The sequence below is a fragment of the Oryctolagus cuniculus genome, chromosome 6 (genome assembly GCF_051225735.1).
Source record: "Oryctolagus cuniculus isolate XC-2025 breed Fujian yellow rabbit chromosome 6, ASM5122573v1, whole genome shotgun sequence".
NCBI lineage: Eukaryota > Metazoa > Chordata > Mammalia > Lagomorpha > Leporidae > Oryctolagus > Oryctolagus cuniculus.
Window position 1 is genome coordinate 134,869,080 of NC_142872.1, and position 288,358 is coordinate 135,157,437.

General features: G+C 39.3%; 1 protein-coding gene across 7 annotated transcripts; it reads left to right on the forward strand.

Moving 5' to 3' along the window:
• Positions 1–6,937: 6,937 nt before the first annotated feature.
• TRHR (thyrotropin releasing hormone receptor) lies at positions 6,938–173,985 on the forward strand. 7 transcript variants are annotated; one of them, XR_016235866.1, is made up of 4 exons: positions 6,938–7,308; positions 15,795–15,889; positions 18,515–18,596; positions 166,674–166,799. XR_016235866.1 is itself a non-coding variant. In XM_017341491.4 (3 exons), the coding sequence occupies exons 2-3, from the start codon at positions 126,568–126,570 to the stop codon at positions 167,079–167,081; spliced, it is 1,197 nt and encodes a 398-aa protein (XP_017196980.1). In that variant the 5' UTR covers positions 125,417–125,919; positions 126,482–126,567; the 3' UTR covers positions 167,082–173,985. The 7 variants fall into 7 exon arrangements, 1 of the variants encoding a protein (XP_017196980.1); XR_016235869.1 differs by lacking the exon at positions 166,674–166,799 and adding an exon at positions 116,920–117,054; XR_016235867.1 differs by lacking the exon at positions 166,674–166,799 and adding an exon at positions 115,122–115,715.
• The last annotated feature ends 114,373 nt before the right edge of the window (positions 173,986–288,358 follow it).

Consider the following 288,358-nt stretch of genomic DNA (forward strand, 5'->3'; position numbering starts at 1 on the left):
TCAAAGAAGGGATTTTTAACATTATATACATTATATATATGTGTGTGTGTATACATTTATAAATTATATACATGCATTGAAATGTCATACTATAGCTAACATGCACACAACTGTTAATAAGAAAAATGTTTAGTAATAAAAGACATATGATACATGCTTAGACTTTGTATAGTAAGTTTGAATTCAAATAGAAAAGTATTTAGATCCTTGCATATGTTCTTCAAAGATCTATTTTAAGTGAAAAATTTCCATGCAGATAACCTAGTGAATATTAACTTATATCTTTGTGTACCAATGAAAAAAACTGGCTTTTACCTTCAGCTTGCTCAGACAACTTTATCCTTCTGAGAGGAATTTGTAGTTTCAATTCATAAATGTCTCTGCTTGTTCTTATAATTTTATTTTAGAAAACACCAAAGAATTCTAAATAGGCAGTGAATTATTAATGAAATAAATTGGTTCACAATCTTATCAATCTTTTAAATTAGTAGTCAAATGAATTATTCAAAGAATATGGCACACCTTACATAAGAGTATAACTTGTAATAATAAAATTACTCTCTATTTAGATTTTACATGTTTTTCAAATATAAGTTTGAATCTGATCTGAGGTAATACCGTGGATTTTAGATAGACTTCTAGGAGGAACATTTTTGCTTAGCCTTACTTTTCACCTTGGGAAACGCTTTCAAAGTGCTATTGAAGTTGTATTATCTAGGGTCTTTTAGAAGTTGATGTCTGTGTGCGCGCATCTGTGTGTTTGCATGTGTGTGAGTGTAGATGCTAGCTTATTAAAGTGCCAAAATAGAGTAATCAAAAATTTCCATCTATATTAAATGTTGATATTTCTTTAATTAACCCCTGCAGTGGAAACAAATAATGTAACTATGCTAGTTCAAACACAATTATAGAATTTTTAAAAAGAGATAAATTGATTTGTACTTCAAGGTGATGTTTTAATATATTAGAGCAAGAGCTCAACTTGTGTATTTAATAGCTTTATCTTTCAAAACCTTAAACTCTCCTGAGTAGCTCCCTCTCCCTACTCCCAACCCCCAAATCCTCTTTATATTTTTAATTTACTGGTTTTACAATCACCAAATATTTTCCTACTACTCTTTTTAGTGTTGAGCGTAGGAAATGAGCAAGAAATGGGTACTTCAAGCACTTCATGGAAAGTATAAGTAAACGATAAGTTTATGTTGGTTCAAAAAATTTAAATTGATGCAGTTTTCTGATTGTATGTATTCCATTAACATTTAATTAATTGATTGAAATTTATATAAGACACAGAGAAAAATATACAAGAGAGAGATCTCCCATCCACTAGTTCACTTCTCAAATGCCACAAGATAGGGGCCAACCTAAAGCCAGAGCAGTGAACTGAATCTGGGTCTCCAACATGGGTGTCAGGAAACCAGTAACTTGAGTCATCACCTACTTTCTAACAGAGTGCACATTAGCAGGAAGACGGAATCAGGAGTGGAGCCAGGACTTGAATCCTGCCTCTCTGATATAGCATGCAGGAGACCCAAGTGGCATCTTCACCACTAAGTCAAATGCCCACCCACATGAACTTTCGAAAGACCCTTTATACACATGGATTTTTGAAAATTACACCAAAATAAACTTACCTTTTTATTCCAATTTCCATTAACATTTTGAAGTATCCTCATATGCACGTTATCCTTAAGAAATGCAGCTTTCAAAAAATGTTTGGAAAGAAAAAATTCTTCCAAGAAAAAAGTAGGAGAGACAGAAGCAATAAAAACAGAAACTTACAGCTGTGAGCCGAATTATGGCTGCCAAAAATGTGTATGCTGAAGCCCTAACTCCTAGTATCCCAGACTGTATTTGAGAAGAGGACCTTCAAAAGGGTGATTAAACTAAAAGAGGCCTTCAAGGTGAGTTCTAGTCTGATCTGATTGATGTCTTTGTAAAAGGAATTTATTGCTTACATACATAAATTGGGAAGATATCACATAAATGATCTAACAATGCATCCCAAGGACCCAGAAACACAAGAACAAACAAAACCAAAAAATAGTAAGAGAAAAGAATAAAAATTAGAAAAGCTTGTTAAGCTGTCACCTGTGACGCCAGCATCCCATGTGGGTATGCTCCATCTGGGGTGCTCCACTGCCAATCGAGCGCCTGCTAATGAACCTGAGTAAGCAGCAGAAGACGGCCTCAATCCCTGGACTCTTGCACCCATGTGGAAGACCCAGATGAAGCTTCTGCCTCCTGGCTTCCATGAGGAGATCCAATTTTCCAAATACAATTTGTAGAAGAGAGTGTCCTTGTTCCAGGATTGATTTTAGCTTTCTTGTCAAAGATTAGTTGACTGTGGATGTGTGGATTGATTTGTGGGATTGCTATTCTGTTCTGTTGGTCTACAGGTATACTTTTCTGCCCATACCAGCCTGATTTGATTATAACTGCTCTGTGGTATGTCTAGAAATCTGGTATTGTTAAGTCTACAGCTTTGTTTTTGTTGTTTAAGATTGCTTTAGCCATTTTTCAAATGGTCAAAGGGAATTTTCAAAGGATGAAATACAAATGGCCAAAAGACAAAAGAAAAATGCTCAGGATCACTAGCATCAGAAAAATGCAAATCAAAAGCACAGTGAGGTTTTACTTCACCCTAGTTAGAATGGCTACTACCCAAAAATAAAAAAAATAACAAATGCTGGCTGGGATAAGGGTAAAAAAGCACTTTAATATACTGCTGGTAGGAATGTAAACTAATACAACCATGATGGAAGACAGTATGGGGATTCCTCAGAAATTGAAAATAAACCTACCATATTACCCAGAAATCCCCCTCCTGGGAATTTACCCAGAGGAAATGCATATGAAAGAGTTATTTGTACCCCCACGTTTATAGCAACTCAACACACAAAAGCTGAGATGTGAAAGCAACCCAGATGTCCAACAACTGATTACTGGATAAAAAAAAAATGTGATATATGACACCATGGAATACTACTCAGCCATAAAGAAGAATGAAATCTTGTCTTTTGCAACAAAATGGATGGAACTGTAGGCCATTATGCATACTGAAATAAGCCATTCTCAAAAAGACAAATATCATGTTTTCTCTGATATGTAGTAGCTAATATTGGGTACAAAAAAGTAATGTATTACAATGAAACTGATGTCTTATGATTTAATTGTCTATATTACTGTGGAACAGTGGTCTTTCTATTTTCTATTTGTTGAACATTATGTCTAGGGTTCATTAGACCTGTTATTATAAAGTAAATTAAATATGTTATTGCAAAAATTAATGGAAAAAAAGGGGGGAGATTTGAGGAGGGAGGGAAGTATGGTTATCTTAGAGTTGTTATCTATGTAGTACATGAAATCTCTTCCCTTCATGTTAATAAAATTTTTTAAAAAAATTAGAAGAGGAACTTTAGTCACACAGAGAGAGGCCAGCCATGCACATAGAAGAAAGACAGTATGGGTATGTGCTACAAAGTTGCTTTCTGTTATCTGTGGAGAGAGGCTCAGAGAAATCAGATCTGCTACTGACTCTTTGTTCTTGACTTCCTGACCTGTCAGAAAATAAATTTTACTGTTCAAGCCACCCACCTGTGGTGTTTTATTATGATAGCTCCAGTATTCTAATGCACTTAGTCCATTAAATGACCTTCAGGATCCTTACTACCAATGTTTGCATTAGGCACTGTCAAAGTAAAATTGCGCCAGGTGAATTTAAACAACTAGGAGAATTTTATTCAAGACTGTTACAACAGGGAGAGAGACGAAACTTAGCTCTCTTGAAACAAATGTTGGGAAGGTTTTTAAGCCCTTGGGGGTGGCGGGTAGCTAGTGGAAAAGTACTGGAGGGTGTGAGAGGATAGGTTGATCGGTGGGCAGTGTCCAGCATTATGAATTATTCTTGAGTTTGTAAATGTGCTTCTCTGCGATTAGGCCATTTGTATTTACTAATTGACACCTATCAAAGATAGGCTCTTACCATCCCACTGTGGGAGACAGGGCTGCTTTCTCCTTCAGCCTTTTCATTTCAAGTTCTTTAGAAAGATAAACTTATGCGGTAAAACTGACAAGAGGATGGAGGAGATGATATGCACAAATTTCAAATGCACAGAGAAGGAATTTATAATTACAAGTTTTCTGAAGTAAATGTTCTAAACAGGGAATTCTGGGGCTTATAGTCAGAAAGATAACTGCCTAAAGTTCAGTCAAGCTGAGGCGGGTATTAGAGCCATTTTCCTCAACCCCCTTTTTCTACAGAACTGGATTATCTTTAATTCTGGAAAAGCATCAGATTTCTAGTCATTGATTTGCCTGTGGACTTTGGCAAGTTGATATCACCGGCAATAATTTTTACCGAAGCCATTTACTACGGGCGTTGCATCCAGTAGTGCTCTATTAAGAGAATTCTGGTCATTGCAGAGGGCAAACAGGAGCAATAGGAAAGCATGAAAATAACCTCTACTATGGCCATTCTGAGCTTCTGCAAATGGTGTCTTAAGCTGATCTCATTAAATCTGCATCCCATTTCCCACCTCAAATCACTCAGAGCCCAGCAATTACTCCGTAAGTGCTTCCCAATCAGCAAATGCAGCATTCATTTTCTTTAAATTCTCAGTCTGTTTCTTTGTTTTAAAATAGCTCCGCTTTTTAAAATTGTCATCACCATGGAAAACAGGTAATAGTCGTCTGTTTTCATTCTATTTCCTTTGCCAGGAGGAGCTTAAGCATTAGAGAAACTCCCTGTCTGCCTCTTCGCGGTGCAGCCCCAGGAAAGTGAGCACTCACATGAAAGCATCTATCGGTGGATGCAAAATTACCCTGTAACTCCCCTGGACAAAACACCAGTGAGCTGCAACCGCCTGAGATGCCTATAATCATGATCTGTGTTACAGACTGGGGTAATTGCTAGAATATCAACAAGCTGTCTTGTAGTGCCTAGCTAATTTCCATTCCTCTCCTAAATAACAGCTCCGGGGTTTCAGGCGAAAGCTCAATGTTTCTTGCTGAAACTTCCGGGAACATCAGTTGTTACAACACAAACTAGCTCTACAGAAATTCCCTGTCTTTTCAGGGTAATGAAACAATGAATGAAATGAAATAACAACTTTCCAGGATGTGTCAGTTATGGAATTATAAAGGCAAAACTTTTAATGCTGCTTTCCTTGCGTCTCTGGTGGAGAGAAGAATAGGGATTATAAGGCAGGCACATTAGACATCCAGATATATGTAAATTTTATAAATATCCTCAATGTAAGTGCTGCTGTCATGTTAGGACAGGTGCATTCTTTATTTTGAATGACACAAGCTGGCTTTCTGCCTTTGGGGTAGATGCAATTTTGCTATTTCCAAGTATGCTGGTAAGCAGAGGAGGGAAAAGAAGAGTGATACATAATTAAGAGCAGAGTCTTGGCAATAGCTCATTCCCAGGTGTTGCGCCTATACTGAAAACAACAGCATTGGGGCTGGCGCTATGGCACAGTGGGTTAAGCCAATGTCTACAGTGCAGGCATCCCATATGGGCATTAGTTTGAGTCCTGGCTGTTCCACTTCTAATCCAGCTCCCTGCAAATGTGCCTGGGAAAGCAGCAGAGGATGACCCAAGTGCTTGGGTCCCTGCACCCATGTGGGAGACTTGGAAGAAGCTCCTGGCTTCTGGCTTCTGCCTGGCCCAGCCCCAGCCATTGCAGCCAATTGGGGAGTAAACTAGTGGATGAAAGATTTCTCTCTCTCCCTCTCTCTAATACTGACTTTCAAATTAGTAAATAAGTAAATCTGAAATAAAAAAGAAAGAAAACACCATCATCACAGGGGCACAACACCCCACCACTCACAATCACCATCCCAAAAATGCTTATCAGAAGACACACTTTTTTCCTTTTACTGCCCAAGTTAAGGCTGCTTCCAATTTACCCTTTTTCTTCTTTTACTCTTTCACATATTTTTCATACTAAATGATTTCGGAGATACAGGACTTACTGGCTGAATTATTTGAGGATTGCAGAGTATGCGCTTTACTAAGGCAAAGAAACCAGAGTATCTTCTAGTCTTCACATGCTACACTGCCCACATCCAGATGGTGATCTTGTTCTTGTTCAGACCTGTAGATTTCCAGGTAAAATTTATATGCAAGAATATTCATCCACAAGTATTCTTCGAGCATCCCTCATGCACATGATGGTGGAGATACAGCCTTTAGTAAGACAGACAGGGTCCCTTAATCCCCAAAACTTCCAGTCTCAAGGAAAAGAAGTCATTACCTTGAAAAGTAAAAAAAGGTTCACGATTCTCTGGTAGCAGCAATTAACCCCATCTTGGCTGAGTGAAGATGAAAACAGATGAAGGGGGTAGACACAGTGGCATTTAATACAAGAACTAAGAAAGAGACAATCAGATGAAGAAACATGAAAAAGGCATCTCAATAAAGACAGCTGGGTACAAATGTCTAAATTCCAGAGGTTAGAGGAGGTTTGGCTTTAAAGGGGACCTGAAAGAAGTTCACTATTGATGGAGAAGAGAGGACAAGAGCGGCAGAGACAGACAGAAAAGAGATGGACAAACTAGAGGAGATTGTAGCAGGGTAATTTTTAAATTATCATGTGTATCTCCTTAGAGTTTGGTAAATTTCCTCAGGCAACAGCAAGTAGCTTTCCAAGGCAATGGTGTCTCCCTCCACCCAAAAATGCCTCTGAGTGAGGGACTCTGATCCATGAGAGATGCACACAGTCCTCAGCATTCAGCATGTTTCCTCTTACTGCTCTTTGGCTGAGAATGCACTCTTGGAGGGAAAATAAATTGGAACATTTAAAGATTTTGTAATTTCAGAAAGTAAAGACTAAAACTAGCTAGAGCAAGCAGAAATGGCAGAGACAGGCTATGCTCCCTGCTATAGAACTGGCTTTTTGTGGTCCCACCTCGCGTGTCTGCACCTGGAGCCTTTTGCATAAATTAAAAAAAAGGAATCCATTCCCTCATCTGAAGCACCTGACACCTGGTACAAGGAATGATGGGAGAACAAGCTGCACTTTACTCCCCACCCACATTTCCCTTGAGCCAGCGGTGCTTTAGGCAGCAGCCCATCTCACACACATAGTCTGTCTTTCGTGTTGACGTTATCTGTTACATGGTGTGAAATGCCACTAATGAGTTGTTAATTTGGGAGTACAATCATCATTTCCAGAATTCCTGTCTGACGAAATCACACGTCAGTTATTCTGTTCAAAATTAGTTCGGTACTCTTGTTTCTTCCTCGCTGAGAAGAATGGCACTGAGGGAACAAGAATTGCATCCGGAGATGAAGGGAAGGTGAGTCATTTTGAAGGTGATGTCTTAGTGGGAGAGACAGAGGGAGGAAAGAAGCTTAGTAATATTACATGGGATATTTCATTAAAAGGCAAAATGTGATGGCTAGGAAAAGACAGATTAAGCAATAATTGAGAGGATGCTGAGTGAAAAATGTAAAGGAATCGATTATAAAATTAACTGTTCTAAAATTTTTTCCTGGTGGATTCTGCCCCCAAGGGCCTTGGTACTTTCCAGAATGCAGACCTCAGGCTAGTACTATTGATCCTATAGCTCAGGGATTTTATGGGTTGTACTCATTTTTCATGTCTATTCTTGCTGACCCAAAGACCAAAGTGGCTAATGTTGTTTCTATGTGTAGATGTGCATGGAATTTCAAACCAAAGTACAAGTCCATGGGTCAACTTGGAGCTACTTTAAGTAGAAATCAAGGAATATTCTTTTTTTGAAAGTGACTTGTATCTGCTAGGTCTTACCATTCTATTTCAGTAGATTTAACAAAAACAAGAAAGCGAAAATACAAAATGAGAAAGTTGTCTGGGATTACATTCTGTGTAATTCAGGTTGCAAGGTAGCCATATAAACTCCATTTTGTAGATTTAATTGTGCACTGATTTTAAAAAAGTACTGATTGTTAGGGTGTCACAAGCAAAGACACAGAACTGATTGCTTTCAAAAAATCTTACTTTAATAGTATTATTGAAAGACATTTGAGTTTATATGAATTTTTTTTAAAAAGACACAACCCAGTAAAATTCAAATGGCCTTAACTTCAATAGTATCATACCATGAAGTAGACAATATGTCAGGTGCTTTAAGCACCTCCTCTCATTGAATCATAAAAAAGCTTTATGATAAAGATTATAAATTTCATTAGTCAAATATGGAAACACCATGCAGCTTATACTTGATGGATATGGATCGTGGTTTATGTAGCTGTCTCTATTTGTCTCACATAACCAATTTGTTCTTTTATTCTTCAGTAATCCCTCAAATGCTAACACATGGTGTGGGCAATCACACATCTTGCCCTCACTTAATTCTTATACAGTTATACAATTGTGGTGAGCATATGGTTGTTAACATTTCACATATTAGGAAACTGTGGTTCAGTAATGTGAAGTACAGTCCCAAGGTCAGGCAATGGGTATGTGGAAGATCACACCAAGAATTTAAAGCCAACTCTTCTAAATCCAACTTTAGTTCTTTTCTCCTTAATAGCTTCCTTTTAAGATATTCTATCCTGGTCTCATCACAATTATGCCTATTGAAATAAAATGGACACTCCGTTGCTCTCAAAACCTAACTATCTTTTGACCTCTTCCTCAAAATCATTTTTTTTTTTATTTCTACACTGGCAGACAGCCGATCAGCAACTTTATGCCTTACAGCTGGTGCTTGTAAGGAGCTAGAAAACAGAGTTCCAGTCACTGGGATGACTTTCTCTTGTTGGATCATTATCTACACATGCAAAGGTGCTAAAGAAGATACACATTTGGGCTGGCACCATGGCTCAATAGGCTATGCCTGCGGCGCCGGCACCCCGGGTTCTAGTCCTGGTCGGGGTGCCAGATTCTGTCCTAATTGCTCCTCTTCCAGGCCAGCTCTCTGCTATGGCCTGGGAGTGCAGTGGAGGATGGCCCAAGTACTTGGGCCCTGCACCCCATGGGAAACCAGGAGGAGCACCTGGCTCCTGGCTTCGGATCAGAGCGATGCACCAGCCACAGCGCACCAGCCGCGGCAGCAATTGGAGGGTGAACCAACGGCAAAGGAAGACCTTTCTCTCTCTCTCTCTCTCTCTCTCACTGTCCACTCTGCCTGTCAAAAAAAAAAAAAAAAAAAAAAAAAAGATACACATTTGAGCAACAGCCTTGCCACTCAAATCACACGATAAGTGAACAAGTCTACATATCTGTAGGTATTATGGGAGAGATTCCTGGAGTATATATTCACATGCTGTTATTAAAAATAAATATGTAACCATAGATGAAAACGCCTACAGCAAAATCTCATGAGCCTTCAAAAAGTCTGGAACATGGTTGGGCTTTAAATTTCTTTCTCATTAGAGGATGGAGATGCTCCATATTATGGTCAAAAAGATCTCCCCTACAGGTGAGAATCCAGGAGAAAAGATACAGCATCCCTGTTGAGCAGGGTGACAATCCTCACTTATGGTATTTTCCTGTTTGATATATTTAAAACCTAAAACAAAGGAAAATATATAGAAGGAGCAGTGATTTACCTATTTGATAAAATAATTTGGATCAGTAGAAAAGCTAAAGAAAAACAGTATTTCTTTAGCACAAACAATAGCTACTTAATTTGTTATATTACTTTTCTAAAAAAGCCTTGTCTAATGCTTATGAAAATGTTGGTCTACTTTTTTAGTATATTTATCCTTGAACCAATCACTGTGGTTAATGGAAATTTTATGCCCTAACAGGTCAAACCTAGGTCATTATTGACCTTAAATGCTGAGGATAGTGCCAATATGAGTATAAAGAATTCCAGGAACTGAAAAGGAAAAATAAATTAAGCTACCTAAAGATATTGTTAAAATAATGTATAAATTGACTTGTTAAAAATCCTAATACAAAAGGAAATACAAAACATAAAATGAATTAGAAAATATTAAAGGCACATAATTATTTTAATATTAATATAGCTGTTGCTGGAGATAAGATTAAGGTGACTTTAATCATGTGCAAAAAATTATAGGTAGACCAAATAAAGCAAGAAAGACCTTTTTCTTTGAAGCAAATTTTCTAAGTGTCAGATTGTGTTGAACCAAAGATTGACAAAAGAGAGTGTTGACTGAGCAAGCTTTGACTTTGATCCAATGACAGTATAGCCAGAAAGTAACTAACTGGGCAACATGCCCAGGTTTGTGTGTCACTTGTGGCTCTTACTCTAGGGCACACAATACAGAAGAGAGGTACAGGTACAGGGAGAATATGAAAATAGGAAAGGGGTAAGAATTTGATGCAGTGGGTTGTAGCTCCCATCTCATTTCATAGTGCCAGGGTTCGAGTCCTGGCTCTGCTTTGACCCTGCTTCCTCCTAACATGCACCCTGGAAGGCAGAGTGATGACTCAAGTAGTTGGGTCCCTGCCACTCATGTGGGAGATCTGGATTGAGGTCCTGGCTCCCAGCTTTGCCCTCATTCAGTCCTGGATGTTACAAGCATTTGGGGGGTAAGCCAGCAGGTGGAAGACAGTGCTCTACTCTGTGTGTGTGTGTGTGTGTGTGTGTCCTCCTACTCCTCTTCTCAAAAATAAATAATTTTTAAAATATGATAAAGATAATTTTGCATATGGAAATATTTCAAAAAAGAGGATCATTTCCAAGATGTAGAACATGGCCCCATGTAATCCTAAGTGGCCAGACTTCTCTGTGGAGCTTTTTTATTCCTTTTTAAAAATTATTTTTAAATTTTTGGAGGTAAAAATTTCATATTTCATATATATAGATTTAGGAGCATAGTAATACTCCTCACCCTGCCCTCTCTCCTCCTTCCTTTCTCATTCTTTAATTTTTACAATGATCTACTCTCAGTCTCTTTTATACTAATAAGATTAACCCTACACTAAGTAAAGTATTCAACAAATAGGAAAAAAAAAAAACACTGTTCCTCAATAGTACACAAGGGCTGTAAACAATCATCAAATCTCAAAATGTCAGTTTCACTCATTCACAATACATTTTTTTGGTAATCTGTTAGCACAGATCGCCTGTTTTCCAAATTGAGACTTGGAGATGGTCTAGCTCAGCTGATGCATTGGCATTTAAAATTGACTTTTGACCATGGAGAAGAGAAAAAAAATGGGAGCTGCAGTTGTCTTTTGGACAAGAACAAACTACTTAAAAAGCAGAGTGTGAAGCATTCAATTCATGACTCCAGTGCAGTGACCAGATTTGAAGCAGAGGTTTCATTATAGGGCAGACAAGAGAAGCAGGACAGATTTGGAAGTATATTCTGACAAGGCAACCTGAGCCCATGCAGCCTGGGGAAACAAGACCTTGTATTGCAAACACATTGCTCTGTGCTCACTAGATTTTAGTTTTCAATTTTTAAAATTTATTTTATTTTAAAGGCAGACACAGAGAGAGATGGTCTGAGACTCTCGATCCATTGATTCTCTCCCTAAATGCCTGCAACTGGTATTGTCCCTAGGCATTCAAAACACAACCTGGGTTTCCCACATGGGTGGCAGGGACCCAAGTTCCCAAGTTACTTTATTCTATTACCTCCTGCCTTCCAGGGAGTGCATTAGCAGGAAGCTGGAATCAGAATCATATTTGAGACTTAAGCCAGGGACTGCAAAATTGGATGCAGTGCTCCCTGATGATATATTTTTCTTTTCTTTAATTTATTTGACAGAGTTATAGATAGAGAGAAAGGTCTTCCTTCTGTTGGCGCACTCCCCGAATGGCCGCTATGGCTGGTGCTGAGCCGATCCAAAGCCAGGAGCCAGGTGCTTCTTCCTGGTCTCCCATGCGGGTATAGGGACCCAAACATTTGGGCATCCTCCACTGCCATCCCGGGCCATAGCAGATAGCTGGACTGGAAGAGGAGCGACTGGGACTAGAACCCGGCACCCATATGGGATGTTGGCACCTCAGGCAGAGGATTAACCAAGTGAACCACGTTGCTGGCCCCAATCCCTAGTGATATCTTAACCTCTGAACCAAACACCTGCCCCTTTCCAGTTTTGATGACCACTGAATGTTTTCTTCCTCAGGAAGCATTCCCAGCCTGTTGACCTTGTGTAGACACTGGAATTCTTAATTTCAATGTCATCCACACTATAGATGATACAGTAAAGGGAGATCCCCAAGGTAGAGAAAGGTCGTGTTACAACAATAAATAATTCATAATGGGAATTAATAAGTCAACAAATATAAATAGACACAACTCACCAAAAAAAGATGTCCTTGAGACTGTTTTTCTAAAAATGGGCTGAAAATTGCTTGCATTTTCAAAGAATGAATGGCATTTCTCATCTTCTAGATAGAGCTAAATATTTATAAAATCCCATTCAATGTGTAATGGGTAGGACTGTGTTACCTCACCCTTTGATGTAGAATCATTTCCAAAAGAAACTCAGAAGAAACCCCAAGTGCCATCAAGATATGTTCTACTTCTGGGGACACTGCCTCTGAATCCAAATGTTCCTGTCCAAATGAGAGGAATATAAATAGCTGTACCCATCAGGAACAAAGAAAACAAAGCCAAGAACAGGAAACAAATAATTGTGATAAAGACATCTCAAATAAAGGGGAATGAGGGGCGTGGCAGTTAAGGAGTAAGCAGTAACAACATGATTCTCAAAGAGACAGTTGTGAAAACATTAGGTTTATCAAGTATAACAAGCCCTGCCAGAAATAGCGAAAGATGGATTTTAAGATATTCAGAGAATCTATAAGCTTCTCTAAAATGTATTCAGGAAATGTTCAAAGAGCTGCTTGCCAGGTACAGGAGCAGCAACAACAAGGAAGTAATAATACACCTGCTGGGAGCACAGTAAATTACACTGTAAAGTATTTTAAGATGGCATGAGAAAAGAACTTAGTTCTTCCTCAATAGCCCTAAAAGATGGGTTCCAGAACTCTCAAGGGTGCTAAAATCTACAGCTGCTCAAGTCTCCTATTTAAAATGGTGTAGTATTTGCATATAACCTATATATATCATCCCGTATACTTTAATTCACCTCTAAGTTATTTAGAATACCTAATACAATGTAAATGATGCATAAATAGTTTTATGCTGTATTGTCTGTGTTATTCAGTGGATAAAGATAAGAAATATGTCTGTACATATTCAGTATAGAAGCAAAGTGTTTTCCCAACTATTTTCAATAGGTATCTGGTTGACTTTATCAATATGGAACCTATGGATACAGAAGGCCCAAGTGTAACTATCTAGTGAGAAAGGGTCAGTGAGTAAACTAATTTAAAATATACATTTTTTAAAAATTTGAGAGATATAAAAATTATGTGTCTATAGGGTACTATTTGATATCTTGTTACATGTATACATTGTATAATTTTCAATAAGGGCATTTTTTAAAGTTCTCTCTGAAACTGAATGTTTTTAATTCCACAATAAGCTTAAATTTCATGAGGATCTTACTTATTTTAGTTTTCAGCTGCTATTCTTAATTCTTTTCCTTAGAAGTTCCACATTTTCTGAAGCAGAAATTCATAACTAAGGGAGAAATACATGCTGGACCTGAGTGCAGATGGACTCTACTCTTTGGTTATTATCTGATCTGCAAGTAGGGATAAACTGTAGCTTCCATTTAGTTCATTCATTATTACCTAATATAGTTGGAGGGAAAGATAATCTATTGAATTATTGTGGTACTAGGATAATAGTACAGAGTAGGGTCAATATTTGATACTATGTAAATATGAGATTCCATGCAGACTGTTTCCTCCTTAGTGGAGAACACATGCTTAGAAACCACTAACAGATGGGTATAAAATCCCCTTCCAGATAGATTTTCTCTCCCTTCCAAAAGCACATGGTATAAGTGTAAAGAAAAGAGTAGGCAGACCAGGGAAGAAGAAGGGTAGGGAAGGAGCTCTGTGTCCTAGAAACTCTTCTATCACCTGATGACAGAACTTTTCTTGGCCATTTCTCAATCAGGAGGTGAGGTTGCCACTGTTTAGCTGGTATAAAAATTAGGTAGATTAATAAATGAGAACATAACTGCATTTGAAGTACACAGGAACACATGCACAGCACCCTGACATTCTGCTGTCACTCCCAACAGAACTTTGAAAACTCAAATACTCCACATTTCTCCATTTGCCAATTTTGCCATTTCTCAATTTGTCATTGACACCCAACCTGTGTTGTGAGAAACAACCCAACAAAAAATCTCCCATTTTTCCCTCTACAAGTTGCTTTGGTTTGAACAGGATGAACTCCCTGAACTCATACATGCAAGGTGTCCGGTGCGTAACAAATCTTCCCAGGCAGACAAATCAATTAATTCACAAGCTTTTATTGGGATTCTGCTCCCGGGTGAGGTTCCCCGATCCCAACAGAACAGGGGCTGGGGAAGTCCTGCGTCAGAGGTTGGGAGGGCTCCTTTTATAGATATAGGGCATGGGGGTTAAAGGTCGAGGCAGGCCTGATCCTCATTGGTTGACCTTTAGGCACCTGCAGGGGCCTTGTCAAGGACTTTTCTTCCCCAGAAGTACAGGTAGGGACTCTCCATTCCCGGAAGTATAGGCCTTTTCTCCTTGTGGATCCCAAAGCTACCATCCCAACCTTTTGATGATGAGTCTCTCTGACTACTTCCTGCTGATTTGGGTCGATGAGGTACTCTTCGCTGGCATGAGACGATGTCTCAAGCCACTGTCTCCGGGGTGGGGAGCCAAATATTTCCCTGTAGCAGCATTTGGTTGACCGCCTGGTTGCTGAAGGCCTTGGTTCATTCCATTATCACCTGCTATAAATACTTAAACAGGCACTGTAGTATACAAGTCAGGGTGAGAATGGCAACCAATGATCCTAAGAGTGGTATTAACCAGGTAATCAAAGGATTTCATAAAGGAGAGGAAATGGGGGGGAGGTCCTCTGGACCCTTGTGAAGACTGTTTGATGGATGTAGTTTAAAGCTGATCCCAGCCAGGACTGGGAGAAAGGCCACTAACCTTTTGCAGGTAGAGGGGTTCGTATGTAGAGGAATTCTGAATAATCATACAACATTAAGTGGAGGAGAGGACCATCAGTACACACAGGTTGGGATTAGAGTCATTGATGTTAGAGTAGAAGCTATGATTACAAAGGAATGAGGTCCAAGTGGGCTAGACAGGGTGTAGAACAAAGGACAGAGTCATTATTGGAGAACCTAAGAAAGATGCTATTTAAGCCATGAATAAGTTCTCTGATTGAGAGACAAATAGAAACTGACAGAAGGGGCTTGCTAATAATCTGGTGGGCTTTAGGCCTTGTAAGAGGCCCAGACCTATGCATTTCTTCACATAGGGTACATCCTAAGGGAGGTGTGAACCTCCTTGGGGAAGGCACCCTGTTGACTTCCATTACATACCTGGCCTGGGAGGAGAGCTGGCCAGGTAAAGGCAGGTGGCAATTCCAACAGGAAATTTACAGCTCTGCCTGCAATGTTGCTGATCCTATTTGGCCGTCTCCTCTCAGCAGCGGTGGTCACTTTGGAAGCGGGGCTGAGTGAAGGGCTTTTCAGCTTAGAGCTACTAAGATCTGTGGCTCTGACCTGAAGTCCTTTGACTCCAGGGCAGGTCCATTTCCAGTGATCCAACTCTAGGCTGGCAGAGCTGCCAGGGCTCTTCATAAACTGATTCTGCTGAAGCCCAGGCTTACCACATTGAAAGCCACTGCAGTGGATTGGCCTACTGAGTCTCCTTGAGGGCATATCACTGTATAAAACAGCCATGAATAGGCTTGCCACCTATCTTTACATTGCTTCTGATGCCTAGCTTTCTTTTCCTCCTAGTTTTTGTTAAAGCAGACCAGAGGATACAAGTCAAGGGGATGCTCAAGTCCCATCTCTAATCTTTGGTGGCCTAAACTAGAAGTCTATAGCCACAGGTATGTTCTGATAGTGGTTTATGTTGAGGCAGATAATGCCTGTCAGGAAAGCTATGTCCTTACTTTAAAACTTTCTTTCCCTTTGTTTGGTCTGAAAAGGAGGTTTTCCTTATTTACTGTTTATTTCGCTGATGTCAAAGTAGATCCAGCTGTGAAATTATAATTTAAACTTTCATTTTGGCCATGCTATTACAGGAAATGTTAGCTATCCCTTTTATAAGATCTAAAAATCAAATTGTGCACCTTGGAGAGTCCTTCATAATAGAATTAGTTTCCTACTTTGAAGAGAGTAGAGAAATGAGAAAAAAAAGTCAGACTTAGAATAGAGAAATGAGGGAGCAAAACTGGAAGAAGAGAGGGAGGGACAAAAGACCAGTTGGGGCTGGCTCCATGGCTCAATAGGCTAATCCTCCACCTGTGGTGCCGGCACACCGGGTTCTAGTCCCGGTCAGGGTGCCAGATTCTTTACTGGTTACCCCTCTTCCAGTCCAGCTCTCTGCTGTGGCCAGGGAGTGCAGTGGAGGATGGCCCAAGTGCTTGGGCCCTGCACCCCATGGGAGACCAGGAGGAAGCACCTGGCTCCTGCCTTCGGATCAGCGCAGTGTGCCAGCCGCACGCGCCAGCTGCAGTGGCCATTGGAGGGTGAACCAATGGTAAAAGGAAGACCTTTCTCTCTGTCTCTCTCTCTCACTGTCCACCACTCTACCTGTCAAAAAAAATAATAATAAATGAATAAAATAAAAAAAAAAAAACAGTTGAAGACAGGGGCTGGAGAGTGAAAGCATGGAGACAATCATTCCCAAACTGATAAGACAGAGAGAGTAGACTTTGGACCAGGCCTGGTTCTAAGATAAAGTCCGAATTCATAGGTGGGAGGGGAAGGTATAGTGAGCTGAGACAATGAAAAGTTGGGGCTGCAAATGTGGAAGGCAGAGGTTTTGGCTTAGGCATTTGACCTAAAACCCAGCAGACCGGGGGGTTGGGGTGAAGAAGGGAAAATAGAGAGGGAAGGAGAGTGTAAGAGAGAGACAAGAGAGGAGAGGAGCTAGTGAGGAGAGAAGAGAGAGCAAGCAGGAGAGAAGAGAGAAGAGAAAGGAGACCAGAGGAGGAGGCTAGAGAGCCATGTGTTCAGGAACAGGTCCTTTTGTAACTTTGCCAGAGGGCGGTCAGGGAAGCAGGAACATTGAATCCCATTAGGATGGGGGTGGAGCTGGACACAGGTGGTTGGGCCACATGGTTACCTGGCTTTCAGCAATGGCAGCGGGGAGCCAGAGGGAGAGGCAGGACATGGCTGCAGGGCAGAAGAATGCACACATGGGGGTGGGAGGTTCCTAGCTTGCTGTGGGGTCCCCAGGAACTCAGGAGGGTCTGAAAAGGTGGAGGGTGGGGAGTTTGGCAGTAACACAGAAGAGGAGTCCTTAGGAGGTGGGGGCCCGATCTTGGCCAGCAAGACCTGGGCCGTGAGGCAGGCAGAGAGGAAAGTAGGGGAGAAGGGAGTAGGACGGGAGCGGAGGTCCCAGAAAGCCTGGACATATGGGACCTCTGACCATTTTCTCTCCCTGCGGCAGAAATTCTCAAGGTAATTAAGCCATGCCTGGGTGGAGTAGAAGATTAGGCGTTTATTCCATAGGTCCTGGGCCAGTCCCAGTTGCTTCAAGTTCTTTAAGAGGCAGGCCAGGGGGCATTTTGAGTCCCACCCTTGGGATTGGCCAGATCCCATGGTCTCCCCAGCAGCCCAGGATCTACTGGAATTCGGGCAAGGCATCCCCTGTCCCGGACTTCAGCAGACAGATTAGATGTCATTCCTCTACAGGGCCAAGCCAGCGACATGACGTCTCCACAGCCGCTGGGAGGCTAAACAGCGGAGAACAGAGCCCACGTAGACACGATTTGGAGGTCTCTGCCTGGACGGAGAGCTAGTCGGAGATCGCAGACTGGGCCAACCCAGAGGAGGGAGGGAGAGCAGGGGAGGAGTTACTTACAGTTGGTTGAGCATGGTCCGTAGTCAGCCTGGGGCACCAGATAGGTTCAAGGAGCAAGGGGACCTTGAACCCAGAAAGAGGAGGTGCGCACCCTCAGCTCCCGGGTTTTGACACCATCTGCAAGGTGTCTGATGCATAACAAATCTTCCCAGGCAGACAAATCAATTAATTCATAAGCTTTTCTTGGGATTCTGCTCCCGGGTGAGGTTCCCCGATCCCAACAGAACAGGGGCTGGGGAAGTCCTGCGTCAGAGATTGGGAGGGCTCCTTTTATAGATTCAGGGCATGGGGGTTAAAGGTTGAAACATGTCTGATCCTCATTGGTTGACCTTTAGGCACCTGCAGGGGCCTTGACAAGGACTTTTCTTCCCTGGAAATACAGGTAGGGACTCTCCATTCCCGGAAGTATAGGCCTTTTCTCCTTGTGGATCCCAAAGCTACCAATACAGTTGTCTAAATTCCAAGGTCGTAAGTAAATGATACAGAGAAGAGAGAAATATAGTCCAATGGTGGTTCCATGGGAGGTTCTTAGGCCACTTGTATGCCCAGAGAAGTTGATTCTCTAGAGGGGGTTGGTTTATAAAATGAGGTGTCACTCAACATCTCTGTTTCCTGGCTCACCATGTGGCAACTTCCTCCACAGGTGTTCTACTTACCCATCTGCTGCCCTCATGAGAGACCGAGTCAGTATGGCCACCTAATCTTGGATTTGAACTTCCAGAAATGTAAGCACAACAAACCTTTTCTTCTTAAAAAACTAATTGCCTCATGTATTTGGTTGTCATGATGAAAAGCTATCTGAAATAGTGGTGAAATATAACACTTAATAAGACCAAAACTCAATTTCTTTCTTTGAAAAATGTTTCCTATGTTATTGAAAAATAAGATTATATTTAGTCCTAAATTTCAGGTAGTTATCAAAGCATAAGCAAGTTCACAGGGTAGGAGTTGGACCACAGCAGATGAAGTCACTGCTTGGGACACCAGCATCCTGTATCAAAGCGCTGGTTCAAATCTTGGCTCTTCCACTTCTGGTTCAGCTTCCAGCAAATGTACTTGGGAAAGCAGGGGATGGTGGCATAAGTAATTGGCTTCTTGTCACTCAAGTGGGAGATCCAGATGTAATTGCTGCTCCTGGCTTCTGCCTGGCTCAGTCCTGGCTGTTGTGGGCATTTGGGAAGTAAACCAGCAGATGGAAGATTCTCTCTGTCTCTCCCCTTCTCTGTGTCATCCTGCCTTTCAAATGAGGAAATATATGTCTTTTTAAAAAAAAAGTGTAAGCAAGTTTCCATCTCTGAATATATAAAATTTATCACCTTACATATTAAAACTAGACATCTAATTTGCTGTTTTACATGATAAAATATTTCACAATATCCTTGTGGGTTTTTTTTTAGCTTTCATTAATGTGGCTATAGAGACAAACTATAAGTAGCACACTGAAACTTATTTATTGGTTTATAATAATAACATTGCACAGTCATGCACAACATGTTCTCATTTCAGACAAAGTGAAAAATGAATGATGACGATCAAGATAAATTATGTTCTATGGTTAGCAGAAAAGAGGTCAGAAGGCTATAGGAGCAAAACACCCCCCCACACACACACACGCGTGCACCATCTTTCTTTACATGCATTATATTGTATATGTTTCCTATCGTGAATTCAATGCTATCCATTAAAACTTTTTAAATTTAAAATATATGCAAGCACCTTATAAAGCGTTTGTGGAAATTTAGCTTTTAGATAGCTGGAAAATATTTGCTATTTTTAACTCACATTTTCTACACAAAAATAATCTCATCAGTCTTCAAACATTAGATCTTATTTAGTCTGCCCATACAAAACTAAAATAGCTTCATTTTAGAAAAATCTTGATTTCAAAATGCAGTATTGAAATAAAAGGGAACATCAAGCATAAATTGTTAATGCTTAGTTTCCCTCAAGGCTTCCCATTTGTTCTCGTTCACTGTATCTGAAAATCAGTCTATACAATTAACACTGTGAAGGATGTTCCCCCCCAAACAAATTATACCAGTTCATATCTGCAGTAATAAACTAATTTGTGTAAATAAAATAATTGCTGATCTTGGTGGGTTCCATTTTTAAGGGACAGTTTGGGATTCAATGAACAGCCAGTAGAGTCACATCTCAGATGTAATTCCTACAAAAGAGGAAGATGAAGGGTACTTGTTAATTTTTAATGCTGTTTTCTAAGTTCACGTAGACAAAGACTTTTAAGTGAGGTGAAACTGCGATATGCATAGACACAGTTTAAATCAGTCCATGGGCTTGCTTCCCTGAGGTCTTCTGAAATAATGGAATTCTCTGTAATAATAATATATATTTATATCTTCTACCATCTGGACAGAAAGGAAAATGGCCAGATAACTATTGGCACTTTCATTTCACATAGTTTATCATTTGCAGTATATTCTGTTTTTATTTATTTTTATTTATTTATTTTTTATTTTTTGACAGGCAGAGTGGACAGTGAGAGAGAGCAACAGAGAGAAAGGTCTTCCTTTGCCATTGGTTCACCCTCCAATGGCCGCCGCGGCCATTGGAGCACCACGCTGATCCAAAGGCCGGAGCCAGGTGCTTCTCCTGGTCTCCCATGGGGTGCAGGGCTCAAGGACTTGGGCCATCCTCCACTGCACTCCCTGGCCACAGCAGAGAGCTGGCCTGGAAGAGGGGCAACCGGGACAGGATCTGGCGCCCCGACCGGGACTAGAACCCGGTGTGCCGGCGCCACAAGGCGGAGGATTAGCCTAGTGAGCTGCGGCGCCAGCCCTGTTTTGTGCAGTTGAACAAAGTATAGACTTTGAAATATGGAACTCTATTTTATGCTTCAGCTCTAACTTTGTACAAGGTCAAAATGGATTTATCATTGATGTGAGACAGTTCAAACTATATATAGTTAGGACAAGAAAAATCATTTTTAAAAAACAATTTGACCCCCTATAATGTACTCATAAGCATCATCATGGGATTCTGAGTAATGCCTGGCAAAGTTCTAGTATGATTAATTTTAATTTTTAAAAGACTGGAGTTGAATTCAGCAATAATTCACTGATATCAAAACATAATTATTGTGACCCACAATACAAGTTCCAGCTGATTATCTCAAATCACATTATCAAATGTAAAAATAAAAAGTTCAGAAGCTTTTTTTTTTTTTTTTTTGACAGGCAGAGTGGACAGTGAGAGAGAGAGAGAGAGACAGAGACAGAGACAGAGAGAAAGGTCTTCCTTTTGCCGTTGGTTCACCCTCCAGTGGCTGCCATGGCCAGCGCGCTGCGGCCGGCGCATCGCGCTGATCCGAAGCCAGGAGCCAGGTGCTCAGAAGCTCTTTTTCATATCAGCGCTGGATGATTTAAAGTAAGAAAGGAATAGAGGTAGATAGATTGACAGTGACCATCAAAGCTACCACTTGGGAATGTGGATTTGATGCAGCAGCTAAGATGCTGTTTCCAATATCCACATTCCACACTGGGGTGCCTGGGTTCAAGTCCTGGTCCCACTCCAGATTCCAGCTTCCTGTTAATGAGCACAATTGGAAGCAGCAGGAGATGCCTCAAGTATTTAGATCCCTGCCACGTGTATGGGAAACCTAGAATGAGTTCTGAGCTCCTGGCTTTGTTCTGGTGCAGCCCTGGATGTTATGGGCATTTGGGGAGTCAAACAATCCTTGAAAGCTCTTTGTGTCTCTTTTCAATGTCTTTCCACCTTTCGCAATAAAAATAAATAAATAAAAGCTGTTGCTCAAATTGCCCATTTGTTGTGGTAAGCCATATATCTAAGGTCTTATAAGAAGCAAGGAAAACCTCATGTCATGGGAACAATGAAGATTTTGACTTATGCTGGCTGTACTTTACCGCTAAACTAAGAACAGCAGGAAGCAACTACAGTCCAATGCAGAAAGCACTCAGACCATATGTTTTCTAGGATGCATACTACAAACCAGAGGCAAAAATCAGTCTTTTCCATACTACTATGAGCTACTTATTACTATGATGCTATTTTTCAATTTAAAAAACTTAAAGATGGTGGTATACAACCTCTTTCAAATAGCTATCTTAGTGGTTACAATGTCAGCCCAAAGACAGGCATTCCTGGAACTGAGGACACCATTTCTTGATGTGTCATAGGTCTTTTGTACTCAAGGCTTTTACTAAATTTAGGAATAATGTAAACAAATAATATATTTTCTCAACAGAAAACATTGCAGACAGCTATGTCCCTCTTGATGCTAAAACCAACACAGCCCCACCCAGAGGAAGCCTCCTTTCAAAGGCAATCACAGGCTGGTGCCGTGGCTCACTTGGCTAATCCTCTGCCTGCGGCACCGGCACCCCAGGTTCTAGTCCCGGTTGGGGTGCCGGATTCTGTCCTGGTTGCTCCTCTTCCAGTCCGGCTCTCTGCTGTGGCCCGGGATGACAGTGGAGGATGGCCCAAGTGCTTGGGCCCCTGCACCTGCATGGGAGACCAGGAGGAAGCACTTGGCTCCTGGCTTCGGATAGGCACAGCACTCTGGCCATAGCCGCCATCTGGGGGTGAACCAATGGAAAAAGGAAGACCTTTCTCTCTGTCTCTCTCTCTCACTGTCTAACTCTGCCTGCCAAAAAAAGGCAATCACAGACTGAATAGTATCTTCACTTTCCAGCATCCATGAAATCTATTGCTCACAAGTGTACAAGATAGATGTCATTATAGTCTTCAAGGAAATACTTCATTATCAGTAAAGGAGAGTGCAGGCATTCCATCCAACAGCTGAAGAAGGAGGATCCTGTGAAGAGACAGCTGGCCGGCAAGTCAACCAAAGTCTTGATCTCCCTTCTTTCCATAGTAATGGAAGTGCTGAGCTCAGTTAACCAAATTCCCAACCTGACTTGTGGAAAGATAGATTCACTGGTATAAGTAAGAGAGATGGTGAAATTTCCTGGCCATTGCCTTTAATAATGGTGTACATCCTACATACTCTGTCCTTCCTATGTTATTAGTTTATATACATTAGACTTCCTTTTTATTGGTTTTCATTCTATTTCTGCACATTTTGAACAGGAACCATGCATGTCTTGTTTACTACCATACCATAAGAATCTAGAACAATTTGTACCATTTAGTAATTGCTCATTTAACTTTTTATTGATTTGTTGAATTCTATTTTCTAAATCATTGTTATTTCCTCTACAGTCACTCAACAAAGTCACCAATAGGCTACCCAACAAAGTCAAAAAGGTACCAATAATTTAGCAAGCCTCTCTGGCTTCATATACAATTACATCCCCTTATTTACTAATCAAACTCAGAATTGGTAGTGAAAACAATGTGTACCTCGCCATAGTCCATGATTTTCCAGCATTGCTTCTAGCTCGAAGTATCGTTAAGTTCTGCTGTAAAGATAGAAGACATTCATTAAAAGGGTTCCTTCTCCAAAACTAACTTCCTGAAGAGAAGCCTTTTTTATCTAGCCCATTGAACATTTTCTCTCCTGGGCCAGATAAAAATGCAGTGTCTGGAAGTAAAGCTGCTGTCTTATCACAAGGAAAGCTACATAGTAATGATGATGGAACAGGAAGACTTGGAAGAGCCCAGTTCATTGCTAAATATTCTTAAACTGTCGTATCATTCCTGAACCATTGTCATTCAGACTTCCTTGTATTAGAGAATAAAATCCCTGCTTGATTATATGCTCTGTAGAAGTGTATGTTATGTTCAACTGAAGATATTCCAAAATATCCAGGCAATTGCTTATATGTTGCTATTGAATTTTTTAGAAGGCAGCAAGCATTTTTCAACTTTTCAGTATTTGATCTCAGCTCTGCATCCTTTCAGTCACGTGGCCTCACTAGATTCGGTGTGCTCATCTGTTAAATGAAAATAGCATTATCCTCAGAGTATTCATTTATTAATATTAAAAGCCAAAGATTATACAGTTTTTAGCTTTGGCCTGATATAGTAGTTATTTAACAAAATAAGATGTTGCACTACCTCTAGAGAAAAAATACTGTATCCAGGTTTCATTACCATAGAGCTTCTGCTATGTATCCACTTTATAAGTTACTTAGGCTTTTTGAAGTCTTGGTTTCCTAACTATAAAAGGAAAAGAATAATATCTACCTTCGAGGGATCTATAAGGATTATAAATAAAAATTTTAAAGCATGGGCATTTAATGAAATGGAAGTTACTATTTCATAAAAGCAACAAATCACAATGTTACACTTATTTTAGATAAGCTATAGAAACCACAATAAGATATTTGAGTACACATGGAATTTTGATTTATTTCAAAGGATCAAGTTGTATTTTTTCTATAACAAATGCTTAAAATTTTGACATATTCAGTTTTCTTTTATAGCATTAATTCTTACAAATCCCTTTAAAAGTGTCAGTTACAGGGCCGGGGCCGTGGCTCACTTGGTTAATCCTTTGCCTGTGGTGCCGGCATCCCAAATGGGCGCCGGGTTCTAGTCCTGGTCGCTCCTCTTCCAGTTTAGCTCTCTGCTGTGGCCCGGTAGGGCAATGGAGGATGGCTCAAGTCCTTGGGCCCTGCACCCGCATGGGAGACCAGGAGGAAGCACCTGGCTCCTGGCTTTAGATAGGTGCAGCGCTGGCCATGGTGGCCATTTGGGAAGTGAACCAAGGGAAGGAAGACCTTTCTCTCTTTCTCTCTCTCTTTCACTGTCTGTAACTCTACCTGTAAAATAAAAAAAAAAAAAAATGTCAGTTACTCTATAACCTTACCTCCCAAAGAAAGCATATATGCAAAAACTTTTCCAGGAAGTTATAGATTCTGTTCAACTCAATGATTCCCAAGATTGTATCACATTTATTGTTTAAAAGTTCATGAAATATCAAGGCAATATCCTGATATGGTAATTGTATAATGTAAAATTACACTATGGAATAAACTTAAGTCATGTGTCTTATATACCTGTAATAAGCCACCTCAGTACTTTTTGTGTTTATCTACTCTATTATAAAGTCAACCCAAGATTTGAAAAAGAACTCTTCAGACTTGCATTGAGAAGTCTGTTGTTGAATTTCATGCTCTAAAGTTTTAAGTGTTATTTAAACTTTAAAGAAAAGGAAAAAGAATAGAAGACAACCAGACAACAAAGAAAACTAACATCAATAAACTAGCTTGTAGCTATCTACAATGCAATCCAATGTTTCATCCAGAAAAAGGACAAATAAAACTGAGTGATAACTCTGCAAGGAAGAAGTACATTTCTGCCAAAATTCTGCTGTGATGACATACGGTACTGCCAGTTTTTGTAAAGAATGTGGTGTTACTTTGTGATTTGAGAACAAGATGCAGTTGGAGAAGGATTTTATTTGATTCTCCAAGTCATTGGATTCGTTACGATCCTAATGTTAGTCATCTAGCACTGCAATGGTGAAGTACAACAAATTAGTGCCTTAAACAACAGAAATCTAGTTTTCAGCTCTGGAGGCTGAAAAGGAGATGAATATGTTGGCAGGGCTGCTCTCCTTCACTTGTAGGTGGCCAACGTGTTGTGTTTCCGCATTGCTTTTCTCTGCACCCTACAGAGTTTCTTAAAACATCAGTTGTATTGGATTATAATCTGCCCAAATAACCTCATATTAACAGTTCCTTCTTTAAAAGCTCTGTCTCCAAAATATAGTTACATTATGATGAAGTACTGGGGCAAGGTTTTCAACATATGGGGGGATAGTTTTTAGCTCATAACATTTTTCCAATAAAGGAAGAAAGATTTGCATCTCCATCTGAATGAGAACCTAATGGACAATAAATGTATGACAAGTTTGGTACACATGCTAAGCACTACTAATACCAGTTATGATATCAACTCACTATAGTAAAGTCCCAGGCAGCAATCAGGGCTTCATTGAGTCATCTGGCTCAATTCAACAGGCCCCTCCTTAGAAGGTGTTCCATCTCACATTGGCATAGTGATGACAGTCTCCCTGGGCTAGTTTTTAAATCTTCTCTTTGTGTGTGTTACAAGGAATATCTAAGGTAACATATGTTCATCAGAACTAATCAAAGAGACTTGTACTGCCCAGCCGTTGTTAAATAAGATAATGATAGGGAATCCGGGATCTTACAGTCTAAATGGAGAGTCCCTTAAAAAATAGGTAATGTATTTGCAAATCTTTCAGAGATCATTTCAACAATATTTTATAGGATAATATATTATTTTTACTTGTAGAGAAATAATTGAGTAAAATTTGTTCACCTTTATCACTATTTACAGACAGAGAGCACAAAAACTTTCTCTCATAAGTCTGTAAAATTATTTTCACCAGTGAAATATTATTTTGAGCACCTAATATGTTGCTATTGCTGTGCCAGACCTTGGTCTTACCTTCAAAGAGTTTAAATTCATGCAGGAGAAATGAGACAAATACACATGAAGTTGTCATGATACAAGGCATCCTAAGGCGGAATTGGGATGAGATAAGTTGGTTTCTGATGCCCCATGAGTTCTCTTCCTTTTTCCTACTCCTGCTTACCAACAATAATGAAACCCAGTGCCCATGGCTCTTCTGTTTATTTCCATTTCTTTCTTTTATAAATATATTCTCTAGAAGTCTATCAGTATAATCTACCTTAAATAAGTTATAACATCTGTTAGTATTTAGATGTTAAGTATATTTTCAGTATACTTTAATTTTTTATTTTATTTTTTTTTTATCTTTTATTTAATGAATATAAATTTCCAAAGTACGACTCATGTGTTACAATGGCTTCCCCCCCCATACCGTCCCTCCCACCCACAACCCTCCCCTTTCCCTCTCCCTCTCCCCTTCCATTCACATCAAGATTCATTTTCGATTATCTTAATATACAGAAGATCAGCTTAGTATACCTTAAGTAAGTATTTCAACAGTTTGCTCCCACACAGAAACATAAAGTGAAAAATAATAGATGATTTTTTTTAAATGATGATGAAATAAGATCAGACCTATTGTCATGTTTAATCCCTATACTTTAATTTTTTATATATTTTGCTTGTTTAACTGGTTAGTTTTTGTGTAACTAAGGAAATTGAGAGCAGAAGGAAGTGATATTTGACTTTCATCAAAATTATATTCAGAGTCAAAATCTTATGGTTAAATTTAAAAAGGAAAATATTGAAAGCTAATAATTTTCTGGCTTCTGTTAAAATTAATATTTATGAAGACAAAAATGTTTCACAATCATTAAAAGCTAGAAATATTTCATTAATAAAACCATGTAATAATAAAATAGCCATACAGGAAAAAAGCAAAAACAAAATAACTCTTTCACTGTGTATCCCAAAAGGAAAGAAGTGACTCAGGATTTCTAGAGGACCAAAAATACTTTATTCCATTCACTCCATTACTGCTATGTCTATACTTAGTCCAGGATTGCAATTCCTAGTTAGACTTTGTGGCTGGGGTCAGGGTGATAGGGAAACTGGCAGTTAACATCTGCAAATATGTCACTTAGTAAGAATGGGCTTGGAAGAACCACAGAAAAAATATACAAAAGACATCATAATTTTTCATTTATTTCATCTGAGAGAGGAAGAGTGCCCTGTTAAGCACTTCAGATTCTATAAGAACACAGTGTAGTCCTAGGAGAAGAAACTCAGCCAATGGATATACATGAAATAAAGAATATAAAAATCTTGGTTAAGGCCTGAATGTATCAACCTGTCAACCACCTTAAGATTTAAGGAAACAATTCTTAGAGTCAGGTAAACATTGAGAAGAGCTATAAAAATCTACTTTCTTTGTCTGTAGGTAAACCCAAGGCTGGGGTACACTTTTCTCATTAAAAGACAAATGAGAGGCCCGCATTGAAGCCCTTGCCTGCTACAGGGGCATCCCACACAGGTGCCTGTTTGAGACCCGGCTGTTCCACTTCTGCTCCACTCCCTACTGACGCTTTTGGGAAAGCACAAGAGGATGGTTGTAGATGCCTGGATCTATTTCTGGGGTTTCTATTCTGTTCCATTGGTCCACCTGTCTATTTTTCATCAATACTAGGCTGTTTTCATTATAACTACTCTATAGTATACTCTATAGTACGTATTGAAGTCTGGTATTGTGATACCTTCAGCTTTGTTTTTGTTAAGATTGCTTTAGATATTCAGAATTTCTTGTGTTTCCATATGAATTCTAGCTTTGTTATTTCTTGTCTAAGAAGAATGTAGTTGATATTTTGATTGGGATCACATTGAACCAGTAAATTGCTTTGGACAGTATGGACATGTTGATGATATTCTAATCCATGAACATGGATAGTTCTTCCTTTTTTGTGTGTGTCTTCTATTTCTTTATTAATGTTTTGTAATTTTCATCGTAGAGATCATTCACCCCCTTGGTTAAATTTATTCCAATGTGTTTAAATTTTTTGTAGTTATTGTGAATGGTACTGACCTTACAAGTTCATAGCTATAGCATTTTCTGTGTGTATAAAGGCTATTGATTTTTGTGTGTTGGTTTTACATCATGCAACTTTACCAAACTCTCTTACGGGTTTCAATAATCTTCTAGTGGAGTCTTTTGGTTTCCCAATACTTAGGATTGTGTCATCTACAAACAGGGATAATTTTACTTCCTCCTTTGCAATTTGTATCCATTTGATTTCTTTTTCTTGTTTAATGGCTCTAGCTAAAACATTCAGAAATGTATTGAATAGCAGTGATTAAGATGAACAAAATGGATATTCTTTTTGAGGGTTCTGTATCTTAGTGGAAATGCTTCCAACTTTTCCCCACTCCAATAAAATGCTTGCTGTGGGTTTGTTGTATATTACCTGATTGTGTTAAGGCATATTCCTTTTATGCCCAGTTTGCTTAAGGTTTATCATGGAAGGATGTTGTGTTTTATCAAATGCTTCATCTGCATCATTTGAGATAATGATTTGGTTTTTAATCTTCGATTTGCTTATGTGATGTTTCACACTTATTGATTTGCATGTATTTAACAATTGCTGGATTCCAGGGTTAAATCCTACTTGGTCTGGGTGGATGATCTTTCTGATGTGGCATTGGATTAACCAATATTTTGCTGAGGATTTTGCGTCTATCTTCATCAGGGATATTGGTCTCTGTTGTATCTTTTTCTGGTTTTGGAATTAAGGCAATGCTGTCCTCATAGAAGTTTGGGAGGTTCTCTCTTGTTTAAATTATTTTGAATTATTCCAAAATAATTAGAATTATTTCTTCTTTAGAACTATGTTAGAATTCAGCAGTGAAGCCATCCCATTCTGGACTTTTATTTGGGAAGGTCTTTGTTATTGATTCAATCTCTGTCTTGGCCTATTTATGTTTATTATGTCTTCATGACTCAATTTTGGTAGATTGTATGTGTCTAGAAATCTATCCATTTCATCTAGATTTTCCAATTTGTTGTCATATACCTGTTCATAGTAATTCTTAGTGACTGCTTCCATTTCTGTGGTATCCATTATTATGTCTTCTTTTTTACCTCTGATTTTATTAATTTGGGTCTTCTTCATTGTTTTGGTTATTTTGGCCAATATTGTATCAAGTTTGTTTATTTTTTCAAAATGTAGCTCTTCATTTCACTGATCTTTTGTATCTTTATTCTCTCAATTTTTATTTCATCTCTAATTTTAATTATTTCTTTCCTCCTACTAATTTGGGGTTTGGTTTGTTGTTGTTTTTCTAGGTCTTTGAGATATACTGTAGATTATTTATTTGATGCCTTTCCGATTTCTGGATGTAGGCAGTAATTGTTATAAACTTCCCTCTTAACACTGCTTTTGCTGTATCCCATGGGTTTTTGTATGTTGTTTTTTCATCCTCATTCATTTCCAGGGATTTTTTTTATTTTGCTTTTGATTTCTTTTCATTTTGGAGCATGTTGGTCAGTCTTCATGTGTTTCCATATGCTCTGAAATATCTTAATTTGTTAATGTCCTGCTTCATTCCATTGTGGTCGGGAAAGATACATGAAAATTTGTTTTCAATTTGTTGATCCTTGTTTTATGGCCTAGTGTATGTCCTATCCTAGTGAAAATTCCATGCACTGATGAAAAGAAACTGTACTCTAAGGCTGTGGGGAGATATTTTCTGTAGGTATCGCCTACATTCATTTGTTCCATACTGTGGTACAGCTCTTTTGTTTGTTGGTTTTCTGTCTAAGTTGATCTGTCAGTTGATGAAAGTGGGGTATTTTTTGATCTCCCACTCTTATTGTATTGAGGACTGAATCTCCCTTTAGATCTGTTAACATTTTTTTAAATAGCTTGGCACCCTGATTGGGTGCATATACATTTACTATAGTCACATATTCCTGTTGAACTGCTCCCTAAATTATGGCATAATGCCCTTATTTGTCTCTTTTAACAGTTTTGTGTTAAAGTCTATTTTTGTGATATTAGGATGGGTAATCCTGCTCTTTTTTGGTTTCTGTTTGCATGGAATGTCTTTTTCATTCCTTTTACTTTCAGTGTGTGTATCTTTGTTGGTGATGTGTTTCTGGCAGGCAGCTAATGCATGGGTCTAGTTTTTTAATCCATTTAGCCAGCCTGTATCTTTTCAGCCAGTCTGTATCTTATAATTGAAGATTTTAAGCTATTTATATTCAAGATTATTTTTGATAACTAACAACTTAGCACTGTCATTTTTCCATAAATATTTCTATTGTTTGCTTTTGATTTTCTTTGCACTTTTATTCAGATTTTCTGCCTTCACGTTCTTTTTGTTAGCTTTTATTTAATGAATATAAATTTCCAAAGCACGGCTTATGGATTACAATGGCTTCCCCCCCATAACGTCCCTCCCACCTGCAACCCTCCCCTTTCCCACTCCCTCTCCCCTTCCATTCACATCAAGATTCATTTTCGATTCTCTTTATATACAGAAGATCAGTTTAGCATACATTAAGTAAAGATTTCAACAGTTTGTTCCCACACAGAAACATAAAGTGAAAAATAATAGATGATTTTTTAAATGATGATGAAATCAGATCAGACCTATTGTCATGTTTAATCCCAGTGAGAGTCAAGTTGGGAATTGATAATTTCTTCTTTTTTTTTTTTTTTTTTTTTTTACAGAAGATCAGTTTAGTATACATTAAGTAAAGATTTCAACAGTTTGCACCCCCATAGAAACACAAAGTGAAATATACTGTCTGAGTACTCGTTATAGCATTAAGTCTCAATGTACAGCACATTAAGGACAGAGATCCTACATGAGGAGTAAGTGCACAGTGACTCCTGTTGTTGACTTTACAAATTGACACTCCTGTTTGTGGCATCAGTAATCTCCCTATGCACCAGTCATGAGTTTCCCAGGCTATGGAAGCCCCTTGAGTTCTCCGACTCTTATCTTGTTTAGACAAGGTCATAGTCAAAGTGGAGGTTCTCTCCTCCCTTCAGAGAAAGGTACCTCCTTCTTTGAAGACCTGTTCTTTCCACTGGGATCTCACTCACAGAGATCCCTCATTTAGGTTTGGTTTGTTTGTTGTTGTTGTGGTTGTGGTGTGTGTTTTTTTTTTTTTTTTTTTTTTTTTTTTTTTTTGCCAGAGTGTCTTGGCTTTCCATGCCTGAAATACTCTCATGGGCTTTTCAGCCAGATCCGAATGCCTTTAGGTCTGATTCTGAGGCCAGAGTGCTGTTTAGGACATCTGCCATTCTATGAGTCTGCTGAGTATCTCGCTTCCCATGTTGGATCACTCTCCCCTTTATTTATTCTATCAGTTAGTATTAGCAGGTACTAGACTTGCTTATGTGCTCCCTTTGACTCTTAGTCCTTTCATTATGATCAATTGTGAACTGAAATTGATCACTTGGAATAGTGAGATGGCATTGGTACATGCCACCTTGATGGGATTAAATTGGAGTCCCCTGGTATGTTTCTAACTCTACCATTTGGGGCAAGTCAGCTTGAGCATGTCCCAAATTGTACATCTCTTCCCTCTCTTATTCCCACTCTTATGTTTAACAGGGATCACATTTCAGTTAATTTTCAACACTTAAGAATAACTGTGTATTAATTACAGAATTAAACCAGTCATATTAAGTAGAACAGACAAAAAAAACTACTAAGAGGGATAATGTATTAAGTTGTTCATTAACAGTCAGGGCTATGCTGATCAAGTCACCATTTCTCATAGTGTCGATTTCACTTCAACAGGTTACCTTTTTGGTGTTCAATTAGTTGTCACCAATCAGGGAGAATGGTATTTGTCCCTTTGAGACTGGCTTATTTCACTCAGCATGATGTGTTCCAGATTCCTCCTTTTTGTTGCAAATGACTGGATTTCGTTGTTTCTTACTGATGTATAGTATTCTAAAGAGTACATATCCCATAATTTCTTTATCCAGTCTACCGTTGATGGGCATTTAGGTTGGTTCCAGGTCTTGGCTATTGCGAATTGTGCTGCAATAAACATTAGGGTGCAGACTGCTTTTTTGTTTGCCAATTTCAATTCCTTTGGGTAAATTCCAAGGAGTGGGATGGCTGGGTCGAACGGTAGGGTTATCTTCAGGTTTCTGAGGAATCTCCAGACTGACTTCCATAGTGGCTTGACCAGTTTGCATTCCCACCAACAGTGGGTTAGTGTCCCTTTTTCCCCACATCCTCGCCAGCATCTATTGTTGGTAGATTTCTGTATGTGAGCCATTCTAACTGGGGTGAGGTGAAACCTCATTGTGCTTTTGATTTGCATTTCCCTGATTGCTAGTGACCTTGAGCATTTTTTCATGTGCCTGTTGGCCATTTGGATTTCCTCTTGTGAAAAATGTCTATTGAGGTCCTTGGCCCATCTCTTAATTGGGTTGTTGGTTTTGTTTTTGTGGAGTTTCTTGATCTCTTTGTAGATTCTGGTTTTTAACCCTTTATCTGTTGCATAGCTTGCAAATATATTTTCCCATTCTGTCGGTTGTCTCTTCACTCTCCTGACTGTTTCTTTTGCAGTACAGAAACTTCTCAATTTGATGCAATCCCAATAGTTGATTTTGGCTTTGACTGCCTGTGCCTCCAGAGTCTTTTCCAGAAATTCTTTGCCTGTGCCAATATCTTGAAGGGTTTCTCCAATGTTCTCTAATAACTTGATGGTGTCAGGTCGTAGATTTAGGTCTTTAATCCATGTTGAGTGGATTTTTGTGTAAGGTGTACCCTGTAAAGCTCTCATTTATAAATGAAGATGAAATAAAGATCTTCCCCAACAAACAGAAATTGAAAGATTTTGTCACAACTTGTCCAGTCTTATAAATCATGCTTAATGATTTGCTCCATACAGAAATGCAGAAAGATTCTCATCATTATAAAAGAACGTGAAGGCAGAAAAACCTGACTCTGGGCAGGGCGAATTAACAGGAGATTAGGACCTAGTAAATTTGTGGTGCTACTGAACTGAGACTGTGAAAAAAGAGACGGTGAGGGAGAGAACTCATGGAATTCACGTGAGTACTCTCCAGAGACGCTACAATTCCGTAACTTTGGCAACCCAGTGGGAGACTGAAGGAGAATTTGAGCCCACTCTGAGGGCAGTATTCTTTGTGTGACTGTGTGTGTGTATGTGTGTGTATCTTGAGTTAGGTTTTTAAATTGTATCATTTGCAACAGTAATTATCTAAGTACTTTTCTTTTTATATAACATTTAATATATAATAGATTTCAGAAGTATTTTAAAGAAATATGACACTATTGTATATAAGGGTACAAAGGATCATTTACACATGATTTTAATGTCTACTTAGAAAATCCAAAGGAAATAATTGTGACAAAAGCATAATTTCATATGGTAACTAAGTTTGGTCTTATTTTAAAAAATCAAATGTGTTTAATTTTGCATAGGTAAAATATGTACTAAAAGTTTTAAAAAATTAAAATGCCAAATGGGATGTATTAAAAGTACTCTCCTTTCCACAATTCCCTGTCCCCCACCATAGAGTTAGCCCTGGTCATTATGTTCTTGTTTTTTTAGATAAAATTTTGACATATATAAGGATAGTTGATAGATACATAATACATGCAAACATACATAAATATCTTCCATAGTTAGCATATTATGGACTTTATTCTTCATCAGTTTTTCTTTACTAATTTATCTTGGAAATAGATAGGTTAAAATCAACTTATTTCATATGCATAATATGCATATGCATATGTTAAACGTGTGCATAACATTCCATCTAATCAATCATAAAAGACAGTTATATGGTTTCTAAAATGTTTCTATTAAGGTACTTGAGCAATAAAATTCCATTAGACAATGCCAAATCTCTTTCCAATGAAGTCCATTAATTCATACTCTGAGTAACAACCCATAAATGTGTCTGCTTACCTATACCTTTGTTGAGTGTATTATTAATTTGTTCCTATTTAAAAGGAGAAAAATAGTTTCTCATTGAAGAAACAACATATTTTTATGATTAAATAAATTGATCATCTTTTCTTATTTTATAAGCCTTTTCCATCCCCTTTTCTGTGAATGGCTTATTCATTTCTTTTCTTACTTATTGTTGGAGATGTTACTTTTCTTACTGAATTCTATTGATTTCTATGTTACATAAATTGGATTTTTATCATGTGCACTACGAACATTTCTCTCAGTTTGGGATTTGTCTTTTTTAAGTAATTTATTTTGAATCAGAAGATATTCATTTATAAGTGAGAATAAAGTTGGGTCTGGAGAGCTGCACTCAATTTTCCAAGCTGGTACCGACAGTAGCTGCTCACTGTCTATACTTTTGTCCCTCAGTATCCACAGGAGATTGCCTCCAGTGGCCTCTCCTGATGGATATTTGAAAGCTTTAATCAATGTAGATGTGCAAGACCTTTACATGCAATGAAGCAGTATTTTATTGCTTTATTTCACCTTTTAAAAAATTCACTAGCAATAAATTATCCATAATTTGGGGCTGCACTGTGACATTTCAATACATATATACAATGTGTACTGATCAAAGCGTGGTAATCAACATTTCCTCCTTTTTAATTTTATTTTATGATTGGAGACTTAGAGCATATTTCTTCTGTATGTTCACAAAATGTATACTAAGTTATTATAAACTACAATGGCCCTATTGTATTAATCTAGGAAATTATTCCTTCAACCTAATTCTGATTCCCCATTATCCAAACTTCCTCTGTTTCCCTACCCACACCACCACCATCACAACCTATCCCAGGCTCTAGTAGTAGTCACCATTCTGTGTTCAGATTGAGTTTGGTTTTTTTTCGTTGGTTTTTTGGTTTTGTTTTATTTTTCTCTTCCACATACAAAGAAGAATGTGCGGTATTTGTCTTTCCCTGACTGGTGTATTTCACTCAACATGATGTTTTCCAATAACATCCATTTTGCTGAAAATGACAGGATTCATACTATTTTATGGCCATGACTTGTCCTTGAATTTCTTTTATTCAATAGATAGTTATAGAAGTTAGACAGACATATACAATCAAAATAATCATTCTTCTCAATTACAGAATTGATGTTTACTGTCATACTTTGAGATACATTACTCAAATATAATTATATAAATTTGACCTCATGTGTTTTCAACTACTTATAAATTCATTTACATGTTTCAATTTTTGATCCAGCTAGAGCTTATTTTTGTTGTAAGGAGAAACTAAGGATGAAAACATTCTTTTACAAATAAACAGCCATTTGTCTCATTACCTTTTGGGGGGTTAAAAAGGTTATTTTAAAATTTATTTATTAGTTGAAATAAGATGCTTGCATTTCTTTTTGTTTTTAAGATTTTATTTATTTATATGAGAGGTAGAATTAAAGACAGAGCAAGAGACAGAAACATCTTCCATTTGCTGGTTTACTCCCCAAATGGCCAGAGCAGCTGGAGCTGGGCCCATCTGAAGCCAAGAACCAGGAGCTTCTTTTGGGTCTCTCATATGTATGCAGGGCCCAAGTACTTGGGCCACTGCTTTCCCAGGCCATACCGGAGAGCTGGATCGGAAGAGGAGCAGCCTGGACACAAACCAGAGGCCACATGGGATTCAGGCACTGCAGGCAGAGGCTTAGCCTATTACACCACAGCACCAGCCCCACTTATAGTTCTTAAAATATATAAAATCAGTACTTTAATATACTAAAATTTATGTTTAATGGAAAATATACAGCAGAAAAAGTAATTCACAATAAATATATGAAGTATCAAAACTCAAAAGTAATCTGAAATGTACAGACTACGTTTCAGAAATTTTCAGGGGGCAGGCCTTGTGGCACTGTAGGTTAAGCCACCTTTTGTGATACCAGCATGCCATATTGGAGTACCAGTTTGAGACCCAAGTATTTTGCTTCCCACAAAACTTCTTAGGAATGAACACCCTGTGACGATGAGTTGATGATTCCCCAAGTACTTACCCACGTGGGAGACCTGGATGAAGTCCCTGGATTCTCCCAGCTGTAGCTATTGTGAGCATTTGGGGAGTCAAGCAGCAGATGGAAGATGTGTGTGTAGGTAATCAGCTTTTGATGCAATTACAGCCAAAATAACTAGTAGATTTATTTGCACTTAGAAATACTATATCTTAAAAATTCAGTAAGTTTAAAAGTAAATTATGAAAAGCTATAGTCATTGCAAAATTTCAACATTATGACGTCAGATGTATTTCAGAGATATAAGAATATATCGTATTGCATCAAGAATAAGCTGCAAAACAAACTACATAATATAAAACCAAGAACCATATTATGGTATAAATTTTATAGAAGTTTAAGAGGATAATAATAATAATTTATAATAAGAGGATAGGTTTGAGAATCAGTATAGACATAAAATTGTTATATGAGTACTTTAAAAAGTTAGCAGATAAATGGATTTAAAAGATAAATTAATTTTTAATGCAAAACATTTTTGAAATCCATGTGTAATTTTTTCACAATATACATTATCTGTGAACATTTTGAAGATATCTTGTACTAAAAATGAAGAAACAGGATTTTAAAAATTGCTTCAAGCCGGCACTGCAGCTCAATAGGCTAATCCTCCGCCTTCAGCACCGGCACACTGGGTTCTAGTCCTGGTCAGGGTGCCAGATTCTTTCCCGGTTGCTCCTCTTCCAGGTAAGCTCTCTGCTATGGCCCAGGAGTGCAGTGGAGGTTGGCCCAAGTGCTTGGGCCCTGCACCCACGTGGGAGACCAGGAGAAGCACCTGGCTCCCAGCTTCGGATCAGCGCAGCGGCCATTGGAGGGTGAACCAGCGGTAAAAGGAAGACCTTTATCTCTGTCTCTCTCTCACTGTCCACTCTGCCTGTCAAAAAAAATAAAAATAAAAAATAAATTAACCGTGAAGATAGAATTCAGTCCCTTCATTACACAAAAATATTAATTCCAATAAATTAGAAATGTGACAATAAAACTGATGCTTGATTTTTTAAAAAGGAAACTGTATGTCTAATTTTTGTGGAAGAAAATCTTTTATAAATAAAAAGAAAACATTTAAAAAGAGCTTTGACAGATATTTCTACTAATACACACAAAATGTAAAACTTCAACATCCAAAGCAATGTAAAAAATAGTGAAACAATAAATTGAGAAAAAAATCACAACATACATGACAAATAGTTATCCTAGCCTATACAGAGAATTCCAACATTAAGAGAAAATATAGGCTTAAGAAATGAACACAATTTTAAAAGAAATATAAATGAATTCTAAACAAACTCATTTTCAATTTTATTAATAATCATTATGTACTCATTTTAAAATGCAATCAAATAGCTTAAAAACATAATTGAGGCTGGTGATGTGGTATAGCTGCTTAAACCACCTCCAGCAGCTCTGGCATCCCATATGGGTGCCAATTCCAATCCTGCTCCTCCACTTTTGATCCAGCTCCATACTAATGTGCCTGGGAATTCAGTGGAAGATGGCTTAAGTACTTGTGCCCCTGCCCTCATGTGGGGCAGGCAGCTAAGCCTGAGAATCATTGGAGAGAGAACAATCATACAGCACCCTGACCACTACAAAATCTATGGCCCTAGCATATGACTCATATGAGAGATATGAGCATGTGAGATCATCCTGAGTCTTTTTCCATCCCACCTCAGCCAATCACTGCACAATCAAAATACCCTTGAGCCTCTCACCTCCTGTAATCTGCATTCTCTGAAATTTCAAACATTCTACACTCTGTGCCTTGGTGTCATAATCTAGCATCTCTGCTCAAAGATATACCAAAATGATCCTTCCAATGAATAAAGTTCTCCAACACACACACACACACACACACAGAGAGAGAGAGAAAGAGAGAGAGAGAGAAAGAAGAGAGAGAGAGAGAAATCTTTCATCCATTGGTTCACTCCCCAAAAGGTGGTAACAGCCAGGGCTGGAGTGGGCTGAAGCCAGGAGCTAAGAACGCCAATCTGGTACTCCAGGTGGGTGGCAGGAACCCAAGCACTTAGGCCATAATTAGCTGCCTCCCAGGTTCATTAGCAAAAAGCTGGATTGGAAGTAAAGAGGCTGGATAGAAATCCAGGTACTCCCATATGAGATGCAAGCCGTGGCTTAATCCATTGTACCACAGATGCTCCCCCTGATCTCAGCATTTTAGTCTTTCTCGTAAAATATCTTCAACATCTGACTCTTGTTCCCTCTTTGTAGTTCATTGTCAAGAACATTGGAGTGTCTGTCTTCACTCTGCTTGTAAAGTTCCAAATTAGGCTGTAACAATTTCATGGATGCTGGCAGAAGACAGGTCTCCTGAATCTGCAGCAATTTGGTGTAACAATATTTTTCCTCTGGCTCCCTTACCTTTAGTGTGTCATGAAGGGAACCAGATGCCACCTGTGTACTGAATGGGCTGCATTCTAGGAGAGGAGCCTTAATCTTAATGGAACTGAAACTTGTGTATGGAACATTTTGCATGTCCATTATAATAAAGACATTATCCTTATGAAACTAAACACTAAGGATGCCAGACATCTACTCTAGGAGGAGACATTTTCTTTGTACCGTCTAAGTCTGTTCCCTATACAAACATCATTCAAAAGATAATCTCGAACAAATGACAGTGCCTCTACTTAGAGTCTATGTAGAACACAATAGCCACATGGAGAATCCCTGCCCCCCATACTCATCCATGCCTGTACCAAGCAAATACCTGTGTCAAGATATCCAGCAGGGCTGGGAAGTTACAGGCTCTTGCACCATCACTCTTTCCCTATTCACTGAATTATAACCACCTCATCTAAAAATAAAAATCCAATTTTTCCTCCATCTACCAGATAAACTCTCTGCTCCTTTTCAGAACAAAATTTGTTTACCTTTTGCTCTTCTGCTTCTGTAACCCTACTTTACTCTCTGACTCCCTGTCCAAATTTTTCTTAAACAGTTTGTCAAATAAGCATCTTGACAAATTCACAGATACTTCTCTAACTTCATCTGAACCTATCTAAACATATTCTTCTTGGAAGTTCTGCTAATCTGGCTTTTGTGAGATCAGCTGTCTTAGAGGCTTAACTGTTTGAATGTCTTTTCCAAACTGCGTTACTGGACCCTCCTGCTCTAACCACAGTACTGGCTTCTTGAGTGTGAAACCCAGGCAGTTACATAGGGCCCCCTCTTCTTGGCAGAGCCTCACTCTTGGATTAATGCTCTGCTGTTGCCATCTTGAAATTCTTAAAAGTTTTTGAACAAAGGGTCTTGAATTTGTATTTTTATTGTATTTATTTGTATTTTTATTTTATTTATTTATGGTCCTATCTGTCCATTCTGAAACATTATAGTTCCTTAAGGTTCAGATTTTGTTGTCTTTCTTTGCATTTGTATTTAGGTAATTTCATTTGATTCTGTGGTTTTAGCTGTTGTCTTTACTCTGACACAAACATAGGGGTTTTTCCAGCATAAATTTCTCTCCTGGGTTGATCATGTATGTCACATGTATCTGCCTGAATGACAAGTTCCCATCTTAAATTTAGTATGTCCAAATAAATTCCCATGATGTCCTCTGGTCTGCAAATTTCCTTCTCCATGTCTCCCCCGTATCTGTAAACGATGCTTCCATCCATCAAGAGTCTGGTGCTGCACAAGTAGGCAGCCCACTGTAGCCTTCCCTTTTCCCATCCTTGTGCGTGATCCCCAGCCAAGTCAGTTCTGTCTCTGCCGAGTTCTGAATCTATTTACATCTGGACGCAGCGTAGTCATTTCTCCCTAGACCTGAGGCAGCTTCTATTCTTAGATTCTTTGCTCCACTTTTATGTTTCAACAACTTAATCTTTATAGAATAGCCAAGGTAATTCTTTGATTATTTTCTTAAACTTTGTATTTTAGAACAGTTCAGAATGATACAAAAATAACAAAAACTATATGAAGACTGTTCATATATGTTTATGCCAGACTTCCCAATTCTAACATTTTAACATGAGAGAGAAAATTTACATTTATATTATATTTAATATGAGGATACTTTCAAAAATTTATGAAATGAAACTAAAAATATTTATTTTGATACAAAAAATAATTTTTAACAATATGCATTGTCATGACCTTTTGGAAGTTCCCATATACATGGATTATAAAAATTTTTGTGCCAAAACAAATTTATTTATTGTTTAAAAATTTATTTATTTATTTGAAAAGCAGAGTTACAGAAGGCAGAGAGAGAGAGAGGACTTCTATTTGCTGGTTCACTCTCCAGATGGCCACAATGCTAGAGCTGTACCGATCCAAAGCCAGGAGCCAGGAGCTTCTTCCTAGATTCCCATGTGGGTACAGGGACCCAAGGACTTGGGCTATCTTCCATTGCTTTCCTAGGCCATAGCAGAGAGCTAGATTTGAAGTGAAGCAGCTGGGACTTGAACTGGTGTCAGTATGGGATGCCAGCACTACAGGTGGCAGCTTTACCCTCTATGCCATGGCGCCAGCCCCCAAATTTATTTTTAATTTCATTTTCCATAAGCTTGTTGGAGTACCCTCATAAATGTTATATGAATTCACAAATACACACACATGTATTTCTACATTGTTATTTTTCCTAAAATTAATTTAAGAAGTTATAGAGTTATTAAACATACCCATATATCCATAAGCATATCAGTGTGGGCTTCTCAAAATAAGAAAATGCTCTTAACAATCAGGAAATTAACATGGATACAATATTCTCGTCTAATCTATAGACCTTAGTCAACTTCAGCCAATTGTTCCAGTAATGTCTTTTATAGAAAAAATATTTGTTTCTTTTCCAGGAACTAGGTCAGGATCCATTTTGTATTCCATTGTTATGATTCTTTAGCTTTCTTAATCCAGAACATTTTGTTCTGCCAAATAGTGAGGAAGTCCTAAAAGAATGATGGAGACATGTCAAGGGACACAAGTGCCAGCTTGGAGAGGCTACTATTTGTCAGGTCTCAGACAACTCAAACATCCAAATAACTCATTTTAATTATAGGTTATAACTCATTGAATAACATAAGCATCTGTGAGCCCATACTTATAAAAATAAATCAATATGTTTTTTTAAAAATGAGAGAAAAGTGAAAAAATTTCCGTGAGCATAATCTCAGTCATGATGTGGTGATTGAGAGGAGTCATGAAGTTTGAAAATCATTAACGATTTGTGCTTGCTGCTGTGCTGGTCTCTGAGGATACAACATTGTCCCATAACGCACAGCGTGCCCTCTGTTGTAGAGGTGATAACTTCCACACCACTGCCGCTGCACACACAATGTCCTTGTGGCCTGGACCCCATCAAGTTTCTCTAGTTGACCTTCTGTAGCTCCATTTTGACTCTTCTCACACCAGCCATGGTGAATAATTTGTTTCCTTCCTGTGTCAAGCAGATTCACAACTCTCCCTTTGCACACAGCAATTATTCCCTCCCATTTACAGGTAACAACCCAAGTCTTGCTTCTACTAGAAATCCTTCTGTGTTCTTCCATAACCTCCCCCAGTCTGATTTAATCCCTCCCATGTCGCTCCCCCTCTTCGTGGAGGAACGACACAGGACCCTGCGCTGTTCTTTTGTCTGCTCGGCCCTTCCCGGGTTGGCTACCGATCCTTCCACCTCCGTGGAAGGGCGGTTCCCCCTGCCACTTTCCCCACTTCTGCGGGGGAGTGGCACACCGCCAGCCGGCTCTCTCGGGGGCTGCTCAGATGTTCCTCAGGTGTTCCCTTTAGATGTTCCTGGTGCATGTTGTCTCTCTCCTCCTTTATAGTCCTCTTCCGCCAATCCCAACTCTGCTACCCACATGCCGAGTACGCTGCTCTCCTCCAATCAGGAGCAGGATCAGCTCCTGCAGGTCATCACTCAAGTTGGCGAGAGGCAGCTGCGTAGAAGTTGTTACTCCTCTCCCAGCGCCATATTGTGGGAGAGCAGATGCATAGAATAAGTCTTAATTTCAGTAACAGTCTAGTCCAAGTTGCTCCCCACACTCCCATCCATCCTATAACTATTTTGTCTATAGTTTCATTATTACTTTACTCTTTTCTCCAATTACTTAACTCCATACTTCTTTTTTCATTAGTAGAATTTATTGCTTAGAGCAATTTTAGGTTCACAGAAAAGTTGAGCAGAAAAAATTCATACCCACAACCTATGTCTTTTTCTTTTGTTATTTACATCTTATATTTGTGTGCTATATTTGTCAGTATTGATGAACCAATTATGCATTATTATGAAGTGCATAGTTTACATAGGGGTTCACTCTTTGTATTGTACATTTCTGTGTTTTATGATTACAAACCACTTGAGCATTACTTTCAGAGTCACCACAGTACGTGGTACACCATAACTCATAAGAAATACTTGTTGAATTAAGGAACAATAAATACAAATGAGTCCAAATCTAGAAGGAAGAAAACCCAGATTTAATGGAAATCTGTCATTCTAGGATTACTGAAATCTTTAAATTGTGTCTTACATATTTTTGAAAGTTCTTTCATATTTTGAATCTTTTATAATGAAAGAAAAAACTAATTTCCACCTTCCCTTTCTTCTAATGCACAAATATCTGATTTATGTTTGGAAAATCAGATATACCTGAATAAAGCTTATTTTATTATATAATATATTGGAAGTTATTTAAAGAAAGAAGTAAAGTTGAAGATAATCATTTTACAAGCAGAACATGTGAAAGAAGCAATAAAAATACGGGGGGGGGGGGGGAGAAAGAGTGGCAGTGGTGCCCCTACCAAGCAAGTGCTATGGTATTTTGAGAATTGATCATTGGTCTAAATTGTACTGCTTCTTCCCTTAAATGTGAGATTTTGCATATAATTTATTAGATGTCTTTCATTTCAGTTTAAAGTGGATTCTGTTGTCTTTGATTGAGGAAGACGTATAACATGAAGGAAGAATATTATGTCTGGGAGGAAACAGAATACACCTGGGCTAGTTTTACAAGGTATATAATACCATTTTTTTTAAATGCAGAAAGAGCAGCACAGGGGAAACAAGGAAACAGAAATAGGAAAGTGAAAACTGCACACAGGCAAAATGAGTGGTATCATTTGGCCAGAGTAGCATGGGCCAGGAAGAGCTGGAGAAAACAGTATAAAGGTAGTTTAGGAGCGGCTTTGTAGGATATTGAGTAGAGGAGTAAGAACTTGATTCTGAAATACATCCACCACTTCATTCACTATGACATCTCTCTCATCTGCTTGGGATCACCCTGTCTGCACGTTTCTTATAGAAGGATGCAGAGTTTAGCCCATTCCTGATTTTTGCTACAAACCTAATCTCCCCAGCAGCATAGCTTCTATACTTCTAAAGACCTGGTGCAACATGAGAACAAGGAACATCACTTATCCATTAAGATTTCAGTTCTCTCTGCCCAACCACTTCTGAGCAAGTTTTTTCTACACTCACCTGCATTCCTTTCTCTTGAGAAGTTCAAATTCCTCAGGTCATTTTGGTTTGTGAAGCAGTATAACAACCATTTTTAAAAAAGTGAATGTTTTGCGAATGTTGAACCATCCCTGCATACCAGGGATAAATCCCACTTGGTCTGGGTGGATGATCTTGCTGATGTGTTGTTGCATTCTATTGGCCAGAATTTTATTGAGGATTTTTGCATCTATGTTCATCAGGGATATTGGTCTGTAATTCTCTTTCAATGCTGCATCTTTCTCTGGCTTAGGAATTAAGGTGATGCTGGCTTCATAGAAAGAATTTGGGAGGACTCCCTCTTTTTCGATTGTTCTGAATAGTTTGAGAAGAATTGGAGTCAGTTCTTCTTTAAATGTCTGGTAGAATTCAGCAGTGAATCCATCTGGTCCTGGGCTTTTCTTTGTTGGGAGGGCCTTTATTACTGTTTCAATTTCTGTCTCAGTTATGGGTCTGTTTAGGTTTTATATGTCTTCCTGGTTCAATTTAGGTAGGTTGCATGTGTCCAGGAATCTATCCATTTCTGATAGGTTTCCCTGTTTGTGGGCATGCAAGTCCTTGCAGTAATTTCTGATGATTCTTTTTATTTCTGTGGTGTCTGTTGTTACGTTTCCTTCTTCATCTCTGATTTTATTGATTTGGGTCTTTTCTCTTTTTTTAGTTAGTTGGGCCAATGGGGTGTCAATTTTGTTTATTTTTTCAAAAAACCAGCTCCTCGTTTGGCTGATTTTTTGTAATGTTTTTCTTGATTCAATCCTGTTGATTTCTTCTCTGATTTTAATTATTTCTCTTCTCCTACTAGATTTGGGTCTGGTTTGCTGTAGGTTTTCTAGATCCTTGAGATGCGCTGAAAGCTCATCTATTTGGTGCCTTTCCAATTTCTTGATGTAGGCACCTATTGATATAAACTTTCCTCTTAACACTGCTTTTGCTGCGTCCCATAAGTTTTGGTATGCTGTGCTGTTATCCTCATTTACTTCCAGAAAATTTTTGATTTCTCGTTTAATTTCTTCTATGACCCATTGTTCATTCAGGAGCATGTTGTTCAATCTCCATGTGTTTGCGTATGCTCTAGGGATTCCTGAGTTGCTAATTTCCAACTTCCTTCCTTTATGGTCTGAGAAGCTGCATGGTATGATTCTAATTCTTTTGAATTTGCTGAGACTTGCTTTATGGCCTAGTATGTGGTCAATCCTAGAGAAGGTTCCATGTACTGCTGAGAAGAATGTAAAATCTTTAGCTGTAGGATTGAAAGTTCTGTATAAATCTGTTAGATCCATTTGGGCTATCACAGACTGCAGAAGAAAAACCATATGATTATCTCAATAGATGCCGAGAAAGCATTTGATAAAATATAACACCGGTTCATGACAAAAACTCTAAGCAAATTGGGTTTGGAAGGAACATTCCTCAATACAATCAAAGCAATCTATGAAAAACCCACAGCCAACATCCTATTGAATGGGGAAAAGTTGGAAGCATTTAAACTGAGATCTGGTACCAGACAGGGATGCCCACTCTCACCACTGCTCTTCAATATAGTTCTGGAAGTTCTAGCCAGAGCTGTTAGGCAAGAAAAAGAAATTAAAGGGATACAAATTGGGAAGGAAGAACTCAAACTATCCCTCTTTGCAGATGATATGATTCTTTATTTAGGGGACCCAAAGAACTCTACTAAGAGACTATTGGAACTCATAGAAGAGTTTGGCAAAGTAGCAGGGTATAAAATCAATGCACAAAAATCAACAGCCTTTGTATACACAGACAATGCCATGGCTGAGGAAGAACTTCTAAGATCAATCCCATTCACAATAGCTACAAAAACAATCAAATACCTTGGAATAAACTTAACCAAGGACGTTAAAGATCTCTACGATGAAAATTACAAAACCTGAAAGAAAGAAATAGAAGAGGATACCAAGAAATGGAAAAATCTTCCATGCTCATGGATTGGAAGAATCAATATCATCAAAATGTCCATTCTCCCAAAAGCAATTTATAGATTCAATGCAATCCCAATCAAGATACCGAAGACCTTCTTCTCAGATCTGGAAAAAATGGTGCTGAAATTTATATGGAGGCACAAGAGACCTTGAATAGCTAACGCAATCTTGTACTACAAAAGCAAAGCCAGAGGCATCACAATACCAGATTTCAGGACATACTACAGGACAGTTGTAATCAAAACAGCATGGTACTGGTACAGAAACAGATGGATAGACCAATGGAACAGAATTGAAACACCAGAAATCAACCCAAACATCTACAGCCAACTTATATTTGCTCAAGGATCTAAAACCAATTCCTGGAGCAAGGACAGTCTATTCTATAAATGGTGCTGGGAAAACTGGATTTCCACGTGCAGAAGCATGAAGCAAGACCCCTACCTTACACCTTACACAAAAATCCACTCAACATGGATTAAAGACCTAAATCTACAACCTGACACCATCAAGTTATTAGAGAGCATTGGAGAAACCCTTCAAGATATTGGCACAGGCAAAGAGTTTCTGGAAAAGACTCTGGAGGCACAGGCAGTCAAAGCCAAAATCAACTATTGGGATTGCATGAAATTGAGAAGTTTCTGTACTGCAAAAGAAACAGTCAGGAGAGTGAAGAGACAACCGACAGAATTTGAAAAAATATTTGCAAACTATGCAACAGATAAAGGGTTAATAACCAGAATCTACAAAGAGATCAAGAAACTCCACAAAAACAAAACCAACAACCCACTTAAGAGATGGGCCAAGGACCTCAATAGACATTTTTCACAAAAGGAAATCCAAATGGCCAACAGGCACATGAAAAAATGCTCAAGGTCATTAGCAATCAGGGAACTGCAAATCAAAACCACAATGATGTCTCACCTCACCCCAGTTATAATGGCTCACATACAGAAATCTACCAACAATAGATGCTGGCGAGGATGTGGGGAAAAAGGGACACTAACCCACTGTTGGTGGGAATGCAAACTGGTCAAGCCACTATGGAAGTCAGTCTGGAGATTCCTCAGAAACCTGAAGATAACCCTACCATTCGACCCAGCCATCCCACTCCTTGGAATTTACCGAAAGGAAACGAAATTGGCAAACAAAAAAGCGGTCTGCACCCTAATGTTTATTGCAGCACAATTCACAATAGCCAAGAGCTGGAACCAACCTAAATGCCCATCAACAGTAGACTGGATAAAGAAATTATGGGATATATACTCTTTAGAATACTATACATCAGTAAGAAACAACGAAATCCAGTCATTTGCAAAAAAATGGAGGAACCTGGAACACATCATGCTGAGTGAAATAAGCCAGTCCCAAAGGGACAAATACCATAAGTTCTCCCTGATCAGTGACAACTGACTGAACACCAAAAAGGAAACCTGTTGAAGTGAAATCGACACTATGTGAAACGGTGACTTGATCAGCATAGCCCTGACTGTTAATGAACAACTTAATACATTATCCCTCTTAGTAGTTTTTTTTGTCTGTTCTACTTAATATGACTGGTTTAATTCTGTAATTAATACACAGTTATTCTTAAGTGTTGAAATTAAAAAAAAAAAGTGAATGTTACCTTGGAGTCTGAGTCCACACACAATATGCCCATGTAGGCATTTCTTTAGAGTGATAAAATAGAATCTCACAGGAGCTATGCTCTCCATCCTTCCATAGGTGTCTTGAGTTCCTACTACGAATCTGGAAAAGAAGAGATGAAGTGCATGCATCAATAATGACCACACAACTTGGTGGTCTTTGTTGTTGTTAATGATAAGCACTTCAGAAGAAAGACTGCTTTTCTGTGAGACCTGCCCAACGTATTTAATTCTTAAAACATTGAAATCATTCTGATCATTGTGTGGTTGAATCTGCCAGCAATGTTTTGTAAGATATTCCATTTTAATATAGAATTTGAAATTCTAGAAATGTTAGAGGTCTTTTGCTTCCTCATCCTTCAAAGAGTTAAAAGCATCTCTTTGCCCTGTTTTGAAAATGAGAAAGATCTCAATGTTACTGCAGAAACTAAAATGCTCATCAGTTTCGACTGAACATTGTTACCTCTCAACATTGCAGAAGGCAGGTGGTGAACCTCTCATTTTTCAAGATGGCCCGGCCGACTCTTGGTTCCCAGTTCTCCCAAGAACAAGGAGTGGGGCCGGCACTGCCTTCACCATGTGTCCAGAGAGGATCACTGCTAAACCCAGAGCTGAGATGTGGATGCTACATACTGCTCTGGTCAGCTAAAACTAAGGAACCTAGCAAAGGGTAACTCTTCAAAGGAAAAAAATATTAAGATTTCATCCTAATTTGAAGCTTTCAAAGGTTTTCATGTATGTCTTTTTAAATCAATTTTTTCTATATATTTTAGGTAATTCAAATATATATCTTATATTTTCCATTTATATTTTTCATATTGTAGCTATTTTAAAGAAAATTTTTTTTGACAGGCAGAATGGACAGTGAGAGAGACAGACAGAGAGAAAGGTCTTCCTTTTGCCGTTGGTTCACCCTCCAATGGCTGCCGCGGCCGGCGCACTACGGCCGGTGCACCGCGCTGATCCGAAGGCAGGAGCCAGGTGCTTCTCCTGGTCTCCCATGGGGTGCAGGGCCCAAGCACTTGGGCCATCCTCCACTGCACTCCCTGGCCACAGCAGAGAGCTGGCCTGGAAGAGGGGCGACCGGGACAGAATCCGGTGCCCCGACCAGGACTAGAACCCTGTGTGCCAGTGCCACAAGGTAGAGGATTAGCCTATTGAGCCACGGCGCCGGCCTCATATTGTAGCTATTTTGACCCTTGATGTGTCTTTAGTTTAAGTAGGAGGATTTATGAATAATCTATTCAAATGACAGTATCATTATAAGCTAACCACTTTTAAAGAGAATGATATTCCCTCTACTGGAACTACCCCTTCTCTTTCTTTTGAGAGAAACTGAAGAGAGTTGTTAACACTCCACAGAAGAATTCCCAGAACTCTCACAAGTGCAATGACACTTTTAAGAACAAAAGAAGGAGGGAGAAGTAGATAGAGAAGAAAAGGAAGAGAAAAAAATTCTCAAGTAAGAATTGAAGCCCAAAATCTTTTCTAGGAAATTCTTATGTATTCTGAAGAAGTGGCCACAGCCAAAAATTAAGTTTGGTAAAAAATGTAAAATTTTATATTTTTAAGAGAAGGGTGTGTCTAATAGACAAGTATTTGTCAGGCATTTCAGACAGGAAACAAAAGTGTAAGTACAGGAATGTATTTGGAGTTATCAGAAAGAGGATGCTGAGAAAGAAGGCATATTAAAAGTCGTTGCGTAGGGAAAGTCACAAGAGCTGGACTGCCCCAGGAAACAAATGGCATTTTTATGTTGGAATATAAATTGCAGGTGTATATGGCAGGGAGTGGAGGGGCTTCAAATTTAGAGGTTTCTGAAACAGAACCTAAGAAACACTCGTATCCTGTCGTAATATAGTAGCAACCTCCCCACATGATCACACGATTTCATGACTTAAATTAGCTTTCAACTGATACTCTTCCTTTTGAGAATTTTTTGTTCTATCTCTTCCAAAGGTAATAGGTATCCCTTGGATATACTGAAAATCATTGGTCCAAATCCTAAAAGTATTTAATGCATTTTTCCCAATCCATTGACTTGTTTAAGGGAGATAACATTTTTAAAATTCCCATAAGTACTGTAACTCAGTGAACTGAGGTGAAAAGGACAAGTAGTAAAAGCCGTTTGGCATTGGACCCATCACTTACTGTCATTTTGCTTAACAAATACTAAATAAAAGGCCATTGATTGCTTTTTTAAACAGAATTTGGATTTCATTAGTTATCCTGGAGATTTTTCTTCATATTAGAGGATAGATCCTTTACTCAGCTCTGGAGTTAAATTAGGATTGCAAATTATCTCATTCTCTTGGTCCATTGAGGGTCCTGAGGGTGGGCAAGATACCCAAATCCAGCTAATGTAATATGATAGAAAATCTGCTGGAGAGAGTAGCTTTTAAAAAGGTTCCTAGGAAACTTTCTGCTCCCAATTTCTCTTCTGCCTAGTATTCTGAAAAGATTTCTGGAACTATGTTAGCAAGCCTGTGACCATGAGATAATAAGCATCAGAATGAGAGGAAAAAAAAAAAAAGAGGACCAAGGAGAAATACTATGTGACCAAGAGCAATTTTTTAAAGGAGAATCTATGATAATAATCACATTGCTGTATTTTTTTACAATGTAACAAAAATTTGCTCCCACCTATTTGATTTTTTTTAACTTTTATTTAGTAAATATAAATTTCCAAAGTACAGCTTATGGATTACAATGGCTTCCCCACCATAATTTCCCTCCCACTCGCACCCCTCCCATCTCCCACTCCCTCTCCCATTCCATTCACATCAAGATTCATTTTCAATTCTCCTTATATACAGAAGATCGATTTAGTATATATTGAGTAAAGATTTCATCAGTTTGCACCTACACAGAAACACAAAGTGTAAAATACTGTTTCAGTACTAGTTATAGCATTATTTCACATTGAACAACACATTAAGGACAGATACCACATGAGAAGTAAGTACACAGTGACTCCTGTTGTTGGCTTAACAATTTGACACTCTTGTTTATGGCATCAGTAATCTCCCTAGGCTCTAGTCATGAGTTGCCAAGGCTATGGAAGCCTTTTGAGTTCGCTGACTTTGATCTTATTCCGACAGGGTCATAGTCAAAGTGGAAGTTCTCTCTTCCTTCAGAGAAAGGTACCTCCTTCTTTGATGTCCCGTTCTTTCAGTGGGATCTCACTCACAGAGATCTTTCATTTAGGTCTTCTTCTTCTTCTTCTTCTTCTTCTTCTTCTTCTTCTTCTTCTCCTTCTCCTTCTCCTTCTCCTTCTCCTTCTCCTTCTCCTTCTCCTTCTCCTTCTCCTTCTCCTTCTCCTTCTCCTTCTCCTTCTCCTTCTCCTTCTCCTTCTCCTTCTCCTTCTCCTTCTCCTTCTCCTCCTCCTCCTCCTCCTCCTCCTCCTCCTCCTCCTCCTCCTCCTCCTCCTCCTCCTCCTCCTCCTTCTCCTCCTTCTTCTTCTCCTCCTTCTTCTTCTCCTCCTTCTTCTTCTCCTCCTTCTTCTTCTTCTTTCATTTTTTTTTTGCCAGTGTGTCTTGGGTTTCCATGCCTAAAATACTCTCATGAGTTCTTCAGCCAGATCTGAATGCCTTAAGGGCTGATTCTGAGGCCAGAGTGCTATTTAGGATATCTGCCATTCTATGAGTCTGCTGTGTATCCCGCTTCCCTGACATGGGGGAACAAAGTGTAGTGTTATAATTAATGCTCAAGTGGTCTTTCATGTGAACAAGAAAGAGGTTTCTGGATCTTTTCTATTGTTTAGTTAGGGTCCTTCTGTTGGTCTTGTCCCAGCTATGATTATGAATTGGTCTTATTTTTTTCTTTTGGTGTTCTGTGAAATGTAATGTGTCCATAGGAGAACACCACATTGCCACAAGCACCCAGATCACTGCCACTGACAGTAAGACCAAGCTGAACATGCTACAAATAGCCCTGGCCCTCGGAGACTGCTTTTCTCTTTATGTGTGTGATGGATAGCAACAAGCCTCAATTATTCATACAGATGCTTAATAGCCTGCTGTAAATATGTACTTAAGAATTTTAAAAGACTCCCCAAAAGCCAGATGTGAAACGATAGGAATCTAAACTAAGAAAGTGGCAAAAGAGGTAAATAACATAATTGGAACTCATAACACATTTCTGATGATTGATGATCATGACAATGAAAGAAGTAATTATGACCAATTATATCCATGTGAAAAGGGGGAAAACTGGAGGAGAACTTAAGGCTTGTATCTAGGAATACCAGATGGATAGAAATACCACTAATGAGAATAGGAAAAGGGAGAGATAAGAAGATTGGGGGCCAATATGTTTTAGAATGTTAAGATCATAATATCAGCAAGAATTCCCAAAAGGCCTTGAGAACTTGAGTTCTGACTCACAACAGGAGGTTAGCATAGGAGAAACTTCGGGAGGAGTACATGAGATTGTGATGAAAGGGGTTGTGGGTTACAATATATGTTGGTCCAGATATGTGACATAAGTCACATGCATTTCATTTGTATTGAAAAAGTGGAATTTTTCTTGGAATCTAATAACCATAAAAATTATTCTTATATGCTATCATTCCTGCTGCTTATAGGAAACTTTACTGGAAAAAATGTTAACTGTTTTCAGCTCATTAAATGTATTTATCCACTGAATTGCATGCAATTCATACACATACATAGGCATACTCACACAAGCACATCTTTACTAGTTCAGTCTGTGCCACTTTCATCTAACACAAAACTTAGTCTCCTACAGGAAATGAAATTATGCTTGTATTCTTTAAAGAAATTATTCCAAATGGATGTTTTGTCCACCCACGTGCTTGACATGCTTTTCACGGTATCCAGTACAGCCTACAAGCATGTCAGTTCTCAGTAACAGCTGGGCTGTTCTGTGTTGCTGCTATTTGGGCCAGAAATAGCCTTATCATTTGTATTTTTATATCACTGCCAAGAGGCCCCAATGTTGTGGCTGAGAGCAGGTGTCCTACTGTGATTCTGATGAGTTTTATCAGAAAGAGTATGATTCTTCTATTTGCCGGCCTCAATTAGAGACAGACTTTGTTCATTTCTTCTCTCCTCTCCAACTTGAAGCAGAGCTTGAAAAGAGGTGACTCACATAGTTTTTGCCCTCCACTGTATCTGCTTTTGATCAATGTTGGTGAGAATAATGTTGAAAACTGAAATCTCTAGATTGTTAGGATTTACAAATTATTTTTTTGTATAAACAGAATCTGTAACTGTCCCCATAAAAATGTTTTACTTTCCTTGAACTGTTTTTGAAAATTTCAAGTTGCATTTGAGCTCCCCGGTGTGCCATGGTCTCCTTTACTTCCTGTTGTTTTATACCTGGCTGCATCCCGCCTTCCCTTTATGGGAAGATGAAGCTGGAAGTGCAATCATAGATCAAATTCTGAAGCTGCCTTTCGTAATTGATATCATTTAAGCATTTGTGAGAGAATAAATCTTGTGTGTCAGCTTATCTTAGTGAAGGAAAAAATCATATGCACAGAGCTTAGCATTGTGTCTAGCACAGAATAGGCATCCAAGAGTATATTTTTGATGGAATTGATTTATTTCACTACTGACAAGCATTTAGGTCTGGATGAACCACTTTTGGTGCAGCCAGATATGTAGAGGACACCAAAGCCTGGATTTGCTGATGCATGAGATGCTCTTGATAGGTTTATTAGTTGAATTTAGAGATCCTTATCTTTGAGATTTTCATTGTATAGTTGATTGAAGAGATCACCATGTGAAGTGATCAAAATAACATGTACTCTATTCAAATGTTTACCCTTAAAATCGTACTATATATTATCTCATAAAATTCCAACAAAAACCCTACTTGGTATGCATCAATGTACCTATTTTATATTGAATGAAATTGGAGTTCAGAGACACTGAATGATTTTCTAAATTTACACAGATTTCTATCCCAAACAAGTCTTCTGTTTTTCTCCGCAGGGACAGTTTTTCTCCTCTTGTTTCTTTGAAGATTTAGGACAGTGGTGTTCAGGCTTTTTGATAAGAGAATACATTTGTTACCTCATCTTTGGAGCAGACCTGAGAGTGTGGGAAAGGACAGATCTCTGCATCCACCCACCTCCCTTCCACTTCACCTTTCATCTATCCATCACACAACAAGGTAGATGAAAATACCCCTCCTGAATTCTACTCCTCTCAATCTTCCTTTATTTTACTTCTTCCCTATTTTTCAGTTTCTAAATACATTTTTAAGTGCTTGACTTCATGCTAGACAAGCTTATGTACCAAATATTAGGCGAAGGAGTATGAGAAAGCACACAGAGCTGGTTCATTCCAGGCCCTGTACCTTCTAGGACTCTCACTAGATGCCTCATAAGAGAGAACCAATGTTGGAAAAAAATCAATAAATAGAGAGACATTTAACATTCAGTTTTATTATAGGAAATAGTAATGTTGCAATACTTACTTGAAAGCTTGAATCACATACACATGTAAATGCGAATTCAGTCCCACAATTGTTCCTCTCCTTTGGATTTCCTTTTAGAACACTAGTGTTGCTCATAATGAAAGAACTTTCCATTAAGAAGAAAGTAGATTCAAAATAGGCCTATTCAAAAAAATATTTTGCAGCAATTTTGCTGTGTTAATTCTTTCTTCCTGATTATAATAACATGTGTTAAATAGAACTCAGGACTCCGTGTTTTCAGTCAGCCTTGTTCCAGCCTTTCAGCTGTACCATTTCTCCTAAATTGAGTCATAGGCAAGTGCTTAAATATTCTTCCAGGTCTAACATTATTTTAGACCATTCTTAAATACAGCTGATTTCTACCCGTTTACACTAGGATCTTAAAACGCAGTGAAAATTTTGAATGCTAGCAATCCTAAGAAAGAATTTGAAAATGTATTCTAGATTATTTAATTACATCTACTACAAGATCAGAGTGTACAGAACTCTCTTGGGCCTGTGACTTTCCAAAACTAGAGCTATTAAACCGTATTTATGATCATTAAAGTTAGGGTGATAGAGTTTATAGGTGATTGCCTTTTTATAAAATATTGGATATAAAACTTAGCATAATATTTAGGAAAATTTCATGCTATATTCTTGAAAATGAGATGGAGACTGAATCTGAAGAATGAGTTCATACCTGCGGAGCAGCTTTGCCTCCCATTCTTTCTACTCACATGCATTTCACCACAGACCTTCCTTCCCCAGGACCTAAAGAGATCACCTTGCAGTATTTAGTTATCATGCCTCAAACACTTCATCATGTGGAGGTAAAAAGTATCTCTGGGTTATTTGACTTTTTCTTCAATTCAAACTATCTGTGGTGCACATATATCAATGTGACTCTGCTTCTGTTCTGCTACAGAAAGGTACCCTTGGGCCAACATCTCCAGCACACAAAATGTACTCTGTTTTCACTTCTCCCTAGAGCCTCACCAAAAGATCCTTCCTTCAAACAGCCTCATCCAAACCACAAAGTTAATGTTTTCCAGCACCCTGTGCTGAGTCCTGTGGTCAACACTGTCCACGCAGTGTGTCATTTAATCATCACAGTAACACAGTGAGTTAGGTATTATGTCCATTTCTTAGATGTTGAAAGCTTCACACAGGGAGACTTAAATAGTCAGTGCTGGAGAACTTCCAAATTAAAGAGAGAACTTATTAGCTGGACATGGTGAAAGATAAACCATGCACTTTTAACCACAAAGTTGTTATAGGTCTGGCGCCGTGACTCACTAGGCTAATCCTCCACCTTGCGGCACCGGCACATCGGGTTCTTGTCCCAGTCGGGGCACCGGATTCTGTCCCGGTTGCCCCTCTTCCAGGCCAGCTCTCTGCTGTGGCCAGGGAGTGCAGTGGAGGATGGCCCAAGTCCTTGGGCCCTGCACCCCATGGGAGACCAGGAGAAGCACCTGGCTCCCGACTTTGGATCAGCGCGGTGCGCTGGCCGCAGCAGCCATTGGTGGGTGAACCAACGGCAAAGGAAGACCTTTCTCTCTGTCTCTCTCTCTCACTGTCCACTCTGCCTGTCAAAAAAAAAAAAAAAAAGTTGTTATAACTTCTCTGAAGAAGAAATTTAAGACTGTGCATTAGAAACCATGAAACACCTTGAAGATCCTCATAGGGAAATGCAAGAACAGCCACTGAAACTGTTGCACCGCAGGAGAATTCTTTAGAAAGGCATCTTGCTGGGGAACCAGATATTAGATGTGACTTGTCCTGTGTTCTTCAGATATTGGTCATGCTCCAAAGACCAAAAACAATAAGCATCAGGTCAGTCACATGTGCCTGGCCAAAGGACTCTGACGCCAACTTTGTGAGACTGAGTTTGTGGCCCATCTCCATGCTGTATAGAGGATATGTATGTAACGGGGCTGGTTTAATGATCTAGAAAGCTAATTTCTTTAAGGAAAAGTTATGATGTTGCCACTGATCTCAGTACAAGTGAGGGTGATTCCTAAGAGTCACTGCCAAAGACTGCCATGGATCTCTGGAAAAATCAAAGCCTAACGGGAGGAAACTGGCCAGGGATATCCCAACTCCAGAATGAGTTTCCCCGTGAGCCGTCTGTACTTCCTTGACGATAACACTGGTGTGGATCCTTAGAGAGGACTGGACTCGAATGCCATAGGAACTGTCTGAAGGGTGCGATCATTCCAACTGGCTGTGCAGGGCAGCCAGTCTGTGATAGAATCACTTCCATTGAGGGAACTTCCAGGGGACCCTCAGAAAAGAGGAATACCAACTCCAAATACCCAAACAAGTACCAGCCTGATAAAGAATGACCAAGCATCTACACCCTGGAAGGTATAAGTGATGGATGAACACTGAACCCATCAAATTTTCCCTCCCTCCTAGTCTCCTCCACTCTGCTGCTCTTCCTCATCACCTTCAACTTTTGATGCAGAATTATAATTGGGTCAGGAAATGCAGCCTGGCAGCTTTGCCCTCTCTTCCACTACAGGTTCCTAACCCACCAGATCCAATAAGTCAGTTGGGGCAGGATTGGGTAAAGATGCAGATGGTTAAGACTAAAAGAGAGCTTGAGGTCCAAAAGTTGGACAGTTTATTAGCTTAAAAATTGAGACTGAAAATTCTTTGAACTGACCAGAGAAGCTATGGAAAAAACTTCATGCTGGAACGGGGAACAACATGTCAATGCAGTGGGTTTTCAGAGGCAGTGCTGTGGAAAAGGAAACCGTAATAAAATTTCCCTCTTTAAAACTACAGATTTTTCTAGAATTGGAACAGATCTTTAGTCAGTCCTATACCAAGACTCCAGATCTGACCAATTCCCATATCCACATGATTTGGTTCTTGCTTTGTCTTGATCTTTCCCTTATCATTTATATTTCTTTATATTTTCTTGACATTCAGATTTTATTTTCTGGCCCCTTTTCTGTCCCCACATAGACCCTCTGGCTGCCTCTGCCATCTGCTTTCATTCATTTCAGGGTTTAAGGTGAAAGCCCAAACCAAAATTCTTAATCCCATTATTGAATCATAGATGGGCGTGAACTCTTTCTCTCAGCTCCTTCAATTTTTTTCCTTGTTCCAATGAATGTATTTATTGAGCCATTCTAAGCCACGATCAAAGATATGGGGTCTAAGTGATAAATATGAGTTGGCCACATCAGCACAGCCATGTGCTCAACCAGTGGAGTATGGCCCAAGTGGTTGGGCGCCTGCACCCGCATGGGAGACCAGGAGGAAGCACCTGGCTCCTGGCTTCGGATCAACGCAGTGCTGGCCATGGCGGCCATTTGGGGAGTGAACCATCAGATGGAAGACCTTTCTCTCTCTCTCTCTCTCACTGTATGTAACTCTACCTGTCAAATAAAAAAAAAAAGAAGTAATTTGTAACAGATGTTGGGAGGAACACAGTTGTTATAAGTCAAATTCCAAAAAGTATATTCAGACATTCATGAAGAAGAGACATCAAATATTAACTTAGAAATGAGATAAAGACAGAGGGTGAGCTTGGCTTTGGCTAAGATCCCAGCGTAGAAATGGCCAGACACTATCAATTTAATGTTTGGACTTGTCCCTGGTTGTAGACAAATACATTTTATGAAGCACTACTAGAGATGTGAACTCCACTTACCTTAATACCTGTGTTGCTGTGACTGGTACCAGAACTTCAAGACTCATTCTTTAACTGGAAATGACAGGGTACATAGTTAAAGTCTCCCATTCCAAACTTATTGATTGTATGCTTGTAACTCATAGATGAAGGAAGCTTTGAAAAAGCCAAAAAGACGTAGGATTTTTGCATTTTTCTCATAGGCCGCTTGCTCCTTCAGCTATGTGATTGTGCTGCACTTCAGAACCTGGCTGGGGAGAAACTGCTGGTCATTTTATGTTAACAGAATTTTATAGACTACAAGAGTCTTCTCGACATTGACCATGGTATTTCTTTGTCGTCCTTAAAGTAGAGTTCACAGAAAAGCAGCATTTTCTGCTGCAGCTAGGATTATTATTCTAATGCTGGAGTGGAGTGTAAGGGGTGATATTTATTTAGGAGTCCAAAGATAAATTTGCTGGTTGCTTCTACAGCTACTAAACACGTATAATCTTGTATACAAATTCTGCAACAGCAGTATATTTACTGATGATTTTTAAAGATTAGTGGTACTTATAATTCAATAGCATATCTCAGACTCTTAGATATTCAGAAAATACTCATTGGACACATTATAAGCCAAGCACTAAGTTCTGAGTGTACAGAGGTGGTAAAAACAGATGAAAATCTTGGACCACACAATTGCTTTTCTAACTACTCTGTGCAAAAAACTCTGCTAAGCCACTTTAGATTTTGCATAGTGATAATATTCATAGCAAAAATTAATAATTATACTTGAATGACAGAATAGTATTGGATCATAACCCAGATTATAAGATATATATATCCAAAACCGGCGCCGCGGCTCAATAGGCTAATCCTCCACCTTGCAGCGCCGGTACACCAGGTTCTAGTCCCGGTCGGGGTGCCGGATTCTGTCCCGGTTGCCCCTCTTCCAGGCCAGCTCTCTGCTGTGACCCGGGAGTGCAGTGGAGGATGGCCCAAGTGCTTGGGCCCTGCACCCCATGGGAGACCAGGAGAAGCACCTGGCTCCTGCCTTCAGATCAGCGTGGTGAGCCAGCCGCGGTGGCCATTGGAGGGTGAACCAACGGCAAAAGGAAGACCTTTCTCTCTGTCATAAATAATGATTAAGCATAGACAAAAGTCCTCTGAAGAATTCCAAAAAAGTTATATAAATCTTAATATTGGCTCATTAATTATCACAAATTTACCATAATAACAAGGTATTCATAGGCAAAACTGGGTGTGTATATTTGAGAATTGTCTACTATCATAAAAAGTGCTATTTTGCTTGAAACTCTAAATCCTTCCTGTAATAAAAAAGCTTAAAGAAAATAATTACCTTCAATGTTCAAATGTTCAATGTTCAAATGTGTTAACATTTTATTTCACTATTACAATGAAGAATGAATCCCTCCCTTGTGTCAAGCATTCTTCTAGGCACACAGAATAATCTGTCACTGAACTGGGATAGGAGAGTTGGCCAGGAAAGCATAATGCCCATTTTATAGATGACTGAGCAGTAGTTTAGATAGATTGAATCAAAGCTATAATGCCTTTAAGCAAAAGAACAAGAACTCAATAATAGGTTTTATGACTACACAATTCTTTCTTTTCCATTAAAATAAATTTATAACTGGGAGTAATTCTGTTTTGCTTGAGACACTCCATCATAACACAGATTTCCAGGCCCATACTAATATGAGTGCTGGTTTACAAAGATAAGAAAATGGTCATTAATGTGATCCATTTGCCCAATAGGGAATTGAGCATATTCTATAAGATTCTGACTTCCCGAATTTCTGAACTTCTTAATTAATTTGAAAAAAATCCTTCAGTTAGATACAACAGTACTCTTAAGGACTGTGTGTCTAGTCTTTTAGTCCAATGACACTTGTCAGGTTGGATTCAGAGAGCATTTGCTAGAGTATAGAACTTATTTGCTTCAAAAAATCCATGTTTTTAAAGTCCAATTTGCTAGTGTGGGCGTATGGTACAGTGACTGAGTCACTGTGTGAGATTCCCACATCCACTTAGGAGTGCTGGGTTTGAATCTTGGCTCCTTCACTTCTGATCCAGCTTCTGCTGATGCACATCCTGGGAGGCAGCAGAAGGTGGCTTACGTAGGTGGATCCCTGCCACCTACATGGGAGAACTACATTGATTTCCAGCCTCCTTCTATCATTCCTGGCTCAGCACTAGCTATTATTATTTATGGAATGAACTAGCAGATGGAAGATCTCTATCTGTCTCTGTCTTTCTGTGTGTATGATTCGAAATAAAATGAAAATCAATAAGCAAAAATTAAAGTCCAAGTGCTTACAATGATAGCAGAACAGCATAACATTACAGGAATACCATTAGATTGAAATCAGAAAACATAGATTCAAATTCCTGCTCTGACATGGGCTAGATGTTTAACTTATACATCCTTACTGAATAATAATTACTTCATCCATAAAAAGAGAATAATACCATTTGATTGGAAGTGCTAAATAGATTAAATAAATGAATGTGTGTGAATCACCAACCACAAGAACTAACACAAAACAAAGGTTCAGTAAACATAAAACATGGAAACTTTCTAGAGTGTGGGGTGATTGATTCCAGATAAGGAAGAGCAGAAAAAAGAAATAGGATGAAAGCCAAGAAAGTCTACATTACAAAATTATCCAGAAGAATTGATCATCAGGAGTGAAAAATGTTTCATCTTTTCAGTTTTGGGATTCCCTAAATACTGGAAACTCACAAGATAATTCAAAGTGCTTGAATGCATTTATGTTACAACATGAGAAAACAACTTCTTATCTGAATCTGACATTTTGACAAATTTCATAATCCAGTGATCTGATATGAAGGATAAGTCCATTTAATAATAATAACTCTTGTTTGTATGTCAGTTCAATACTCTCACCACTACATGGAAAAGAATGCCAGAAAGTTATATAATCTCTTTAAGTTAAATTGAATTAAATCCCAGACTTTTTACATGACAAATGGTGCCTCTTGATGTTCCCTAAAACTAAAATGTACAAGGAGAATAAAATCCCACGTATCTGTTCTTCAGTTCAGAGAAACATTAGATTTGTAGCCTCCAATTCCTCCTCCTGTTATTTCCTTAATGAGGGAAATTGTTAGTAATGGTAGATGACTGGTAGAACATCCATCTCCTCACAGAGGAATGGGAGATAAGGCCTACAAAGGTCACTTCCTTGCCTCTGATTCTCTGTCCCTCACCATTTATCCCTTTAATAAATTCTTCTGACCACTAGCATTTGCACCATAATGTTTGGACTCTGAAATTCTACCATCCATTTTTTTCCTCTTTGAAGGTTGCTTTTAGTTAAAATATTGAATTAATTTTCTTTATGTAAGTTCTGTAACTCTAAGCCATGAACATTTTCAAAATAACTCAGCTCAATAATAAAGATACATAATTCCTGTTGTAGGTAATGGGCTGTGTGGCTTGGGCCTGCCAAATTGGGCCTCAAATCAACCTCTGGAACTATTTGGAAGGCTTAATATGTACAGTAGAATTACTGGTGCTGCTCCTAGTCATATGAGGTCAGTGTTTCAATTTCCCTGACAGCAACTTCATTGGCAGGACAAAAAATACAAAGGCTGCCAAAGCCAACATATCAGGTAGCTGAACCTCCAAACAGATGTGTTCTCATTTCCTGTTATTCTCCATTTCTGTTTCACTGGCAATTTATATATGTGTATTAAGCCAAATGATAATGGTGTTGGATTTGTTCAATGCCTATTGTTGTCCTTGGCCATATATGACTGAACTTGACACCGATCTGATTCAAGGTTTGAAGTCATTGGAAGCCCTTGAGGCTGCTTATCCAGCGACTAAATAATCAGTGTAATCTTTTCTACTGTTATTAGAAAAATTGAAAGTTGGAAAATAATTAATGTGAAAGAAATGGCATTACCTGACATTTTGCCATTCTATAACTATCTGGAGTTTGTCTACTCCTAGATTATTGATATCCAACCCTTAACCTATATAACAGCTAAATGGCTGCACCAAAATCACAATACTGATTTCCTTACAGTATAGCAAATTTACTAAGCCAGACCTACCACTAGTGGGACCATGGGATCGATATAATTTTTAACCCAGGAATTGCTATTACAATTGAGATTCACTAAGAAGATTCTCTTTGGCTCAAAATATTCCTAAGGTGTCTTAACCTGATGTAAATGATCACTTATTTGAATTTTTCCCAAGGCTTAGTCTTGATCATCAGCAAAGTTTCTGTACCACAGGTGAATTAGATCTTTAAATGCTCTCAGTTTGTCTCAGGTCTGACATCAACTCTTGGAGACAAGGCCAGGCTCCAGGGGAAATGGAAGGAAAAGTAATCATTGAGCATGTTTTACAGACCTGTGTATGTAGAGTTTTGCAATGTGTGACCTGGGACTAATATCATTGGGAATTCAAAATTTTCTAAATAAGTTACTGGAGAGCTCCTTATAGGTTGAGAAGAATAATGGATGGAAGGATAACTGTTTGAAGAGAAGGAGGTAAAAACATTCAACTGGGCTGTTGGAGAAATGGAGCAAGTTGGCGGCATTATATCCAAGAAAGCCAGTCCCTAGAGGACATGGAGAGAAAAGATTTGTGACTGCAGAAGAACTGATTTGAGTATAGAATACAGATTAACCTGATTTTCAAAAGATCCCAAACTTTAGTGACTTAGGTATTTTATTTTGTAGCATTTAATAGTTCAAAGACGAATAGTTGGGACTTGTGGTTTCCAAGTTTCTTTCAGCTTTCACTATTTTCCTGTCTTAGGAAATAATACAGGAAGTCTAAGACAAGCAATTTTGAATTTGAAATAGTAACCAGGCAAAACACCAGGGGTCTGACTTGGTTCCATGGTCCTAACTGGATGCAAGGGAAGTGAAACTCCCTCACCTGTCTCTGGACAGCCATGTTCTCAGCAAAAACATAAGGCTTCCACTTCCAGACGGGAGAAGCATTCTTTGAGTATAGTATTACAATTAGCAGTCTCTCCCCACCCAACAAAAGATATTTCAGTTTGAGTTTTACAGTAAAACACTAGATCTGGTGCCATGTGAATGTCCATTTCTAACTGTCCTCCAAAACATTTAGTAAAATAAACATTGCTCACTAATGTTTCTGAGTGGCTTCTTTCCAGTCAATGTAAGTAGCCAAGTTCTGTTGCAAAGTTGGTACACTGGCAAAAATAAAACTTCCATCCAGGATAGGAACGAATAAGTTACACAGAAATTGTTCTGTATTCATAGTAGTTCCATTAATAAGCCACCACCACTTCATTAGAAGACAAAACAGAGGTTCTGAATGGAAATAAGAGCCAGTAGGCACATGTCTACAATTGATGAAGCTGAGATTCAAGTCAAAGAGCCTCATCTGAAGCCCTTATACCATCATGGTGCCCACTCTGTTTGCTTCATGTTTTGCCTTTCCAAAGGAAAGTCAGGAACCCTCATTGGACCCAAGGATACAATTTATTTATCCCCTGTTTGCATATCTATTCTCCTTTTAAGTTTTACAAATGAACAACTTCCTACAAAGCAAATCCAAATAAACCTAAGCAAATATTTTAAGTGAGATAAAGACATTTTTACTTAATGAGGAAACTTAGCCTTTAGAAACCATTTTTGTTCCCAAAGATTTGACAATTAACCTTTAAAACATTTTAATTTAGCAAAGTTAGAGGGAGAAATTGGTAAAAAAAAAAAAATTAGTGTTTGTTCACGGACATTCAAATGTGATGAATAATGGCACAGTTACATGTTAAGTTTGCTTCCATAGATAATTAGGAAGCATACATATCATGTCACAGGCGTGAAAAAAGCCCAAGGTTTCCATGACTATACTGTATCCATTAGCGAAATAACTATCTTTAAAATAATGAGCACATTTCCCAGCATGGCATTCTACTCAAAGGGCATAACATTTCTCCTGATAGGTCTGTGGTTATCTGTCCATTAAAAACTACCCATTCCATAAGAATACTGTCTTGTCCTCACAGCAATGTACAAGACTTTTTTACAAACCTATTTCCCTGGTTACTAAACAGATGTGGATATTTAATCAAAAGCTGAGCACAATAGGCATTGACTATGTGAGGGTTTAGAATTATACTCAGTAGGCCAGCGCCGCAGCTCAATAGGCTAATTCTCCACCTTGCGGCGCCGGCACACCAGGTTCTAGTCTTGGTCAGATTCTGTCCCGGTTGCCCCTCTTCCAGGCCAGCTCTCTGCTATGGCCCGGGAGTGCAGTGAAGGATGGCCCAAGTGCTTGGGCCCTGCACCTGCATGGGAAACCAGGAGAAGCACCTGGCTCCCAGCTTCGGATCAGCGCGATGCGCTGGCCGCAGCGCACCGGCTGCGGAGGCCATTGGAGGGTAAACCAACGGCAAAAAGGAAGACCTTTCTCTCCATCTCTATCTCTCTCACTATCCACTCTGCCTGTAAAAAAAAAAAAAAAAAAAAAAAAAAAAAAAAAAAAGAATTATACTCAGTGCCCTGATTCTTGTACAGAAAACAATTATACTGTAAGTGAGGCTCATGGAACACTAATCTGTTAAGATGTTCCCAGAAAAGATTTCCATGGAAAAAGCTAGGAATGTTGCATATTCTATAGCAGAATTTGATAAATACAAGATCTGTGAACAGATTGACTTTGAAAATCTCATTTCTATTTACCATTGTTTAATGTAGTGTTTCTAAGACTTGACTACAGAACCCTGAAGGAAGAAATACTGTTGATAACCTACTCCTTCCCCAATGTGCCATGTACCATTTAGTTTCCACAGGAATTGTTTGTTAAAAGCAGGAATCAGATAATGTTACCCTCTTGCCCAAAAAATTGCACCAATGACTTCACAATAACTCAACATGAAAATCACAGTCCTGACCAAAGGTGCACACACTTCTAAGATAGCTATTCTCTCACTTCCATCAATATCTGTCTGTGTTTGTCTTCTTGGTTGACTCTGACTTCTCTGCAGATTCCATAACATGTCAAGTACTCTTTTACCTTAGGGACCATTACTGCCGCTGTTCTTTTACCTAGATCACTCATTTTTCTATGCTTTTCTCATTCTCCCTATTCTGAGCTCTAATCAGATATAAATTTTCTCAAAAATTGTTATCTGTCTAGATAAAATATCCTTTCTAAAACAAGTTCCTTGTTGGACATTTAGCTCACACTCCATATTGCAGTGCTTGGATTCAAATCCCAGCTCTGCTTGTGATTCTACTTCCACTAATGGACAGCATGGGAAGCAGTAAGTTATAGCTCAACTGAATGAGTCCCTTCCACCCACATGGGAGACCTGGATTGAGTTCCCAACTCCCAGCTTCGGCTTGACCCAATCCTGGCTACTGAAGGCATTTGGGGAATGAACCAGGATAGAAGATTGCTATTCATTAATTCATTCATTCATTCTCTCTCTCTGCCTTTCAAATAAAAATAGACTGCTTTTAAAAGAAACAAGTCCTCTACTTTTTAGCCTCTCTATATTTTATTTTATTCTTAGTACTATTATATTTAATATAATTATTCATTAGATTTCTTCCATCTCTCTTACTAGAATATGAACTGAATGGAGTTTTTTTTCTGTTTTGATCAATTCTTTACCCTTCAATGTGTTTCCCTGATACCTAGCAAGTGTTCACTAAATAAGCATTGGATGAATGTGATCATCCCACAGAACCAGCAAACATCCCATAAAATACATCCACAAATTGTTGATTTTATAATGCCAAAGCAACTGATTTGATTAATCCAAACAATCAACTAAATTCAAACAAGCAAAAAAATGTACAAAACAAGTTATTTGGTATATTAAAACCAACTCAGAAAAATGATTTGGCTAAAATTTTTACTACCTGAAGTGGTATAACCATTCCACAAAATAGTTTTAGTGTCTCTTTTGCTGCAATAAATGAGTCTCTGACTCCTTAGAGTTGTTTTTCCACTTTTTTATAGCTGAGAATTTTAATGCTACCTAAGGTCTTATAAATTACATCCTGGCTTGATCTGCACTGGAGAATATTCACAGATCCCATGACCTTCAGAGAGGAAAACTAGGGAATACTTTTCTGGCAACCCAAATCTACTAAGTAGGCAAAAAGCTGAATTTTGTTACTTTAAAATTCAAGAAGTCTAATGTCATAAAATCAGCTGTATATTTGAATTATGCTTCTATTTTTTGTGTGAACTGAGTTCAGCTATTACCATCTGAGAAATCAGAGAACAGCAATTAAATAAAGATGCGTTTCCTTGAATATGTCACAAATTAAGAAGGGAGGTTTGTATACAATCATGAGCATACAGAAAGTTACTGCCTTCACTTCAAAAAAGTCCCTCACCATCACTGAAGAATTTAATGCTTAGAAGAAAATATAAAGAAATAATAATTGAAAGTTACTAAATACTTTTCCTAGAAAGTTCTTATGTCTAGTTGTCACTAAAAAAAGAAAAATTGTTATCAATTGTTCCTTGCTTGGTAATCATTTAGAAGTTACTTTTGAAAAGGCAAGCTTGGGAAAATTTGATGAAGAGGCTCATTTTTCACAATTATGTAAACTGTCCATGGTGTGTAGGAAAGAGGAAGAGCTTTTGTGTGGGCGAATGTCATCAGCAGTAGAAGCCTAGGTGTGGGTTGGATGGACTCAAGTCCAAGTCTGTTGAATGACAGGAGAATTGAAGAGGTTAAGAAGAAATAAGATAAAGCAGCAAAATGCTAATTTGGAAGTTTCAACTGAGGCAAGAGAAACTCTATAAAATACCAGTGGCTTACCAGGCCCTGTACTAAGAACTTTTCATGCTTTAATATTCATGATAAGGATACAAGGCAGAAATTTTTATAAATGCCATCCCATAGGTGAGAAAACTGAGGCACAGATAGACTAATTTATCTAATGTCTCGTAACTATTGTCATGAGACTATGATTCCAATATCAACCCAAGCATTCTGGTTTACAGTGCAGTTTACTATTTGAATATTTTAATACCATTGAAGATATTGAGATAGCTCAAGGGAATATACACAGGAGAAATTTATAGGAATCAGACAACTGCACTCTGGGTTGGTAACACTAAAACACAAGAACTTATCCACAAAGGGATGATGAGAGGAAGAGGATTTTCTGAGGTTTCTTTAATAAAGCTATGTTTTGAGCTTCAACTCCTCTTCCCGAGAGTGGGAATGGTTCAGTGTGGATTCAGCACTCTCTGGACAAGTCTAGTGATTGAAGGAGAGTTGGGGAGAGGAATCAACAAGCACACTCAGAGTCTTAGATGTTAGAAACACATCGGACTGAGCCATGGTCCCTGTTATTGGGTATCTGAAAGGCAGCAGAGATAGGTTCAAGAGCTGCTTTTGGTAAAGAGGCCAAAGCAAGTTTCTACAGCTTGCTGGAGAGTGACTGCTCTACTCTCTTAAGTTGTGAATTAAAGAACACTTGATTTTTTACTGTGAAATAAGATGGAAAGAGAACTGATGTGGAAAATACAGAAATTTGTGTTTTTTTTTTGTTTTTGCTATTTTCCTAGCACCTAAAATGGGTCTTGTGTTAGTATCCGAAACAGATATTCAGTAAATATTTATTAAATGAATGAATGAATGAAAACAGTACTAAGAAATGTGTGGCCAGACAAGGGAAAGCCACTGCTACATTATGAGAGCTCCAGCCAGAGGTGCAGTGAAGAAGACTCCAAACAGCCCCTAAATTTCCTGTGTGAAAGACTCAGTATACATTATTCCTTATAAATGAAGACAGTTATGGGTATAATGTGATCTTTTCCACTAATTTGCCTCATTTTATCCTACCTCCAATCCTCTCTAGTACAGTTTAGAGATATGAGGAGGAAGGCAAAGAGTAGATGGTCTTTTTACTCAATGTACTTACAGACTTGGAAGGGGGCACAGGGAGCAAAAATGTAATATCAAATCAATGTTTAGCTTTTAACTGCTTTAGGAGCCTCTAACTCCAATTTCTGAATCAAGAATCTTTTTACCTAAAGAAATTATGGGTTACACATATCTCTTATACATTTTAGAATCTATTCTTTATGTTTCACTTTGGTGAGTTTGATTACAATGTGTCATAGAGGATCTCTTGTCAAGTTTATTGGGAGTTCTATGTGCTTCCTGTACTTGGATGTCTCTTTCTTTCTCCAAACCCAGGAAGTTTTATGCTAATACCTCACTCAAAAGGCCTTCTAATCCTTACTCTCTCTTTCATGCCTTCAGGAACTCCTAGAACCCAAATGTTGGGTTTTTTAAAGTATCCTGTAGATTCCCAACAATATTTTTTTAGATTTCTAATTTCCTCTTTTTTTCTTTGGTTTGACTGTATACTTTCCTGTGCTCTGTCTTCTAAGTCTGATATTCTCTCTTCTGCCTCACTGATCTGTTTTTAAGGCTTTCAAATGTGTTTTTATTTGTTCAATTGAATTCTTCATTTCATTTTGATTACAATATTTCAATTTCATGTTCTAAATTCTTCATTTCATTTTGATTCCTCCTTAAGATTTCATTTTCACGAGATAGATTTTCTATCATATCCTGCAAGGATTTCAATAGTTCATGCATTTGTTTTTGATAACTTCTAAATATTCTTATCATAATTTTTTTGAGTTCCATTTCTTGCATTTCTTCTATCTCATCATCTTCATAATCTTGTATTGGAGTGTCATGTTCTTTTGGTAGCGTCATGATGTCTTCCTTGTTCTTGTTTCCTTGGTTTTTGCATTTGTTGTTTGGCATTGTAGAGATATTCTTTAGTTTTGCCTTTTTTTTTTCCCCTGCTGTGGCGGCTTTTCTCATACTATGACTCTAGATTAAGTGGTCTATCTGCTTTTGGTGAATCTCTCAAGGCTTGTGGTAGGTGTGGCCAAAGAGCTCTGTTCAGTTCTTCAGGGTTAAGGGTGTGCCAAAGGTGACACACCCAGGTTTTGTGTGGTAAATCTCTCTCTCTCTTTTATTCAGAAGGGAAGTAATTCTACTCAGCTGAGCTCTTCTCCTCAATGGCGATCAGTGCCTGAGTGCTATTCCCATTGGATATAATATTTGTCTGCTCTGTTCCAAGGACCACACAAAGGATCTGTTCAGTCCTCAGTGTAAGCTCAGATTCCCCTGCAGTGTCTCTCACTGCGTAGCCAAGGCCGCCTGAGCTTGTGACATCTCCCACCGAGACTAGAGACTAGTCACGTCTTAGCCACACTGTGAATTCTCCCACACACCCTCAGTTTTGTTTTTTTTTTTTCTTCACAGCCCCGGTTCATAAGCTCCATGCATTCACTAGGTCTTAGTCTCCTTTTATTACTCCCCACCAGAATCAGGTTTTTCTGCCTGGCGGAGGGCGGGCACAGCCCTGAGCTGGCACAGCTGTTACACATGTCCAAAATGGTGCCTGCTCTATTGTTTGGCATGCCTTTGTAAGGTGAGTGGAGAGAGAGAATCGTGTCCGTACCATCCCTTTTATTTTTTTCTCTCCTCTAGTTAGGCTGGTGTACTCTTCCCCGCGGGGCTTCAAGCCTCGTTCCCTCTAGGCTCTTCCTGTTGCTTTTCCGCCAGTGTCTCAGGCTACTGCGGTTTCTCTTCACCTCTCTTTCCAGCACTGGTGTGGAAGAGACTGTTGGTAGCTGGAGTCCCGAGCCATGGGCGCCTGTGCCCTCCACATAGATCCACCGTGTCCCTCTATTTCCAGAAGAGTGTCCTCTGCCGTTTTTTCCCTAACTCTTCTCTGAGACTACACTATCTCCACTTTTATTAAACTATCTTTTCCTGGACTATCAGTGAGTTCCCTCCCTACTCCACCATCTTGGACCCTCCCCAAGTGTTTTTCACACAAATCCTGTGGTAGAGCCCTTCAAGAGCTAGCTAGGCATATTGCCTCCCAGTTCCCCTCACATACAGCGATGTCACACTGGAAGCTTGCTGTCGTCTGTGATAGGGTGTTTAGTTCATGGAAACCATCAGCACTACAGATTAACCACCTTACCCTACCCCAACCAAGAGCCAAATTTTCACAGCATTTCATTGGAAAGAAAATGATCTCGTAATTAGAACTCTCTCTGGAAGGCAAAGATGGATAAGTTCTTATGTAAATTACTTATTTGTTACTTAGAAATATATTGTTGAGATTCCAGGAATAACATCTAGCCTATCAGTGGAAACATCTGCATTTTACATTGGAGTACCTGGGTACAGTACTCAGCTCCAGCTCTTCATTGCAGATTCTTGCTAATGTATACTCTGGAAGGCAGTAGGCGATAGAACAAGTAATCAGATTCCTGTCACTTTTGTAGGAATCCTACATTGAGTTCCAGCTTCATGGCTTCAGCCCCAGCCCAGCCCTATCTGTTGTGGGCATTTGGGAAGTAAACAAATATATATGAATGTTCTTTCATTCTAATTGTGTGTGTGTGTGTGTGTGTGCGCGCGCATATCTGTTCTTCAAAGTAAACATTTTAAAAATGTCATGTAGATGTAGATTTTGATGCATTTTGCTAGAGAATTAGAGCTTAATTTGCTTTGTCAAAGAATGTAATCCAAACTATGCATCTACTTTGACATTTGTTGACATCAGAATCAATTTTTATAAATATCCTACATGTACTTAAGAAAATATATATGTATTTAATAATTATTATTTACAAGATACCATTTACACCTAGGTAAAATATGTTCATTTCACAGTTTAATCTTCAGTATCTTCATGATTATTTTAATCATTCTGACTTTTTAATAATTTAGAGAAATATTTAATATCTTACTAAGGTGTTATATTTGTGTAACCTACTTGTAATTCCTTCAAATATTTACTTTTTATATGAGTGTGTAAATTTAGAATTGTTATATATTCTTGGTGAATGCAAAGTTTTATTGATGTATACAGATTATGTAGATACTATTGCTAGTAATGTTTTTTATCTTAAACTCCATTCTGTCTGGTAACAATATGATAAGAAACACCTTAAAAAAGCATTTGACAATTGTGTATCTTTGTATTCCATTATTGTTCATTTTTTGTGCTCTTATAATTTAAGTATGTCAATAACTGAATGATTTTAAAATTTCAAATAATACAACAATAGTGGTGCTTTATTAGAAAATTTTAGTTATAAATATAGAAGGATTGAAAATAAATTACATAAGTATATAGAAAAAGTTGGTAAAAGAAAAACAGATGTACCCAAAGCCTTTTAGATGAAAAGATAATAAATGGTTAACCAAATCAGTAACATAGAAGATAACTCAACAAAGCCTTTGTTTTCTTTGAAAAGGCTAACAAAATAGACACACTTATAGCAAGGTATCTAAAAAGGTGAAGGAGCAAAGAAGAGACAAAGAAAGGTAGAAATGGGAAGAACACATAAATTTCTAACAAGAGATCTCAGCCAAGGATGATTATGTCCTCCAGGGGATGATTGACAGTGTCGGAAGACAGCTTCTGGAGATCTATGCCTCACTGAGTTTTGAAGGATGAGGAGAAAAGAATTTCTGCAGTAAGTAGGTTCAACAAAGGGAACAAGGCATGAAGCAAAAGGTAGAATACAAATAAGTAAAAGTTTTACTTAGTTTCCTGGATAGTTTAAATAATTATTTTTACTCTTAGGCACAGAAATTTCTGTTGTAAACACTGGTAATCTCCCTCTTAGGCATAGAAATTTCTGTTGTAAACAGTGGTAATCTCTACCTCTTGTTGCCTAGACTTTAGCCCTGAACTCTTTTTTTTTCCTAAAGTTTTATGTATTTATTTGAAAGTTGGAATCACAGAGAAAGGGAGAGGCAGATAGAGAAAAGTCCTCCATATGCTGTTTCACTCCCTAAGTGGCCACAATGGCTAGAGCAGAGCCAGTTCAAAGCCAGGAGCCTTATTTGGGTCTCCCATGTGGGTGGCATCCTCCATTGTCTTTCCCAGGCCATTAACAGTGACCTGGATCAGAAGTGGAGCAGCCAGGGCACAAACTTGGGATGCCGGCATCACAGATGGCAGCTTCACCTGCTGCACCACGATGCAGGCCCCTGAGCTAGTCTTTACCACTTGCTTGCAGGCCTAGTCCAGGATGCCAAGATTGGTTCTACCAATCTTCATTTGCCATGTGTTTCTCAAGTTACCTACTACCGAAGTGTGAGTCTCCCACTTTAAGAAAAATATGATGCTACTTCTAGTCCAATGGCTTTACAGGAAACCAAAGCCAATAAAGAATTCAAATGTCACTAGGACTGAGCTCTCACCTTCTCTTTGAGCTATCTGCCTCTGTTCCTTCAAAATCAGGAGAGAGTATATGATTTGCTTCCGGGTAGGCAATACATTTCTTTAAGAACACCATACATTTGCAGCATCAAACTTTATAATCAATAAGACAATAATAGTAGGACTCTGTACTATCTGTTTCTCAACTCTTACATTCACTTACTGTGATGCATATCTTCTTCAAAGTTTCACAAGGAAGGAGCTTTGTTTTGTTCATTGCTGTATCCACACTTCTAAGGAGAGTTTTTGGCACATAGCCAGTGCTTAACCAACTATATAGTTTAATAAATGATATAGCTTTTTTTACAAACAAGAAAAAATGCTTTTTATACTTTCACTTGCATAACTGCTTAAAATGCAACTAACTATAAACATATTACAAAGAAAATAAAATTATTGTGACCAGGGCTGGCATTGTGGCATAGTAAAGCCAATGCTTGGGACACTGCCAGCCCACGTTGGAGTACCATTTTGCATCTCAGCTACTACACTTTTGATTCAGCTACCTGCTTGTACACCTGGAAAGGCAACAAAACATAAACTAAGTACTTGTTCCTCTGCCATATATGTGGGAAACCAGGATGCAGTTCCTGGCTCATAGCTTTGTCTGGCCTACACCTGGTTATTGTGACCACTTGGGGCATGAACCAGCAGGTGGAAGATCTCTCACTACATCTGTGTGTGTGTGTATGTTGCACTCTGCCTTTCAAGTAAATAAATCTTTAAAAAACCAAAATTATTGTGATTAAACATCTTACATATAGACCATAGATTAAATCACAGGGTTACTTTAAAAGACAGTAGAACAATTGCAGGAAAAATTGTTTCAGTTTTTCTGTATGAAATAGGAGTACCCTAAGTCCTTTTATTTAAATTGCAGATTTATCAAATAGAAAACTAGAAGTTGTTGCATTGTTTATAAGTTATTTCAAGGAAGAACCAATTAGATATATTAGCACTTTCCTGGAAATTATCTGCCACTTACTTCGTTATTACCAATCACTATTTATACGCAAAGTTGTTCCAGAAAGGATTTACTATGGCTTGCAAGGTTCCATAGAATGTGCTTAGCATAAGAAAAAGACAAGCAAAAAAGACAAAGGACATAAAATGCAAGCAGGTTTGGTGCTAATATACATATGTGAACGTTAAAACTGAGTCAGAAATTAGCCCAGAGCATTTTACTGGGCTCACCAGAAGATGGAGATGGAGATCTGGTCAATTACTCAAAGCACAGCTTCCATAACGTATGATTTGTCAGCACAAGTACAATTATTGCACCAAGATGAGATGGGATATGTTCAATAATGTTCTTGTGTCTTACCTCAGTATAGGCTGATGATCACACCATAGCACAGTTTAATCAAAGTGATTCAACAAAGGACATATCTTTTGGTGACTTGCTGCTGCTGCTTTACCTTCTTACCATAATTGATTCGAGTAGCTGAGAAATACAGCATTCAGTAGCTGGGACAGCCCCTTATGGAGAATATGCCCACTTTTTTTGTCTCTGCGTTATCTTTTCATTTTTTTTTGTTTCTTGCATTTCTAATTATCAAGTGCAGAAATAAGAAAAAATGGCACATCTTTAACAGTGTCAATCAAGAAGAACCGCCAGTTATCTTGATTTTTATTAGGAGCTTTTTAGTTTACTACTCTCTGCAGAAAATGATGATGTTTACCATTTAAAAAAACCAGATATGTTCCACTAGTTCCTTTCTGTTTGTACAGTCTGTAGAGAACAGTACTGTGCTCACTATGGCATTGGTAAACTCCCTTTGTTATGTAATTATTTATAAGATGAATAGAGGTTACTTTCTTTGACAAAGTCATGATGACTAAGCATACTAATATTTCCAAAGGAGGAAAATGTGAAATTTTCCTTTTTTGACACATAATTATTTTACCCTGCAAAAATAAAGTTAAAAATAAGCTTCATTTCTGAACCAGCCATGAAAGGAGGGCAGAATGGGTAGACTGGTTTCACCAGCATTTGTAGCAGAATGCTTGTATACCACTAAGCCAGGTAATAAAGCTGGTAATAGAGCCAAGTAAGAAAGGTAAGAAAGCGTACATGTGCACCACAGTAAGCATCCTGATACCAGCCCTGCGTGGTGGGCATTATTAATTCTATTTTACAAATAAAGGAACCGAGGCTCTAATGGCTGAGGCCTGTAAAGAGCCTTTGAATACATGTGTTAAGGTTTATGAGTCATTCAGACTCTATCACGGTTAATCAGCTCTTCTGCTGTAATGCCAAAGCAACGGGGACCACACAAAAAACTGCTGGGTATGGCCGTGTTCCAATGAAACTGTATTCACAAAGCGCATGGTAAGTCCTGGGCCATAGTTGAAATATTTCTAAATGTTAATGACTTTCTCCTTTCCATAGCCTCTTCACTACCTAGAAAACCACTTAAAATGACTACTAATTTGTGAATAACTTTAAATCAGTTGTTCTCAAATATAACCAAAATTATATGCCAGAAAAATTTTCAGAAAAGTATTTTAACATATCCAATCAATAGTCCACTAGTTGTTTCATTGACATCTTGACAAATAAAAACATTTTTGTTTAAGGATAGTTTATTTTCCTTTAAACATCAACAAATTAATCTGTTTTCCCAGCCAAAAAGTATTTGTAGAGAAGTTTCCAAATATGAGAACTGCACCCAAATTTGGAGAAGCTAAAATGAACGTACACTAACCAAAAAGAAAAGAACTGTGCCTTATTGCAGTGTACATGCAAGCCCTCTGAAGCAGATGCCTTCAAATGAATGCTTCTCTTGGTCTATAATGCAAGTCCTGAAGATACAAAAGTGAAACCAAGTAAATATGTACTGGCGCAAACTCCAGTGTTATTTAAAAACATAGCAAAACAGGTTATGAAAATGCAAAACTCAAAAATTCTGAGGGTTAGAAAATATTTTTAACATTCATTCAACAGTCTACTAGTAAGTACATTGACATTTTGACAAATAAACTTGAAAACTATTGTTTAATTAAAAGATAGTTTTCTTTCCTTCAAGTGAACACATCTACAATTTATCTGTCAAGCAATTGTGATAGAGCCAATACTGAATACAGATATAAATGATACATTATCATTTTTAAAGGTTTTATTTTATTTGAAAGGCAGAGTTACAGAGAGAGAAGATCTTCCACCTGCTGGTTCACTCCCCAGATGGCTGCAACAGATAGAACTGGCCAATCTGAGGCCAGTAGCCAAGAGCCTCTTCCGGGTCTCCTACATGGGTGGCAGGGATCCGAGGTCTTGCCCATCTTCCACTGCTTTCCCATGCACATTAGCAGGGAGCTGGATGGGAAGTGGAGCAGCGAGGACTCCAACCAGTGCCTATATGGGATGCCAGTGTCAAAGCAGTATCTTAATCCACTACTCCACAACACCGTCCCCAAAAAATGACACATTAACAGAAGAGAACTGATCAGTAGAGATGAAGAAAGAGAATTCTCAATATATGTCTGTCTCCCTGTCTCTGTCGCTGTATCTCTTTCTTCATTTCTCTTCCTTTCAAATAAGAGGAAGGTTAAACTGAAACAAAAGATGGTGTGAATAGAGTGTAAAGAAAGAAGCGGAACATAGTAAGAGGCTTTACAAATTAAAAATAAATGCAATATTGTACTTGAAATTTCAACCACAGCAATAATTAAACTCTATAAATGATCTAAACATCTCTGTTAGAAAGCATAAACTGTCAGGCTGAGTTTATTATTTTTAAGATTTATTTATTTGAAAGTCAAGATGGACAGAGAGAGAGAGATCCTCTATCTGCTGGTTCACTCCCTAATTGGTCTCAATAGCTGTTGATGGGTGAAGCTGAAGCGGGAAGCCTGGAACGCCATCTGAGTCTCCCACATGGGAGCAGCCAGGGTGTTTGGGCCATCCACCACTGCTTTCCCAGGTGCATTATCAGCGAGCTGGGTAGGTAGCAGAACAGCCAGTACATGAACAAGTGCTCTGATGTGGGATGCCGGCTGTGCAGGTGATGGCTTAACACACTGTACCACAATGCCAGGCAGCAGACTGAACTTAAAATGCAAGACTGAACCATAGCTGCCTATAAGAAGTTGCCTTTAAATATAAAGACACCATAGGTTAAAAATAAAATAATGGAAGTACATGAAATTTGTTCCCTTTATATAAATAAAACATTTTTCATACCAAAAATGAATGAATAAATAATAAAATGGAGAAAAATTGTCATACTAGAAAAAATAAATACTATAAAAGCCATACCATATAAAATAAATAGCTGGAATGGATATATTATTCTCAATTCTTTTCAAAGTAGATTAAAAAATAAGGAATGCTATTATATATACATAGGCACATTTTCTTAATGACAAATAACCAACATACAACAACCCTAAATACTTATTAATAATAATTCTTAAAAAGATAAAGCAAAAAATTGAGAAAACTTAAAAAAGATATAGATACACTATAAATTACAGTTAGAATTTTTAACAGTCTTCTCCCAGTAATTAACAGGACAAATCAGTAAGAATATAGGCTTGAATAGTTTTAACCACTTCACAATTACAAAACATTCCACCAAACAATTGCACAGCACACAATGTTTTAAGTGTACAAAAAGCATTCAGCAAAATAAAACATAATTTATTTATATGTTTAATAGTTATTAAAGTACAGTTGAAATTGTTATAATAAAGTTGAAATTGTTAAACATTGAAATTGTCTAAAGACAGTGGAATTCAGTCAGATATTAGTCACAGAAAAATATCTGGATTTTCAGCTCACTGGAAATTCAGCAATACAACACCAAACAGTATACATGTAAAATTTGAAATTGGAAGTAAAATTCATGTTTTGAGCTCAATGAAAATGAAAAAACAACATAAGATTTTAGGGGAGGTAAACTAAAGCAGTGCCAGTGAAAAATTTAGATGATTAAATGCTTATTAGGGGCCAGCACTGTGGTGCAGCGGGTTAACGCCCTGGCCTGGAGCACTAGCATCCCATATGGGCGTGAGTTCTAGTCCCGGCTGCTCCACTTCTGATCCAGCTCTCTGCTGTGGCCTGGGAAAGCGGTAGAAGATGGCCCAGGACCTTGGGCCCCTGCACCTGCTTGGGAGACCAAGAAGAAGCTCCTGGCTCCTGCCTTCGGATCAGTGCAGCTCCGGCTGTTGCGGCCAGTTGGGGAGTGAACCAGCAGATGGAAGACCTCTCTCTCTTTCTCTCTGCCTCTCCTCTCTCTGTGTAGCTCTTTCAAATAAATAACTCTTAAAAAATATAAAAATAAATGCTTATTAAATAAGAATGGTCTAAGTCAATCTAAGCTTCCATATTAAGAAATAAAAAAATTTTAAATCCTATTTAAATATAAGGAAGGAGGGAAGTTATAAAGATAAGAATAGAAATCAATGAAATAAAACAAAATTAAGAGAATATCAATAGAAGAAAAGTTAAGTGTTCATATAGTATAATAAAGTAAATAAACCTCCACATAGAATGATCATGAAAAAGGAAGGAGATACTAAAATCTTACCTTGATCTTTTCACAAAAAATAAATATGTCATACTATTAAAGTTTAAAAGTAAAACTACAAAACTTCTGGGGCCGGCGCCATGGCTCACTTGATAAATCCTCTGCCTGTGGCGCCAGCATCCCATCTGGGTGCCAGGTTCTAGTCCCAGTTGCTCCTCTTCCAGTCCAGCTCTCTGCTGTGGCCTGGGAAAGCAGTGGAAGATGGCCCAAGTCCTTGGGCCCCTGCACCCGCATGGGAGACCAGGAAGAAGCACCTGGCTCCTGGCTTCAGATAGACACAGTGCCAGCCGCAGCGGCCATTTGAGGGGTGAACCAATGGAAGGAAGACCCTTCTCTCTGATTCTCTCTCTCACTGTCTGTAACTCTACCTGTCAAATTAAAAAAAAAAAAAAAAAACTACAAAACTTCTAGAAGAAAACATAGAAGATTTGTTATGGGTTATACAATTTTTCTCAGGTGGAATACAAAGATCCACAGAACAACAAAAGTCAATAAACTGTACTTTATCCAGAAAATATCATTTAAAGTTCAAAACACATTATCAAGAAAGTGAAATTGTACATTTGGTGTATATATTGACATAAAGAAGTTGGATCTAAGATACAAAGTTCTCTCTTTCAACTGAAACGTAAGACAAAGTTCAATTTTAAAAAAATGACCGCATGATTTTAATAAACAATGCACAAAAGAAGATACAGGAATTGCAAATTATCCCATGGAAAAGCTAGAAACTTCATTAGTTATTAGGGAAGTATAAGTTAAAAGCATAAATGAAATACCACTATATACTAAGATGACTGCAATTCCAAAAACTGACACTATTGAGTGCTAAGAATGTAGAGGGATGAAAACTCTTTAAACTGATGAAAGGAATTGGAAAAGGGCACAGTCACTTAGAAAAGTCTTACAGTTTCTTACAAAGTGAAGGACACACCTGTCCTAATACCAAGCAATTCCACGCCTACGCATATGACAAGTAAAATGGAAGACATATGTCCACACCACGACTTATTTTTTTGAATTAAAAGATAAGTTTATTTTGTTGCAATGAATTTAAAATTTATTGCTACAGGAGGTCTTCAGAAAAATGATCTCTTTTCTGTTCCACTGGTCCAAGATTTTTATGCAAAACCACAGTTTTAATTACTATGGCTTTATAATGTATTTTGAAGTCAGGTTTTTTTTTTAATTTATATTTGTATAATACCTCTTACTATGTTCTTTTTCCTCAAGATTCTTTTGATTATTCAGGGGTTTTGTGGTTAGATGCAAATTTTGGTATTTTTTTTCTTAGTTCTGTGAAATATATCAGTGGTGTTTTGAGAGATTGCATTTAACCAGTATTATGGTTTGGGTATTATAGACAATTTAACAATATTTTTATAATTAACAAGCATAGAATATTTTCATTTCCTTGTTTCTACTACATTTTGGGGGTCAATGCTTATAGTTTTGATTATAGAGGCTGTTTACCTCTTTGATTATATCTATTAGTTATTTTTAGTAGCTATTGAAAATTAGATAGCTTTCTTGATTTCTTTCTCAAATAATTTGTTGGTGTATAAAATATTATTTATTTTGGCCAGCGCCATGGCTCACTAGGCTAATCCTCCACCTGTGGCGCCGGCACCCCATGTTCTAGTCCTGGTTGGGGCGCTGGATTCTGTCCTGTTTGCTCCTCTTCTAGTCCATCTCTCTGCGGTGGCCCAGGAAGGTAGTGGAGGATAGCCCAAGTGCTTGGGCCCTGCACCCATGTGGGAGACCAGGAGGAAGTACCTGGTTCTTGCTTCGGATCTGCACAGCACAATGGCCATAGCAGCCATTTGGGGGGTGAACCAACGGAAGGAAGACCTTTCTCTGTCTCTCTCTCTTACACTGTCTACCTCTGCCTGTCAAAAAAAATATTATTTATACTTTCACATTGACTTTATAGACTGCAACTTTCTAAATTTATTTATTAGGTCTAATAGTTTTTTGGTGGACTCTTTGGGGTGTTCTATATTTAACATCATGTCATCTGCAAAGTGACAAATTGACTTGCCCCTTTCCAATTTGGATGACCTTCATTTCTTTCTCTTGCCCAGTTCCTCTGGCTAGTACTTGGAATGCTAACTTGAATAAAAGTGGTGAAAGTGGATATGCTTGTCTTGCTCTAGATCTTAGAAAGCCTTCAGCTTTTTCCAATTTGGTATATACTTGGTATATACACCCTTTATTATGTTGTGGCATGTTCCTTCTATATATACTTTGTTCAGAGTTTTTATCATGAAGGGATGATGGATTTTATCAGTGCCCTTTCTGTATCTGTTGCAGTGATCTTGTGTTTTTTAAAAATATTTATTTTTAATTTGTATGTGTTTCATAAATACATATGGACATAGTAATTCTTCCCATCATGCCCACCCTCCCACTCATTCTGCTCCCCCTTCCTGGCCTCTCTCTTGTCTTATCTGAGAAAGAGAAATAGAAAGGAAGAAAAAGAAAAAAAAAAACAAATGGAGTAAAAAAAAAAAACTCTAAATGTTCCTCAACTGTCTATACGAGGGCTGATCTATGTTATTGCTTCTCGAAGATGATTTCACTTTTTTTTTCCCCTTCCTCTTTTCCTTTCCTTCCTCCCCCTTCTTTCCTTTTAGAAACTTAATTGTCTTTAAAGAAGAACCCAAGGATGTTACTTCTTTTGCGAGCTCTTGGACAAAAGTATATCTTATGAGACATAGTAATATCCTCCTTTTAATATACTAAAAGGAAGTGATTCCTAAGAACAAGTTTTACAATTAAGTTTCACAGTACAACTCTTTGGGGACAGAAATCCTGCATAGGAAGTTAGTCCACATTGATTCTTACTGTTTATTTAACAAACAATATTCTTATGTATGGCATTAGTAATTGCCCAAGGCTCTTCACATGATCTATCTCAGTTATGGAAGTCTTTTGGATTCACTATCTCAACACAGCCATAAGCAAAGTGGAAGTTCTCTCCTCCCTTCAGAGAAAAGTACATCCTTTTTTGGTGGCCCCTTTTTTCCTCTGGGGTCTTGCCCATAGGGGTCCTTTGTGTAGGATAGATTTTGCCAGAGTGTCTTGGCTTTCCATGCCTGATATGCTCTTCCTGGGCTTTCCAGCCTGGCAAGAGTACCTTAAGTGCTGATTCTGAGGTCCAAGTGCTACCTAAAGCAGCTGTCCTTACATGAAGCTTATGGATTGCTTCTCATGTTGGAGCCTTCTCTCCTTTTTAGTTCTGTTTATTATTATTTCCATGCACTTAGTTGTATTTATATGATCATGTGCTCACTTGATCCTATTTATATGGTCACTTTAGTACTGAATCCTATCTATTTGGTCTTTATAACACTTAAACTGCTATTTTTATCAGCCAGCTTGAGGGATTTTGGGGTCCTATGGCATTTTGTTTAGCTTTACTCATATAAGTGAGTCTGTAGGGGAGTATGTAGGACTATACTGCTTTGTAGTTATGCCCTGCATGCTTTTCAGAATTATAGCTTTAGGGTCTTGGCAATTCTTCCCACCATGCCCACCTTCCCACCCACTCTCCCACCCCCATTCCTCTTCCCTTTCTTATTCTCACTGTTATTCTTTACTAAGGTCTATTTTCAATTAGCTTTATACATATATGATTAACTATATGTTAAGTATAGTGTTCAATTATTCATATGAAAGAGGAAAAGGTGAGGAAAATACTCTAGAGGAAAAGGAAGGAAAGGATAACCAAAAATATAGAATAAAAAGCTACTCCTCAATAATCAAGAGAAGGGCTGTTCAGATCATTGCTTATTCTTATAGTGTCAATTTCACTTCTCCATGTTGCCTTTTAGGTGCTCTTTTAGTTTTTGGGTGTCAAAGAGAAGATATAGAATTTGTCTTTTGGGATTGGCTTATTTTGCTAAGTATGATGTTTTCCAATTTTGTCCAGTTTGTTGCAAATGCCAGAACAATTTTTTTTAGTGCTGTGTAGTATTCCATGGTGTACATATCATAATTTTTTTAACCCAGTCTTCAGTTGACAGGCATTTGGGTTAATTCCATGTCTTTGCTATTGTGAATTGAACTGTGATAAACATGGAGGTACAGATAGCTCTTTCATATGCTTTCATTTCCCTTCCATAGATTCCCTGAGTGGGATGCTAGGTCTGTATTCAGACCTCTGAGATATCTCCACACTGTCTTCCATATTGGCTTTACCAGTTTACCTTCCCACCAACAATGGATTAGGGTACCTTTTTCCCTACATCCTCTCCAACATTTATTGTTTATTGAGTTCTGTATGAGAGCCATTCTAACTGGGGTGAGGTGAAACCTCATTGTGGTTTTGATTTGCATTTCTCTGGTGGCTAGTGATCCTCAGCATTTTTTCATGTGTCTGTTGACCATTTGGGTTTCCTCTTTGGAAAAATGTCTGAAGAAGACTTCTTTAACATGATAGTAGTTTTATTCCAAAAACCCCAACCTTGACTTTTTGGAAACCATTAGGATGGACAAACTAAATGTCCATTAGCTGGTAAATAGGTATCAACAAATTGAGATATAGTCATACAGTGGAATATGCTTAAGAATATAGAGGGGCCGGCGCCACGGCTCACTAGGCTAATCCTCCGCCTTGTGGCGCCGGCACACCAGGTTCTAGTCCCGGTCGGGGCGCCGGATTCTGTCCCGGTTGCCCCCCTTCCAGGACAGCTCTCTGTTGTGGCCAGGGAGTGCAGTGGAGGATGGCCCAAGTCCTTGGACCCTGCACCCCATGGGAGACCAGGAGGAAGCACCTGGCTCCTGCCACCGGATCAGCGCGGTGTGCTGGCCGCGGCGGCCATTGGAGGGTGAACCAATGGCAAAGGAAGACCTTTCTCTCTCTCTCTCACTGTCCACAGGAACAAATTACCAACATACACACAGCATAAATGAATCTCAGAAGCTTACTAAGAGAAAGAAGGCAAATAGAAAAGGTATATATCATATGACTCCATTTATATGAAAGAGTACAAGGGCAAACTTGTAATGGTAGGAAGCAGATCAGTGACATCCAGAGGCTAAGAATAAGTGGGTGTTCATGGTGGTAGAGTCCCAAGGAAGGGGGAATTACTACAACCAAAAGGATACCCAAAGGGATTTCAGGAGTAATGGAATTGTTCTTTGTAATGATTGCCATGGTGGTCACAAGTCTACATGATATAGCGAAAATTCACTGAGTTACACATTTCAAGTGGATTAGTGTTATGTATAAATTATATCTCCATAAAACTGACTTTTAACATTTGCCCACACATGTTCACACTCACACTGCCAGTCCACCATCCATGTCATTGCTGGGGTGTTCATCATGAACCTATAAGTAATTCACCAGCTAAAATTTCTCCATGACTCTTCACTGTTTTTTCAAATTATTTATTTCAAAGAGAGATGAAACAGAGACATAAAGGAAGTTGGGGAGAGAGATCCTTTCACTGGTTCACTCCCCAAATATCCAGGAATGGGCCAGGCCAAAGCCAAGAGCCTGAATTCAACCCAAGTCTCCCACACTGGTAACAAGGACCCAAGTACTTGAGCCATCATCTGCTGTCTCCCTAGGGTGTACATTAACAGGAAACTGGATCAGAAGCAGAGGAGCCAGACTCAAGCCAGACGCTTTGTTAAAAGATGTGGGCTTCCCAAGTAATGACTTAACCTCAGCACCAAACACCTGCCCCCTTCATTTTCTTTAGAATTAAATACAATTCCATTTCAATCTTATTTATATGAGATCCTTCATGATCCATTTTCTGACTTTCTAAATAGTCTTACTTCCAATTCATTTGATTTTTCCTGTGCCCCAACTAGATTACAATATTTGCAGTTCTCAGGACATGCATCAATGTTTTAAGACTGCATTCTTGGGCCCACATTGTGGCCTTATGGGCTAAGCCTCCACCTGCAACAGCAGCATCCTGTATGGGCACCAGTTTGTGTTCCAGCTGTTCTTTTTCTGATCCAGTTCTCTGCTTAGGGCCTGGAAAAACAGTGAAAGATGGCCCAAGTGCTTGGGCTCCTGAACTCAAGTGGGAGACCTGGAAAAAGCTCCTGGATTCAGATAATCTCAGCTCTGGCCTTTGCGGCCATCTGGGGAGTGATCTAATGGACGGGAGATCCTTCCTTCTGTTTCTCCCTCTCTTTGTCTGTAACTTTACCTCTCAAGTAAATGAATAAAATCTTTTTTAAAAAAAGACTGCATGTTTTAGGATATGAAGTCATCTTTTTTATAATGTCCTTCAAAATTCTGTTTAAATATCAACTTTTATAAAGTCTGCTGAGCCCAGCCCCAACACAGTTAATCTCTTTCCTGTAGTATTTTGTACATTTTTTCCTACTTCACTTGATCATAATTCTTACATATATCTGAATGTTACCATTTTTGCTTATGACTGCCACTATTAATATAGGAAAGTAAATCTTTTACTCCAGACTGCTAAAAATAATGCGGAGAGAGAGAGAGAGAGAGAATGAGAATGAGAATGAGAATGAGTGTGTGCGTGTGTGTGTGTGTGTGTAGGGGGTGATTAGAAAGACAGGTGACACATTTGAATGCCTCTGTGTGACAGGAAATGTAAATCACAAAGATGAGGGCTAAATATTTTCAGTCTCCTTTCACAAAAGCTGAGACTTGTTGTGGAAAACTAATATTCCCGTCATCATCCATTCATTGAGTGACAGGATCTTAGTTGGAACCTGTTTTACTGTGTTAAAATTCTATTTCATTTTCAACATGTTGGAAATAAGGAAATAAATGGTCTGTGTACTGTTAATGTGGTGTAGATAGGAAGTTTTTTCATTCTGTTTTCCTTCACTCATAAATATATGACCAACTTCTAAAAACAAGAACTAGAACACTCTTAGGATCTTAAGTTAGACAGACTACTGTGGCTTGCCATTTATCAGTGTCACAGCCTCAGGTTGGGCAATGCAGACCCATCCACCACTGGCTACGCTGTAACCTCTCTCAATGATACCTCTGGAGTTGTGCAGTATGTTACTTTCCCAGCTGTACCTGGAAGCTGCTCTGGTTCATTTATTCACTAAATAAATTTTTATTGAATATCTGTCATGTGCTAAGCTTTGCATCAAACTCTAAGGACACAGAGATTAATATGGAACTTAGATCTTAGTGAGGAAATGAACAGAGACAGGTGATTGCAATATATTATAGCAAGAGCAAAATGGAATGGTAAACCGTAGAAAAGGCTTTGGACTCAGAGACTGGAGGGATGTCTGGGATCTCTCTTCCCCATACCAGTATTTTATTGCTCTGCCACTAATGCAGAGTTCCTGCTCCACAGAGTGTGGTGGTCAAGGAATGGTCTCATTCTTGACTCCTTTGAGATAGATTATGGGGGACTTTTAGATTTGTTGGCTTATTATAATTTCTTATATAAATTGACCTACAAGGTAAACAAACTTTTTTCTGTGACTGTTGAAGCTTTTCTACATTGAATGTCAATGTTATCAGGCTAACAGTCTCTCCCCAGGGGAGGCAAAGTTGGGAAGGAACCTAGGAAGGTAACTGCATACAGAAACTTTGTTCTTCCAGGGTTGTGAATTCCCTCAAAGGGAGCCATGAGTGACTTTTTCCTGACTATAGCCCACACCCTGCACACATATGAGTGCCAGATTGCACTGGAATAAAAAAATTAAAAGAATGAAGGAATGATTGAAGGCTGGATTGAAAAAAAGTATTAGCCAGGGAATGTGGACCTTTCAGTTAATGTGAAAGAATGCACCAAGGAGAGAAGAGCATATACAAAAGCATACAGGGGTAGTGGGTTGGAGGCCTAAAGACAGTATGAGAGGCTCCAAGAACTGCAAATATACTAGTCTGCTAAGAGTTGAGAATGAGGGGTCAATAAAAGATGGAAGCTAGAGATGGAATTCTGAATCAGATCTGTTCATCTCAGTCATTTGACATCTCACACTTGATGAAAAATTGCTTCCTTTTCCATAGACTGTGTTGGTATTCTCTAGCATGCTGTACTATCTAGTCAACAAAGGATTAAACCACCTTCTACACATTAGTGTAGATAGTAGGGTATCACAAGTATATTGAGCTAAAACGCATAACATATTTTACATTTTCCCCAATATTAATTATTTTATTCTACTTGTCATGGCTGGGAAACTCATGAAATCATTCTATAACGTTAAAATACTGTTAATCAGTCTCAAAAATTAACATTTTCTTTCTTATGCCTGCAGCAATGGCTTCTGAGAGCTTCATTTTAATTAAAAATGTCCAATTATAGTAAATGCCTCTAATGAAGATGTAAAAGGATAGTAATAAAATCAGAAGGAATGGGGACACAGTAAAGAAAGGTTCTAAGGGGCAACTATTATTCAATTTCTTGTAATAACCCTCAGAATTCACCATCTCCCTTAAAAGAAGGAAACTGAATTATAGATAATGTATTAGCAACAATTACACTTTTGTAGGCCTATATAAGGTCATGTATCTTCCCAGTCTGAATATTTAAGGGTAATAACATTAATTTTAAAGCATACTAGAGAGAAAAAGGTTAATCCTTCTCTATTCTTCCGAGACATCTATTGATTTGTTCAGGTGTACTTGCAAAAAAGTTGCAAGCAAAGAAATTGTCAAGTGCCAGCATTTACTCATTTTAACCAATGAGCTCATATTTTAGCTGTCATAATGTTGAAATTCTCAGCCTTAATTCTTAATTATTATAACATTAACTCTGCCAACTCTTGGTTTATGTGGTACACATGGGGGAATATTTCCTGATCAGTTCTTAGAAGGTGATTGAAATTCTGGACTTCTGGTTAGACTTTTAATTCCATCAGTAACATTAGAATCAAAGTTTATTTGAATGAAATCTATGTGCACAACTTTCTTTCAATATGTTAACATCTGTCCAAAGATGGAACTCATTCAAGTTGATGGTCAGTGAAGTACACACATTTAAATTCAGAGGTAAGGGCTACTTTAACAAGCTTTTCTCTACAACAAGTAATCAGTTTTTGTTCTGCTTTTGCCCATGAGGAAATCTAGAAATTTTAGGAATCACCAGAGCAAGTCCATGAAATAAATGCATGCCTATTATTTGTCTGCTGTGTAACAGGATTTTTAGTTCTATGATTTAATTTAATTCTCATATTTCTACAAGTTAGATAGGTTGATTTTATACCTAATTGATAAATAAGGAAAATGAGGTTCATACACTTGACAATGACTCAGATTAGAAGATTCCATGTCAGTTTAGCTCTAAAGCCTCTGCTTTTCCATTCTACCCAGAAGCCTATCTTACATAAGCTTTTTTAAAACATGAAATCAGTGCTTTGGAATATGTGGCAACTTTACCTCCTTAGTACTCATATTTTAGTACTTTTCGTCCCTCTGGAATAAAAGAAAAGATTGTATCCCTGTAGAATAGCAGATGGGAAGTACTCTGAACAGAAGATACCCAGAGTGAATATAGTGCTTTTGAAATTTGTGGCTCTATTATCTAGGCCCTCTCTGTTTTCTATGACTCACATTTAAATACCATTCTATGGGAAAGAGCCAGCACGTGTAGCTCTTTTTTTTTATTCAGAGATTTACTTATTTATTTGAAAGAGTCACACACAGAGAAGGAGAGTCAGAGAGAGAGAGAGAGAGAGAGATCTTCTATCCACTGGTTCACTCACCATTCTGCCACAACAGACAAAGCTGCACCAATCTGAAGCCAGGAGCCAGGAGCTTCCTGAGTCTTCCCATGCAGGTGCAGGGACCCAAGGACCTGGGTCATGCTCCACTGCTTTTCTGGGTCACAGCAGAGAGCTGGATTGGAAGTGGAACAGCCAGGTCTTGAACCAGTGCCCATATGGGATACCAGCACTGCAGGCAGCGGCTTTATCCACTACACCACAGTGCTGGCCCCACATCTGTAGTTTTTAATAACATAACCAAAGCAGACAACATTTCCTCACCTCCATTTTAATTTCTAAAATTATAAATCATCTTTCTAAAGAAACCTTAGTATAACTGGCTAACCATAAACTCCCTACCATATTCTGATTATGGAAAATCTACCCCATAGGAAATTCCTTTTCAAAAGAAATAGGGTAGATACTGAGCCTCGGGAAAGCTGCATGTGGAGGAATGGGAATTGTTCTGTGGGTTTGACATTTCCCTTTCTTCAAATCGCATTTAAGCATCTTAGCAACAGCAGAGCTGAGGAAGCTTGGAGGCATCAACTGAAGGGAAGACTCCGCTTGATGACAACATGGTGAGAGAGGGAGAATAATGCCTCTTGGCTTCTCATTAAATATGCATCAGTTGACGTTTCTTCCCAAACCCCACCCCCAACCTTCCACCGGCTCTTTCTCATGGACTGTTCTATCAGCCTACTTCCCATGTGATCTGAAATTATTATAAACAAAACACTCTACTTCCTTTTGAACTCCTGACTGGATGCAGACTAGAAACTAAGCACAAAGACTTTAGCATCATTTGGCTTGAAGTTGTATTCTGGACTTGAACAGACTGACTATGCCTGTTACCCCATGTATTAAATGGGATTAGTAACAGTATCCCCTTCACATAGTGGTGAGAAGGGTTAAAAGTGAAATGTTTACAACAATGCCTGGAACAGAGTTCGTTCGCAATCATTATAAGTTATTAATAATATTTTGAAAAGTTTTCAGTTTAATTCTCCAACTCCTTACTGATATAATTACAGAGATTCCATTTATACTTGCAATTTAATTGTGTAACACAATGTTTTTTTTTTTTTTTCCCTCGGCTTCATCAGATTCTCATGAAATACTCAGAGAAAAATATTCCACCTTTGCCTAAACAATAGTTGAAACCTCACTGGTCACTGAATTCCCTCTATTTAATGCTTCTCTGCACTCCTAGATTTTATGATCATGTGTTTTTAATGAGACAAAAGAGGAGCATTCACATTTTGACATTTTATTTCCTCTAGCTTCTAATGAGAACAATAAATATTCTCACTTGTTTATTAATTCACTGTCAGTCACAGCTCACACAATACTTTGCAATCTTTCCATGTTGCATATATGCGATTATTTCCAAAATTTCATGGAAAGAAAACATGTTTATTGGTGAAATCCACTTATACAAAGTATGCTTCAAAAGTTCATATAAATGCATACCATGAAAAAATCATGCATGGGTTTAAAAACACTTATGCATATATATATATATATATATATATATATATATATATATATAGGTGTGCCCTCTCATTTCTATGTAAGTATGCACACACAGCTATTTAAAGCAACAATTGTTTTGTTCTGTCTTTTAACTCATGTGAACAATCAGGCTTACAGAGAATGACTCATCAATCCTGGTTTTCTGGGGATTTTTTTGGGTTTTCAAATTCCTAATTCCCTGTCCCATATATTTATAGTAGAAATATCTTCTTAGTTCAAAGTAGAAAGAATAACTCATTAAATTGCATACATGAGTGAGCATTTTTCCATACTCCATACTGTCTTCCACAGTGGCTGTATAAGTGTACATCTCCAATAATAGTGAATTACGGGACCATTTTCCCTACATCCTCACCAGCATCTGTTGTTTGTTGGTAAAGGTGAAATATCATCGCAGTTTTGATTTGCATTGCCCTGATGGCTAGTTATCCTGACCATTTTTTCATGTGTCTGTTGGCCATTTGGATTTCCTCTTTTGAAAAATACCTATTTAAGTCCTTTGCCCATTTCTCAACTGGGTTGTTTGTTTTGTTGTTGAGTTTCTTGTACTCTTTAAATATTCTGAATATTAATCCTTTATCAGTTGCATAGTTTGCAAATAACTTCTAAATTATGTCACTTGCATCTTCACTTTGCTGAGTGTTTCTTTTGCAGTGCAGAACTTTCTCAATTTGATGTAATTTCATTTGTCAATTTTGTTTTTTTCCCTTTTTTATTATTTTTTAAATTTATTTTTAAGGAATACAAATTTTATAAGTACAACATTAGGAATATGGTTGTTCTCCCCACCATAACCACCTCCTACACACACTCCCATTGCTCCTCCTCCTCCCTCTTCCCTTGCCAGTCCCATTCTCCATTAAGATTCATTTTCATTTAACTTTTTACATAGAAGACCAACTCTAAGTAAATATTTATACAATTTGCACACACACACACACACACATGCATGCAGAGTGTTTGAGAACTAGTTTTACAATGAACTTTCATAATACAACTCATTGAGTACCTGTGCCTGTAGGGTCTGTTCCAAAAACTGTTTCTCTATGTCAATGTCTTGAAAGGTTTCCCCAATGTTCTCAAATAATTTGATTGTATTAGTTCATAAATTTAGATCTTTGATTCATTTTGAGTGGATTTTTGTATAAGGTGTAAGATAGGGGTCTTGCTTCACAGTTCTGCATGCAGAGATCCAGTTTTCCCAGTACCATGTATTGAAGAGACTGTCCTTGCTCCAGTGATTGATTTTAGCTTCTTTGTCAAAGATATGTTGGTTGTAGGTGCATGGGTTGATTTCTGGCATTTTATTCTGTTCCATAGGTCTATCCATCTGTTTTTATGACAGTACCTGTTTTGATTATAACCATCCTAAACTATGTCTTAAAGCCTGGTATTGTGATGCCTATGGCTTTTTGTTGTATAGGATTTCTTTAGCAATTCAGGGTTTCCTTTGATTCCTTAAGAGTTTCAGCATCATTTTTTTATATCTTAGAATGTCCTTGATATTTTGATATTTGATGGGTATAGCATTGAATCTGTAAATTGCTTTCAGTAGTAAGGACATTTTAATGATATTGATTTTTCCAGTCAGTGAACATGGACAATTTTTCCTTTTTTTTTTTTTTTGGTCTTCTATTTCTGTCTTCAATGTTTTGTAATTCTCATCATAGAGATCTTTGATGTCCTTGGTTAAATTTATTCTAAGGTACTTAATTTTTTGCAGCTACTGTGAATGGTATTGATCTTAGAAGTTCTTTCTTGGGGCCAGCACTGTGGTGTAGTGTGTAAAGCCACCACCTGCAGTACCAGCATCTCATATTGGTGCTGGTTCAAGTCCCAGCTGCTCTACTTCTGATCCAGCTCTCTGCTATGGCTTGGGAAGGCAGAAGAAGATGGCCCAAGTTCTCAGGCCTTTGTACGTGTGTGAGAGACCCAGAGGAAGCTCCTGGCTTCAAATTGGTGCAGTTCTGGCCATTGTGGCCGTCTAGGGAATGAACCAGCAGATGGAAGACCTTTCTCTCTCTCTCTCTCTCTCTCTCTCTCTCTCTCTTTCTCTCTCTTTCTCTCTCTCTGCCTCTCCTCCTCTCTCTGTGTAACTCTGACTTTCAAATAAATAAGTAAATCTTTTTTAAAAAAAGAAAAGTTCTTTTTCAACAGTGGCATTTTCTTTGTTTACAAAGGCTATTAATTTTTTTGTGTTAATTTTATATCCTGATACTTTACCAAACTCTTTTCTGAGTTCCAATAGCCTCTTAGTGGAGTCTTTTGGATCTCTTATATATAGAATCACGTGACCTGCATATAAGGATAATTTGACTTCTTCATTTCCATTTTATATCCCTTTGATTTTTTTTTTCTTACCTAATGGCTCTGGCTAAAACTTCTAGGACTATATTAAATAGCAATGGTGAGAGTGAGTATCCTTGTCTGGTTCTGGATCTTAGTGGGAATGCTTGCAACTTTTCTCCATTCAATAAGATGCTCGCTATGGGTTTGTCTTGAATATCTTGTGGAATGTTCCATTTATACCCAATTTGCTTAAGTGTTTTATCATGAAAGGATGTTGTGTTTTTTCAAATGCTTTCTATGCATCTATAAAGATAATCATGTGGTTTTTGTCTTTCAGTTAGTTAATGCAGTGTATCATATTGATTGATTTGCAAATGTTGAACCATTCCTGAATACCAGGGATAAATCCCACTTGGTTTGGGTGAATGATCTTTCCAATGTGTTGTTGGATTCAATTGGCTAGTATTTTGTTGAGGACTTTTGTGTCTATGTTCATCAGGGAAACTGGTCTATAGTTCTCTTTCTTTGTTGTATCTTTTTCAGGTTTAGGAAATAAGGTGATATGGCTTCCTGGAAGGAGTTTTAGAGGATTCCCTACATTTCAGTTGCTCTGAATGGCTTGAGAATAATTGGAATTAGTTCTTTAAATGTCTGGTAGAATTCAGCAGTGAAGCCAGTCCTGGGCTTTTGTTTATTTTGATATTCTTCATTACTAATTTAATTTCTGTCTTGGTTGTTGGTCTGTTTAGGTTTTATATGTCTTCATGGCTCAATTTAGGTAGGTTGCATGTGTCCAGGAATCTATCCATTTCTCCTAGGTTTCCCAGAATACAGCTATTTGTAGTAACTTTTGATGATTCTTTTTATGTCTATGGTGTCTGTTGTTATATTTCCTTTTTCATATCCAATTTTATTGATTTGGATCTTCTCTCCCTCCCTTTTTTTTTGGTTAGTTGGGTCAATGGTGTGTCAATTTTGTTTGTTTTCTCAAAAACCAGCTCTTCATTTTGCTGATGTTTTGTAATTTTTTGTTTCAATTTTATTTCTTCCCTAATTTAATTATTTCTTTTCTCCTACTGGTTTTGGGTTTGGTTTGCTACTGTTTTTCTAGATCCTTGAGTTGCACTGATAGCTCATTTATTTGGTGCCTTACAATTTCTTGATGTAGGCACCAATTGCTATAAACTTTCCTTTTAACACTGCTTTTTCTGTATCACATCAATTTTGATATGTTGTGTTGTTGTCTTCATTTGTTTCCAGAAATTGTTAGAATTCTCTTTTGATTTCTTCTATGATCCACTGTTCATTCAGGAGCATGCTATTCAGTCTCCATGTGTTTGCATATGTTCTAGAGATTCTTGAGTTGTTGATTTCGAGCTTTATTCCATGGTGGTCAGAGAAGATGCATGATATGATTTCTAATTTTTTTTGAATTTGCTGAGACTTGTTTTATGGTTACCATGTGGTCTATCCTGGAGAATATTCCACATACTGGTGAGAAAAGTGTGTATTCTGAAACTGTAGGATAAAAAATTCTATAGATATACACTTGGTCCATTTGTTCTATAGTGTTGATTAACTCTGATGTTTCTTTGCTGATTTTTTTTGTCTGGTTGATTGTCCATTGTTGAAAGTGGGGTATCAAAGTCCCCCATTACTATTGTTTTGGAGTCTATGTCTTCCTTTAGATCCATTAACTTTTCTTTTAAATAGCCAGGTGCCCTGCAATTAGGTACATATACATTTGTTATAGTCACATCTCCCTGTTGAATTGATTCCCTAATCATTACCTAGTGTTCTTCTTTGTCACTTTTAACAGTTTTTGTGTTAAAGCCTATTTTGTTGGATATTATGATGGCTACACTAGCTCTTTTTTGGTTTCTGTTAGCATGGAATATCTTTTTCTATCCTTTTACTTTCAGTCTGCAGGTATCTTTGTTGGTGAGATGTGTTTCTTGTAGGAAACAAATAGATGGGTCTTGTTTTTTAATCCATTCATCCAGTCTGTGTCTTTTAACCAGAGAGCTAAGGCCATTTACATCCAAGGTGACTACATATGACTTGTATCTGCCATTTTTCCATAAATACTCTTATTGTTACTTCTGAATTTCTTTGTACTTTTACTGGGAGATTTTCTGCCTTCACTTTCTTTCATGGTGATGACCATGTTTCTGTGTTTCTGTGTGTAGCACATCCTTAAACATATTTTGTAAGGCTGGATGAGTGGTAACAAATTCTTTCAATTTCTTTCTGTTATGGGAAGTCTTTATTTCATCTTCATTATCAAGAGCTTTGCAGGGTACAATATTCTGGGTTGACAGTTTTTTCTCTGAAGACTTAGTCTCGGCATTCCCTTCTAGCCTGTATGGTTTCTGATGAGAAGTCAGCTGTGAGTCTAAGTCCAAGTTGGGCATGGTAAATCTACTTTTTTATTTTTTATCAGAGAGGAGTGTTTCATCAGAGAGGAGTGTATTATGCTCACCTCCTCTCCTCCAAGGAGACCAAGGCTAGGTACTAGCCCCAGTGGGTGCAATGTTCATCTGTACTGCCAAAAGAACTACACAAAGGACCCATGCAGTCCTCAGTGTGAGCATGGAAGCCGCAGCAATGACCCTTACAAAGCAATCAGGGAGCCCTGAGTGTGTGGAGCCACCCGCAGTGACTGCTTAGAGACCTGGGCACACCCTGCACCCTCCCATGCAGCCGGAGCATTTTCACACTTTCCCATCACACAAAGCTACCACAGTCATGAGCAACCAGCCCGCTGTCAGTTCTTCCAGCTAGAATCAGGTGTCTCCTCTTGGTTGCTCAGTGTGCAGACACAAGCTGGCTCTGCCGTTACATATGTCCAAAATGGCTCCTGACCTTTCTCAGCTAGTTACAGAGTGCCAGTGCCAGGTTGTTGGGGAGAGAGAAATGTGCCCATGTTTTTTTTTTTTTCCTTTAGGTTGACAGAAACAGACTCCTCCACTGGTCTCTAAGCTGGACTCATGCCAGGCTCTTCCTGGAGCTTTATCACCAGTGGCTTGAGCTGCTGCTGTCTGATCTTACCTCACTCTCCAAAACTGGTGCTGAGGTTATCATGGTGTGTGTCTGCTCCCTCCATGTAGATCCACAGTGTCCCTCTAATTTGCATAGAGTTTCCTCTGCCATTTTCTCCCTAACTCTTCCCTGAGATTGCACTCTCTCCACTTTTTTTAAAAAAATATCTTACACCTTACACAAAAATCCACTCCACATGGATTAAAGACCTAAATCTACGACCTGACACCATCAAGTTACTAGAGAACATTGGAGAAACCCTTCAAGATATTGGCACAGGCAAAGAATTTCTGGAAAAGACCCGGGAGGCACAGGCAGTCAAAGCCAAAATCAACTATTGGGATTGCATCAAATTGAGAAGTTTCTGTACTGCAAAAGAAACAGTCAGGAGAGTGAAGAGACAACCGACAGAATGGGAAAAAATATTTGCAAACTATGCAACAGACAAAGGGTTAATAACCAGAATCTACAAAGAGATCAAGAAACTCCACAAAAACAAAACCAACAACCCACTTAAGAGATGGGCCAAGGACCTCAATAGACATTTTTCAAAAGAGGAAATCCAAATAGCCAACAGACACATGAAAAAATGTTCAAGGTCATTAGCAATCAGGGAAATGCAAATCAAAACCACAATGAGGTTTCACCTCACCCCGGTTAGAATGGCTCACATGCAGAAATCTACCAACAACAGATGCTGGCGAGGATGTGGGGAAAAAGGGACACTAACCCACTGTTGGTGGGAATGCAAACTGGTCAAGCCACTATGGAAGTCAGTCTGGAGATTCCTCAGAAACCTGAAGATAACCCTACCGTCCGACCCAGCCATCCCACTCCTTGGAATTTACCCAAAGGAATTTAAATTGGCAAACAAAAAAGAGGTCTGCACCCTAATGTTTATTGCAGCTCAATTCACAATAGCTAAGACCTGGAACCAACCTAAATGCCCATCAACGATAGACTGGATAAAGAAATTATGGGATATGTACTCTTTAGAATACTATACATCAGTAAGAAACAACGAAATCCAGTCATTTGCAACAAAATGGAGAAATCTGGAACACATCATGCTGAGTGAAATAAGCCAGTCCCAAAGGGACAAATACCATATGTTCTCCCTGATCGGTGACGACTGACTGAACACCAAGAGGGAAACCTGTTGGAGTGAGGTGGACACTATGGGAAATGGTGGCTTGATCAGCATAGCCCTGACTGTTAATGAACAACTAAATACATTATCCCTCTTAGTAGTTTTTTTTATATGTTCTACTTAATATGACTGGTTTAGATCTGTAATTGATGCACAGTTATTCTTAAGTGTTGAAAATTAACTGAAATGTGATCCCTGTTGAACATGGTGGTGGGAATGGGAGAGGAAAGAGATGTATAATTTGGGACATGCTCAGGCTGACTTGCCCCAAGTGGTGGAGTTGGAAGCATACCAGGGGATTCCAATTCAATCCCATCGAGGTGGCATGTACCAATGCCATCTCACTGTTCCAGGTGATCAGTTTCAGTTCACAGTGGTCATGGTGAAGGGACTGGGAGTCAAAGGGAGCACATAGACATGTCTAGTACCTGCTAACGCTAACTGATGGAGTAAATAAAGGGGAGAGTGATCCAACATGGGAAGTGAGATACTCAGCAGACTCATAGAATGGCAGATGTCCTAAATAGCACTCTGGCCTCAGAATCAGCCCTAAAGGCATTCGGAGCTGGCTGAAAAGCTCATGAGAGTATTTCAGGCATGGAAAGCCAAGACACTCTGGCAAAAGATCTCTGCGAGTGAGATCCCAGTGGAAAGAACAGGCCATCAAAGAAGGAGGTACCTTTCTCTGAAGGGAGGAGAGAACCTCCACTTTGACTATGACCGTGTCTAAACAAGATAAGAGTCGGAGAACTCAGAGGGCTTCCATAGCCTTGGAAACTCATGACCGGAGCATAGGGAGATTACTGATGCCATAGACAGGAGTGTCAATTGGTAAAGTCAACAACAGGAGTCACTGTGCACTTACTCCTCATGTAGGATCTCTATCCTTAATGTGCTGTACATTGAGATTTAATGCTATAACGAGTACTCAAACAATATATTTCACTTTGTGTTTCCATGGGGGTGCAAACTGTTGAAATCCTTACTTAATGCATACTAAACTGATCCTCTGTAAAAAAAAAAAAAAAAAAAAAAAAGAAATTATCAATTCCCAACTTGACTCTCACTGGGATTAAACATGACAATAGGTCTGCTCTGTTTTCATCATCATTTTAAAAAATCATCTATTATTTTTCACTTTATGTTTCTGTGTGGGAGCAAACTGTTGAAATCCATACTTAATGTATACTAAGCTGATCTTCTGTATATTAAGATAATCGAAAATGAATCTTGATGTGAATGGAAGGGGAGAGGGAGTGGGAAAGGGGAGGGTTGTGGGTGGGAGGGACGGTATGGGGGGAAAGCCATTGTAATCCATAAGTCGTACTTTGGAAATTTATATGCATTAAATAAAAGTTTAAAAAAAAAAAAAATATCTTCCCCTAGACTAGAGCAGTAAACTCCCTCTCTATTCTGCCATCTTGGAATCCACACTGAAAAATGTAATCCCAAATCATTTCCAGCTTTCAACTGTATTAGTTCTTCAATAACTTCTCTTCCAAAATGAGATATCAGAATCTTTTACATTTAAGGTATATACCAGGGTTAAAAAAAAGTTTTTGCCTATATCTCAACGTCTTCTATTCTGAATAGTTGTGTAAATTATGTACTTTCTCAGCGCACCAAGCGAAAGATTTCTTTGGCTTATCTTAATATTTTCATAATTTTTCTTCTGAAAGGAAATGCTGCCAGAACATCTATACTACACCAACAGAAAGCTAAAGAATTGGTCTCCACCAAATCTAAGCAAAATGTCAATTTAACTGATGATGTCTCACTCAGGCAGTTGAACCAAAAACACCTTCTGTAGTTATTTGAGGTCATTGTGATCATTTTTGGTTTGGTACAGTACTTACCATCTCTACCCAGTACTATGCCAGCCTTCCTACTCCTTCTAGTGATCACTGATTCTGCAGCCCGCATCACTTCTCTTCATACAAGAAAGATCCAGGACTTGCTTGTTGTACAATTATTTAAAGTACAATTATTATTTATAGACAATCCTGCTGAAATGAAGCACATCATATCTCACTTGGCCTTGTTAATTGATGAATTTTCTCTTTAACACTCTTAACAACATGGCACCTCCTGTTCAATTATTTCTTTGGAGCTAGTTTCTTCCTATATTGTATACTTAATAATTAAGGGGAATTGGGGATGGCAATATTAGGGGTGTGCGGTTACTTCAGGGAGCTTTCCACAGCAGACAAATTTTGGTGCCCATCTCCTACCCTACATAAATGTGCCATTAGCCAAAATGGTCCTTGATCCAGCTGAGCCTAAACATACTCCCAGGCAGCCTAGTTTATTTCCTTCATAGTCCTACCAGAAACCAGCAGAGGTACCATCTGAGAATCAGAGGATCATGGGATCACATAGACTGGCAATAGTCCTTCTCAACGAAAGTGACTACAAATTTTCATCTACTAATTTTGCTTGGTTCTTCTCACCAATGAAGTTTTTCATCCATTTTCTTATCATTATGGAGATCTATTCCTTTTTGTTTAAGTTCTTCATATTCTAGAGGCCAGAATTCAAATTCCATTATCCTGTCCTCCCCTAAATATCAATAATCAGTTCTCAAATTCTAACAATTCCTTTCCCATGAATCTTATTTTTTAAAGATTTACTTATTTATTTGAAAGGCAAAGTTAGAGGAAGAGACGGAGGCAGAGAGAGAGAGAGAGAGAAAGAGAGAGAGGTCTTCTATCCACTGGTTTACTCCCTAGATGGCCACAATGGCTGGAGATGCACAGATCCGAAGCCAGGAGCCAGGAGCTTCTTCTGGGTCTCCCACTTGGGTGCAGGTGCCCAAGGACTTGGGCCATCTTCCACTGCCTTCCCAGGCCACAGCACAGAGCTGGATTGGAAGTGGAGTGGCCAGGTCTCAAATTGGAGCCCACATGGGATGCCAGAACTGCAGGCAGCGGCTTTGCCCACTATGCCATAGCACTGGCTACTTCCGTGAATTTTAAAATCACATTTTCTTCCCTCACTTTATCCCTTGCCACAATCCTAATAAACACAATAACTACATTTTGGGCAGGGTCTTCCTTAGGTTAGGTACTTTGCATAAACTGTCTCTAAATTACCATGCAATATAAAGGTTATTGCATCTGCTTGGTCTTTCTTTATTTTCTTACATAAAATATACATATAAAATATACATAAGTACATATGTATATTTATGTGTATGTGTGTGTATTGATTGCCTCAACCAACCAGAAAATAAACTCCATGAGGACAGGAATAGTTTTTTTGTTCTTACATTACTGTATCCCTAGCTCCCAGAACAATAAGTTTCATGTCGGCAAGGGCTAAACCCATTGCTCATCACTTTAATATATACAACACTGTCTTGAATTTGTTTAATATTAATATATTTAATATATATTATTAAATAATTATAAAGCAGTTAATCATATAGGAAGATTATGAACACATAAGAAACCTCTTCTAATTTTGTCTATATATATATATATTTTATTTTTGGCATTCCACCCTTAATTAGTTCACCTCTTTGATTTAAAACTACTGGAAGGGTACTTTTCATCAGGAAGGGTGCAATCAGAAAAAGTAGAGCTAAAAGGGGAATCCATTGATTAAAAAAAATTCCTGAGATATCCAAATCTGCTTATAAGCATTAGATAATGGAAAGGGGAAGAGATAAGGGAAATTAATCAGGTACAGCTGCAGGTGAAACCAACCAGACTATTTCTAAACTTTCCAGACTATTAGCTGCAACCAATTCAGAAGCAAAAGAAATTTCTCATTATTGACCATCCTCTTATCTTAAAGCTTTCACCACACTTCATATAATCCACCCCTCTAATCTATAGCTAGTGAAGGTACATTTTCCTTCCCCAAATTTTATAAAAATACTCTTACCTCCAGGTCTGACAGACAGGTTTCCAACTGGTATCCAGCCTAGCTGCTGGTTGTTTGTGGAAACCTGTTTCAGAAACTAGCTCTTTCCCTGGACAGCATCCATAATGACTCAGTAAACCTTTTACTACAGAGACCCTTGGGACTTAAGAGTTTTGGTTTGACATCATAATATGAGATTTGTCACAGGATTTGACCTTCCACAATTGTGGTAACTGATTAAGTTGTCTGTGCAAGTTCTTTGTTTCTGATGTTGGATTTTGAAATCCATTCATGGGCGTGGGGGGATGGAGGTAAAAATGGAGGATATTAAGAAAAGCTGAAATCTGTAAACATAAGCCTACAAGGAAAGACTGAAACCAGTGGTGGTTCCTGTCACCTCTGATCTTGACAGTGTGGGTGTCAGCAGAAATTTGAGCCTTTGTCATAAAGAGTTAAACATAACACAGCTTTCCCAGAATTCCAAGAAGCTAAAGGGTAATCCAGAGGGAGAAGGATCCAGTTGTGGGCCTGGCTGCTGCCTATACTAATAGGTGACCCAGCCACATGACACAGTGTTGTGCACACTGCGCTCTACCTGAGGCTTTCTTTGTGTATTTCAAACATCCTGCAAGGATCCCTCTTGTTCTCCACTATCTGGAAACAGAGCAAAAGGAATTCTGAAAAATGTAGTTCAGCCTAGCCACGTTGACAGATTATAAATGTTTCCCCCACATCCTCTAATTAGCTCATGACAACAACTTTGAGTCACATTCTACCTCTTTGTCACCCTAAATTAGATTAAAATCTTGAAGAACAATATTTAGTTATTTTAGAAAGGTTTTGGTAAGATTACTGAATTCCTGTATTCCTATTAGGATTTTTATTTTGCTGTGCCATTTAACATTTGATAGAAGGTTAGTTTAAGTGAATATTCTATCAGTTAGAAATGAAGTTGTCTACAGACAAAATTAAGACAAAAAAGAAAGATAATATAAAAATGTACTTTAAAAAGATAATATAAAATGTATTTAAAAAAGATTATATAAAAATGTATTTCATTATCATATTAAATAAATACAAGCATAGAAAGTCTAGGAGCAAGTCTGTCCATGTTTATCAATGACCCAGGCATCTTTTATCAAGTCTTTGTATCTTCAAAGTTATTTCATACTTCATGATAGCTTCCAGAGCTGCAGTTATCACACCTACTTCCCAAAAAGGGGGGAAATCCGAAGAGCTCACTTACCAGCTTATTGCTTCCTGTGGGCCTTTTTGGAAGTCCTGAAGGGCAATTTCCTCTTATAACTCAACAGCTGCAGGAGAAGCTGGGGATTATAGCCCAGAGGTGTGCCTATTTCTCAGCAGAAAATAAATATCAGGAGGCGAATAGCAATGTCTGCCAAAATATCTAGGAAGAAATACTCCCTGAATAAATCAGAATTATTAAGATGAAACATTGCTTTCTTCCCTAGAGTTAAAAATATCAAATATAATGGGGGGCTTTGCGCTGGTTAATTTTGTGGCAGGCATCTTCATTTAACATTGCCAATAAATACTTCAGCTCTGCCCTTACAATGTGAGTTACAAAGTCAGTTCTCAAACTCAGGGTGAAGCAGTGCAGATAATAGAGAAACCCAACTTTTGCATTCAAAGGCATGAAATCACTTATATAAAAGCTGTGCAGAATGTCATGAGAGCTCTGTGGGACCCTGAATGTCCATTCAATGGGAGTAAGAACCACAGGAAGTACAGACTGATTAGAAGAGGGGTATGGATGGGGCACAGGCTGACTCATTGCAATCAACAAGAAACAATGGTGTCTTGAACCAGGTGGTAGAGAGTGCAGGGCTCAATTAAACAGGGTCTCATTGGTTTACCACAGAGCATTTCTCCTGTTGAGAGAAGATAAGAGGTCTAGGATGAGAAGCTTGATGAAAATTCTGGGAACCAACAGAAAGGGAAGGAGTGAAGCAGAACTCACTTTGGCCAGAGTTTGGCTGTTGTATATGCAGGCATGTAAGCTGAAACTGCATTCTTTGTGGAATTACTTTAATTAATCAGCCACACGATTGTGCATACCATCACAGTATTTCCTGTCTTCATTATTGAGAATAGTATGCCAGAAAAACTTAACCTTACTGAAATCAAGGTAGTGCTCCATGTTTTCTTCTACTGCCTCTGCCTTCTAGCATTAACAAAAAAGCTACTTTGTCAACATTTGTCAATTTATCATGTTGATTATGACATAGGAAGTAGGACCACAGTATAATGAAAGTGATATCTTACAAATTCAGTGGCATCTACATATCCTAATGAATCCTACCCCTTTCAAAATAGCCTTGGGCTAAGAAAGCACTTAAATGGTCACTACAGTTCAAAATATTTGGAAGTTCATCTTTTAAAATTCAGCCAAGACTATGGCATCTGGAGGAGGGGAGCAATCAAGTGTGTGGCTTGGTTATATTAATTCTGAAATCTGATTCCTTAGGATTTCAGAATGAATCTTTACTGTATGCATTAGAGAGGCCCATAGCGTGATGATCAAGACCACAGGCTCCAGGGACAAAGCACCCAAATTCAAATCCCAACTCTGCTTCACCCAGGCTAGACAACCCTGAATGAATTTCTTACAACCTGTTGATCTCAACTGTCTCACCTGCAAAATGAGAATACTAAGAATAACTCTACATCATAAGATCTGGGGTAGGGCATAGGACTCAGATAAAGTTCACTTTTTAGCTGTTTCAAGAAGGTAGCTTGGGGGCCGGTGCCATGGCTCACTAGGCTAATCCTCCGCCTTGCGGCGCTGGCACACCGGGTTCTAGTCCCGGTTGGGGCACCGGAGTCTGTCCCGGTTGCCCCTCTTCCAGGCCAGCTCTCTGCTGTGGCCAGGGAGTGCAGTGGAGGATGGCCCAAGTGCTTGGGCCCTGCACCCCATGGGAGACCAGGAAAAAAGCACCTGGCTCCTGCCATCGGATCAGCGCGGTGCGCCGGCCTTGGCAGCCATTGGAGGGTGAACCAATGGCAAAGGAAGACCTTTCTCTCTGTCTCTCTCTCACTGTCCACTCTGCCTGTCAAAAAAAAAAAAAAAAAAAAAAAAAAAAAGGTAGCTGGGAACAACTAGAAAAGGAGTATGGTATTGGTGAACAAATAAGTATGAAATTATACTTCTGACTATTTTTTCTCATAAAAAAATACTTTTAAGCGATTAAGTGAAATATGAACAACCAGTTACCTGCTCTTAAAAAAGGGGGAGTGCCTTTGTAATTAGAGTATTAAGTCTTTTAAAAATCATAGATTCTCAATAATGTAAAGAAAGAGCAGAACACGGTTTTCCAAATTAATACTGCCGTTTTGAAGGCAAATTAAAAGTAACTGAGAAATTAAAGGGCAGTCTCTAGATCCTCTTTTAATTCCCACCAAGACTGCATTCTAAGGTCTGCACTCTTGGATGACTTCACCTCCTCTTTTCCGTAATTCAGCATACCTGAAACTGTGTCAGCTTGACAGGTCAACCTTAGTCTGAAGGAGCAAATGAGAAAAATACAATCAGAGACTGTATAGTTTTAAACATCTTTAAATTGCATAATTGCAGGTTCTATTGATTTTATTAAATCTATTTTTACTCTCCATTAAAAACTGAATGGGTATCCCCAAACCACCATGTAAAAACGGACTGCCATCTGCTTTAGTTACAAAGCCCTAGGATAGATGGATCCTTCAGGCCCCATGACTCCCTCACAGCCCAGGACAGCGGATCAGACACACTGCTTTCCAGAATCGAGTCAGTCTTGCCACGAAACAGTTCACATGCTTTAGAAATGTTAATTTGTATTTGTAATTTGGGTTTTGCATGGATACACAAATTCACATTCATGGGTATCTATGCAAAGTGTTTCCTTATTCCCAAGTAGACCAAGAGTGAAAAAAAAAAAATTCCCATGTGGGCTTTTGATTGGCACTTTAAACCCATGAATTCATATGAATGTTCTGGAAGCTAGTCTTAGCCTTTGCTTTTTCCTTCATTCTTTTTCAAAAGAATGCATTTCAAGCAGCAAATCCTTGCCTTTGTGGCATGGGTAGCCCTGTTTTTGGCTGTGAACCTTGTACAAGCAGTACCTGAAAGTAATTTATACAATGAATTTGAATCAGCTTAGAGTGAGCCTTTATTAATTCACAAAGAAGAATTCTTTCAAATCTGAGATGAAAGACTGTTTAGGGGTAAATATTTGTAATCGATTTCAACTCATTTTTCCTGTTTTTAGTATTATTTGCTTTTATTCTTATTTCAAAGTGTTAATCTGATGCTTTGAGAAAGTTTCCTTTAAAATATTTTTAAGATGCTTATTATGAATTCGCTGTAGGCAGTTCAAAGGGAAAATCCCTAGAACTCCTTTAAGTTCCATGAGTTGTGAAGAACACACTTGTGTCTGGCATGATATTACATTTTTGAACTTCAGAGAATCCACAGGATGCCTGTAAAAGGCAATGCAGCAGACTTATTTAAGTATTATACAGTGTTTAAAAAGCTAAAACATTGTTTTTCAAAATGAGTTCTACAGTTGGGTATAAGGTAAAGGCATACACAAACACAAATACACACGGGGCAGGTGGTGGCCACATACAATGGGGAAATGTTACACACCCTGCCCCTCCATAGAGACATTTATTATCTTAGGAAGGTATAAAATCTAACCAAGAATTTTTCAAAGTTGTTTGAACAAAAAAATCCTCATTACTTGAGGTTATCAGGACTTGTATTTTTAGTAAAACACTTTGGGAAATAGTCTTTCAATAGTCACCCTTTTATATCTATATCAAGGATTGGCAAATACATTAATCACATATTTTTCAGATTTTTATTTTTATAGACTTTTTTCAGAGAAGTTTTGTGTTCACAACAAAAGAAAGAACAGAGATAGAGTGTACAAAACTTGCATGGTCACATGCACAGCCTCTCCCATCATCTCCACCCTCCTCTCCTCAAAGTAATATGTTTGCTACAACTGATGAAACCATATTGATACATAATTATCACCCAGGGGCCATAATGTACATTAAGGATTCACTCTTGGTGTTGTATATTATTGAGTTTGGGTAATGTATAATGATACCTGTCTACCATTAGGGTATCATAGTTTCATTGCCCTGAAAATCCGCTGTACAGCTCCTATTTATCTCTCCTTGCTTTCAACCCATGGCAGCTACCAATCTTTTAATTTATTCCAAAGTTTTTCTCTTTCAAGAATGTCAGATAGTTGGAATCATACAGTCTGCATGAATTCAAACTGGATTCCTTCACTTCGTAATATGCATTTTTTAAGTTTCCTCTGTGTTTTTCCATGGCTTGATGGCTCATTTTAACAATGAAGAAAATTCCATAATCTGAATATATGATTTTATCCAGTTATCTACTGAGGAAAGTAAGTGTTGCTTCCAAGTTTTCACAATTATGAATAAAATTATTACCAACATCCATGTACAGGTTTTTGTGTGAACATATGCTTTTGATTCTTTTGGGTAAATAACCAGGAGCATGATTGCTGGATTATATTGCAAGAGTACAGTTAGTTTTGTATCACTAACAAACTGGCTTCAAGGTGGTTGTAACACATTTCATTCCCACCAGCAATGAATGAGAATCTCTGCTGCTCCACATTCGCATCAGCATTTGGTATTACCAGTGTTTTAGATTTTGACTATTCTAACAGGTAGTTAATACATTTTTGTTTTAATTGTCATTTCCCTGATTACATGTGAAGTATATTATCTTTACATATGTTTATTTGCCGGTTGTGTAGCTTCTTTGATGAGATGTCTATTCAGATCACTGGCCCATTTCTAATTGGGTTCTCATTGAGTGTTTTTTTTAAGATTTATTTATTTACTTATTGAAAGGCAGAGTTACAGAGAGGCAGAGGTAGAGAGAGAGAGAGAGAAACAGAGTGAGGACTTCCATTCTCTGGTTCACTACTCAGATGGCTGCAATGGCCAGAGCTGAGTTGATTGGAAGCAAGGAGATTCTTCCGGGTCTCCCACGAGGGTGCAGGAGCCCAAGGACTTGGACCATCTTTTACTGGTTTCCCAAGCCAGAGAACCAGATCGGAAGTGGAGCAGATGGGACTCGAACCAGCATCCATATGGGATGTCAGCACTGCAGGTGGCAGCTTTACCTGCTATGCCACAGTGCAGGCCCCTTCATTGAGTTTTAAGAGTTCTTCGTGTATTTTGGATAACAGCACTTTATCTGATAGGCCTCCAATATCTGCAAATATTTTTCCCCTGTCTGTGCCATATCTTTTCATTCTCTTGAATGAAGTATTTTTTGTCGAGCAGAAAATGTAAATGTTAGTTACCTTCCACGTATCAACCCCTTCTTTCATCGATTATAACTTTGCTGTTGCAAGTCAAAAGTCATCACCAAACCTAAAGTCATCCACATTTTTTCATATGTTTTCTTGTAGATTTTGTAATTTTATATTTTACATGTAGGTCTGTGATCCACTTTGAAATAAGTTTTGTGAAGGGTGTTAAGTTTAGATTTAGGTTCATTTTTTGCATGTGGCTATCAAATTGTTCCAGCACTATTTGTTGCAATAATTAAACTTTTAAAAATAATTATTTTGTCAATTTTAATGATTTTTTTCTGTTAACTATTTTATTTCTTCAATAGTCATTTGTGTGATTTGAACCTCCATTAAGTAAGGATACTAAAATATTGAAGTTAGTCTTTAGAGGTCAAGAGATGAGGCCTTATTTAAATTAAGAAATAATTACTTCTCTCTGCTGATAGTTTCTTTGCTTTTTTTCACTCTTAGATGATAATCACAGTAGTTTCCACACAAATACCATGGCCAGGTATAGAATGAATATCTCCCAACAATCCAACAGGTAAACTTACGTACATTTTGCAAATAAAATGAAGCTCAATCGGATTTGCCTCAAACGGTAGAGTTAGAAGCGTGCCAGGGGATTCCAATTCAATCCCATTAAGGTGGCATGTACCAATGCCATCTCACTAGTCCAAGTGATCAATCTCAGTTCATAACTGATCATAATGAAAGAATTAAGAGTCAAAGGGATCACATAAACAAGACTAGTGTCTGTTAATACTAACGGGTAGAATCAAAAAGGAGAGAACGATCCAACATGGGAAGCAGGATACACAGCAGACTCATAGAATGGCAGATGTCCTAAACAGCACTCTGGCCTCAGAATCAGCCCATAAGGCATTTGGATCTGGCTGAAGAGCCCAAACCCACGAGAGTATTGTAGGTATGGAAAGCCAAGACACTCTGGCAAAAAAAAAAAAAAAAAAAAAAAAAAAAAAACCACAACTGAAAGATCTCTGCGAATGAGATCCTAGTGGAAAGAACGGGCCATCAAAGAAGGAGGTACCTTTCTCTGAAGGGAGGAGAGAACTTCCACTTTGACTATGACCTTGTCTAAATAAGATCGGAGTCGGCAAACTCAAAAGGCTTCCATAGCCTTGGCAACTCATGACAAGAGCCTAGGGAGATTACTGATAATGAAGCTTCCAAGATGCTGAAGTGTTTAATTAATGAAAAGCAGAGAGAAGGACTGAATACAGACTTGCTTCACTCCATCTGCTGGGCCACACAGCTCCATTTACTCAGAAGCATATCTGTTTTTGTTTCTCAGGCAGAATATTAGAGATCTGTGTCCTAAATGAGAGCACACTGTTCCTATTGGTTTTGAAGAAAATTGACTGTGAATTGTTACCTTCAACCAAACACCATCTACACACACTTCTGTCATCACAATTGTCACACTCTGTTACAATTATTGACTTAGGATCTCATTTGCCAGGTTGTGAGCAGACAATGGCTGTGTTTTTTGTCCCTAGATACTCAGAACATACAATAGAGATTTGGCAGATTACAGGTATAATGACAACTAATGCTTACTGAGCAGTAACTTTGTGTCAGGTCTTGATTTGAATGTTTTCGGTGTACTAAGACCACACCGAGACCACTAGGTGAGTACTCTTTCAGATGAGAAGTCTGAGCTGTAATAACGTTAAGCAATTTGCCCAAGATCACACAGCAGGTAAATAAAAGGGGCCAAGCTGAGCATGACAGGGACACAAGAACTCATGTCTGAGTGACTAAATGAATAGCGTGAATATTGATTGAGTTCCTGCTGTGCACTAGGTGCCATTCTAAGAGTCTGACATTTGTTGTCTTGTTATCTGTTATTCTTCACAATAATTCTGTGAGGTGGGTATATTTACCTTTTCCCTTCCTCTCACTTCTTACCGAGAAGGAAACTGAAAAAAGACAGCCTAAATAACTTACCGAAAGTCTCGAAGCTACTAAATGATGGGTCCAAGATTAGATCTGACTCAGAACTTGTACTTTTGTGCTCTAAGTGAATGAATAATTGTATTAAATTTTTAATGAACCCATCACAACACAACTCAATGGAGGATAACACATCTTAAATTACATAGGAAGTATATACTTGTGAAAGTGATAATCTCAGAATTATTATTAAAAAGCAATGAAGTGTTTCCAGTGGTCTCCATTATGAAATTCTCTGATTTAATGTCTGGATTCCCTAAATTAGACGAAACATTTTGGCACAGCCTTCCTTCCTATGACTTGTCCTTTAAAAGGTATTTAATTAAGATTTTGATTTGTCTCCTATTGGAAAGATTTTAAATCAATCATGTACAAAAAGTAAATTCATTCCAAATAAAATATTCCTATCCTTTATCCTCCACACTTCCCTTCAAAAACAAAAATTCTCAGCTTCAAGCTTTCCTAAAGGGACAGAGGCCAGAAATAAATGGGAACAGATAAATGAGGAGAGGAAACAACCAATAACATTTAAAAAATTTAAAAACCCTCTAATTCACCAACAGCTCTGAGAGGGCCATTCTCTGCTGCCCAACAGCTGTATAACATTCAAGGGAGAATATTTGCCTCTCTGGATTTATGAGGTGTAAAAAAGTGCCCGTTATAAGATCTCAAAATGATGAGACTGGTCCTGGAATCACCATGTCAACACTTAGAAACTGCTGTGAAAGGCAAATAAAAATGATTAAGTTTTGTGAGACAGAAGGTGCCGGCACACAGAACACAAACATCTGTTTCCACAGGGAGTCATTTATCTTCAGCGGGATAGAGATGGTGGTCGGGAGCTGTTGGCCAGCGGCAGGTGGGCGAAAGGAAACTGGCGTTGTTTTGGTGACTGCCAAACAAAGGAAGCGTGTTTGTATCTTCACTCTGAGTTGTATTTGTTCTTTCCAAGCGGGTAAAGTCTTGCTATTTCAGTTAGTCCCATGATGATCCGGCATCTTCCATAGTGTGCGGAGGTTCCTGTAGTTACTAATTACGCCTGTTAGTGAACAATTCTGATCAGTTTACAGATTCCCTCTACTTTCACCCTCAAAAACCTCCATGCACAGGTAGTAACGCCAACTTCCTTGTACACATCAGGGGAACCAAGTCATGAATCAATCAACTGCCCAAGTGAAAACAGCTAGAAAGGAAAGTTCCAGGAGTTAAGCATAGACAGTCTGACCCCTGATTCTCTTCATAGTATATGCCAGAGGTCTGTGAACAGCAGCCTGTTGGCCTCTGTTGCCTATTATTTTAGTGGCCTATGAGCTAAAAATATGTTTTTACACTATTGAGTGGGAGAAAAAAATTAAAAGAACAGTATAATATATTGTGATACAAAATCATATGAGAGTCTAATTTCCTGTTTCATAGATAGATTTTTATTGGAACACAACTGTGATTCACTTACATATAGTCTGACTGCTTTTTGTTGTGGAGTGGCCCTTGCCTATGCTTGGTCCTAGTTCTCTGCACATAAGAAGGAATTCAAGGAAGAGACATAAGCACAGCTGAACAGAGAAGCAAGATTTGTTTAGAGCAAAATTGCGTACTTAAGAATGAGTATAGGCAAGGTCAGGAGAGCATGAGCTGCAGTCAACAAGGTTTGGGGCTGCCCTTTTCTATGACTTGAAAGACTAGGGGTGGTATCTGGGCCAGGGCTTAACTGAAAATTTAAAGAGGTCAGAGTTTGGGGTGAGGCTTGAGTACCTCCCATTTCTGTGCCCTTTTATGGAAATTTCCGAAGCATCATGGAGTCATGTGCATGATAGTATGGGAGTGTTGGCCGTGGGATTTTATTATAATTACCTAAAGGCCATCCTGGGGACATGGCCTGCAGCCTTATTGAGTATTTCTCGTTGGCACTGGTTCTAAGTTGCAAAATCAGGGATGCTACAGTTTCCATGACAAAGAACTGGGGGAAATTGGCAGTGCACAGAAAGGGAGGTGTAGGCCGTTGGCAGAGGCTGGGGTTAGACAATGCAGATGCTGGGGACGGGCGCTGTTTTGAGCAGTGCTGACTGGGCTGTCCCAACGGCCAGGGCTGGCAGGTGGGGCAGCCAGGGCTGGTAAACTTCAGCTTTTCCCTGCTTTTGCTAGCTCCCTGCCTACATCACTTTTGTGCTCAAGTGGCAGAACTTAATAGTTACAATGAATGGTTTGTGCTGCAGAACCAAAAATATGCCTTCTCTGTAGCATTATAGAAAACATTTTTCGGAGCCTGGTCTATGCAATCCTGAGCTGAGGAGAATCTGCCAAGTTTGCCCTTCCCACGTGATAATCTGTCTTTCCACTACTATCCAGCCAAACCTTCCATTCTGCTTATCTCCATCTACTTCATTTCCGTATCTTTGTTCTTTCATGGTAATTTGGCATAACACCAAATTCCTGATTCATCACCCACAGGTTAGTTTAGTTTGTGTTGAAACGTAGGGATGGAAATATACTCATGGTGCATCGGCAAAGTTGGATGAAGACATCCCTTATAAAATTGAATTAGAAGCAAAGCCAAGCTTCCAAAGTAGAGTTATTATGGTTAAAAAATATTTGGCCAGTGTTCCAAGTAGGAAAGGAGAAATAAACATTTGAAATATCCCTTTAATTAGGTCAATCTCATCAAAGAATAGAAGGTTAAGCTCAGCCCCCCCAAAAAAAGCAGTCTCTTCAGCTGTTCTGTGCCTGCACCATGGCTCAGCAATTCTCACCTGGGAATTAAAAAAAAAGCAAGTGAGTCACCCTTGCTGAAGACACCTGTGTGCATACACCTGTGAAGACAAAAAGGCAAAGGTAATTGGGAAAGTAGTGCTTTAGCCTCCCAGATTTCAGATATCTTAATAAATAAATTAAAAATCATAAATAATTTAAACATTAGTATGATAAAAATTTCACCTGAATCCATGCCTGGCTTTTATCTCTCAGGAATCACTATAGCAACAGCACAGGGGCAGGATTCAGCATTTCCTTAACCTCAGTTAAGTGAGTAACCAATAGAAGATGTGAGCTTACAATGAAAAAATCATAAAATACACATCATTAGGCCAGTAGAGCTCTGCTTTTCCCTTGAATTAAAATATACTCTATAAGAACAGGAAGCCCATGGGTAACTATAATAGTTATCTCTGAAGATGTGGCTTTATCCTGTACTCTCAAGGGGACTCATCTACATGTGTACAGTGAATTTAAAGATCTGCAGGAGCTTAAGTCTTTGCCAGCATGTGGGTTTTTCTGCTCTGTTCCTTTATGCAGCTTTAAGTCGCCACAAATAGTGCACTAGCTAATGGCATTAAGCCTTTGACACCCAAGAGTTTGGGTACTTTTCCACAATGTAACAAAGGCAGCACAGAGAAGTCAAATACAATGGCCTTCTAAGCTGCCAGTCAAGGTAGGCAGTGTAGTGTTAACGGCTGTGATGAAATCCCTGGGTACAACCAGAGGGTCAAACTTCCTAGTCCAGCTCCTGAATACCAGCTGTGTCCATCAAGAGAAGAGACTGGCTTCCATTTTAGTTCCCCAAAATGATGAGTGGAGGAAGGTGCTATGCTATGACTGAGCTACCTGAATCTTAAACATCTTTTCTCTTTGGTTCTCAAGATGATTGTGGTTCTCTAAAATAAACCTAAAGTCAAATGTGTAAAACCAGAACAAGTCAATTATTCTAATTCTCTCATGGATAAGGAAACTGAGGCACAGAAAATTAAATTGTCACCCAGGCAATTTATGAGATGCTCAAGTTTTTTTTTTTTTTTTTTTATGAGACACTCCAAGACTTTTGTTTACATTATATAAATGACCCTACCTCCCTGCTCTTCCAAGCAAGGAATCAATTGTGTTTTTTTAGAATGAGCAAGCAAACAAAACAACTCTGAATTGCTATGAATTATACTAAACTTTGGTTGCCAGAAACTAATGTTGCATGTTGAAACATGTTTCTAAAAGTCTATGTCCATGACCGGCACCACGACTCAATAGGCTAATCCTCCACCTGTGGCGCTGGCACACCAGGTTCTAGTCCCGGTGGGGCACCGGATTCTGTCCCAGTTGCCCCTCTTCCAGGCCAGCTCTCTGCTGTGGCCCAGGAGTGCAGTGGAGGATGGCCCAAGTCCTTGGGCCCTGCACCCACATGGGAGACCAGAAGAAGCACCTGGCTCCTGCCTTTGGATCAGCACCATGGGCCGGCCGCAGTGCGCTGGCCTTGGCAGCCATTGGAGGGTGAACCAAAGGCAAAAAAGGAAGACCTTTCTCTCTGTCTCTCTCTCTCTCACTATCCACTCTGCCTGTTAAAAAAAAAAAAAAAAAAAAAAAAAAAAAAAAAAAAAAAAAAAAAAGTCTATGTCTAGAAGGAGGAGAAGATCTGCTTGTTCTGCCCTGGAGAGCTGGTGAACACTTGACATAATTTAATTGATACGAGAGAGGAAGGTTTCAGGTTGCAGCCTATAGCACCTCTCTTGAAAGGCAGTAAGTCAATCAATACAAACTGCTTCAGTCTTTGAAGTATGCTAACCCCTTAGGTAAGCCAATTCAGCCAGAATTTTTTAGAAACAGGCATGATATTGTAGACATTTTCTTTTTCCAGCTGCAACACTATTCAATTACAGACACTCAATAGAGTATCCAGGAAAGCAGCTATTTTGGCAAGGTTCAGCATATCTTCAGTTATTAGAATGCTGTAGAAAAATATACAACATTTATTTCCAAAGACTCCCTTATTACTAGGAAATATGGCAGTGAGTAAGTTAGAACAAATCATACTTCAATTAATATGCTCTACCCTCTCATTCCTTTAATCTGTTGTACACATTCTTCCCTCAGCTTGAATTACCCCCTTCCTCTTTCTCCTCTCAAGATTTAGGTCAAAAATCAGTTTGTCCACGTGCTTTTTTGATCCTTCAGACCAAATTGGTGGCCACTGAACAGCTCACTGCATTTCTTCATATTTCTATCACTGAAATTATAAGGTGATATGGAAATTCATATTTTGTGTTAGCTTCCCTTTCTAATTGGACTATAAATTCATTAAAAACTAGGCATTCTTTGATTTTTTTTTTTTTTTGACAGGCAGAGTAGATAGTGAGAGAAAGAGAGAGAGACAGAGAGAAAGGTCTTCCTTTGCCGTTGGTTCACCCTCCAATGGCTGCCGCGGCTGGCGCACCGCGCTGATCCGAAGGCAGGAGCCAGGTGCTTCTCCTGGTCTCCCATGAGGGTGCAGGGCCCAAGCACTTGGGCCATCCTCCACTGCCTTCCAGGGCCACAGCAGAGAGCTGGCCTGGAAGAGGGGCAAGCGGGACAGAATCCGGCGCCCCGACCGGGATTAGAACCCAGTGTGCCGGCGCCGCTAGGGGGAGGATTAGCCTATTGAGCCACGGCGCCGGCCTGGGATTCTTTGATTTCTCTTTTCTCCCTACAAAACATAGGTGTATGGTAAATGTTTATTGTCTAAAACAATGATTTACAAATGACACTAATTGAATCTTTAAGTTCTGCATATCCCTGCCATTTTCCCTAAAAGCATGCCCTTGAAGACTGGTATTTTTTTCTTTTGCATATATTTCCCTCCTTTTTTCAGTCTTAAATTGATTAAATCATTTGGCTACAACTCAGGAGTGGTCTGAACATTGACACTGGCTTTGATTGCCAAGGTGACTGAAATTCTAACAAGAAAGTCCACTTGCCCAGGCAGCTTGAGTAGGGGCTGCTTATCTTCTCTTTATCATAGTGATTTTCAAACTCTTTCCATTCAGACCCACAGTTAGACATGATTTTACATGATAACCAAGTTCTTCATAACTTGTAGATTCAGGTTTCCAGGTTTGGATCCTAGGTCTTGAATTTTTCAAATTCAGTCCTCAGAGAAGTAATTTAATACCATGATTTCCTCATTTGCAAATTGAGTAGTAAGAAGATTTACCTGTTGGAATCATTTTGACAATTAACTGAGATTTCATATATAAAACTCTTAGAACAATATAGGGCACTATTTTCAATGTCCATAATTATATTATTACTTATATGTATAAATGAAACTAAAGGTAAGAAATAGGTGGTGGTCATTTGGCCATGTGGTTAACATGCTAGTTGGGACACCCACCTCCCAAGTTGAAAGGCCTGACTTGATTCCAGCTTTCTGCTTGTGCAGAATCTTGGATCCAGCAGCCATAAGTAGAGTGACTGAGTTCTTGTCACCCACATGGAAGACCTGGGTTGAGTTTCTAGCTCTCCATTTGGACCCCGACCCAGCCTTAGCTGTTGTGGCATTTGGAAAGTTAGCCAAAAGATGGGAGTTCTCTCTTCTCTGTCTCCCTGCTTCTCAAGTAAACTTTTTTAAATAATGAAAATAAAAGTTAAGAAACAATTCTCACTATTACATGCTATCTAAGAAAAGCATTTCTCATGAAAATTTAAATTGATTTCAGAACCCAGCATTGGCTCCAAACCACCAGTTTGAAAATGACAGTGCTTGGATGGTTGTTGGGCATAGCAGTTAAAAGGCTGTTTAGGATGTCTTCATCCCATATCAAAGTGCCTGGGTTTGAGTCCTGGGCTCTGTTTCTGATTCTGGTTTCTTGCTAATATGTACCCTGGGAGGCATCATGTGATTTCTGGAAGACTTGGATTCATTCCCCAGATCCTAGCTTCAGCCTGGCCTAATCCTGTCTGCGGCCATTTGGAGAGATGAACTAATCAATGGTAAATTTCTCTCTCTCTCTTTCTCCTTATCTATATCTCTCTCTCTCAAATAAATGTTTAACATTTATTTGATGTATTTAATATTTAATAAAAATAACTATTTTCTTTAAAAAAGAAAATGATCTTTATCAATTTCATTCTTTTTATATATTTTACTTGAGTTCGGAGAAAATCAATTGCTTTGCTTTAGGATAAGCAGGAAAAATATAAAATGTAATCATAATGACTCAGTAAATATGGGCACTCTGATTCAGTTCAAGGATTGTTAAGCAAAAGAACAAGAGCTACCTTATACATTCTCTTCATCATTAAACAGACTTAAATCTTCTCAGGAAGTTCTCTGCAACAGCAATGATCATCTAGCTTTCTGTAGATGGTCCTGCCACTTCATGATACCAGTAGAATACTACCTAGGTACAACATGAGAAGCCCAAGCATGAAGAATCAGCAGAATTAGAAATTAATCTTTTTTCTACTATAATTGCAATAAGTTTTAATTATTATACTCATGAAGGCATAATTCCAATATTTTTAATTATTTCACTTATTCTTTTGTTTAAAAAAAGTTATTTATTTGAAAGTCAGAGTTACAGAGAGATGGAGAGACAGAAAGAGAGATCTTACATTCACTCCTCAGATGGTCACAACAGCAAGCAATGGGCCAGGTCAAAGCCAGGAGCTTCACCCAGGTCTCCCATATAAGTGGCAAGGGCCCAAACATTTGGGGAATCTTCCACTGCTTTTCCCAGGCCATCAGCAGGGAGCTGCATGCAAAGTGGAGCAGCTGAGACACAAACCAGTGCCCATATGGGATGCTGATCAGCAGATTGTGGCTTTACCCACTATGCCACAATGCTAGCCCCTCATTTCATTAACTCTTAAAAAGAAAAAAAAAAAAAAAACGCAGAATCCTAGGAGACAGCTACTATTACTATCCCAACTTTGCAAATGAAGACATTGAGACACAGAAAATTTAAGTGATTTCCCAACATCACAAAGACTCTTGATTGCTTGTTTTTTCATCCTGAGCTTGAATCCTGTTGACCTTCACCATACCACTCACATGGATTTCACACTTCTAATCCTGTACACCCGTAAACCCTCAGTGGCAGCCGCTGACACACTTACATTATAATTGGCAGTTCCTGGAGGCCACCGATGCCAGGTTAGCAGTTCCTCTGTGCTTTCCATATTCACTTTTCATGATCCTATCGTCCTCAGCGTCTGGTGTAGAACCTGTCAAATAACTGTAAGTAAGCACTTAAAAAGCGTGAATGGATGAACAGATGAACTTTTACGCTAAAGGTGAGAAATCATTCTGTAATGCTGTCTCGTAATTCATTTGCCATACCTCTTCCCTACCATTCTTTTCACAGAGACTTTCCCAGAAGGCTGGAAAGTTGAAGAGGAAATAAGATATTTCCAAAGCTTTCTACTTTAGAAGAAATCAATATCATCTCATAAACTGAAACTTTGTTCCATATGAATGTTTTATTTTTTTAATCATTCCCAATGCAAAGTGACCTTTGATTCCCTAAATTACTATGCTTTTGATTCTGGGAGAGTTCGCTCATTACCTTCTTCAGAAAACCACCATTTCCTTTCAACATCCTTCCCCACAAGCCTCCACTCCACTCACCTTCTCCAAGGATTTGGGTCACCTGTGGCACCAACAGAAATCATTTATCTGGAAGTGTGGTCCCTTCTGCACATCAATGCTAGGGTGATCTCATCAGTAGCTCCAAATATCCAGCTGCTGTATACAACCTAAAAATTAAGGTACTGAATTTTATTTATAACCACTCTCTTTCTTCTCTTTTTTTTCTTTCAAAATTTGGCTTCAATAATCTGTACTGTCCTTTCTATCTTTAGATATGACCTAAGCCAACACACTGAACACAATGAAGGTGCTTTGTGACAATACTGATTTGTTGTATAAGTAAATAGATTTCTCAAATCATTGACTTAAACAATACTTCATAGAACAGCTGTGATGGGTAAACAATGTACACATATCAGGGATAAACTCTGTAAAGCTTAATGTATTTACTGTTCTATAAACATAAAGACATAGTGAAAAACGAAAACTGCTGTTATTGAACTTGCTAAAAATCATTTAGCACCATTAAAGTGATATCTAAGTTATAAGATATATCCTGTGGAGATTTTTGTGGTTTGGTTAAGACATGTCTCTATGGAGACTAATGCCACATCACCAAGGAGCTATAAAATAACAGAGCTTTGAACTACATGATTCAAAAAGTGACAGAAATGGAAAAGGAAATAGAAAATCCTCAATTTTTGTTGAATATTTATACTCCATGGCTCAGTAATTGATAGAAAAGTAAACTGAAAAATCAATGGAAATATATAATTCTTAGCACTACCAATCATCTTGAATTAATCAATTTTTATAGAACACTCTACCCAACCAAAGCAGAACACATCAAATAGTCACCAAGTTAGATAAAATGACAAACCATGAAATAAGTCACAATAATTTTTTAAGATTTATTTATTTACATGAAAGGCACAGTCACAGAGAGGCAGATACAAAAAGAGAGGTCTTCCATCTGCTTGTTCACACCCCAAATGGCCACAAAGGCTGGAGCTGGGCCTGTATGAAGCCAGGAGCTAGGAGCTTCTTGTGGGTTTCCAATGTGGGTACATGGGCCCAAGGACGTGGGCCATCTTCCACTGGCTGTAGCAGAGAGCTGGATTGGAAATAGAGCAGCCTGGACTTGAACTGGTGCCTATATGGGATGCCGGCACTGCAGGTGGCAGCTTTACCTGCTATGCCACAGTGCCAGCCCCACAATAAATTTAAAAGAATTGAAATCACATGATGTTTTCAATCCAAAGTAGAATTAAAATAATAGTAAATACCAAATATATATCTGGAAAGCCTATAAATATATAAACATTAAACAATATTTATAAAGTCTAAAAGATTATATAAAACGAAAATCAGAAAATATATTGAACTGAATGGAGATAAAAATATAGCATATGAAAATTAATGAAATTCAATTAAGACAGTGTTGACAGGGGAATTTATGATTTTAAATACTTACATTAAAAAGAAGGTTCAGTGGGAAAAATTTGTCCTAGAAGCTAGGACACTCATGTACCATATCAGCATACTTTAGTTTGATACTCAATTTCATCTTCTAGGTCCTGCTTCCTGCTGTATGAGTGCTGGGAGACAGCAGTGTTGGCTCTGTGTGGTGTGCTTGAACTGAGTTTTCAGATCCTGAATTTGTCCTGGCCCAGCCCCAGTTTTGGTGGCCATTAAGAGAGTGGCCTGTCTGTCTCTGTCTCTAACTTTTTCATTGTGCTTTCAAATAAAAAATAAATTTTTAAAGTTTTTTTAAAAAATGCAATCTTAATAAACTGTATAAATTCACTTGAAGACAAATAATTAAAAGTACTTATGAAGTAGAAGACAACAATAGCTCCATATCTGGTAAAGAAATTACATTTTAATTAAAGACCTTGTAACAAATAAACTCCATGCTCAGAAACCTAGTGAGTACTCTCAAATACTAAAAGAGGAAATACTACAAATTCAATAAAAATATTTCAAAATATAGAGAAAGTAGGAAGCCCAATAACTTATTTTATCAGGCCAGTATTGTCCATTAGAAAAACCAGACAATCATCTTACCAGAAAAGAAAACTAGATCAACACCATTGAACATCAATGTAAAAGTCCTTAACAAAATATCATAGGCAAATCAAATCTACTAATATATCTATTAACTCATTCGAAATTCAAGCAATGCAATTTAATATATTAACAGAACAAAAGAAAAAATAAGCATACCCATAGACAAAAAACATAAATTGGCAAAATTCAATATCCATTCTTAATTAAAGATACCAAACAAGAAAAGAATAGAGAACCTTCTTAGCTTAAAGAGAGTTTCTGAGTAAAACCTACACATTAACTTTCACGTTAACAGTGAAAGATTAAATTGTCATATCTACACACATATATCATCTATAGGAACGTCAAAAGCATGATGAATTTAACATAATATGTTTAAGACCTATGCACTAAAAACTGCAAAACCTTCTTTGGAGAATTTAAAGGACACCTAAATAAATAAATATATAATTGTCTTGGATCAGAAGAGTCTACACTATAAAAATGATAAAATATTTCTATAAATTCTGTGTATGTGTACCTATTAATAGAAATGCCATAGAAACAAACACTTGGAAACAATCCAAATGTCCACTAAAAGTAAATGAATAAACAAAAAATGATTTATCTACATATATTCATACAACAGAATATCCTACAGCTATAAAAGGGAGCAAGCTACTAATACATGCAACAAATAATGTATACATGTTTTTAACTATGCCAATTGAAAGAGATCAGACACATAAGAGTACATGCTGTTGAATTCCACTTACATGAAAGTCTTCAAGCATTAGTAAAATTTAAAGGTACAAAGATGAACAAGAGTTACCTGAACGCAGAAGTGGTCAAGACGTAAAGAATTGGGGCTGGCGCCATGGCTCACTTGGTTAATCCTCCACCATCAGTGCTGGCATCCCATATGGGCACTGGGTTCTAGTCCTGCTTGCTGCTCTTCTAGTCCAGCTAGAAGTCCAGCTTAGGCACCTGCACCCACGTGGGAGACCAGGAAGAAGTACCTGGCTCCTAGCTTCAGATTGGTGTAGCTCTGGCTGTAGCAGCCATTTGCGGGGTGAACCAACGGAAGGAAGACCTTTCTCTGTCTCTCTCCCTCACTGTCTAACTCTGTCAAGTAAAAAAAAGAGAGAGATAAAGAACTGACTAAGAAAGCACGCTAGGAATATTGCAGTTTAAGGATAATGGAAATTACACATATATTTGGTTATTGGCCTTTCTGTAGGGTTTTGGGAATCAGTGTTTATGTATGCAAGTGTGTGTGTGTACATGCACATATATATGACTTAATAAGAAAATAAGAACAGTAGAGCAACTGAAGATTTAAATACCATGCAGATTAATTTAATGGGCAAAAGGCATTTTATTGGTTTGACCCAACAATTCATGTAAATACATAAAATTTGGACTTCAGAGTCCCTGGCAGCCAAAATGAAGAATTAGCCATTATCACCTAAAATATAAAATGTTATGAAAACTTCAGATTAGTTATTTTTAAGAATTTATAAAACTTTGGAAATAAGTTTTTACAGTGTTCCATAAAATGTGCAATAAATTATAGTAGATATGAACACAGTTGTTAGACATTTTGATTAAAGTTCTATTCTTCAGTGGGCTGACGCCGTGGCTCACTTGGTTAATCCTCCACCTGCAGCGCCAGCATCCCATATGGGCTCTGGGTTCTAGTCCCAGTTGCTCCCCTTCCAGTCCAGCTCTCTACTGTGGCCCAGGAGGGCAGTGGAGGATGGCCCAAGTGCTTGGGGCTCTACACCCACATGAGAGACCAGGAGGAAGCACCTGGCTCCTGGCTTCAGATCGGTGTAGCTCTGGCCGTAGTGGCCATTTGGGGAGTGAACCAATGGAAGGAAGACCTTTCTCTCTGCCTCTCACTGTCTGTTAACTCTGTCAAATAAATAAATAAAAAGTTTTATTCTTTAATATTTTTTGTAGGTTTCCCCAAGGTACACTTTGGGGAAATGTAAAAACAATGTTAACCCTTCCTGAAAATACTGTTCACCTGTCCACATCATGAATGTGCACACCATGAAGGGAAAGGAGCTATATAGACTCGTTTGTACTTCTTCATTTCCAAACATTCTTAGGTCAAGTTCCACTGTACTTTGTTTTAAAATGAAGATCCTATTTTCTCCCCAAACATTGACACTATGAACTATGAAAGTATATACGGAAAAGACATAGAAAGGGAAGGCAGATTGTGCTCAAAATACACATTATTACCATACAGCCTTTCAGAGTCGGCAAGACTTCATGCCTTTTCCAATAATCCAAAATCCAACTTTATAATCCCATTACATATTTTCATTTGTTGATCTAAAGCCAACATATTCTCTGGCTAATATTTAAATTTCAGCCAAAATTGACTTGGACATTTTTTTCTATAGTTTGCCAAAGCTTTCTTCTATGCAAGGGCCTATGATGAAGCCCACACCTGAACAAAGGAAATATAAGGACATTTCATTTAGTATCTAAGCGACTTAGCATCACAACCTGTGTTGACTTTCTTTTCTACCTCCAGGGCCCAGAAAGCCCATACCAATTCCAGTGACCAACTCCTCATACTGTCAGTGTCTGAATTTTAAGATTGCTTCACATGCAGTATTTTTAATTTTTTTTCTTATTTGTTTTAGAGGCAGAGAAACAGAAAGAAATTGAGACAAAGAGACAGATATTCCATCCCCAAGTATGTGCAACAGACAGGGTTTGGGCTAGGCTTCAAAGCCAGGAGTCAGGATCTTAATCTAGGTCTCCCATATGGGTGGCAGAAACCAAAGTCCTTGAGCCCATCACCTGCTGCCTCCCAAGGTGTACATTATCAGGAAGATGAAATCAGAACCAGAGTCAGCAGTTGAATCCAAGCTCTCAAAATGGGATGGGGGCATCCCAAGTGACATCTTAACCACTGGGCTGAGTGCCCACTCTTCAGCATTTCTAACACTGAGAAGCCTTACAGATTATACTATTTCTTTCAAGAACCAGTATTGTGTGCCAGTGTTCTCTGCTATCTCAGCTTTCTGATGCTGTCATTTTTCCTAACATTTGTAGGTTACTTGGACCTAGTTTATTTTACCTCCCTGGCCCTCCTGAAGACTGGGCTGCCATGTACCACCAAACTCTCACCTCCTCAGACCAAATTCTGTTGGCATAGCTCAATGGTTCTCAACCATCATTGAACATACCAAAGTTTGACCTTCATTTTCTGATTAATTAAATATGAATATATGAGAGAGGTACCTAGGAATCTATAATTTTACCAACTTTCAATTTGAAATTCAGCCAGAGATGAGAAGACTGAAAACAGGTAAATAATGACATAAAACTTAATGGGGTCCAAATAGACACATTAATAAAGATGATATTTGAATGCAATATTTTCTGAACTCAATGCTAAGCAATCCATTATAAACAAAATATCAAAATTTTAATAAAGGATCAGTCCTTGGTGCCTATGGAAAAAGACAAAAATCATTATACTGATCCTATCTTTTCTTAAAATTTTGGCATTTTATACATTATAGATGCTTACACATTAATTTTTATTTATTTTAAAATATATCACATTAAAACTTATATGATTGCTTAGGTTTTTGGTTTTTTTTTGTTTGTTTGTTTGTTTGTTTTTACAGGCAGAGTGGACAGTGAGAGAGAGAGAGACAGAGAGAAAGGTCTTCCTTTGCCGTTGGTTCACCCTCCAGTGGCCGCCGCGGCCGGCTCGCTGCGGCCGGCGCACCGCGTTGATCTGAAGCCAGGAGCCAGGTGCTTCTCCTGGTCTCCCATGGGGTGCAGGGCCCAAGCACTTGGGCCATCCTCCACTGCACTCCCAGACCACAGCAGAGAGCTGGCCTGGAAGAGGGGCAACCGGGACAGAATCTGGCACCCCGACCAGGACTAGAACCAGGTGTGCCGGTGCCGCTAGGTGGAGGATTAGCCTATTGAGCCATGGCGCTGGCCTAATTGCTTAGGTTTTTAGCATCCATTTAAATTTTACCTTCTTCTTACCTGGATCTAATCATACAAATCATTGATTTAGCTGGATCTTTATACCATCAGCAACTTTCTGTGGACCTGGTGTCACTTGACTACAGCAAGCACAGATAGTCTCTTTTGTGACAATCCCCCATCAACCAAGCTAAGCTCCCACTAAGAAAGTACAAGAAAAGAACACAGGCTAGGACAAGAAGATCACGTTGCTTGCTTCTGTCCAATGTCCTCATCTCTCTCTTAGATTCTACAGTGATCCTAGGAAGCACACTTATGCCCCAAAACATGTAAGAGGATTAGACTAGATACATACATGTTAAAACCCTGTCTAAATGACTCTTATTCATCATTTCTCTCCATTACAACCATTGAGTGGAGCAGGTGTTTAGTACAGCAGTTGGGATGCCTGTAACCCATATTGAAGTGCCTGAGTTCGAGTCCTAGCTCTGCTTCTTATTTCAACCTGCTAATGTGCACCCTGGGAGGCTGCTGGGATGATTCAAGTAGTTGAGTCCCTGCCACACATATGGGTGACCTGGATTGAGTTCTGCCCAGACCTAGTTTTTGCAGGTATTTGGGGAGTGACTAGCATATGAGAGATCCCCTACCCCAGCCTTTCATATAAATAAAAACGTTTTTCAAAAAATCATTGAAGTAGATCATATAGTACAATATTACTCAAAGTATAAATCAGCAGCATCGGTATCACCTGGAAGTTATAAGAAACCCATACACTTAGTCTCCATCCTACATATACAGAAATAATAACTGAGGAGCAGAGGCAGCAATTTGGGTCTTACTAAGTTCTGTAGGTGATTTGGATAGATGCATGCTAAAGTTTAAGAAGGGTGATACCATAAATAATCATCTAATGGATTTGTGATGATCAGCAGAAAGCTAGCCCCTCCCTAGATATCTAAGACCATCTCCAGAGATAAGTGTAGGGATTGTCTGAATTCTTCCTGTGTGGAAACAGGATGACCCCGCAGGTATGATATCATGTCCCATGGACAGAGATTTGGGCAAACTGCATCCCATGGACAGAAGTTTGGCCAAACATACAGTTCCCTGGAGTAACTAAGAAAAGACTTGCCAAGAGCAAGTCCTATCATTGGGAACTCCAAGGGGGCAAAGCAGAAGTGCTGTCTGCCCTTGCTCAGGAGGCAAGTCAAAGCCAAACAAGGAAATGAAACTCCTAGCGAGAAAGCCAAGGGCATTCATAGAAGGGAGCTTGTGAAGCCTGATGCTCATTTATCTTGATGGTAAGCCAAGCAGACACAAATGAGAAAGCCTGGCTAAAGGTGTATGGTCAGAGAAAATAGGACTGAGAAGTGGACACAGGAAAAAGTGTGTGCAGTGTTTGGGGTTTGCCACCTATACTTTTGCAGCTTTGACTTGTCCTTTTCGTTTAACACGGATGCCCTAGGACTGTTTTTAAAGTAAACAACTCTCTCCAGTCAGAAGTACTCATAAAGACCACACTTTGTTAGAATTTAAGATAAAGTTGCCAGAAGAAAAAAAAAGATCTTAACCCAAATGTCCATTTTATTCTAATTTTACTCTATCTTAGAGCAGTTCTTTGTACAAAGTGAACATGTATTAGATTTATCTAATTGAAGTAAACAAGTGAAAAACTCACATTATGAGACCACAGTTGTTTTGAAAACACAGTCTTGTAAAGAACATGAAGTAAATTGAAAGCACACAGAGCCATAAAGAGCAGGCAGGTCTGGGATGAGGAAGTCAGAGTGTGGCCTCCATGGAGTTGAAAGAACAACCAGTGAAGGTGGAGAGTGGAGGATGGGTGAGTCAGAGCCCACGGGAGAGCTCCTTATCAGAAAACCGCCTGGCAGTCATCATCACCAGCTCAAACTCCCCATGGCCAAGGCAGACTCATCAAATCCTTCCCCAGCCACCAAAACCTTTGCAGTTTTACACAGCTGAGTCCTGACTCCCTTATCCTCACTGGTTAGAATTTCTTCATGCTTCCTATCAAAAGAAAGCTCTAGTTTTCTTCCAGACTCTTCTCAAATGTTTCCTCCCTTTGAAAATCTTTCCTGGTCCTTCAGTTCACTGTCCCCACCACCCACAAATGTTGTCCGTTCGGAACCCAATCCCACTGAATGTATGCTTTTAGTGTACATCTCATAGTAACTCTCCTCTCTCAACAGACCTACTTGAAGGTAAACTCCAACTTTTATGTATTAGCTATAGATGGTTTAGACTAGGGGCTTAGCAATGGGAGAGTGAAAAGAAATTCAGAACAGTAACCTTGCCTAGAAATACTGGAGACTGTCAATGGGAAGATTTAAAGCAGAGGGCAAGTGGAGAGCAAATAGCATTGCAGAAGGCTGCTCCCTTGTCTTGAACACCCAACTCTAAGATTTGAAGGAAGCTTTTTTTCAGGGAGCCTAAAGCCTGACTAAAATCCTTGGGAGAGCGAGAGGGGAAGGTGTGCTCAGGTTGGAGGTGGTAGGGTTGGGATGGAGTAAGAAGATGAACCCTTCACCTTAGAAAGCATTTTTCATTCCGAAATGCAGAAAGCTAGGCAAGACATAAGCTACTGGGGGTAATCTCTGTCTTCTAGATCAGGCGTAGAGGTGAAGGAGACATCTGTTGTCCTGTATGCTAAATCGACTACAGGAGACAACCTCAATTCAGGCAAAATTCCTGCTCAAGGAAAACGAATTGACATTTGTGTGATTCTCCTGTACTATCTTCCTCGGGAACGTCAAGGTGATGCAGGGATCAAAGCTGATGGCAGCGGGAGTCCGGCTTGCATGCTTACTGAGTGCAGCTGTGTGTGATGCCAAGCAGGGAGTGTGGAGTGAGGAAAACAGAAAAGGGCCGAACTGCCCCAAACTTCTCCCCACCACCACTTCTGAGCCTTGGAGGGTGATTTCTATGTGGAAATCTGAGTCTGCGGTTGCCAGAGCTTTTGGATTTCAGTGAGATAAATCTGATTTAAAATTTTATTTCTCAATTTTGAAGGGTAAAAGGTAATCAAATTAGTTTAGAGCACTCTTGAGTCTACCTTGTGCAAACCAAACAATGTGGGCAGAAGGCTGAGTCGGGTCCCTGGGTTGCTAATTTGCAGCCATGGGGGATTTGGAAGGAGAAATGTGCATCCAAGGTTCACTCTGACCCCAACCTCCACCCTTATCTCATCATTACCTAGCCTTAGACACGTTTTTGATACCCCAATGATCCTATCTACCCAAAACCAGTTTCTTCCGTCAACATCTTCCAGAAAGAAGAGCCTCTAAAACTCTCAAGCTAGTCAGCCAGTTCACCATGTTGGAAATTAACCTAAAGCTCTTTCTTGTTGTCGCTTAAGAAGATAAAAGCAGACAAACAATAGCATTTCCTGTGTTCACTTAGTGTCTGGAAAAGACAGACATATTTTCTGTGTCTTCATAAAAAGTATAGATTTGCTTATGGGCTACTGTAGAGAAATAAAAAATCAAGCTGAAGTGTACTTCTCTAAAAAAGATGGGTTTATGAAATTTCATTTCACAATTGTGGTACCAGAGCAGCACTGGGCTAAAATTCCACTAGATGATCCTTCCACCTAGAAATAAACAGAGACAAAACATTGCTTGGTGATAAATGCAATTGGCAGTGCAGAAGATAAGTGACAGGGCAGGCACCTAGATTGGTTAGAGAGACTCTGGTACAAGGGGCAGAGGCAGAGTGCAAAACCACTTACCAGGTCATATGCAGGTTTAAATAGACACTCTTGAATCAGTTTTTTAAATAATAATTTTATAAGCCTCAGAAGATTACAGTTCCAATGATTTAAAATCAATTTTAACATATTTTCCTTTCATATACCATGAGAGGAGGGAGCCAGTTTTACTGGTTCATTGGCTAAAGAGGCTAATAGTTTCCACAGTAGGGGAGGAAGTAGACTTCAGCTCAGATGGATTATTTCAAGCTTCAAGGGCCTTGTCTAGACTGAGAGGGCTTTGCTACCCCCGTAGCCTTGTCAAGCAAAACGGGTAGAGGTATTTCAGGGCAGCTCAGGTAGTTCCTGCAGAACTTAAAGTCTCAGCAACCGCAAAACAGCTGCCTCTGGCTCCCTGGCTTGTGACTCCTGCTTTCCAGGCAGAGGGCTGTATCCTGAGCACATATAAAAGTGAATTCTTCAAGGAAGGGCAGATGATTCTGCATCAGCGAGGCCTGACTGGCATGTGTGAGTGTGAGCATGTGTGGATGTGTGTGAGTCTGTGCGTGTGTGAGAGAGCGAGCTGGGGTGTTCTCATTAGGGAACGATCTATGATTTGACAGCCTCGCGCAGCTCCTGCTGCTGCTCAAGCCGCTGCGGCGGCTGACTGTTCTGTCATGAGTTGAAAAGGGCTGCGAGTGCTTAGGGGAACAGCAGTTCTGGAGACTGAGCCCTGCTAAGTGGTCTCTCTGTCAGAGGGGACAGAATTTTCTGCAGGATTGCAAACTTGGACCTATTACCACTTCATCTACCCAGAAAAAGAGGCAGTGCTACAGAGGATACGGTAGGAGAGAAAATTGTTCTCTTTGGGGTTGTGGGGCAGGGGGCAAGGGGAAATGCTTGCTGTTTTATGTCACAGAGCTCTCATCCTCACCCTCAGAGCAAGTGGCACCAGCTGAATTCTTACAGAGCCTGACCATTGAGTCTCTTGGCTTCCCCGACCCCGTTCCCTTTTTCCTTTTTATTATACTTTCCCCCAAGCATCTGAAAGGTTTCTTTGTGTTTATTTTTCAGTTTTCAGCTATTGTTTAGTTTTCTTCCGTTGAGCAGGCTTTCAAAACAAATGACTTTTTCTTTCTTTAGTATTTTACTCCGTGAAAAGGGAATGAGTTCCTTTTCAAGTGAGCTGATCAAAAGAGTTACTCCATCCGACACTAGAGTTGCAATAAAAGAAGTTTTCTAAGCACCTCTGAGCTCTGTTATCGTAGACAAATGAGGGTGAAAGGAGAGGAAGTGAGAGTTGTAGACAAACGAGGGTGAAAGGAGAAGAAGTGAGAGTTGTCTGTGACTGTGAGTTGATCAGAAATGGTGACATTGTGAATCAATGTGTACTGTGACCCTTACAGGGGGATAGAACCGCTGCAATTAAGGTGGGCACTGGAAAGAAGATGTTTTGAGGAGTCAGTGTTTCAGAGACTGGAAGCCACTAACGATGGAAAACGAGACAGTCAGTGAACTGAACCAAACACAGCTTCAGCCACGAGCAATGGTGACCCTAGAATACCAGGTGGTCACCATCTTACTTGTGCTCATTATTTGTGGTCTGGGCATCGTGGGCAACATCATGGTAGTCCTGGTGGTCATGAGAACCAAGCATATGAGGACCCCCACAAACTGCTACCTGGTGAGTCTGGCAGTTGCTGATCTCATGGTCCTGGTGGCTGCGGGCCTCCCCAACATCACAGACAGTATCTATGGCTCCTGGGTCTATGGCTATGTCGGATGCCTCTGTATTACTTACCTCCAGTATTTGGGAATTAATGCATCCTCTTGTTCAATAACAGCCTTTACCATTGAGAGATACATAGCAATCTGTCACCCGATCAAAGCCCAGTTTCTCTGCACATTTTCCAGAGCCAAAAAGATCATCATCTTCGTCTGGGCTTTCACATCCCTTTACTGTATGCTGTGGTTCTTCTTGCTGGATCTCAATATTAGCACCTACAAAGATGCTACTGTGGTATCCTGTGGCTACAAGATCTCCAGGAATTACTACTCCCCTATTTATCTGATGGACTTTGGTGTCTTTTACGTTGTGCCAATGATCCTGGCCACCGTTCTCTATGGATTCATAGCTAGAATCCTCTTCTTAAATCCCATTCCTTCAGATCCTAAAGAAAACTCTAAGGCATGGAAAAATGACTCAACCCATCAGAACAAGAATTTGAACTTAAATACCTCTAACAGATGTTTCAACAGCACAGTATCCTCAAGAAAGCAGGTAAGCAAAACTGAACCTCCAAGTCAATAGAGGAAATGTGAGGTAGAGTTCCTGGCAACATGAGTTTCACGTGACCCTACCTAGCTGATGGTGAAATCAAAATACAATCATGAAAATGTTTCTCAGGGCAAGCTTCTGCTTTACATATTAAACCCATCTCTAAAGCAACTGAAGATCTAAAAATAGGTGAGAAAGTTGTGTTAGCATATCAGCAGGTATCAACTCAAGTGCTAGAAAATATAAGGAAAACATGTAGACACTCTAGAAATCTACCTTCAAAATGTGCCTCTCTAGAAATGCTATTAGAGTACTTATATCATTTCTGGCTTCCATAGGGAATTTGGTTGTACAATAAAGGTTTGAAGAGATAGTTCAAGAATAAGTGAGACAAAATAGTGAAATTTTCCTTGCCATTTTACAGTTAGACACATAATTGAGAGAGGTTCTGGGACTTATTTTTGTTGGTCTTAGTTGGAGAAGATTCTATCATCTTTTTCTTCAGCTCCACATAAGGGTTCTGGGATACAGAAGCTGAAAGTGCACTTTGCTCGGGAAATGTCCCAACACAGGGAAAATATCAACTTCAGTTTATTACAAGAAACCTGTCAATGTCTTTTGTTTCTTGATAAACAAAACTAAAAATTCCTTACACTTTCAGATAACTAGAATGTCCATGTATTTACAGTTGAATAGTGGTTTAACCAGTGAATAAAATGCAACCGTATTATAATAGACATAATTTATCTCATAATATAAGAATAAAGTGTTTTACATCATATAAACATTCATCTGTATTTACATAATTGTTCTAAGCTATTCACAGATTTAGCTTTGTTACTTTTCCTCCTTTGTCAAACATAATCAGCAAATGATAAATATTATTCTCCAAGCTGAAATTATTCTCCAAGCTGAAAAAGAAAACTTGAAATCAATAATACTGTTTCTTTCAGTTGGGTTGAATTTACTCATTTTTTCCCAAGGGGGATAACAATTCTTTGTATGTACATATATAGAAACTGAATATACTTTTCAAAGTATGCATTTAGAGCATCCCTGCTATTACTTCCTGAACTAAGTTAGCTGAGTGCATGAATAATTGTCATTCAATATATGATCACATGGTGAAATAAACAAAAATCTTTAGGCAGTTTAGATATGCATGAAATGAATAGTGAACTGTGAACTTAATGGAAATATATACAGCATTTGAAATGATACTGTAATTCTTGATTTATATAAAATTTATTATTAAAGATACTTAGATAAATGATAGAAGGGAAGATCTGATCAACTATTGCCAGCTCTTAGATTTCTATTGCTTTGAACCCAGCAGTGCTGCCTCATACAATGCATATTTAGCCATCTATTATCCAAAACTTGATTGATGGAAATTTGGAGAGATCTGTTGACCATCTGCCAAGACAAACATTAACAAATAAAATAAGGGAGTAAAGAATATGTACATCTCAATTACAGACTAAACATAGGTAAATGTCTATGGCAAGGAAGTTCAGCAAATAAATTCATTCATTAGATTCCAATTTATATTCTTGTTTTAACTTCTAAAAAATTGTTTGCCTGGTCTAATGTCCTTTCTTTCAATTATAGTCATTAGTACCTATCAACATTAATAATGGACTTGAAATTGGTAATTAAGTTACATGTTCACACTCTTATTGCAAAGCTGTTATAGATAAGTTGTATTTATAGAGGCTGTGTGAAAGAAGAAAAAGGCAAAGATTTGGTTCTAAATGCCCTGGGCTTAATTGTCAGGGCTACAATCAAACTATGTGACCGTGGATAAGCAGAACTCTGAGAGCCTTGGTTTCCTAATCCATAAATTGATACAGCATCCCCAGGATCAGGGTGTGTGTCCAATGAGATAACTTATAAACGACTTCTGAAGTGGATTGGCGATTATTGCCTGTTAGGCACCTTCCTAGTGTTTTAATGTTACACCTCTAAGATTTTGTTCTTAAAAATACACATTTACCATTTGGAGATGTATTCAGAGTATTTGGGGTCATCACATTAACATCCAGGAGTGAGGGGTGTCGAACGTCCTGCAAGATATAAGACGGTCCTGCCCAAAAAGGTGTCCTCTTACAAATATCAGCAAGACCCTCACTGATAATCATGAAATGGCATCTTTCAACAGGAATTTATTTAAGTACTGAGTCATGTAATTCAGCCCTGATTATAGATAGCAGAGGAGTTTGGTGAAAAGATGGAGAGTGTATGAGGCTGATGCAATCAGAGAAGTCATCATAGAAGAGGTAACATTTGAAAAGGCTCTGGAAGAATAAGTATAATTCAAAAAATTAAAGTCAATAGGAACAACATACCATGCTACCATGCATAAAAGATGAAAGGTTATGGCTGGGGTAAGAGTGTATGGGCTTGCAGAGGGACAAGGAGGGTTTCATAGCATGGGGCTTTTATGAATGGAAAAACTTCATTAAGTAAAATGAATGAAGCATTTGGGAGAGTGGGAAAAACTAATTTTTAATCAATAGAAGTGTGTGAGAGAGGGAGAGCTGGGAATGGGGGGGGGGCAGAGAGAGAGAGAGGGAGAGGTGAGAACCAGCAAGCCTGAGACTGTGGAAGTTCCCAATTATCAGCCAGAGAAAGGAGTTTAAACTTAATGAAGAGACAACAAAGAATTTGGGTGGTGAGCAGGGTGCAGTAATGATGACTGGTATTTGGGAATGAGAAATCTGACAGCTGTGGGTGAGGCAGATTTGACGAGGGAAAGACTGATGCCAGAAAGGCCACTTTGAAAGTTGTTGGTAGAGATACAAACATAAGGTAGTAAGCTTCTCCAACAGGAAAACTTAAAAGTAAGGTATAAACAAGAGATCCTTCAAAGAAAGGCTGAAGTGTGAACATGTCAGTCACAAAAGATGAAGAGAGGGCAATTCACTCTGGGGCAAGGCTCCTGAGCCTAGTGGAACCACAGAGGCCCTGATGAGTGGGACTGAGAGCTATGCAGTCTGTTCTCTCCAAAGTTAGTGCTCCTTGATCTGGACTTTTCCTTTTTGGAAATGGCTCTTGCCTTAAATGTTACAAAAGTTCAAACCGTCACCTTCTATAACATAAATACTTTTATTTTAATATTTCTCTGCATTTTTTCTTTTAGCAAGTTTAATTTACATTCTAATAAATACCAGTCTAGGTCAGGTCTTTCTCACCAAGTTTTTAAAGTCAAATGTGCATCGCCTAAAGGAACCACATTTACAAAAGAATTAAAAGAGCATTTACATGTAAGGGGCAGATGTGAATTTTTTTTGTTTGCAGAAAATCCAGGCCAGAATCCTCTACTCCTATTATTCACAGTCTCAATTATCTTTAGGAAACCACTTGAATATTGGATAAATTCAATGAAATAAGTTACTCAAACTTACAGCTTGGACAAAAAATTATCTAATAGACTAAATATTTTGCTTTGGAGCTGTTTGTTTTGATTTTGAGGAGAAATTGTTTAAATGATCGGATTTGTTGCACTGCAGTTCTATCCCCACAATGCCAAAAGATTCTCCAGTTCAGACAGTTGAGGTGTTCAGCATTATGGAGACACAATTTCTCGAATAAGATATTTTGTTATTTTGGAAGCATGGAAGCACCTATACATCTTGGTATACATTAAATGTACTCATCCTAAATACTGATTTACAAAAGGTGCAGTGATATGCAGAATACTTTATAGATCAGACTTTGTTTCATTTTTAGTGGAGTCACTCTAACTTTTTTTTTTCTTGCAACAAAACTGGTAGGGGAAACTGTGTTACACAGCCTTAATAGAATCCCCAGGAATTTATGGGAAAATTTTTGTTCTGAGTTTTATTTGACAAATCAAATCTGGAAAGTATCGATCTTTGTTTCCAAAAAAAAAAAAAAAAGTCCTTGTTTTTTAAAGATTCATTTATTTATTTGAAAATTGGAGTAATACAGAGAGAGAGAATCTTCTACCCTCTGGTTCACTCCCCAAGTGGCCACAACCGCCAGGGCTAAGCCAGGATGAAACCAGGAGACAGGAGTTTCATCTGGGTCCCCTGTGTGAGTGGCAGGGGCCCAAGCACTTGCTATTCCTAGGCCATTAGCAGAGAGCTGAATTGGAAGTGGGGCAGCCAGGACATTAACTAGCACCCATATGGAATGCTGGCATCACAAGAGGCAGCTTTACCAGCTACACCACAATGTTGACTCCTTCCAAAAATTTCTTAAAAGCCTTCCACCTTACTAGAAAGGTGTCGGCAGCTCAATAAACAAAAGTGACTTTCTTTTTAAAAGCAATACAATCCTGGCTGGTGCCGCGGCTCACTTGGCTAATCCTCCACCAGCGGCACCGGCACCCCGGGTTCTAGTCCCACCCGGTTGGGGCTCTGGATTCTGTCCCAGTTGCTTCTCTTCCAGTCCAGCTCTCTGCTGTGGCCTGGGAGTGCAGTGGAGGATGGCCCAGGTCCTTGGGCCCTGCACCTGCATGGGAGACCAGAAGGAAGCACCCGGCTCCTGGCTTTGGATCGGTGCAGCACGCTGGCCGCAACGCGCCAGCCATAGTGGCCACTTGGGGGGTGAACCAATGGAGAAGGAAGACCTCTCTCTCTCTCTCTCTCTCTAACTCTGCCTGTCAAAAAAATAAAAAAATAAATAAAAGCAATACCATCCTTTTGTTGTTAGTGACAATGATGGTTATCACAGTGATATAAGAGCAATCATGCATATTATAGGTTATACAGAAAACTAGAAATAACACTTTACCACACTCCACTAAACCAGTATCATTATAATTTGGTTATATTTTTTCTTATGCTTTCACTGGATCTTTTTTACATCGATAGTCAAAATGTAGACATAATTTTATATCACACAAAATGCTGAAATTAATATTCTCAAAATGAAAAAAAGCAGAGTAAAAGAAAGTGATTCGGACTGGGTTGCTTTGCAGCCTCAGTTATCTCATGACTGAAATGGGGAGAACAATTACCTCACAGCTTTGTTGCTGACATCAAGTGGCATCAGACTAAGTCTATTTTTGTTCTCCCACATGTCCAGCCACTTCTTAGGGACCTACATCTCCCTGGGTACCCTCCTGACTCACTCTTCAGGAATCTGCAGTCATACAATGTGCGCATGGACAATTAAGACAGAGAAACGGTCTCCATGTGTCTTCTGTATGCTCCTCCTTCTTCCCTCCAATGCTATTGACTTTTTAAACAAGACATCTGAAAGAAGAATATGTCTTTTAAGACACAAAGGGAAGGAAGCATTGTTGCAGACAGTCAGACAGGAGGACTGGCACTCAGAAACTTAGAGCCCTTTGGGTTTTCTGACTTAAGTAACGGATAATTGCACCACCTCTAATAGAACCCTTGCTCAATTCAGTCCCCACCTTCCCAGTTAGCTTAATCAATGATTAACCTTACAAGGCAAATTAATGACACTAAACTCAGCAGCATTAAAACTAAATTAGAAATTTCCCAAGTTTACTGGGGCTATTTTACAGCTTTATTTTAATTTTTAATTGTTTTATTTATTCCAGTTGACTGGGTTCAACTAACTATATGCAAAGGTCCCTAAATTGGAAATAAAAAAGTGCAATTTTTGTCACTTAGCACCCAGGTAGCTAAATGTGCCATTTTACTTTTATTACTAAAGAATAATTTTCCATTTTGCTTCACAATCATGTATACAAGAACATGTTTAATGTATAGCTCATAAATTGACACAGGGGTGCTCCCCTGCAGTTTCATGCTTTTGTTCTTTGTTTCAGGTGAGCATACACTGTTCATGCCCAATTTTATATCTACAAGTTTGAGCCATAATTCCACCAGTAGAGAAAAATGAATTATCTCAAATACCTAGAGACAGGAAAAACTGCAGTCGTACAGAATTCTCAATTTGGCCATGCAAAAAAACATCTTAAAATCAGTCAAACTTGAAAATGACAAACTGCTTTACTTTGTACTTCTTAATACAGCGTCTTGTGAATTCTTCAAAATGCAGGTATCCCAAGTTCCAAACAGACAAAAGGTTAATCTGTAACTCTGTTCTTGTTGTTCTTTACTATTTGTTATTAACTGCGGGAAAGGAACTATATGAAGCTAGAACTAGGTCAGTATTAAACACATTTTACAGTAGGCCAGTTAGATTCAATATCCCCCCAATTTGGTTAAATATTCATTCAGATCTCTGAAAGCACCTTGCAACAGCCTAGGTGTGGAGGTCACAAGGATCCATCAAAACAAACTCATCTTCAAAGAGTCCAAGGCTAATGAACACAACCAACCCAGAGCAGACCGTTATATTCCAACAGAGAGGACATAGCATCCATGAGGGGAGAAGTAAAAATGGAAGGGAATGGAGGTAAACTTTATGAAATACATGATATGTGAGGGGGACCTGAAAGACAGACAGAATATCGCAAAGCAGCGATGAGGAGACGGCAGAAAAGGAAGAAATGTCACCAGAAAGGAGAGAGGAGGTGGCAGAGGACTGGGCGTATCCAGAGATGGAATTATTCAGTATTGTTGAAGGGGTCTGTGGAAGGGAAATGTCTGGAGAGGGAAGGGAAGTCTGAACCAGACTGTAGTGTGGCCATGCACAATTCCCATCCCTCCTCCCCAGCCCGGCCCCTTTGTCATTTCATATACTTTCTTCCATATCTGTGCTTATAGCTGCTGCCTATGAGTCTACAGTATATACGGCTCCAGAAATGACATCTCCTGTCCCATACATGCAATTGCTTCTTGGATGTAATGTAATTATATCAAACTCACTGGTTTCTTTCATAAATGTCTCTTTTTCTTCTTTTCTGTTCTTTTTATTTCTCTTTATTTTTCTTCCTTTCTTTCTCCCTTCCTTCCTGTTGTTCTTTCCTGTTTTAGGTTCACAAACTATAGACCTGGGAATCCTTTTCTATTTTTTTTTTTAATCCAAATATTTCCCAACCAGATCTAAGCAATAACCAAGCCCTAGTGATTCTGGCTGGTAACTCCCCCAGCTGGCCTACTTCTCCACTTGCACTGCCACTGCCTGCATTTGCCACCTCTCACTGCCCTACTTCACTAACACCTCACCAGCCTCTCTGGCTCCCAGTCCTCTCTCCTCCAAATCATCCTTTGTGTTACCAACCAAGGGATCTCTCTAACAGAGATATATTACCAAAATAAATTTTAAAGTCCACTGAAGCCTGGAGTTTCAACTGCTTAGCATAACAAATAAGATCTTGGATCCTTCCGACATTTTCAGCTTCATCTCTTGTGCTCTCCCAACTTACTTTATGCTCCAGGAATACTGAATTATTTGCAGTTCTTTGAACATGCTGTGTTCTCTCAGCCTGAATGCTCCTCATCTGGCAAACTCCCAACTGTTTTTCAAGCCTCCAATCAAATAATGCCCCATGCAAACATCAAATCTTTCCTGAGTTTCTCAAATTTATGGACCTGGACCTTGCAGCCTAATTATTTAGATGTTCTTCCTATGTTTCTATAGTCCTTTGCATATACTTCAAGTTTAGTATTTCTTCTGGACCATAATTGTTAACCTGCCTGTCTCTCTACTGCCACTAATATCCTTAAGAGCAAACTTTGGTATATAGTAGGCTCCCAAAATGTTTATAAATGTAGTGGTGTGCTGCAGCCAAAGAGTATGGGCTTTCAAGATCAAGTTGTTGGACTGTCATCCCCATGCCACTTTCAAGGCCATTACATTTTATTACTTAAAATTAGCCATGACTGGCAGACTTATAAAAGAGAGATCAGTAAATAGGATAACCCACGCCCCCCTACTTTTGTGGAGAGATGATTGTTAAATATGTACCAGAACCTTTCTATTTATGTGTGTATAAATACAAATACATGTATGTTGTCATATGTATCAAACATATATAATTTCACATATATAATAAATTAAAGTGTGAAAGTTCAGTCAAAGCCAACACTCAGTTTTGCTCCCTGAAAAATTATTTATGTCATATCCTCCAATTTTAATTAAAATGTATTTTCTTTTATCAAATTCATTTTGAATTCCTAAATATCCAAAGTCAACTAGCCAGAATGGTGGTGATTTTGTTAGTAGATAAGACATTTTAGGAAGATTCTTTCCCTTTCAAAGGGGGAAATATTTACTTACAAACACAGCAGACAGAAAATAATTCACCTTGTTATACAAAATCACGTTGATTTTCTTGTTATCCTTTAAAATCTTCTCCATCAGAGAGCTCTCTGAGGCAGAAGGGGCAGAGAGACAGAGGGATGGCAACCCGGGGGAGGAAAACAATCCAAGCAGAGATTTAAAGAAGAGAATAAATCTACTTGAGTGCCCTTGTGTGACTGCTTTCCTGAAACAATTTGCACGCATTCTCTTCCTTCGGAAGGAACTATCTCCACTCTGCTCTGACAAGCTTTCAACACCCTCTAAAATGTGACATTTCATCATATTCCTGGCACTGTTCATCCACTGTCTCGTTAATTCAATGAAGATTCATTGAATGCCAGTTTCATACCTGATATTCTTCTAAAGAACCAGTGATAGTCACCAGCTTATCAAATTTTCAATAAAATACAAGAGATTTGATATTTAAATATTTAGAAAACACAAGATTAGGCTGTCCAGCATGCAGAAGGAGCAGCAGCAAAGGGCGAATACTGTACTTAAGACTGGAGAGCAAACCCCCAATGGAGTAAGTCACTCTCACTCATGAAGAATGAGTTGACATTCACCAGGCCAACATGAGAAGACGACTTTCATGTCAACAGAACTAGTCATTTAAGTCACCAAACTCGGCCCAGACAAGACCATGGAAAACCTAGTGTGTCATTTGAAGATTGGTTCTAAGGTGCTAGGGAACCATAGGTGGTCTTTCAAAAAGGCAGTGGTAAATGATATTTGACTTTGAGAAATTTGCTATTAAAATTGTCTGATGGGGCCAACCAGGAACCTGGGAAACAGGAATGAAGTTGCTGCAATCAATCAAGGAACGCATGAATTCAGGGACAGCATTAGGGATTGTTAGGATAGAATGTATGTAGATGAAAAATATTCAGAAGGCAAAATCAGAATGATTTCAGAACTAATTAGGTAGATAAAGAACAGAAAAAAATTCCTAAAGGGAGTTTAGGTTCTTAGCTGGGGCAGTCTATGGTTTATTAAACACAGCACAGAATACAAAGGGACGAGCAGTACTATTTATATTTCTCTCTTCTCCACAGATTCAGACACATTGAACAAGAATTTCCCGCACATGCCAAGTTCATTAGTACTTTATGACTTTGCTCATGCAAATTCTCCCCGCTTGTAAAGTCCTTGCTCTTGGCACTTCCACACATTTCTACAATGTGCAGGTTCCCAGCACAGGCTGCAATTAGGTCAACAGATTAGGGTAGACTGGGAGGCAGGTTGAGCATGAGCTCTAGAATCAGAAAAGCATAAACTCCAATCCCAGCTCTTTTAATGCTTGTGTCTATGGCTTTGGGTAAGTCATTTTATTTCTTGATACTTTAGTTTGTTCATATATAGGGTGAGATACTAATAATTCTCACTCATAGAGTGTGAGGAAATGACTAGTTCATCATAAACATTCAAAAATATTACTGTGGTTAAATTATAGATTTCAAATATCATGTACTCTTTCCTTATTCATAAAGCAATAAAAATATAAAATGGTCGTACGTTCCTGAAGAAGACAACAAAATTTATAGGTTATAACAGAGGCAGATCTTGCAGGGCTCTAACAGCATATTAATAAGATCAAATCAGTAAATGCTTCCTGCACTCAAACTGTGTGCCCAGAGAGAAGTACAACACCTAATGACACACAGAACAGAAGCTAGACATTATTCACTTTTTATTATGTGTTCTGTACTATTCAAAGTGTTTTACATAAACTCAGTAAATCTTAACAACAATCCTGGAAAGTACAGACTTATAGATGATAATTTGGTGGCATAGAGATGCTGCAAAACATGCCCTGAATCACTCACACAACTAGTTGTGGCAAAGCCGGGACTTGAACTCAGCACCTCCGCTCCAGAGTTTACATAATGTCAACCACTAGGACAAAGAACATTAAAAAAAAAAAAAAAAAGATGAGATTGGTGGAGGTTACAGTAAATTTTTTTGGAACTGATAGGATACAGTATAGAGGTTAGGTTAGTAATTGAATAGAATGAGAGAAGAGAAGTTGTTAGAAGAGAAGTAAAGGGAGGATTGAGAAGATATGATGGCATTGTCAATGGAAAAAATGGAATTAAAATAAACATGTTCTGCCAGAGGAATGGTGGTGAGATTATCCAAATATGTTACAGAGACATGAAAAATAAATTTGGAGAATGGATAGGCTGAGATTGGATCAATGATGTCAGGACACGAAGCCCAAAATCACCTCCAAGAGCTGCCTCGGTTTCTTCATCATGCTGTTGAGCAATGCCCATGACAATCGCATTCCTTAGATGGTGACTACGTTATCCTTGGAGTTCCCATTCCAAATGTGCTCCCAGTGATCTCTGCCTATCCATTTGCAGGACATTAATCACGTCCCTCCTTTGATTCTTGAAATGCCTATTTCAAAACTCACTCTCAGGTAGTTGTTATCTGCCACCCCTCCCGCAACACACACAGAAGACACCCAACATCTTTTCTATTGTTTTTGCCTCTGTTCCAGTCTCATCATTTCCCTTTTGTACTGTAGGTGAAAAGGCTGGTTTTCTGCCTCCCCAAAGTTTCAGTGAATTCATAACCAATATCTGTGACTCTTAAATGTTATCTTCTAATTCATTTCCTAGAGTGCTGATACAATCATCAAAATCGCAGACTTGATACCATCGCTGTGCTGCCTGAAATCCTTCACTATTCTCATTTCTTATCTGTTGAAATCTCAGGTTGCTACCATGCCCTACATTTATGATCTGTTCCCTAATGATTGCCCAGGATGTCGCCTTCCTTCCCCCAATATAATCCTTATCTGTTATACTCTAGCATACCTCCAAGCCAGTGGGCATATTCCCCCAAGTTTTAAGCCATCTAATTGACCTAATACTTCCAATTCAGCCTCTAATGGGTCACTTCTCAGAGCAGGCTCCCCTGATCTCCACTGCCAAGGTCTGGTGTTTCTTCCTCTCTGTTGTAGCACTGTGTGCTCTCATCTGTCCTACTAATCATGGTTTTGTTAATGACCTGTTCCAATGGCTGTTTTCACCACAAGATTGTCCACATCACCACTGCAGAAACATCAGCCCATTAATCTTTGTGTCCATGGTGCCCCACTCCATATGCTTAGGAACATATTGATAAATGACTAGAACAGCATGGAAGTGAAGAAAAAAGTGAAAGAATCAAATATGACTTGAAAGACATTTTTCAGAAGTTACTGAAAGACATGTTCAGGGAAAGGTATTTAAAACACTGCTAGGGGAATGAGTGTTTAGCTCTGTGTTAAGGTGTCTGCATCCTGTACAGGGGTATCTGGGTTCAGGTCCTGGCTTTCTTCTTGACTCCAGATTCCTGATAATGCAAACCCTACAAGGTAACAGTAATGGATCAGGTAATTGTGTTCCTAGCACCCATGTGGGAGACTTGAACTGTGATCTTACCTTCTGGTTTTAGCCCTGGCCTATTGCCTACATTTGGGCAGTGAAACAGCAGATGGAAGCACTGTCTTTCTCTCTACCCCTGTGACTCTCTGCTTCTAAAATAAATACATTTTAAATTTAAAAAAAAATCAGAAATGTTCAATTTGAGATGAGAAGTAGCTGTATGGAGGAGTTGGAGATATTAGATAGTGAATGATCAGAATCAGATATGTAGATTTGAGAATCACCAAAATAATGGAAAGGAACTATGACAAGGATTCTAAGTTTTTTTCTATTTATTTCAAAGGTAAGGCAGGGAAGTGGTGAGAGCAAGAGTGCTGCCATCTGCTGGTTCATTCTCCAGATGGCCACAATGGCCTGGGCTGGGCCAGGCTGAAGCCAAGACCCTGAAACTGCTTTCAGGTCTACCATGATGGTGGCAGGGGCCCATGAACTTGAGCCATCTTCTGCTGTATTCCCAGCCACATCAGAAGGAAGCTGGATTGGAAGTGGAGCAGCTGGGACTCCAATCAGCACTTAGACAGGATGCCAGTGTTGCAAATGGTGGCTTAACCTGCTGTGCCACAACACTAGCCCCATGAGGATTCCGTTTTTAAAAATGGGAGGACAGATTAATAAAAATTGAGATCTAGAAGAATGCTTTTATTTCAGAGGCTAAAACAGAGTTGGGTACTTTGCTAGAAATAAAAAGACCCATTTTCTCCTCTTGGAATATGGCCAGGTGAACAAAGATAGATTTTAGTGTGTACTCCCACTTGGGAAGGAATGTGAGGACAGAAGTATTAGTCAAAGTATGAGGAAAGTTGCTGTTAAAAGAATAAGTGGATTTATCTAAAACAAAAGTCATGGCCTGGCCACCAGAGTCAGGCACAACGCTTGAGAGCTATGTGGAGACACAGGAGAAAAACTTGAAAAAAATGTAAATTAAATTAGACCTAAAAATTAAACAAGGCTATGCATATGCACATGAAATAAAGTGAATAAGACACTTGATAATCATATTTAGTAGACATAAAAATAATATCCTAGAAAAAGAACTAAACTGGGGCCGGTGCCGCGGCTCAATAGGCTAATCCTCCACCTAGTGGCGCCGGCACACCGGGTTCTAGTCCCGGTCAGGGCGCCGGATTCTGTCCCGGTTGCCCCTCTTCCAGGCCAGCTCTCTGCTGTGGCCCAGGAAGGCAGTGCAGGATGGCCCAAGTCCTTGGGCCCTGCATCCCATGGGAGACCAGGAGAAGCACCTGGCTCCTGCCTTTGGATCAGTGCGGTGCGCCGGCCACAAGGCGCTGGCTGTAGCGGCCATTGGAGGGTGAACCAACGGCAAAAGGAAGACCTTTCTCTCTGTCTCTCTCTCTCACTATCCACTCTGCCTGTCAAAAAAAAAAAAAAAGAAAGAAAGAAAAAGAACTAAACTTCCATAAACAACACTGGTGACTCCACTGTACCCTTGAATAGTTTGCCCAGAAAAAAAATCATATAGTAACTTTAAAGCCTCCTATGCTCCCCCATTTGGGACCTTAGTTGTTTGAGCGTGATGGAGATTTATGGCTATGGGAGAACTCAGTGTATTTTCTGCAGGCAGAGGTAACTTAGTTTTGAAAATAAGAAAGTGACTCAGGGAGAAATGTGGCAGCGTTGTGAGAGTGAGAGAGGACATAGGCAAGGCAAAGGCGGAGCAACCCATGCATTTTTCAAGATCATTTGTAAAGTCAAGTGGCTCAAGCCCCCACAGATATGCGGCACTGAACCTTCTGCCACACTTTCTTGGATGGGAGTTCAGCTTTGTGGTTGATTCCTCTTGGTAAACATTTGAAAGATTATACAGACTTAAAATTTTGGTTGGTGGACGGTAGAGGGGAAGAATGCACTAATCCATTTTCTATTTTACCAGGAAAGATAGGAATAGGCTCAGATCCAGGGTAAATTTACAAGAGAAATATTTAACTAGAGATTATAAAGTACTAGGATGAACCTCCAGGGATTTCTGTAAGAATCCATTAGACAGCTCTCTGAAAAAGTTAAAAGCAATCAAATCAATTCTTATGTATAAACCAACTACAGTGCACAGTGGAGGTGCTTTCCTGGAATTAAGTATGGTCTGGTTAAATTATTACAATCCCTTCCAGCACTTAATTACATGGGTTGGGAAAACAGGCAAAGTAAAGAGCAGATACACATATTCAGGACAGATTTTCACTTCCTCACCAATGCTTTAAAACCTCTTCTCTGCCAGGCACTGTGTTCATCCCTAGGATATGAAAATAAATGAAGAGTTTTTCTCAGAGGAAGTTCAAAGTCTAATAGGAAAAGCAAAGTAAACTGATAAGCTATAAAGGAATGTACTAGCGTGGTGAAAAACACAGATTAGTGGCTCTTGATCTGGAAGGTTGGGTAGAGGTGGTCATCAGAAAGGCTTTCTGGAACCAAGGACTCCTAAATTAAGCCTTGTGAATTAGCAGACATCTTATAGATGAAGAAGGAAAGCGGTGTCTGCAGTGGGAACATTACAGGTGAAGGCTAGAAATACAGACTTATCCAAAGAACCTCAAGTATCTCATTAATGCTGAGTAACCAAAGATGAAACTAATGAGGTAAGTAGAGACCAGGAAAGAAGGTGGTTAGTATACTGAGGGATTCAGACAAGATTCTAAAGGCTGTGGAAAGCCACTGGGAGATTGCCAGGCAGGGAGTGTTATAACCAGATTTATGCTTGAAGAATATCACTGCTTTCCATATAGGAAAATAGTTGGTCCAAAGTCAGGGATTTTAGTTAGGAGAGGACTGCAATAACATGAGCACAATGATAATCACCCTGTGCATGCCTAACATGACAAGGTAAATAGCTATTAGTAGAGAAAGAAATATGTACAATCAGAATAGAATCAGTAAAGTTGGTGTGAGTAGATGTGAGAGAGGAAGGCAAAGGTGGCTCTCTTGAATCTTTGAGAGCAAAACTGGTGTGACAGCCAAGAGATTAAATTCTGGATCTAACCCCCTGGGATAACATCCTGGATTGCCAATGATTATGTGATGTGAACCAGTTAATTTGCAACCTTGAGCCTTAGTTGATACACTGTGAAAATGGTGATGATAACAGCACCTATCTCTCAAGGTAGTTATTAGGACTTGGTGCAAACAAACAAACTCTTTATAAAGTACATATCACAGTTCCTGGAATATAGAAATAATAAATTTTATTTACTGCTATTATTAAGTGGATAATGTCATTTACCTGAATGGGGACAGTAAGTGGAGGACAAACATTTCCTTGAGGTGAAAAAGTTTAGCTTATTGTATTTGAAGTATCTACAGAAGACAAAGACAGAATCAGAAATACAGATTTAGAGCTCAAAAGAAATAAGTATCCTGCAGACATAGATTTGGAAGCAGTTAGCATACAGATCATTTATTAAAGAAACCAGAGTAATACCATCCCGGGAGGCAATTTTGTGGACTAGGAAAGAAACACTGAGTAGCTAGAATTCTAGGGAGAATAAGAGCCTGTGAGATAAACAGGGAAGGAATAGGCAGAGACAGAGGAAGGAAACAAGAGAAAAGTCACAAAGACCAAAGAAGGAGTCTATTTTAAAGGCAGTCAATGGAAAACATCAACGATAGGGTCTAAAAATGCATTGGAAAATTTTGCAAGTGGTTTCCTTAAAGCATCAAGGAAATTAGACTGCGTGGATTTGATGGAGGAGGATGTATGATGGGTGGAGGAAACTACAAAGAGGTCAGGAATCGATCTCTGTTATAACAGCCTTGATTGTGATAGAGAAAGTAACAACTGGAGAAATAAATATAGGGTGTTTTTGTATCACTTTGCTTTACTTCTTAAGTTGGAAGAAACCTGAGCCTGTTTAAGTCTTGATAGGAAAGAGCTAGTGGATTAGAAAGAATTATTTGGAGAAACATGAGTAAGACTCAATATTGATAGAAAATAGTTTCTGAGGAGGCAAGAAGTGATATGAAAGGGGCCATCATTCTTTTCTTTTTCAGTGAGGTTTGGGTCAAGTTTACTGAGGCATGTGCTGCACACAGCAGGGTCTGGTACATAGAAGTACCTAATAAATGTTTTTTTCAGTAAATAAGTAGATAAATGAATGTGTTCTAAATGAATGGATTAAAAAGGGAGTGAATAAGATACAAGGAAAAGAGATAAGGATGATCATGGTTGCTGATGAATTTTAGATTAGAAGGCAGAATGTTCTCATTAGATGGTCTCTATTTTCTCCATGAGATAGAACAGGAAGTCATGGGCTGAGAATGATGAGATTAATGCCAGGGAAAGGGGGCAAGAGTAGAAGCATGGATGTTCATTGTGGGAAATGGGAGAGGTAGGTGATTGGTGAAATGATAATGATTAGATTCCAATAGTGTTTTTTTAAATGAACTAGTGTGATAGTAAATTACATTTGATATGAATTTCTTAATAATATCTGAACATGTTCCAGTTGTCTTTTCTGGGACTCATTCTCAATAGTCCACATTTAAATGAGCCATTTCATTGACCAGAAAGCTACCTGGCATGGTCCTCAAGGTTGTTACTGTTCTGCCGCAGCAAGTGACACATCCACAGCCAGGATAATTTCTCATTTAGCATCCTATTCCCCTTCATTGAGGCAAAGATCTTATGATAAAGGGCCAGACTGGATTAGATTGGAAGTATTACCACAGGGCAGAGACTTCTTCATCTGCTAAAAGTTTGCATCGGAAGCCCTGACTCCAAATCAATAAAACCAGATGCTTCAATAAATCCCTTACTCAAAGCCATTGTGAACAAGACCAGCTCATAGGAAACAACTCCTTCTTCACAATCTTGAGCCAGCTCTCTCCTTTATCAACATCCCCAGATGAACATCTGAGCTACACAGTCTGTTTTTCATTTCCACTTTATCTTTGAAAAATTCTGGAAACACATTTAGAAGCAATTCGCCTTGGGACAAAAGCAGCACATTCCGTTTCGCACCTGGTTGTTGACTTCACATTGCTGCTGACTTTACCTCAATGGAATATGGTGTCATGAGGCTTGAACACTTAATAAACAGGGATCGACACAATCAAGGGTGCTTGACTCTTCTGGTTCATAGGCAAGTGTCTGGCTTTTTGTTCCTCACTGAGACCCTTGAGAGTACTATAGGCAAAAACTAAAGTACTAAAGGCTTCCGCTATCAATGTCCTGCCCTCACACTTCAGCATCATACAGGATGTTTGTTTATTCCTGGGGGAGCTCTCTGAACTCAAGGAGTCTGTGTCAGTCACTCAAAATCCAATGCAGACCAAAATTCAGACAGGAGGGAAACTGCCGTTATTGACCATGGCTTTTAAGCTAATGAATAGCGGTTTCTGTTGCTGGCTCCTCCTCAACTCTAGCTATTTCATCAGAATAATTAATCAAGAGAGGTTATTAAATCATCCAGGCTATTGTCCCCATAGTAAATATGCTTTAAAATAGACAAATACCTATGCATATACTCCAAGTAGAGAAAGCAATTTTTATTTTTTAAAAAATGTAATGATAAACACTTAGGCACCAGAAAAAGAAACTCCTGTCCTTATCATGCCCTGGTAGTCAAGACATAAACTTCTGGACTGCAACAGAATGAATTATCTCACATAATTTCAGTGGTCATTAAGAAGATCTTGGCAGCATTTTTGGAAGGAGCATTAATTTTTGCAAACTGATTCCTAAATGTAAACCCACTGTCAGATAATGCTGCCTTCTTTTAGAGAATTACAGCGTGAAGCTCTTATAATTAGAATCCTATTCATTCAATAGAGTCACCTTTTTGCCTGAGCTAAACTGACCCAACATGATCCTGAAAGCTATTTTTTTTCTTTTGTAGCAGTGAGAAATATAAAGCATTCTTTCAAAAGCACTGATAATTTATCATAAAGGCAACTTGAAGAATGTTGATTAGCAAGCATAAAATTCAGAAAGCCATTTTCCCTAAAGAGTAGTAGAAATGCCTGCATTCAGAGGTAAAACATCTTGGTAAACTGTTATATAGTGGCACCAGGGGAAATGCTGTGTGCAAAAGCCTTTGTAATGAGTAGCTATTTCCTCATAAACTGATGAGTTAATATTTCATATATTTGCTGTGTTCACCATCATCATAAAGATTCAAACATATTATATCTTAACAAGGTGTTATAAATTTGTTGTTCACATTTATTTCACTCCAAAATTCCTGAAGAATAGGACATTTTCCCTTCACTTTTAAAGGCATATCCCAATACAAATTCTAACGAGAGGGCGAGATTTCAGACTCCCCAGACACCATGGAGACTTTTGAACATTTCTCCAACTGATTCTTAAAACCCTCCTCAAAGCCTCTCCATCCACTTGTATTCCAGCTTAGATTCTTCAGTTAGTATCATGCAACAGACTACGTGTTTGGTCTTCCTCCAAAACAACACAGCCTGGAAAATAGTCTATCCCACCTGCGTAAGTGTCAAATCATTAACCAACTTTTATGATAGATGATACTACTGAGCTCTTATTATGTGCCCAGCATGGTGCTAAGACATTTTTACCCATCATCTCACTTGCACCCAGGGTGTAGTCATAATGTATGCTATCAACTTCAAAATGGGGGCTGACATTTAGTGACATTAAGCTTAAAGTCATTTTTAAAAAAATGGAGGAGCAAGGAGTTTAAACCTAGTGTCTAATTCAAAGTCTCTGGCAGCAACATTATACTCCATATCTTCACATACCTGCCCATGGTGCTAGTATCTCAGTGATGAGATACAGAGTGAGCCATACCTTCACAAGATAAATGGGATTTATTACATGTGTGACAATTAAATTCATGCATTCATTCCATAATAATGCATTGAATACTGTTTGAATGTTCTAGGCACTATTTTAGACCTTGGGAACACAGCAATGAACAAATCAAACAAAAATCTATTCTAAAGAATTTACCCTCTAAGACAAAGGTAGGAAACAGGGAGTAAAGAGACAAACACATATATCATATGAAATTGTGGCATATCCTATTGTGGATAAAAATCAAAAAGAAAAGGGGGATAATGAAATGCTGAAATGGAATACAATTTTAAATAGGATAGTCAGATATATTAAATAATAGCCTCTTTTCAGAGTATGATATTTTGATTATCTATACAGACACTAGCAAATGGCATTTATAAATCAATGCTCAAAACTCAACACAGTTTTTCCCACTGGTGCAATATTAAAATCCCAAGTGGACTTATAGAAGTCATTTGATTTTTATGTGCAGGAAGTATAGCATTAGTGATGCTATTCAATTATATTTCATAAACTTTTATAACACCCATTCTAAATGAAAATGTATTCTGATTCATAACTGAAGTGTTTCTTGGTGTTGGAATAGGAACCTTTTGGTGGATCTGTGATTAAGAGAAGTTACTGATAATTGTTCCTACATCCAGGTACAGTGTTAATTCTCTCCATTTTTGTGAGAAAGTATGACAGTCTTGCTCAAGTCCTCACCTGGGACTAAGAAACAGTGACCTTTTCAGAGACAAATCAGAGAAGACTCTTCTACCCAGTTCAAATCTTCATTTTACCCTTAGTATGTGGTGTATGAATTTCTTCAAGTGTGAAATGGAGATAATAATAGTACCTTGTGCATAATGATCTTGTCTAAATATGATAGTACGTAAGTGAAGCACTTAGAACACAGCTTGATTCACAATAAGAACTGAATATTTACTACTAATTGGTTTCAAAAATAGCTTTAACTTTTCAAGAATTGACTATGTTCTGAGAACTGGCAGGAAGAACTTAACATTCTTACATTTATCTATACGGCAACCATGCAAGATAGGTCAAGTTACTGCTTCCATTTTACTAAAGAGAAAGCTAAGAATCAGAAATAGTAATGGGTCCAAATGGTAACAACTGTCAAGTGCTGGAGACAGGCTACTAGCCCAGCCTGGCTGCCATAGAAGAAGAGAGTCTTTTGTATTGCAGTATTAGGAAAGTCTGAGTGACAAACCCAGGGACTGGTTTATTTGGGACCAAGACAGCCAGCTACCACCAATCTGTAAATATGCCTTCTTCAAGTGCCTCTTGACATGGTTTCTATATGTCTTCCAATCTAATAATTCTTTTTTTTTTTTTTTTTTTTTTTTTTTTTTTTTGACAGGCAGAGTGGACAGTGAGAGAGAGAGAGACAGAGAGAAAGGTCTTCCTTTTGCCTTTTGCCTTTGGTTCACCCTCCAATGGCTGCCGCGGCCGGCGCGCTGCGGCCGGCGCACCGCGCTGATCCTTTGGCAGGAGCCAGGAGCCAGGTGCTTTTCCTGGTCTCCCATGGGGTGCAGGGCCCAAGCACTTGGGCCATCCTCCACTGCACTCCCTGGCCACAGCAGAGGGCTGGCCTGGAAGAGGGGCAACCGGGACAGAATCCGGCGCCCCGACCGGGACTAGAACCCGGTGTGCCGGCACCGCTAGGCGGAGGATTAGCCTAGTGAGCCGCAGCGCCGGCCCCCAATCTAATAATTCTTAATAGTTCTCATCTTCTGGAAAAGTGGGTCTCAGGGTGATTAAAATACAGTGAAATGATTTCATGAATTTTTTTTTGTTGCTAGAGAGAAAAAGCTAACCATGAATCTGATATAAGATAAATCAAATTTTGAATAAAAACTTTAGTCCACAAGATAAGAGCCAGGATTATTTAATCTTTATTTCTCATAGGCTTTGATAATTATGTGACAGAATTGACATTTTAAGCCTAAATCATAATAGTGGTTTGAAATAGGTTGTACGTCATTTGTTTTATTAAAAATATTCAACTCTTCTGTGGTTAGCAAACTAATTATGGACCGAATTCTGACCTCCTGCTTATTTTTCTAAATTGAGTTTAAATCAATCTTAAAAGGCTATACACATCCATTTATGCATTGCCTATGGCAGATTCTTCCCTATAATGAAAGACTTTTGAGTAGTTGCAACGGAAACTGTAAGGTGCACAAAGGTTAAAATATATACCATCTGACTCTTTTACAGTAAAAGCTTGATGACTCCTGGACTCTTCCTAATTAAGAATTTGTTTGTGAAAATATTAGATACTTAATACAGCTACTAGTGCATGACAGGTGTTCACTAAATACGTAATAAAATCATGCTAAATAAAAATGTTTAGATTGCACAAAATCTTAGAACTAGAAAATCCAAGCTTACCACGAGCAGCCCAAGTTAGCAGCTAATGGATCCCAGGCTTTTATCTTTACTTTATATCCCCCAGAGCAAATGCTCTGTCCATTACATTGCAGAATGTTGATTCTGATGAACCCTAAGAATACAAATTTGTATTTAGATGCAGAGTGATATCAGGAAAAATAGCTTTCTATAACTTTATAAGTGACAGAGAAGTCCCAAATGATTGACTGTGACAGCAGGCAGATAAGACAGAACAGTGCCTGTCATTTGGAGGCAAATCCCATTCTACTTTGGTGTATATTAACATAGTGTCAGTCAACACCCACTAATGGGAAGTGAACTCAGCATAAATCATATTGAGTTAGTATGCCCTTAGGTCTTTAATTTCCCTACATTCTTCCTACCAATACAGTCACCAATTCTTCAATTTTGCAGAATAGCAAACTGTTCTCCAGAATATTTTATTCACCATAATTTGATCTATCATATCTCTTTTGGAGAAAGAATATTTACACACTGATTTTCATTTTTAACTTTTAACTTACAGTATTTTTTGATGCCAGACTCTGTTTCAGGAAATAAAGATACTAATATGCAATAAGTTATTCCTAACCATTGAAATCTCACACACCAGAAAAGAAACGAGACACAAAATAATATTTGGGACTAGACCAGAAATATAAAATGTCCACACAGAATTCTGTCAAAGCTGTACATCTTAGAATAGTCAATTTGTTTCTTCATTCCATCGTGTGTTCATTCATTTTCTGAATATTTATTTCATTGACTAGATGGCAGATCCTCACACAGCTTCTTGCAGATAGAGTAGAGTAAGGCTCCTCAAGGAGTGGTTATTCTCGCGAGGATAGACAATAAGTAGGTAAGTAAGTAAAACAAGATCCTTTCAGGTTGTAACCATGAATGCAAGCAAAATAAACAGAGAGAAATAGGAGCAACTAACTTGGAGGAGGACTCCTACTTACCACTCTAAAAATAGTAACTCCTCTGGATCTCTTTTTTTGTTCACCTAGAAAATGAAGTGAATACCTATGTCATAACTGCTGTAAAGATGTAATAATTCAATAAAGTCTTTAGTACTATGTTTAACATACTGAGTGTTCAATAAGGTATTACTATAGTGGTTGTCAAAGGCTTCTCTACCTTTGGTTAAATCCTCCACATTTTCCCAGTGATGGGAACTTTTACCATTCCAAATTATGTAAAATTAGCTGTCATTTGTTGAGGCCCATAATCCATGCCAGTGCTTTATATACATTTCTTTCTTCATTTTTCTTACCTGCTTTTGTTTCACAGATGAGTATACAGGAACTTAGAAGGATGAAATGTCTTGTGCTATGCCATACACATAATAAGTAGTAGAATGAGAATTAGAATGCAGCCATGTCTGTATTCTATGTATGTGTTCTCTGTATGTATGCATTCAACAGCCCATTTTCCTTTTTTTAAGATTTATTTATTTTATTTGAAAAGCAGAGTTAGAGAAAGAGAGGAAGAGACAAAGAGAGAAAGAGGGGGCTGGTGCTGTGGCACAGTGGGTTAACACCCTGGCCTGAAGCTTCAGTATCCCATGTGGGTGCCAGTTCAAGACCCAGCTGCTCCATTTCCAATCCAGCTCTCTGAAGTGGCCTTGGAGAGTAGTGGAAGATGGCCCAAGTCCTTGAGACCCTGCACCCATATGGGAGACCAGGAGGGGCTCCTGGCTCCTGGCTTCGGATCCGCACAGCTCTGTGTTGTGGCCAATCGGGGAATGAACCATCAGATGGAGGACCTCTCTCTCTCTCTCTCTCTCTCTCTGCCAATCCTCTCTCTGTGTAACTCTGACTTTCAAATAAATAAATAAATCTTTAAAAAAAAAAAATATATATATATATATATAGAGAGAGAGAGAGAGAGAGAACTTCCATCCACAGGTTCATTCCCCAAATGGCCACAAGAGCCAAAGACGGGAGCTTCATCCAGCTCTACCATGTGGATGCAGCGGCCTAGGGCCTTTGGCCATCTTCCAGTGCCTGAGTAGAGAGCTGGATCATAATTGGATCAGCTGGTACTCAAACTGGTTACCATATGGAATTCTGGCATTACAGGTGACAGCTTAACCCACTATGCCACAATGCTGGCCCCTACTAACCCATTTTCTTAACCACTGCACTACAAAGCCACCTAGACCATCCAAAAGACGCTGATGTGTTCATCTGTGTTGAAAGTTTGGATCTCCTAGCCAGAGCCAGCATACCCTGTGCCTCAAGTACATTGTAGACTCAAATGATGTTCTGACCAAACAGGTGAGAAGCAAATACAGAAAAACTTCATTCAGTTTGCAAGGTGAACACAGGGAGAAAGTTGGCACCCATTGCAAAGAATGTAGATTTCAAGACAGGATAAAGAATATGGCACCCCCCTCCCTTTCCAAGGTGGGCATTTGATATATAAGTTCAGACACCACTTGGGATAACCTGCATCCCATATAGAAGTACCAAGATTTGAGTCCCTGCTTCAATCTTGATTCCAGCTTCCTGCTAATTTGAAACCTAGGACATAGCAGGTGATGGCTCTAGTCATTGGATCACTGTCACTCATGTGGGGGACCTGTATTGAGTTCCTGGTTCCTTACTTTGGTCTGGACTGTTTCCAGCTATTGCAGGCATTTGGGGAGTGAACCAGTGGATGGGAGATCCCTGTCTCTATCTCTCTCTTTCTCTCTCTCTCTGCCTTTCAAGTAGTTTTTAATATAAAAAGATGACTACAATAGCCCTTTGTATTAATATAGTACCTGTTACAATGGATTTCATGTCTTCTTTTTTAAAAAACTTTTATTTAGTAAATATAAATTTCCAAAGTACAGTTTATAGATTACAATGGCTTTTTCCCCCCTATAACTTCCCTCCCACCCGCACCCCTCCCATCTCCCATTCCCTCTCCCATTCCATTCACATCAAGATTCATTTTCAATTATCTTTATATAAAGAAGATCGATTTAGTATATATTAAGTAAACATTTCATCAGTTTGCACCCACACAGAACATAAAGTGTAAAATACTGTTTCTGTACTAGTTACAGCATTAATTCACATTGAACAACACATTAAAGACAGAGATCCTACATGAGAAGTAAGTACACAGTGACTCCTGTTGTTGACTTAACAAATTGACACTCTTGTTTATGGCGTCAGTAATCTCCCTAGGCTCTAGTCATGAGTTGCCAAGGCTATGGAAGCCTTTTGAGTTCACCAACTTCGATCTTATTCTGACAGGGTCATAGTCAAAGTGGAAATTCTTTCCTCCCTTCAGAGAAAGGTACCTCCTTCTTAGATGGCCCATTCTTTCCACTGTGATCTCACTCACAGAGATCTTTCATTTAGGTCCTCTTTTTTTTTTTTGGCCAGAGTGTCTTGGCTTTCCATGCCTGAAATACTCTCATGGGCTCTTCAGCCAGATCTGACTGCCTTAAGGGCTGATTCTGAGGCCAGAGTGCTATTCAGGACATCTGCCATTCTAGGAGTCTGCTATGTATCCTGCTTCCCATGTTGGATTGTTCTCTCCCTTTTTGATTCTATCAGTTAGTATTTGCAGACACTAGTCTTGTTTGTGTGATCCCTTTGACTCTTAGACCTATCAGTGTGATCAATTGTGAACTGAAACTGATCACTTGGACTAGTGAGATGGCATTGGTACATGCTACCTTGATGGGATTGTATTGGAATTCCCTTGGCACGTTTCTAACTCCACCATTTGGGGCAATTCCGATTGAGCCTGTCCCAAATTGTACATCTCCTCCCTCTCTTATTCCCACTCATATTTAACAGGGATCACTTTTCAGTTAAATTTAAACACCTAAGAATAATTGTGTGTTAATTACAGAGTTCAACCAATAATATTAAGTAGAACAAAAAATACTAAAAGGGATAAAGTACTAAATTGTACATCAACAGTCAGGACAAGGGCTGATCAAGTCATTGTTTTTCAGTCAGTTTTCTTGCACATATTTACACATTTTAAATGTAGTCATCAGAAAGCTTTGAGCGGTAAAGCTGAGATATAAAAATAACATCTTTTGAGATCCATGTTTAGTTAAAACATCAAAAAGCTAAGCAGAATTTATGGTTTGCTAAAGGAAAGAAACATGTCTCCTCCACTTGTGTTGTCTCTGTGAATTGTCTAAGGATGGCTGGAAAATTAACTTTGTTAACTCTGTGGGGAGCAACCCGGACTAGACTAAGTTACTGGAATTAAGACTTATTCTATGCATCTGCTCTCCCACAATATGGCGCTGGGAGAGGAGAAAACAGCTTCTACACAGCTGCCTCCAGTTCAACCAATAAACTGTAGGACCTGCTCCTGATTGGAGGAGAGCAGTGTACTCGGCGTGTGGGCAGCCGAGTTGGGATTGGCGGAAGAGGACTATAAAGGAGGAGAGAGACGGCATGCACCAGGAACATCTAAGGGGAACACCTGTGCAGCCCCCGAGAGAGCTGGCCGGCGGTGTGCCGCTCCCCCGCAGAAGTGGGGAATGTGGCAGGGGGAACCGCCCTTCCACGGAGGTGGAAGGGTCGGTAGCCAACCCGGGAAGAACCAGCAGCAAACCCGGGAAGGGCCGAGCAGACAAAAGAACAGCGCAGGGTCCCACGAAGACGGGGAGCGACATAATGGTGCCGTGACTCGGATATGAAGCCTAGGCAGGATTTAGTGTCGTTCCTCCATGAAGAGGGGGAGCGACAAACTCCAGACAGGTTCAAGCAGGATCTACTCTAGAAAAGACACATGTACTGTGGGAGTTGGATGCCTCCCAAATGCTCTCGGCCTGTTGATGAGGGACTTTGTTCAAGACTTTTAGAAGTGAGACAACTCAATGCCCACTAAAAAGTTGGCAGCTCAGAGAGTACCATCACCTTTTTTCTCTCCATAATTCATATTTCACATGTTAAAGTATCCTCTTTGATTTCCCAGTAGCCTTTGGGTAAGCAGCTGAGGTATCACTTTTTTTTTTTTTTTTTTAGAGATTTATGTTCTTTATTTGAGAGGCAGAGTTATAGACAGGAGAGGTAAAGATAAAGAGAGAGGTTTTCAATTCACTGGCTCAAATTGCCACAATGGTGAGAACTGGCCTGATCCAAAGCCAGGAGCCAGGAACTTCTGGGTCTCCCATGTGGGTTCACGGGACCAAGGACTTGGACCATCTTCCCCTGCCTTTTCCAGTTCATTAGCAGGGAGCTGTATTGGAAGTAGAGCAGCCAGGATGCAAACTGGTGTCCAAATGGGATACCAACGCTCAGGCAGAGGCTTAACCTACTACATACACCACAATGCCGACACAGAGGTATCGCTCTTCTGTACCTGGGTCTACAATTGTCACTCTTTCCAGGCTGGATATCCAGAGAATCATAGGGGAGAGAGGAGGTTAGGAAATACCTTCCTGAGAAAGAATCGATATTGTCAGAGGAGTGTTACAGCTTACTGCTGGATCTCCACTGCAGAGCCAGCCAATGTACATCATTTAAGAATTTCTAAAACTTGGTTTCAAACAGGAAATTGATCAGGAGCAGTAACCATACTAGAGAGCAAAGGTAGGAAAACTGAAGAAATAGGGCAGAGTTACCCTATGCTTAGCTATGGACTAGTAATTTACCTTGAAGAGAAAACACTTAGAAAAGTCTGCATGGCAAACTTAAACCACAGCAGAGGAACAGTAACATTGTTCCAGCATGGCTCATGAAAGAATTCAAAATCACATTTTTATCTTCTAAATTCAGATGTTATTATAATTTGAATCCCAATCCTACCAGCTGAGATTTTCCTTTCTCAGTGTGTTTCCAAATATCTGCCTCCTGTGAACAAGAAACCATCGACTCAACAGGAGAGATGCCAGTCTTTCATCCTGCACGATTAAAGAACTCCATAATCAATACTGAAATGCCACACTACAATAGGTGCTAGTTTTATGGAAAGTTTTACATATAATATTCAAGTGTTGCTACAAATCTTTTTTATAAGATTTATTTATTTATTTGAAAGAGTTACCCAGAGAGAGAAGGAGAGGCAGAGAGAAAGATCTTCCATCCAATGGTTCACGCGCCAGTTGGCTGTAACGGCTGGAGCTGCACCCATCTGAAGCCAGGAGCCAGGAGCTTCCTCCAGGTCTTCCCATGGGGGTTCAGGGGCCCAAGAATTTGAGCCATCTTCCACTGCTTTCCCAAGCCATAGCAGAGAGCTGGATTAGAAGTGGAGCAGCCGGGTATCGACCGGTGCCCATGTGGGATGCCAGCACTGCAAGCTGCAGCTTTACCTGCTATGCCACAGTGCCAGCCCCCTGCTGCAAATCTTATCTAGCACACAGCTGTTTTCCACTCTCAGTAGAACCCTGAAATCAAAAACATTTAAAAATATATCCCATCAAGACGCGGTGTCACAATGCACATAGCAATACCTTTGTTAGATGCTGTAGGTAAAAAACCCGAGTACAAACAAGAATTGGTTTTTCATTTTCCCTTCTCTTCTCCAACATACAGCCTCCACCAATTCCAACTTTTAAGTCTACAGTTTGTTTAGTTTTGGTTTTTACAAATTTGGAAAAATATTTCTTCCCCAAATTCATGATATTATAGTAAGGAGAAAAGATGACTTTGGCGTGCCTTTCAGTAATTGACTTGTGACTTTGCCAACATGAATCGTAAATGCAGATGAAAGTAGGACTGTTGTGAAGATAATACCCAGCACACTGCCTGGTACATAGTAGGTACTTCATATGTCTCTATTCTCTTCCTCCCATTTATCTGCTAATTCCTATCACTAGATTAGCCTACCTTCAATTTGCATTCCATTTTCCCCCTTCTACATTGAAACACGTTAAGAAAATACTGCACAGTCCTCATCTAACATAGACTTAAAGTCACTCATGGCCTCTCCAACACTAAGAAATTTTGGTATAACTTAGCGTTGAACTCCAGTTCCACTAATCAGGACAGCTCAAAATCCAATCACTTTTCTTCTTTTCTCACTCTTGATGCATTCATGTCTTTCTCTGTTTACTTTTTTTTTTTTTTTAGATTCATTTATTTATTTGAGAGGTAGAGTTACAGAGAGGGAGAGACAATGAGAAAGGTCTTCTATCTGCTGGTTTACTCCCCAGATGGCCACAATGGCTGGAGCTGGGTCAATCTGAAACCAGGAGCCAGGAGCTTCTTCCAGGTCTTCCACATGGGGGATAGGGGCCAAGTACCTGGACCATCCATTACTGCTTTCCCAGGTCATAGCAGAGAGCTGGATCAGAAGAGGAGCAGCCAGGACACGAACTGGCACCCATATGGGATACTGGCACTGCAGGTGGAGGCTTAGGCCACTACACTGTAGTGCAGACCCCTCTAACTTTGCTTTTGAAAGAAAGTACATGGCTTCCAGGGTCCATCCCATGTCGACTGCAGTAATTGCCACCACACTCTCATTTGACAAGGCTCAGGTATTTTCCTAGAGAACTAAAGGACTCACAGAGGAAGGCTCACATCGTATTCCGCATAGCAGCGCCAACCTGTAATGCCAGCACTCATCTGTGCTCTGGTGTCCTCCCGGTACCCAATGATGACCTTATTACATAGAGGCCACTGTCCTGTTCCCCAAATGTCTCTCTCACTCTTCCTGAGTTCCACCTAGCTTCCTTAGCACTCCCTAGAATTGGGGAAAAAAAATAATTTCACTTCACATGTACCAGACCTATAAATGTGCACTTTAAAAAAATCCTATGTCACTATTTCCCCCCACCATAAGCCTCACTTTTCCTTCCCCAAGCACTACCAGATGCAACCAAAGTTACTCTTGTGGATTTCTACTAATTTTTTCATGGATGTTTTTAATTATAGTCCAGCACAGAAAATACTTCACAATTTTTGCCAGAAAGGTTATTCTGAATGAAATACTGACAAGATCAAGATCCCATTCATTAGCATCCTTGGATATCTTGTCATCAAACCTATAAGGAGGGCAGGCTTTTAGCCTAGAGGTTTAATCACCAGGTGGGATGCTTGCATCTTTTATCATCAGAGTGCCTAGTTTTGAGTCCTGGCTCCATTCCTGATTCCAGCTTCCAGCTAATGCTCACCCTGGTAGGCAGCAGATGATGGTTCAAGTTGTTAAGTCCCTGCCATCCATATGGAAGACCCCGACTGAATTTCCAGCTCTGAGCTTTGTCTTCAGCCCAGCCCTAGCTGCCACAGGCACTTGGGGAGAAAAATTTGGTGGGAGTGTGTGCTCTTTTCCTCTCTCTCTTCTCTGCCTCTCAAACAAAGTAAAATAAAAAATAATATTTGATAAAATAGCTATCCATAAGTAATGTACAATGCAGAGTGCATTGGTTTGTGCACTCTGTACCACAAATCACCACTTAGGTTTTATTCACTTGTATTATACTTTAACTGACTTTGAGTTGATTCCAAGCCCTTTTCTAGGTATACCCATCATTCAACTTTTAAATCCCACTAGTGATCTCACTCCATGATAGGAAGCATCGTATATTGATTATAACTGTATTTTAAAACTAACTGTTCATACATAAGTCGAAACAAAGCAGAACAATCTGTAAGAAATTCCCAGAGCCCCCAGTTAGTGCAAAAGCTTGGCTAAATTTGATTTATTTAATTATCAAGTCAAATTTATCCTTCAACTGGCTCAATTAATGGAACAAAATGCAAAAGGTCATTGATCACTTTGCTGAGAGCCATCTGAGAGCAAAATATTCTCATTTAAAGAACACTGTGTTAATATGCAGAAATGCAGAACAGGGACAGAGTCCAAACACAGAATATATTGTTACCTTACAAAGAATGGCGTTAGAATATTAAAGACTAACTGCTTTGTATTCATTGACCAAGACAATGCTTCCAGAAGGAAATATACATCTGAAATTAAGAATATTCTAGCCAGAAAAAGTACAAGAACAGGAGCACTCTGCTCTGATTTAAAAAAAAAAAAAAAAACCCTAGAATCACACAAAACTCCACAAATACATCTTAACATTTGTGAAAAATAAGCATATATGCCATAATAATTCAGCAATGCATTGAGCACTTACTATGTGTCAGGATTAGGTTTTGTGTCACAGAGATGCAGCCAAAGTTTGTTGTTGATTTATTTTGTTCATAAAGTTAAAAGCAGAGTTTCTGCATCATACGGTGGGGGATTCAAAATTAATAAAAAGCCTATTCTCATAATAAAGTTACCTACTAGGATGCCCTTGAAAATCTCTCATTCAAATATAAGTTTAATAATGTGTTTGTCCCCTCTTATTTTATGCCTTTGAATTTTTAGTACTAACAAAACTTCTCTATTAAAGATTGCCCTGGAATTTAGGTGAGCTTTAGACATAAGTCATTATGTGGCCTGCCCAGTGTCCCCAAAGGCAGAGATGGATTGTCAAACCAATATGCCAGATACCAATCCCATTTTCTTCTTTTGTATCTACTACACTTTGTCAGTCATTAACATACCAAAGGACTATGCTTCAGTCTTTGTCTCCAAAGGGAAAGTATCCAGGAAACAGCAAGACCATGCTGTATGACCATGTACAGAACTTTTCCTGAATTATATATAGAATCAAAATTCAAATTTTCTGAAATAATAAAAGGATTTCAACTAAATCTCCTAGGGAACTGAGGTTTGAATCAGAGCATGTGGCTTTCTAGGTTGACTAACAAGTTGATTTTTGACAATTAATCAAAATATCTCCAGATTCTATGTAACCAGAACGTAGTGAATGACATTCTATTAATTGGGCCGTGGCCCAAGAAAGAGAGGTAGCATTATTTTATTTGATTATTTTCATATTTTCAACTTTCTTGTTGAAAAAGATTGGTGTGAAGGATTCCCATCTGCCTTCTCCCTCATCAGTACTTTCTAAATATAGCACTCCAGTATAGGGCAAAAAGTCACAACTGATCCCAGTGCTACCAAGGATGCCTATACCTCCCAAATAGATCACAAGCAATATTTATAGCAATTAGAAGTTTTTACGTCACTGTATGTGATCTTTGTGATTATCTTGATAGAAGACTAGAGTCAAAAAGCTTCAGTTTAATAACTAGCTTTGTCGCTTTTATATATGTCTTATAGTCATATAGTCTTGTTCTCTGCCTCTCAGCTGGTTTTTATTTCCTCATCAGTGAAATACAAATTATAATACTTAGCCTACAAAACTCAGAGGAATATAAGCATAACATGGTTTACTTTTATTATTTATTTATTTATTTATTTTGAGACTCAGGGAGACATACACATATACAGACAGAGCTCCCATCTGTTGGTTCATGCCCTAAATGCTACAATGGCCCAGGCTGGGTCAGGACTGAAACTGGGCCATCAGCCCAGGTCTCCTACGTGGGTGGCAGGAACCCAATTATTTATTCCATCACCATTGCCGACCAGGACCCACATTAGCAAGAAGCAGGAGTCAGGAACCAGAACCTGGTATCAAACCCAAGTATTCTGGTATGAGTTACAGGCATCAAAATCAGCATCTTAATTGCTGGGCCAAACAACTGTCCCACATAACAGTTTAGTGATGATGAAACAATTATATTAATTCCAAAGATCTAAATGAATTAACTGCTATCAAAACTCCATTAGATTTCAGGAGACCAGTGAGATAGGTTTCATTTTCTCATGCATCATCTTGATCTGTTAAATGTGCCTTAGAACAAAGGGACAGACACTGAAAAAGTAATTTTGTGCTTGTGTTGAGAAGATGACAATCTCACCTCTTGTATGTTGGATAGGATTCCCTGTTCTAGAGCGCAGTTCCTCCCATCATCCTCCTCTTCTCTCTCGTATCATAATCTTTTACTGTGCGTAAAATCATCTCCTAAGCAAAGGTTCTGTATCGCCTTCCATCTTTGAAAAATATAAATGAAATCTAGGCTCTTCATCCCTCTCTGGCAAGTCCTTTGGTTTTCTCCTCCCTTTTCCAACAAAATTCTCAAAAGATATGTTTACAATGACTATCTCCACTTCGCCAATTCTCTCTTGAACATATTCCTACCAGGTTTTCTTGATAAATGAAAGCTTTTATTAGTATAAGGTAATAATAATTTCACCCAAAATTCCCATTTCCTTGTCATTCTCCAGGTTCCAAGAGCAATGTGAGAGTGTGTCCCAACTGTATCTTTCCAGAGCCTTAGTATCTCCATAAATATCAGTTAGTACTTTTTACTATCCATCATAATAAAAACTATCTCTATTAATTATTTCAAGTACTGAGTAGCTAATATTCTTGAATACTCAGTTACTTAAAAGGTAATATTAAAAACCAGAGATTTCATTTCTAGATATATAGCCAAGAAAAATTAAAACACACATCCCCATAAAACTTGTACATAAGTGTTTATAACTATATTATTCATTATAGGCAAAAAGAGGAAACTAAAGGGTAAATTAAAATCAGAAATATGAATACAATGAAATATTAACAATAATAAGAAATGAAGTACCTCTTTATAAAGATTTATTTGAAAGGCAGCCTTGAAAGAGAGAGAGAGAGAGATCTTTTATTATTATTATTATTAGACAGTTAGACAGTGAGAGATAGACAGAGGGAAAGATCTTCCTTCCGTTGGTTCACCTCCCAAATGGCCACTATGGCCGACACACTGTGCCGATCCGAAGCCAGGAGCCAGGTGCTTCTCCTGGTCTCCCATGCGGGTGCAGGGCCCAAGCACTTGGGCCACCCTCCACTGCCTTCCCGGGGCCACAGCAGAGAGCTGGACTGGAAGAGGAGCAACTAGGACTAGAACCTGGCGCCCATATGGGATGCTGGTGCCGCAGGCAGAGGATTAACCAAGTGAGCCACGGCACCGGCCCTGAGAGAGTCTTCTATCCACTGGTTCACTCCCCAAATGTCCACCCACAGCTGGAGCTGGGCTGGTCAGAAATCAGGAGCCAGGAACTTCTTCCCAGTCTCCCACGTGGGTGCAGGGGCTCGAGTACTTAGACCACCCTCAGCTGCTTTTCTCAGGCACATTAACAAGGAACTGGATTGGAAGTAAAGCAGCTGAGACTTGAACAGGTGCACATAAGGGATGATACCACGACAGAAATGAAGTACCTATACATGCTACAATAGGGTGACCCTATCATTGTAGTAGTGAAGGAAGTGAATCATACACAAAAGTCTGTGCAATTTTTTTACATGAAATGTTTCTTTCTCTAGAGACATAAGTAAATTAGTGGTTGCCTGGAGTGGGGTGGTGAGGGAGAGAGAAAGTAGAAAGTGACTGCTTATGGTTAATGGGTTTCTTCTTGGGATTATACAGAGGATCTAGAATTAGATTGGGGTGATGATTGCAAAACTCTGTGAATACACTAAAATCCTTAGAGTTGTACAGTGTGGATTCTGAATTTGGTTAGATCTCAATAAAGCAATATACAAGGTCAAAATTATCAGTCATAAATCAAGGAAGAGCAAGCATCCCTGGTGTGTTATGTTGAAAAAGGCACTTCTGTGGCCTTCCTCCCTGCAATCCATAACCTCAGTCTAATAATGGGGAAAACATCAGCCACACATGATATATTCTATTAAATACCTAATATACTCCTCATAACTGCCAAGACCATAAAGAACAAGTCAAGTAAGAGAAATTGTCGCAGTCCTGAGGAAGCTAAGGAGACATTATAACTAAATATAATATTCTATCCTGGATGGGATCTTGAAACAGAAGGACATTAGGAGGAAAAAAAATGAATAAAAGCTGAATAGAGTTAACTAACTCCATGTAAAAATTATCAACATTGATTCATTAATTGTGAAAAATGTGTAATTAAAATAAGGGGTTAGATGAGATGGGTGTATTGATATGGAGAATGTGGAAACACTTTGCATTATCTTTTCAACTCTTTAGTTGATCTAACACTTGTTCTAAACACACACGAGTTACCAGTTCCAGAACTTGTAGTAATAGTATTCCTAACAGTGATGATAGTAGTTAGTAATGCAAGATTCCTTAGCTGGATAAAAAACAGAACCCAATTAGCCTGTTTATCCATGAAACACACATATGCAGAGCTGAACTTGTGCCTACCCAAGAAACCATAATCTGAATTTTAACAATGAGATAGCAATCCAATTTACATTTAAAAATTCCCATAAAATCTAATTCACATAAAAAACTAAAAGTAAATCTTTGAATAGAATCTTAATATATAAAAATGATAAAGGGTATATTGGGAAGGACTAAATCCAAACTCTCTTCTTAGAACCATATGCCATTATCTCACATATTTAAATATGGTGAAGGGTAAAAGTAATGTAACAGCATTTGATTGCAAAATTTCCAGCTGATACTCCAATCTTACAAATTATTCAAGAATATTGGGGGCCAATATTGTGCCATAGCAAGTAAAGCCTCTGTCTGTGACTCTGGCATCCCATATGGACACCAGTTCCTGCCAAGGCTGCTCTACTTCTGATCCAGCTCTCTGCTAATGCACCTGAGAAAACAGCAAAAGATGGTCCAAGTGTTTGGGCTTCATTCAGAAAGATCTGAATGAAGCTCCTGGCTCCTGTCTTCAGCCTGGCTCAGCCCTGGCCATTGCAACCATCCAGGGAGTGAACCAGAAGATGGAGGATCTCTCTCTGTCTCTTCCTCTTCCTCTGTTACTCTGCCTTTCAAATAAATATTTTTAAAGTACTCAAGAATATTACTTAATATTTGAAAATTATTAGAGATAATTGTTAGGATAAGATACAGAGTAAAGACAAAACTAAAAGAGTTGACACACATTCTGAGTAGATACTCATGTTAACCTTGCGTAGCCAGGGGCCGTCCAGTTTACATCCCTCTGTTCCCACCCTGCCTTTCTCAGTTATCTCTACTGAAAATCTCTGTAATTAAATACTAGGTTTTAATCAATAGATTGTTACAGTTTCCTTCGTTTCCTTCAATACATGCTGCAGAAATGGCTGTCTGCTTCCACCTTGATCAAAACGGCTCCCCAGAGCTGACATTTTCAAAACTAAACACCCCACCCTGCAGCTGTATATTCTTTGGAAGCTGTGTCTTTCTCTTTGTGTCCTAGAAGTGGAAGCAAAGCAGTTTATGGAGGGTGACCATCTTATTGTATAAAAATAATTGCTGTTAGTAATGGTTCCCACAGGCTTACAAGGAAGAGAAATGACTCCACTTCTTTACACGTCTGCAATTGACACTTGCATACTCAATCACTTCTAGTCCCAACTCTCATGCTTCCAGATAGTCACAAGTTCATATTTCTACAGGAACACCTCCTACCTCTCTTTACCCTGAGCTTTCTTCTTGGGCCAAAATGCCCTCACTAACCAATCTCCAACCCGAAGTTCTGAGCAGGTGCTGTAGTAGAACCTAAATGTTCCTCAGTCCTAGAATTTATCAAATTGTATCATAACTGTCCATCAGAGCTAATGTTCAGGAAGGCATTGGCAATGTCTCTCTGAATCATCTTCAGAGCCAGCACATTGAAACACAGTAGGGGTGTAGATGAACAACGTAGAAGTAATGAAAAAATTCCTTCCCAGTCAAAAATACATTATAACATCATTTTCCTTGAAGATTGTGTCATGCTGTTTCTCCAGTCCTTTATGTCCTGAGGCAGAAGGTGCTGTATGGAAGCAATCCTCCGCATCACTACATGTCCCGTGTAGTATCCTGGCTAAAACGCCTGTGTTGAAAACAGTGGACCAAAGATATTTTTCAAATATGCATTTTTGTCACTTTATTCAGCATAAAGACTAAAACATCAGTAACTACAGTGAAATTAATTGGGTATCAAAGACAATCTCAGGAAACTTCATTCCTATATTGAGTTTGTTTCTATAGTAAGTAAAAGCTTTTAAAAATCCAAGTGTCAGCTATAGTAAAAATGTGTGAACATTTTTGAAAGCGACTAAGCTCAACCAAGGTATTTATAGTTAATATACAATAATTATGTGTTGTCTGTTATTGCACTGAAGACATACTTTCCTTTTAGTCAATTGTAGAAACATCATCATATTTGTTTCAGTTTACACATCCCTAAAATTTTTGAATACACTTTAAACAAAAAGCTGAAATGTATTTGGGGTTCATTTTACTATTAACCTCTACTTATGAGGGATTTCTTTAAATATTAAAAAACAAAATGTTTAAAAAATCCTCTTACAGTATACTGGAATAATAACACCAAAAAAAGAATCATGGTTATATATTTCAAAATAATTCTTTCCAGGTCCAAATTTATTTAACCCAGTCTAAAACTTGGTTTAAGTCATATGTTATACCAAATTAATAAGTTTGTCCATGCCTTGAATAAGCTGATAATTTATTGGAGATATGAACAAGTATAGTTGATTGTCCTGAAGTGTTTGGGAATGATGTCAGTGTGTACATAACTGACTATGAAAGCACATGAGAAACTATTAAACTTGAAACAAGTTGATCTTCTTTAAAACAATGAAAATTGCTTCCTCTCTGACATTAAGTGAAAAGAGGTAGGTAAATGTTAAATGTAGATTCAAGGTTTTTCACCTAATGATTGTAAAGAAAAAATATAAAAGTGGGTGAAATTCAACCTTTCTTCTGAAATTTTGCAGCAATAAGTGTGGTTTATATTTAGAAGACATTTAATGTTTTGGTAACCATAAAGTAGATAACAGAGTATCACCATTGAAACCAAACAAGCAAACATTCATAAAGAGGGTAAAGTATCAAGTGAAGAACATGGACTTTGATTCCAGTAGACTTGGGTTTGAATTACAGCTGTCATTTGGTACACATGTGTGCTTAGTAAGTCACATACATGCTCTAAATCTCAATTTCTTCATATGAAAAATGAAATTAATGGTAATATTCATGGAGCTATCATAAACAAATTGGTTTATAGCACTTGTTAGATTAGGGGAGCCATCACCAAAGACTAACTGCTATAGTTCCAATCTAATGGTAAATAAAGCCAGGGATTTCACTGTAAAAGATGTTCAGTCCATGCAGGGGTTGGGAGGATGTTGGCAAGTGTGAAACTGTGACCTGATAACAGACAGAGGCGAGAAAGACAGGGATGTGAGTGATGATGTCAACTATGATGATGATGACAATGAAAGCAATAATCGCTATGGCTCCTTCTAAAACTCAGAATATTTACCATTGAAGTGAGTTTTTACTTTCCTAGGACCAAATAAAATGTTTACTTAATAATCTTTTAAAAATCAGGTTGCAGTTAACACTTTGGCTGAGTAGAGCCTCTCTATCTCTAAAGAAGTCAGAATCACTAGAATGTCTTACCTGGTGTTGTGTGAATTAGTGTGAAATCACAGGTTCTTATTAAACAACTTCTCTAACCCAGGGATAAAATCTAGAGTGTTAGTGTCCTACAGACACTGAGGTAGAAGAGAAGCCCAAAGAGCCATGAGTGCAGTCAGATAGGGGAGGCTGGGGCATATTCTTAGAGGAGAGAGCTTGAAGGAAGCAGGAAAGTGACCTGGAAGAGGAAGATGAGAGAAGGAAGATAGCTCATCAGTGCCATTGCAGGAAAGCAGCAAGAATAGGTACAGTTTAAAAAATAAATATCAAGACTATGTGTGCCCGTAGATGAGAAGTCTTGAGGCAAATAACGTTTGGAGAACAAAGGAAGGAGAGAAGCAATAACTGTAGATCTAGGAAGAAAACACCAGGTAGCATTACCCCCACAATGCAGGACTAATGGAGAGTTCCTAGCTGAGTGAAAGAGGTAAGGTCAAAGGCAAGACAGAACCCTGGGGTCAAGAGACTCAGAGTGCTGGGAAACAAAGGCAGGAGACCAAGATTCCTGTGTTTCCAGGCTGAAGTTGAGGGTGGGAATTAAGTTTACATTAGATACTAATGATGGAGTAGGTGTCTAGATGTGGAATCTTTATTTCTATGCTGGAATTATTCCCCTCAATGCCAGAAGAAAACAGAGGCTTTGAGCGGTAGAAGAGGATAGGGGGTTTCATTGAGACAGGCAGCTAACAGAAATAGGGAAGGAGAAATCACATCATTCTATTTTATGTAGTGGTCAAGTTCAGAACATCCATAAATTATGAGATAAGGAAGAGGAAATCGCTCAAACTCTGTGAGACGCTGAAGATAACTGAAAACTTATTTCCAAGAGTATAATATGTGGTTCTTGAAGAATCAATTAGTGATTAATCCCCAACCAATGAGGACCAACACTCCCCATCATTTAGTTAAAATATTATGATCTCTTTATGTTGTCATTAATCAAAGGATACTATTTTTATAATGCTTTATCATTTCAAAGTCTTATCACATAATTATTTTACTTTAGTCCTCAATAACTTTATTACTAAGTGAAGCAACATGATGAGGTGTAGTTTCCTGTATAAATGGACGAGTTGATGAAGGTCCTAAAACCAGAGTAAAGGCGAAACTGATGTGCAATTTTAAGCCAACCCCAATATCTCAGTGACCACTGAGATCATTAAATGAAATCTGCTAATCATGTCCCTTGATAATCTTGTCCCTGGGCAATCTTGGGTATTGACATCATCCTATCTATCATCCTATCTCTTGCACATTGCTCTTATTACAAAGTAGGGCCAGGTAAAATTCTAGAATTCTAGTAGGGTAGGTAAAATTCTAGAATTTGGTCTCTCTATCATGCACCTCCCTTTAACCAGAAAAAGAGCTGTTTTGGGAAGAGCAAAAGCTTTGAATTCAGAATGATTCAAGTTCCAATCCCAGCCATTAGAATCTGCAATTTGCTCAAAATATTTCTCAGACTCTGTGCCCAAGTATTGTAATCTGAAAACTGGCAAGTACAATGCCAGTTTTGGAGGATTTTAAGGCTTACAAAATACGTAGAATAATATCTGCCGTAAAGTAATAGAGTCAACAACCATTGCGTTTCTGCTTTATGTTTTTTACATTATTATATTACCTCATTTGTTAGGAGGGCAAAATTGTCTCTATTTTACAGATAAACTTTAAGAAATGTTAATACAGTTTCTTAGGGCCACATGTAAATTAAGTAAAGATGGGATTAGACATACATTGTTGAAGATGCTTTGGTGTACTCTCCTTTTACTCTTACCCCAACTGATTTCAGCCATAGCTGTAGTGGATGGTTCCTGCATGCAGCCAACATTGCACTTTAGTCATCCATTGTTCCCTATTTATCTCACCTCTCCTGTGTTTCAAGGGCCTCACTAATGACCGAAGAGTTCCCAGGACAGACCATACTGGAAGTACAAGTTGAAATCCCTAAGGGCATTCTTCCACAAATGGGAACTGGTGGCCAATGGGTAAATGCCCTAGCCTCTCTTCCTTTGAACTGATTATTCCAGTGCTTTACAGTCCCTCACAGCTAAAGCCATCTCCACAGCTCCCCCTATTTTGGCTTGTCCTCCTCTGTTACATTCTCTTCCACATCTTTAATTCTGCTTCCTAGGATCACTTCCCAGATAAATTATCTTTAGCTAAGCCCTTGTTGCAGACCATTATAGAAACTAAAGGGTTGGCAGTGGGGTGAGAGGGTAATTTTGTTTCGTTTTGATTTGTATTTGTACTGCATTTCTTTCTGTTTCTCCATAGGTCACCAAGATGCTGGCAGTCGTTGTAATTCTGTTTGCCCTTTTATGGATGCCCTACAGGACTCTTGTGGTTGTCAACTCATTCCTCTCCAGCCCTTTCCAAGAAAATTGGTTCTTGCTCTTTTGCAGAATTTGCATTTATCTCAACAGTGCCATCAACCCAGTGATTTACAATCTCATGTCCCAGAAATTCCGTGCAGCCTTCAGGAAGCTCTGCAACTGCAACCAGAAGCCAACAGAGAAACCCACTAACTACAACGTGGCCCTAAATTACAGTGTCGTCAAGGAGTCAGACCACTTCAGCACAGAGTTTGAGGATATCACTGTCACTGACACTTATTTGTCTGCCACAAAAGTGTCTTTTGATGACACCTGCTTGGCTTCTGAGGCAACCTCTAGTGAAAGTTGATTGATAAATTAGAAGGAAATCAAAATCAGCAAAAGAGGAAATGGGAAAACTCATATGTGAAGAAGGAGCAGATGGGACTTTGCCAATGCTCTGACAAGTCTTAGCCCCAGATACCTAAACCCATGAACACGATTCAGATTTTCCTTCTTAGAAAAAGAGCCGATCTGTGAAATAGCTAAACCATGGAAACTGAAAGTGTAGCTCTTTTCAGTTAATTTCAGAAATTTACTACATTTTCTAGTTGGGAAATTTTCATAAAATCTAGACACCAAGTCACATTATATATAGTAACATTCTCAAAAATGATTTCCCAACTGCTTCAAAAATTACCAGTATACTTCTTGCTTTGGTATTATGTATAGCTTTAAATGTTTGCACTTAATATTTTATTTTAACAAAGTACAGAGATATTATGTGAATATCTAAGAAAAATAGAGAAAAGTTTTTTAAAAATCATATGCTTAGTAAAAATGAGATTCAGAAAAACAAACCCACTATATTTTTTAAATTGTCATAATGTTTATTAAATATTGAGATGATTTTTATCTCACAAAGTAGATAGACATCATTCAACTTCAATGTAAAATAAATCCCAAAATATCCAAGTTGTGTGTTGAGGAGTCTTCAGCTTTGTTTCCAAGTTACATCCAGACCTTAGCTACTCTTAGAGCCTCAGAAATGATGATTTGAACAAAGATTAAATTGCTGTAAACACAAAACTGCCATATCATTAATGTTGAACAGTATAGCCACATTGAGACCAAGTATTTAAAATAAGGTTTTCCTTTTTTTTCTGAAATGTTTAAGAAAAAAGATCCTTTTTGAACATTCTTGTGTATATATTACTGAGCCATGTCTAGTGAATATAGCTTATAGTCTGCTGAATATAGCTGCATATAGCTTAAAAAGTCTGAAACAGTTTCAAAAGCATTGTTGTTATTAAAGTCAGTCAAAGCCTGGCTATTACACATTGAGGTGAAGACCTCCTACTGAGAATTGTAGTTGATGGATTTGTAACTTTCCTTCAATTGTCCTTCGTTTCTGTTTGCTTTTCACTTGCTTTTTCAAATGCTGGTTATGTTTTGCTTACAGATTCTAAATCAAAGCAACGAAAAATTCTGTTTGCTTTATCTTCAACTGATCTCATCATATTATCGGTTTCTCATCTCTGCAGTTATGACCTAGACTTGCTTTGCCAGTGATCATTAGACAGATGTGAATATGCATCTTCCCAGGACATTTTTCTCTGTCCAATTTTTATCTCTTACAAATTACTCACCTACTGAGATTTGATCAACCAGCATCTCCAAGCTAAATTACCCTTGGTGATAATTCACTAATGGCTTATTTTTGATGACTGTATGAAAAATTCTCATACTCTTAAGTGTCCTATATGTTGACCTTTTCTTTCTCTAGCCTATTTCATGGATATTTTCTGAAATCTGATTACTAATGATAATTACTCCTCCTTACCTTCTTAAAGTAAAGTACATTATTCTGTATGGAATCTCATTTTTTAAAATGCCACCTCATGGAGACTCTGCCATCCAGCGCTCCAGAATACGCTTTTATGAATCTTGATCTCATCTGCTCCAGGAAGACATTCTTATCCTGTCACTGAGTCAGTAAACAAATGCAAACAAACATTTACAGCAAATACCCTAAAAATCTGTCGCATAACATCGACCAATCTATTTTAACTGACTTTTCCAGGATTAAGTGCTAATCTTGAGGTCATACAGACAAAGAACCAGAGTGCTCCAACCCCAACTCACACAAGCACATGTAGAGGTGCCTGCAAACACACATGCACATGTGCATAAATTGGTTACCAAAGGGGAATGGAATATATTCTGTTATTTCAATAGGGAAAGGAACTAATTTCATTGAACATCTATAATATCTCAAGCATGCTAACAGGTACATAACTAATACGATCTCATCACAGTCTCACTACAGCTGCAATTTCTTTAATGATATGAACAGAAGGTAGGAATCAATGCTGCTTAGTGTGGCTACTAGAAAGAGAAAATAGGGGCAATATTTTTTTAAGTTAACACATTAGCTAAATTCTTGCAACCTGATGGGCTACTTTATATATATATGTATATATATTTCATTCAGGTAACATCAGATGTTGAAAAAATATTCTTTTTATAAGATATATTCAGAACATAATACATTCTCATTCTTGGAAATGTAAATAAAGTCTTGACTTTTCCATTTTAACTTTTAAAAACTTATTTGCTAATAATTTATTAGGTCTAAACTGCTTGAGAAATTTAAAAGAGGGCAATTCAGAGTGTTTCATCTTTAAACCAAATGACATTATAAAATGGTTCCTGTGTATTATCTAATAGATATCTGGATCTACACAGGAGAGAGATAATGTTTTAAAGCATTATTCATCACACTATATTAAATCATAAAATATTTTCATAAATAATCAAAACTTAATATACCATCAAATGAAAACTAAGGAGCTAGATGAAAATTTGCGGGTAGAGTAAGGCAATGTTATTAAGAGCCCAAAGAAAGAAAATTTATTGCATTATTTTATTACTTCCAGTTTCATTAATCTTTGGTTTGTTCATGCCCTCAAGATAATTGGGGAAAGGGCACAGATCATGAATAAATCAAGCAAACAAAAATCCATAAATTCTCTCTTAAGAGTTCTTCATCAGTATTAGGAACATATTTCTAGAGCACAAAACAACACAAATATTCTAATGTTAAAGGTAAAGAGGAAAAATCCAAACCTTACAAAGTTTGTGATCATTCTTAAACAGGTGAAATGCATAGAACAATGCACCTTGATAATATACCAATAAATGGCTAGTTTAAGCAAAACAGCCAGTAAAATCAAAGAAAAACTATAGCCATAAACTTAGTTGAGTGTATTAAGTATTAAATTGGTATTACTTGAATAATTTAATTTTCAGATGACAACATTAGAATATTAAGGACAATATGTTTCAATGAAGCTGGTTCTACATGGTTTTGCAACTGTTCTGAAAGAATAAAAACTTAAGTAATATAAATTATGTTAGATCTCTAAATATGATAGAAACAAAAAACTGTTAACCTTTTAGAGAGAAGGATTTTAGGTATTTAACTCATGATTCTAATAATTTTACAAATATCATGTTTGATTTTATTTTTAGTTCTGAATTACAACTCACAAGAGACTGGAATATTTGTGTATACAGTGAGAAAACTGGATGTGAATGCAAGAGAACCAAGATTTGACTGAGTGGATATAAGTTTTTAGGGTAATACATAAGAAGAAATCTTACAGAGCTCTGTAGTGATAAATGGTTTCCTCTTCTCTTTATACTGTACATCATGTTTTCTCCTCCCCTCAAACTCTCACCCTTCACAACCAGGGCTTTCTCAGTGCAGGAACAGTCATCTAACTTCATCAACATTGATCTTGGACATGAACTGTCTTACATAAAAAGTAAATGTTCTATATTTGCATGTATAAAAAGTATGTTATGGTTCCACAAACTCATTTTCATAAAAATCTCCTTTAAATTAAGGAAAAATATATACCTCTGAAATTTTTATTTGACTTTTGACCTCATTTATTTTGGTAGGAACCATGTGTAGAGTTGCTCTGCTTAACATGGATTTTCCTCTTCAAAGTAAAGGTTTATATTTCAGAATTTTCTGTCAGAATCTAAGAAAAGAATACTGAATGCATGCAAAGATGCTCCAGTATTTTGTTTAAGAAAACAAAAGGTTCATCCCATTCTCAGGAAACTCACAATTCAATGAAAAATATAAGACCAACATGATAATATCTCAAGATGCAACTGTTTGGCAGTATTTAGGATATGAATTGGAGCTGTCAGAAATATTTTTTATAGAAGAAATTGTTAATGGTATATTTGGAAATATAATGTACAGTATAAAGATCTATATGGTCTGATTCTATATTATGGGCTATAGACATATTGATTAATTTAATTATTAAGTTCATTGATAATGCAAGAAAAAAGGTTAGATAAGAATAATATTTTCCTTATATGCCTTATCTCTAAATTTAATCTCTAATAACTCAGTTCCCATTCTCATGTATAGAAACTGCACACTGGGGTATAGTTTTGTTACTGAGGTGGTTATTAGCACTAAATTGACCATGCTGACATAAAATGAATCTATATGGTTATTATTTCAATATTTAAATATCCGTTTTGACAGGAGTTATCATAAATGTTTGAACACGGTGTTGGCAAGCCTGCTTCTATTATTCTACACAAAGTTGATTCATGGTAAATCCAATATATGATGGTTAATTCAGTTTGGGAAGTTACAACTGAAAAAAGAGCTGGATGAGGTAGTACAACTGAAACATGACATTGTCCAAAATATTCAAATCTGGATCCAACGAGGAAATAAAATTTACATAACAATTTCCTGTATGTCCTCAAGGAGAAGCATCTAGGTCAAGTCCATGGTACAGACACTCAGCTAGAATAATGTAACTGAAAGCACTTTGAAAATTTCAAAAATTAAATGGATGGGTTAAGCAATGGAATTCACCAGAGCTCCTGAAATCTGAACCATGAAGTACTATCTGTAAGTGATTATTTTGTTTCTTATGGAGTAATGGACTTAATTCTTGTGCGTGAACTTATTCTCTGAATTCTGAGAGAGAGAGAAAGTTCCTCAAGAATATGATACACTGATAATGATAAAGATGAAGCCTTTTCAGAAAAGGAAAATAAATGCAATGTAGTAATAGGGTAAGACTTCACCTTACCAGAGATCTAAATTTAAAAATCAAGAACATTCTTGATATTCTTAAAATATCAGAAGATGTCCCAATAAAGATCCCAAATATTTATTCCCTAGCCAGGAAAAAATTAGCCATTTCTGCTTAGGAATTACTCAGGAAATTGTCTTAAAGTACACTCTTTAGCTACACCTGAGTCATTCTTAATTACTAGCTGATTTTGATGCCTATAGTTCTCTGAGTATACTCTGAAAATTGATTTCTTCTGAGTCCCCATATAGAGCCATCAAAGATCTCCACTGTCACATAATTCCTAATAAGCTACTAAACAGAAAACTGCTTGAGGGTAAGTCTGTTTCATCTTTGTATTTCTAAATTATCTAAACTTGATGGTCCCTATGTACCTGTAAAATGAATGAATAAATCAATGAATTCCAAATTAAGGGATGCATTCTAAAATCTTGATGCTCAGTTTGCCAATTGTAGGTTATTTCCCCAATAAAACAACTTACTTTGTTTACTTGTAGTTTTTAAGTAATTCTCCTGGCTCAGTGAAGGGCACTCCGGTAAATGTGTCAAGTGAAAGTCAGAAAAATCTCTTATGTGTGCATCACGCATAACAATTTCCATAGCAGTCTCGTGTTCATCATCTAATTTAATAATGAGAAGTAAAGGAGGTTAAGTATTGCTCCTGCTTTCAAAGAGATTAAAATCCAATGACAATATATTAACACAGAAACATATAAGGAGACAGTATATATAATTGAAAGCCAAATTGCATGACTTCAGATTGTAAACAACTGAGCTCTTCAGCAAGAGAGGATCATCAGTAGGCCCTCTTGACATTAAGCAGGGCTTTGTAAAGAAGGTAGGACTTCCTGCAAGGATGGATTTGATCTAGATAGTTAAAGAAAAGACTGTCCATGTGAGAGAAATAAGATGAATGACAAACTTTAGGGCAAATCTCTGGATATTAAGGACTTGAATCCAAAGTAAGTTGAATTCACCAAATTGACAACAAGGCAGACAGCTAGTCCACAGAAAACATAAAGGAAGTAAGGGACAGACATGTACTTTCATTTGTTGAGGAAATATCGACCCATACACAAGAATATAAACTAAAAATGTATATGTCAGTTATATTTCTAAACTTTCATTTATGATCTATAAAAATATAGTGCACTAGTGGTCTTGCAAGTGTTGTAATTCTAAAAGTATCCTTATAGTCCTAGTTTTCCAAGTGAAAAATATATGTGAGTCTATATCTTTTTTCTGTATTATAGTATCACTGCATATTTAAAAATATTTATGTATGTGTATTTTGATAGAAGTACTTAACAACTCTGGATTTATCCAATTATGCTTAACATAGAGATCAGAGCTAGCTTAGGGACCTAAGTCATTTATGAACCTAAGCTTCAACATTAGACATGAAATCAAAAAACACATAGTGACTACTTCAGATTACTGTGATGACATTGTTGACTTGCATGTTGTTTATGATGTACCTCTGAATGTTCTGGCTTTCTTCTGTCAGCTTTGGAAATTTGCTGACTCACTTTATCACTTTATGTGTTCTTATGGAACAAAGACTCTTCTTTAAGAAAGTGCAGTATTATGCGCTCTATTATGGGAATGTGTGTCTGGCCTATTGTGTGTATGGGGAGCAATAAAGCATCAAGTGGAAAGATCTGGATCTTTAGCTTTCTTTTTCTTCCAAATTGCTTCATTTGGGGTATCATTTGACCCTAAGCCACTTGCCCAGCAAACTTTGTTTCATTCAGTTCAGTGCAGCTCAACATGGTCCACCTGTGAGAGTTTTAGTTGTTGCTTTGGGATAATTAGAAATAATATGTAAATAGACATTTTCCAATTTAATAATAAATGTACTGGAACAAATATGTCTAGAGCATCAAATCCATGATTTTATTGATATTAATGAGTTCATTTCATGTTGTTAAATGAGATAAAATCAAGAGGACTAACTAGTGGTTCAAATTTGGGCAACATGGTTTGAAGCATTTGTTTCAAATGTCTAACTGCTCCTTCTTGAAAAATAGGAAACTCAAATGTAAAAATCAGATTGCAAGTAGTTTCCAATTTACGTGGATATGTGATATAAAATCACTTGGCCTATAAAATTCAACTCTGTATGGAAACATACTTGGCTGGTTCCTGGGACACAGAGTAAACAGATTCTCTTAATAATGTTCACTTTGGAAGATAAAAGAGAATTCCTGTGTAAGTAAATCTCAAACTTTGAATGCTCTTATTTGTTCATACCTGATAAACATGGGAAAAATAAACTAAAAAACATACTTGAAGCATTGTAACATTTTTTGAACCAAAAAAAAGTTCTTTCAAATTTCTAGAGAATAAGGTAAACTTATTATCACTATCTCCTTTCAAAGTCTTTTTTTCTTATATTGCAATATGTTGCTCTCGAGCTATATAAATTTTCTTCAGTTCCCCGAGATGAGTAGTTTCACGGAATTTTACCAAATAGCATATTCTTCTTTCCAAGATCTCCTGAAAAGGCAATAAAAGTCAATGGATGCACACTTTTGTGCACTCTGGTCAGCAAATTGCCTTGCTTAGCACAGTACTATAACATAAAAGACCCTTCACAAACCTTTGTCAATGGATGCAAATGATTGTGTGCATTGAAAATTAACTTTAAGGAGCAGAAAGTACTGTGTAGCACATGCAATAATTATGAAGAATGGGGATTTCAAGTAGGTCTCAAACAACAACCACTTATTCATGTTAACCCTAAAGTACATTCATCATCATGAGTTAACTGGTTTCTCTGACACGAAAGTATACTAAATGTGCACCTTCCATCCACTCCACAAAATTCTGCATTCAGCCGAAATACGTGTTATAAAGGTTGAGGTGATACAGATTAACCTATGCAAATAATCCAGTAGTAGCAGCCCCTTGTGGTTCCTTATGTCACATCTCCTCTTTGGAGTCATAATTTCAGCATAGTTGCGCTGGACAGCTCCACACACTTTGCCATTATCCTAAATCCAGTGAAAGAAGTGATGGTTTTTTTTCTCCAGAGTGTTCTGCAAAACTTTGGAAATCCATGAAGTCTGAGCCTAGATAGCCAAGGGTTTCAAAGGTGTTACTGATGCTAGGGACAACACGCAAAGTGTGTGGGATAAAAACCAATGGACATCTTTAACTGTATGCTTTATGATAGAATATTCTTGAGGCATCTTCAAAATGATTCCTCAGAGGGTCTTTGTATGATTCAGCCAACATTCTCCATATAGAAAATCAGTTCAAAAACAAACACATTCAGATTCCTTCCTTTCCTTCCTTGTCCCACTGTCCTAACTCCCTCATTTCTCCTTCCAGAAGTAATCTCCAAAATGCACTACCTGAATCCAAACATGTTTATTGCTGGGAAAAATCAATACTACAACTGTTTTCAATAAATATCTTACAAATTATGAATCAGAAATATCTTTTTATCTTGAAAATGAAAAATCACAAAGTGACACTGCAGATAAATCTCTGAATTTTTAAGCATTTCTTTCCTTCTTTTCTTTCTTCCTTTCTTCCTTTCTCTTTCTTTTTTCCTTTCTCTCTTTCTCCCTTTCCCTCTCTCTCTCTCTCTCTCTCTCTTTCTTCCTCTCCTTCCTTCCTTCCTTCCTTCCTTCCTTCCTTCCTTCCTTTCTTTCTCAAAGTCAGAGTGACACAGAGAGAGAAGGAAAGGCAGAGAGAAAGAAATCTTTCATCCTCTGGTTCACTCCCCAAATGGCCACAATGATCAGAGCTGCACTGATCTGAAGCCGGGAGCCTGGAGCTACTTCTAGGTCTCCTACACAGGTGCAGGGGCCCAAGTCTTGGACCATCTTCCACTGCTTTCCCAGGCCATAGCAGAGAGCTGAATCAGAAGTGGAGCAGCCAAGACTTGAATCAGCACCCATATGTGATACTGGCACTGCAGGCGGAGGCTTTACCAGCTATGCCACAGCACCGGCCCCAAGAAATTCCTATCTAAAAGCTTGGAGAACTCATATGGCACATAAATGTCATGTGCTGCACTTTTCATATAGCACAGATTTGTGAATTTAAAAAATGCTAATATTTCAGGGCCAACATTGTGGCACAGCAGGTTAAGCTGCTGCCTATAGCAGTGGCATTCCACATGTGAGTACCAGTTGAAGTTCCGGTGGCTCTGCTTCTGACCCAGCTCCCTGCTCACATGCCTGTGAGGCGGCAGATGATGACCCTAATGCTTGTGACCCTGCCACCTAGATGGAATTCCAGGCTCCTATTTTAGGTCTGGCCCAGCCCCAGTCATTGAGTCCACTTGTGTAGCAAACCAGCATATGGAAGATCTCTCTGTTTTTCCCTCTCTCTTTGTCAATCTGCCTTTCAAATAAATAAAATAAATCTTTTAAAAATCCCGTCATTTCATTTCAACTTTGTTTCCTTCCTTCTCATGTAATTTATATATAATTGACTATTAGCAAATATAATTGCATATAAAATGGAGATATAAATACTTATTGGCAAACTCTTAGGATTAAATATAATTACATTAAAAAGTAGTTATAAGATATGTGGTCCATTGTTTGCACTCAACATTTCCTAACAACTACTAATCAGATACAAAGCAAAAAAAATTCCAACCATATCAAAACACAAATACTGAGAAATGATAGATACAAGGTATTTCCTAGATGTTGGGATAAGGCAGAGCACACGATACAAATTATCTTTAAGATGTTTACATCCTTGCTGAAGAATTCCAATACAAACATTTAAAAGTAAGGTAATAGAGACCTGCATCGTGGCACAGTAGGTTAAGCAACCACCTACAATGCCAGAATCCATATGAATTCAAGTCCTGGTTGCTCTGCTTCCAATCTAGCTCCCTGCTTATGAACATGAGAAAGCAACAGAAGATTTCCCAAATACCTGAGCTCCTGCCACCCATGTATAAGACCCATATAGAGGTATAAGGCACCTGGCTTCAGACTAGAGCAGCCTTAATCATCGTGGCCATTTGGAGAGTGAACTAGTACAGTTTTTCTCTGTCTCCTCCTTTCCTTTCTCTAACTCTGCCTTTCAAATAAATCATTTTTTAAAAAAAAGGTTAATACAGCCCAAGCAGCCAACAGAAGCAAAGAGGAAGAACATGATTCATTCCCCACTTATTGACCCATACAATAGTGGTAATGGAAGTCTGGAAGAGAGATCACTCCAAGCTAAGCTAGGATCTTACTTGGGTAGCTGCTATAACAAAGTACCATAAATGAGTAGCTTAAAAACAACAGAAATTTATTTCTCACAGTTCTGGAGACTGGGAAGTCTAAGATTAGTATTTGATGCCTGGCAAGGGCTAAGGCTGCTTTATGGTTCATAGCTTGTGTGCTTACTGTGACCTTACATGATGGAGGAACCAAATGAATGTCATTGAGCCTATTTTATGAAAGTACTGATCTCTTCCATCCAGACTCTACCCTCATGATTTTATCATCTCCCAAAAGCCATTTACGTGGCCCCACTGTAGCAACCTGAGAAGCAACCTTTCCAGGGTGAAGAGGGGGCTGAGTGTAATGAATAAAGACAGAGGCAAGAGATTATGGAAAAGCAAAGGGCCAGAGAAGGAACGTCTCTTTGCCTCTCATAGCAGCTTTTATTTCTTCTAGATAACATTAAGTCTTGCTCAGTCAGCAAGCATATATTCACATCAGCACAATTTTGCCTGTGTGGTGGTATGCATCAGGCAATCTCTCACGAAGAGGAGAGGAACATCTTTTGTGATTATACAGACCTTTATTCATTATCCTGGAACAAGATGTCCAAGGCCTCTGTGGCATGAGCTTTCCCACAACCTGAGGCACAAGAGGACTGTTCGCAGCTTCCTTGGCCTTCCAAGGAATGCAGGTATGATGTTCCTATGTGTCTCCTTAAGAGATTGCCATGAGGGCACCCACTGGTCCCTAGCATACCTTCACATTAGCAATTGGCTTTCAGCATTAGAGTTCAGTACTGAGAACAAGATGGAAAATGTGATCACCATTGTGAGGAATCCACGTCAGCACAAGATCCCAGACTGGTTCTTTAGCTGATGGGAGGACATAAAGGATGGGAAATAGAGCCAGATTCTGGCCATTGGCCTGGTCAGCAAGCTCCATGGGAACCCAGCATGACTAAAGAAGATTCAGATCCATAGAGGGGTGCACCACCTCTGGGGTCTTCGTGTCCAAGGCAGCACAGCAACACTGCTGATCACTGTGAATACATCATGGTTTTGTCCAAAAAGAATACATCTATAGACCTGATCTGTTAAAAGTTTATAGACCTATAAAGGGAAAAATAAAACCCATAAATATAAAGCTATAGTTCCTTTATTGTTGCCAGTGCATATTGAAGATCCTTATTCTATTAAACATTGACAACATATAATTAAGGAGATTAAAAAGATAGGTGATAGATAGATACAGATGATAGATATATAGACAGATAAAAGAATGATAGAGATAGATACTGACACAGTCAGGGAGATAGGCAGACCCTTAAATACATAAGTTTGTTAACAATGATGTAATGCTTTTAAGGTTACTCTTGATACTCCTCTTCCTGCTATTGTTCTCATTACAAGTTCACTTTCTAGCAGACTCATCAAAACTCCTTTATGTTGCTCTTCTAACATCCCTCCGCTTCCATCTTACCCTTCTGTTAAATAAAGCAATGAATTCATTCCACACACTATCCTCTGCCAAGAAGAAGGTTTTACATTTGCTTTTATTAGCCCTAGGAGGATATCACTTTCAGCAAGCTTCCATTTCTGAAACAACACAAAATAGAAAAGCTTTTCTCATCATCAGATTTTAGAAAAAAGTCATAAAATATAAATATGCTGGAATAATGGAAATAGAGCAAAAAAGGTTGATCATTGCCAATAATTTTATATTAATTCAAAGTGTCCTAAGGCAAAAACGCAATGTCTATTTTCAAGTGAGCTGAAATTTGAGGTTCTAAATATGTATTTTCACTGTCTTAAATAGAAGTAAATACAGCTCAAATACCCTTGGATTTCTCCAGTCTGTGGACAAGTTAAGTAACATTAACATTAATAGGCAAATTCACTAGCTGGTAAGTATCCCTGCCTAACCAGAGAGCTTCAGCCTCTCTTTCAGTTATTTCTTGCAGACCCTAGGGGTGGATCACCTTGTTCAGGAAATTTCTTATCCTGTTCTTCAACCTCAGCCTTCTCATTGATGTTAAACCACCAAAGGATAGCACTTGCTAGCCATCATGGCTCCTGGTTCCCACCATGGTAATTCAGTTTATCCAGGGAGCAATCCCTTCTGACTTCAAAACATGCAAGTTTTCATTTCTTTTTTTAATAGAAAAATTAATGATTAATGTTTAGTAACTCTTTAATAGTATGGGTATATCCAGGATGAGTTAAACAAATCTTTCTTTACCCCATGCTAATGAATGTTATGGTTTCTACATTGAAACATGAAATGTAAGTTCCAAGGAATGAAAACCTGCATTTATAAATATGCATATTCTATACTTCTTAAGGTTAAGTGTAAACGGATGTTGTGACTCCATTCCAACAGAAAACCACAAAGCTAATACAAGAACCAAACTTCTCCCTATAATATGAATGTGCAAAATTAAAGCAAGTTAAATTGATAGTTACATGAATATCAAACCAACAATTAACTTCGATGTTGTTAAGGACCTTCAAAAATGTATCACAAATGATGAGCGGTTCAATAAATGCTTCCAATGGAAAGGGTATAAATAAATCCCAATGCCTTAAAATGACATACATGATCATCCTTATCTGTTTTATGAGTATCTCAGAGTATGAGACATGGTTTTATAATAAAGTTTATTATTTTTAAATAAGAGGTTCTAAACAAATCTTTAGAGTCTACGCAGAAAAAATTGTAGGTGCCATGAGATTTTCATTTAACAAGTTATCCGTCTCCAATTTCCCAGTTTTCTTTGGCTGTAACTACTTATTTAATTTTATCTTAAAAAAAATTTTTTTTGGACAGGCAGAGTTAGACAGTGAGAGAGAGAGACAGACAGACAGAAAGGTCTTCCTTTTCCGTTGGTTCACCCCCCAAAATGGCTGCTATGGCCGGCATGCTGCGGCCGGCATGCTGCTGCCAGCGTGCTGCGCCCATCTGAAGCCAGGAGCCAGGTGCTTCCTCCTGGTCTCCCATGCAGGTGCAGGGCCCAAGCACTTGGGCCATCCTCCACTGCTCTCCTGGGCCACAGCAGAGAGCTAGACTGGAAGAGGAACAACCTGGACAGAACCAGTGCCCCAAATGGTACTAGAACCCGGAGTGCTGGCGCCGCAGGCAGAGGATTAGCCTAGTGAGCCATGGTGCCGGCCAACCCTCTTTCTTAATCTGGGTAACCTAGTCATATTTTAAAAGGAAGGTTTTGTCAAAACAGATGGCTGTACAGAAGCAACCCAGAGTCTGCACTGTGGTACAGCAGGTGAAGCTGCCTCTTCTGAGCATGGCATCTCATATGACAGTTGGTTGAGTCCTGGGTGCTCCACTTCTCATCCAGCTCCCTGCTAATGTACCTCAGAAAACGTACCTCAGAAGAAGATAGTCCACGTACTTGGGCCCCTGCCACTCATGTGGGAGACACAGACTGAGTTCCTGATTCCTGGCTTCAGCTTGGCCCAGCCCCAGTTGTTATGGGAGTTTGGATAGTGAACCAATAGATGGGGGAACAATGTCTTTGTGTCTCTGTCTCTTTCTGTTTCTCTGCCTTTCAAATAAATATTTTTTAAAGCTTGAATTATGCCATTTTTAAAGTATGAATCACAACTTAGTATCTTCCAAAAGTCAGTAGCCATATTTTATACTAAAATAATATTTCCTTTCCACAGCCCACCTCAGGGGAGCCTAGAAAGTTAGAAATATTTCATCTACTTGTACAATCTGTATAAGTTTTCTAGGGATTTGAACTGATTAAAGAGGTCGTATGTGAATCATACTGCTGCAGATAGGACTAGGTACAGCAGCTATGAATGAGTGAGGGGTCCCGCTCCTATCTATCAGGTAATGTAGCTTGGAGGTGTTCTTCAACTTCAACTTTCCCAATGCTTCCTTGGCTTCACGTTGTTTTCCAAAGAAGAAAAGCTGGTAATGAGTCCATTTCTGGCATCTATGGGCCTGTTCTGACGATCCTTTAGATGGTCCTTTCTCTGAGATTTCTCTTTTTTATTGTAAATCTGAACATAGAAGTTTGGGAAGAGAGCAAACAGGAAAACAACATCTGCTCTCTGGAAATATAACCTAACGAGAGGCACATGAACAGATGACTTCGCAAATGACCTCGTCTGGTTGATTGTCAGCACAAAGTCATGCCACTGCCCACTGCCCATGAGTAATGTCCTTCTTCCTCCAAAGGTAGAGACACATGAAAGGGACACACAAAAAACCAGGGGACCAGTCCATGAGGATGTGGACGAAGCTTTCAAGTGTGGCACCAGAATAAGAATGTAAAGGATCTAATTTATCACAAGTCACCAAATGTTCATCCTGAATTGAGGGTGGTAAAGAGAAAGGATAAGCAACCATCATCCAGTGGTTGTGCCTGCCCATGATGAAGAAGAAAATGTCTGTGAATTCCAGGAGTTCGGCCAGTGGTACCACCAGAGGACATGGATCGTCATACCTGATTCTCCAGCGCTGCCTGCACGTTGCCAGAAGAAGTTGTGTTTGCCTCCCCTCCTCCTGTCACTGACTCAGAACATACAGAGACGCAGCAATCGGAATCCCAAGTTTACATTACTAACATTGCCTGGCAGAAGAATGATGTCTCATGTTCATGTATTTTGGTTCCAGCCATACAATTAGTAAATATATGACACAGCAGACAAATGTGGATAGATAATTGCCCAGGAGAAAGCATCCTTTCATTATGGTATCTCAGAGGCTTAGCATGCCTTGAAATAGGTTCTGAATAAGGCATCAAAATGTTTGATTTTAAAACCAAGAACTTATCAATATGCCAGTTCTGGGGTCCTGAGAGACATAGCAGGAGGCAAGTCAAAATTCAGGCAAGGTTGTTTTTTCCCCTAAAGAAAGAGCTTTTTCTGAGGCCTCCTTTGGGATCTCTCACCATGAGTGCATCCTAAAAGGATGGGGGCACTTGAGCACCTGCCAAGCTTTTCAATTGTAAAACAACTGCACTTAGCTTCCTGTTCCATGGAGAATTGCCCTCTGTCCCCTATTTTATATCATCTTGTATCATAACCTCGAGTCTATAAACCACTGCTTATATTCTAAGTGTAGCAATAATTTCTATGAAAACTGTCTCAGCTTTCACTTAAAAATCTTCTCTTGTTCAAAGGTGATCCAGTTACGGTCCACCTTCCCCTAGGCCTCTTTCATCTCTGCTCTCAGACACTCAAACACAAAACATCTATCTCTAGTGTGTCTTTCTCCCTTAAAATAAATCAATTCATGAGAGTAAATAATGGAGGGCATTGGTCTACCAAAACAGAAGGCTGATACACTAAGATAGTATAGTTTCAATGAAGATCACAGTTATATTGAAAACACTGTTTGCGGGGCTGGCGCCATGGCTCACTTGGTTAATCCTCCGTCTGTGGTGCCGGCATCCCATATGGGTATCGGGTTCTAGTCCCGGTTGCTCCTCTTCCAGTCCAGCTCTCTGCTGTGTCCCAGGAAGGCAGTAGAGGATGGCCCAAGTGCTTGGGGCCCTGCACCCACATGGGAGATCAAGAGGAAGCACATGGCTCCTGGCTTCGGATCAGTGCAGAGCACTGGCCGTAGCGGCCATTTGGGGAGTGAACCAACAGAAGGAAGACTTTTCTCTCTCTCTCTCTCTCTCTCTCTCTCTCTAACTCTACCTGTCAAATAAATAAATCTAAAAAAAAAAAAAAGAAAACACTGTTTGAGACCTCTAATAGATATGTTCATTTTCACAGAAGCAGGTGTTTGGCACAGCAGTAGAGATACCGCTTGTGACACCCGCAACCCATATCAGAGTTCCTGGCTTCAAGTCTTAGTTCCACTTCTGATTCCGGCTTTCTGCTATTGTACACCCTGGGAGGCAGCAGGTAATACCTCAAGTACTTGGTTTCCTGCCTCCCGGGGGGAGACCTGGATTGAATTCAGGTCCCCGACTTCAACCAGCCTCAAATGTTACAGGCATTTGGGGAGTGAACCAGCGGACAAAAGAGCTCTGTGTGTCTCTCTCTGTCTCTGTGTGTGTCTTTCTGCCTTCCAAGTTAAAAAAAAAGTCTCCTCTTTTTTGAGACATGAAAGAAAAACAAATGTTAAAGGTAAGAAAAGCTTGAGGGATTCCTTGATTGCTTCAAATTCCAGTTTAACCCTACCTAAGCAAGCAAGACTAGTACCAGCTGCAGACATCATCACTTATGGCTTCAGAATATCTCTCCATAGGCAAGAGCCCCATGCATTCAGAAGGCATGAATGAAGGACAGAGCCAAAACGAAACATGCCTGGATGGCATTAGGCTGACAATGACTAGGAAGGAAAATATCTGCTTTTTTGATCAACTGACATCTGTTAAAACTCAAATGGAATTGCAAACCAAACAGCAATTTTTAGCTGTTAAAATCCTAAAAACAAATTCGTTCAGTGGTATTTACTGTGCTTTTCAGTTCTTATTCTGACATCTTATAGATTAGACTGAGATTACAAAGCATTTTAACCAATGAACCAAAAGCTCATCAATTTTTCCAGTACATTTTGGAGGGAGGTCAGAGAGTCCACTCTCTGTTTTCGACAATCATTAACTGATGGAATCACAAAATTCAATTTTATAATGAAAGGCTACAGCATTTCTCTCTCCATGTTTTAGAGACCATAACATTATTTATTCTCTCATTTCACAGTTACATCAGGGGAGTGAGGTCTAAATCTTCTCCTGCGGATAAATAAAAAACAGAAATTTCATTAGCAAATAAAGAGTACAAACCAGAAGGTTAATCTTGGTTTGTACTTGAAAATCTCAAAGCAGCAGCTCAGCCAGGCTCGCTGAACCCAGTAAGAAAAAAAAAAAAAAACTAGTCTTTAAATGGAATCTTGGCAGTTGATTTCTTACTTTTCATATTACCTCTCTTGGAGAAAGTTCCCAGCAATTAAAAGTGCTGGATTCAGGCAGAGTGCCTGTTGCACAGAGCAAGCTGCATGCAGAAAATTGGGAGACACATCACAGCATCAAGTGCTGTAATTAAGAAAATTGTTTTTATGATTTTCTATGAATACGAATGACCGAATCAATGACTAAGCAACAAGGCCTCTTCATTACCAAGACAACCAGATATAGGAGAGGCACCTGGGTCTTCAGGAAATCCAAGAATGGTTAGAAGAAGAAATAGGGTCAGAAGCCAATTGATCTCAGTATAATGTAAGAGCCTGGATACTTGCAAATAAGATAAAAATGAATGCAGTGTGCAGCATAGGTACAGAAGCTGAAATATTAGCCTGAGCCAGAAAAAAAAGAAAATAAATAGAATATCTCAGATAAAAGGCACCTAAATAAAGTGTGGGGTCTCTGTTGAGAAAGTAGGTGTCCCTGAGTTGTACTTGACATTAGCACTGCACTTCACTCTTTCCTTAACTTCTACCCTACTCTTAATACTTTAGAATTCCTTTGTGATCACCTCTTTGAGCTTCAAGAGGGACTAGAGCTGGTGAAAGCTATTAATTATAACAGATGAGAAAGAAGGCAGAGAGGCCCTAGGCTGGGCTCTGAGAAGTGTCCCAATGTCTGCTTGGCAGAAATGGGGCAAGGTTTTGGTCAAGGGTCACCTTTGGGAGAGCAATGAGGAGACATGAAAGATGAGGAAGTAGATTTGGAAAGCAAATGGAAGCCAACATTCCAACAGTAAAAGACCAGTCAGGGAAGAGAAATTAGGGTCCATTACTTGGGTGTTGTTTGCACTGAAAAGGAATAGCTGAATGGTTCTAGTTCATAATTTCCCTGGTAGGCTTAGGGACATATTCCAAACCAGTCCTCATTTTCATTTTAAAATAGCCCTGGATTTCCACAAGTTTGATCTTTCAGTCTGAAAAGGTCTCTTCAGATTCTAGAGGAACATTTATACTTACCCATTTTGGTGTTCATTGCGAGGAAATATTTATAGTAGAGGAAAATTAGAAGCACTTTAAAAATTCAACCACAAAAATTTGGTCAATTATGGTATTCCTAAAATGGAGTACCATGGAGCCATTTAAATTTATGTAGCAGTAGTACAAAAGATTTTTAAAGCCAGCATTTATTTGTAATGTTCTGATTTTATATGCATATAAGTATGTGCAGTTTGAATATATTTTTATGTAAATTAAAAATTTTTTATCTTTACCAAGCAAAGAATCATTGAGCAGCCTTCTTGGTTGTTCCAGTGTAGTAAAATTAGCATTCCTAGGTTAGTGTAAAAGAAAACCTTTTGTAAACTGACATCAGGTCATGACCTCAGAAATTATCTGGAAATTCAGTGGCTTTTTGAGAAACTGGGGAACACAGCCAACAACACTGTTACCTGAAACAAACACTCAGGGACTTGCTGGGATTACTCTGATCAGCTCTTATTAGCAAGAAATAGCAATGGGCACCTGAAATAAACCTATCTTGACAAAAAGGATAGCTGTGTAGGCTTCTGACCCAGCTTCCTGTCTGTTGCTTGAGTTTGTGCAGCTGGACTGGTTCTCATCCCATGCATAGGTGACTCTGGAAATCCCTCTGTAACCAGCCTTTTGGAGCATAGTGGTTGTGCATTGGGAAATGTTGACTTGGCTGAGACGACAGCTCTTGGGAATCCAAATGTGGAATTCGGATGAAGCAGAGAAGGAAAAAGATGAATCCCATCTGCTCTTTCAATTTAAAACTGGATGGCTCCAGCACATGCACCAATAGGTCCAGCTCTGAAGAGCTCTACATCTGCTGCTTTAAACGAATGTTTGATTTCCACTGCTAAAAAGTCAGAGGACAGTGCTGTCTTCTAACAAATCCTCCAATACCTTCCTGACAGACCCCTGAGTAAGGTTATATGTAACATTTTTTTTTTAGGAATAAATAGGATAGAGGATTTCTCACCACAGTTCTGAATAAGATATGCTTCTCATTGCTCTGTCACTACTTACTACCTGTTCCCTAGGAAAATTAGTCATGTGTGTATATTGTTTATAATTTCTAATTATGTTGTGGTATGACAACAATTGATGTAAATCATTAAGTGCGTCAGGTAGGTTAACTTAAAGTTTTGTTTGGGCACAACACAAAAATTTGCATTGTTAATCTTCATAATTAGCTGTCCCTATAGTATAACAGTTGGTAAGATTTCTGTTGCAGTAATAGAAGCTATGACTCATCCAGATGTAAACAACAAGGAACTTTATTATGTTACATAACAATGAGTATAACATTCAACTGTAGGATGATTTGAGTTTGTGGCTCTAAGCATAACATCAGGAAACCAGGACTTCTCTATGCTTCTGGTCTTCTGTTTGGAGTGGCTGGCTTTATCCTAATGGTCATTTGCATTCTGGTCATTACATGGCTGCCAGTATCAATTATAGCAACATGATGTCTTGTGTGACTGCCCAGGAGTGGAATAAAAAATGTTCCTTTAGTTTGATTGAGCCAACTAAAACCAGAAGCCCACTCCTGCTTCAGTACCCGTTGCTGAGAGTGCCATGTACTGATTTCTTCAGGCTAATTATTATCCACTAATTTAAGCTAATTATTATCCACTAATTATTATCTGTGCAGTGCAGAGATAGCTAAATTTGAACAAAGTTAGGATCAGGAAAGGAGAGAGGGGTAATGAATGTCAGAAAGGTAGCCTGCAGTCCTTGATTTTTCTGAGGAATGGGCATGGGAAAGAGAGAAACTGCAAACTAAGAATCACCTGGGAGTAGCTTACGAATGCAAAACATCTAAATTTTGAGCAACTTGGGAGAACAACTTTCAAAGAATCTAATGTATTTCTGTCATCAGTGTGAAAGTAGTATGAAAAAAGGGAAAAAAATAGCTATGTGCTGAATTCACAGATTATTAAATTGATGCTAGTCATATTGAGACAGAAGCTATACTCCTGTTAAATTCAAATACTATCTTGTGCTCACACCAAGATTCCAGATTCCATTCCTAAACTTTTCCTTCCTTGTGATCTCCTTCCAAGGAGGCTTTTAGGTCTCATGAAAATTTGACTGGCACCGCAGCTCACTAGGCTAATCTTCTGCCTGCGGTGCCGGCATCCCGGGTTCTAGTCCTGGTTGGGGTGCCGAATTCTGTCCCGGTTGCCCCTCTTCCAGGCCAGCTCTCTGCTGTGGCCTGGGAGTGCAGTGGAGGATGGCCCAGGTCCTTGGGCCCTGCACCCGCATTGGAGACCAGGAGGAGGCCCCTGGCCCCTGGCTTCAGATCAGCGCAGCGCCCCGGCCGCAAGGCGCTGGCTGTAGCGGCCACTTGGGGGATGAAACAACGGCAAAAGGAAGACCTTTCTGTCTCTCTCTCTCCCTGTCTAACTCTGCCTGTCGAAAGAGAGAGAGAGAGAGAGAACGAAAGAAAGAAAGAACGAAAGAAAGAACGAACGAAAGAAAGAACGAAAGAAAGAACGAACGAAAGAAAGAAAGAACGAAAGAAAGAACGAACGAAAGAAAGAAAGAAAGAATGAATCAGTTGTTGGTGATGCTACCCTGTCATCCACTGAGACCTCGCTGGATGTGTCTGTGTCTGAATCTAATCCTCATCTGAGTACAGTGTAGGTTTCCATCTGGGACCTTTCTATGCAAGAAGTCTCCAGCATTAAAAATAGAATTGAATCTGAATGATCGAAAAGTCTGCATTTATCCAAGTATCGTTTGTACTCTGTAGAGAATTGAATAAATGATTGTTTAAGTTGAAATCCCTTTCACCAAATGGAAGAATTGATATTATCTGATTAAAGCATAGCCTGTTGGAGTCCAGAGGCCAGTTTTTTGGTTTTTTTTTTTTGTCTTGTTTTTCTTTTTGGCCAGACAGTGTGAGCTTAGCCAGTGATCTGAGTTTGTAAATCCTTCAGATGTCAGCTGCCTGAGTGTTAGCTTTCGCAGGTTAGCAGAGATAACACATTTCCCAGTTCATAGATCTATATCAATTGTAATCAGCACATGTATGAATAGTGAAAGCTCACTTAATAGGTAAGAATTTATTAAGCACCTACAAAGTGCCAGGCACTGTACTAGGTCAAAGTCACCACTGTTCCCAATTGCAAATTGATATATAGATACTTCACAATGACATAAGCTTGAATGTAGGCATCTGCAAAGTGCTTTGAAAACACACAGGCTAGGTGATAAATTCTTCCTGAAGCTGTCAGGACAACCTTTACAGAGGAAGCAACATTTAAGAAAGGTCTTTAAAAAGAGTAAAATCTTGAGAGAAGAAAAGAGCCAAAAAAGATGTATTTTCGGGAAAAGGGAGTTGATGAGCAGAAGCACAGTACATGAATAAGCATGACAATGTCAAAGAATGCTAATGGGCAGGAATTTGTTAAGATGACCTCAGGAAAGGCACGGAAGGAATTTGTGATGCATAAATCAGTAAATAATGGGATAGAGAATCTAAAGACATGGGTTGAATTCTTATTCTCTCTTCATCTGTAATTGATGGGTATTAATCTACCTTAACTGGTTCATAAGATGATCCCTGATTGTGCTGTGACCGGAAAATGCCCTGCCCTAGATTTACCTAACACTGACCCTCTAAATCATGATACTGGCCCCTATGAGGGCAGCCTGGTGGGGCCAGCCCCAGCTATCCCTCCACATCCTGTGAGGGAGCTTTGCAGACTACTCTTTATTAATGTGTTACAGTACCTTGCACAAATACTCAATAGACACAAGCGTTGAAATATTTTTGGAATAATTAATTACTAATAAGAGTAAAATAGGCAAAGTTAATAGTTGAATCGTAGATGTGCTGGACACTTTGAGGTCAATTGAGAAAATTTGAACACAGTATTATATTAATGTTATATTTTCTGATTTTGACTAATGTGCTCTGGTTATTTAAGACAATATCTCTATTCTTTGAAACTGCCTGAAGAAGCACAGTAGTCCACATGCCCCCACATGCAGTTTCATGGTTTCAGTTACCAATGGTCAACCAAGGCACAAGAACGTTAATTGAAAAATTCTAGAAATAAAAAGTTCATAAGTTTCAAAAGAATGTTGTTATAACTCCTCTATTTTATTATTAGTTATTATTAATCTCTCTCTGTTCCTACTTTATGAATTAAACTTTATCATAGGTATGAAAGTATAGAAAAAAATAATGTATATAGGATGTGATAGTATCCATGGTTTCAAGCATCCACTAAGGGTTTTGGAAGAGTTTCCCTGAAGTTAATGGGAGTAGTGTGTTTAGGGATATAGGGGCATGATAGCTACAGTTTAATCTCAAATGTGTTAGAAATATATATATATATATACATATACACATATACATTATGGGAATGAGACTACAAGAGCTTCTTACTCTCCTCTTGTAGTTTCTCTGTAATTTTTAAATGACATGTAAAACTGGATATTAAAGTATCATACCATCCAATGAGCCATTAGTGTATTTGCTAGATCTATTTGGAGATTAAGACAATGCAAGGTACGCCAACAGTTTTTTCAGAAAGGTTAGTGGAAGAAATCTCCTTGGACAGGCAGATTGTTTTATCCTATGCCTATCACAGTGTGCTAAAAACCATCCACTCCATCGTAATTGTGCTAATCCAACCTGCCCTGAAAAGTAGACTTAAATTCCTAATGTCAGCTAACTCTTACTATGAGAATTTTTGTTAGCTTAATTTGGCCTAATTTTTTTTCAGACCAATGTAGACTTCCCGCCTTGAGTAAATTTCACTCCTACTCTGGATTCCTGATGTTTTTGCAAATTCTTATTACCAGTAAGAATTCATGTCAGAAAGAAAGGGAGGCTTCTGCAGAGTTTAACCCTTGACTTTTCTTCTTATTTGCTTCTGGGCCATAGCATGTAATGAGTTTTGAGAAATTTTGACCCTTACTGGTAAACTCTCTCCTGGAGCATTTCTCACGTGACAAAAATGAATCGGGAACTTTCTCCATCCACAATACTGCATGGAATGAAGCAGATATGTCACTGAAAAAATATTTTAGATAAGTCCAAAGAATGACAAGTAACAGTTCAGAAAGCTAACAAAGAGTGTTTGACTTTCTCCAGCATATAATGATTGGAGTGTTTGGTTTCAGAGATCACTAATGAAAACTTCATTTTACATCAGTATATTTGGATTAAGTATGACTTTGTCTGCTTCTAAAATCCAATAACTCTCATCCCAGGGCACATTTAAAGATTAAAATAAACCATGGAATAATAGGTTTTTAAAATTCTTTTTCTAAAAATTATCTTTATTTTGAAAAAAATTAAATAAATAATGAACACAAACTTGTCAAAGCATAAATAAGGCAGAATAATATAGAGTTTTTTAAAAAAAATACTACTTAATATTTCTTCATCTTAATCCAAGCTCCAAAGGTAACCACTATAGAAAGCTTGATATGTATTTTTATAGTCTTTCTATATGAAAGTACTTCAAAAGATTTATGGAAAAGTAAAGTTAAAAGGTCATTTTGGTGCAAGAATTTAAAATCCATAGCAGTGGTCTTCAAAAAGTTCATGAAAAGGGCACAGAGGGTTAAGTGGCAGCTCATGATGCAGGCATTCCGCTTGGAGTGCCAGTTCAAGTCCTGGCTACACAGCCTCTGATCCCGCTTTCTCCTAATGCACCTGGAAAGGCAGCAGAAGATAACCCGAGTGCTTGGCCCCAGGACTGAGTTCCAGGTCTCTGACTTCAGCCCGTCTCAGACCTGGCTGTTGTGGCCATTTGGAGAGTTAACCAGCAGATAAAAGATCTCTCTTCCTCATTCTTTCTCTCCCCCTCTCCCTCCCTTTCTCTTTCTCTCTTTCACTCTGCCTTTCAAATGCATGCATACATACATACATACATAAAAATTGTTAAAAGTTCATGAAAGATAGATATTATGAAAAAGCAGAATTTTCAATTATTTGGACAAAAAAATCTATCTTAGCTTTTCCACATAGTTTTATAAGTACCCCCATAGCTAGAGTTCATTTATCTTCTGAAATAATGTTGTACTTGGCTTGTAATTCTGTAACTTGGTTGTTTTCCATTCAAGGAAGTTTTATATCTTTAGGGCATGAACTTGAAGATATTTCTCAGCTATCTTAGGAATTATTTTTTTAAAATCCCTTTAGAGAAAATGCAGACTTTACTTAAGTTAGAAAGCACTGAACAACTGCATCCTATTCTGGCGTAGGTGAACAGTGGTTTACTTAAATTCATTAATCACTCATGGCTAGGCTGTCCCTGCCATTTTACTATCATAAGCAGTGGTTCAATAAGAATAAAAATTAAGATATTTTTATGAACATCTCTCAGAAATCTGATAGGATATGTGCCTTGAAAAAGAAATTGCTGAGGTGGCCAGCACTGTGGCATAGCAGGTAAAGCTGCTGCCTGCAGTGCCAGCATCCTATATGGGCACTGGTTTGTGTCCCGGCTGCTCCACTTCCTATCCAGCTCTCTACTGTGGTCTGGGAAAGCAGCAGAAGATGGCCCAAGTTATTGGGCCCTGCACCTGCGTGGGACGTTCCAGAGGAAGCTCCTGGCTCCTGGCTTCGGATGGACTCAGCTCCAGCCATTGCAGCCATCTGGGGAGAGAACCAGTGGATGGAAGACACCTCTCTCTCTCTCTCTCTCTCTCTCTCTCTCTCTCTCTTTCTCTCTCTCTCTCTTTCTCCCTCTCTCTCTGCCTCTCCGTCTTTCTCTGTGTAGCTCTGATTTTCAAATAAATGAATACATCTTTAAAAAAAATTGCTGAGACAAGGGTATGTGTGTTTATATTTTCTAATATACAGCTAAGTTAATCTCCAAAAACACTACATTATTCACACAGCAAACAATATATGAGAGAAATCATTCCATTATATACATTCACCCACACTAAGTATTATTAGTCTATTTATTTACTTATTTCTTTGAAAGTCAGCATTACAGAAAGAGAGAGAGAGAGAAATTATATTGGCTGCAATGGACAGGGCTGGGCCAGTTCAAAGCTAGGAGCTTCATGTAGGTCTCCCATGAGGGTGGCAGGAACCCAGACTCCTGGGCCATCATCTGCTGTTTTTCCCAGGCCATTACAGGAAGCTGGATTGGAAGTGCAGCAGTTAGGATATGAACCAGTGCCCATATATGATGCCAGCATGCCAGGAGGCAGCTTTACCTGCTATGCCACAATGCTGACCCCAATATTTTCAATCTTTTAAGATACTCTTAAATGAATGGTTAAAAAGTCACACTATTTTAAATCACAGTTCCCTTATTTCTAATAAAGCTGAGCATTCTCTCTCTCTCTCTCTCTCTCCCCTCCTTCCTCTCTCCCTCCCTCCCTCCCTTCCTCTCTTTTCCTCTTGTGTTATTTTATTCTGTAAGATGCTTTTTCATGGGCTTTATCCACATTTGTAAAATGTTTACTTATTTAAAGCAGAGACAAGATCTTCCTTCCACTGGTTTACTCCCCAAATGCTAGCAACAGCTAGGGCTGGGTAAGGCTGAAGCCAGGCACTCAGAACTCAGTTTGGGTCTCCGTGTGAGTGGCAGGGACTCACGCACTTGCACTATCTCTTATTGAATTCCTGGGTGCACATTTAGCGTGCAGCTGGAATTGCAAGCAGAGCCATGACTCAGATAGGGGAGGCAGTCATCCCGAGCAGCATCTTTCCTGCTGCACCAAACACCCTTTGTTTTTTTTTAAATTGCCTATGTTTCCTAGTACTTTATATTTTGTGCATTCATAATGTGCATATTTGCAGTACGTTTTGTGTATGTTTTTGTTTTTAGTATGGTCTGATTTGGTCATTTGTTCTTTAATGTATTTTATGGTACCCTTCATTGTGCAGAAGTTTTTAATTCCATAGTTATAAAACTTGTTCATCTTTTCCTCTGTAAATTTTGTGTTATACCTTGCTTGGGAAAGCCTGCCCGTAGTAAAAGATCCTCATATGTTTTTCCCTAGGGCTATTTTTTAAAAATTTATATTTTGCTGGCACCGCAGCTCAGTAGGCTAATCCTCCGCCTAGCGGCGCCGGCACACCAGGTTCTAGTCCCGGTGGGGCACCGGATTCTGTCCCGGTTGCTCCTCTTCCAGGCCAGCTCTCTGCTGTGGCCAGGGAGTGCAGTGGAGGATGGCCCAGGTCCTTGGGCCCTGCACCCTATGGGAGACCAGGAGAAGCACCTGGCTCCTGCCATCGGATCAGCGCGGTGCACCGGCCTCAGCGTGCCGGCCGTGGGGGCCATTGGAGGGTGAACCAACGGCAAAAGGAAGACCTTTTCTCTCTGTCTCTCTCTCTCACTGTCCACTCTGCCTGTCAAAAAATAAATTTATATTTTAACATATCTAGAATATGGTGAAAGGAGATTCACTAACTTTTCCATGCGCCAGCTCTGTGGCATAGTACACTAAGCCTCTGCCTGTGTCGCCAGCATCCCATATGGACACCAGTTCACGTCCTGGCTGCTCCTCTTCCTATCCTACTCTGTGCTTGTGGCTTGTGAAAGCATTGAACCCATGGGAGACCCGAAGAAGCTCCTGGTTCCTGGCTCTGGCCATTGCAGCCACGTGGGGAGTGAACTAGCAGATGGAGGACCTTTCTCTGTCTCTCCCTCTCTCTGTCTGTAACTCTACCTCTAAAATAAAAAATAAAAATGCAAAAGTAACTTTTCCAGTAGAAATCCAATTGTTGTAACCCTTTTTAATTAGATTTCTGCTATTTCCTCATTGTTAAGGACCCATTTATCGTGTGCCTGATTCACACTCTTGGTCACCCTGACTAGGTGATGCCCTCTGACATCAGCCTTTGTGGAAACCAGATAATTACTTTCCCAGAGATATTCAGGGAGAATCCTCCTGGCTGTCACCTTAGCATGTATAACAGGTCCTTGATTACCTATTTGTGAATCAATCTCTATATTTTCCTTGCCCCAGTACCATTTTAATTATGTTAGCTTTATGGTCTATGAAATTTGACAGTGCTGTTTCCTTCTGGTTTTCCTTTTACCAACTTCCCCATGCATGCTCCCCTACAGAGAAAATTTAGAATCCAGATATAAGAGTTCATGAAATCTCCTACTAGGCTTTTAATTGGGAGTGAATCAGACAGTGAATGCGGGTGGGAACTTTTACGATCCTGAATCTCTGCAGGAAGAAAACCGATGCACTGAAGCACTTCCCCGTCCTTCCGGTCCCCTTTCCTTTCAGTAAAGTTGGGTGCTTGTCTTCACATACAACCTGAGCACTTATTATTAGTTTTTAAATAATTTAAAGACTTTTGTTGCTACTGTGCATCAGATTTTTTTCCGTGACTTCTTAAATTGGTTATCGCTTATGTATAGGAAAAATACCCATTTTGTGTATTGATAGCATTAACACCTCTGTGTGTTGACTTTAAATATGAACAACTTATCTATTTTGCTATTATCTTTTGGCTTTTCTAATCTTATTATCTTCAAATAAATACAGAGTTGTGTCTTCTCTGAATGGACAGGAGTAACCAAAGGGAGGAGAGGAGACAGGAAGGATTGAAATAGGGAGGAAAGATGGAGAGAAGAGAAAGAGGGATAAATACAGTTCAGCAATACGAGATTTGCTTGCTTAAAATCAAACAGGTGATGGCTCTAGTAATTGCATAGTTGAGTCTCTGCTACTCACGTGGGACCCTTGGACTGAGTTCCCAGCTGTCATCTTTGGCCTGGTCCAGCCCTGTTGTTTGTCTTTCTCTGCCTCTCAAATTAATTAATTAATTAAACTTAAAAATATGAACATAGAATCAAAGGAGAGCAAATCTTTACCATTATAATAATAATATACTTCTTCTGTCTATTAAATATTGCTGTATCCCTAAACATTAACACATGTGAAAAAAGGTATGATTTGGGCTAAGGGCAGAATGACAAAATACCTGGTCTTAGAATTAGGCAGACCAAGTTTAAATCCTAACTCCATCACTTATTTTCAGTAAGCCTAACTCTTCATTTCAGGGTTTCCATCTATAAATTAGGTGTGATTTAAAAAATACTTAGGTTGGTTGTGTTGAGCTTTAAATGGAATATTGTATTAAAGTGCCTTGCTACCATATTAGCATTTAAATATTTGGTTCTTTAGGAGGAACAAACAACAAACAAAAGTTTACTTTTTTCTAAGCTGATTAGAATGTATACTAGATTCTTTCTGAAATATCATTCATCAAAAAACAGAATTTGAGGGTGAGCCTTGTGCACAGCAGGTTGTCTGCCATCGTGATACCTGCATTCCGTACCAACGCGCTGGTTCAAGTCTGCTTCCAATCCAGCTTCCTGTTCTTGTGCCTGGGAAACAGCAGATGACAGCTCAAGTACTTGAGATCCTGCCACACACTTGGGAATCCCAGATGGAGTTCCTGGCTCTTGGCTTTGGCCTGACCCAGACATGGCTGTTGTGGCCATTTGGGAAGTGAACTAGCAGATGGAAGATCTCTATCTGTGTGTGTGTTTGTGTGTGTGGGTGTGTGTGTGTGTATGTGTGTGTATCTGTCACTTTGCTTTTTAACTAATTTAATTAATTTTTTAAAACAAGAAAAGAAAAATAATTTGATGCTTGCCACCCTGGGAACAAGTGACTGCTGCATCATGTATTTTTATCAGTAACATTTTCTCTATCCTGCCTTCCACAGCAACCATCAGATTTCATTAGAATTGGCTTGGAATTTTGCAAAGACACGAAGCAAATTAATCAGAACTACTGGGTAATGAGCACATCAGATACTCATTTATCCTTTATAGCTACTGTAGAAGGTAGATATTATGGTCCCCGTGTGATATGTAAGGCAACTCCATTCTACTAAATGGAAATATCTCATCCGAATTGTATGAATTCCCACACACTGTCAATGAGAAACAGGATTCAAATTAGGCCTGACTGCAAGCCCACCACCTTTCTGTCACATAATAATGCCTCTGAGAGTCACTCTCACACAAGTGGCCTTCTCGTTTTCAATGCAACTGCAGTTCAGAAAAAGAAATACATGTGCATGCTGAATTTAGAGAACAGAATTTGGAACAACAAATGACCCAATGAGAAACATTCACAATTCCATTCTGATTGATTCTCTCTGGAGAACTTTAAAGATCAGAGCTCACGACAGAACAAAAACAAGATTGGCATGATGCCCTAGAACATTAGTTTGGAAGCCAGGAGAACTGAATCTAATTCTCCTTTTGATTTTAGTCTTGGAAAGTATCTGTGAAACTCTCTGTGTCATCAGTTCAAGTTCTCTATTTTCCCGAGAATGTTTTTGCTCCCAGTAGTCCATTTCTAGATGCAACAGATGGTCCTTCTAAATGATTCATTACTTGAAACTTAGGAAAAGCCTTTGGGAAGTCAGTTTCTTTGCTCTCTTGTTGAACTTCAGAAAATCCACCGCATTTCTTTAGTTCGTAGGAATCCGTTTCTTAGCAGCCTTATTGATATAATTTATGTACAAAAATATAATATATACAGTTTAATGAGTTGACATATGCTTATGTCCAACACACTTTACTTGGAGAGTTTGGGTTTTTTTTTTATCCTTTTTTAGTTTTCTTAGTAGGCTAAAATGTCAGCATGGTGTATGATATTCTGTCGTCATTGATGCACAATACGTCTACTGGTTATTTTAAGTAGTCATATTCTGAGATAATGTTCACAAAATATTTCCCCATCACCCTACTTCAAAACAAGTCTTAATCTGTGTCTTAAAATAAATAGCAAAAATCTCACCATACAGTTTCCAAAACTGCAAACTTAAAAACTATTTCCGGGGCCAGTGCTGTGGCATGAAGCTGCTGCCTGTGATGTTTGCACACAATGTGTGTGCCAGTTCAAGTCCATACCACTGCACTTCTTTTTTTTAACTTTTATTTAATGAATATAAATTTCCAAAGTACAGCTTATGGATTACAATGGCTCCCCCCACCATAACTTCCCTCCCACCCACAACCCTCCCCTTTCCCACTCTCTCTCCCCTTCCATTCACATCAAGATTCATTTATAGCCTTGGCAGCTCATGACAAGAGCCTAGGGTGATTACTGATGCCATAAACAAGAGTGTCAATTTGTTAAGTCAACAACAGGAGTCACTGTGCACTTACTCCTCATGTAGGATCTCTGTCCTTAATGTGCTGTACATTGTGATTTAATACTATAACTAGTACTCAAACAGTATTTTTCACTTTGTGTTTCTATGTGGGTGCAAACTGTTGAAATCTTTACTTAATACATACCACTACACTTCTAATGCAACTCATTGCCAGTGTGCCTGGCAAAACAGTGGAGCATGATCCAAGTCCTTGGGCCCCTGAATCCACATGGGAGACCTAGAGGAAGTGCCTGATCCCTGGCTTTGGATGAGCTCATCTCTGGCTGTTGCAGCCATTTGGGGAGTGAACTAGTGGGTGGAAAACCTCTCTCTCTTTCTCCACCCCCTACCCCATAACTCTGCCTTTAAAATAAATAAATAAATTTTTAAAAAGAAATTATTTCCATGGCAGACATCTTTATAGAGTTTCCTTAGTTCTGTTTCCAGAGTGTGTAATCTTCGTGTCATTTTTACTTCAGAAGTTCTGTTGAATAGGAATATTGTAGACCAGTTTCTCACATTTGCCTTCTTAAAATCCCAAACTTCACAGTGATATTAAGGCAAGTCAAAGTCAATGATTAAAAAACTAAATAGCTTCCAGAGGTGCAGAAACAAAGGCATTCAATTAGCTTTAAGTAATAATGATAATATCAGACACTATTTCTAAAGTACTGTGTGTTTAGTATACCAAGTGCTATATAAGGTATTTATTTCAACTTACAATAAACTTGGACTTGGGAATAGTTTAAGCAAGTTTCCACATACAGTGAGTGATGGAGCCAACATATAATTCCAAGTCTTCCTGACACCTAAGCTTACAGTCTTAACCACAATACAATATTATGTGTTCATTGTGTGTGTTAATTGTTATCCTGTGACTTTAATATCCAAATCCACACTGTGTCTCCCTTAAAAACAACTCACATATCTTGAAAAGGAAATCAGAATAAAATTGGAGATATTTGGTGATTTCTACTTTAATCAGGAGTTGACTACATTAAAGCAAATAAAATTATTTGAATTTTTTCTCCTTGTCTAAGCTGTCATTCTTGATTTTTTTTACGAGAACAGAGCTAAAGTATATTTTAAAATGCTGCTACATGGGGTTGGTTGTTAAGATGCCACTTGGGACACTTATATCTCATATCACAGTGCCTGGATTCAAATCCTGGCTTTGCTTTCCATTCCAGTTTCTTTCTCATGCACACCCTTGAAGGCAGCATGTGACGGCTCAAGTACTTGGGTCTCTGCCATGTAGGAGGTCCGGAAAGAGTTCCCAGGTTCCTGACTTTGGCCCAGCCTTGGCTGTTGTAGGCATTTGGGGAGTGAAAATAGAGTATTGATCTCTCTCTCTCTCTCTCTCTCCCTTTCAAATAAGTAACATAAAAAAAGTAATAGTGCTGTGATAATGTACTCAAACATTTGCTAAATATTTACAACATAGCCTGCATAGTATCAGGCCCTGGGGATGCATTTGTCTATGCAGAGAAACAAACAGTTGTGAAAATAGGTGGCTTGTTCTGATGTTTAAACTTAAACATGCCACGTGCCCTCTTTGGCACTGCAAGGCCTAATCATTACAGCTGAACACGATTTGACTGATCAAGAAATATCTGCAGGGTTGGCACTGTGTTGTAGCAGATAAAGCCTTGGTCTGCAACTCTGGGATTCCATTTAGGTGCTAGTTCATGACCCAGTTACTCCACTTCAGATCCAGCCCCCTGCTATGGCCAGGGAAAGCAGTGGATGTTGGCCTTAGTACCTGGGCCCCTGCCACCCATGTGGGAGAACCAAAAGGAGCTCCTGACTCCTGGCTGGCTTAGGCCTGGTCCAACCCATACCATTGAGGCCATCTGAGGAGTAAACCAGCAAACCAGCGGATAGAAAATCTCTCTCTCTGTCTCTCTCTCTCTCTCTCTCTCTGTCTCTGTCTCTGTCTCTCTCCTCTCTCTCTCTCTCTCTCTGTGTCTCTCTCTCTGTCTCTGTCTCTCTCCTCTCTCTCTCTCTCTCTCTGTCTCTCTCTCTCTTCCTCTCTTTTCCTCTCTCCACCCCCCATAACTCTGCTTTTCAAAATAAACAAATCTTTAGAAAAACAAAAGAAATATTTGCTTACTCTACTAGGTACCAGGGATTGTATTATGTGTCAGTGACATAGTGGTGAACGAGTTCAACACTGTTCTTTCCTTCAGAGAATTACAAACTGATGAATGTACCTAGGGAAAGTGCCCCAAGAAGTCACATAGCCCATGCCTGAAGAGGTATGAGGGCAAGTGGTAGGAGTTAGCCACATGGATGGGAAGGAGAGAATAAAGCTCTTCAGGCAACAGTAGCAAACCCTGTCCACTTTATACAAACTGCCACAGCTGAGACAGGGTCCAGTGCCAGTATGTCTGGATTATAGGGTTTGGTATGAAAAAGGAAAGTAGGGGTGTAATCATTCAATGCATCTCAGCCTTACTATGGAGTTTAGACTTTCTTGAGTACAATAGGAAGTTAACAGATTTCAAGAAGAAAAGAAATAACTGTATCCAATATTTTCTAAAAATCTATATTCTAGCTACAGATGAAAAGAATAAATTAGAAGGAAACTAAACTTGCATAGGGAAAACAGGTACAAGAATATTGTAATAATTCACGTAAGAGATATTCAAAGTCTGATAGCTACGGTATTTGGCAGATTTCACAAATAAAAATTGGATACAATCTGCAAGAATTGATAGGTGATTTGACATGAGGAATAAAGAAAACAGAGAAGTCAAGAGTGACTCCCAGTTTTATGTTTGGGCTGAAGGATAGGGAAGGTTCCCATTTTGCACAGTTTCTCAACAAAAATTGTTGGGAAAAGAAAATGAGCTCCTTTCCTGTTGTAGCTTATAACCTGTTAGCATTCAAGTGGAAATCTTAAACAGCTGTCCTTCTCACTGTTCTGACTAAAGACCACCAATAAGCCATGTCTTCTCACAGATCTAACAACCTGTGGCTGAAGAGTTTAGTTGAGACTAATTTAGATTTAATAATCACCAATCTAAGCACTCGAAATGCAGCCATGGGCCAGTGAGGTTTTCATTCTAGTGGGAGAAGGTAGACCATAAATCAAGAAAGAGATGATGTGACAGATAAGATACATGCTAGAAAGAGACATACAGCAGGATGAGTAGGGAGAGAGTGGGAGAGCTGGGTGCTGGTGGTGTTCTACTGGGGAGTGTCAACTGGAAGAAACTGGATGAAGGGTTCATGAGATCTTTCTGTATTTTGTGGTTTCCTGTGAATCTACACTTATTCCAAGGCAAAAAAGTAAAATAACGTTCAAAATAAAGAAAAGTCAGCTTTTCTCTTCCATAAGGAAGGGAAGGAAGAATTACACCCAATTCAGGAGTAAGCCCTGCAGAATAAGGGAACAGCAAGGACCAAGGCCCTGATAGGCCCAGGGTGTCCCAGAAAGAGCAGAGGCCAGTGCAACTGAAGCTTATTGTGTCAGGACACTGAGGGATGCTGAGAGCAGAGAGACTGGGGGTGCAGGCCCTATAGGGTCTTGTGGCTTTCATAAGGTCTTCAGACTTTTTTCTGAGTAAGTCAGGAAACCATTGGAGATTTCCAAAACTAGTGACAGGATCTGACTATGTAACTGGGGATCACCAGCTACTGAGTGGATTAATCCAGATGGTTTATTTGGGGAGCTCATTCCCAGTGGTTGTTGAAGGATTACATGCTTTTTACCACTGTCCTTTCCCCTTTCCCTCACCACCTTTCTAGCATTTGCCCCTAGATAAAGTCAGTCTCAAAGAGAGTTTAGAAAACTGCTTTGCTTCATAATCTCACAGTGGCCAGGATGGGCACCTCCAAGGCAGCAAGCAGGTTCCAGACTGGTGCAGGCCTTCGAGAATTTAGGGTCAAGTGTCCTTTTCAATGTCTCATACAATGTGCGGGCCGTTCTCTAAAGGCAGGGATCTGGGGCAGAAGGTTCTCAGAAATGGATGATAGACACCCATTTCTGAGAAAGGCATGGAGTCCCCCAGGAACCAGAAGGCAGGGGAGAGATGATGAAGAAACCGCCACAGGTTCAGCTGGGGGAATCAAGGAGCACCAGCGCAGATGCACTTCAAAGCCCTCAGCTTTCTGAGCTATTGGGGAACTCCAAACATCTGAGCTGTGTGGAGAACGCTTAAAAGTGCAAAAGAACTGAAGGAAGGAAGCTGTGTTGTGTTTTGCCCTGAAGTTCCTTGGCAGTGAAGATGCACTTGGCATCGGGGAGCTGGGAACCTTGCAGGCGCTTTCAGGGTGAAAAAAAATCCACCAACAAAGGACTTACCTGTGCCTGGAGGTCGGAGGTATGTTTGTGTACACCACTTTTTAATCAAACATCACTGTTGTTTGCTCTTAGACACAGTTCCACCAGAATATCAAATAAGACTGTCCTTTTACTGTTAGGAGGTCTATCAAATAGGGCTGTCCTTTTGCTGTTAGGAGGTCTTGTTGGTCTGTTTGGGTAGGATTTTATTTGTTGTCACTGCTTTTGTACTTTCTTAAACCCTTAAAACAGGCAACCCTTGAGGGTTCTACACAATCCCTTTCATTCATAGCAGGGTGTCCATGTCCTCGCTCTGCTACACGTTAAAATCAGCAGGAGTGACATTTTTTAAAATATCCACACTCCAGGCCCCATTTCCAAAGATTCAGATTTAACTGGCCATGGGTAGGACCAAAGCCTCAGTATGATTTGACTTAAGCTTGCCAAGTTTGAAATGCTGCCAGGTTGAACTGCCATGCCAAGTAAACATGTCAACCAGGTGTCAGGCTGATAATTTCTGGCTTTCGGCTTTCTTGCTGAATTCTAATTAAATCAGTGTTTACATAGTTCTTCGTAATTTTCTACTAAAAGTCATTCAGGACTTTTTTCCTCCATGTGGTATTAGCAAAATGTCAGTAATCCCTCAAATGGAAGAAAATAGGAAATTAAAATTGCAAAATTAAGGCTGTAACTGTATGCCTTAAAACATCTACATTTCTTTTTGTCCTCCTCTATCTCTAAGGCTTAAGTCCTAACTATCTGCAACACAGCAATATTTGAGGCTCTAAACTGAATTGTAAGATCCTTCCTGTTATTTCCTCATCAAAAATAGAAGACAGAATAAATGAGAAAACAACGATCAAGCAACAAATTTAAGTGCATCAATGATGATGGAGAGGTTTTGTTGGTTGTGGTAGTGACTGGAAGAGCGGCAGATGGCATGTTTTGATGTGCACAGAGAAGGAAAATGGAGAGCATTTTCCCCTCCCAATTGTCCATGACTTCTTTAAAAGAGGAGAGTATGTGAAACGGGGTCAGATGCTGCTTTGGAAAACACTTCAATGATTTGACGGCTGGAGCGGAAGAGTAAACTATTCACAACTTGCCTGTGTGCTGTGATATAGCTTGCCTCAAGTCACTATACTGTTCTGATTAAATGCTTTCTGTACTTCTATATTTGCCGTAAATATGTCCTTTGAAATGAATACCTTGATGTTCCTGTAATAGGGTTCTTTTAGGATCATCATAGGATCCCATTACTAATTGAACCCAAAACAACCTGTAAGAATCATAACATTCATGATAGTTCACATTTATTTAAAACTTATGTGCTTGGCCTTTTGAGAGGTACTTAATTTGCTTCATCTCATTTAATTCTCACAAATATGTAGGTGTTAAGTCTCATTTTGCAGATTAAAAAGTATATTTCCTAAGACCTGATTCCAGGATCAGTTATCATGTGGTCACATTATTGGGCATCCCAGTGTGCAAAGGCTAGTGCTAAAAGTGTTTCAAAGTTGTAGAATATATGTTAATTCTCTTGTATCTAGAAACTCACGCTAAAAAACTTTCCCCCACCAAGCTGATAAGCTACAGAAGCAAAAGAAGTCCGTGGACTGGTGAAAATTCATTAGCCAACCACGGTACAGGTTCTCAACTTTGCTACAATATACGACTTATCTGTGGAGCCTTGAAATTAAGAATCTCTTATCTCAGTTTCAGACTCTGATTTAATTGAAGGGTGAGGTTCAAGTGTTGGAATTTCTAAATGTTTCCCAAGTAAGACCATCTATAATCTATAGGTCATTGCAAAATGAAAATATGGGGCTCTGCTTTAAAAATTGTTAAGGTGATGAGAACAGGCCATTAAAGAGGAGAGTCCTTTCTTTGAAAGAAGCCTTGGCCATTGCCATGGCTCAATAGGCTAATCCTCTGCCTGCTGCGCCAGCACACAAGGTTCTAGTCCCGGTCGGGGTGCTGGATTCTGTCCCGGTTGCTCCTCTTCTAGTCCAACTTTCTGCTGTGGCCCGGGAGTGCAGTGGAGGATGGCCCAAGTCCTTGGGCCCTGCACCCGCATGGGAGACCAGGAAAAGCTCCTGGCTTCGGATCGGCGTGGTGTGCCAGCTGCAGCAGCCATTGGAGGGTGAACCAACTGTAAAGGAAGACCTTTCTCTCTCTCTCTCTCTCTCTCTCTCTCTCTCTCCCTCTCTCTCCACTCTGCCTGTCAAAAATAAAAAATTTTAAAAAAAGCCTTGTGGTGCTGCATGGGTCATACATTCATGATGCTAACTGTTAAACTTTAAGAACCACTGGACAAGAAGGTTCAGTTGCTCAGGAGTCACTCCTGTAGCTTGAGCACTTCTTGGACATTTTCATAGCATTATTGCATGTATGGAGCTATTTGCAGGCATCACATAATCCTCACAGTAACATAATGAAGGAAAAAATGCAACTATATTTCCATTTTAGCATGTAGAAACTAAGGCTTGATAAGGTCAGTATTGTATAATGCCCAAAGTAAACATAACTACCTCCTCAAATATTATCTCTTGATAATGAAAATATTCGATGGGGGAGGCAAGATGGCGGAATAGGAAGGGAGCACACTGATAGTCCGGGGAGAGACAGTTTAATAAAGTGGAGATACTGCAGGTTCAAGGAAGAGTAGGGGAAGAAACAGCAGAAGAAACTCTTCCAGAACAAGTGATTCACAGTGGACCTGCGTGGAGAGCATGGGAGCCCACAGTTCGGGACACCAGCGGCAGACTCAACACACCAGCGCTGGAATGCGAGGTGAGCCGAACCTCAATAGCCCGACACCAGCAGGCAAGTGAAAAGAGGAGACTAGAGGGAATGACCCCGGGGGGAAAAATTCACCAGGCTAACTAGAAGAGAGAGAAAAAAAGTGACACGGACACGGGTTTCTCTCTCTCCGCTCACCTCTCAAAGGCGAGCAAGACAAAGAGCAGGCACCATCTTGCACATACGTCATAAGCAGAGCGACCTCAGGTCTGCACCAGCCCTGAGCCTAGCAGAAAAACCTGACTCTGGGCGGGGTGAATTAACAGGAGATTAGGACCTAGTAAATTTGTGGTGCTACTGAACTGAGACTGTGAAAAAAGAGACGGTGGGGGAGAGAACTCACGGAATTCACATGAGTACTCTCCAGAGATGCTACAATTCCGTAACTTTGGCAACCCAGTGGGAGACTGAAGGAGAATTTGAGCCCACTCTGAGGGCAAGACAGATTCCCTGTGTGGTCCTTGGGAAAGAGCTTCTGATCTCTGGCTCCTGTGGGTATATCATTTGCCTGCTAACTACCTCCAACTTCGTTCAGCTGTGCAGAATTACTTCCCTTTTTGAATAAAAAAAAGAAAGAGAGATCTACCACCCCTAACCTGGGAGTGTCACCTTTGGCACACCAAACAGAGCTGTCAGGCCACACCCATCTCAAGCCTCTAAGGCTCCATCAAAAACAGACAGTCCACTTAATCTAGAGTCATAGTATAACAAGAAAAAGCACCACAGTGAAGAAACCAAATATCTCCAATATGCCAAATAACAAACGCAAAAACCAAGGTAATAAAAACAAGGAAGTCACCATGATGCCCCCAAATGAAAAAGACACCCCAATTCAAGATTATGAAGATGATGAGATAGAAGAAATGCAAGAAGCAGATCTCAAAAAATTGATAAGAACATTAAGAAGTTCTCAAAAACAAATTCTTGAATTACAGAAATCCTTAATGGACAAGATAGAAAATCTCTCTCGTGAAAATGAAATATTGAGGAATCAAAATGAAATGAAACAACTAGTAGAACAGGAAACTGTATTAGTGACGAGAAATCATAATGAAGTGAAGAATTCAATAGATCAAATGAAAAACACATTAGAGAGCCTTACAAACAAAATGGGTGAAGCAGAAGAGAGAATATCAGACTTAGAAGACAGAGAACAGGAAAGGATACAGTCAGACCAAAGAAAAGAAGAGGAAATTAGAAATCTAAAACATATTGTCAGGAATCTTCAGGATACTATTAAAAAACCCAACATTCGGGTTCTAGGAGTTCCTGAAGGCATGGAGAGGGAGAAAGGATTAGAAGGCCTTTTTAGTGAGATATTAGCAGAAAATTTCCCAGGTTTGGAGAAGGACAGAGAAATCCTAGTACAGGAAGCTCATAGAACCCCTAATAAACATGACCAAAAGAGATCCTCACCACGACACATTGTAATTAAACTCTCCACAGTGAAACATAAAGAAAAGATCCTAAAATGTGCAAGAGAGAAACATCAAATTACTCTCAGAGGATCTCCAATCAGACTCACAGCTGACTTCTCATCAGAAACCCTACAAGCTAGGAGGGAATGGTGAGATATAGCCCAGGTACTAAGAGAGAACAACTGCCAGCCCAGAATATTATGTCCTGCAAAGCTATCATTTGTGAATGAAGGTGAAATAAAGACTTTTCATAGCAAACAGAAATTGAATTTGTCGCCACTTGTCCAGCCCTGCAAAAGATGCTTAAAGATGTGTTGCACACAAAAACACAGAAACACGGTTATAAATATGAAAGAAGGTAAAGGAAGGAAACCTCACAGCAAAAGATCACAGGGATTCAAAGCATATATTAAAACTTATCATTAGCAAATGGCAGGGCAAAGTTACCACTTATCATTAGTCACATTGAACATTAATGACCTGAACTGTCCAGTTAAAAGACACCGATTGGCTGATTGGGTTAAGGACCAAAACCCATCTATTTGCTGCTTACAAGAAACACGTCTTTCCAACAAAGATCCATACAGACTGAAAGTGAAAGCCTGGAAAAACATATACCATGCCAACAGAAATGAAAAAAGAGCGTGCGTAGCCATCTTAATATCGGACAACATAAACTTTACCACAAAAACTGTTAAGAGAGACAAAGAGGGACACTATATAATGATTAAGGGATCAACACAACAAGAAGATATAACAATTATCAATGTATATGCACCTAACTACAGGGCACCAGTTTATCTAAAAGATTTGTTAAGGGACTTAAAGGGAGACTTAGACCCCAATACAATAGTACTGGGGGACTTCAATACTCCACTCTCAGAAATAGACAGATCAACAGGACAGAAGATCAACAAGTATACAGTAGATTTAAATGACACTATAGCCCAAATGGATCTAACAGATGTCTACAGAACTTTCAATCCTACAGCTAAAGATTTTACATTCTTCTCAGCAGTACATGGAACCCTCTCTAGGATTGACCACATACTAGGCCATAAAGCAAGTCTCAGCAAATTCAAAAGAATTAGAATCATACCATGCAGCTTCCAAGACCACAGCAGAATGAAGCTGGAAATTAGCAACTCAGGAATCCCTAGAGCATACAGAAACACATGGAGATTGAACAACATGCTCCTGAATGAACAATGGGTCATAGAAGAAATTAAAAGAGAAATCAAAAATTTTCTGGAAGTAAATGAGGATAACAGCACAACATACCAAAACTTATGGGACGCAGCAAAAGCAGTGTTAAGAGGAAAGTTTATATCAATAGGTGCCTACATCAAGAAATTGGAAAGGCACCAAAAGATGAGCTTTCAATTCACCTCAAGGATCTAGAAAACCTACAGCAAACCAGACCCAAATCTAGTAGGAGAAGAGAAATAATTAAAATCAGAGAAGAAATCAACAGGATTGAATCAAGAAAAACATTCCAAAAAATCAGCCAAACGAGGAGCTGGCTTTTTGAAAAAATAAACAAAATTGACACCCCATTGGCCCAACTAACTAAAAAAAGAAGAGAAAAGACCCAAATCAATAAAATCAGAGATGAAAAAGGAAATGTAACAACAGACACCACAGAAATAAAAAGAATCATCAGAAATTATTACATGGACTTGTATGCCAACAAACAGGGAAACCTATCAGAAATGGATAGATTCCTGGACACATACAACCTACCTAAATTGAACCAGGAAGACATAGAAAACCTAAACAGACCCATAACTGAGACAGAAATTGAAACAGTAATAAAGGTCCTCCCAACAAAGAAAAGCCAAGGACCAGATGGATTCACTGCTGAATTCTACCAGACATTTAAAGAACAACTGACTCCAATTCTTCTGAAACTATTCAGAACAATCGAAAAAGAGGGAATCCTCCCAAATTCTTTCTATGAAGCCAGCATCACCTTAATTCCTAAGCTGGAAAAAGACGCAGCATTGAAAGAGAATTACAGACCAATATCCCTGATGAACATAGATACAAAAATCCTCAATAAAATTCTGGCCAATAGAATGCAACAACACATCAGAAAGATCATCCACCCAGACTAAGTGGGATTTATCCCTGGTATGCAGGGATGGTTCAATGTTCACAAAACAACCAATGTGATGCACCACATTAACAGACTGCAGAAGAAAAACCATATGATTATCTCAATAGATGCAGAGAAAGCATTTGATAAAATACAACACCCTTTCATGATGAAAACTCTAAGCAAACTGGGTATGGAAGGAACATTCCTCAATACAATCAAAGCAATCTATGAAAAACCCAAAGCCAACATCCTATTGAATGGGGAAAAGTTGGAAGCATTTCCACTGAGATCTGGTACCAGACAGGGATGCCCACTCTCACCACTACTATTCAATATAGTTCTGGAAGTTCTAGCCAGAGCTATTAGGCAAGAAAAAGAAATTAAAGGGATACAAATTGGGAAGGAAGAACTCAAACTATCCCTCTTTGCAGATGATATGATTATTTAGGGGACCCAAAGAACTCTACTAAGAGATGATTGGAACTCATAGAAGAGTTTGGCAAAGTAGCAGGGTATAAAAATCAATGCACAAAAATCAACAGCCTTTGTATACACAGACAATGCCATGGGTGAGGAAGAACTTCTAAGATCAATCCCATTCACAATAGTTAAAAAACAATCAAATACCTTGGAATAAACTTAACCAAGGACGTTAAAGATCTGTACGATGAAAATTACAAAACCTTAAAGAAAGAAATAGAAGAGGATACCAAGAAATGGAAAAATCTTCCATGCTCATGGATTGGAAGAATCAATATCATCAAAATGTCCATTCTCCCAAAAGCAATTTATAGATTCAATGCAATACCAATCAAGATACCTAAGACCTTCTTCTCAGATCTGAAAAAAATGATGCTGAAATTCATATGGAGACACAGGAGACCTCAAATAGCTAAAGCAATCTTGTACAACAAAAACAAAGCCGGAGGCATCACAATACCAGATTTCAGGACATACTACAGGGCAGTTGTAATCAAAACAGCATGGTACTGGTACAGAAACAGATGGATAGACCAATGGAACAGAATGGAAACACCAGAAATCAATCCAAACATCTACAGCCAACTTATATTTGATCAAGGGTACAAAACCAATCCCTGGAGTAAGGACAGTCTATTCAATAAATGGTGCTGGGAAAATTGGATTTCCACGTGCAGAATCATGAAGCAAGACCCCTACCTTTCACCTTACACAAAAATCCACTCAACATGGATTAAAGACCTAAATCTACGACCTGACACCATCAAATTATTAGAGAGCATTGGAAAAACCCTGCAAGATATAGGTACCGGTAATGACTTCTTGGAAAACACCCCAGAAGCACAGGCAGTGAAAGCCAAAATTAACATTTGGGATTGCATCAAATTGAGAAGTTTCTGTACTGCAAAAGAAACACTCAGGAAAGTGAAAAGACAACCGACAGAATGGGAAAATATATTTGCAAACTATGCAACTGATAAAGGGTTGATCATCAGAATCTACAAAGAGATCAAGAAACTCCACAAAAACAAAACAAACAACCCACTTAAGAGATGGGCCAAGGACATCAATAGACATTTTTCAAAAGAGGAAATCCAAATGGCCAACAGACACATGAAAAAATGTTCAAGATCACTAGCAATCAGGGAAATGCAAATCAAAACCACAATGAGGTTCCACTTCACCCCAGTTAGAATGGCTCGCATTCAGAAATCTACCAACAATAGATGCTGGAGAGGATGTGGGGAAAAAGGGACACTAACCCACCGTTGGTGGGAATGCAAACTGGTTAAGCCACTATGGAAGTCAGTCTGGAGATTCCTCAGAAACCTGAATATAACCCTACCATTCAGCCCAGCCATCCCACTCCTTGGAATTTACCCAAAGGAAATTAAATTGTCAAACAAACAAGCTGTCTGCACATTAATGTTTATTGCAGCTCAATTCACAATAGCTAAGACCTAGAACCAACCCAAATGCCCATCAACAGTAGACTGGATAAAGAAATTATGGGACATGTACTCTATCGAATACTATACAGCAGTCAAAAACAACGAAACCCTGGCTGGCCCCGCGGCTCAGTAGGCTAATCCTCTGCCTAGCAGCGCCGGCACACCGGGTTCTAGTCCCGGTCGGGGCGCCGGATTCTGTCCCGGTTGCTCCTCTTCCAGGCCAGCTCTCTGCTGTGGCCAGGGAGTGCAGTGGAGGATGGCCCAAGTGCTTGGGCCCTGCACCCCATGGGAGACCAGGAGAAGCACCTGGCTCCTGCCTTCTGATAGGCGCTGCGCACCAGCTGCGGCAGCCATTGGAGTGTGAACCAACGGCAAAGGAAGACCTTTCTCTCTCCCTCACTGTCCACTCTACCTGTCCAAAAAAAAAAAAAAAAAAAAAGAAACCCAGTCATTTGCAACAAGATGGAGGAATTTGGAACAGATCATGCTGAGTGAATTAAGCCAGTCCCAAAGGGACAAATATCATATGTTCTCCCTGATCAGCGACAACTGAGCACCAAAGGGGAAACTTGTTGAAATGAAATGGACACTATGAGAAACAGTGACTTGATCAGCTCTTGTCCTGATGGTTGATGTACAATGTAATGCTTTTCCATTTTAGTATTTTTTTTGTTCTAGTACCATTGGTTGAACTCTGTAATTAACACACAATTATTCTTAGGTGTTTAAATTTTAACTGAAAAATGATCCCTGTTAGGAATTTGGAAAACATTATGTTGAGTGAAATAAGCCAATCCCAAAGGGACAAATACCACTTGTTCTCCTTGATAGGTGACAACTAACTGAGCACCAAAAAGGAAACCTGTTAAAGTGAAATGAACACTATGAGAAACGGTGACTTGATCAGCCCTCACCCTGACTGTTGATGAGCAACTTCATATGTTATCCCTCTTAGTATTTTTTTTTTGTTTGTTCTACTTAATACTTTTGGTTGAATACTGTAATCAATGCACAATTCTTCTTAAGTGCTGAAACTGTCTTTTCCAAAATGTTCTTAGCACTTTTCTTAAAGATCAATTGACTATAGATGCATGGCTTTACTACCAGGATCTCTATTCTGTTCCACTTGTCTGATGTATTTACGCTACTTACAATGCCTTAATTATTGTAGCTTTGTAATATATTTTACAGTTGGGAAGAGTACTGCCTCTAGCTTTGTTCTTTTTTCTCAAGATTGTTTTGGATGTTGAGGGTTTTTTGTGGTTCCATACACATTTTAGTAGTATTTTTTTCTAGTTCTGTGAAAATGTTAGTATTTTGATTGGGATTCCATTGAATCTATAAGTGTCTTTGAATAATATGGACATTGAATGATATTAATTAATCCATGAAGATGGGATCTCTTTCCACTTCTTTGGCTTCTTCAGTTTCTTTCATCTAAGGTTTATGGTTACCATTGTAGAAATCTTTCATCTTATTAGCTAAACTTACCCCTAGGTGTTTTTAAGCTATTAGAGAAGGGATTGTTTCCCTACTGTATTTTTTCCAGATAATAAGTTATTGATATATAACAACTCTACTGCATTGTATATGTTGATATTGAATCCTGAAACTTTACAGAATTCATTTATTCTACTAGTTTTTGGTGGAATCTTTGGGATTCTCTCTATACAAGATTGAGTCACCTGTAAACCCTAAGAGTTTGTCTCCTTTCTGATTTAGTAGCTCCTTATTTCTTTCTCGTTCCTAATTGTTCTGGCTAGGACTTCTAGTACTATGCTGAATAAAAGTGGTGAAAGTGAGCATCTTGTCCTTTTCCAGATCTTAAAGTCTACAGCTTTTTCTTGTGTATGCCAGCTATTGGCTTATTTGTGGCCTTTATAATGTTGAAATACATTCCTTCTGTAACTAATTTGTTTTGAGTTTTTATAACAGATGTTGAATACATTCAGATAATTATGATTTTTTTCCTAAATTCTGTTGATGTAGTACACCATGTTTATTGATTTGCATATGTTGAATCATCCCAGGGATGAATAATGCTTGGTCATGGTGAATAATCTTAATGTGCTACTGGATTCAGTTTGCTAGTATTTTGTTGAGGATTTTATATCAATGTTCATCAAGGATAGTTACCTGCAGTTTTCTGTTCTTGTTGAGTCCTTGTTTGGTTTTGCTGTCTGGGTAATTCTGGCCTCATGGAATAAGTTTTGAAGGATTCTTTCCTTTTTTTTTTTTACATAACAAAAATTTTAAATTCTTTAAATGTGTTTAATAGAATTCAGCAGCAAAACCATCTCCCCCTGGACTTTGCTTAGATGGGAGACATTGTATAACTGAATCAATCTTATTACTTGTTATTGGTTTATGTATTACACATGATTCATATCGATGTGTGTCCAAAAATTTGTCCATTTCATTTAGGTTATCAAATTTTTGGCATATAATTGCTCATAACTTCTAATAATTCATTGTATTTCTGTAGTGATGGTCATAATATCTCCTTTTTAATTTTGATTTCACTTGAGTTTTTACTCTTTGCTTGTCTAAAGATTTATAAGTTTTGCCTATGTTTTCAGAGAACCAGCCATTTGTTTTATTTTCTTATCTATATTTTATTTCTCCTGAGTTTTATTATTGCTTTGCTTCTACAAATTTGGATTTCATTTGTTCTTATATTTCTAGTACCTCAAGGTATAGCAATACATTGTTTATTTAAGATCTTTCTTGATGTAGCCATTGATTGCTATAAACGTCCCTTTTGCTGTATCCCATAGATTTTTGGCATATCTTATTTTCATTTGTTTCAAGAAATTACATTTTTCCTAAGTTTTTTTTTCTATATCCACTGTTTGTTCGGGTGTAACTTGTTAGGTTTCTGTGGATTTAATTTTCAAATCTTTTAGTGTTATTGATTTCTAGTTTTAATGCTTTATAGTAAAAAATCATTGATTCTGTAAATTTATTGAATTGTTTTGTTACTTATAATGTAGTCTACCCTTGAGAATGGTCTATGTGCTGTTGAAGAATCTGTACTCTGTAGCACTCTATAGCTATTAGGTGGAATATTATATGCATCTATGTTAAATTGTACCCTAAATCAATTGAATATAACTATAATTCCTTTGCTAAGTTTCTGTATGAGTGACCTTCCCATTTCTGAAAGTGGAGTATTAAGGTCCTCTACTGTTACTATCCCTTTAATTCTATTAATATTTGCTTTATGTATTTAAATGCTCTTATATGGGTACATATATATTTACGGCTTGCTCTTGCTGGATTTAACCCTTTATCACAAACAACTTTCCTTATCTCCTTACTGCATCTGATTTAAAGTCTATTTTATCTGATAGAAGTATGGCTACTTTATCAATTTTGATTCCACTGTATAGAGTATTTTGTTCCCTCATTTCATTTTTAGTTTTAGCAGTAAAGAGAATTTGTCAGTACTTTGAATCTGGTTTTTTTTCCAATCACTTTATGTATTTTTATTGGAGAATTTAATTCATTTACATTTAAGGTAATTATTGATAAGGTCTTGCCACTATCATTTTGATGCACTTTTTCTAGTTTTATTGAAGATATTTTCTTTCTTCCTTGCTCTCATAATCTTTCATTGTAATTAAATTACTTTCCTCTAGTTTTATGGTTGTATTCCTTATTTTTAGTAAATCTATTATAGGCTTTTACTTTATGGCTACCATGAGATTTACCTAAATTACATAGTATAAAAAGCTATTTTGAATGATAGCAAATTTAGGTTATTATAAAGATAGGAAAAATAGAGAAATCAAAATCCAAAAATTAAATAAAGTTAACATTTATTCTCCATTTCTATGCACATTTTACATTTGTGTTTATGTTCCATTATGTATTCTTCTATGTTACCTGTCTCATATTAATTTGGTTAATATTTTGTCATATTTTAATGCTTTTGGCAGTAAGCATGCTAGCCAAGTTTAATGGAGAGAGTATACCTGACAGCCAGGCATCTTGGAAGAATTGAGAGCCCAGTACACATTTAGACTGGGGTTTTTATAGATATGGCTATGGGTCACTGTTCCTCCTCTCCTCACACTTTCTGGGATATGGCTGGGTGGAAGACTTCCTGGGTATGGAATTCCTGAAATTCCTTCAAGGGCTTAAGATTCTAATAGTTTCCTTGATGTTCCTTGATGTTGCTGGAAAGGTTCCCAAAGCTGCCACTAGGAGAGGATTGGGATCCACTTAACAACAAAAGAAATACTTCAGACATGGAATTGCTGGTCTGGCTTGATTCTACATTTCTTCTCCTATTCATTCACACAAAAGAACTACCCAAGAAGCTTATCAGACAAGAATAAGATTTTTGATATGTACATGCTGTTCTTTATATATATATACATATATATAAATAATGACATTTTGTTACATGATTTCTTGTTCCTTCTGGGGCAATAAACATGCAATCAGTAGGATATTCCCATGAAGATAATGATAAATAACAGTAACACAATGTTAATTTTCATATTTAAGTTTTATCTGCATTTTGAACATTTCACATTGTCATCTAGCCATCATTGAAGATACAGCTATGTGAACATTTTTCCTTAGTTTAGCCATATATATTTTAGCTGGACTTCAGATGGTAGTAATTTTGCATCTTGGTGAAGAAGTTCCTTATTTGAATTTAGACCCTAGTTCATTAAGATGCAAACCCCATGCTTCCCCCCCCACCCCCAAACTACTTCTTCAAAGTCATATTATCTAAAGGAGCTGAGTTTGCTTCCTCAGCTGAGCTGTGTGTAACTTCGTCAGGGAAAGCATGGACAATCTGACATATATTGCCACTATCTTTTTATTTGTATGTATCTTATAAATACAACATTAGGAACATAGTAATTCTTCCCATCATACCTGCCCTCCCACCCACTCTCCCCCATCAAGTGCTACTCTGACCCCAAAGCTCCATCCCTTGTTCTATCACATAAAACTTCCACATTATCTTAAAATATTTCCATTTTGTTCAACCTCTCTTAAACACATATGCTAATGTCTACCTAGCTACCTAACATTCCTCACTGAGAATTAACAAATAATCCTTTGAGGGTAGCATGGGTGAAGGTCCATCTTCTGTATTTTCTTCAAGTTGGTACTGACATAAAGCTGGTTATCAGTATTCTCCTCTTGCTGTCTGACATATGGTATTCAGAGGTAGCCTAGGATATGACTGTCTTGTGCAGTCTAGAGGGCTGATTACATCATCCAGTGGGTTAGGCTGAAAGTCCTGCCTCATGACCATTTGGAGTTGGAAGATCTGTATACTGTTAGATGAAATAAGTGCATTAAAGATATGGGTTCCAAAGAGAAGCAGTAAGAACACGGGAGCTATAGGGCAAAGGAGAGACAACAACTGAGATGTCCATAACCAGTGCTGGGTGAGAAATTCCAATACTGTTTGGCCTGATTCTGGAGTTGTCTGATCTCAGTCAAGAAATGGCAAATATGGTTTTGTACTTTGTGGGGAGCAGGGCCCTGTGGGGAGCAGGGCCCGTCTCCCGCAACATGGCGAAATAAGTACTGAAACTATCGAGACTAGACTAGACTACTGAGACTATTGAGACTGACTCTATGCGCCTGATCTCCCACCATATGGCGCTGAGAGGGAGTAAACAAATCTTACATAGCTGCTTCGTCAATTAGCTGATTCCTGATCCAGCCTCTGATTGGAGGAGAACAGTGTGCTCAGCATGTGGGCAGCAGAGCACGGATTGGTGGGAGGAGGATTATAAAGGCCAGATAGAAGCGGTGGCGGGGGGGGGGGGGGGGGGGGTTCGCTTATGCACCGAGAGGTACCACTCGCTGAGAGAATAACAAGAATGTGGACACACACCAAGTGGAATGTGGTTAGAATGCGGTTAGCACAGGAGCAAACTTGAGCGCACAACGCAGTCCTTCGCTTAAACAACAGCGTCCGGTCCGGTGTCGTTCTCCAGCGAGCCCGCGGAGGAGCGACAATACTTGACCAGTCTGACCCCAAAATAACATTCTTCATGGCACACACACACCCCTTGGGCAACAGTTAGTATGTCTGTGGGCCGCCTGTTTCAAATGACTGGGTTTAGCAACCCTAGCATAGAATCCTAAGCGGTGGTTCACAATAAAAGCTGTGTTTTGTTTTCCAAATGGGAGTGCCCTGTTCTGGCTTTCTCTTGCTAATTTTGCCTACCTAGGAATCCATAACTTGTTAGAAAAATGCCTGAACTGCCTTAAGATTTAAGAGTAGGAATTTGACACAAGGCCTATAACCGTTCTAGGGCCAGTCTTTGTTCCCCAGGTTTGAAGACAAGCCAGAATAATTAACTTCTTGGTAGACGAGCTGTACCTTATTCTTGAATACCAGTAGCTTCATTCTGTTAGGAAATTAAAGGTGTTATTAAGTGCCAAATCTTGGGTGGGGGGAACAGATGAGTAAGTCATCTATGTACTAGATTATCTTCACATCCACCTCAAGAGAGGGGTCATTTAAATTCTCCATGAGGGCCTGCCTAAATAGGTGCAGCACTGTCTATAAATCCTGGTGGCTAGACTGTTGCTATTGATTTATACCCTGCCTTGTACCTCATTTAAAGAAAAATGGGAACTGACAGAAGGGGGCTTTAGGCTTAATAACCAGGCATGATTTTAAGATTTGGATAGGTGTGTGTGAGGCCCCGACCTGTGGGTGAGACTGAAGATCTCTCTGCACATGGAGAGCTAGAAGAGACAATACAAGGAGGAATGAATCTCCTTGAGGAATGCACCCTGCTGACTGCCATTATATGACTGGACTGGGAGAAAAACTGACCTGAATAAGAGCTTAGCAGAGCAGGCAGCCACTGTATCTAAATGAATATTCATGGTCCTATTTGCTACATCAGCAGTCACCCTTAGACTCTGTCTCATCAATAGAGATGATCCAGTTGGGAGCCAGGCAGGGTGAAGGACTCATGGCATAGGGCCAACAGGGTCTCCAGTTCTGACATGGGAGTCCTTTTGATCCTTAGAGCGGTTCTGTATCCAGTGACCTGGCTTACAGAGCAGACAGAGGTCTCTGAGGCTGGCTTCTTTCATGACAGCTGTTTGCCCATTGCCCTTGCTTTCTTCACCAAAAATAGGTGCCATTTGAGGCAGAATGGCTTTGTTTGGTTTCCTTGACAGCAGATCACCATGTAAAGCAGCCATTAATGGGCTAGAAGCCTATTATCTCTGCCTAGCTTGTGGCTCTTCCTCCTGGTCACTGAAAAACAGGTTGTGGAAGCAGCCGTAAGTATGTCAGCCTAGGGTGTGCTCAGTCCCATCCCTAATTTTTAAAGCTTCCTTCTAATATCAGGAGTGGCCTGCACTAGAAATCTATAGTCATGGGTATATTTTCACACCCTTTTTCCCTGTAAGTGTAGGCAGTGCCTTTGAGGAGAACTATGCCTTCCTAGGTAAGATTAAGCATATCAATCACTTTGTACCACGTATCTATCCACATACTAGCGTCCTCAGTGAGGCTTCCCATCTCCCTTTTATCTTATTTAAATCCTGCATTATAAAGGGAACTTATATCCTGATGGGGTTGTTTGCTCCCACTGTCTCCTATAGGGGATTATTCCAATGACTTTACACTTGGGGCTGATGGATCTCTCTCCAAGCAAGAGAGACCCCAGTATCTTCTCAGAAAATGGAGAGCATAGGGACTTCTGGCTGTCTATAAGGGCACTACTCTGTGATGCCAATTCTTTTGGCTTTGCCTCATAGTGGGCTCTTGGTAGATAGATTAGGTAAGGCTAGAATAACTGAATTGACCTTGCAGTATTTAGAGTTAACATTTTCTCGAAGCTTCATACAGGCCTGTATATAAGGGACCTCTTTCCATTTACCATGCTCATGGTAGAATAGATCTAGCCATAAAATGGTATTATAATTTAAAGTCCTGTTCTCTAGACAGACTTCTTGGTCACCTAATTCATATTGTGGTCTGTCGCTCCCCGTCTTCGTGGAGGAACGACACTAAACCCTGCCTAGGCTTCATATCCGAGTCACGGCACCATTATGTCGCTCCCCCTCTTCGTGGAGGAACGACACTAAACCCTGCCTAGGCTTCATATCCGAGTCACGGCACCATTATGTCGCTCCCCCTCTTCGTGGAGGAACGACACAGGACCCTGCGCTGTTCTTTCGTCTGCTCGGCCCTTCCCGGGTTTGCTGCTGGTTCTTCCCGGGTTGGCTACCGTCCCTTCCACCTTCGTGGAAGGGCGGTTCCCCCTGCCACATTCTCCACTTCCGCGGGGGAGCGGCACACCACCGGCCGGCTCTCTTGGGGGCTGCACAGGTGTTCTAGATGTTCCTGGTGCATGCCGTCTCTCTCCTCCTTTATAGTCCTCTTCCACCAATCCCAACTCTGCTACCCACACGCCGAGTACACTGCTCTCCTCCAATCAGGAGCAGGTCCCACAGTTTATTGGTTGAACTGGAGGCAGCTGTGTAGAAGCTGTTTCCCTTCTCAGCGCCATATTGTGGGAAAGCAGATGCATAGAATAAGTCTTAATTCCAGTAACTTAGTCTAGTCCGAGTTGCTCCCAGTTGCTCCCCACAGTGGTCAGCTACTGTTACAGAGAGGAATTAGCCATATATTTAAAGTCAGGGGCTCACAGTGTGGTCAACTTTTGAGAATACATCCTAGTGATGAGTTGCAAAGCAATGAGTGTCAGAAGTGTGGATTCTGTATGACTTATGATGAGATAGATAAAGCATAAGACTGCATATGGATTCCTTCAGATACTGAGTCTTTTTCCCTTATGATCTAGTTATATAACCTTACTGCATAGTTGTAATAAATCTAATTTCTCTCTCTCTCTCTCTCTCTCTCTCTCTGTGTGTGTGATGTGTGATGTGTGTGATGTGTGTGTTTGAAGAGTCTTTTGAAATGCTTCCAACTTTTCCCCACTTAATAGGATGCTGGCGTGGGCTCTTCATAAATTGCTTTGATTGTATTGAGGAATGTTCCTTCCATACCCAGTTTGCTTAGAGTTTTCATCATGAAAGGGTGTTGCATTTTATCAAATGCTTTCTCTGCATCTATTGAGATAATCATATGGTTTTTCTTCTGCAGTCTGTTAATGTGGTGTATCACATTGGTTGTTTTGTGAACATTGAATCATCCCTGCATACCAGGGATAAATCCCACTTAGTCTGGGTGGATGATCTTTCTGATGTGTTGTTGCATTCTATTGGCCAGAATTTTATTGAGGATTTTTGCATCTATGTTCATCAGGGATATTGGTCTGTAATTCTCTTTCAGTGCTGCATCTTTCTCTGGCTTAGGAATTAAGGTGATGCTGGCTTCATAGAAAGAATTTGGGAGGATTCCCTCTTTTTCGATTGTTCTGAATAGTTTCAGAAGAATTGGAGTTAGTTGTTCTTTAAATGTCTGGTAGAATTCAGCAGTGAATCCATCTGGTCCTAGGCTTTTCTTTGTTGAGAGGGCCTTTATTACTGTTTCAATTTCTGTCTCAGTTATGGGTCTGTTTAGGTTTTCTATGTCTTCCTGGTTCAATTTAGGTAGGTTGCATGTGTCCAGGAATCTATCCATTTCTGATAGGTTTCCCTGTTTGCTGGCATACAAGTCCTTGTAGTAATTTCTGATGATTCTTTTTTTTCCTGTGGTGTCTGTTGATACGTTTCCTTTTTCATCTCTGATTTTATTGATTTGGGTCTTTTCTTTTTTTAGTTAGTTGGGCCAATGAGGTGTCAATTTTGTTTATTTTTTCAAAAAGCCAGCTCCTCGTTTTGCTGCTTTTGTAATGAGGCTTTTTTGGAGAATTTCCAAAGATGGGTAGGTTTTGGAAATTCCTAACACATAACTTCATGAACTTTATAGTATACTGGAGAAGAAAGTAGGTAACAAGGCCCTTGTATGACTGTCTGATAGTTCTATCACAGGAGAATTCCAGGCACTAGGGAGAACACGGGGGAATAAGTTATATCCTTACAGGGTAACCAGACTCTTCCTGAGTAAGTGAAGCTCTCCCTGAATGATAAGGTCTCAGCCAGATGGGCACAGATCATCTTTGGATTCTGACACATCCTCAAATATAATTTCATACAATAGCCCTCAACCTATCTCTCTAAACCATAGTTGTCAATGCACCATAGTTTTAAGAAAAATAGATATGCCCTTTCACAATAATAGCTCTTATCTGATCCAAATAACTCTTTCACAGCCAAATAAAGTCAACAAAGTATTGTCCCCTGTGGTTTAGAATTTAGGTTTGGTTTGTTGATAGACAAACATGGATTACTGACTCCTAATTTTCAGACTTCACATCACTGACAGATACCGCCTCTGACCCCCTGCTCTCTCAGGACTCAGTTTGATCTTCATAGGTGCTAGTGTCTAGTACATCCATCTTCCACCCTTACAGTGTTTTATATGTATAAGAATCTTGCTTCATTATGTGGCTGAGATTGAAAACTAGTCTTTAATGGTTCATGCCAGGTGCGCCAAGTCTGATTCACATCCTAGAATACATACAACAATATGGCCTACTTTCTTTTTCTATGCAGGGACAAATAGCATCTCTGTGTAGTCTAGGAGCTCTTAAACTTTATTGTGCACCACAACCACTTGGAAGGCTAAGACACAGCCTGTTGGACCCTACCTTCAAAGTTGCTTATTCAGTAGATGTAAGGTGGGACCCAAGCACTACATTCCTAACAAGTTCTCTGATGTGGATGCTGTCATTTAAAGAGCCAAACTTTGCTGGTCTAAGAATTAAAGGGGGAAGTTTCTATTTCCCCATTTTTGCCTCCTGGGAAACCAAAAACATAGACTCAAGGGTCTGGGAGTTCTCTATCAAATTTTTAACTTCTGTGAGTCTGTTTTAAATATTATCTTAAACTTGAGAGAGTGAGATGAGAAATAAAAAAAATCTTAAAACTTATGAATTTCTTAACACATCTCAATGGCCACCTTGTTCTTGATTATTACAATTCCAGTATCCATATTTGCATTTATAGTTATAATTAAATTTATAATTTATATTAAGTAGTTCTACTTTACTAAGTAGTTCTACTTTAACTGTTACTAATAAGACTAGATAATGGAGTAAGAATAGGAGAACTAATTACAAAAATATTTTCATATACAATGAAGAACAAATGAACAAGTGCTATCTAAATATTTAGCAATAATTAAAGAAATAGATTAGATTAGTATAACTGAAACATTCCATGGCACAGGAAAGTATAGGCCTGTCCAATTCAGAAGAACTCAATGGTGGCAGCCACTAACACATTCTATTTGTGAGTGGTGCTTTACTTTCAAAAAAAAATCAGCTATTTTATAAACTTGGTGTCATCATTTGAGTGAAGTATAGTTTGAATCCAGATAAATGGGTGAATATATCACTTTTAAATGAGAAATGTATAATTTAGAAACTGGCAGAGCCTATAGTTTTATCAGCATCAGAAGTCTTATAATAATCTTATTAGTCAATCTCCTGGTTAAGGTCAGTATTTGTGGAAGAAAGTTAGCTCTAAATCACTCATTACTATAGTAACAAGAAGTTTACTATTTCATATTGAACTCTAGGACAAGGGAAATTTTGGAAATTCTTTTCTTGGGATATTGGAATTTGGCCTACTGGTTTATAGGCCAGTTAAAATGCTCATATCCCATACTGGGGTGACTGGATTTGTGCTCCAGTTTTGCTTCCAATTCCAACTTCCTGATGATGCACACCACGGGAGGCAGCAGATGATAGCTCAAGTACATGGATCCCTGTCACTTGTGTGGAGACACAGATTGAGTTCCACCCTCTTAGCTTTGGTCTAGTCCAGTCCCAGCTATTGCAAGCATTTGGAGGGTGCACCAGGGATGGCAGTTGGTCAGTTTGTATGCCTGCCTGCCTGCCTGCATAGCTATTTTTCTGGTTCTCAGATGAAAAAAATCAATAAAAATGTAATATTTTCCCTATGAGATCACAAAAAACTAAGGAAAGATAATGGATTTTAAAGAGACAAAAATAAAATGTAAATCACAAATAGACACGTGAGGACACAAAATGTACAGGATAATGAAACTAAGAAAGTAACTCAGTGGAAATGTGCCTGGGAATAAATAATACAACTCCAGAAAGGTCAAAGACATATGTTATGCCTTATATTTGATAAGAAAGCATAACCTAATTATGATGACAAGATTTGTACAAGAAATCTATGAATCTTCTTCTTGCCATGCTAAAATCATCAATCAAAGCTAACTATAAGTTTTATAAAAGAAGTTTAAAAAATAAAGTCAGTTTACATATTGAGGAAACAAATAGCTGTAGATTAAAGGAACAGATATATTTAAACAAGGCAATAATTTACAAATGTTGTTGAGCCCTTACAATTTCCAGGCACAGAGACAGTTATCAGGCAGGTAATAGTAAATAAAATGTATATAATCATCATTTTAAAAGAGTTCATAGTATTGTGAGGGGGCACCATGGGCCACAGAAAATCAAAAAAAAAAAAATTGTGAAACACCAGAAATCGCTTACATGAGGAAACTATAGAGACATTGGTAAGGAAATAAGACAGATGAAGGTCAGCGGTGCATGCAGTTGGAAGTTGGGAATGAAAAGATTAGCAGCAGGTCTACAACCTGTTTTCTTCCTCCTGGGGAAGGAGGGGTTGCCGTAGTCAACCCCTTTGTCAAACAGACTAATGAAGAAGTTCATGATATTTCTAGAAAAAGAATCATTCCTATGATGTAGCTATCATCTATTTAGATTATTTATAATAACTAAAGATAGAATTATGAACCTATAGGAAATAACTCGCTGGAAAATGTCACCTAACAGGAATGTAAAGGAGATGCCCCACAACTGAATGGCTCCCTTTGTGCAAATGATATCACTCAGGCATGAGGTAGACCCTGTACGTCCTAGTGTACGTCCTAATTGGGGAAGAATGGACCTGGGTAACTTTGTTGATAGGCTCAGACTCTTGCAGGTTTTACTTGATTATTAGGATTTCCTGCCTCTTTTGAATGAGACTATGACATCTTCTGTGTTATTTCAAAAATAGCAAACTGTGATTTGAGGACTAAGGAGGAATCAGCCAGGAAAAACCATAGTGAGAAGTAAGGAATGAGATGGGCAAAGAGTGACAGAAGAGTAGGTTTATAGTGAAAGAAATAGCTTGGAAGAGCTATTTAGGAAAGGTGTAGGTGATTTTACCATCCCTGAGTAAAAGGTGCAGTTAGCAGGAGCCAAATTGTAGAAGGCCCTGTGGGCCATGGAAAGAGGTTGTGAATAATTTCCAGAGCAAGAGGACATATAAAGTGCTTTAAAAATTTAATGATATTCAGATTTACCCCAATTGGTAGAGCTAGAAACATGCCAGGGGATTCCAAATCAATCCCATCAAGGTGGCAAGTACTAATGTCATCTTACTAGTTAAAGTGATCAGTTTCAGTTCACAATTGATCATAATGATAGGATTATGTGTCAAAGGGATCACATAAACAGGACTAGTGTCTGCTAATACTTATAGAATTAAAAACGAGAGAACGATCCAACATGGGAAGCAGGATACAAGGCAGACTCATAGAATGGCAGATGCCCTAAAAAGCACTCTGGCTTCAGAATCAGCCCTTGAGGCATTCAGATCTGGCTAAAAAGCCCATGTGAGTACTTCAGGCATGGAAAGCCGAGACACTGCGGAGGGGAAAAAAGGACCTAAATGAAAGATCTCTGTGCGTGAGATCCCAGCGGAAAGAACAGGCCATCAGAGAAGGTGGTACCTTTCTCTGAAGGGAGGAGAGAATTTCCACTTTGATCTTATTTAGACAAGACCGTAATCAGAGTTTGTGAACTCAAAAGAGGCTTCCATAGCCTTGGCAGCTCATGACAAGAGCCTCAGGTGATTACTGACATCATAAATAAGAGTGCCAATTGTTAAATCAACAGGAGTCACTGTGTACCTACTCCCCATGTAGGATCTCTGTCCTTAATGTGTAGTACTATGTGAATTAATGGTATAACTAGTACTCAAACAGTACTTTGTACTTGGTGTGTCTGTGTGGGTGCAAACTGTTGAAATCTTAGTGATCTTCTGATATAAAGATAATTGAAAATGAATCTTGATGAAGAATGGGATAGGGGAGAGAGTGAGAGATGGGATGGTTGTGGGTGGGAGGGAGGTTATGGGGGGGGAAAGCCACTCTAATCCAAAAGTTGTACTTTGGAAATCTATTTATTAAATAAAATTTTAAATATAAGTGATAGTCTCTGATTTGACTTTTTAGAATGAATATTCCATTTATGTTGTAGAGTAGGCCTTAGAAAAAGGCAAAAAGTCAAAGACGGGAAGCTGTTAAAATAATAATGCATCTAGATTAGCATTTTAATTGAAAGAAGATTTTCATTCTGAAGAACTTATACAACAAAAAGGCATACAGTGTATGCCAAATAAAATTGATAGTGATTTTAGAAGTATTTTTATAAAAGCCTAATAATAGAAATAACTTAAATACCTACCAACAATGAAATGGATAAATATTGGGGAATATTCATACAATGAAGTATGAAGCACGACTCCTACCTTACATGTTACACAAAAATCCATTCAAAATGGATTAAAGACCTAATTCTATGACCTGATGCCATCAAATTATTAGAGCATTGGGGAAACCCTGCAAGAGTTTGACATAGGAAAAGAGTTCTTGGAAAAAACCCCAGAGGCACAGGCAATCAAAACACAATTAACAAATGGGATTACATCAAATTGAACAGCTTCTGTACTACAAAAGAAACACTCAGGAAAGTGAAGAGGTAACTGACAGAATGGGAGAAATTATTTGTAAACCATGAAACTTATAAAGGATTAATAACCAGAATCTACAAAGAGATCAAGAAACTCCACAGCAACAAAACAAACAACCCAGTTAAGAAATGAGCAAAGGACTTAAATATAGATATTTCAAAAGAGGAAATCCAAATAGCCAAGACACATGATAAAATGTTCAGGATCACTAGCCATCAGGGAAATGCAAATCAGAACCACAATGAGATTTCACCTCACCCCAGATAGAATGGCTTTAATTCAGAAATCAACACACAACAAATTCTGGCGAGAATGTGGGGGGCGGGGGGAAGGTACCCTCATCCACTGTTGGTGGGAATGTAAACTGGTAAAGCTACTGTGGAAGACAGTATGGAGATATCTCAGAAATCTGAACATAGACCTACCATATGACCCAGCCATCCCCACTCCTGGGAATTTACCCAAGGGAAATGAATTCAGTAAATGAGTTATCTGTACCTCCATATTTATTGCAGCTCAATTCACAATAGCTAAGACATGGAATCAACCTAAATGCCTTTCAACTGATGACTGGATGAACAAATTATGGGATATGTACTCTATGGATACTATACAGTGGTAAAAAATGAAATCTGTTCATTTGCAACAAAATGAATGAATCTAGAAAACATCATAGTTACTGAAATAAGCCAGTCCAAAAGGGAAAAATATCATATGTTCTCCCTGATCTGAGATAACTAATAGAACACTTAAAGGAAATCCATAGAAGTGAAAAAGTGAAATTGACACTGAGAAGCATTGATGTGAATAGTCCTTGTCTTGACTGTCAAGGAACAATTTTTTCTTAATACTATTGGTTGAACTCTTTACTTAAAGTAAATCATGTGTATAAAGTTGATTGAAAAATAGATGCCAGTAAAAAATAAAATTGGAACAAGAGGGAGGAGGAATTCTATAACTGTAAAACTGGGCTTCACATACATTCCTACACTTCTAAGGGTGCAGTTTAAAAACTTGCTATGGGACCCCAAATCCCATTAGGCTGGGTGGTAAAAATGCCATCTTAATTGTTAAAGTGATCATATTAAGTGTTAAATTGATCATATAGATAGGATTAAGTGTTAAAGGGATTATATAAATAAGATCAGATGTCTGGTAATAACAATAGATAGAATTAAAAAGGAAAGAATGTTCCAACATGGGAAGCAGTCCACACAGCAGACTCACAGAATGACAATTGCTCTAAATAGCACTCTGTCCTCAGAATCAGCCCCTAAGGCATTCTGGTCTGACTGAAAAGCCCATGAGAGGATTCTTGGCATGGAAAACCTAGACACTGTAGCAAAAAAAAAAAAATCCTACACTAAGGATCTCTGAGCACAAGTTGAAAGAAGGGGCCATAAAAGAAGGATGTACTTCTCTGAAGGGAAAAGAGAACTTCCACTTATGCCCTTGTCTAAACACTGACAGACTGTGGATTCAAAAGGTTTCCACAGCCTTGGCAGCTCATGTCAAGACCCTTGGGAAATCAGATGCCATATGTAAGAATGTTAATTGTTAAATTAACATCAGAAGTCACTGTGCACTTATTCCCCATGCAGGACCTCTGTCCTCAATGAGTTGTACTATGAGAATTAACCATAAAACTTGTTTCCAGGTTTGTGCATGTGTGTGTATGTGTGTGTGTGCAAATTGCTAATCTTTATACACAGAAGACCAACTTTATGCTAAGTTAATTGAAAATGAATCTTAATGGATAATGAGACTGTGAGTGGGAGAGGGAGGAGGAGGTGGGATGGATATGGTGGAAAGAATCACTATATTCCAAAGTTGTACTTATGAAATTTGTACTCATTAAATAAAAGGTTTCTTTGGGAAAAATAAAAAATAAAGTAAAATGCATCTATTTGTTTTTGAAATAGTTAGAGAGAAATGGAGAAATGGAGAAATTCATTCCCCAGATAACCACAACAGCCAGCACCAGGTCAGGCCAAAGCCAGAAGCTTCATACAGATCTCCCATGTGGGTGGTAGGGGCCCAAGCAGTTGGGCCATATTCTGCTTTTCCCAGGCTTATCAGGAAGCTGGATCAGAAATGGAGAAGCTGGGACATGAACCGGCACCCACATGGGATGCTGGCATCCCAGATGGTGATTTTACCCACTGTTCCATAAAGCTGACTCCTCTGTATATATTTTTGCAATATCAAAATTGCTTAATACAAATATGTAGGCCATGAAGCTTCAGTATATTGTTCTAAAAGAGAAAACATAAAGCAATCCAGTAAGAAAAGTGTCTTTTTTGCATTTCAATTCCAAAACAGTCTGGAAATAATTTTTTTTTTTATTGCAACAGTCAGGCATTTGAAATTCCTAATAGTTTGCAAGAGGTAAGGTTTTTCTGTGGGAAGTTTCTGGTGGAATTGGGAGAATTCTGAAAACTTGAAGACAAAGCCAGGAAAATCCAAAACTTGAAGAGAATAATGTGCAATATCATAATAATAGCTTCTTTAACACCAAAGTGATGAAAAAGCTTTAATGCGCTAAAAAGGAAGAGAGAACTTGGCAAAAATCAAAAAAAGAAAAGCAAAAGAATTAGATGAAAATATGGAACACCAAGCTTCTGTCATACTGCTCCACTGTATTCTAACCCCAAGTTGCAAATTCTAAAAAGAAGGGATATGGCCTTTATTCCCAAGGGTTAGCCTCGACTACAAACCTTTGTGAGAAGCCTTGCACCCATACACCATCAAAAGTTGAGCAGTAGGTATAGAACAGGTAGGAAAAGAAAGTTGGCTTGGTAACATTCTTCCCAAGTCTCCTACAGACCTAAAACCATAAGGCAAAGCTTCTGGCAGCCTTAATTCTCCACAGAAGGCATAGAAATTAATGGCAGGCCAAAAGAAAGCTGCAGTTTGATGTATGACTGATACAGACCATGGCCCTCTGATAACTGAAGGCCATGATGTTCTGAAATGATGCTGTTGGCAGATGCGAACCCAAGAGCTGACTTCCAGAACCTTCTAGGGCAAGGCCTCCATTAGAATAGGCAAACAAAGTCGGAAGACAACCATGGTACCACCTCACCTCATGACATCACGAAGACCAGGATAGTTCCCTGTCCCCATATACCACTCAGGGAGATGAGAGGAAGTGTGGGATGCAGGAGACTGCAGAGTCTGAGCTCTGAAGTGGCAATGACCAAGTCCTTAGGTTGGCAAAGTGTTTTTACCACTATGCAGAATTGAGAGTTAACGTTTACTTTGTACCTCTGAGTCTGTGGCTATAAACAGTTTAACTGCTCCACATAAAAAATATCTAATAAGGAGGAACTGGCACTGTGGCATGGAGGGTAAAGCCACCACCTGCAGTGCTGGCATCCCACATGGATGCCAGTCCAAGATTCAGCTGCTCTACATCTGACCCAGCTCCCTACTGTGACCTAGGAAAGCAATGGAGGATGGCCCAGGTACTTGGACGCCTGCACCTGCTTGGGAGACCTGGAAGAAGCTTCTTGCTCCTGGCTTTGGATCGGCCCAACTCCAGCCATTGTGGTCATTTGGGGAGTGCACCAGTGGATGGAATATCTCCCTGTCTCTGCCTCTGCCTTTCTGAAACTCTGCCTTTTAAATAAATCTTTAAAAAAGAGGATATGAAAGATAAATGTCTGCTATCTGTAAAGCAGGAATAATTATCCAACCTCAAAGGGTCATAGAAAGGATTAAGTAACATAATGAAGGCAGCTGACACAAAGTTAGTTACAGTGGATATTAATCTCCCCTCTCATGGAATGAATGGGTTGAAAGCAACCCAACCAATTCACCTGTCTTTACAATGGAAAATTGAAGCACTTAAGGTAAATTGTTGTCTTCCCTAGTCTTGTAGCTTCCATGCATGAAAATCCTACTGTATGTGCTAATATTTATCTTATATGTAGTCAACATATATATCTCCCAATTTATATATCTTCCAATTTCTTCCTAGCAATTTAAGACATTTTTTCTCATTAAAACCCCAATGAAAGCACAGGGTAATTGGTGACATCTATTTTTATAACTTTTACTAAAAATGTTCATCAAATAACCACTCAACTTTCTTTTCATGTGAGGTAAACAATTCAACTTATTTTACCTCTCCTCGCAGTCCTTCCTTAAGATTTCCATTTTTTTAATTCTCATCACTGAAAACTTCTTTAAAAATGTGAAGATCAAACCACACAGTGCTGTATTAAGTAGGAAAATTAGTTCTTAATTTTTATTACAAACTATCTTGTTTTTGAAACCACAAACACTGATTTGTGAGAATGAATATTTTTAAAAGAAAACTATGAATTGGATTCTTCTCTGAACCTCCCATATTTAACAAAACAGGAAATTAAGAAACCAAAAAGATCAGTGAATTATACTCAATTTGCTTGTTAGTAGAAGGTGGATTTGGACTTCATTCACTCACTGAATTGCTCCTTATTTCTGGGCTAAGCACTAATATCTATGACCTAGGCCACCGTGAGACCCTCAGTACTGCTCTAACCCACACATTTTCGCCTTCTTAAATTTACACTCTATACTTCACCTAGAGTTTTCCTAAAAAGTGGTATCAGAGCTGGTATTGTGGCATAATATGTTTAGCCACCACTTGCAATATCAGCATCCAATATCAGAGCACTGGTTCCCATCCCAACTGCTCGACTTCCAATCCAGTTCCATGCTAATGCACTAGGGAAAGCAGTGGAAGCACTTGGGGTCCCAGCCATGCACGTGGGAGACCAGGATGAAGCTCTGGGTTTCAGCTTGGCCCACTCCTGGCTGTTGTGGTCATTTGGGGAGTGAGCCAGCAGTGTATCTCTCTGTCTTTCCACTGATCAGGGTATTTTTTCCTGAAGGTTTTTACACAGGCGGTGCCCTCTGCTTGAAATGCTTTCCCTTCTTCCTTCTTCCTTAACTGGTACTTTTCTCTGAGTCCTCAAGTGCTGTGTCTTCAGGTAGTCTCCCCAGATCTCCTCCTGTTCTAAGTGATCCTGTCCAGGTGAACCTCTCCTTCAGAGCTGATCTCTTCCCCAGTCTCCCTTCAAGCCGCCAAGTAGAATAACAATGCTTCTTAATACAGACAACTTGCTTTTTGCCATCTGTACATAAAGCCAGGAAAGATGTTTGAAACTTTGATTTTATTAGATATGAGACACACAATAATAAATATTATGTTACAATAGCAATGACCACTTCAAGCCAACTCTCTTGGATCTGCCTGTCAATTTTCTATGCCACACTTAACAAATTGTAGAACTATCGTGGCTGTAATTTTATAATTTTTGTATTAATGAAATTTTGTTTAGAATAATTTTAGATGGACAGGAAATTATAAATACAGACTTCCCATATATCCAACAACCATCTCATGTGAACATGATACATTTGTTATAATTATGAACCAACATTAATATCTATTAAAGATCATACTTCAGGTTACCTTAGTTTTTACCTTATTTCCTCTGTTTCAAAATCCTATCCCTGGGATCACATTACATTCAGCCATTGCGTCTCCTTCAATTCTTCTTGGTAGGACAGTCCCAGATTTTTTTTTTTTTTAATGATCCAGGCAGTAGTGAGAGGTCTTATTCAGGAATTTTTTTAGAACATCCTATAGTTGAGATTTATCTGATATTTTTCCTCTGATAAAAGAGGGATTTTTTTGTGGGGGGAGGGAAACCAAAAGGCAAAGTGACCTTTTTCATCAAACTACATATAGAATTTATATCAGTGTGGCCTACCCATGTGGCTATCAACTTGGTATTTTGGCTAAAGTAATGTTGGGCAGTTTTCTCCACTACAAAACTACTCTTTACGTCTGCCTTTTCCTATTTAAGTACTACTTATAGCTCACATTTAAGATGCAGTGAATGATCTCTACATATTTGAGAGCTGAGAATCAACATAAATTGCTTCTAATGTGTAGGAGATTTGTCTTTTCTCTCATTGACTTATTTATTCAGTAATTTATATTAGAATTTATGGATCTATGGATACTTATTCTATTCACCGGATTATAATCCAATAATATTTTTTGCTCAAATAGTTCAAAAGCTTTGACCATTAAACTCTTTCAGGGGCCAGCACTGTGGCTCACTTGGTTAATCCTCCACCTGTGGCGCCGGCATCCCATATGGGCTCTGGGTTCTAGTCCCTGTTGCTCCTCTTTCAGTCCAGGTCTCTGCTGTGGCCTGGGAAGGCAGTGGAGGATGGCCCAAGTGCTTGGGCCCTTGCACCCACATGGGAGACCAGGAGGCAGCTCCTGGCTTCAGTTCAGCATAATTCCAGCCGCAGGAGCCATTTGGGGAGTGAACCAACGGAAGGAAGACCTCTCTCTCTCTCTCTCTCTAATTCTACCTGTCAAATAAATAAAAATCTTTAAAAAAAAAAAAAACTCTTTCAGTTGGTTTCTATATTTCTTTGTCATGCCTTTAAAATGTATTGTGGGAGGCCGGCGCCAGGGCTCACTAGGCTAATCCTCTGTCTTGTGGCGCCGGCACACCGGGTTCTAGTCCCGCTCGGAGCGCCGGATTCTGTCCCGGTTGCCACTCTTGCAGGCCAGCTCTCTGCTGTGGCCCGGGAGTGCAGTGGAGGATGGCCCAAGTGCTTGGGCCCTGCACCCCATGGGGGACCAGGATGAGTACCTGGCTCCTGCCTTCGGATCAGCGCGGTGTGCTGGCCGCAGCACGCCAGCCGCGGCGGCCATTGGAGGGTGAACCCACGGAAAAAGGAAGACCTTTCTCTCTGTCTCTCTCTCTCACTGTCCACTCTGCCTGTCATAAAAAATAAAAATAAATAAATAAATATAAAATGTATTGTGGGAAAACATGTTATAATACTTCCTTATTTCTGGTAATATAAGATATTCCAGTCTTATATATTTCCTGCCCTATACCTAGAATCAGTCTATTCTCCAAGGAGTCCTCTTAGTTGAAGAATGGTATTAGAAACCAATGCTTATATGCTAGGTGCACTTACCAATAGTGGGTATCACTACTTCTGGGATCTTTCAGCTGAAAATAAGAAAACAGATATGTATGCTAGCATGTGAACCTGCTAACAGATGCGTGTTCATGTGCACAGACACAGCCATCTGTATATGAGTTAATACTGATGTCAGCAACTCTAGTTCATCATCACATGAATGTCTCCAGCCTCCTCCCCCAGCTTATTCCTAACTTCCCACTCCAACAGTTACAAACCTGACTCCATCACCTGCCATGCATTTACTTTACAGTTCAATTCCAGCATACATGTATGGTGGTATCAAATTGTTATCTTGTACCCCTGGGGGAAACAACTTTTTAAACTAGAGTATATTGCTCTTGTATAGATCTTTTTGCTTTTAATATTACAGATTTTGCTAATTTCCAGTATTTATATCAGTAATTTTCTCCATTCCCTCATAAGGCTGCTTCACACATTTGTAATATAACTATATTCTTAAAGATTCATTTATTTACTTGAAAGTCAGAGTTACAGAGAGAGGAGAAGCAGAGAGAGAGAGAGAGAGAAAGAGAGAGAGATCCTCCCTCTGCTGGTTCACTCCCCAGTTGGCTGCGACAGCCAGAGCTGAACCAATCTGAAGCCAGGAACCAGGAGCTGCTTCTGGGTCTTCCACATGGGTGCAGGGGCCCAAGGACTTGGGCCATCTTATTCTTTCCCAGCCCACAGCAGAGAGCAGGATCAGATGTGGAGCAGCCGAGACTTCAACTGGTGCCCATATGGGATGCTGGAGCTGCAGGTGGCGGCTTTACCCACTACACCACAGTTCCAGCCCTGATACAGTTATATTCTGAATTTTATTCTTGGATTCACTGATACCCTAAATGATTCCTTTAAATTTACAGTGCGTTAAGGCCGGCGCTGCGGCTCAATAGGCTAATCCTCCACCTGCGGCATCGGTACACCAGGTTCTAGTCCCAGTCGGGGTGCCGGATTCTGTCCCGGTTGCCCCTCTTGCAGGCCAGCTCTCTGCTGTGGCCAGGGAGTGCAGTGGAGGATGGCCCAAGTGCTTGGGCCCTGCACCCCATGGGAGACCAGGAGAAGCACCTGGCTCCTGCCTTTGGATCAGCGCTGTGCAATGGCCGCAGCATTCCAGCCGTGGTGGCCATTAGAGGGTGAACCCACGGCAAAAGGAAGACCTTTCTGCCTCTCTCTCACTATCCACTCTGCCTGTCAAAAAAAAAAAAATTTACAGTGCATTAAGATCTATGAATCACTGTTTGTTCGGTTTTATTCAAAAGCAGAGAGACTGATACAGACATATAGAAAGAGGTCTTCCACCCACAGGTTTATTCCCCAAATTTCCACAACATTCAGGACTAGGCTATTCCAAACTAGGAGACTGGGATTTAGTTCAGGTCTCCCACATAAATGGCAAGACCCAAGTATTTGAGCCATTACCTGCTACCCTCCCGGAGTGCTCATTAGTAAGCTGTATCAGAAGTTGAGCAGGGCGCAGCAGGTTAAAGCCCCAGCCTAAAGCACCGGCATCACATGTGGGCACCGGTTCAAGTCCTGGCTGCTCCTCTGCTGATAAAGCTCTCTGGTATGGCCTGGAAAAGCACATCTGCACCCATGTGGGAGACCCAGAAGAAGTTCCTGGCTTCTGACTTCAGATCGGCACAGCTCTGGCCGTTGTGACCATTTGGAGAGTGAACCAGCAGATAGAAGACCTCTCTCTCTATGACTTTGTCTTTGAAGTAAATAAAAATAAATATATACATGTACATATATATGTATATAAAAGACGTTGAGGAGTCAGGACTTGAACCAGGCTATCCATTATGGGATACAGATGTCCCAAGTGGTATTTTAACCACTGCTGCAAGCACCTTCCCTCCAACATTTAAATGACACCAGTTTAACTTCTGCTCTAGAGAAGCATATCTCAACTATGACTCACCAAATTCACCTTTGTTTCCATATTTGAGCAGGATGCTTTTTCTGACCTTAGTTCTCTGATCAATCCAAAAAAAATCATCAATAGCTGTGCAGCCTTTCTGTTGCTGTTGGAAAGAGAAGTATGAAAACTTTTAGAGAAAACATGATTATACGTAGTTTTTAATGTCCATCTTTCTCATTAAACTGTGATCCATGAGAACAAGAGGATGTCAGTCTTGCTCACCACTGTATTCAAGTATGTAGTTCAGGTTCTGGCATATGGTAAATACTCAGTGAATATTTATTAAATAGGTGAACAAGTGAATAAACCAAATCCAAATACAAGCTGAGCATAGGAGCCAAGAATAGACTATTGATCCAGGCAGAACCAAACATCTCGATAATTTTTCTTCTAGAAAAAATTATTTATATATAAAAGGCATTCTGCTATTTATACACTCACTTATTTCTAATACATATTCCTTAGAAAAGCTGGGTAAGTTAACTTTTCTCCAGTAAAACACATTCAGCCTCTAAGGAAACGTTCATGTTACTTGTAGGAATGTATGTTGATACGACCTTTATGCAGATTCTGTATCAAAGGACTTAACCATTACACAGAATTACCCTTTCTCAGAATCATTTCCAAGATGACTAAAGCAGTAGTATAACATTTATCTGCAAGGATGCTAATCTCATAATTGCGTAGAGTTGTGAAAATTGGAAGCCTAAATATCTAACTACATTGGATTGATTTGAACTGTGACTCACACAATGGAACAGTCTGTAGGCTCTAAAGAATGTTATAGAAGTGTATTAATATGCAAAGATACTCTTGATGTGCTAATAGATTAAATTTCAAAATAGTGTGTACCATAAGATCTAGATGATATCAAAGAGATGTATTAAACCCAGAGATAGAATGACAGGAAAGCAGGTAAGCAGATGAAGGAGGAAGGAAAAGAGGGAGAGAAGGAGGTGTGAGATGCCCTAAAATATACACAGCAGTGTTGCTGAGTGACAGTATGTATTGTCTTCATATTTTCTAATTTTGCCAGTTTTGTACATGTCACTTATAGTTTCTTAAAAGAATGAGTACCCAAATATAATCATTCTATTAGTGCCCTGATTTGGTCATATTTCCATTTCCAGTTGCTATTCTGGTGCCCTTGGAGGGCCAGTGTGTTACACAACTAGAAAGACTAGAAACACTGCTGGAAACCCTGAAGATGGGGATTACCTGTGAAGAAGAGAGATGACTAGAAACAGATCTTTTGTTCTCTCTCTTTTAAAGATGAAGCTAAAACACATAGAGCAAGGTGTATTTTTGAATTCAGTATGATATTTTAGTAATATTATAGTGAAAAAAGTAAAGATAAATTTTCTATGGAAGAAACAAAGCTAGAATTTGGCACAGATCAGTTATAAGATATAGTCTTCAGGTGAGGGTATAAATTCAAGGGAATTCATTCTTGGGTTCTCAGCTTTCATGTGCACTCCTTCCCATCACTAGGTGGATTCCCTTCCCATTTTCCCTTTCAAAATAGCTCTTCTCACATTTTACAGAAGAAAGATAGCCCTGTCACTTATCCTGATCTAACTTTGTCATTGTCCTATCACATAGAACACCTAGGGCACCAAGAAATGACAGTGAAATACATATATATACTTGTAGTGAATGCAGGCAAGTCTTCTTTGTTGATGCATCAAGATTCTGGCTTCTTTCTCTGGGTCTCATATACTTCTGATTAAATTGAAGCATATAGCATTAGAAATAGTATAGATTGGTCCTTGTGAGCATGCTTTAAAATTAGATATTTATAGAATGGCCATTTTTGCCTTTTGTCTTCCTCAGACTCTTCCAAGAATGCCTTGTTCCCTGAGAGAATCTGAGGGGGGAATATTGAAGACAGCATTGTTAAGAAACGCTAAAAGCTAAAAATTACTTTTCTAAAGTAACATGTTTTTCCCAGCATTTATAGTGTTCATAAATGAAAGACATTTTTTTCAAAGCAGTATAGCTTAGTGACACTAAGAGTAGCTGGAATATTTTCCAGGACTATTCAACTTGTTCCAGTTATAACAGAAAGTACTTTCATAAATAAAGATTTTATGTGATTTCTTTCAAAATGCATTATTCAATGATGCCATTAAAATGTAGATTTCAGTATTCTATCTAGTTCATTTTATAAAGTAGTTAATATTTTCCATTATATAATATAAAGTTATATGCCAGGTTCCAGGTCAGTTTAGCATTAAAAACATTTTTCTTTCATAAAATGTATAGAAAAATGTTTGTCAAAATGTTGATAAATTTCTAAATAGGAATCTATTTAGCAGTTCACAACATCTGATACTAGAATTCAGTATATGATTACAAACCCATTTAGCAAAAGCACATTACAGTGATTTATTATATTCCTCAACTCACAACTACTTATTCTAGCTATAGGTCTTATGGTATATTGGACACTATGTAATATTATTTTATTACAAATTAAGAAATAAATGACATGATATATTTTGTTTTCTGATTTATAAAGATGAGATTAGATTTTACATCATCTTCAATGGGACTTGACTGCTTTGGGAATCTGACAAGATGCATTCCATAATTTGTTTTTAAGTGCTTTTTATAATGGTTGTTGAAGCATATGTTATTCTATTTACTTGGATTAAAATACAAAACCACAGTTTTTGTAACAATGAGTAAGCCTGATTTGGTTGATTGGTTTGCAAATGTGCACTGGCTTTGCTAATTAGATTGCAGAGTGGAAAATTTCCATTAATTGAAAGAACAAAATCTGCAGCTCCAAGTTTTTGACAAAACTATGCCTAAAACATACAGAATTTGCCAGTCAGCACTTAATTCTACTGGCAAAGGTATGTTGACGTTATTACTATTTCATGTCCTCGTTCTGAGAGTATCAAATTAAATTATATAACCCTAAGTGCAAAAATAACAGATAGAATTAATAACCATTTGAAAAGTATTGGTAAAGCATTTTTGGCATAGTTCCCAGAAAGTCAGAAAATGAATGACTCCAACAACAGTGTAGGAAATCTTTGCAAGTTTGTTATGTTCAAGTCTTTGCTCTCAACAAAATTGCAGATGGACCTCATTGAATATTCAGCTAATAGATCATTTAAAATGATTTTGATGCTAGACTACTTTGACATGCTTGGCATAAAACTTAGACAGTTTTCAAAGAATTAAGAGGAATCACCATATCAAAATCTATTCCATTTTCAACTGCTTATCTATGTGAATTTTTGCTGAACCCTCCCTAAGTCACTCAAGCAATAAGTAATATTCATATAGAGTTGCATTAGCTAATTGAAAAAAAATCATGCAACTCAGTGTTTAGTTTCTAATTACCAAAATTGAAATATGTACATTATTTTTATCAAATTGCATACTCAGTATAATAATAACATTCTGAACATGTTTTAATATAATAAACTTTAAATTTATAAGCATGGTTTTGTTATACAGAAGCATGAGAAATCTGTAAGATAATTTTAAACATAAAATATGTTTTCTTAGCATAAAACTTTGTGGAAAAGTAGAATAAAAAAGTAATAAAGTATACAGCACCATGAGAAAATAATGTTTAATTTCTTATAATTAAAAAAGAGTGGATGTTTGTATTTTTAAAATAATATCAAATTGCTAAGGATTTTAAATTAGATTGACTATAATCAAAATTTGTTTGTTTGATATACCAATATTGAAATCTTTCAGAAACTATATCCCTTGTATTTCCTTAAATTAGTGGTCAAAATTAGCTAACAGTAATGATTAAAAATTAATTCATCTAATGGAGCTGCCAAAAAAATTCCCATAGAAGAGCATCCTACAAAACGCCAAACCAGTACTCCTCAAGACTGTCAAGGTCATCACAACCAAGGCAGGAATAGAATATGCTGGAGGAGGCCGGATGGGAAGCTGTTACATGTGGGATAACAGCTGTAAGTAAGATGAAGGCAGCATGATCAGAGAGCTGTTGAAGACTTTAGAAAAAGAAAAAGAAAAAGAAAAAGAAATCAACTTATAGTGAATAGAGGTGAGACGGAAAATGAAGAGCTCAGTAGTGAATGTGCAGTTTCAGGTCAAGGTAGGCTGGATAATTAGCACTGCTAAAATGTTAGATTGGAAGGATGGGAGTTAAGGCTCAGCGTGTCTACAGTTGAAGGTGGCCCTTGAATGTCCAAATGCAAATGTTCATCAGCCAGTTGGGAATGAAGGGCTGAGTCCAGGAGAGACATCAGAGCAGATGGAGCTATTGCTTAAGAATTCTTTACAAAGTGAAGATCAAAGATCAAAGAATCAAGGAAAATGAAAGAGCTCCACAATATGTCACTAACTAGCTTCCCTCTGTAGGTCCAGAAGCTAAAATGTCAGAGCATAGTCGCCTTCTTTATCTTCTTCATGGTGAATTATTTCATTTTTGAGGTTCAAGTGAATCTGTGAGAGAAAAGAAGAAATGCCAAGCTGACGGAAGTGTAAAGAGACAAAGAATAATGCTTCTCCCAAAAATATTTTCCTGGAAACCTCAATTATAAATCTTACCAAAGCAATTTTCTGCTATAATAATTTGAAAAATCTTTTATGACATTTCTATTTTTACAGTAAACTTGGTTATATCTTATGATAATAGAATGGAATGGTCTAGTTATCAACCATGCATTCTAGAAATACATAATATGTACTGCATACATGGATTAGTAATTTTAAAGAACTATAAAATCTCACATCTTACTCATTAGAAATCATAAGGCATGCCACGTAACCTCCCTTTGATTCAAAAGGTATATTGGGATTATAAATTCCTCAGGGTCATCACTGAGGCCATAAATTTTCACTAGACTAGAAATGTGTCACAGCATGTGATTCATTGGATTTTCTGATATAAATATGTAAGGCTATCATTTATCCTCTATCTGACCAAAAAAAAAGACAAATGAATCTAGCCACAAGAATTTCCTATCCAAGTACAATTATAAATCCTCTAGAAAAGCAGCACATATATAATAAAGTTACCTTTTGCTATATCAAGGATCTATTTAGTATGATCATTTAGAATGCTATAGTTTTGTAATTTTTCTTCAGATGCCCATTAAACACAAAAAATTCTTAGTGAAAATCTTCTCATAATTTGATTAATTGGTCATTCATTGTCTTTTTAAACATCTTAAGTGTTACTGATTAAAATATATCATTTTAAAAGTATCTCTGCTATAAAAGAAATTTTAATGAATTCTATAATATTAAGTTATCTTAATAAAAGGTGATAAGAGCAAATGGTAAAATAGACAACCTTAAGGAAGCTGAAATGTTATACACACCACTAGTTGGGCAACTTTCTACCACCTTCACCATAGGAGGAAAAATTTGCCTTTCTCCTAAACTTGAACTTCATTGATTTTCTTCTGAAATAGAATCCTTTTGCTAGTACTTCCTAAGCAGTATAAAATATACTAGATAAACTAAATTTTAAAGATTTATTATTTATTTGAAAAGCAGAATTACAGAGATACAGGGAGAGACAGGGAGAGAGAGAGGTCTTCGACCCACTGGTTCACTCACCAAATGGCCACAATAGCAAAGACTGGACCAGGCTGAAGCCAGGAGCCTCTTCCAGGTCTCCCACATGGGTGGCCAGAGCCTAAGGATTTGGGCCATCCTCCACTGCTTCTCTAGGCACATTAGTAGGGAGCTAGATTGGAAGTGGAGCAGCCGGGACTCGAACCAGTGCCCATGTGGCAGGCTGGGGGTAGAGGAATACAGATGGCAGCTTATTCCCCTACACCACAATGCCGATCCCCAGACAAAAAATTTAAGTACATGCACAAGCACCTTAGGTTATAAATAATATATGCATGAAAGAACAAAATAATTTGCCCCATCCCCTCACTGTAGGGGAACTTAAAGGTTAGTTTTTGCCTGAAAATTCAAAACCTTAAAAGTATTACAAGTAGTCCTTGCTTAGTCCCCAAAAACAATATGAAGTGAATACAGATATATTCATTGACTTACTTAAAATGGGCTTATATGTAACCTTGGGGACGTTTTGGCTCATCAACCCAATTCTCAGAGTCTAAGTTGTTCCCTTGTAATCAGGTGGATGACTGGGAGTTATGGCTCACTGCCTCTGCTGAGCATATCTCTATACTAAGGAACAAATCAAAATTCAAAATTCTAAGTATATTCTACTGAATGCATATAGCTTTCACACAATCATAAAGTAAAAAAAAATCATTAAGTTGGGGACTATTATATTCCAAAAATGCAGTTTCAAAACAAATGAGTTTGAGTTAAGATAGTGCCATGTAAATAAAAAAAATGCTGGTATTTCAAGAAGCTGGGATTTGAGTTCAAGGCTACAGAAGGCCAAATTGCTCTATGTAGTCAAATTGGATACATCTGTTTTAAAGTTTTTGGTGGTCATATTGGATGCCAGCATTGCATTAACCTAGTGTACCACAATGCCAGCCCTTGATTTATTCTTTTAAAACATTCAAAGACTTTATTATTCAATAGCACTTTTAGTTCACACCAGAATTTAGATTAAGGTACAGATATTTCCCATATGTCCCCTGTCTCCCATCTTCCCCAGAATCAAAATTTCGCACCATACTGGCACATTTGTTAGTATTCTACAATTATGAAGAACTAAAATATTACTATATTATAGAACTATAATATAACTATAATTATGAACCTATCCACAAATATCATAATCACCCAAAGGTCATATTTTATGTTAGGGTTCACTCTTGGTGTTATGTATCCTATGGATTTGGACAAGTATGTAATGACTTCTATATACCATTTTAGTACCATACAGAGTATCTCTAAAGCCCTAAAACTCTTCTTTATTCTGCCTTATAGTCACCATCCAGGACCCAACCTTTAAAAAGCACTCATCTTTATTATTTGTGTAGCTTTGTGTATTCCTGAAGGTCATATTGTTGGGATTTTACAGTACATCGCTTTTTCAGATTGCCTTTTTTCACTAGTAATATACCGTCAAACTTTCTTCATAGTTTGATAACTCATTCTCTTTTCAATCACTAAATATTCCATTGTCTGGATGAACAGCAATTTTTCCATTTATCTCCTAAAAATTCTTTGTTCCTTCCTTGTCTTCTTTTGTTTTTAAAATTTTTGTTAATAGAGATTTTATGCATTCTATAGGTACAATTCAAAATAGACAAACACAATTCCCTCAATCCCCTGCACAACCCTAGGCCCTTCACTTCCTTCCCTCTCTTCATCAATTTTTGCAAAGATATAGTTTTAATCAACTCTATATTAATGGGCTTAACTTGCCACTAATCATAATAATCAACAAGTAAAAATTAGGAAGATCACAGTTCCACAGGTGTAAAAAGGGCTAAAAATAACACATTCCAAAATGACCATTTCATTCCTGTACTTTTCTTTGGTATTCTGTATTAACTGCCACTTATCAGAGAAAGCATATGAAATTGTCTTTTTGAGACTGGCTTATTTCCCTAAGCTTAATAGTGTCTGGTTGCACCCAATTTGTTAAAGAGACAGGATCTGATTCTCTTTTATGGCTGACTAGTATTCAATAGTATGTTTGTGTGTATCACATTTTTTTATCCAGTCATCAGTTGATGGATATCTTGGTTGATTCCACATCTTAGGTATTGTTAATTGAACTGCAATAAACATGGGGGTACAAATAACACTTTTTTCTTTTTTTATTTTATTTGTTTGAAAGAGAGAGGTTGAGACAGTGAAACAGAGATATTCCATTGGCTAGTTCACTCCCCAAATGTCTGCAATTGTTGGAGCTAAGCTGATCTGAAGCCTAGAGCCAGGAGCTTCTTCCAGGTCTGTCACATGGGTGCAGGGGCCCAAGGACTTGGACGTTCTCTGTTGCTTTCTCCCATCCACACCCATTGCCACCCCACCTCCTCCTCCCTCTCCCATAGTACCATTCTCCACTAAGATTCATTTTTAATTAAATTTATACACAGAGCCGGCGCCGCGGCTCACTAGGCTAATCCTCCGCCTGCGGCGCCGGCACACCGGGTTCTAGTCCCGGTCAGGGCGCAGGATTCTGTCCCGGTTGCCCCTCTTCCAGGCCAGCTCTCTGTTGTGGCCAGGGAGTGCAGTGGAGGATGGCCCAAGTGCTTGGGCCCTGCACCCCATGGGAGACCAGGATAAGTACCTGGCTCCTGCCATCAGATCAGCGCGGTGGGCCGGCTGCAGTGCACCAACAGCGGCAGCCATTGGAGGGTGAACCAACGGCAAAGGAAGACCTTTCTCTCTGTCTCTCTCTCTCTCTCACTATCCACTCTGCCTGTCAAAAAAAAATTATACACAGAAGGCCAAATCTACACTAAAGATTTCAACAATTTGCACACACATACACACACACAAAATATAAAAAACTGAGAACAAATTTTACTGAAGCTTTTCGTTTAATGTAGTTCCAGTTGTCAATTTTTTGTCTTTATTTCCTGTTTCTGGAGTCTTTTCCAAGAAGTCTTTGCCTATGCCAGTGTCTTCCAGAGATTCCTTGATGTTTTCCTCTAGTAATTTGATGGTATCAAGTCATAGATTTAGATCTTTGGTCCATTTTGAGTTGATTTTTCTATAATGTATAAAGTATGGGTCCTATTTCATACTTCTGCACCCGAAGATGCAATTTTCCTAGCATCATGTGTTGAAGAGACTGTCCTTTTTACAGGGATTGATTTCTGTTCGTTTGTCAAAGATTAGTTGGTTTCAGATGTGTGGATTAACTTCTAGGATTTCTATTCTGCTCCATTGATCTAGATATCTATTTTTGTGCCAATGCCAGGCTGTTTTCATTATAACTTCCCTGAGGTATGTTTTGAAGTCTGGTATTGAGATACCTCTGGCTTTCTTTTTGTTTTTTAGGATTGCTTTAGCTATTCGGGTCTCTGGTGTTTCCATATGAGTTTTATCATCACTTTATCTATATCTGAGAAGAATGCCATTGGTATTTTGATTAGATTGTGTGAAATCTGTACATTTCTCTGGGCAATATGGACATTTTGATATTCTTCTAATCCATGAACATATGGAAGATTTTTCATTTTTGTCTTATTTCTTTCTTTAATGTTTATAATTTTTATCTCAAATCTTTCACCTCCTAGGTTGTTTATTCTAAGATAAATGTTTTGTAGCTATTGCAGATGGGACTGATCTTACAAAGTCTTTCTCAGCAATGGCATTGTGTGTATACTCAAAGGCTATTTGTGGGGAGCAATCCGGACTGGACTGAGTTACTGGAATTAAGACTTATTCTATGCATCTGCTCTCCCACAATATGGCGTTGGGAGAGAAGTAAACAGCTTCCGCACAGCTGCCTCCAGTTCAACTAATAAACTGTAGGACTTGCTCCTGATTGGAGAGCAGCATACTCGGCGTGTGGGCAGCCGAGTTGGGATTGGCAGAGGAGGACTATAAAGGAGGAGAGAGACGGCATGCACCAGGAACATCTAAGGGGAACATCTGAAGGAATACCCGAGCAGCCCCCGAGAGAGCCGGCCGGCGGTGTGCCGTTCCCCTGCGGAAGTGGGGAATGTGGCCAGGGGGAACTGCCCTTCCACGGAGGTGGAAGGGATAGTAGCCAACCCGGGAAGAACCAGCAGAAAACCCGGGGAGGGCCGAGCGGACGAAAGAACAGCGCAGGGTCCTGTGTCGTTCCTCCACGAAGAGGGGGAGCGACATAATGGTGCCGTGACTCGGATAAGGAAACTTAGGAGGGAAGAAATGACTCGGATAGGAAACCTAGGACGGATAGGAAACCTAGGACGGATAGCAAACTTAGGAGGGAAGAAACGGGAAGAACTGGGAAATTACCGGAGAGAGAGACTAGCAAACAGCCTAGGGAAAAGCCGGACGAAAAGGGTGCCGGAAGAAGCTATTGAAAGCCTAGGCATAGACTCAGATACGGACTACGGGGGGAAGCTGGGAGAAATCTTTAAGGTCGAAAGCGAAAGTGAAAGCTAGAACAAACTCGGATGCGGACTGTGGGGAGAGGCCAGGAGAAATGAGGGAGGAATATCGTTGGAGGAAAGTTTGGGGAAACATACCGGGTAGAGAAAAATGTTAGGGAAAATGAAGCCGCGAGTGCAGGCCGAGGCGGATACGAAAGCCACTTTGGGATTCTCAAGTTAGCCCGGGAATGGGGGCGAAAAGTTGAAACCAGAAGCTGAAACGTGAGCCTGGTTGGGATCCGTCTGATTAGCCCGGGGAGCAAAGGACGGCAAGCCAAGCCGTGGGGCGGAGACGTATGCTGGGTTGAATTCGCCAGGCTAGCCCGGGGAACTTAGATTGAATGCTAGTGGCGGACACGTAAGCTACGCTGTGTTACTCGCGGAAGCCGCCGCGTGCAGAGAGAGCACGGGGCGTGAATAGATAGGGAACGGGGCTGGCGCGAGGCCGTGGTGCAGACGCGAAGGGCGTGGAGACCGCGGAGCGCGTGAAGCCAAGCCGCGCAAAGCCGGGAAGCTGCGCAGATGAAAGAGGCGCGGGCTGAAGCGGCTCAGCCGGGAAGCCGCCGAGAAGCAGCCTCGGGGCGGGCGCAGCCGGGAAGCTGCGGGGATAAGAATGAGAGCGGGAAGCTGCGGGGATGAGAGAAACAGAAGTTTAGAAGTAAAGTGAGAAATAGGAATGCTGGAAGATAGAAGTAAAATGGGAGAAATAGGAATGCCCGGAGATAGAGAAATAGAGAAATAGAAAGGCCTCCCCTCAACATGGCAGTGAGAGAGCTTGGATTCGGTCTGCCTGATTAAGGCGGTAAGCACCAGCAAGCAGCTCGACCAGAGTATGAGCTGCAGGTCACCGAAGATAGGCACGAACCAACACTAATAAGTCTCCCCCACAATACGGCAATGAGAAAGCTTGGATTCGGTCTGCCTGATTAAGGCGGTAAGCGCCAGCAGGCGGCTCGACCAAAGTATGAGCCGCAGGTCACCGAACACAGGCACACATCAGCGCCTAAAAACCTCCTCACAACATGGCGAAGAGAGGACCCGGATTCGGTTTGCCTGATTGATAGGACTTGTAAGAGCCTGTGGCAACTCTAGCAAGTAGAGCAGAGTGTGTGCCGCGGGACACCGAAGACAGGCGCGTATCAACGCCAAAAAATAAAAAGAAAGGGGGATCTGTGGGGAGCAATCCGGACTGGACTGAGTTACTGGAATTAAGACTTATTCTATGCATCTGCTCTCCCACAATATGGCGTTGGGAGAGAAGTAAACAGCTTCCGCACAGCTGCCTCCAGTTCAACTAATAAACTGTAGGACTTGCTCCTGATTGGAGAGCAGCGTACTCGGCGTGTGGGCAGCCGAGTTGGGATTGGCGGAGGAGGACTATAAAGGAGGAGAGAGACGGCATGCACCGGGAACATCTAAGGGGAACATCTGAGGGAACACCTGTGCAGCCCCCCGAGACGAGCCGGCCGGCGGTGTGCCGTTCCCCTGCGGAAGTGGGGAATGCGGCCAGGGGGAACTGCCCTTCCACGGAGGTGGAAGGGATAGTAGCCAACCTGGGAAGAACCAGCAGCAAACCCGGGGAGGGCCGAGCAGACGAAAGAACAGCGCAGGGTCCTGTGTCGTTCCTCCACGAAGAGGGGGAGCGACAGCTATTGATTTTTTGTGTTGATTTTATATCCTGTAACTTTACCAAATTTATTTATAAGTTCCCATAGTCTCTTAGAGGAATCTCTTTGGTCCCGTGTATGTAGAATCATGTCAACTGCAAATAGGGATAGTTGACTTTTTCATTTCTAATTTGTGTCCCTTCGATGTCTTTTTCTTTATAACTAATGGCTCTGGCTAAAATTTACAAAACTTCAATAGCAATGGTGAAAGTAGACATCCTTGTCTGGTTCTGTATCTTAATGTAAATGCTTCCAACTTTTCCCCTAATCAGTATGATCCTGGCTGTTGGTCTATCATATATTGCCTTGATTGTGTCCCTTCTATACCCAAGAATGTTTAAGGTATTTATCATGAAAGGATGTTGCATTTTATCAAATGCTTCCTCTGCATCTATTCAGATAATCATAAGGTTTTTATTCAATTTGTTAATGTGATGCATCGAATTCATTGATTTGCATATGTTGAACCATTCCTGCATAACAGGGATAAATCCCACTTGGTCCAGGTGAATGATCTTTCTGATGTGTTGTTGAATTTGATTAGCTAGTATTTTGTTGATGATTTTTTGCTTCTATGTTTATCAATGCTATTTGTCTTTAATTACCTTTCTTTGTTGAATTTTTTCTGATTTTAGAGTTAAGGTGATCTGACCACATAAGAAGTTTGATAGAATTCCTTTCCTTTCATTTGTTTTGAATAGTTTGAGAAAATTTAAAATTAGTTCTTCTTTAAACATTTGGTAGAATTCCTCAACAAAGCAATCTCGTCCTGGGATTTTCTTTGCTGGTAGAGTTATAGACAGTGATAGGGAGAGACAAAGAGAAAGGTCTTCCTTCCATTGGTTCACTCCCCCAAATGACCATTATGGCCAGAACTGCACTGAAATGAAGCCAGGAGCCAGGTGCTTCTTCCTGGTCTCCCATGCAGGTGCAGGGCCCAAGGACTTGGGCCATCCTCCACTGCCCTCCTGGGACACAGCAGAGAGCTGGACTGGAAGAGGGGCAGCCAGGACTAGAACTGGCACCCATATGGGATGCTGGCATCACAGGCGGAGGATTAACCAAGTGAGCCATGGTGCCAGTCCCGGGCCTATTTTGGTTTCCTATGTCTTCATGACTGAATTTTGATATATATGTCCAGGAACCTATCCAGAAAAACAGCTCTTCGTCTCACTGATTTTTTGTTTCAATGTTATTCTATAATTTTGATTATTTACTCCTATTAATTTTGATCTTGGTTTGTTGTATTTGTGGGCCCTTGAAATGCATTTTAGATTAATTTATACCTTTCCAATTTTGTGATGTAGGTTCTAATTGCTATAAATTTCCTTCCTAACACTGCTTTTGACATATCCCTTAAGTTTTGATATGTTATGTTGTAATCTTTATTCATTTTTAGGAATTTTTTAATTTCCCTGTTGATTTATCCTATGACCCACTCTTCCTTCTGCAGTGTGTTGTTCAGTATTCATGTGTTTGCTTATTTTTTAGAGTTTAAGTTGTTGATTTCCAGCTTTATTATACTGTGGTCAGAAAAAATAGATAGTATAATTTCAGTATTTTTTAATTTTCTGAGATTTCCCATATGCCCTAACATATGTTCTATCTTGCAGAAAGTTCTATGCACTGATGAAAAGAATGTGTATTGTGCAACTGTGGGATGAATGTTTTGTAGACATTAGGCCCATTTCATCTGTAGATCAGCTCTGTTGTTTCTTTGATTTTCTGTTAAGTTGATCTGTCCATTAATGTAAGTGAGGTGCTGAACCCCCATTATTGTATTGGAGTCTGTGTCTTCCATTAGATACATTAACATTTGTTTTAAATAGTCAGGAGTCTTGGATTGAGGGCATATACACTTATTATACCTGTATCTTCCTGTTGAATTGATTCTGTAATCATCACATAATGCCCTTCTTTGTCTCTTTAAATAATTTTTTGTTAAAGCCTATTTTGTCTGATATTAGGATGGTGACACCTGCTCTTTTTGCTTTCTGTTAACAAGGACTATCTTCTTTTTTTTTTCCCCTTCAGTCTGCATGTATCTTTGCTGGTGGGGTGTGTTTCCCATAAGGAGCAAATAGATGCATCTTATTTTTTAATCCATCAGACAGTCTGTATCTTTTAATTGAAGAATTTAGGCCATTTACATTCAAGGTTATTATTAATAAGAAGCAACTTGGTCCTAGCTTTTTTCCATAAATATTCCTATTGTTTGCTTTGGATTTCCTTTGTGCTTTTACTAAAATGTTTTCCATCTTCATATTCTTTCTTTTAAAAAAAAATAATTTATTTTATTTATTTGAAAGACAGAGTTACAGAGAGAGGTCTTCCATCTGATGGTTCACTCCCCAAATGGCTGCAATGGCTGGAGCTGAGCCCATCTGAAGTAATGAGCCAGGAGCTTCTTCCAGGTCTCCCACATGGGTATATGAGCCCAAGGACATGGGCCATTTTCTACTGCTTTCCCAGGCCATAGCAGAGAGCTGGGTCTAAGAGGAGCAGTTGGAACTAGAACTGGTGCCCATAAGGGATACCAGCACTTCAGGCCAGAGCTTTAACCCACTGTGCCACAGTGCTGGCCCCTTCATATTCTTTCATAATGATGATTATCATCCTCTGTTTGTTTAATACATCTTTAAGAATCATTTGTATGTCTGAGAAGTGGTGACAAATTCTTTGAATTTCTGTTTATTTTGGAAGGTCTTTATTTCACCTTCATTTACAAATGAGAGCTTTGCTGTGTATAATATTCTGCATTGACATTTTCTTTCTCTTGGGACTCAGACTATGCTTCTCCATTCTCTGCTAGCCTGTAAGGTTTCTGATGAGAAATCAGTGGTTAGTCTAATTAGTTATCCTTTGAGGTAATCTGGCATTTCTCTGTGCCCATTTTTGAATCTTCTCATTATGTTTTACTGTTGAAAGTTTAACTATAATGTGTCATCATGAACATCTTTTCTGGCCATGTCTATTATGAGCTCTTTGTGCTTCCTGGACTTTTATGTCATTCTCCCTCTCCAAATTTGGGAAGTTTTCTGCTATTATTTCACTGAATAGACTAATCCATTCTCTTTCCATACCTTCAGGGACTCCTAAGATACGTATGTTTGGTCATTTGATAGTATACCATAGATCTTTAACACTCTTTTTAGTTTTTTTCTAATTTTTTCTTCTTGGTTTTTGTTTTTTGTTTTGTCTGAATGAGATATTTCCAGGAGTTGCCTTGTAGCTCAGATATTCTTTCTTCTGCCTCACCAAGTTTGTTGTTTAGGCTTCCCACTGTATTTTCTATTTGACATATTGAATTCTTCATTTCTAGTATTTCAGTTTAATTTCTCTTCAATATCTTTACCTCTCAGCAAAATTTTTCATCCATATTGCATATGGATTTCTTTATCTCATGCATTTATTTCTCTGTGTTTCTGAGCAATTTTATGATCATTCTTTTGAATTCCTTTTATAGCATTTCAACAGTCTCTGTGTTCACATTGAAGACATTGTCATATTAAAGTGTTGTGTTCCTTTTGGGGAGTCTTATTGTCTTCCCTGTTCTTGTTTCTTGTACTTCTGCATTCATTTTTAGGCATTTGTGGAAACACTTGTTGATTTTTCTCCTCTAATTGCTTTTATCTCTTAACTATGCCTCTGTGGCTTAGTGGAGTAGCTGTTCCTTCATGGATATCCAGAGGTGTGTGTTGGGTGGGATCATGGAGCTCTGGTCAGTGCTCAAGGATTGGTTGAGAGTCCAGGGTGACACCCAGGTTGGGCCTGGTAGATCTCTGTTGCCAGTAGGGAGAATGTATGATCATGTCTGCTGGTGTGATCACAGTTTCATCTCCTCTGTTCCAAGGTGATCAATTCCCAGGCTTAGCCCACAGTGGCTACAATCCCCACACATTCAGGCACATGAACCACACAAAGGATCTGTGTGTCCCCCAATGTGAGAACAGAACTCTCTACAAATACTCACTCCAGGCAGTCAAGGAGCTCTGAGTCTCTGAGGCCAGATGCAGTGATTGCCCAGAGACCTCTCTATTCCCCACTTCCTATTATGCAGTCATGAGATTCCCACAATCATACCATGTAAGGGTCCCACAGTCACATGTCCCACAGTCACAGGGTACAGGGGATCCATTCTCAGCCACACAAGCCCGCCCTGTCTATAAAGAGCAGAGGTGTGCACAGAGCCAGTTGCCTTTGGGTGCTCTGCCTTAGCAGATGAACCCCAGAGCCTATGATGTGGTGGGTGGGGTGAGAGCACCTCGCAGTTCTAAGGGGGTGCCCAGACCCTGCCAACAATCCAGGCCAGGCTCAAAGTAAGTGGGGAACATGGATTTATCCCTCCTATAAAATTCCTTTCTCAGTCACACAAGAGCCACTGCAGCCTGTACTGGTGGTGCCTGTGCTCCTTCTGGTCACCAGACACCCTTGTAAGGGGCTGGGAAGAAAGAAAGGTGTTTTTCTTTCATGGGGTCAGGTGGGTACCCTGCTTCTCTGCTAGCAATCCAGGCCAGATTCACAGTGTTGTGTGCAAGGATCTCCCTCAGGCAGTATCAGCAGTGAGGTAAGCTGCCTCACTCTGCTCTCACTTCTCTCTCAGAAGCTGATAACTGCTCCAGACACTGGCTGTGGGAGTCATGGCTGGTGTCCCCACTCTGCTGCTTGTTCTGTTCTTGCTGTTCCATGACATCTCTCTTCTTTCTGTAGAGTTTCCACTGCAAATTTCTCTCCAACTCTCCCCTGAGAATGAACTTCTTCTATTTTTCTTCTGTCCTTACCCTGATCAAAATCAGCACATCTTTTCCCTATTCAGCTGTCTTGGAATCATTCTTCCATGTCTTCACAAGTGTGAATAAAGCTGGTTTATACATGCTTGTAGGCATAAGTTTTCAACTTCGGGTAGATACCAGGTAGTATAATTGCTGGATTACATGGTAAGAGTATATTTCATCTTATAAGAAACTAATAAATTGTCTTTCAAAGTGGCTGTACAATTTTGCATTCCCACCTGTAATGAATGGGAGTTTCTATTGCTCTACTTCATTATCAGTCTTATTATTGTCAGTGCTCTGGAGCTGGGTTATTCTAAAAGGAATTTAGTGACATCTGGGTGTTTAAATTTGCATATACCAAGGTGATGTGGAGTTGCTTTTCATATGCTTATTTTCCATTTGTATATTTTCTATAATGAAGTATCTGTTCATTTCTTTTACCTCTTTCTTTTGGGTTGATTTATGAGTTCATTCTATATTTTGGAAAGTATCCTTTATTATGCTTCTTATTTTCTTTCAGTGTTATTTGTCTTCATTCTCTTTAGTTCAGATAAGCTGTTTTGACATTGTCAAATGACCGCATATTTGTTCATTAATGTATCACCAGTTAACTAGAAAATTGCCTCAAATACAGTAAATATCCAAGAAATATTGTTGGAAGGAGGAAAGAATGAATTTTCTTATATAACAGTGTCAACTGGTGACAAACTAATTTTGCCTTAGAACTCTTTTTTTTTTTTTTTTTTTTTGCTTTCAAACTTTTATTTAATGAATATAAATTTCCAAAGTACAGCTTATGGATTACAATGGCTTCCCCCCCATAATGTCCCTCCCACCCTCAACCTTCCCCTTTCCCACTCCCTCTCCCCTTCCATTAACATCAAGATTCATTTTCAATTCTCTTTATATACAGAAGATCAGTTTAGCATACATTAAGTAAAGATTTCAACAGTTTGCTCCCACACAGAAACATAAAGTGAAAAATACTGTTGGAGTACTAGTTATAGCATTAAATCTCAATGTACAGCACACTAAGGACAAAGATCCTACATGAGGAGTAAGTGCACAGTGACTCCTGTTGTTGACTTAACAAATTGACACTCTTGTTTATGGCCTCAGTAATCACCCTAGGCTCTTGTCATGAGCTGCCAAGGCTATGGAAGCCCCCTGAGTTCACTGACTCTGACCATATTTAGACAAGGCCATGGTCAAAGTGGAAGTTCTCTCCTCCCTTCAGAGAAAGGTACCTCCTTCTTTGATGACCCATTCTTTCCACTGGGATCTCACTCTCAGAGATCTTTCATTTAGGTTTTTTTTTCCCAGAGTGTCTTGGCTTTCCATGCCTGAAATACTCTCATGGGCTCTTCAGCCAGATCCAATTGCCTTAAGGGCTGATTCTGAGGCCAGAGTGCTGTTTAGGACATCTGCCATTCTATGGGTCTGCTGTGTATCTCACTTCCCATGTTGGATCATTCTCTCCCTTTTTTATTCTATCAGCTAGTATTTGCAGACACTATTTTTGTTTATGTGATCCCTTTGGTTCTTAGTCCTATTATTATGATCAATTGTGAGCAGAAATTGATCACTGGGACTAGTGAGATGGCATTGGTACATGCCACCTTGATGGGATTGAATTGGAATCCCCTGGTATGTTTCTAACTCTACCGTTTGATTAACACACAATTATTCTTAGGTGTTTAAATTTTAACTGAAAAGTGATCCCTGTTAGGAATTTGGAAAACATTATGCTGAGTGTAATAAGCCAATCCCAAAGGGACAAATACCACTTGTTCTCCTTGATAGATGACAACTAACTGAGCACCAGAAAGGAAACCTGTTAAAGTGAAATGAACACTATGAGAAATGGAGACTTGATCAGCCCTCACCCTGACTGTTGATGAGCAGCTTAATATGTTATCCCTCTTAGTATTTTTTTTTGTTTGTTCTACTTAATACTTTTGGTTGAATACTGTAATCAATACACAATTCTTCTTAAGTGCTGAAACTTAACTGAAAAGTGATCGCTGTTAAATGTAAGAGTGGGAATAAGAGAGGGAAGAGATGTGCAATTTGGGACATGCTCAAGCTGACTTACCTCAAACGGTAGAGTTAGAACTCTTTTTTAAAAAATAGTTTTTATTTAATGAATGCAAATTTCTTAGTTACAACTTTAGGAACATAGTGGTTCTCCCCCCCCCCATACCCACCCACCCCCACTCCCATCCCACCTCCTACTCCCTCTCCCATCATATTCTTCTTTTTTAATTAACTTTATGTACAGAATACCAACTCTATACAAAGTAAAGATTTCAACAGTTGGTACACACACACACACACACACAATGCAGAAAGTATTGTTTGAAAACAAGTTTTGCTGTAAATTCTCATAGTACAACTCATTGAGGACAGGGATCCTACATGGGGAGTAAGTGCACAGTGACTCCTGTTGTAAAACAATTAAAACTCTTATTTATGAAATCAGTGATAATCCAAGGCTCTTACCATGAGCTGCCAAAGCTATGGAAGCCTTTTGTGACCACAAACTCCATCAGTATTTAGACAAGACCATAAGTAAGGTGGAAACTCTCTCCTCCCTTCAAAGAAAAGTACCTCCTCCTTTGATGGCCCCTTCTTTCCACTGGGGTCTCACTCACAGAGATCATTCATGTATGATTTTTTTTGCCACAGTGTCTAGGTTTTCCATGCCTGGAATCCTCTCATGGGCTTTTCAGCCAGAGCAAAATGCCTTAAGGACTGATTCTGAGGTCAGAGTGCTTTTTAGAGCAATTGTCATTCTATGAGTCTGCTGTGTGGACTTCTTCCCAAGGTGGACATTCCCTCCTTTTTAATTCTGTCTATTATTACCAGGCACTTGATGCTATTTATATGATATTTTTAACACTTAATCCTATCTATATGTTCACTTTAACAATTAAGATGGCATTTTTACCACCCAGCTTAGTGGGATTTGGGGTCCCATAGCAAGTTTTTAAATTGTACCCTTAGAAGTAAGTCCATAGGAATGTGTGCAGAACTATACAGCTTTACAGTTTCAAACTTCCTCCTCCTCCTCTTATTCTGCCTCTTATTTTTTACTGAGATCTATTTTCAATTTACTTTATATACATATGATTAACTCTATACATATGTTGATTAACTTCAACATATAGTATGAAGAAGAGAAAAAATTAAATTAAGAAAATAAACTTTTCCTCAACAGTCAACATGAGGGCTGGTCAAGTCATTACTTTTCGAAGTGTCAACTTCACTTCCATAGCTTTCATTTTAGGTGTGCTATTGGTTCTCACAGATCAACAAAAAATATAGTATTTTCCCTTTGGGACTGGTTTATTCACTAAGTATTTACAAATTTGATCCATTTTGTTGCAAATGACCAAGAGGTTTTTTTTTTTTTTTTTACTGCTGTGTAGTATTCTAGTGTACATATCCCATAATTTCTTTATCCAATATTCAATAGATGGGCATTTAGGTTTATTCCATGTCATAGCTATTATAACTTGAACTGCAATAAACATGAAGGTGCACGTGCAGATAGCTCTTTTGTTTACTGATTTCATTTCCCTAGGGTAAATTCCCAGCAGTAGGGATGGCTGGGTCATATGGTATGTCTATATTCAGATTTTTGAGGTATCTTCATACTGTCTTCCATAGTTGTCGCTCCCCCTCTTCGTGGAGGAACGACACTGAACCCTGCGCTGTTCTTTCGTCTGCTCGGCCGTCCCCGGGTTTGCTGCTGGTTCTTCCCGGGTTGGCTACTATCCCTTCCACCTCCGTGGAAGGGCGGTTCCCCCTGCCACGTTCCCCACTTCCGCGGGGGAGCGGCACACCGCCGGCCGGCTTTCTCGGGGGCTGCACGGGTTCCCTTAGATGTTCCCCATAGATGTTCCTGGTGCATGCCGTCTCTCTCCTCCTTTATAGTCCTCCTCCGCCAATCCTAACTCGGCTGCCCACACGCCGAGTACGCTGCTCTCCAATCAGGAGCAAGTCCTACAATTTATTAGTTGAACTGGAGGCAGCTGTGCGGAAGCTGTTTACTTCTCTCCCAGCGCCATATTGTGGGAGAGCAGATGCATAGAATAAGTCTTAATTCGAGTAACTTAGTCTAGTCCGGATTGCTCCCCACAGATCCCCCTTTCTTTTTATTTTTGGCGTTGATACGCGCCTGTCTTCGGTGTCCCGCGGCACACACTCTGCTCTACTTGCTAGAGTTGCCACAGGCTCTTACAAGTCCTATCAATCAGGAAAACCGAATCCGGGTCCTCTCTTCGCCATGTTGTGAGGAGGTTTTTAGGCGCTGATGCGTGCCTGTGTTCGGTGCCCTGCAGCGCATGCTCTGCTCTGCCTGCAGGGGACTTACAAGACCTATCAGGCAAACCGAATCCAAGCCTTCTCATTGCCTTATTGTGGGGGAGACTTATTAGTGTTGGTTCGTGCCTATCTTCGGTGACCTGCAGCTCATACTCTGGTCGAGCTGCTTGCTGGCGCTTACCGCCTTAATCAGGCAGACCGAATCCAAGCCTCCTAATGGTTGTATTGTGGGGAAGCCTTACTGATGTTAATTCGTGCCCGTCTTCGGTGACCTGCGGCGCACAAGCTGCTAGCCGCCCAGGTGCTCATCGCCTCACTTAATCAGGCAGACCGAATCCAAGCTTTCTCATTGGCATGTTGAGGGGAGGCCTTTCTATTTCTCTATTTCTCTATCTCCGGGCATTCCTATTTCTCCCATTTTATTTCTATCTTCCAGCATTCCTATTTCTCTCACTTTGCTTCTAAACTTCTGTTTCTCTTATCCCTGCGGCTTTCCGGCACCTCGCCCCGCCGGCGGGTTCCCGGCTCTGCGCCGCTTCAGCCCGCGCGCCTCTCTCATCTGCGCAGCTTCCAGGCTTTGCGGGGCTCGGCTTCGCGCGCTCCGCGGTCTCCACGCTTAACCCTTTCGCGTCTGAACCACAGCCTACGCCAGCCCCGTTCCCTATCTATTCACGCCCCGTGCTCTCTGCACGCGGCGGCTTCCGCGAGTAACACAGCGTAGCTTACGTGTCCGCCACTAGCATTCAATCTAAGTTCCCCGGGCTAGCCTGGCGAATTCAACCCAGCGTACGTCTCCGCCCCACGGTTTGGCTTCCCGTCCTTTGCTCCCCGGGCTAATCAGACGGATCCCAACCAGGCTCACGTTTCAGCTTCTGGTTTCAACTTTTCGCCCCCTATTCCCGGGCTAACTTGAGAACCCCAAAGTGGCTTTCGTATCCGCCTCGGCCTGCCCCCCACGGCTTCAATTTCCCTAACATTTTTCTCTACCCGGTATGTTTCCCCAAACTTTCCTCCAACGATATTCCTCCCTCATTTCTCCTGGCCTCTCCCCACAGTCCGCGTCCGAGTCTGTTTGTTCTAGCTTTCACTTTCGCTTTCGACCTTAGAGATTTCTCCCAGCTTCCCCCCGTAGTCCGTATCCGAGTCTATGCCTAGGCTTTCAATAGCTTCTTCCGGCACCCTTTTCATCCGGCTTTTCCCTAGGCTGTTTGCTAGTCTCTCTCTCCGGTATTTTCCCTAGGCTGTTTGCTAGTCTCTCTCTCCGATATTTTCCCAATTCTTCCCGTTTCTTCCCGTTTCTTCCCTCCTAAGTTTGCTATCCGTCCTAGGTTTCCTATCCGAACTAGGTTTCCTATCCGAGTCACGGCACCATTATGTCGCTCCCCGTCTTCATGGGGGAACGACACTAAATCCTGCCTAGGCTTCATATCCGAGTCACGGCACCATTATGTCGCTCCCCCTCTTCGTGGAGGAACGACACTGAACCCTGCGCTGTTCTTTCGTCTGCTCGGCCGTCCCCGGGTTTGCTGCTGGTTCTTCCCGGGTTGGCTACTATCCCTTCCACCTCTGTGGAAGGGCGGTTCCCCCTGCCACGTTCCCCACTTCCGCGGGGGAGCGGCACACCGCCGGCCGGCTTTCTCGGGGGCTGCACAGGTTCCCTTAGATGTTCCCCATAGATGTTCCTGGTGCATGCCGTCTCTCTCCTCCTTTATAGTCCTCCTCCGCCAATCCTAACTCGGCTGCCCACACGCCGAGTACGCTGCTCTCCAATCAGGAGCAAGTCCTACAATTTATTAGTTGAACTGGAGGCAGCTGTGCGGAAGCTGTTTACTTCTCTCCCAGCGCCATATTGTGGGAGAGCAGATGCATAGAATAAGTCTTAATTCGAGTAACTTAGTCTAGTCCGGATTGCTCCCCACACATAGTGGCTTTACCAGTTTACATTCCCACCAACAATGGATTAGGGTACCTTTTTCCCCACATCCTTGCCAGCATTTGTTGTGTGTTGATTTCTGTATGAAAGTCATTCTAACTGGGGTGAGGTAAAACCTCATTGTGGTTTTGATTTGCTTTTCCCTGACAACTAGTGACCCTGAACCTTTTTTCATGTATCTGTTGGCCATTTGGATTTCCTCTTTTGAAATATCTATGTTTAAGTCTTTTGCCCATCTCTTAATTGTTTTTTGTTGTTGTTGTTGTGGAGTTTCTTGATATCTTTGTGATTCTGGTGATTAATCCTTTATAAGTTTCATACTTTGCAAATAATTTCTACCAATCTGTCAGTTGCCTCCCTCTTCACTTTCCTGACTGTTTCTTTTGCCATGCAGAAGATTGTGAATTTGAAATAATCCCATTGTTAATTTTGGCTTTGACTACCTGTGCATCTGGGGTTTTTTTCTAAAAACTCTTTAACTTTCAATGTCTTGCAGCGATTCCCCAATGTTCTCAAATACTTTGGTGTTGTGTTGTAGATTTAGATCAATCCATGTTGAATGGATTTTTGTGTAGGGGTCCTGCTTCATACTTCTGCAGGTAAAGATCCAGTCCCCAGCACCATTTGTTGAAGAGACTGTCCTTGCTCCAGGAATTGGTTTTATCTCCTTGGTCAAATATAAGTTGGTTGTAGATGGTGTGGACTGATTTCTAGGGTTTCTATTCTGTTCCATTGGTCTATCCATCTATTTTTGTACCCAGTACTAGGATTTTTTTGATTATAACTCTCTTGTCGTATGTCTTGAAATCTGGTATTGTGATGCCTCCAGCTTTGTTTTTGTTGAATAAGGTTGCTTTTGCTATTCGAGGTCTCCTATGCCTTCATTTGAATGTCAGCAGCATTTTTCTAGATCTGAAAAGAATGTCATGGTATTTTGATCAGTCTTGCATTGAACCTGTAATTGCTTTTGGAAGAATGGAGATTTTGATGATATTGATTCTTCCAATCCATGAACATGGAAGATTTTTCCATTTTTGTGTGTGTCTTCTATTTCTTTCTTTAATGTTTTGTAATTCTCATCATAGAGATACTTGACATTCTTGGTTAAATAGATTCCAAGGTATTTAAATTTTTGTAGCTATTTTTATTGGGATTAATCTTAGAAGTTCTTTCTCAGCTGTGGCATTGTCCATGTATACAAAGGATGTTGATTTTTGTGCATTGAGTTTATATCCTGCTACTTTGCCAAACTCTTCTATGAGTTCCAATAGTCTCTTAGTGCAGTCTTTTGGGTACCATAAATACAGAATCATGTCATTTGCAAATAGGGATATTTTGACTTCATCCTTCCCAAATTGTATCCCTTTAATTTCTTTTTCTTGCCTAATGGCACTGGCTAAAACTTTCAGGACTATATTGAATAGCAATGGTGATGGTCATCCCTCTCTGGTACTGGATCTCAGCAGGAATGATTCCAACTTTTTCCCATTCAGTAAGAATGGCTGTGGGTTTGTCATAAATCACCTGGATTGTGTTGAGGAGTTTCTTCTAAACCCAATTTGCTTGGAGTTTTCATCATGAAAGGGTGTTGTATTTTGTCAAATGTTTTCTCAGCATCTATTGAGATAATCATATGGTTTTTTTTTCTTCAATTTGTTAATGGGATATATCACATTGATTGATTTGCAAATGTTGAACCATCCCTGCATACCAGAGATAAATCCCACTTGGTCTGGGTGAATGATCTTTCTGATGTATTGTTGCATTCAATTGGCCAGAATTTTATTGAGGATTTTTGCGTCTACGTTCATCAGGGAAATTAGTCTGTAGTTCTCTTTCTCTGTTGCATCTTTTCTGGGTTTAGGAATTAAGGTGATGCTGGCTTCTCATAGAATGAATTTTGGAGGATTCCTTTCCTTTCAATTGTTTTGAATAACTTGAGAAGAATTGGAGTTAGTACTTCTTTAATTGTCTGGTAGAATTCAGCAGTGAAGCCTGCTGGTCCTGGGCTTTTCGTTGTTGGAAGGCGCTTTATTACTGATTCAATTTCTGTATTGGTTATGGGTCTGTTTAGGTTTTCTATGTCTTCATGGCACAATTAGTTAGGTCATATGTGTCCAGAAATCTATCCATTTCTTCTAGGTTTCCCAGTTTGTTGGCATATAGATCTTTTTTTTTTTTAAGATTTTACTTATTTATTTGACAGGTAGAGTTATAGACAGAGAGAGAGACAGAGAGAAAGGTCTTCCTTCCATTCGTTCACTCCCCAAATGGCCACAACAGCCAGAGCTACATGGATTTAAAGCCAGGAGCCAGGTGCTTCTTCCTGGTCTCCCATGCGGGTACAGGGGCCCAAGCACTTGGACCATCCTCCACTGCTATCCCAGGCCACAGCAGAGAGCTGGACTGGAAGAGGAGCAACCGGGACTAGAATCCGGTGCCCATATGGGATGCCAGAGCCTCAGGTGGAGGATTAACCTAGTGCGCCACGTCGCCAGCCCCAGCATATAGATCTTTGTAGCAGATTCTGATGATTGTTTTTATTTATGTGGTGTCTGTCATTACGTTTCCTTTTTTATCTCTAATTTATTGATTTTTGGTCTGTCTCCTTTTTTAGGTTAGTTGGGCCAATGGTGTGTCTATTTTGTTTATTTTTTCAAAAAAAACAGCTTTTGGTTTTGCTGATCTTTTGTACTGTTGTTTGTTTCAACTTTATTGATTTCTTTAATTTTAATTATTTCTTCTAGTTTGGGGTTTGGTTTGTTGTTGCTTTTCTAGATCCTTGAGGTACATAGATAGTTCATTTATTTGGTGCCTTTCCTGTTTCTTGATGTAGGCACCAATTGCTATAAACATTCCTCATAACATTTCTTTTTCTGTATCCCATGATTTCTTCTATGATCCACTGTTCATTCAGAAACATGATGTTCATTCAGAAACATGATGTTCATTCTCCATGTGTTTGCATATGATGTAGAGATTCTTGAGTTGTTGATTTCCAGCTTCATTGCATTGTGGTCTGAGATCCATGGTATGATTTCGATTTTTTTGAATTTGCTGAGACTCACTTTATGGCTTAGGATATGGTCAATTCCAGAGAAAGTTCTGTGCACTGGTGAAAAAATGTGTACTCTGTAGCTGGAAGTTTCTGTAGATATCTGCTAGGTCTATTTGGTCCTTTGTGTTAATTGTTTCCTTGTTGTATTTCTGTGTGGTTGATCTGTCCATTGCTGAAAGTGGGATATTGAGTCCCCTATTACTTTTGCATTTGAGTCTGTCTCCCTTTAAATTCCTTAACAATTCTTTTAAATAGCCAGGTACCCTGTAATTAGGTGCATATACATTAATAGTAGTCACATATTCCTGTTGAGTTGATCCTTTAATCATTATATAGTGTCCTTCTTTGTCTTTTAATAGTTTTTGTGTTAAAGTCTATTTTGTCTGATATTAACATGACCACACCAGCTCTTTTTTGGTTTCTTTTTTCATGGATTGTCTTTTTCCATCCTTTCACTTTCAGTCTGCATGCATCTTTATTGGTAAGGTGTGTTTCTTGTAGGCAGCAACTAGATGGGTTTCCTTTTTTAACCCATTCAGCCAGTCTGTGTCTTTTAACTGGGGAGTTGAGACTACTTACATTCAGTGTGACTATTGTTAAAAACTGTCTTTATCCTGCCATGTTTCCTTAAATAGTCCTGTTTTTGTATTTTGTATTTAATTTGTACTTTTGCTGGGCCATTGTCTGCATTCATCTTCTTTTGTAGTGATGTTCCTGTTTCTGTGTGTAGCACTTCCTTGAGCATCTTTTGTAGGGCTGGGTGAGTAGTTACAAATTCTTTCAATTTCTGCTTGTTGTGAAAGATCCTTCTTTCTCCTTCATTTATAAATGAGGATTTTTCAGGGTACACTATTCTGTGTTAACAGTTTTTTTCTCTTAGGATTTGGAATATGTTTTGCCATTGCCTCCTTGCCTGTAGGGTTTGCAATGAGAAATCTGGAGTGAGTCTAATTGGGTTTCCTCTGAATGTGATTTCTCGTTTCTCTCCACATTTTCAGATGTGTTCTTTGTGTTTCACTGAGGTGAATTTTGCTACAATGTGTCATGGTTAAGTTCTTTTCTGGTCCTGTCTGTTGAGAGTTCTGTGTATTTCTTGTATTTGGATGTCTCTCTCTCTAAATTGGGGAAGTTCTCTGGTATTATTTCATTAAGAAGGCCTTCTAATTCTTTCTCTCTTTCCACTCCTTCTGGAATTCCTAGGATATGTGAGTTTGGTCATTTGATAGAATCTTGTAAATCTCCAACCATGATTTTTAATTTTCTAATTTCTTCTTATACTTGGTCTGACTGTATTCTGGAAATTTGTCTTCTAGTTCTGATATTGTTTATTCTGTCTCATCTATTCTTTTGCTAAGATTTTCCACTGCATTTTTTATTTGGTCTATTGAATTCTTCATTTCCAGCTTCTCTTTAAAATCTCAATTTCTTCAGAGCACTTTTGATTTAGATCGTGAATTTGTTTCTGATTGCTTCTAAGTAATCTATTAATTTTCCGAATTCCTCTTCTGGCATATCCTTGATCTCTTCATCAGCCTCCATTATTGTTCCTTGGGGGAATTTATAGTCATCTTTATCCTTATTCAGGATTTTTCCTTTGTTCTTTGGTACTTCTGGTTGATTTAATCTTTAAATTGTGACTTTTTTGAGCCTGTGGTACGATTTCCCTCTGCTGTGAGCTGCTATGTGTCTGTGCATTGCAAATGGAAGCACGTACCCCCACCTGCTGGAGCACTGTTTACTTCTAGATCATGATGGAAGTGGGTACCAGGACTTTGGTACACTAAGCCCTGCCTACTGGGTCCAGGCTCGGCCTTGCTTCTCACTGGTGCATGAAACAAGCTTGGGTTTTCACTGTTTAGGACTACTCCTTGTTGTACAGCTTGTGTGGTGGAGAGGAAATCACTCTGTAATGTTGTGATCCTTGTTCCCAGGTGGAGGGGGGTGTTGTGAGGTGGCCCCTACAGTTAATGGGTCACTGTCACTGATGGGTGTGTGTGCGGGAGGCAAATGCAGCAGCCCTCTGCTTACACTTGAAGATGTAAACAACCAATTTGGCTTCTCCCCACTGGCTGTAGGTCGGTTGGGGGTAGGAAGAAGACATAGATGGAGCACAGTATGCCCAACCTCTCTGCTTATTCCCCTATAATTTCTCCTCCTTCCCACTTGGAGCTTCTAACACAGTTTGCCAAGCCTCCTCCCCACCTCCCCCTGCTGCTATCTGCAGCTCTGTGGACTCGCGACCTCTCACCTGGTTCACTGGAGGAGTGGCACCAATCTCCTTTGGTCTCTCTATTCCATCTTTGCTACTACTCCTTTCTCTTTGCTTGCTTAGTGTGGACCTGAGCAGTCTCTGGTAGACTCCTGGCCTACTCTGCGTGAACTTCTCATATTACCTTTGCCATCTTGTATCCCCTCTGCTTATTAACTATATATTTTCCCCTGCGTAACTCAGAATGTCCTGTTGCTATACTGCCATCTTGCCCCCCTCCTCTTCTTAGAAATCTTTCCATTAACATTTTTTGATTTTTAAATAATTCATCAAATTGAAAAAATGCTGGACATGGAGGAAGTTCCATTGAAATCCTTATTGCTACAGACTCAAGTAAGGTAAAGATCCATGGGGGCTGGTGCCATGGCTCACATGGTTAATCCTCTGCCTGCAGCACCAGCATCCCATATGGCCACCAGGTTCTAGTCCCAGTTACTCCTCTTCCAGTCCAGCTCTCTGCTGTGGCCTGGGAGGGCAGTGGAGGATGGCCCAAGTGCTTGGGCCCTGCACCTACATGGGAGACAAGGAAGAAGCACCTGGCTTCTGGCTTGGGATCAGCGCAGCGTGCCGGCCATAGTGGCCATTTTGGGGGTGAACCAACGGAAGGAAGACCTTTCTCTCTGTCTCTCTCTCTCACTGTCTATAACTCTACCTGTCAAATAAATTTTTAAAAAAAAAAATCCACATGGAAATTTTTCACATTTCATGAACTGGAGCTGTATGTCATAGTATTTCAAAAAACACAGAAGTTAAATAAAAATGTCCAAAGACTTATTGAAGAAAAGTCCCATCTCTTGACAGTGGATCCATTTTCCTATTTAGCCATTAGGTAATTGAACTTGTGGGAAATTTAATGTTGCAGTGAGAGAAAATGTAAGATTACAGTTCTATGGGGCCAGCACTGTGGCACAGCAGGTTAAAGCCCTGGCCTGAAGCACTGGCAACTCATATGGCTCTGGTTCTAGTCCTGGCTGCTTTGCTTCCAATCCAGCTCTCTGCTGTGGCCTGGGAAAGCAATAGAAGATGGCCCAAGTGCTTGGGCCCTTGCACCCACGTAGGAGACTCAGAAGAAGCTCCTGTCTCCTACCTTCGGATCGGCACAGCTCTGGCCATTGTGGCCATCTGAGGAGTGAACCAGTGGATGGAAGACCTCTCTGTCTCTACCTCTCTCTGTAACTCTGTCTTTCAAATAAATAAAATAAATCTTAAAAAAATTTCAGTTCTAGACATATCAATGCTCTCTAGCCAAAGATCACCAGAACAAGCCTGTAGTGCAACAAGTTTACTTTGTTGGTTTGTCCTAAAGAAACACATTATACACAGTAGGGAACCATGGGGTATGTAACAAGGATGTCTCACAGAGAACAAACAGAATTTCATCTTGTGTTAGGTTTATTTGAGCAAGTATTAAGAGATTGTGTTAGGAATGTCCAAGCAAGCAGAACTTTGCTCTGGATTGGATGCTATATGGAATCAAAAGTAGTTCTTTTATTGAATATCTTAATTTTATCTGTAAATTGGAAATAATGAATCAAGGCTAAATATGTGATATGTAAAGAAGTATAGGTCATTCTTTAGCTAGAATAGGAAACATCTGATCTTTTGTTTGGACAGTGTTCATGTTTTTCTGTGTCCAGACATGAAAATATAGTGATCTTGCTTTCATCATAAGCCATCCTGGTCCTGGAGTGTTCTTGTGTGCGGTATCTCCTGCTATGCCTTCATAGTGATGCATACACCACAGTCCCATTTATTCCTCCTCATCTAGTGAGGATGTCAGCTCATTTGTAGTAAACTAGAAGTCTGTGAACAACATGTAGCCTCAAGATATATTTATTCTGAGCTGCCCAGAATCTTGTTAAAAATTAAATTAGTTGCAAAGATTTAAAATTGAAGTCTCAAGTAACAAATCCAGATATCTGAGTTGACTAGAAAAGAACGCAAGCTCTGACATTACTCAGACCACCTTCTTGCCAGCAACATTCAGTTGGGGTGAGAAGCAGGCTTTGTGAGGTCTGCTTTACTCATGTATGTCAGCTTGATATTTGAGTTTGGGCTTCAGGTTCACTTCCTTCCCATCTATGCCTACCCTTGTCATTGTGTTCAGTGGTTTCAATAACCTCAGGATTCCCCATCTAGCACCCAAGTCCGAGTTTCTTAAAGTTTTCACAAAATGATCCTTCTTCCCTTGTTAGTCTCACAGTTCTGTATTGCCCTTCACTGTCTTATCACCAGTGAGTGCACCACACTTGAAATCTTCAAGTAGCTCTGACTACAACTTCCAATCATCAGTTTTTGGACTCTATGACTATTAAAACATAGACTTTACCCTATATAGTTTTTATTTTCCACATATCATCATTCCATCCCTAACACCCTTCTTTTGTCATCACTGCTGCCTACCCTTTTAGACTACATGACCCACCAGGATAATTTCTCATTCGTAAGTCATCGGCTCAAAATCCATGAAACCACTATTTAAATTCAGCTGTCCACCTTCTCTATGCCCACATCAAGATAACTTAATGTTGCTGGACCAAATTAGCTAAAATTTAAATTTAATTAGAACTCGAATATATACTCAACAGAGTAAGAAAACTATATTTCCAGGGTGTTCATTTTTTCCTCAATTTTACTTTGTATGAGCATTTCTCTTCCACTCCCACAACCTCCCTCACACACCTGTCTTGGTTAATAATCTTACCTCAAATTCCTAGAATGGTATTCCAAGAGAACAGGGATTTTACAGGGATTTTCAGCCCTATTTTTTAGGTACCTAGTATAATGCATGGCCCATGTAAGAACCTTGTAAATATTTGCTAGCTAATTATTTCAGTATTTTCCTTGCACTGAATCCTCCAGACTACCTGTTCATACATACCCATTCTTCTCTACCTTAACTATTGTTCAATGGGAGGAGCCTTGTTCACATTTATGTGACCTATAACTTAGGTCTGCCTTGCTCTTTTGATAAAAAGATAAAAAGTTTGACTTGTCGCTCCCCGTCTTCATGGAGGAACGACACAGGACCCTGCGCTGTTCTTTCGTCTGCTCGGCCCTCCCCTGGTTTGCTGCTGGTTCTTCCCGGGTTGGCTACCGACCCTTCCACCTCCGTGGAAGGGCGGTTCCCCCTAGCCACTTTCCCCACTTCCGCAGGGGAGCGGCACACCACCGGCCGGCTCTCTCGGGGGCTGCTCAGGTGTTCCTTCAGATAGATGGTCCCCATAGATGTTCCTTGTGCATGTTGTCTCTCTCCTCCTTTATAGTCCTCTTCCGCCAATCCCAACTCTGCTACCCACACGCTGAGTACGCTGCTCTCCTCCAATCAGGAGCAGGTCCCACAGTTTATTGGTTGAACTGGAGGCAGCTGTGTAGAAGCTGTTTCTCCCTTCTCAGCGCCATATTGTGGGAGAGCAGATGCATAGAATAAGTCTTAATTCCAGTAACTTAGTCTAGTCCGAGTTGCTCCCAGTTGCTCCCCACATTGACTGAATTTAAAAACCCATCCATGTTGTCCCAAGGTATTTTTTTATTTAATAAATGTGATTTTACAAAGTGCAACTTTGGCATTGTTGTGGCTTTCCCCCCACAACCTCCCTCTCTCCCGCAGCCCTCCCATCTCCCACTCCCTCTCCCATCCCACTCTTCATAAAGATTCATTTTCAATTATCTTTATATACAGAAGATCAACTTAGTATATACTAAGCAAAGGTTTCAACAGACTGTGCCCACACAACCACACAAGATGTAGAATACTGTTCGACTAGTAGTGCTATCATTAACTCTCATAGTAAAACACATTAAGGACAGAGACCCTACATGGGGAGCAGGTGCACAGTGACTCCCGTTGTTGATTTAACAATTGACACTTTTATTTATGACATCAGTAATCACCCAAGGCTCTTGCCATGAGCTGTCGAGGCTATGGAGGCCTCTTGAGTTCACCAACTCTGAACTTGTTTAGTCAAGGCCATATCTCAGTGGAGGTTCCTTCCTCCCTTCAGAGAAAGGCGCCACCTTCTTTGATGGCCCATTCTTTCTGCTGGGGTCCAAGGTATTTCAACATCATATTTGTCATAGAATATGAACAGCTTAGGACTTAAAAACAACATTTTGACTATAATCATAGGTAATGATTATTGAGCCCCCACATTTGCGAAGTATGGTTTCAAGGGTTCTTCATGTATCAGCCAATTTAATCTTCACAATAACATGAGATAGGCACAATTTATTTTTCATCCCAATTAACTGAAGTACAGAGAGACTAAATAACCTGCCCCCATCTCACAGCCTGAAAACAGCAGTGTAACCTTCTTAAGCTCTGTCACTTCCTTTAAACAGTCAAACACAAAGAGGGAAACATTTGTTCAAACTTCCACAGTGATGTAAAGAATATTGCTGAGATGGAAAATGAAGACAAGAATAAGGGAAGGCAGGGGAACCTTGACGTCTCCAAAGCCATCTCATCTCAAATCTGTCTTTTCTCTCTGTCGTCCTCATGCTGATTCAAGCCACTACTAATTTCTCAGCGGATATGGAAATGCATTCTGAATGTTCTCTGAGACCCTTTCCTCAGACAGCTACATCCATCTGTTTGAAACATAAGTCAGATCATCTAAGGGTTTCCCTTGCTTGTAGCCTCAAGTTCAGACTTGTTGCCCTAGACCCCCACACACTCTAGATTCTGGACCCTGCCTAACTTCCCAATCACACTTCTTCCAAATATCCCGATTGTCACACTGAGGGGATGGAGCCTTCTTTCCTTCAGTTCCTGGATAGCATCGCATTCTTCCTGCAGCTTGGAGAGCTCTTCCTGCTGACTCTACCCTTCCGGATCCTTTGCACCCTTTGGATCTCAGCCCCAAATGTCATGTCCAATATGAGGCATTCCCCAAGCGTCCTATACATGTAACTTCCTTCCATCAGTTGCTCCTACTACATGTTTCTGTAGTACCTCCTTAACTGCTTGTGTCATCTGAGGATACTTTGTATGTTCACTTGCCTTTTATTGTATATCTTCCCAACTTGAATATAGGCTTCTTGTTTTTATGTTTCTGTATCTCACATATTCAGAAAAGTGTCTGGAGTATATTTTGTATTTCATAAGAACATTTTGAAAAAAATATGAAAAAGAAGGTATTGTGTGGAAAACTCCTGGCACATTTCAAGGATTACTATATGTATGTACCACATTTGCCAATTAGCTAATCAGACCTTCTTTTCTTTTTTTAAAAAAAAGATTTGAAAGGCAGAGTTGTAGAAACAGACAGAAACAGAGATCTTCTTTCTGTTGGTTCACTCCCCAAATGGCCAAAACAGCTGGGGCTGGGCCAGGCCAAAGCCAGAAACTCCATCTAGGTCTCCCACATAGATGGCAGGAGCCCAGGTACTTTGGTCAGCTTCCACTGTTTTCCCAGGCACATCACCAGCAACCTGGATTGAGAGTGGAGCAGCTGAGACTTGAACTGCCACCCATATGGAATCCCAGCATCACAGGTAGTGGTTTAACCTACTGTGCCACAACACCAACCTCACCAATTAGACTTTCTAAAGTAAACTATAATAGTTTCAAAATACAGTTTTTATTTAAAAATAGTTCTAGCTCAGACCATCTTCATATGTCTTTTTTTGGTGGTTTATGAAAGGAAAAGACCCAGTTTTCTTGAAAATATGCCTTGTTTATATTTACAATTTTTTTTCCTTTCATAGAGAAGCACAAAGTTGGGGGAAGGGGCAAAAAGAAAGGAGAGAAACAAGACAGAGAGCTCTCATCTTCTGGTTCATGCCTACTATGACCCCATGCAGGAAGCCAAGGCTAGGAGCTGGGAACTCGATCTGAGTGGCCCACATGAGTGGGACACTCTCATTTGAGCCATCACCTGGTGCCTCCCCAGGTGTGCTTTCACAGGAAGCTAGAAGTGGGTGTGGAGTCCTGACTCAAACCCAGGCACTCTAATGTGATACAGGTACCTCAAGCAGTATCTTAACTGCTGGCCAAATGCCCATTCACTCCTGGTCTTACTGTTTATTAGTTTTCTGGTATTCTACCAGTCTGTTTTTAATGTGTTGAAGACCACTCTCAGGAAAAAACTCTCTTATGACTATCTGCAAATATCTACAGTTTAAGAACATCCAAAATACCAACACCTTTTCTTTCTAAATACTATTATGTCCATGAAAAAAAACCAGAAATAATGAGTTTGTATTTTGCATAACTCTGGCTGTCTATGAATGGTTATTTGGGCATTAGGAAAATGTCTGCATAAAATGAGTAGTATCTTACTTGAAGTCTGTCTTACAATTAGCACCTTTTCAAAAATCAAACACAAAGCTCCTTTAGGGTAAAACTAGGTAGGAATCATTTTTCCATTTTTGTATCCATGAGAAAACCATACAAGACCATTAGTAGGTAATAACTGGAAATAAAATGGCGCCCTTTTAAACCATTTCCAAAAGACTTAAGATGCTTATTTCAAGATAATTTTTGAACAGTTTTGTGGTGATGTTAATGTAGTACTTATCCTCCAAAGCCAACAACCATTTTTTACAAATCACTAAAAAAAATTTGACTAATAATTACCTCTTTATCATAGTGTAATAGGTCTCTTCTAAATTGTACAAGATTGTTAACCCTGTTTATTTTTTCTCTCAAATTTATTCACCAAAATAAAATGTTTCATGGTATTTTATAGGAAATATGGCCAATTTTATGGTGCTACATCTGTGAACTTAAAAATTACAAAAAAAATCTACATCAGGAAGTCTTGAATTAAAGGAAACTCAGTCTTGTTCAGCCCAGTATATCTATTTCTCCACACAGGATAATTTTTCAGTGGAGAGCAATTTATCTTACATGTTAAATTCATGAAAGTTAAGGGATTATATAGACTTTCCTTAGGATCTTCACCATCCAGCCAACATGAGTCTTATTTTGGGGAGAATTGATCATCATCCTCAGAATCACATTTTTTTTTTCATTTTACTTTTGTTGTGCAGATTAAATATCCTATATCCTCTCATTTTGTCACCCATTCTGTTTAATTTTTGAATTGTTACCCTGGGTCCCTTTTAAGCTATTGGAGGATAAAGAGCTAGACAATACCAGAATCATCAAATCCACCATCCCTATCTCATTATGATGTCTCTGATGGTGTTATCGGGTAAAACCAAGAATCCAAATTCAGTTTGTTCCTCTGTTTTTTTTTTTTTTTCCTTAAAGAAACAATAGTTGACTTTGGGGGACATTCTCAGTACTGGGAACACTGTCATCTACTACCTTGGCTGAGTCACGAGGTCAATAAACTCTGTTTGCGTAAATTTAAAAAGAATGAGATAAATAGAAAGCAAAAGGTTTCTTTTTACTTTCATAGGATGAATTTATCACCCTGCAAAACTAGAAGAAATTCCTGATGAGGCTATCGCTTCTCTAAACCTAGAAAAATTGTGGTACACGAGATGTCTCTGAGTTGGAAGACAATTTATTACAGATCTGGAGTTGTCCTGCAATTCTATTTTTGACCATCATTGTATCCCTAACAAATCAGCTTTCCTCCGGAAGGGTCGAGCAAACTAACTGAACCCACATCATCAACAATGCTGAGAACAGCATTAGAAAGGAGCTGGTAAAACAGGCATAATGCGTACTTGCTATTATTAACAGGTGGTGGGAGAGAGGAAGTCTCTGCTTAATGTTCTAAGCAAGGGACGGCCACAAAGACATGGCAGGAGGTGAAGGCTGGAGTCCACTTTTGATTAATGAGCGCAAACAGGGGAACAGTCCGTACCCATATCATGCAGTGTGCCGAAGAGATTCAACAGGCAGCTTCTAATTTCCAAAGCCTTAGTTACCCCCTGGCTGCTTTTACATGGCATCAGCAGGTCAAAAATTAAAGGAGAATTTGTTTTCAAGCAGCACCTCTGGGGAGTTAAGCTTTTTAAGATCTATTTATAGATTTGATTGCTAAAATATTTGTCATCCATTCTCATTTTCCAGGATAATCTTCAGTCATGTGAAAGGAAACACGAATGATTTTTTTAGGAAAGCATTTGACAAATCAGGTGCTTCTCTAATTATACTTCATCAAGTGCCTCAATCATTCATTCCCTTCTCACCTCAGACTGAAGAAACTGTGATCTCAACCTTTTAACTCCTCGCTTCATTTCCATTCCATAATCCATTGATATTTTTCTACCTTCACCACCACCAAGACACAAACTGTTTTGCAAATGTCACTAGGGAGCACTAACCATTTTAGTCATTATCTTACCAAATTGTCCTCTTGCATTGTATGGATTCCTCCCTTTCTTGAAACTCTTGTTAAACAGAACTTACCTGAGGCCATTGTTTCTGCATTGTGCTCCTGCTTTAGGCCTCAACAGACCAGACCAGACCACAGCGGAGTCAGTCATGCTAGTTTCTGTGTAATCAAGCCCAAGTGCTAATAAAAGTGATACTCCCTAGATTTCCTTCACACAGTCTAGATTCCCTCCTACCTTTTTAACTATTCCTTCTTATCCCTCTGTTTCTTTTTACTTCTAAAATACTCGTGTTCACTCTCTAGCCTTTAATCAACACCTCTAGACCGTTCTTATTGCTTTCAACACCATTTGTGCAATAATAACTCATAAGCTTTATTTAGATGTCTGACTCTTTTTGTGAACTTACATGTGAATAACAGTTGCCTGTTGGGTATACTGCTGTGGCTGTCCTGTAGGCAAATCAACCTTTGTAAATAAAAGAAATCCCTCATCTTCTCTTCTCTTTTGCATCCCATTTGAATAAATGCTATCAAAATTCACCCATGCATCCAAGCCAGAGGCTGGGGAAATTTGTTGATGCATGCTACAATCTCTACCCTCACTCCATCCATACTTCTAATAAAATAGAAATAAAATGATCAAAACTTGCCGATTCTACCTGCAAAATAATTCTACTCTTTATTCCCTTACTTGGAAAAGATAATCAATAGATGCTAATTCCAACACAACACAATTTTAAGCAGTTATTATAAAAATTCTTCAAAAATATTCTTCAATTTTTTAAGATTTATCAATTACTGAAAGATATATTAAAATATCCTGCTATAATTGTGGATTTATCAAAACTTTGAAAAATTCCAGGTGACAGCATTTTAACATGAAGACTGGAGAAAGAATAGTCCCTTAGCTGTATTTATTATTGCCTCAATACATCTGAAAAAACGTTGTATTGTACAATAACCCTAAAATGGAATTTCTGATGCTTTTCTCCTGTTTAGATTGAGCTTATACATTTTTACAATGATAGCTTAAACTGATGTTTGTTTTTTAGTCTTTCCTTTGTATGTAATATCTTGGGAATAATGGTACTTTGAGGCTGTGCAAATATCCTGTTTTTCCTCAAACTTTAGACCACAAATCTTAAAATTGATTGATTATTGCCTCCAACAATTATTATTGATAGTCTCGTAGCGATTTTATATTTCCTTCATTTTGCCTACATTTGTTAATTGGAAGTCTTCTCATTTACTGATTCAGTAATGTCCTTAATCAGTATGGACTTATTTTTATTTTGTTCTTTGGATTACAGGAGTTTATCATTATTGAAAATTGGTTTTCACAAGATATGAAATTATTGGTTAACATGTACTATCCTTCTTTGTTCTGTTTATTAAATGCTGGCTACTTCCAAGATTTTCTTTTGATTTGTGGCTTTTGCCAGTAGAACTCTGATATACCTAAGTGTGGTCCTCTCTGTATTTATTCTGCTCAAATTTCATAGAGCTTCCTGGATCTACATTTTCCTCCAAATTAGGAAAAGTTTGGTCATGATTTTCTCAAATTATTATGTTAATTTCCTTTTCTCTTCTTCTGTAATGCCAATTACATATACATAGAATTGCTAGATGTTTCAATGGTCTTTGGGGCTCTGTTACATTTCTCAATAAAATGAAGTATTGATATGTGCTACAATACTGATGAACTTTGAAAACATCTAGTAGGTAAAACAAGCCAGAACTGAAAGGCCACATATTGTTTGAATTCATTTAAATGAAATGTTCTGAGTAGGAAAATTTTCATAGAATTGGAGTTGCAAAAGGTGATGGAGGAAGGGGGAAATTGGGCATAGTATAAGGCTTCTTTTCCAGGCACTTAAAATGTTCTGTAATTGTGGTGATGGTTATACAACCTTGTAAATATACTAAAAAACACTGAACCATACATTATAAATGGGTAAGTTATGGTTTATTGTATCTCTATTTCAGAAAAGGAGGAGTGGGAAGAAGAAAAGTTTCAAACTAGGGAGGCCAATAAGAAATAGCCAGACAAATTAGAAAACCAAGGAGAAAATAATGCCACAAAAAAATAAGAGAAAAGGGTTTTCTGGAGTGAGTTCTCAGAAAGTCAAATGTCATAGTGAATAAAGGGCTGAAAAATAACTATTGGGTTGGGAACGAGGATATAATTTGCCAATTTATTATTTTTTAAAGATTTTATTTGACAGAGCTACAGAGAGAAGGAGAGAGGCAGACAGATCTTCCATCCACTGGTTCATTGCCCACATGGCTGCAAAGGCCAGAGCTGGGTGGATCCAAAGCCAGGAGCCAGGAGCTTCTTATGAGTCTTCCATGCAGGTGCAGAGGCCCAAACACTTGGGAAATCTTCCACTGCTTTCCCAGGCCATAGGCAGAGAGCTGGATGGGAAGAGGAGCAGTTGGGACACAAACTGGTGTCCATAGTGGATGCCAGTGCCACAGGCAGAGGCTTATCCTGCTACACCACAGCTCTGGCCCAAATTCACCATCTTAATAAGAGACTTATCATTGATTTCAGAGAGAACCCAGAAGAAAATGGAAAACAGGAAAGTAGAAATAGAAATTATTCATTCTTTATTCTAGAAGTTTTATTTGGTAAGAAAAAAAAAGTGAGAGACAGATAAAAGGGGGTATAAGATTTCACTTAAAAACTAATTTTCTTGGTCTTAAGTTATTTTCCATATAATTTCCAACAACAAACTATGAAATGAATGATGACTATAATTGATACAATTTGGGCCTTTAAAAAGGAATACATAATTTTTTTCCTGGCATCATGTAACCCCTTATCTATAATTATTTAATAGCAGTCCAAAATGCATAGTGGTTTCCTGTAATTAAGGGACTTTAGGCATAATTCCTATTTTATATTTGATTTCCTACTGACATTGTTCTACATGCTTCATACTACCCTAGTATTTTGAATATATGCCAAGACTACAGAAATTCTTAAGTATAAAGAATTAAGTAATGTATCACAGAAAGGTAATATTTTCTTTCTTATTCTCTATTTTTTTTTAAATTATTTTGCTTGAGAGGTAGAGTTACAGACAAAGAGGGAGAGACAGAGAGAGGTCTTCCATCCACTGGTTCACTACCCAAATGGCTGTAATGGCCAGAGTTAATTAGACCTGAAGCCAGAAGCCAGGAGCTTCCTCCAGGTCTCCTACATGGGTGCAGGGGTCCAAGCACTTGGGCCATCTTCTGCTTTCCCAAGCCATAGCAGAGAGCTGGATCAGAAGAAGAGCAGCCAGGACTAGCCCATATGGGATGCTGGCGCTGCAGGCGAGGCTTAGCCCACTACACCACAGTGCCAGCCCCTCTCTTTTAAAATGCCTATGCATGGATACTGGTTTGTAATAAAAAAAAATAAGTAATTTCATAATGAAGGGTCAATGTGACATAAGTTATTGCCTATTTAAATGCCAATGTTGGCGTATTAGTTTTCAATTAGTAAATTTTATTACATTTGTTCTAGTTATTTGCATTTTCCTATGAAGAATTTCTTTACAAACCTTTAGGAACAGCAACTCTAACCAAATGATGTAACCCTACATTTTTAAAAAAAAAGATTTTATTTATTTGAGAGGTAGAGTTACAGGCAGTGAGAGGGAAAGAGAGAGAGAGGTCTTCCAATCCACTGGTTCACGCCCCAAATGGCTGCACCAGCCAAAGCTGGGCCGATCCAAAGCCAAGAGCTTCATCTAGGTCTCCCACAAGGGTGCAGGGGCCCAAGGAGTTGAGCCATCTTCTACTGCTTTCCCCAGCCATAGCAGAGTTGGATTGGAAAAGGAGCAGCCTTGACTAGAACCGGTGCTCATATGGGATAATAGCAACGCAGGTGGAGAATTAAACTACTGTGCCACAGCACTGGCCCCAATCCTATGTGTTCAATAGATCCATATCATATCTCTCAAATAGGTCAAAATAGACCAACTCAAAACAATTTATACATGTTCTTATATATTGAAATCATTCAAAGCAAAGATTATGTTCAATCTCCTCAGGTATTCATTTTCCTATAGTAAGTACAAAATTAGCATCTGAGACAAATATGAGCAACCCTTCAAGATCTTTATTTGTAAATTCTTCCTGTAAAAAGAAAGGAATTTCTTTCCTCAGTCACTTCACTTCTCTGGACTTCAGTTTTCTGATCTGTAAAATAATGATTATATATGAGAATGCATGCAGAAGTATCCAAGGCTCTTTGATTCAATACAAATGCCACGACTATGAATTGAGTCATCATTTCTTCATCCCAATCAACCCTCACTAGGTTTGCTTTTGCTATCTTTGGAGGGAGCGGCAGGTAGTAGTTCCTTAAGAACTTTCTTACTTACTCAATAATCATATAACTTGTTCCCTGATTCCTTGCATTAAGACTTGAGATTCTTACTTTTTTAATATTTATTTATTTACTTGAGAGGCAGAGTTACAGAGAAAGAGGGAAAGAGACAGAGTCTTCCATCTACCTGCTGGTTCACTCCCTAAATACCCCCCAATGGCTGGATTTGGGCCAATCTGAAGCCAGGAGCTTCTTCCAGGTTTCCTTTGTGGATGCAGGGTCCCAAGCACTTGTGCCATCTTCCGTTGCCTTCCTTGGCCATTAGCAAGGAGCTGGATTGGATGTTGAGCAGCTGGGACTCAAACTTGCACACATATGGGATGCCAGCACCACAGGTGGCTGCTTAACCTACTATGCCACAGAGCCTGGCCCCAAGAGAATCTCACATTTATTTTTAAGACTTTAAAGTACCATCCACTTGCCATATAACAACTTGCCACCAGGAGATGAGTAAGTTGTCTAAGGCTGTACAACTAGAATCAGGGTAGATCTAGAACCTGAACCCAGCACATCCATTTCAGAACATGTTCTGCTCTACCAGCCTTTTCCTTTGGCTGTGAGAAAATGCTCATCCCTGGTTGTCCAAAGTATTTTTTTTTTTTTTGACAGGCAGAGTGGACAGTGAGAGAGAGAGAGAAAAGTCTTCCTTTGCCGTTGGTTCACCCTCCAATGGCCGCCGCGGCTGGTGCACTGCAGCCAAGGCACCGTGCCGATCCGATGGCAGGAGCCAGGTACTTCTCCTGGTCTCCCATGGGGTGCAGGGCCCAAGCACTTGGGCCATCCTCCACTGCACTCCCTGGCCACACCAGAGAGCTGGCCTGGAAGAGGGGCAACCGGGACAGAATCTGGTGCCCCGACCAAGACTAGAACCCGGTGTGCAAGGCGGAGGATTAGCCTAGTGAGTCACGGCGCCGGCCCCAAAGTATTTTTTGTTAAAGTCTTTTTATTTATTTGAAAGAGTTACAGCGAGAGGTAGAGACGCAGAGAAAGAGGTCTTCCATCCACTGGTTCACTCCCCAGATGACCACAACGGCCAGAGCTGCGCTGATCTGAAGCCAGGAGCTTCTTCCGGGTCTCCCTTGTGGGTGCAGGGGCCCAAGGACCAAAGGGAATTTAAAATATGCCACTTATGCTATATATTTCAAGCCAGGTCGCGCCAAATATATCCTTCACATTTTAACTACTGCACTAGGTAAACATTGGGAAAAAACGCCACAGGTAATATTTGCTTTTGAAAATTAAACATAGTATCTCTTTAATATCATATTTGTATCATGAACATTCATAATCCATCTGTGTCCAGGAATGAGCTCTTCCCAGATAGATGCTCCTGCCAGTTGTTGATATATTGTCTCTGAGCTCCACTTCTACTCCTTTATGCTCTACTCAGATACAGTGAGGGCTGGGATTCTGAAAACTGAATTTCCAAGGCTGCATCTGTTTCACTTAGGTGAGGATTCTTGATAGCAAGAATCCTTGTCCTACTGACATTTTTGGACTGCACTTTTGTTTACTGCTGGGGGCTGCCTTATGTGTTTTAGGATGGTAAGACATCTCTCTGAACCATGGACTAGATGCTAGTAACATTTCCAACCCCAACAATATTGTCTGCAGATGTTGCCAGGACTCCACAGTAAAATCACCCCAATGAAGACACACACTGGAGGGAGACTGGACAAGAAGACGGGACTTTTACACTTGGTTCCCATTCCTGTCAGTATTGCTTTGGTGGTGGCAGATGCACTCATCTCCAGCTTGTACTGGCACTACTGGAACTGACCTCATTATGCTGCCTCAGATCCACCGGTGTTTGTTATGCCTGGGTAGTGCCCTCCTTCCAGGTTCTGGTCATCAGCTCCTCCGAACCCTTCCTCTGAGCTGCAAGTTCACCCTGACTCTGCCCTATTGTCTCCCAGCATGGCTTCTTCCAGGAAATAGTACCTCTGCTTACCTGAGAACCCTCTTGCTGTAACTTCATCTTCCATCACTGCTCCAAATTCCCCTGGAATCAATTCCCTCTGTTTAAAATACCTAAGGGATTTGCCTTTATCTTGATAATGCCTATAGCCTTGATATGGTCAAGGATTAGAGCTGGTGGGAGCCAGGGGTGCTTGTCTTTACTCAACAGATACTTGCTGAACATCTACACACACACAGGCACTGTATTAGTTTTGGGGAATGAGAGATAAACAGCACGGAGTCCTTGTTATCTGGGTAATAAAGAACTATTAAGAGGTCTCTGTAGGTGCATTTAGTACCTGAAAAATTGGTTTTCAATGCTGTACTTCATTTGCCAGCCCACAGATCAGTGTCAAGAGTGCATGATATTTATCTGTAATAGTTCTAATTGTTTTGGGCACATGTCCTATTTCTTTTGTTTAGCTTTTAAATGAAAAACACACATCTAACTCAATTTTATCTTACCAAGTATGTAAGGCATTCGATTCTATTATAGTTGCTAAATTATTAGTAGTTAGAGGTTAGAAAAATGAGTTGTTTGCTCAAGCATCTTTGTTACTACCTGGAAGAAATAAGTCAGATTTAGAGAAATGGAGAGTGAGGGTGTGAGGGAAGCTGGGAACCAGTGATGCTAAATGTTTAAATTTCTCAAAATCCCTCGATTCATTTGAAAACACAGAAATTTTGTTTGTTGAGTAATGAAATTTTGAAAACTGTTTCAGTCTCTTGGTTTTGTAAGAATGAGTCTTTGAAGTAAAATTCCAAGTTTTCTAGTCTTCTTGAATATGCCTATTGAGACAAGGAAATGACCTTACTCAGTCACTATCTTGCATTCTTATCCTGTTTGTTTTGAGACCTGCACTAAATGGACTCTTTTCTTCCATGATGGAGTGGCCCTGCCAGTGCCTTAGGTAGGATTCTTGCTCGCAAGTGCCACAGCTGGATTCAACCTTGCAAAAGAAAACAGAAAATGTAATATAAGGATGTTGGAGGATTTTATAATAAGACTGTTTTGGGTTTCAGGAATTTTGGAGCCAGAGTCTTAAATTTCATTAGGGCTCTTTTGATATTTTCTCTGTTTACTGTGCATCTATGTCATTTTCCCTCTCCATATGGATCAGCTTCCTAACCCAAACTCCTAATTTAGACCATACAGCTGCAGCCACTAGAGAGAAGATGATACAGCATGTGCTGTTCCCAAGTCCTAACCTTATGCGAAAAGAATATCAGCTTGCCACCCATTTTGTGATCCATCAAATGTGATCTACATAGGGTCATATAAGAATAACTTTAAAGTTCACTGAATAGAGACAGTAATTATCCCTAAGGATACCGGGAAATGTCAACAGAATATATTTCGCCTGAGCAATTAGGGGTAAGCAGGAGTTAGTCAGGTGAAGGGCACATCATACAAACCTGGCTGACTGGATCACTTGCCTTTGAAGAAATGCAAATGTGTAGGAAGTCTGGAGTATTGGCAGGGTTCAGTTTTCAGTGTGATGAGGATATGGCACCAGGCACAAAGGGGCAGGAGACAGGGCTGCAGAGGTTGGAGTGAGTTTGCGAAAGGTCGTAATTGTTAAAATCCTCATATGCTGTGTTGCGGGGATTAAATTCAATCATACTAAGAACAGGAGATAAAGAGTCTCATAAAATCCTATTACAATAATCTCCAGAATCTAGTATAAGACAGTGATTTATAATTGGGGGCAATTTTATACCCTGAAGTGACATTTGGCAATATATTGGATAATTTTTGAAGCTTTAAAAATTTTTAAATACTTAGGCATATGAAAATTCTGCATATTTATGGGATAATATTTCATGTTTTGGTACATGTTTACACTGTGTAATGTCCAAAAAGGGTAAATATATTTCTCTCTTTAAATATTTCACATTTCTTTATAATGAAAACATCCAAATTCCTATCCTCCAGTTTGTTTGCTTTTATAGTAGAATATACAAGACATTAACATAGTCACCCTTTCGAGCAGCAGAACTCTAGAACTTCTTACTCCTATACAACTATAAGCTAGTACCCACTAGGTAACCTTTTCCTACCAACAGATCCTTGTCTCTTTCCCTCCAGTCTCTAGAAATCATCATTGTACTTTCAACTTCTATGTGATCACTTTTGCTTTTGTTTTCAGCCTCCAAATATGAGTGAGATCGTGTGATATTTATCTTTCTGTGCTTGGCTTATTTCACTTCAAGTTCTATCGATGTCGCTTCAAAATGATGAGATTTCATCTATTTTTATGGCTGAGTAGTGTTCAATACAGTATATTATCACAACTGTCTCTTCAAAAGGTTTATTGCATCTCTCTTGGATATACACCAGTAGCGGGATAGCTGGAATACCTGGTTCTATTTTTAGCAATTTTTTTTAACTCACATACCATTTTCCATAATGGCTGTACTAGTTGTCATTTCCACAATATGACATCCCTACAATATTGCCCACACTTGTTATCTTTTGTCTTTGTCGTGATAGCCAATCTAACTGGAGTGGGCTGATATCTCAATATGCTTTTGATTTTCATTTCCCTGATGACTACTTATGTTGAGCATTTTTTCATGTACCTGTTGGTCATTTGTATGTCTTTGTTTGGAAGATGTATTTAGATCTCCTGTTGCAAAGGATTCGTTCTGAGTTGAGGAGCGTGGTGGGGGCAAGAGGCACGGAGTCACCACACAGACCCCGGGAGTTGGGTGAAAGCAGGACTGAGGTGTGCAGCCTGCAGAGTCATTTATTTCAGTTGGTACAACAGCTTATATAGCCAAGGCAGCCAATCCAGTCAAGGGGCAGTTTATGCCCTAACCAATCACAGCCTGTTGCCAGGCAGGCTCCATTGCCAGGTGGGTTTCAAAGCCATTCCTGAGTAACTGATGCTTGTTCGCCAGCGGCCATCTTGGCATGGCCTTCTCATTCCACCACATTTTGCTTTCTCATTCCACCACATTTCCCCCTTTTCATTTATTTTTGAGCAACGGGAGGCATGATTCTTGGCCATACCATTGTTGACCCCGTTTCCATGTGGTCTCTGTATGCAGCTGTGCCTGTCTTAGGTTGTCCCCCAGGGGATCTTGCCCATCATTGACTAACCAGCGCTCAAAACAGGAGACCACAGGAGTGCTTGCTCAGATGGGATAGGAATGAGGAACAATGGTAATCAGGAATAGCGTGACTGCACACAGGCTGTGGGCTGTTTGAGTGGCTGACCAGAGCTAGTAGGGTATAAAACAGTAACAGATTTAACTATGGGCAGTTTCTCAGGGTAGGATGATAGGGCTGGTGCGTCTGCTAACAAGGCGGACTCTCACTCTTGTTCAGCTGGTTCTGGTTGGCTGTCAGTTGCAGGCTTGATGTTTCTGGCTGGTACCCAAATGGGCTGTCCCACATTCTCTGGAAAGACACAAGCATATCCTCGGCCCTTGGTTAGCAGAAGCCTTTCTAAGGGTGTTGGAATCCAGGGCCTGAATTCTGTGTCCACTCCTATATTAACAGCAAACATGTGGGTGGGTTGGGGTCTAGCGGCTGCCCTGAGAGCCTGGGGTGCCTGGGGACTGCCACAAATGTAGGGATCCTCACTGGGTGTGGATGGGATGACCTCGTGTGGGTTATTGCCTTGAGGTCATCTGTGTTTATCCCACGAGTATTTGGCTGGTGGCTGACTAGGCATTGTTACATTGTTTGCTACATTGTCATTTTCACTGTTGGAGCTCTCTCTCCCTAAGTCATCAACTGTTGTCTGTGAGGCAGATGCCCGGAGTAACCGGCTCTTATCACTCAGATTCATTATGTTTGGTAATCTGCGTGGGATTCTGAGAGGGGGGTATCTTTCCCATGTTTGAGTGAGCGGTGCGTCACGCCAACTCTAGCCAAAGGAAAGACACCCACAGCAGTGCTATCATAACAAAACAAATTCCTAGCACCTCAGTGGCTGATGGCATTATGCAGGAGGTTCCCTATGTTAGACGAACAGACAGTGGTGTATCAGATTATAAGTATGTCCTGTGCTTAGTGAGGGACTTCCTTGATTCGTTAGGTCAAGGCCATATGCCCACACAGTGTCTTTCTCGAGTGAGGGAAGATGACTTGGTTCTGAATTCTGGGATGATCAGTCCCTTATTTGAATTTGCTGGGTGATCTGAAAGTAAAAGGAGGAGCCAAGAAGTGGCATACGCTTCTGGGCAGTGTGTGCCTAACCTGGGGTCACTTAGACTGAGGACAAAGACAAGGAAAAGGGGTATAGGAGGGGGTTCTGTGTTCACCCTCATAGAACCGAACAGCACACAAAACACCAAGGGGCCTACTTGCCGAAATCCAGAGGGGACCTCACCGAGTCCAATACGCTGTCTCTCTCTCAGTCACATTGGCACAGATGTTGAGGTTGATTCCTTCTGAGAGGAGGAGTGTGGTGGGGGTAAGAGGCATGGAGTCACAACACAGACCCCAGGAGTCAGGTGAAAGTGGGCCAGAGGTGAGCAGCCCACAGACTCATTTATTTCAGTTGGTACAGTAGCTTATATAGCCAAGGCAGCCAATCTGGTCAAGGGGTGGTTTATGCCCTAACCAATCACAGCCTGTTGCCAGGCAGTATCTTAAGTCATCCAATCACAGCCTGTTGCCAGGCATTCTCTGTTGCCAGGTGGGTTTCAAAGCCATTCCTGAGTGTCGCTCCCCCTCTTTGTGGAGGAACGACACTAAACCCTGCCTAGGTTTCCTATCCGAGTCACGGCACCATTATGTCGCTCCCCCTCTTCGTGGAGGAACGACACAGGACCCTGCGCTGTTCTTTTGTCTGCTCGGCCCTTCCTGGGTTTGCTGCTGGTTCTTCCCGGGTTGGCTACTGTGCCTTCCACCTCCGTGGAAGGGCGGTTCCCCCTGCCACTTTCCCCACTTCCGCGGGGGAGTGGCACACCGCCGGCCGGCTCTCTCGGGAGCTGCACAGGTGTTCCTTCAGATAGATGTTCCTGGTGCATGTTGTCTCTCTCCTCCTTTATAGTCCTCTTCCACCAATCCCAACTCTGCTACCCACACGCCGAGTACGCTGCTCTCCTCCAATCAGGAGCAGGTCCTATAGTTTATTGGTTGAACTGGAGGCAGCTGTGTAGAAGTTGTTACTCCCTTCTCAGTGCCATATTGTGGGAAAGCAGATGCATAGAATAAGTCTTAATTCCAGTAACAGTCTAGTCCGAGTTGCTCCCCACACCTGAGTAACTGACACTTGCTTGCCTGTGACCATCTTGGCATGACCTTCTCATTCCACTACAATCTTCCTTTGTTTAATTGGACTTACATTTTTGCAATGGAATTGAGTTCTTTATATATTCTGGATATTAAGTCCTTGTCAGATGGATAGCTTCAAATAATTTTTCCCATTCTGAAAGTTGTTTCTTCATTTTGTTGATTATTTCCTTTGCTGTGTGGAAGTTCTTTAGTTTGAAATTCTGCTTATCTTTTTTATTCTGGGAGATTTTTGATTATCACTACTTGAGTAGTGTGTGTGCCATTGGTATCTAATGGCTAGAGGTTAGAGACACTGCTAAACATTCTATAAAGCACAAGAAAGTCCTCACAACAAAGAATTACTGAGTTCAAAATGTCAGTAGAGCTGAGGTTAAGAGATCCTGGTCTGAAATTGTGACTGTGAACTTGGGGATTCAAAAAGCCTTTGTAGAGAAGTGTCTTCTGTTGGTTAAATGTTGGGGGTAATACAATGAGAAGGGCCACAGAGACTGTGGTAGGTGTCTCAGGAACTCAATTCATCAATGCTATTAACTAAAGGCATTCTCATAGGTTCCTAAACCATTGCTATGATGCTATTACCTGCAGAGTGAGGATGGCTACTCAGCCAAAGGGAAATTGGATCTGCTTTAGTTATATATCATCTCTTGCTCAGAAATACAGGAGAACAGAAACTCCATTATTTCTTTATCTCTACAGCAGCATAATAGTAGAAAATAAAGCCCACCAAATATTTTACCCACTAAATAACTAAAATCAGGGGCTGGCATTGTGATGTAGAATGTTAAGAAGCTGCCTGGGATACTAGCATTCCATCTCAGCACCAGTTCTAATCCCAGTTGCTCCACTTCTGATCTATTTCCCTGCTAATGGCCTGGGAAAAGCAGCAGAAGATGGCCCAAGTACTTGGGCCCTGGCTACCCATGTGGGAAACCCAGAAGTTTCTGGCTCCTGGATTTGGCCTGGCCCAGCCCCAGCCATTACAGCCATTTGGGAACTGAACCAGTGGATAGATCATGCTCTCTCTCTCCTCCTCTCTGTAATTCTGTATGCCAAATAAATCTTCTAAAAAATACAACAAAATGGCTAAAATAAATGCTCCAGGGAGATGATATACAGCATCACTGATGTTCAAAATCAGCAATGTTTATGCTGCTTCTGTCTATCGCACGACTCCCACTTTGAATTACGGTACACCAGTCAGGAATTGAAAACCGTTTTATTAGCATACCACTATATCTTTTATGACGCTCATCCAGATTACTTCTTTCTACTGACTTGTGAAATATATTTAGATATTGGCAAAGACACTTTGCTTGACTAAACTTTAGTCAGGCTCCTGTGAGCCCTCTAAGCTTCCACCATGGCCTCTGTCCTTGCCAAGCCTGAATCACTTGGCTAGGTCTGCCTAGAGAAAAACCCCTGCTGTTGATATCTGTTCGAATATCACATCCTTCCTTCTTTGTCTCTGATCACTTCCCCACCTTGCCCCACCCCAGAGTTTCCTCTCCGTAATTTTCCATCCACTGACGCACGCTCTGCTACTTGGCTATAAATCCCCATTTTCCTATTCTGTATCCAGACTAAAGCTGAGGTCTCTACTGAGGTCTGGTTTTCTCTGTTGCGACAGTCCTTGAATAAAATCTGCTTTTACTACTTTATGCCCAGCTCTGTTTTTGTTCTTAACAATGCCATCTGCAATTTTGAGTTTAAGCAATTTCAACAAATCCACATACCTACCATGGGCCATTAGTATACTAAATGGCATCAACTAAGGACCAACCAGGAAACAGAATCACTTAAGTATTAAAAAAATAATAATAATAACCGGGGCTGGTGTTGTGGCATAGCCAGTGAAGCTGCTCTCTGCTATGGCCTGGGAAAGCCTTAGAAAATGGCCCAAGGAGTTGGGACCCTGCACCTGTGTGGGAAGCTGGGAGGAAGCTCCAGGTTCATGGCTTCAGATCAGCCCAGCTCTGGCTGTTGTGGCCATTTGGGAAGTGAGCCAGCACTTGGAAGACCTCTCTCTCTCTCTCTCTCTCCCTTCCTCTTCCTCTCTGTAACTCTGCCTTTCAAATAAAAACAATCTTAAAAAAAAATAAAAGATTTAATTATGTAGGAAATTTGTCACATGAGTGATGGAAAGGATGAGAAGCTAAACAGGTAGCAGTGAGGTAAGGCAGAGATTGTTAAAGCAGGAATTTAATATTAATATCTCTGCAGGAGAGACAGAGGAAGTGGAATTTCCCAGGGGTCCTGGTCACCTGGTAGAAGCTGATTTGTCAGGTCCACCCGAACAGCAGGAACTAGGGCCAGTAAGAGACAGACTGCTAGCAGATTTGCCAGATATACCCACCTAAAGTGGAGAAGGGGAGGATACCTTGTCCCTTCCCCTGTATCTCTAATCCCCCACCATTGACACCATTGACTCATCCAGGTAGAAGCTGGGAACCTAGAAAACCCAACCTAGGTGAGTCCACCCACTTGTGGACAGAGCAGAGGAAATGTACCGAGTGGCTCTGAGGCTAGAGACGCTACAGCCTGGCAAAGTGGATCATTCAGTATCTACTTTGCGCAAAACTCAGTAAGGTATCATCACCCACTTCTGTAGCTGGGGAAACTTCAGCACATGCATGTTAAGTGACTTGCCAAGGGTTGAAGGCCCATAACATGCTATTCTGTAAATTTTACTAGGTTTATCCTACCCAACCTCCTGCTGCTTTCTCAGCAGAGGTTTTAACATCATAGCTCAGGATTCCAGCCTGAACATCCTGAAGAACAATTGCAAGGACCTAAAACTCTCCTGGGAACCAAAAGAAGAGATGGCCTAAGTCATAGAATCTGGAGAACCGGACACAGACTGTGAATTGTTTTTCTATTAAACAAAACAAAGATTCAGGCCTGATTTTTTACATAAATCATTATTTTTCTGCTTAATGGGCCTTTCATAAACCTAATAGCCTGGAGGATTTGCAAACATTTTAATGAAAAAATACACAGGCATTTTAGAGGAAAGTAATTTGGGCCAGGGAAACAGTTTAGATATAAGGGAGAATTATCCTTGGTAGTCAAATGATGAGCTTCGTTACCTGGGCAACGCAGCACATCAGCCAAGATGAGTTTATGTGATAAACTGCTGCCAGCAAAAATCAGAAACTGAAGACAAGTAGAACACAAAGGAAGTTTTTTGTTTTGTTTTTTGTTTTTTAATGGAGGATAAAAGGTTAGGTGGATGATAAGGGGGGAGGTGGGAAAATGATCTGTTTTGCAGAGATAAAGGCTACCTTGAGAACACTTGATTTGCTAGGGAAGTTTATTGGATTTGTTGTTAGAAAGCTGTTAACCTATGACTAACTTGTACAGGATAATAAGGTTAAGTAACAGGAAATCTCTCTTGTGCACTTGTCTATAAATTTTCATCTCTATAACCTGATATTTTAATAAGACTTCAAATAGTCCATAGTTTCCGCTATTTTCCCTAGAGCCACATTTGAGTTCTTAAAATTCCTGATTTATGGGTTTTTTGGGTACTCTTGTATTGGTGTTGGGATTTTTATTGGTTGCTTGTTTGTATTGTGGAGACAAATGAGACTCAAAATTCTTCCTTGCATGGGCTTTGTTGGGCCTTCTGTAATGTGGTACAGCTGGGATCCCTATCTACAGCCCAGGCACTGGAGAGCCTTGCTCCTTCAGGCACAATTACAATGAGACCAACATATGAACAAAGTCAAGTTCATCTGTGGATGATTGCTGAGACTTTTCCAGTTTAAGTGTAGCTTTTATCATATAATTAATGCCTCTGATATCAGCCTCATGAACTTTTTTTTTTTATTTGATAGGTAGAGTTAGAGACAGAGACAGAGAAGACAGAAAGGGCTTCCTTCCGTTGGTTCACTGCCCAAATGGCCGCTACGGCTGGTGCTGCGCCAATCCAAAGCCAGGAGCCACGTGCTTCTTCCTGGACTCCCATGCAGGTGCAGGGCCCAAGCACTTGGGCCATCCTCCACTGCCTTCCCAAGTCACAGCAGAGAGCTGGACTAGAAGAGGAGCAACTGGGACTAGAACCCGGCACCCATATGGGATGCCAGCGCTGTAAGTGGAGGATTAACCAAGTGAGCCGCAGCACCGCCCCCCCCCCCCTTAAGATTTATTTGAAAGGCAGAGTTACAGAGGGGCAGAGGCGGAGAGAGAGATTGAGAGATCTTTCATCCACTGGTTCACTCTCGATCTAAAGCCAGAAGCCAGAAGCTTGGAGCTTCTTCCGGGTCTCTCACGTGGGTGCAGGGACTCAAGCATTTGGGCCATCTTCCACCACTTTCCCAGGCCATAGCAGAGAGCTGAATCAGAAGTGGAGTGGCTGGGACTCAAATCAGTGCCCATACAGGTTGCTGGCACTGCAGGCAGTGGCTTTACCTGCTATGTCACAGCACTAGCCCCCTCATTCACTTTTTTTTTTTTTTTTTTTTGACAGGCAGAGTGGGCAGTGAGAGAGAGAAACAGAGAGAAAGGTCTTCCTTTGCCGTTGGTTCACCCTCCAATGGCTGCCGCGGCTGGTACACTGCTGCCGGCGCATCGCGCTGATCTGAAGCCAGGAGCCGGGTGCTTCTCCTGGTCTCCCATGGGGTGCAGGGTCCAAGTATTCGGGCCATCCTCCATTGCACTCCCGGGCCATAGCAGAGAGCTGGCCTGGAAGAGGGGCAACCGGGAAAGAATCTGGCACCCCGACCGGGACTAGAACCTGGTGTGCTAGCACTGCAAGGCGGAGGATTAGCCTAGTGAGCCACGGCACCGGCTCATTCACTTTTTAACCTGACTGAATCTTAGCCCAGAACCACCAAGGGTTTTCATTTTTGTGAACTGGCTCTGATCCTTTCATTAGCCTCCTTAAAGTGTATCACAGCCATTGTTTCCATTGCCTATTTCATTCTCAACTTACTTCTAACTTTTATCTTCCGGAAATCGTTTTCAAAGGTGTTTAGTCTGCCATCTTCCTAATTATTTAAGGGTGATTTTTAGATTTTTATCATCCACATAAATGATTATTCTATATAATACTTTTTGTTATAACTGTTTCAAATATTTCTAATACATATATTTATACAATTAAGACACTATATATTGTCTTATATTAAACAGAATTGAAGGTAGGGATTACTTGTACATTTCCATAGATTATAAAAATAGACAAGACCATTTTTAAAAAGCTTCAATACAAATAAATAATACATTTTAGATCATTTTAAAATCTTCAACCTACAAAATTAACACAACCCTGCCAACACCTTGATTTTAACCCAGTGAGACCCATTTTGAACTTCTGACCTCCAACAAGTTTTTAGCTGTTCTAGTAATTAACTGTATCATGAAACTTACACAACAATGAATATACCGAGTTAAATCTCTCCAGAATTCCTGTTGCTCTTCAGATTATGAAGTCTAGAATGGACAAAAGCAGCTAAGCAGAACTATTCAGAGGATGCATTCTTTGACCATCCTACTTCTCTCTGGGCAGAAACAGAATAACGATATCAATATAAAGTAGTTTTTCATATAGGTTTAAAAATTCAGGAATACAACTGTCAAAAGCTTTTCTATAATCTTAATTGTGTATGGCAATGTTGAATTCTCTTCCTTATAAAAAGCACCATTTATGAACCAATCCTAATTCCACACCAGTTGAAAAAGTTTTCATTGCTTGTATTCCAACTGCTGTCAAATTTTGTATTTCCTAAAACCAAAGTGAACACATTTAATAAAGGACAGATGGCTTGTGTCACTCCTTTCTCTCTCTAAGATGAGTCAATCCTTGTGAATCATCATTCCAAAGTGCAATGGAAACTACTGGATAAATCCCTACCAAAGAGGTTCACTCATCTAAAGAATTCTCTCACTGCACTGTTTTCTGGAGTCGGCTGATTTGGCAAATAGGTCAACAGGCTTTCCTGCTCTGCTAATGACTCATGGACACCAGGTGCATAGGGAGCTTAGCCAGCCTCTATCTTTACAAAACAATATCTTTGGGTAAGTAAACAGTACTTTTAACCTAGAATTTAACAAAGGCCGAATGACACTGTTAGCAAAACACAGCAGGGAATTAAAAAAAATTTTTTAGAGGAGCCAAAACTTAGAGAAGAGTCAAAGAATTATGAAAGAAGCTTCACCTGAAAAAGTTGTAATGAAGAGCTAAATGGCACCACTTTCTCCTTGGGCCAACCTATGATAACTCTTTTAGGCCTCATTAGGAATTATCACACAGTCAGGACTAGTCACTCCCCAGGTCACCCGGGAAACCATTAAAAAGTATTCTTTTGCAAGGGTTTCAAAAACAGTGCTTTGGGGCCAGGTTCTAGTCCCGGTTGCTCCTCTTCCAGGCCAGCTCTCTACTATGGCCCGGGAGTGCAGTGTAGGATGGCCCAAGTGCTTGGGCCCTGCACCTGCATGGGAGACCAGGAGGAAGTGCCTGCCTCCTGCAGCATAGTTCTGACCATGGCAGCCATTGGGGAGTGAACCAATGGAGGGAAGACCTTTGTCTCTCACTGTCTATAACTCTACCTATCAAATAAAAACAAAACAAAACAAAAAAACAGTGCTTTGGCAATCACAGGGGAGATTTCCCTGACACACTCTGCCAAGCAGGGGGTGACATCATCAGCTTCTAAAATATAAACCACTTGATTTGAATATTCTTAATTACCTTTCCTCTATCTCTAAAGATACTGAATACTGACAAACTTAGGCAAAGTGAACCAAGCATCAAAAGAAAAGCTATGACTGAAAAACTTATCTGTGCTCCAAACTCTTAGTGGGCTAAAATCCACAGACTGGGGATATAGATGGTTATCACCACCACCACCACCACAATCATCAGATAGTACATGGATCAGTTACTCCCTGTGTATGCACAGAGATGTAAAAAGTGGGTAAGCATCCACGAGACCGAACTGTGGTTTAAATCCAGGCAGGAAAAATTTGAAATCCACACATAGAAAATATTCTTGCAAATGTTCTTCAAAATGTTCATGGGAAATGCACATTACAAAAAATTATGCATGGATTTCAAAGTCTTTTATACCAAAATAAACTTAATTCTTTTTTTCCACGAGCTTTTTGAAGTACCCTTGTATGTA

What these genes read in the sequence shown, in the direction of transcription:
- TRHR (XM_017341491.4), top strand. Translation starts at nt 126,568, where the DNA reads ATGGAAAACGAGACAGTCAGTGAACTGAACCAAACACAGCTTCAGCCA. An exon ending in CAGTATCCTCAAGAAAGCAG is followed by an intron (nt 127,357 to 166,673) that starts GTAAGCAAAACT and finishes GTTTCTCCATAG; the next exon opens with GTCACCAAGATGCTGGCAGT.